The sequence below is a fragment of the Petromyzon marinus genome, chromosome 45 (assembly GCF_048934315.1).
Source record: "Petromyzon marinus isolate PM22_M1 ecotype Great Lakes invasive population chromosome 45, UKy_Petmar_22M1.pri1.0, whole genome shotgun sequence".
In the NCBI taxonomy this organism is placed as follows: domain Eukaryota; kingdom Metazoa; phylum Chordata; class Hyperoartia; order Petromyzontiformes; family Petromyzontidae; genus Petromyzon; species Petromyzon marinus.
Genome location: NC_133711.1, coordinates 11,346,886 through 11,554,421, shown reverse-complemented (window position 1 = coordinate 11,554,421; position 207,536 = coordinate 11,346,886). Strand labels below are relative to the sequence as shown.

Sequence of the window (207,536 nt, the reverse complement as noted above, 5' to 3'; positions counted from 1 at the left end):
AAACCGATAAAAACCCCAAACAACGAAAATAAAACAAAAAAAAACATTAAAAAACGAAAAAAACACCCAAAAAACACCAAAAAAAGAAAAAACCCCAAAAACACCAATAAACCAAAAAACCCATAAACCGATTAATTTTCGTTTTTTTGGATTAGTTAAACTAAAAAACACTAAAAAACAAAAATATACCCAAAAAACATAGAAAACCGAAAAAAACACGAAAAACAACTCATAAAACGAAAAACACCAATAAACAAAAAAACGATAAAACCCCAAAAACGAAAATAAAACAAAAAAACATTTAAAAAACGAAAAAAACCCACCCAAAAAACACCAAAAAACCCAAAAAACGATTACATAATAAAAAAAAACGAAAATTAAACTAAAAAACTAAAATATACCCAAAAAACATAGAAAACCGAAAAAAACACGAAAAAACTCATAAAACGAAAAACACCAATAAACAAAAAAACGATAAAACCCCAAAAACGAAAATAAAACAAAAAAACATTTAAAAAACGAAAAAAAACCCACCCAAAAAACACCAATAAACCAAAAAACCCAAAAACCGATTACATAATAAAAAAAAACGAAAATTAAACTAAAAAACACTAAAAAACCAAAATATACCCAATAAACAAAAAAACGAAAAAAACCCCAAAAACGAAAATAAAACTAAAAACCAAAAAAACACCAAAAAAAGAAAAACCCAAAAAATACCAATAAACAAAAAAACTATTAAAAAACCCCCCAAAAAACTTACATTTTACTAAAAAAACACAAAAACGAAAAAATACCAAAAAAACATAGAAAACTGAAAAAAACATGAAAAAACTCATAAAATGAAAAACACCAAAAAACAAAAACAGATTTTTTTAAAAACACCAAAAAACAAAAAAAACAAAAAAAACACTAAAAACCGAAAAAATACCCAATAAACATTAAAAACCTGGTATACAGGCGAGGTAGTTAAAATATCCCGACCCTGACGCCTGCTCTATATTTGGAATGGTGCATGTCTGTCTCTCCCCGTAGTTGCGTGAAATTTTCTCCGAGTCCTCCGGTTTTTCCCCTCTACATTTATAAACAAGCGTTTAGAGTATGTGGCTGCTGCTATCATTGTCCACGTGATAAGCCACTTCGTTGAGCTATCATTTGTGGCCTGTTCGCTTCTGAAAAAAACAGCTATACAGCTCAGTGGGCCTTACCTGGTAAACTAAAAAAAGTGTTTCGTTTTAGTAAACGAGGGCCGGCAGGCGTAGAACTCTGTCTGCTTGGGAGATGTTTTTTTTTGTTGCAGGTTCATCCTCACGTTCACGCACCGCGAATTTTAAGCGTCACATTCAGAGGCGGGTCGATTGCTCTGCGAGACCGGTGTTCGAACTGGTTCCACGCTCTCCTTGGTAAGAGTGTGTCTGGGCTTGGGCTGGTTTTGTTGGGCAGTAATGTTGCATAACGAGTTCTAGTAGGGGGGGGGGGTATGAATGATCGCGTAGAGTTAAATATAGAGCGAGCAGCATTGTTTATCATAATGTCAGTGTAACGAGGCGTTGGGTACACAGTGTACACATAGTGACAGGTGTAGCAAACTCGCGCCACCTGGGTTCGCTCTCTACTCACGCAGCGCTCTTTCCTTGAACAATGCGGCCTCCCAACTAGCATGTTTATTTTTATTCTTATATGTATTACTTATAGAACCAGAATAAGTCTACATTATAGACTGCCAGTGCGCTCACTCAGGTTAAGAACCATTGCTACAGTCTACATTATAGACTGCCAGTACACTCACTCCGATTAAGAACCAGGGTACGAGTCTACATTAGTGTTTTTTGTTTTATTTTATTTTTATTCACTTTCGTTTTTACTATAATTTTTCTATCTACGTGACTTTACCGAAAGAACCAAAGAATATAGATTCTATTGTACCATCATATAAAAAAAGTTTTGCTGGCTGAAAGGACGTCATGTCTGGAGGGACGGACGGAAACGTCCAAAGGACGTGCGTTATAATGATGCTCGCGTGTAAAGCACCGCACAGTATTCACTCGCTCTCGGAGATAGAATGATTCAGAGGCGCGAGGAGGAACCACATCCAAGCAAGATGGTAGCAGCAGCCGCGTGGTGAGCTGGAACTCCCAACAATTGTCCAAGCTCTGCGGTCCTCTGTCTCAAGGTGTTATCGGCCGATTAATGAGTTTATACACGTGAGAGGACACCGGAGCACCTGGAGAAAACCCACGCGTGCGAGGGGGGACACTCTATCCCATACAGACGGAACAGGTGGAGGTGGAGTCCACATTTTTGCTGTACTGCATTCTCCTGGCGAGCCAGTTTATATACATGTGGTGCCGCGTAACAGTTTAACGAAATAGGTTTAATATTCGCCAATGTAAGAACAAATGGGGCGTGAGGGGGTACGGCTGGAAACCCTACTCACTGCACCTGTCCCGCCACCGGGTCGATTGCACCATCTTTAGGGGACGTTGCCAAAGCTTTACAGCACCAGTTGCTATGGACGAAGAAAAACAAGCGAAACAGCCCGAACCAAAGTCCACAGCTACACACAACGCACCTTTGTGTCATGAGCGTTGACTTATTTATCACAAAGCAAACAGCACATTCCTCGTCTCATTGCCCTGCACGATAAGCACCCTCCTGTTCGTTCCAGTCAAACCAGAAAAGCAACGTTGCTGAGCCTCTGGCTAATGGAGCGCAGAGGGCGTTTACGGGTCTCTGGCCGGACCCAGCTGCTGACGTTCACAAAGTGTCATAGACGCGTTTAGTGTCAAGGTCTTTATCTGTCCGGTCCACACGGCTAACTCTGTGGCTCACCCACCACAGGCCGGGTCACCTCTCAGCACCCGAGGAGCCAACAACCGCCGCCTCTCTCCACTCCTGGCTATCTCTGCATGCCTCGCACTGTCGAGGAGGAGTCGACCCGACTGTATCGTTTCATCATCGCGCAGCCGCCCGCCTGCTGGGTCGCCACCTGCACATTTAGGCATTCGCGGTCACATTCACGCACGCGTGCGACTGAGAGTACATCTTGAGGCATTTTCCAGTTGTCATTGAAGTCGGGTCATTTAATCGCCACTTAATATCGTGCTTAGGATTGACCTCACACACGCGCACAGCTCGGAGATCGTGCGCATCCTGGTTCCTGCGTAAGTGCCCGGGCACCTGCTTGGCAACATAACTTGGGAAAAGCTACAGCGAGGGGTCAGCAGGATCCAGGAGCCACAGCCGAGCCATGGCTGTGGCCCATCACAGCTCTCTGGACGCGTCGTGCGTCGACTGCCTGGAGCCGGCGGACCTGGGCTGTGCGCAATGCGGCCACTCGACCTGCGCGGCCTGCATGGAGCGCACGTACGGCCGTGTGGCCAACCTCACGGCCCTGCCGTGCTCGCGGTGCGCCAACAGCGGCGCCAACGGCGGTGGCAGCCACCGAGGCTCCAAGAACTACAATCGCAGATCGGGCAGCCACGGCGGGAGCCAGCGGGATTCGTCCGGAGACGCCACCGAGGCGGCAGAGGCCGCGACCCGCTGCGACATCTGCATGGAGGAGAACGTGGCCGCCGTGAGGACTTGCCTCAAGTGCGAGACGGCATTCTGCGAAGCGCACATCCGGCCTCACATCGAGCTGGACAAGTTCAGGGACCACCCGCTGGTCCACCCGTCCATCAACCTGCGCGAGCGCAAGTGCAAAGTGCACCGCAAGTTGCTCGAGGTTTACTGCAAGCGCGACGAGTGCCTCGTGTGCTCTGCGTGCACCATCGCGGGCAAGCACAAGCACCACGACGTGACCACGGTGGAAGAGGAGCACGCGACCAGGAAGGTGAAAGGGAGGCGCGGGGACGGGTGACGGGGGGAGTCGGGGGATGTGAGGGGGGCAAACGGGGGGTGAGGGGGGGCTGGAAATGGGAGGAAATTACTGCGGAAACTCGGACGCGAGCATTGACGAGTTTGTGTGGCGTTTTCTTGTCCGTTTCAGCAGCACGTTTATTTACATGAATGAAACAATGCTACGTATATTCGTTATGTATATTCGCACGCCGTTCACACAACAATTGTTTCTTGTATGTCCCTCCTACCACGTTCCGTTTGGGAGTTTCAGAGCTTGACGGACACTGGGGGACCGCATATATATAGGCATATAAGCTAAAACTAAACTATATATTTTTTTACCAGGTAAGGCCCACTGAGCTATAGACCTCTTATGAGTAGACGACCCGCTGCTATGAAACTTGTGCCTGGTTCCTTACGGTACAACGCAGCCGGGGTTCAGATTTGTATTCTCATCACGACGACCCGGGGCATTTCCAACCCTGGTTAACAATGATTCTGGACACGCGGACCACTTGCCACCCTGAACCCACGACCATTGTTTACACACCAAAGACAAAGATCCCCCTTATAGCCTTAATATACTGTTTGGGGAAAGTGCTGTAAGCGAGTAACACCTATGAAGGCCGGAACGGCACAAGAGGGGGTGAGTGGCCAGCACCACGCGTGGACGCCTTTGTCTCCCCAGTGGTGATGTCACATCGCACCAGGTACTTATTTGAGGCTGAGTCGAGCTGGGGGAGGCCAAACGCTGGTTTAGATCATCGTCACTGGTGTTGTCCGTGAACGGGAATCGAACTAGGGTGGCCGGGTTCGCAGCGCGCTAACCGTTGCACCACCGCACACCACCTCCACGCACCACCACCACGCAGTAAACACATCTGGTATTTTGTGAACAACAAAACAAATACATGTACACCTCTGGTGTTTTGTGAACAACAAAACAAATACATGTACATCAGTTACGCGAACCACTTCCCACGACCTTGCGACCGGGACCACGGCGCAAGGTTAACTTCCGCGAGGACAGCAGACAAGGATATTGGCACCACACCGTGCATTGGCTTCAGACAAACGCCGACGTTTTCACTGTTCAAATAAACCTACCATTAAAATTATAGACTGATCATTTCTTTGTCAGTAGGCAAACGTACAAAATCAGCAGGGGATCAAATACTTTTTTCCCTCACTGTATAGCTTTGGCCTTGCATGCGCTTGTGTATCCAGTGGTTGCCCGACGGGTCTACCGGTGTCACGCGAGCGGTCTGCACAGCCACCCCGATGGCATAACTTGACATTGCCGCCCAGGAATAATCTACCACCACCCTCGGCAAACACCCACGTTGCCTCTGCCTAAAAGCCAGTGCTCAGGAGCTCACCCTTTGCATTCTCCCCCCCGGCTCCCCTATTCGTAACCTGGCACCTGGGGCCCCTTCTGTTCCACGAGCCCCAGTGCCGTTGCACCGCCTGCACACTCGGTAGTTATGCCACTGGCCACGCATCGTCTCCCACCTCTAATAGCCCTCGGCCAATGAGTCATGCCATACTAGATACGGCAGGAGCTGCATGATCCTTACCTGCATCCTGATGTCACATTACACCAGGCCTGACGTAATATCATCCCCCCTCCCAACCCCCATTCAGCATCACATTTTACACTTTGCATACCTGGCTCTTAGTTTTTTTTGTATTACAGTATTGTGCAACATTGCTCTCAGGTGGCTCATTCGGCCATGGTGGCTTAGCAGTGGAGAGCAAGCAGCTCGCAATTGAGGCCGATTGCGAGTTAAAGTCGCTTTTGGGGGATGGGGCGGTTCATGAAATGTAATTCTGTGTGAAAGTCAACCTTGGATGTCCATAGGAATGTGGAATTTCCACCACTGGCTCAGGGCTGTAAACGTCAGATGAGCACTGCGTCAATGTTAATTTGAGGGGGAACTCTCTTTGACTCTGACAGGTGACTCCCAATAATACAAAGTCGATCTCAAATGATTACCAACACCTCTAGAAAGTGCTCAGTGCAGGAAATACACACAATTGAGAGTGGTTGCCGTCTCTAGTTGATGGTTCTACCTTGACACTGATTAATTCCTTTGCTTTTTCAATCCCTTGGCTGTTGCTGCTGCTGGTTTTGACAGGCGGCTTGCATATGCGGTAGTCACTTCAGTAATGTGGAATCCTTGCATTAAAAAAGTTTACTTTTTGTTAACCTAATGTGTATTGATTGTATTATAAAGCTTGTTAATATACAGTGAACTAATACAAACTATACTGTACATCACTATTTTAAATTTAATATACAGGTAAAATGTATTATATACAGTGCGTTCAATATGGGAATATCATCTGAATGTATATTAAGTATGACATTACTTACTATGAATAAATATTCGTATTTCATAAACGGTAAATAATGTTCTTCAAATTTCCAAAGAAGCAAAGACAAATCTAAAATAGCTAGTTGACTTGTGGCCGCATTTGTGGCATTACATGTTTGCTGCGTGTTCCACTTATTTGATTCTCTGCTTTCATTTCCTTAAATGAACACGAGGGAAGGTGATGGTTGAAGCCCTCGTGACTCATCTATGCGTTTTTTTGGCCTTCCTGTTGTAATTGAAGGTCACTTATTTGGGCTACCTCTTTAGGCCCCGCACCATCTTCTTTAGCCCCCGCCCAACCCTTCCTCCGGACACGGGCTTGGGCACAGGCAGTAGTGGTGGGTGCACGGATGGATTATGGACCAGGCCAGTGAGGCCAGTGCCCCAGGGCCTCGGACTACACACAGATGGGGGAAAGTCTTTCGGAAGACAGATGTCAGACTAACTTTAAAATCGCTGTCCAGTACTCTGTGGAGTGCTTGGGCAGAGTTAACCAAGGCACTGTGGAGAAATTACACCCACATTAGAGAGGCCTTTGGTGGAATGTGCAATGATGATAATGAGAAAAGAGATACTCGAATTGAGGCCGCTGGACTATGTGCTAAATTGGACACCTTAGAGATGGTGTTCATGGCATATTTCTGGGATGTCACACCTACAGAAAAGTGACATTGACATCTCTGTAGCAGCACAGCTTTTGTCTTCGTTGAGGGATTTTGTGGCAGGACAGCGAGACCAGGTTGAGGCTTTTGAACGGGCAGCCTTAAATATGACAGGTGTCTCTCAGTCATATAAGCACGATCTTCAGCGAAAGAGGAAAAGCAAAACATTTGCAGATGAGAGCTCGGAGCCAGGTGTGACACTTGAGCGGCAGGAGAAGTTCAAAATAGAAAAATTGTATGTGGTCATTGATAAGCTAGTGGCATGCCTTGAACATCGCTTGGACGCTTACAAGCGTTTGACCAGTCTCTTTGGAGTTCTGTTTATGTCAGATCAGGTGTCTAACAGTGATGTCATAGTGGAAAAGGTAAATGCACTCTCTGCTGCATATCCATCAGACCTAGACATGAACTTTCCCAACAAATTCATCCAATTAAAGTCTTTCATGTCTGACCGAGGGTGAGAAGTGCCCAACTAAATTGCTTGAGACGTTGCAGGCACTTAATCTGCAGTCAGTGTTCCCCAATGTTTGTGGCATTTAGGATTTTTCAAACTTTGCCAATGACCAACTGCCAGGGTGAGTGGATATTTTCCCTTTTAGGCAGAATAAAAATGAGCTGCGGAGTAGCATGTGCCAAACACGTCTCAGCTCATTGTCACTTATGTCAATAGAGTCAGACCTTGTCAGAGAGCTAAATTTGTAACGATCTAGTGGATTATTGTGCGAGGAGGAAGACAAGAAAGACAACAATATAGGAAAGCAGGGGGGGGGGGGGGGCTTCAAAGGCAAGGGCCTCACAGGACCATGATCCGGCCCTGGGTGGGTGGGCACAGAAGGTACTGGTGGGTGGAGAGAGGAGGTAGGGGTGGGGTGACTTTCCAATGAACTAAGTTCCTCTTAAGAGCAGTAAGATATAGATAAGAGATGCCATATTCTGTATTTTTAAAATTCGCAATGCAATTTCCCAATGTTTTTATCTAATCGGATGCATTGCTTTGTGTTTCAGAATGTCATCATCACAGCAATGGAACGTGTAGACGACAGAAAGGCGTCTTCAAAGACATATATCAATGAATTGAAAGACTCCTCTGATTCTGTGCAGGTATTTGCCCAGCATGCACCAGGGCCATAAAGCATGTTCCATTTTTGTGGGAAGTTCCACCGGTGGTGACTTTCCACCAAACTTATTGCACTCCACTCACGAGCACAGTTTGGCGACAGTCGGCTATGCTTACTCTTTGGTTCTATTCGGTAAAAGTCACGTAGGTAAAAAATAAAACAACAAAAATCACAACGTTTCGGCCACAACACAAGCGGCCTTCATCAGGTGAAGGGACCAGACTGTCTCGAGGACAGCGCTGGAGTGAAACACAGCCAAGCTCAGACCGCGACCTTTAAGCTGTGTGAGAGTAATTAAGGTGCCTTGACAAAGGAATTAGCATAAACATTTGATTTTTAATAGGCGGACTTAACATGATGAAAGGTAGGGAGAGGGTCGACCTGTGCAGGCTGGCGAGGGGGTACGGCAGCGTCCACATACTGTACCATTGAAAAATTAGATTAATGTTTGGTTCGATTTAGAAAATCTTTCCAATGGTTGCTTAATTTGAAACCATCTTATCGGTTGAAATTGTGTCTGTGTTTGTAGATCTGAATTGCCTCGTGAACAAATCTCTGATAAAAACCCGTGGGCTTGCAAAGAACCTTGGTATGGGAGAAAATTATATCGTGATCACCCACAGCGTTGTAACAGTGATCAGCTACGGCAGAAAAATTCGTTCTGCCGTGTTTCAAATCTGATTTGTGCTCGCGAATTCGGTCAGAGACATGTCGCTTCGTCTCCCCGATATAGCAATCACCGCAGGTACAACTCAATTTGTAAACCCCGGGGTACTGTAAGTCAGGAATGACATCCTTCACGGATGGGATCAGATCACGAATTTTGTGTACTGTATTTAACCGGACCTGGATCTTGTGTTTGTTTAGAATTTTGGAAATCTTTTTAGTAACGCCTGCTATATATGGTAGTGTGATGGTTTTTACCGGAGTATCAAGTGGTTGTTTCTGTATGGAGGGAGAAACTGCTTGGCGGATGGTACGGTGAGAGTATCCATTCCTTTTGAGGGCCAGGTGTACATGTTTTAATTCACTGGTCAGGTGGTGTTGGTCCGAAATGCAATGAGCCCTATGGTATAAAGTTTTGATGAGAGAATTCTTCTGAGCTGGGTGGTGGTGGTAATCAGGCTTCAAGTAGGAATCCGTGTCGGTGGGTTTCCTGTAAACAGAATGCCCCAACGAGCCATCAGGTCTCCTCTCAAATAGAACATCCAAGAATGGTAGCCTGCCATTCTTCTCCACTTCCATGGTGAATCTGATAGCGGGATGTCTGGAATTGATGTGGTGTAGGAAAAGGTTCAGAGCTGGGAGGCCATGTGGCCAAATGACGAAAGTGTCATCCACATATCTCTTCCACAGAGAAGGTCTGAGGGTGGAAGTCTGGATGGCGTCCGATTCAAATTTCTCCATGAAAACATTGGCTATCACTGGTGACAAGGGGGAACCCATGGGATTACCCTCATTTTGCTTGTAGAAGGAACCATTCCAAGTAAAGTAGGTGTTGGTGAGGCAGTGCCTGACCAGAGTAGGTACCTCGGGGTTTAGTCCATGTTGTACCAAATTTTCAATTATATCAATGGTATCAGGTACCGAGACCTTGGTGAACAAGGATACCACATCGAAGCTGACAAGGATATCGTCAGGGGACAGTACAACGTCATTGACCATAGAAACCAATTCGGCCGAGTTAAGTACTACTGAGGAGGTCTTGCCAGTGAAAGGTAGCAAGGTATCCAACAGAAAACGTGCCAGCTTATAGGTAGGGGAGTTGATCGTGGATACGATGGGTCGTAGTGGAGTGCCTTCCTTATGAATCTTTGGAAGACCATAGAATCTAGGTGGTCTTGCAGCAGAAGGTTTTAGGAAGGGACATTTAGTTGGTTCGATTAGGGAGGTCGAACTTGTGATGATCTTGTTGGTTTTTATAGTTAGGCTATTGGTAGGGTCATTTTTTATTTTTGAGTAACTATCATCATTGAGTAGGTCCTGAATTTTGTTGTACGAGTTTTTATCCATTATTACAGTGGCATTGCCCTTGTCGGCTGAGAGGATGACTATATCATGTCTCTCTTTTTAATTTCGCGAGTTTAGAGCGTTCATCTTTGCTGATGTTACTAACGGGTTTCTTAGCATTATTAAGAATAGTAGCTATTTCAGCTCTTTCGACGTCTGCTTGGATGTGCCCTATACCTTTGAGGGCTACATCGACCTGAGAGATAATATCATCTATCGGTATATGTTTTGGGGTGACAGCGAAATTTAGTCCTTTCGCCAATACTGTTTTCAGATTGTACGAAATCGGGGTGCTACTCTGATAACAATTTTGTTAACATCTAGTTTTGTGATCTGTGGAACCGGGGTTTTCTTTGATAGGTGGTTGAATTTAGCAATTAGGTTAGCTTTGCATTTGATTGAAAGTGAATCGGCAGAAGAAGCAGTCATGTTGTCTACGTGGTTCCAATCAGAAGGTGACATTTTTTGTGTTAACGTTAAATGAGCTTGTAGGAGAGTCCTGTCTAAAGTATCGAGTTCAAAACGGAGTAGTCTTATCCTCTGAGAATAAAGAGAGGCTGGCCTTAAACAGAATCTGTTTAGAATTCGATGAGGACACAGCAGCAGAAGTGAGTGTGAAGGCGATGGGTATTACCTTGTGGTCGCAGCATCTTTTGAGGAAGGTTAGCGTCTCGATGAGCTGTTACTTCTTGTCCCGTTGTCTGTTAAAAGCTCTAACAGATCGGTGAAAACCCTCCCCGTAGAGGCCATCAATTCTAGATTTGAAGCTTTCGTGACTGCCAGGATCCATACTCTTTGGTTCTATTTGGTAAAGCCATGTAGGTAAAAAATAAAACAAAAATCACGACGTTTCAGCCACAACACAAGCGGCCTTCGTCAGGTGTAGGGACCAGACTGTCTTGAGGACAGCGCTGGAGTGAAACACAGCCAAGCTCAGACCGCGACCTTTAAGCTGTGTGAGAGTAATTAAGGTGCCTTGACAAAGGAATTAGCATAAAAATTTGCATTTTAATAGGCGGACTTAGCATGATGAAAGGTAGGGAGGGGGTCGACCTGTGCAGGCTGGCGAGGGGGCACGGCAGCATCCACATGCTGGTGGTGTGAAAAGGGGATTTTAAGCTATGAAAGTTTGGGGTGCCACTACTTGAAAAATATACTGTACCATTGAAAAATTAGTTTAATGTTTGGCTCGATTTATAACATCTTTCCAATGGTTGCTCAATTTGAAACCATCTTCTTGGTTGAAATTGTGTCTGTGTTTGTAGATCTGAATTGCCTCGTGAACAAATCTGATAAAAACCCGGAACAAAAACTGACACCTTTATTCAAGGCATCATGTTTGCAATAACCACAACACAAGCAGTCAAAGGAGGTCTCATAATGTAAATGCTCACCCCGAGCCCTCAATACTCTGATAGTGCGCTGTTTTTGAGTTGTACACCTTTTGGCGTCTTCTGGTCCAACACCAGTGGAGACCAGGCTCTAAGAAAAGCCGTCTCGGGTGTGGACCAATCAAATTCAAGGACAGTGCATATTATTATCAGAGTTGTCTCTTTTGTTTGCATTTTGACTGCTTGTGTTGTGGTTATTGCAAACACGATGCCTTGAATAAAGGTGTCAGTTTTGGTGCCAGTTAAAAGGGTAAAACCTATTTCTATATCTTGTTGCTGGCAACGGAGGTCTCATAATGTAAATACAGGAGGTGTTAAGATGATCGAACATCATATTGACAACACCTATTGCAAGGCACCGAGTCTACATCAAACACATATGCTTGCGGTAAAACTTGCAAACAAACGTGCTTTGATAACGTATGCAGTGTCTTCGAAACTAATTGGCCTACACCAGAGCTACAGCTGCCTTTATGGCCTCGTCTGGCCAGTGTTAGGCATAACCGCTCCCACACTCGGGGTCTATTTGGTGTTTGAACATCAGAAGACCTCCTGTGTTAATGCCGGAAAAGGTCAAGAGTGTTCTCTTTTTTTCCTCCCATAAAACGAAGTTATGATCCGTGTCCTCATTCATCCCAAAAAATGTGACCGTCCGCTGTCATTATATCCTGCGTGCAGCAATCTTCCTCGACGGTCCTGTCGAAGGTCAGCCAGAAGTACGACCACATGCGGCGCCTGCTGGACGACGAGGAGCGCCAAGTGATGGGCACCGTCAATGACGAACTGCGCGAGGTGATGGCCCAGCTGCAGGCTCGCATCGAGGTGCATGAGCGCTACCTCAAAAACGTCTCCGAGACGGAGGCGCACATGAGGTGGCTCCTGAAAGAAGAGGACTCGCTCACCTTCCTGCTGGTAGTTACCCCCCCCCCCCCCACATTTCACAGCACATGCGGTACTCGCTTTGGGAAATTGACCGTAATTATTTTTTTATCTTTCTAAATGCCATTGTCGATGTCTTGCTGCTGGCCACAACGAGAGGGCTTGAGGAGAGATAGAGAGATAATTAGTGTGGTTTTGCTGTTCCTCCTCCGCTGGAAGAGCACAGACAACAGTGGGTTCACTATACAGTCCGTAGTTTGAGTTACATGGCCGCAATCGCACGACTGTGGCTTGTGCCTTTTAATATTCTAATTTAGAGGTCTGCTGCTGGCCATGACGAGAGCGCTTCAGGAGAGACAGAGGGAGAGAGTCATTTTGCTGTTCCTCCTCCTCCGTTGAAGGAGCACAGACGGCCGTGGGTTTACTATACGGTCCATAGTTTGGGTTGCATGGCTACGATTGCATTACCGTGCCTTGTGTCTTTAAATAATCCATTTATGGAGAAGATGTACGCACCATAACCTGTCGATGTACTGATGCGGTTGATGGTTCCACCAGGGTCTTCGGTCAGAGGCGGTAGCCTCCTCACAGTGGCTCCACTTGTGTTGTGTTTTTACGTTACCTTAAACAGAGCTCACACCATCATCTCGACGAATTTGACGTTACTAATGTGAATTGTGTAAATACATCTAAATATTGCACTGTACATCCATATCATTAAACAGGGTGGAGCAGAGATGCAGTGATTTGCGCCACACGCTACCTGGCACCCTGAGTTTGATTCCCAGCCACGGCTAACATCGGTGGCGAGTGATATCAGAACCAGCCTTTGCCCCCCCACTCCACTGCCACGTAATCACCAGTCCTGGTGCCGCCCTCCAGTGGCCCGTGCTGGCCAGCACGGCCCAACGTCCCCCATCTCTGCCACGTGGGGGGGGGGGGGGGGGCTGCAGCCAGCAGTCAGTGGACACAAGGGTTGTAAACAAATGGAATACCGATCAGATTATCGCATCAATGGCAACTGTCCTCACTGCATTTGAAATCTGCGGCTCCGGAGCAGTGCCGGATTATCCTTGTAGCAAAAGTAGCTACATATGCTACGGGCCCCGCACTTTCAAGGGCCTCGCACTAAATGCTTTCAAGCTATCAATTCCGGTTCAGTGATTCTGCACTTGTTCTTTACTATAGAAATATACTGCCTTCAACTCTTATAAACGACTGGGTGATTAAGGTTAGCGATTTGTCGTATGATCTGGCTGTATAGGAAATGAAAAAATACAATTACTTTACTATGCAATTTAAAATTAGTGTTTTAATGTTTATATATATTTTTTTATATTCTTGGTTCTTTCGGTAAAGTCACGTAGAAGGGAATCCCTGCAGTCACGAAAGCTTTAAATCAATATTTTTTTTTAATTGAGGGCCCCTTTATAACATATGCACTAGCTTAATCTGGCACTGCTCCGGAGCTGCATGTGGCCCTTCGGCGGTCCCCCTTGTAGCTGTTTGACTATCCCCTTGCAAGCAGCCATTAAAAAAAAAACCCTTAATCTTAAACTTGATTTATCGTAAAGATAATTGATTAAATATGGCAGGGAATAATGGGTCACTATAAAATGTCTTGGTGACAACAAACTGTAAAACCATCAAACTTTACTGTTAAAGAATAACTAAGGGGCAGGGAAAATAAATAGAAGCAATTTATTCCATCACCTATTTAGTTTATTTAAGCCAGATTGTGTGTTTTGATCTGCTGCATACCTGCTGCTGTGTTTGTGTACAAGTAGCGGTGCGTGTGATGCGGCTATTGATCTAATTTTGTCAGACAAAAATAAATGCCGACCCCGGCACTGGAACTCGACAAAGACCATTAGCCACAGGAGCTGGCATAGTACTGGATACATACACTATTTGTCATTTACCGGTATTTATGCTTCTGTAGTGCCTTGGATTCACTCGGACGACAATCGCCTTTCTTCCACCGTCACTTTAATTTCCATCGTTCCGCACACACACACTATATAATTTCACACACACACACTATATATAATTTCACACACACTATATATAATTTCACACACACACACACTATATATATATAATTTCTCCTCTCCTCTCCGCGCTCCGCCAACTCGAACACTCGAATTCCCCTCAGCACCATCCGCTCATACTCCTTGTCTCCCCACACAGTCTCTTCTTCTCTCACCGCACACAGTGGTTATATCTCTACTCACCGCACACACAGTGGTTCTATCTCTATCACCTCACACACAGTGACTTGTCTATCTCTTCACACATAGTGACTTGTCTATCGCTAACTCTCCCTGTACCTACCTATACCGTAATCTCCACTCTGCTAACGCTAACTCTCGCTATCGCTATTTATTGTCCTCTGGGTTCGGCTCTCAATCTATTCCCACTCACACTTGCCGGCTTCCCCTCTTCGCATCTCTCTCTACCCGCTGCTGTCTCCACTTCTCGCCAACTCTCCCGCCGTCCAAATCACCTCGCGTTTTTATCCCCTTTCCAATCAGCCTTAATTAATTGCCACGTGCCTCGCTGGCATTTTCCCGCCAGCTCCGCACCTGTCCAACGGCCCAGACTCCGTGCCGCCGCCACTTAACGCTAACAGCCTTTCGACCAATCACAGCCCTTGTCCCTTGACTCCCTTAATTACTTTGGCTTGTTTACGCCACCCGTGACTTCATCACCTGCCCGACCTTACATGACCCACACTGTTTGTATGTACTGTATATGGCCAATTTACCCATGTGTATTTTCTACTCCACTACATCACCCCCCCCCCCCCCCGTGATGAAAGAACCTAGCCATCCCCGGCTACGCTACTCGAGTTGGAGTAGTGGAGTGAAGCGGACGCAACGTTGATAACATATATACAGAACGCACTCGCAACACATAACCATTTTGTGCAACCAACCGACATGCACCACACAACGACAATCGCACAACACCTTCATACAGAATCCCCAAACCCCCCAAAGTCAACGAAGTGTACTTCTCCTGGAATGGGTTTCTGCTGCCGGCCCATCTCCCCTGCACCGGACACCCTGCGGTAAGGGAGGGCCTCGCTTGTCTCGCCAACGAGGGGCGCTCCTGGGCTCCACCCTGTGCCCATCCCTGTCCCAGCGACACTCTGCTGGCGGGCTGTCCATCGTTCCCGGTCGGGACGGACATTGGTCCGGATCTGTGGCCATTCAGTCGGCGTCCGGTCAGCAACTCTGCCCAAAAGGGGCGATCCTGCAGGCACACGGGGGGCAGATCTCTGGGACACGCGCACTTGTGACCTCCCCACAGGTTCGTCGAACACATCCAATACAGGCCGCTCTCGGATGGGGGATGACGTGTCATATGGTAACACAAATTTCTTCAGGCGCGACGGGTGAACAAACCATGTCCGACGACCGAATTTTATTCGCACACTCTGATCCCGTAAAACCTCCACAATATCAACGGGCCCCTGCCAGGGGCGGTGAAACTTTGGGGATGTTCCCACCGGCACCATGGGGCAGTGCAACCAGGTTTTATCTCCAACACTCCACGGCTCTCGTGGCTGCTGCCTGCCGTACAATCTTTCGTTAGCGGCTTGTCTTCGTGCCGTATTTTTCAATGCAGCCTCCCGGGCTTCCCTCAGACGGTCTAAAGCCACCTGCATTGGAGCAGGCACCGTCTTAGATTTCTCTCGCTTCCGAATTCCCAATTTAACAATAGACGGCGCTTCTGGTTCCCATCCATACATTAGAAAAAATGCCGAGTACCCCGTTGAGGCATGCGGGGTCAATCTATACGTGGCCAGCGTCGCTGCAACATGCAGGTCCCAATCATCTTGAGCGGTGTTTACTTGGTGACAAAGCATGGATGTCAGCGTCCTATGCAGCCGCTCGACCATCCCGTCAGTCTGCGGGTGGTACGGGGACGTCCGGATATTTTTGGTCCCCAGCGAGTCACACACGTCTTTAATCAATTTCGATGAAAAATTTCTGCCTTGGTCAGTAAGCAATTGTTCCGGGGCCCCCTTATCCAAGACGTACCCTTTCAAGAAAGCCTCAGTGATCGAGCCTCAGTGATCGACGCCGCTGACTGGTCTACTAGCGGCCATGCCATAGGCCAAAGAGTTAAGTATTCCACCCCGACGAGCAAATATTTGTGCCCTTGGGGGGTGACGGGGAATGGACCCAAAATACCTAGTGCCACAATTTCGTTCACTCTCGAAACTTGAATCGATTGCAATGGGACACGATATGGCCGTGCCAGCGCTTTCCTCCGCGCACATTCCTGGCACGCTTTTACATGCTGTTTCACATCATTAAACATTCCCGGCCAGTACAATTCATTCCCCACTGTCAACGCGGTCTTCTCCCCCAAATGCATCAATTTCTCATGTATCTCGTTAATGAGTTTCCCCCCGCAACACCCTCGGGACGACAATACAAAATTTTTGTGCTTCCACATCCCAGCGAACAAGCAACCTCTCCGTCAAGATCAAAAATGGGCGATCCTCCGATCCCCTTGAATGAGAGGCACGCAGCCTCATCCTGGTCAGCGAGGAATCCTCTACCTGCAGTTGCTTCCACTGTTTCAATGACAACCCCAACAATCCAATTTCTGCTCCAGGGATTATCCCTGGCACTCCCGAACCTGCTGCAGCGACCGTTTGCGGAACCTCCTGCAGCGGCGGGCCGCAACGCAGTGAGCCCTCTGCGCACCGACACGTCTCAGCCGGTCCCGGCAACCTCGACAAAGCATCCGCGTTTACATGGCGCGTTCCTTTCCTATGTTGGATCGTGAAAGAGTACTCCTGGAGGGTCTCAAGCCAGCGAGGCATCTGCCCCGACGGCTGATCCACGCGCAGCGAGTACTGTAGTGCCGCGTGATCAGTGCGGATCAAAAATTCCCTGCCGTACAGATACGGTCGGTACTGCCGAACAAAATGGACAATCACCAACAATTCTCTACGCGTCACAGTATTTTTGCTCCGCCGGCGATAACACCCGGCTGCCATATGCCACCACTCTCTCGACCCACTCAACCATCTGTGACAAAACCGCGCCTATGCCCGTACCACTGGCATCCGTGTCAAGTATAAATCGCTTCGTAAAATCCGGGTATCCCAACGGCGGTGCGTCCGCCAGTGCGGCCCGCAACGCTTCGAACGATTTTTGTTCTGCAATCCCCCATTGAAACTTCACACCTTTCCCGGTCAGCGTATGCAATGGTCGAGCAATCGTGGCAAAATCCTTAACGAACCGCCGATAATACAACGCAAAGCCCACAAAGCTACGCACTTCCCCTGCTGTTCTCGGCACTGGCCATGTTCGCACACAACTTGTCTTTTCCGGATCAGTGGCCACTCCTGACGCGCTAACAACGTGCCCCAAATTCTTCACCGATGTTCTTAACAATTGGCACTTCTGTGGTTTAAATTTCAATCCGGCGCGCCGCACTCTGCCAAAAACGGCGCACAGTCGTTGCAAATGTTCATCGAAATTCCTACTGAAAATAATCACATCATCTAGATATATCAAGCATGACTCCCACTGCAGGCCCGACAACACGAGTTCCATTAATCACTGGAAGGTCGCCGGCGCGGAGTGGACTCCCATCGGGAGCACGTTAAATTGATACAATCCTTGTGGTGTCCGAAATGCCGTTTTAGGTCTTGACTCCTCATCCAGGGGCAATTGCCAAAAGCCTGACAACAGATCGAGGGTCGAAAAGATTCTGGTGCCGGACAGGGCATCCAGTGAATCATCAATGCATGGAAACGGGTACGCTTCCGCCACCGAAACTTTATTCAATTTCTGATAGTCAACACAAAAATCGCATGGTTCCATCACGTTTTTTAACGAGGACAATAGGGGCTCCCCACGGGCTGGACGATGGGGCAATAATATCTTGCTCTAGCATTTCATCAACAGATCGCCGAATACATTCTTTCTCAAGAGGACCTACACGATGTGAATTTAACCTGATCGGGGGTGCGTTTCCTGTGTCAATACGATGCTGCAACAACGTCGGTCGACCCACGTCGTATTTCCCTAAACTGAATACATCTTTAAATTCCACTAGCAACGCATGCAAACTCGACCGTTGCGCAGGCGATAACTCTGGGTTTTGTTTGTAAAGATCCCTTAACCATTCCGGATCGTCTTCCTCCCTTGACAACATTTCATCCTGTCCCGTAGCAAAACATGTTTTCGTTTCTGGACCCGGCGCACCCGTCTCGTGCGCTAACGAATAACAACCTCTTCGTGCCCCGCGTTTACAATTTGAATGAAAGGATCGCAATATGTTGGTATTATGGTCAAAGCCCCTACCACGGTGGGCATTCTCGATACAGCATTTGAGGGTGTTAACAGCACTCACTCCTGCAGCTCATCCCAAGGCAATTCCTTCTTTAACCGTAGCGGCACCAATATTTGCGATGCAGGTGGGACGCGCATGGTGTGGCTCACCACGGCCTGCACCACAGCGTTCGCCACCGCAAATTTTGAAGGTGTCCCCAAAAATTTCATACATCTCTCCAACGGTAATTCCAAACAACCTTTTTTCCACTGAAATCTTAATCGGCATCTTTCGCAAAAAATCCGTGCCCAACAAACATCGTACCGCCAAGGCCGTTGAAACCAAAACACTTCCCGTCACAATCACCTCCCCAATTTGAATTGTCGCAACCACGCAGCCCATAATGCCCAAACTACCCCCGTTTGCCGCTACGCATGGCCCTTCCACCGGCCCCAATGATCCAAGCGACGTCGGAAGTGACCGAAAAGTTTGCAACGAAATGAGAGTAGCCGACGCCCCGGTATCTACAATAACCTTTACCATAACACCTTGAATGCATGCCATCACATCCGACGATCCCGGCGCGGCCCCCAACACACGATGTATCAACGCGCCCCATGTATCCCGGCCATGCGTACTATCCGAACCCGATGAATACGGGTGAGATGACGCGGATGAGTGATGTGGGTAGGGCGTCCCTGTATTGAAAGCATCTCGACTCACCCGGGATCCTTGGTCTTGGGGGAACCGCCCACTGTAGTTGTTCGGCGCCCTTGGAGGACCACCTCTCCGTCTCCAGCAGTCGCGGGCGAGATGACCCCTCCGCCCGCACTCGTAGCATGTCCGATGCACGCCGTCTCCATGTACCCCGGGACGACGCCGTCGTTCTCCAGTCGACACCCCGGCCGCCGCTGCCATCGGCGGCGTCTCGTCCACCACCCCCGCCACCGTGCTCCCGGCCCCGGCAGGGGTCGTCAGCGACAGCTGCGCCCACCGCCGCCGCTGGTTCGTCTCGTATGTCAAGGTTGACTTGTACGTTCCTGGCGATCAGCAACGACGACACGTCGTCGTCATGATCCTTGTCCGGGAGTGACAAGACGACTTTCAGCTCCTTCGCCAGCTGTAGCATCTTCTCCTGCAGCAGGGAGTCCCAGCCCTCCTCGTCCATCGCCGGGTACGCAACCTGGGCGAGGGCCAGCAAGGCGCTGCAGAATGCCAGGGGGGACTCAGAGGCCTCCCGTTTCCTCTGTTGAAATCGATGTTCGGCGACCGACCGCGGCTCGTAGACTTTCCTCATTGCCGCAATAGCACCATCCAATGTTTTTCTGACAGCGGCAGGGAGTCCGTTAAAAGTCGCCAAGGAGTCATCATCCAATGCCGTCGGCAGTGCTCGTAATGCGGCACTCTCCGTCCATTTCAGGGACTCGTAAGCCGCACGGAATCTTCGTATGAACGCCGTCCAATCTCCCACTTTGGCCTCAAATCGTTGTACGTGTAGCCGTCGTGGCGGTCCCGCCGACTGGTCGTCAGAGTCCTCCACCCGCTCCGGCTGAACGGCAACCTATGGCGGTAGACCTGGTACTGGTTGTTGAATGCGGTTCTCCGTCAAAAAGTTCCGGAACTCCTCCGACAACTTCTCCATCCTGGCCTCCCACTGGGTTATGAGGACTCGCCAATCCTCTGGCCATCCCGGGCCCTCAACACCACCCGAACCGCTGTCCCGGTCAGGAGTACTGCCGGCCATCTGGCCGGGCTGTACATCGTCGTTGTTGCTGTCGCCGCCCGAGTCCACTGGCACATATGTTTTCTTTGCCGCTTTTTTTTTACATCGTGGCGTGTTCCGTACTTTTTCTGACACCAAATGTAGTGCCTTGGATTCACTCGGACGACAATCGCCTTTCTTCCACCGTCACTTTAATTTCCATCGTTCCGCACACTATAATTTCTCCTCTCCTCTCCGCGCTCCGCCAACTCGAACACTCGAATTCCCCTCAGCACCATCCGCTCATACTCCTTGTCTCCCCACACAGTCTCTTCTTCTCTCACCGCACACACAGTGGTTCTATCTCTACTCACCGCACACACGGTGGTTTTATCTCTATCTCCTCACACACAGTGACTCGTCTATCGCTAACTATCCCTGTACCTACCTATACCGTAATCTCCACTCTGCTGACGCTAACTCTCGCTATCGCTATTTATTGTCCTCTGGGTTCGACTCTCAATCTATTCCCCCTCACACTTGCCGGCTTCCCTCTTCACATCTCTCTCTACCCGCTGCTGTCTCCACTTCTCGCCAACTCTCCCGCCGTCCAAATCACCTCGCGTTTTTATCCCCTTTCCAATCAGCCTTAATTCATTGCCACGTGCCTCGCTGGCATTTTCCCGCCAGCTCCGCACCTGTTCAACGGCCCAGACTCCATGACGCCGCCACTTAACGCTAACAGCCTCTCGACCAATCACAGCCCTCGTCCCTTGACTCCCTTAATTACTTTGGCTTGTTTACGCCACCCATGACTTCATCACCTGCCCGACCTTACATGACCCACACTGTTTGTATGTACTGTATATGGCCAATTTACCCATGTGTATTTTCTACTCCACTACACTTCATTAAAAAATGTTGGAAAAAACGGTCAGTAAATTGACTCCTAACATTCTATAAGCAACGCGTTCAAGTAATATATTTCAATCCGTAATATAATAATGGTCTTCACAGTATTATATTATCGTTAATAACACGTTTTATCTTTTTTACTTTTGTTTTTCCAGGCGTGCAAGCCAAACACTCTGAGGTAAAATGAATGTTTACATCTGCTCACCATAATTGATCTTCTTCTTTGGTTCTTTCGGTAAAGTCACATTGGATGAGAATAAAATAATAAAATACAATAAGACAATAAAATTCTCACGACGTTTCGGCCACAACACATGTAGCCTTCTTCAGGTGAAGGAACAGCTTTAATTCGAAAAATATAATTGATCTTGTTACGTGTAATCTGCACATACTCATAATCATCATCACCACCAAAGACAAAGATCCCTCATATAGCCTCAGCAGACTGTTGGGGCAAGTGCTGTTAGAGAGCACCTATGAAGGCCAGAACAGCACATGAGGGGGTGGGTGGCCAACACCACGCCCGACCGCCTTTGTCTCCCCAGCGACGATGTTTTCACACACCATAGCAGGTACTCATTTGAAGCTGAGTCGACCTAGGGGAGGCCCAGGACCGATTCAGATAATCGCCGGGTTTGTAGAGCAGCATGCTAACTGCTACACTACCGCTCCCCACATTACCACCATAATCATCATGTACCTGTTAGAAAACGCATGACCGGACAGATATTGATAATTGGTTTTTTACCCTTTTATCTGGCAACAAAACTGACACCTTTTTTACAAGGAGTCATGTTTACATTGACCACAATACCTGCGGTCGGAACGCAAACAAAAAACAACAACTCTGATAATGTATGCACTGTCCTTGAAATTGATTGGTCCACACCCGAGACAGCTTTCTTTAGAGCCTCGTCTCACATGGTGTTGGACCAGAAGACGCCAAAAGGCGCACAACTCAAAGACAATGCACCACCAGAGTATGAGAGCTCGGGGTAAGCATTTTTTGAATTTTTACTTAAAACTTTCGTGACTGCAGGAATTCATATTCTTGGTTCTTTCAGTAAAGTCACGTAGATAGAAAATAAAATTTATATAATAAAATATCGATTTAAAGCTTTCGTGACTGCAGGGATTCATATTATTGGTTCTTTCGGCAAAGTCACGTAGAAGGGAAACAATAAAATAATAAAATATAAAACAATACAGTTCTCAGACGTTTCGACTGCAACAGAAGCAATCATCATAAGGTGTGAAAATCGCAGCAAGAAATTTTGAAAAACTGTATGTCCGGATGTGATTCCGGACATACAGTACCCTAGCGCCTACAAACCAAGTTGCCTCTCTAGTCGTAGTTACATTGGAGAAACCAAACGACATGTCTCGGACTGCATCCGTGAACACAAAGCAGACCTAAAACACGGTAGGACCAACACCTCGGCCGTGGCAGATCACTGTTATAATTCAGTGGGCTCACATGACTTCTCCAAGACAGAGGTTATGTGCAAGCCATCTGGCTACCATGAGAGATTCGTTCATGAGGCTATCCACGTACAAACACAGAGACAATTTCTACCGAGAAGATGGATTCTGGCTTAGCAATCATTGGAAGGATTCGATAAACCATTTCGGGTCTTAATTGATTGTTCACACTTACGGTGGCTTTCAGACCGCATTCCATTATCTTCGTCTCCCCCCTCCTCTTTTCTGAACATAGATGGACTCGTCCATCTGAATAACTGCCAAATCACTCTCCGTGGTGCTAACGTTAAAAAAACGCCACTTTTTTCAAGTTTTCTTGCTGCGGTTTTCACACCTGATGATGACTGCTTGTGTTGCAGTCGAAACGTCGTGATAATTTTATTGTTTTATATTTTTATTATTTTATTGTTTCTCCTCTACGTGACTTTACCGAAAGAACCAAGAATATAATAAAATATCATTAAAATTTTAAATAAAATAAAAATAAAAGCAAAAAATACTCTTTGGCTCTATTTGGTAAAGTCACGTAGGTAATAAATAAAACAACAAAAATCACGACGTTTCGGCCACAACACAAGCGGCCTTCATCAGGTGAAGGGATCAGGCTGTCTCGAGGACAGCGCTGGAGTGGATCACAGCCACGCTTTAGGTCACGGTCTGAGCGTGTGTTCGACAATGGGTGGAGGAAGAGGGTAGAGTCGGGGGGGGGGGGATTGCACCTCGCTAGACATTCCACACTGCTGACGGTAACCGTCAGCAGTGTGGATGTGTGTAGCGACTGTTACCGTCAGCAGTGTGGATGTGTGTAGCAAGGTGCAATGCCCCCCCCCCATCTCTACCCCCCTCTCTCCCCCTATCTCTCCCCCTATCTCTACCCCCCCTCTCTACCCCCTATCTCTCACCCCTCTCCCCCATTGTCTCCCCGCCCATGCTGTGTACGCACAGTCCTCCTCCCAACTCCCCCATTGTCTACTCTACCCCCACTCTCTCTCCTACCCCCCCTCTCTCTCCCCCTATATCTACCCCCTTCCCACCCCCCCATTGTCTGACTGGCTGCCCTGCCCATGCTGTTTACGCTGCATCAGCTCTCCTCCCCCCAACTCTCGTCCCCCACCCACTCACTTTGTAAACCCTTATAAGGAGTTGCATTTGGAGGCTTGCACTCTTTTCTCTCCGCCAGATGAAGACCACTTGTGTTGCAATCAAAACGTCCTAAGTTTTTTGCTTTTATTTTTAATTTACATTTTATTATTTTAATTTTATTTTCTATCTACGTGACTTTACCGAAAGAACCAATAATATAGCTATTATTTGACATTTTACAGGGTGGCCCAGATGTGCGACCCCCATTTAATTATCTAAAACATAATATTTATGTTTGTATACCAATGGGTGTGAAAACAGAAATGAATAAGCAAAGAAAAAATGTTAGGGGTCAATTAATTGGGGGGGGGGGGGTCATTAGACATCTGGAGCAACCCTCTAATAACATCACCAACATTCTCATTCGCTCCGTGCGTAGCTGCTTATCCGTGGATGTCCATTGTAGAGGCTGAAGTCCCAACGTGGCCGTGATAGATGCGGCTGATGAACATTCTCGAGTCACAAACGCTGCAAGTGGTGTCAAATCTCACCGTTCAATTTGTGTTTTTTTTTTACTTGCTGACAGATTTTGCTTCATAATGTAAAAAAAAACCCATCACATGCAAAACCACATGTGTTTGTGTTATTTAATAGCGTTATAGTTTGTTGGTGTCACCGAATTCTTATTGTTTTGATAATGGATGAAAGTTAGAATAATTATAAAGACTATGTATGTTGAGCCTCTTTTGCACTTTACTTCGCCAACCGTGCTAATCAGAGGTGCGATGATACACCGCTTGATAAAGATACACCTTGATGATACACCTCTTGATGACGGGAATGATGATTGTATGACCACATGGTGGTGGTGGCGGCGACGGTGATGCTGTTGATTTTAAATGATAATGGTGACGATGATGGTGTTTTTTGAAGAATGGAATCTCTGGCAGGAGTGGACCAAGTGGATAACCAAGTTCGCTGTGAGCTGGATCCTCGGAAAATGGAGTCTGTTCTGAAACGCGTGGACAAGCGACTGGCCACGTTTGAATCCAACTGGTCTTACTTGTCGTGTAAGTTGTACAGATGCCTTTTCCTGCATTAAACACTATATTGTTGTGGCAGTGTTAAAACTATTCGCACAAGCAATCATATCAGTGATGTCTGCAAAGGGAACTGATGTCCATAATGGGAATTTATGTACAGTTGATTTCCGTTCATAAACAAAGAGGTGACGTTGAAACCACCGATTTTTGTAAATGTCCTATGCAGGCCTGGCCGTAAAGCAAATGGCCCTGCGTGACACCGAGTGCAGCGTAATCCTCCAGAAACATCCGGGTCGTGAATTTGTCCTTTGTTACCTGTCACGGGACTTGGTTGCGCTGCCCCGTTTTATGCACCCTTTACGATGCATCCATAAAATAGCGCTTAAAAAAAATACACACAAAGTGATTTTTACTCGTAAAGTGTCTGCACCCATTATGAAGCTGTGTGGGCGTTCATATAAGTAGGAGGAAAGCAGAGTAACCGGAGAAAACCCACACGCGCGATGAGAGGAGGCGACGAGGGTTGCGACACCCAATCCCTGCACAGATGGATACAGATGTAAATTATTATACTTGCTGTACTGCCATCATATGCTGGCTCAGGCTCAGTGCAGGATCGCAAAGCCTGTCTCCCTGTTCAAGTCCCGTCGTCTATTTCCCCCTCTCTGCCCTGTAGCCTCCTCTCGTCCCCCCTGACCCTCGTGATAGAGACCTCGAAATAAGTCATCCTATCTCTCTCTCCCTTCCTCTCTCCCAAGCCTTCTCTCTTCCTGCACGTGGCCCCAAATTCTGTAGGACATCTTGGATATGTGGTTTAGTCAGACTCGTCATAAGTCCAGCCAGTAGTAAGATAGAAAGAATGTCTGCGGTGTGCATGGTTAATTTTTATTGACGCTTAAAAAATACTACGTTAACGCATTCTAGTTGTAGCATAGCATTAGTAGATGTTCATAGATGTTCACGTGTAATAAAGCACATGTTGCTTCATTGTGACCTTGTCAAGGATGTGTGATTGCATTAGTGTTTTGCATGCTTTATTGACATTTGGGTTTTGCTCATTTGTCTATCAGGTTACATGCCCTTTACAATCACATAGATCTGTGTTTTAAAAAAAGGTGATGCGTACCTCGATGGATGTTCACCTATTTAAAAATACACCATTTAAAATATATATGTTTTGGCACAGTTTCTTTAAATGTTGACAATTTTTTTACTTATGATTTGCTTTTAACAGATGGAAAAACACCCACCCTGAACCCAAACTCGGCACATCCAAAATTGAAGTTGTCTATGGACTTGCATACAGTCACGTGGTGCAGCCAGGACCAAGGATATCCGAACCACCCAGACCGGTTCGACTCAACGCTGCAGGTCGGGAACTCAATCGCATTGCTGCGTGTCCTACAGTTGAACACTACTGTGCTGTATATCCGCATACGGTACGGTAGTGTACAGCGTTATGTGATGCTATGAGCATGAATGATGCTATCTTACATGAAAGTAGTATTATTATTATTATAACACCTCGGTCTTGTACTGTGCGAGGTATGGCGGCAAGCTCAGGGTCATGGGGTCGCGTGGCGGTGTGGTCATGGGGACTGCTACACTCCGGCCAGGGGCAAGCAACTGATGAGTTATTTTACTGGGTGAAATTGTGAACAACAGCCATATCAAACATTAGTACATCTAATCGACATAATCATTGGTTCACTGCAGCTCAAAGACTCATCCTACAAGGTGTGTGTGGTGAAGTTGGAGAGGCGTGTGGTGAAGTTAGGAGATATCCAGAACGAAACGAGCAAATTACAAAAAATAAAAAGCTGTCTGATTTTATGGCTTGCTTGGTGAAATGATGGCCGATTCCATGTAACATTTGTTTGGCAATTTATGAATAGCCAAATCGGAACAAAAAAATACTTGATCCACCTTTACTCATCGCACAATTCCGCAGCACGTTCTTGGTTCGTAATATTTGTACGAGCTAGCATTTGTCAATGTATATACGAACACGTTAGATTAACTCGTGTTTCTGCACCATTGTTTCATTCTCAAGGTCATTAGCTCCGAGAGCTTTGCCGCAGGTTGTCATTACTGGGAGGTGGACGTCCGAGACGGCTGCAATTGGGCCGTGGGAGCGACCTACAGCGCCATCAAACGCAAGGGAACCGACACCGCCTGTGTGCTCGGGCGCAACAGAATCTCCTGGGGATTGTGGTGCTGGTCTGCACAGTATTTAGTGTACCACGACGACGTCAAAACACCGCTGGCGTTGTCCGAGCCCTTGCACGCGGTCGGGGTGTACGTAAACTTTGAGGCGGGTGTGCTGGCCTTCTACAACGCCGACACGATGACCCTGCTGTACACGTTCGAAGAGCCGTTCAGGAAGCCGCTGCATCCCGCGCTTTACCTGGCGGGGAAGTCTCTGCGCATTGTGCAGCTGTAGTCACCATGTTTTTGTGCTCCCAATTATTTACGTGAGAGCGGCTTGGAAAGGTCTTTTTTATAAATAACTTTTCAGATCAAATTATAATTTATGGGGGTGGGGGGGGGGGGGTTGTTATTTGCATTTGCCTTAATAACTTATTAATCATATTTGCTAAAATTACTTAAAATGTACCTAAAATTAATTTTAAGTAATTAATGTGCAAGCTAGAATTATGGATTATACTGGGACAATTGGGAATGAGAACAATAACCAATGCATTGCAGCTGATGGAATGTATTAACGCTGCATCAGTGAGGGTTAAAGCCATAGGTGCAAGATTTACCTGTGCACAATCTTTTGGGTGACAGGACTTCAAGACATTAAGTGCTGTATTCGTTTGCAGCTTGAGAGACACTCAACAGTGGCCTTGATAAGTGGTCATCACTGAGCCACATCACATTAAGGAATGCCAAGGGCCCAGTGGGTGCAGGAGTAAGGAAACTGTATATATTTTGGCTCCCATGAAAAGTGCAGCAAATGTACAGATTGGTAAACCCAAAAACAATTACATAAGTACTGCATTAGTGAGAGTTACAAGTCGGAAGTTTCCAAGGTGTAATGCAAATTCAACCAAAATACAGTACTTTTATTATGGTTTATCACCACGGTACATAATTTAAGGTTTTAAACTTGGACAATTTAGTCAGTTCGTTTTGTTTGGCTATTCAATAACTAGTCTAATGAGCCGGGCAGTGGCCGTGCATTCCTGTAATCCAGCACGGCAAGGGTTGGTGGATCACACAAATGTTGTGAAACTCCCTTTCCAGCAAGTGTAAAATAATCTCCATCTGTCACATCTGTATGGGATTTTGTGGGTTTTCTCCGGGTGCTCTGGTTTGCTCCGGCATGAAGAAACACTCATCGTCAATTGGCTGCGAACATTTTAATATATACGCACCTCGGTGTTTGCGGATTGCACAGCGTTGTGTAATGCAATTGCATAAATATAACTTTTCAAAAAACTACATTTTATTTATTACCATTTAACTTCTAACAAATGCAATGCTTGAAAAAGCTGTAAGGCTTTACATGAGTTGAATAGGCCAACATTTGCTGAAACATAAAGTGGGCTAAATTTAATTTAACAACATTAAAAAAACGCCACTTTTTTCAAAATTTCTTGCTGTAGTTTTCACACCTGATGATGATTGCTTGTGTTGCAGTCGAAACGTCGTGAGAATTGTATTGTTTTATATTTGTATTATTTTATTGTTTCCCTTCTACGTGACTTTACCGAAAGAACCAAGAATATGAATCCCTGCAGTCACGAAAGCTTTAAATCAAATTTTAATTTAACAAGTTATATATTTGTTCTGGGACTCGGATAAATGAGTGAAAATTCAGGAGTCATTAATCCGTCCATTAAACGAGAGAATCGGTTCCTGTAAATGATTGACCTTGCTCTTGAATCGTATGTGAAGTGTACATAATCTACTATGGTATATTTTATGACAGGGTTCTGAACGCATTTTTTAAGATAAATTGAATGCTTTCCAACAGATATTTACATTGAGATTGCAATCATTATTTAAGTAAATCTGTATTCGGAATATTACCTATTGAACTCAACGCATGTGTTAGGAAGCGATGATGCTCCTTAAGATCGCTAATTGACTGTTGTTCGATAGGGCAGTTTTGAAGAGTATTGAGTCACATGGCAATCATGAACATCTCCTTAGGGCAGCGGTTCTCAACCTGTGGCCCGCGGACCTCTGGTGCCCCGTGAGGCTACCTACTACATGGGGTCCACGGAGAAGAAAAATAATCAGAATCTTAAATTTACACTGGAGGAATCCAATTAGATAAGAAGCTCTTTTACACAGATGTCCAGTATGGGGCAGGTCATAATAATAAAAATGACATCCTTGCCAAGGAAATGAACAATTTCAAATGACTTGTGTGTGTGGTGGTCAGCGAAATGTTCGGAGGTTGAAAAGGGGCCCGCATACTGGGAAAGGTTGGGAACCGCTGCCCAAGGGTGCTTCGTGGTGTCTTCAATAAGCCCTGTTCAAAACTCTGCCCGTGTGCAAGATGCTTCTCTGAACATGCACAGCGGTCCAGATGTCTTGTGACCCACGTTAAATTCTCTAAAACTTAATGTGTTTTAAGTAAGGTTTATTTTAACCAGAAATTAATATGCAAAGGAACAAAAATGTCAGGGTTCAATAAATTGGGGGGGGGGGGGGGGGTGGTCACAAGACATCTGGACCACCGTGTACTCTACGGTACACTCTGGAATTGCTACCACTCGGATGTATAGTGATGAGGCACGCGCACATCAAGCCTTGAGGTGTTCCTTGCTAAATAATAATAATGATAGCTCATCGAAGTCATCTATCGTGAGCCATGTCCTTCCGGAAAGACATCGATATATAATCATTGCCTTCAATCCATTTCGCTCTGTCCATGATATATTACTCTGGAACTTTACATTAGATACTCCCAGTTGCATAACATTTAGCAAATTGCTCATGCAAATTAATTTGCTGTCTTCCCCAGCCTCTTGTGGTGCCTCTAATTTCCCCAGTTAAAACCACATATATATTCAGTCACTTGTATTCTCATTACATGTCCAAGATATGTAAATTTGCCTTCCTGTAATTACTGTATTCTCATTAATTGCATTGTTGTGTACTCGACTGCTATCCGTAATACGAGTTAATCATCTCGTTTGTCAGTGGCATGTTTAACATCCTTCATAAAAACACATTTCTGTTGCAAAAATTCTGCTTTGTAGTTATCTTTTTTCTCCTGATGACGATTGCTTGTGTTGCGATCGAAACGTCGTAGTTTTTTGTTATTCTTTTGTTATTTTCTTTGAACCTATCTACATGACTTTACCGAAAGACCCAAGAATATTTGCTTTGTAGTGTCTCTACAATTGTCCAGCTTCATAGAGACCCATAGAAAAATAATGAAACCCATAGACTGACATAGAGAACAAGAGACTCAAATGACCAATAGATTGACATACAGACCCATAAATTTCGATTTAAAGCTTTCGTGACTGCAAGGATTCATTATTTTATCAATTTATTATTTTATTCTCATTCTACGTGACTTTACCGAAAGAACCAAAGAAGATACAGACCCATACTCACAGATTTCACATCCATAACGTTAGTTCCGTAGCACTGCAGTATTGCAACTCTCATTGTCATTGATAATTATTTTTCAACACAGATGATATCTTATGACCTTAATCATTTGTCAATGCTAAATGAACCATATGAACCTCAATTACAATGATCACGATCGAGGTGTCATGGTGGACAAAACGCCGATTCGCCCAACAGCCGTGGGCTTGTACCTGTGGGGCCGACGTCCGCCCCACCGCCCTCGCCAGGCAGGTGGAGCACAACGTTTGCCCCCCTCCACTTCCTCCTCCACTCCTTCCTCCACCGCACAGTTCGGCCCCTGCCAGACCTCCGCCGACCGGGTGATCGGCCCCTCCGCGTTAGCGCCCCCTTTGAGGGACATGGCCAAGTGGCTGGTTCCCCGCCGCACAGGGTTACTCCGCACACGCCCACGTACACCACCACGAATACGAAGGCGGCTGTGTGCACGCGCGCACCCCTGCAGGCGCTTGTTTCACAAAGGCTAGTGCTAAAAGGCTGCGCGAAATTGCGCGTGCACCTCGCCATGAATGCTATTTCAAACGAATTTTAGGGCATCGCAATGTAACCTGTCCTGTGAGAGTCGGCCAATCTCCTGGCACCGGGAAACCGTGGGACTTTCCCTCGAGGGGCCCTTCGGATTAAAACCCGATGTGCCAGGCAATCCCCCGCCAGGACACTACGTGGGTGCAAGTGCTGCGTGTGTGCGTGTGCTCAGGGTAGGGGGTAGTGGACAATCGCGGCGCTTGCGGAGTTGCTCCGTGGTCGTGGCACCATATACCGCATGCCAGGTGCCCGCTACACGATCACTCTCCCTGAGGCTGTGTGTGTGAGTTCTGAGGCACAACTCGGTTATTTAGACAGAAACATTTGCTAAAAATCAGAGGAACAACAGTGGGGGCAGAGGGTGCCTTGGCTCCCCCTGGTGGTCAGAGCTACGAGTTGGAGAGCCCCTTGACATACACCATGAGATATGTTTTCAACAACAGTGTAAAAGAACAACACGAATTTAAAAACACCTTATTAAATTAACTTTTGTTACGGTGCTTTCATTTCCGTTCCACGTTTTATTTAAATTTATATAGAGTGGTAACGTATATTCTTGGGTCTTTCGGTAAAGTGACGTAGATAGGTTCAAAGAAAACAAAAATAACAAAAAACTTTGACGTTTTTTTTCCTGATGACGATGGCTTGTGTTGCGATCGAAACGTCGTAGTTTTTTGTTATTCTTTTGTTATTTTCTTTGAACCTATCTACGTGACTTTACCGGAAGACCCGAGAATATGAATTCCTGCAGTCACTAAAGCTTTAAGTCAATATTTAGCAGTAACATCATTGAGCAAAGAGGTACTATGGAGTTATAGTGTTTTGCGAACATGGAGTGCCCCTACAGCGTTTAATATTGGAGACCGTGAGCGTTATGACGTGATTGGACAAGAGCCGCGATATATCATCGCCTCTAGGTGCGATCCTGCGACACAAATTAAATATTGGGGCCCCACATTACCGATTGCCGCACCCCCTGAGCTGATAATGTCGTTACTACGCCACTGCTGAACATGCCTCTGATCGCTTGCAAGGATTGCTGGTGGAGGATGAGGCATGGAATTGAACTTTGCAGCAGGTCTTGAACTCGCTTGCCCTTCTGTCCCTCAAGCTCTTGTCATTGATTGTCAGTTGGGGGTGTTGCGTCTGTGTTGGTGAATTGTTTCACTGTATTCTTTGGTTCTATTCGGTAAAAGTCACGTAAAAAAACAACAACAAATAAAAAATAAATAATTCACGACGTTTCGGCCACAACACAAGTGGCCTTCATCAGGTGAAGGGACCAGACTGTCCAGAGGACAGCGCTGGAGTGAACACAGCCAAGCTCAGACCGCGACCTTTAAGCTGTGTGAGAGGAAGCAGAGCGCCTTGACAAAGGAATTAGCATAAAAATTTGCATTTAATTAGCGGACTAAGTATGATGAACGATGTAGAGGGGGGGAGCATGTGCAGACCGGCGAGGGGGGGAGGGGGGGTAGTTTACATATTGATGGTGTGAAAAGGGAATTTAAGCAGCTGCGAAAGTTTGGGATACCTCTACTTGAAAAAATATACTGTACCAATGAAAATTAGTTTAATGTTTGGTTTGATTCAGAACATCTTTCCAATGGTTGCTTAATTTGAAACCATCCTCTCGGTTGAAATTGTGTCTGTGTTTGTAAATCTGAATTGCCTCGTGAACACTGTCTTATAAATTGCCTCGTGAACACTGTCTTCTAAACCATTGGAATGTTTTGCTCTAAGTAAGTTCCCCAAATGTAAATGAGACTACAGGATCCATAATAGAGGGTATTTTATGCAGCCAATTCGTAAGGTTTGTCATGTAAACAAAACATGGCACTTCATGACTAGTTCAGCACACCGGTGTGCTGGAGAGTAAACCCCACAACATTTACAATTCGAGTATGACGTTTCGCCGGTAATTACGACCAGCCTCATCAGGCGACAGCCAGAAGAGTCCCTTGGCACCTTCCAGGGACCCCTTATTTTGGATGTTGATATGGATCGTCTGTGACAGGGGTCGGAAACCAAAATAACAAGAAGAGACATTTTTTTATTTGGAATTCGGTCATACAAAAACATCCTTCAATATTTAAAGAGCCGCCATGCAATGTGAATACGAGACGGTGGTTCTTAACAAATAACGTCGCGAAGCAGCCCTTCACGCTGCGCTATGGGATTCTATGCACCCCGCGTTGGGGGTACCGAGCACCGCACCCAGAGGCAGCGCGGCTCAGTTGGAGTCGCATCTCGCCGCTGTGGGCGACATTCATTCATGTTCCGGGGCCGGGCAGTCGGGGGCTCCACGTGGAGGTAAGACCCCGTGTGTGTGCGACCCTTGTGTGTGTGTGTTCACCAAAACACTACCGTCCTGCCCGAGTTGTGGATCATTAGGCGGATTAAATCAAGAACGTTGCGCTACCAACCACATGGCCAGGCCGGACAAGGAATTTCCCACTTCTGCAGATGTCCTGAGAACCCCGACTCCGGCCAAGACACTTTGCCGAATAAACCGTGGAAGTTTTAGTCAAGGAGTCTGATAAAAACGACTCCCATCAGACTGTGAGAGTCGGTGGGAAGTTTTCACCACGAGAGTCCAGGAATGATTGATAACACAAGTCAAAGCCGCCAGAGCATCGTGGCGGCGAGATGTTAATTACCTCGCCAGGTATAGAGGAGGTTAGTGGGTTCTATGCCGACCCCGACGCCTGCTGCTGTATATTAGAAGTGTGCGTGTCTCTCTCCCCGTGGTCGCGTGGATTTTTCTCCGGTTCCTCCGGTTTTTTCCCTCCACATTTAGAAACAACATACGCTCAGAGTATTTGACTGCTATCATTTGTGGCCAGGTCGCTTCTGAAAAAGAGCTAGATAGCTCAATGGGCTTATCTGGTAAAAAAATTTAAACAGTTTATAGTTTAGTTTCTGCAGAGCAACCGAACATTTCAGACAACTTCGTCCCAGCCAGCAACCAGACACCACGAGCAGCCCAGTCCAAGGTTTTGCCTGTTGACCATGAACTAAACAAAATGACTCACTTTCTATAAACTCAATAAATACTTGACATGAAATTTCTGGTCTGAATATGTATCGTCGCAGTATTTTTTGCAAAACTCCAACACTTTGCGGACTATAGGTCCAGGCGAAGTACACTACAGTTACTCGCATTTGTAAATTTGCAATTCCCAGCAGAGAGACTGCGGCACTGGTGAAGGTTGACGCTCGGCGGAGCGAAACGACGGTGAACGCCTCAAGGCCCCCCCAAGTCGAATTAAGTCACACTGTGGATTCCTCAGGGTTCCAGTGGCAAGGTCAAGCAAGGTGGTAAACGAGATTGAGGTCGCGTGACCTGGAGAGAAAGATTGACAATGAAATAGTCTTTGGGTCTTTCGGTAAAGTCACGTAGATAGAAAAATAAAGAAATATCACGACGTTTCGATCGCAACACAAGCAATCGTCATCAGGTGAAAAAATATAGCAGAAGAGCTACTGAGGCAGGAAAAAATATGAATTGACAACGAATTGACAATGAAAGTTGATGGGAAGATAGCGGATTGCCCAGAAAAGGCTAATCCTGTGCAACTTGATGTTGTATGTTGAACGCCTTTCCCACCGTGCTAATCGGGAGGTGTGGGGGTGAACAGCAAACTAAACACAAAAATAAGTTTTCAAGACATGAGTTCTTAAAATGATGGAGGCGCTGAAACAGTGCCACAGCAATGGAAGTTGGCTTCACAAACTTCACTAAACGTCGAACAAAGAATGTTGTGCCGGCTGGAGCGTGTTGCACGCACTGTGTGAAATCCCCACCTTACTGGTGACACAGTACTTGTACATGGGCTAATTGTAAAAAAAAATACAATACTTCATTTAATATATTGTGGTTAACAGGAAGAATGTACACCAAAAAGTGAGAATCTCAGGCGATTTTTTTCATGGATAAAATGGCTGCACGTATAGTGAAGTGAATACAATGTCTGGATCAGCATGGTTGTTTGTATAGCGTGTGTACTGACTGCATTTGCTTTGTTTTCCATTGCTATTGTTGGAATCAGAATTCCCTTTCTTCAACAGGTATGGCAGAACTAAGCAAAACGGAAAACCTTTCAACAATACCTGGTTTGTAAAAAAAAAATTTTACTGGACTTCCAAGGTATTAAAAAGCTGTTTATTCTGAGGAAATGTGCTCATTGTAAGGATTGTCAAACAATTCAAAGTACTAAGAAATATATTGTTTTTTTTCAGTCTTAATTATTTCACATTTGGGGTGATGTCGTGGTTGGTAACTTGGGCGCATGTCTGTGGATTTATATGCTCTTCTGCTGTTATGTATGACTTTCTTAACCCTCAAAACTGTGGTAACTAACTACACCACTGCCCCACATAAAGACAAATATCCCCCATATAGCATTAACTGTCTAGGCACAACTGCTGTTTGCGAGCACCTATGGAGGCTGGCATGGCACGAGGGGGTGGGTGGCCAGCACTATGCCTGAGCCTACAAACATACAAAGGTCCCCCGTATAGCCTGTAACAGACTGTTGGGGCAAGTGCTGCTAGTGAGCATCTATGAAGGCCGGCACAGCACACGAGGGGGTGGGTGGCCAACACCACGCCCCACCACCTTGGTCTCTCCAGTGGTGATGTTTACACACCGCTCCAGGTACTCATTTTAGGCTGAAGCTGGTTCAAATAATCGTCATTGGCATTGGGCGTGAGCGGGAATTGAACTTGGGGCGCCAGGTCCGTAGTGCAGTGCGCTAACCGCTACACTACTGTTCCCCAAACATATACACCCACTTGCACCCACCGTAATATGCTGGTTGCCAACGCAGTATTTTTTTATGTGTAGGTGTTCCATACTCTGTGCATGTGCTGAGGGAGGGATATTGCTACAAGGACAGTGACAGTCACACTCACGCAGATGGCACTGTGACTCTCCTGTTGAGTGTGCCGGGAGAAGCAGAAAGGTGGGTTTGTTCAGCTCCTTTCTGTCTCCAATTCGGAAATGTTTTCAACGCTAGACAGAGTCCGCGTTTTGTACGTAGCAATGGTCAATCCAGATAACATACAGTGAGGGAAAAAAGTATTTGATCCCCTGCTGATTTTGTACGTTTGCCCACTGACAAAGAAATGATCAGTCTATAATTTTAATGGTAGGTTTATTTGAACAGTGAGAGACAGAATAACAACAAAAATCCAGAAAAACGCATGTCAAAAATGTTATAAATTGATTTGAATTTTAATGAGGGAAATAAGTATTTGACCCCCTCTCAATCAGAAAGATTTCTGGCTCCCAGGTGTCTTTTATACAGGTAACGAGCTGAGATTAGGAGCACACTCTTAAAGGGAGTGCTCCTAATCTCAGCTTGTTACCTGTATAAGACACCTGTCCACAGAAGCAATCAATCAATCAGATTCCAAAATCCCTTCTGAGATGTGTGCAAACCTAGTGGCCAACTACAAGAAACGTCTGACCTTTGTGATTGCCAACAAGGGTTTTGCCACCAAGTACTAAGTCATGTTTTGCAGAGGGGTCAAATACTTATTTCCCTCATTAAAATGCAAATCAATTTATAACATTTTTGACATGCTTTTTCTGGATTTTGTTGTTGTTATTCTGTCTCTCACTGTTCAAATAAACCTACCATTAAAATTATAGACTGATCCTTTCTTTGTCAGTGGGCAAACGCACAAAATCAGCAGGGGATCAAATACTTTTTTCCCTCACTGTATATGTAATACAATACTTACTCACCCAGGAAAGGCAAATCCTCTTTTGAGGGATGATCCTGCATTGGGTTGTTTGACCAACACCAGTACCATTGTATTTTTCATAGCTATGATAGGAAACTGTAGAACTTAGATATGAGGCGCAAGTGTTACCAACATGCCACCCTGCTGCCCTCTTTGTACCCTGTGATTATTTGCAGCCCCTTCTTCTTTATCCTCCCAGCGGACACCATGACAGGTTGATCCCGAGCTAACGTTTAGTTGCGTCAGTCATGGGGTTTGAGCGCGAGTTGGTGAAGGGAACACACTTTGTCTCGCCCCTCACCGAGTACCTGACTGGTATGGGCTCCTCTATCCATTAGAGCTCCTCGGGTCAAGCTGTGCGTATGAGTTTTTGGTGTTTTACCACAGAGGAGTGCAAGTGTAACTGTGGTGTGTTTAATAGACCTTGTGCCATCCTGGTGGACACTGGAGGGCCGTGGGCCAAAGAGGAACTCATCACCTCCTTGCAGCGGACGGTGCAGGGCTGTGTGCAGCAGAGTCTGGCGCCGAGTGATGTCTTGCAGCTGGTGCATACGGTGGTGTGCACGCACGGGCACTCGGACCACGTGGGAAACGTGGGGTTATTCCCTCACGCTCGGATCATCATGGGGTTTGATGTGTCCCAGGGAGACCTCTATGAAACACATGGGCTTGCTGAGGGAAAGGCGTACGTGATAAATCCATATGTGCAGGTACCTATTTACGTTTTATAACCTGTTTAACACGTAGGCTTTCGCGACCAATATTCATAATAAAGGTTTTTGGGTTAGATCGCGTTATTTATAAATGTGTCGTAACCCTCCACCACCCGACACGGCCAATCAGCAAAAAAAGTGTCACGTTGACAAAAGACAAATAATTCACTACTTTAGCCCACCGGTGTGTTGAAGAGTGAATCCACAACATTTACAGTTTGGGTACGACGTTTCGCTAGTAATTACATCCAGCATCATCGGGCAATTGGCGAATTATAAATAACGCGATCTAACCCAAAAACCTTTATTATGAATTATGTGTTATAACCTGTTTGTGTTTTTATGCAAAGATTTGTTATTTTAATCTTTCGTTTTACCTCTTGTGTATTTTACTTCACGTCTCCCATTTAAAAAAAAAGTTTTATCTCGTTGGGCCTGTGACTGATTTGTTAAATGCGTTTTACCTGATTGGCTGCGACTGCAAAGCAGCGGTTCCCAACCCAACAGGCACAAAAAGCCTCTCGGGTGTGAAGCGCATGCTATGGCATGGATATCGTGCTGGGGACATTTTGAAAATGTGTTTGAAATGTCAACGCCACGTTGCTGCTGCAAAACACGCATACTGAACCTGATCTATTAAGCAGTACAGGTATACTTTGTCATCTTTTACTACTCTTCAACTTGTCTGTCTTCTGGTAATGTTTTACATTGCAACGTGAAACAAATTGCATGCAGTATTCCCTCATTATTAGCGAGGAATACGTTCCGGAAATGCTCGTGAATAGCACATTTCGCAGATAATGATACTAATGAATTACCATAAATACATAAATAAGCTTTCTCATCACTTTCTCCCATCACATTCTCTCTCACCACTTTATTTCTCCATCTGTGGAGTCGTGCCGAGTTCCAGATGTGATTTGTGGAGAGCCAAAATTGCGGATAGCAAGTTCGTGAATAACGAGGGAATGCTGTACTCTCACCGCATTGTCTACAGGCGTGAACATGTGGTTTCTCTGTGTGTTGTGTGCCTTGTAAACTTGTTTGTGTTTTTGGGGCTCAGGCGAGTGGGTGGCGCAGGGGCCAGTGTTCTCGACTGGGCTGCCAAACCAAAGCGGTTAAGAACCACTGCTGTGATGGATTAAAAGCGTGCAAGTGTGGTACACAACAGAAGCAATTAAGCTGCAGTGTTTAAATGGGATATTGCTTTGAAAAAATGGAACAAAGTTAAGTGCAGAATGGTTTCATAGTCACAAAAGAATGTTTCAACATTAAGTAGGAATTCCATCTAATGTATAGGAGGCACTTTGCTTCATTGTGCATGGTACATTGCATGTACAGTAGTGGTTTATCATAAAGTAAATAAGAACATTTGTTATTGCACACTTATGAGTCCAGTCCATCACGAGTGAGCATTGATCGCACTTTAAAGTCGGCTCTCTGAAACAACAACAGCGTTTAGAGTCTGTTGTAGAACTGGCTCAGACTCGAGGATGGATCCCGCATGTGGGATGGATCCCGCACGTAAGCTGGGAGCGTGTTCCAGGTCTTTGGGCCGAAGAATCCGAAACCGTGCTGGGCGTATCGCGCACGAAGTTTACACGTGGGAACAGCAACAGGTCGCCGCGAGCCGCAGATCGTAGCCAGAGTCCATTTGGGTCCGTTGAAGCTGGTGAGCACTTATCGGCGAGATAGGACGTAGCAGGTTGATGGAAACTCTTGAAGACGAGTCAGTATAATTTGTACACAATCCTGTATTTAATAGGTAGCCAGTGCAATTCATCACGCATCAGACTCGTGATCGGATCATATTTCTGTTTCCTAACTATCAGACGAGCTGCAACAAGAGCATGGTGACAGGCTACGGAGGATGGTAGCAAGACTTATTGTGGCAGAACTTACTGTGGTTTTGCTATAGTCTCGAATTGTTTTCTATGAAAAATAGTCAACTTATGTTTAGATACGGAGATTTCATCCGTGCATGCAAATGTGTGTCTACTCAGGTGATACCCACACCAGGCCATACATGTTCGGACGTGAGTGTCGTTGTTCGCGACACAAGCGTTGGCACTGTCGTGGTTGCCGGAGACGTGTTTGAGTGGAGTAATGATGACGACGACTGGAAGGAGCACAGCCATGATCCTGTCACACAGCAGGTAACCCTTTCATTAAATACAACTTAAAACATGTTAATTGTATAATTATGTTTGTAATACTGTACTAACTACTTGCACTGTCTCCGTGGAGCATTGGGGGTAAGGATGCACTTGAACTTTTGTTCAATATCTGTACATTAAACAAATGAGTTTGTGGGGTTGTCCAAACCAATTCGCTGCAGCACCATTTCCATGAGATATCCCATTGGCTGTTAGACTAAACAAAAGTGCATTTGGTAAACATGTAATTGCCCATGAAGCTACTCAGCAGTGCTTAATGGTACTCTATTAAAGTTTGTCTTGACTAGAGCTTCACGGTCAAAGTGTTCTTATGAATAACATCTGAGAAAACCCTTCTGCTGATGATAATGGTGTGAGAGAGCTCATTCATTGACAGAGGCAGAACAACAATAAAAAGCCACTAACCTTCGCAGTATGAAATGTGGAATAATTATGAAGATGGAATATCTATGAATGTCATAATAGCAGCTGAAACTGATTTAGCAGCGATAGTTACTAAATGTATTCACAGAAATGGCTCACTAACGGAATGGTGCTGATCTAATTTGTATCCGATAAGGTATATAAACGTACACACACTATCAATGCATACACACTGTCGATCAAGCTCTTAACATTTGAACTGATGAGGAATGACAATTTTTATATATATTTTTAAAAATAATTGAATTTTTATCCATATTGTTTACCTCAAACAATAAAAGTTGCCAATCAAATATTAATATAAAATCAATGAAAATGTAAAAACCTTATTACTGAAATTAAAGCCACGTAGGTAAAAAATAAAACAACAAAAATCACGACGTTTCGGCCACAACACAAGCAGCCTTCATCAGGTGAAGGGATCAGACTGTCTCGAGGACAGCGCTGGAGTGAAACACAGCCAAGCTCAGACCGCGACCTTTAAGCTGTATGAGAGTAATTAAGGTGCCTTGACAAAGGAATTAGCATTAAAAATTGCATTTTAATAGGCGGACTTAGCATGATGAAAGGTAGGGAGGGGGTCGACCTGTGCAGGCTGGTGGTGTGAAAAGGGGATTTTAAGCTGCGAAAGTTTGGGGTGCCACTACTTGAAAAATATATTGTACCATTGAAAAATTAGTTTAATGTTTGGTTCGATTTAGAACATCTTTCCAATGGTTGCTTAATTTGAAACCATCTTCTAGGTTGAAATTGTGTCTGTGTTTGTAGATCTGAATTGCCTCGTGAACAAATCTCTGATAAAAACCCGTGGGTTTGCAAAGAACCTTGGTATCGGAGAAAATTATATCGTGATCACCCACAGCGTTGTAACAGTGATCAGCTTTGCAAACCCACGGGTTTTTATCAGAGATTTGTTCACGAGGCAATTCAGATCTACAAACACAGACACAATTTCAACCGAGAAGATGGTTTCAAATTAAGCAACCATTGGAAAGATGTTCTAAATCGAACCAAACATTAAGCTAATTTTTCAATGGTACAGTATATTTTTCAAGTAGTGGTACCCCAAACTTTCACAGCTTAAAATCCCCTTTTCACACCACCAGCATGTGGATGCTGCCGTGCCTCCTCGCCAGCCTGCACAGGTCGACCCCCTCCCTACCTTTCATAATACTAAGTCCGCCTATTAAAATGCAATGTTTATGCTAATTCCTTTGTCAAGGCACCTTAATTACTCTCACACAGCTTAAAGGTCGCGGTCTGAGCTTGGCTGTGTTTCACTCCAGTGCTGTCCTCGAGACAGTCTGGTCCCTTCACCTGATGAAGGCCGCTTTGTTGTGGCCGAAACGTCGTGATTTTTGTCGTTTTATTTTTTACCTACGTGACTTTACCGAATAGAACCAAAGAGTATGGATCCTTGCAGTCACGAAAGCTTCAAATCTAAAACTGAAATTAAAGTTGTTACGGTCTCTCCCCCGTTTTCTTCAATTGTTCCAGCACCGCCAAACTCTAAACAACATTGCCTGCGTATACAGACTTTGCATTTTGGGAAATTGGCTATGGTGTGATCCTATTTTGCAACCTTCAAGCACCTGTTTGCTGTGCGTGAATGTGTGTATATGCAGGTCAGTCGGTCAAAAGTTGCATCATTGGCTGATGTCATTATTCCGGGACATGGGCCACCGTTTCGAGTGATGAACAGCCCGGCAGCAACGGCCGCAACATTAACCTTGAAGCCACATTGTGACGTGTAACACATACGTCTTGCTGCCAATGAAATAACGAAAGTACATTTGAACAGGTGAAACGACTCGATAATTCTGTAACCAGTGTCTGCGTGATTTGAGTAAAACGTCGTACAGTGAATGGGGCATGTTTTTCTAGATCTTCACTTATTGCATGTTCAGGAGCTAGATGCCAATGATGAGGTTTGCTCGTCACGACGAGAGGGCCTCAGGAGAGAGTTCGTGTCGTTTTGCTGTTCGTCCGCTGAATTAGTGCAGGCTACAGTGGATTACTTCAGAAGAGCCGTGAACTGTTATTAATTTGTTGTGCTTTGACAGTGTACATAAAAGTGAAATATGTCAAAGGCTGCAAGAGTAGGCCCATTGTGTGCCGGCCGTCATGGTCCAAATTTGCCAAATTTGAAATATCACCAGAAAATTACTCCACTGGAATATACATAGCAATCATCTCCCCCGTACTGGCAAACAAACTTGAACATGAGTTATGAGACTCAGGCATGTTTGGGTAAACAAGCGTAATAAACAATGTGTAATTTATCTTGTGGGTCCCTTGTCTTCTTTCGTATCTCTGTTTTTAACCTTAATCTACGTCTCAACACACAGCAGCCTTAGTAGCTCTTATCTGCATTCCTCATCAAACACCCTGGTATGTTGTTTGCATAACCTGTACGTCTTGTCCGGAGGGATGGGCAACAATAAAAACATGGACACATGCAAATAAGAGATCCATTGAGATACTAAACTATGCGACTAAACTTTTTATTTTACCAGGTAAGCCCCATTGAGCTATATACAGTGAGGGAAAAAAGTATTTGATCCCCTGCTCATTTTGTACGTTTGCCCACTGACAAAGAAATGATCAGTCTATAATTTTATTGGTCGGTTTATTTTAACAGTGAGAGAATAACAAAAAAAATCCAGAAAAACGCATGTCAAAAATGTTATGAATTGATTTGCATTTTAATGAGGGAAATGAGTATTTGACCCCTCTGCAAAACATGACTTAGTACTTGGTGGCAAAACCCTTGTTGGCAATCACAAAGGTCAGACGTTTCTTGTAGTTGGCCACTAGGTTTGCACACATCTCAGAAGGGATTTTGTCCCACTGCTCTTTGCAGATCTTCAAGTCATTAAGGTTTCGAGGCTGACGTTTGGCAACTCGAACCTTCAGGTCCCTCCACAGATTTTCTATGGGATTAAGGTCTGGAGACTGATTAGGCCACTCCAGGACCTTAATGTGCTTCTTCCTGTGCCACTCCTTTGTTGCCTTGGCCGTGTGTTTTGGGTCATTGTCATGCTGGAATACCCATCCACGACCCATTTTCAATGCCCTGGCTGAGCAAAGGAGGTTCTCACCCAAGATTTGACGGTACATGGCCCCGTCCATCATCTCTTTGATGCGGTGAAGTTGTCCTGTCCCCTTAGAAAAACACCCCCAAAGCATAATGTTTCCACCTCCATGTTTGACGGTGGGGATAGTGTTCTTGGGGTCATAGGCAGCATTCCTCCAAACACGGCGAGTTGAGTTGATGCCAAAGAGCTCCATTTTGGTCTCATCTGACCACAACACTTTCAACCAGTTGTCCTCTGAATCATTCAGATGTTCATTGGCAAACTTCAGACGGGCATGTATATGTGCTTTCTTGAGCAGGAGGACCTTGCGGGCGCTGCAGGATTTCAGTCCTTCACGGCGTAGTGTGTTACCAATTATTTTCTTGATGACTATGGTCCCAGCTGCCTTGAGATCATTGACAAGATCCTCCCGTGTAGTTCTGGGCTGATTCCTCACCGGTCTCATGATCATTGCAACTCCACGAGGTGAGATCTTGTATGGAGCCCCAGGCCGAGGGAGATTGACAGTTCTTTTGTGTTTCTTCCATTTGCGAATAATCGCACCAACTGTTGTCACCGTCTCACCAAGCTGCTTGCCAATGGTCTTGTAGCCCATTCCAGCCTTGTGTAGGTCTACAATCTTGTCCCTGACATCCTTGGAGAGCTCTTTGGTCTTGGCCATGGTGGAGAGTTTGGAATCTAACTGATTGCTTCTGTGGACAGGTGCCTTTTATACAGGTAACAAGCTGAGATTAGGAGCACTCCCTTTAAGAGTGTGCTCCTAATCTCAGCTCGTTACCTGTATAAAAGACACCTGGGAGCCAGAAATCTTTCTGTTTGAGAGGGGGTCAAATACTTATTTCCCTCATTAAAATGCAAATCAATTTATAAAAATGTTGACATTCGTTTTTCTGAATTTTGTTGTTATTCTGTCTCTCACTGTTCAAATAAACCTACCATTAAAATTATAGACTGATCATTTCTTTGCTACAAAATCAGCAGGGGATCAAATACTTTTTTCCCTCACTGTAGCTCTTTTTCAGAAGCAACCTGGCCACAAATAATAGCTCAACGAAGTGGCTTGTGGAAATTTATAGCAGCCATATACTCTAAATGTATGTTGATTATTAATATCGGGGGGAAAGCTGGAAACAAATCCACGTGACCACAGGGAGAACATGCAAACTCCAAATATGCAGGCGTCAGGGTCGGGATAGAACCCACGACCTCCTGCATACCAGACGAAGTAGCTAACATCTCGCCACAGATACATAGTCCCATACTGTACACAGACAGAGATGGAGACTCAAAAATACATAAAAGACGAGCCACAGTCGTGCGATTGTGGCCATGCAACCAAAACTATGGACAATATAGTTAACCACTGTCAAAACGACACGAACTCTGCCTGCTGCAGGAAGCCCTCTCGTGGCAAGCAGTAGACCTCGACATTGGCATCGAGCTTCTGGGCGTGTTGCTGCTGCCACCGTGCGCGATAATGGAAGAATAACGCTCGCTTTCAGATTCGCTTCTGTGACCGTCTGGAAGGCTCTCCCGATATTAGGAAGAAACTGGAGCTATGCACTTTTAAATCCGGATTGAAAACTCATTTATTTGGAACAGTTTTTGTGTATTTAGTTTATTGTCCTTCCCCCGCACCTCCGATTAGCACGGTTGGCTACTTACGGTGCGAAAGAAGTTCAACATACACACAATATAAGAATAGGTTTTACCCATTCTGGCAATAGAACACGTGTTAAGATGTTAAACATGCAAACAAAAAACATGCACCGGTAGGATATGCAGCTACATCATGGAGGTCCCATGATGTAGCTCTCAATGTCCTGATAGTGGCATTGTCTTTGTGTTGTTCGCCCTTTGGCGCTGTCCTCTGGTCTAACATTGTTTGAGACTAGGCTCTAAAGAAAGCTGTCTCTGGTGTGGACCAATCAGTTTCAAAGAAATGCATATCCTACCAGAGCATGTGTTTTGTTTGCATGTCCACCACACGTGCTGTGTGTTGTTAATGTAGACATGATTCTTTGCAAAAGGTTTCTGTTTGGTGTTTTAACATCTTAACACGAACTGTTTTATTGCCAGAAAGAGTAAAACCTATTCAACATATCCACAAGAAATGTACGTCCGGGCTTTGGAAACCACCTGGAGAAAATTCCAGGTATGTGTTGACAATGAAGGCGAACAAGTGGAGACTTTGAAGCTATGAACATGCATTTGTTATCATGTTACAGTGTTATTATCCGTTCTTTTCCCATTAAAAACGATAGTCCCGTATAAGTACTATTTGTGTCTTTCGTTAAAGTCACATAAATAGAAAAATAATTTTAAAAATCACGATGTTTCGATCGCAACACAAGCAATCGTCTTCAGGTGAAAAAATACAGCAGGTGAAAAAATACAGCAGGCGAACTGCTGAGGCAGGAGAAATATAGCGAGAGAGCTGCTGCAGCAAGAGGTTATAAAGGTTTGAGATGGGTACAACCCAAGGGTAAGTGGGCGGGGCTAGAGATGGAATTTACAAGTAAACTACTTCGGTCATGGCATTGCTAGAGATTAGCATGTCAACCTGTTAATGTAACTCCACGACGACGATGCTGAAGAAGCCATTGTTTTGCTCGAGATTAGAGATTAGCATGTCAATGTGAGATGGCTCCCGCAACAGCGGCTATGTTAGTGAGACATTTAGCCTGTTAATGTAAAGACATTTAACAAGGTAATGTAACTCGGAGAGTCGGAAATAACTGTAAATATCGGCAGGTAGGATGGAAGCATCACAGGCAGTTATGACCTAAACTGGTTAATAACGTTCTTCCAATGATTGATCAGTTTGTACCCATCTTCTCGGTTGAAATTGTCTGTGTTTTTCTATCTGGATGGCTTCATGAACAAATCTTTGTTGATAGCCAGTGGGTTTGCATAGTACATTCGTCTTGGAGAAATACATTTCATGTGTGCCCACAGCGTTAAAACAATGATCAGCTATGGCAGATGTATTAGTCCTACTGTGTTTCAGATCCGCTTTGTGTTCATGAACACGGTCTGAGACATGTCGCTTAGTTTCTCCAATGTAACTACTGCCGCAGGTACAACTTAGTTTGTAGATACTGGAGTATTGCATGTCAGGGATCACATCCTTCACATATGGGATCAGATCACGCATTGTATGTACTGTGTTGAATCGAACCTGAAACTTGTGTTTGCTCATGATTTTGGAAATGTTTTTGGTGACCCCTGCTATGTATGGCAAGGTGATGGTTTGGATTGGGTTCTCAGGTGGTTCTCTCCCAACGGTTGGGGTGATAGCTTTACGGATTGTGTAGTCCGAATATCCATTCATCTTGAGGGCTTGATGTACGTGGTCCATTTCACTGGCTAGGTGGTGATGGTCAGAAAAGCAACGAGCCCTGTGGTGCAGAGTTTTGATGAGGGAATTCTTCTGGGCTGGATGGTGGTGGGAGTCAGGTTTTAGATAGGCATCCGTGTGGGTGGCTTTCCTGTAGACAGTGTCCCATTGAGCCATCTGGTTTCTTTTCGATTAAAACATCCAAGAATGGTAACTTGCCATCCTTTTCCACCTCCATGGTGAATTTGATGGCTGGGTGTATGGAATTGATGTGGTTGAAGAATTAGATCAGAGCTGGCAGGCCATGTGGCCAGATGACAAACGTGTCATCTACGTATCTCTTCCACAAGGACGGATGTAGAGTGGATGCCTGGATGGCATCTGTCTCAAACTTTTCCATATAAACATTGGCTTCTACTGGAGATAAGGGAGAACCCATTGGGGTACCTTCAACTTGTTTGTATTTATTTTATACCTACGTGACTTTACCGAAAAAACCAAAGAGCTGTCACGAAAGCTTCAAATCAATATTCAACTCAAGATTGTTCGTAGAATGTACCATTCCAGGTGAAGTAAGTGTTGGTGAGGCAGTGTCCCACCAGGGCCGGTACATCAGCATTCATTCCTTGTTGGACCAAATCGTCCCGTATAAGTGTTAAAACAAATGTTGAAGCACTCTGTATTTTGATGCTGGCAAGGGAGGCCCCATGATGCAAACAATAGAGACTCCACTGCTGTCTGGACCCCCTCCCTCTCCCTGAGCAGTGGAGGCACCAGACCCGCATCTAGCCGCTCCCAGCCGGGGCTGTCACTCGTCACGCAGTGAACCCGGCTGCTGCTGCTGGAGGCTGTGTGGAGGAGGATCGTGAAGGCCGCAGGCTGGGTGGTGCCCGGCTAGGTGCACTCTGGGGCTGCTGTGCGGTGCGAGGCGCGCTCTGAGGCTATTTGGGCGGTTCCAGGCTAGGTACAGTTTTTAGGCTACTGGGAGGTGCCAGGCTAGGTGCGCTCAGAGACTACTGGGCAAGTTGGGAAGCTGTCGTCATCCAGCAACAACAGAGGGCAGAAGCGTATAAAACGCAGGGGCGGGGGTGGCACAGGTGGTGCATCTGCCAGCCATCTCAATCAATTCCATGGCACCTGGGTCTTGCCCGTGATCAGCCAGCAACGAGAACCCTTCTACACTTGCACGCACTTTGTCATCAAGGTACACCTCGCCTGCAACAAAAGCGCAGTTAATGACCGCGCCGAAAATTTGGTGGCGGGTGGCGGCAGGCAAACTTTGGACGACGTTTTTGACCTTGCGGGTCTTAATCAGCAGTCGGGCCTTACCAAACAAACTCTGTTGGCTTTTTTTACGGAGCCTGAGGGGTACGCGAGCTCCAAAATTAACACTCAATGTCCTCTCTATAGCTAATCGGATTCCTCCAGATTCGTTCAGCAAGTTCTGATTCTGAACCAAATAAAGACTCGCGGGGATTTGCCTGCTTCGATAAAACACTGCCGAGTTCTGGCTGACGGGGAGAAGAGGTGTAAATGTTACTTGTTTTCTATCGAGGCCTTTTCACGAATACAATCGAATGACCGCCACAATAAAGTTGATCCGAGTGGGGGGAAAGTACACGCGCAAGACGTTGATAATTAAATAAGCAGTGCCCAGGGCGTGATGTGTAGGAAAGAGCTCTAGAGAAGTTTAGCTAGCGAGGAGAGTGATGGGTGTCAGGCAAAGGAAGCGCCGTTGAGAAGGGTATACTGTATCTTAAATGCAGAGACGAGACTTGTGAATGTTATTTAATAGTTGCCCAGTGTTCTGCGAAAGTTCGTAATGAGATATTTTCCCCTTAGGGCTCACTCCGTCAGTGAGCATTCTTCCTAATGTGGTCACTCGTTTGATACTGGACACTTAACACTGAGTGAATACTGTGTTGACACTTGATTATTACTGTGTTAACACTGAGTGAATACTGTGTTAACACTGAGTGAATACTGTGTTGACACTGAGTGAATACTGTGTTAACACTGAGTGAATACTGCTAACACTGGTGAATACTGTGTTAACACTGAGTGAATACTGTGCTAACACTGAGTGAATACTGTGTTGACACTGAGTGAATACTGTGTTAACACTGAGTGAATACTGTTAACACTGGTGAATACTGTGTTAACACTGAGTGAATACTGTGTTAACACTGAGTGAATACTGTGTTAACACTGAGTGGATACTGTGTTAACACTGAGTGAATACTGTGTTAACACTGAGTGAATACTGTGTTAACACTGAGTGAATACTGTGTTAACACTGAGTGGATACTGTGTTAACACTGAGTGAATACTGTGTTAACACTGAGTGAATACTGTGTTAACACTGAGTGAATACTGTGTTAACACTGAGTGAATACTGTGTTAACACTGATTAATACTGTGTTAACACTGAGTGAATACTGTGTTAACACTGATTAATACTGTGTTAACACTGAGTGAATACTGTGTTAACATTGATGAATACTGTGTTAACACTGAGTGAATACTGTGTTAACACTGATTAATACTGTGTTAACACTGAGTGAATACTGTGTTAACACTGATTAATACTGTGTTAACACTGAGTGAATACTGTGTTAACAGTGAATACTGTGTTAACACTGAGTGAATACTGTGTTAACACTGAGTGAATACTGTGTTAACACTGAGTGAATACTGTGTTAACACTGAGTGAATACTGTGTTAACACTGGTGAATACTGTGTTAACACTGATGAATACTGTATTAACACTGAGTGAATATTGTGTTAACACTGAGTGAATTCTGTATTAACACTGAGTGAATACTGTGTTAACACTGAGTGAATACTGTGTTAACACTGAGTGAATACTGTGTTAAGACTGAGTGAATACTTAACACTGAGTGAACACTAAGAGGACACTTAAAACTGAGTGAACACTATTCTTAGCTTTTTCGGTAAAGTCACGTTGAAGAGAAACAACAAAATAACAAAATATATATAAAACAATAAAAAATTCTCACGACGTTTCGACCATAACTCAAACGGTCATCATCAGGTGTGTCGGTTTGCATAAATTTATTTTGAAAACGGCATATTTATTTATATATATAAAAATAACGTTTGCGTCACGCGCAACGATTGGCTGTTTGCCAGGACTAGTCCATCTATTTTTTGAAAAGAGGAGGGGGGAGACGAAATTTGTTTTTATGTATGCTGTCTGAAAGCCACTGTAAGCGTGAACAATCAATCAAGAACTGAAATGATTTATCAAATCTTTCCAATGATTGCTAAGATAGAATCCATCTTCTCGGTTGAAATTGTCTCTGTGTTTGTATATGTGGATAGCCTCATGAACGAATCTCTCATGGAAGCCAGATGGCTTACAAAGAACCTCCGTCTTGGAAAAGTCAATGGCATGTGAGCCTACTGAATTAGAACAATGATCTGCTACGGCCGAGGTGTTGGTCCTACCGTGTTTAAGGTCTGCTTTATGTTCACGAATGCGGTCCGAGATATGGCGTTTGGTTTCTCCAATGTAACTACTACCACAGAGGCAACTTAGTTTGTAGACACCAGGGTATTGTATGTCCGGAATCACATCTTTTACAGACGGAACCAGATCACGGATTTTATGTAATGTGTTGAAATGGACCTGGATCTTGTGTTTATTCAAGATTTTGGAGATCTTTTTTGTGATCCCAGCAATGTAGGGTAAAGTGATGGTTTTGAAAGGCTCCTCAAGAGGGTTCTTCTTCATGGTTTGAGTGATAGCTTTGCGGATTGTATAGTCGGAGTAACCATTAGCCCTAAGAGCTTGGTGTACGTGCTTGAGTTCACTGCTTATGTGTTCCTGGTCGGATATGCATTGGGCTCTATGATACAGAGTCTTGATGAGAGAATTCTTCTGTGATGGATGGTGGTGGGAATCCGGTTTCAGATAAGCATCCGTATGGGTAGCTTTCCTGTAGACAGAGTGGCTCATTGAACCATCAGGTCTCTTTTTAATTAGGACATCCAAAAAAGGTATCTTGCCATCTATTTCGACTTCCATGGTAAATCTGATGGCTGGGTGTATGGAATTGATGTGGTCGAAGAATTGGTCTAGAGCAGGCCGGCCATGTGGCCAGATGACAAAAGTGTCATCCACGTACCTCTTCCATAAGGTTGGGCGCAGAGTGGCAGTCTGGATGGCGTCAGTCTCAAATTTCTCCATGAAAATGTTAGCTATAACTGGAGAAAGGGGGGAGCCCATTGGGGTGCCCTCAGTTTGTTTGTAGAAAGTTCCATTCCAAGTGAAGTATGTATTGGTTAAACAGTGTCTCACCAGGGGGGGTACCTCAGTGTTTAGTCCTTGATGAACCAAGTCTTCAATGATTGCAATGGTGTCAGGTACAGGAACCTTGGTGAATAAGGAAACTACATCAAAACTGACAAGCAGGTCGTCTGGGGACAGGGAAATACCCTTGATTGTTGATACCAGGTGAGTAGAATTTTGTACCGCAGAGGTGGTCTTTCCAGTGAAAGGACGCAGGATTTCAGACAAAAAACGAGCTAGTTTGTAGGTGGGGGAGCTGATAGTAGAAACTATGGGACGAAGAGGTGTATCAACTTTATGTATTTTTGGTAAGCCGTATAATCTTGGTGGCCTGGCAGCAGAAGGTTTCAACGAAAACTGTTTAGATTGATCAATTAATGCGGTTGAATCAGAAATTATTTTGTTGGTTTGTGTGACGAGGCTGTTGGTGGGATCTCTTTTTATTTTTGTATAACTACCATCGTCGAGTAATTCTTTAATTTTGTTGTTGTATTCTATTTTATCCATGATAACAGTAGCATTGCCTTTGTCAGCTGAGAGAACTACAATATCATTCCTCTTTTTTAATTTATATAATTCAAAACGCTCATCTTTGCTGAGGTTGCTAGCTGGCATCTTAGCGTTTTTGAGGGTTGCAGCGATTTCAGATCTTGCTACGTCTGCAGCGATGTGACCCAGGCCCCTGAGAGCAACGTCTACTTGGGCAATTATATCATTAACTGGTATGTGTTTAGGTGTGACTGCAAAGTTTAGACCTTTAGCTAAAACGGATTTCAGACCATCGGAAATAGAACTGTTACTGCGATTAATTACGACTTTATTAACGTCTAACTTTTTGGTGTGTGGGTCCGGTCTTTTGTTTAAGAGGAGGTTAAATTTGGAAATCAGGTTTTCCTTACATTTGGTCGACATAGTAGCAGCTGAAGAGGCAGTCATATTGTCTACATGTTCCCAATCCGATGTGGACATTATTGCCGTCAATGATAAGTGTGATTTGTAGAGTGTCTTGTCTAACTGATCTAGTTCTGTGCGTATAAGTCTGATTTTTTCTGAGATAAGAGCTAAGCTAGTTTTGAAAAGAATTCGTTTCGCATTAGAAGAAGTTACAGTAGCAGAGGTGAGTGTAAATGCGATTGGTATTACCCCAGAGTCGCGGCATCTCTTCAGGAAGGTGAGAGACTCGATCAGCTGAGCTTTCTTATCCCGGAGTTTGTTGAAGGATCTTAAAGTTACGTGAAAACCCTCCCCGTAGAGGCGATTAAATTTTGATTTAAAGCTTTCGTGACTGCAGTAATTCATATTCTTAGCTTTTTCGGTAAAGTCACGTTGAAGAGAAACAACAAAATAACAAAATATATATAAAACAATAAAAAATTCTCACGACGTTTCGACCATAACTCAAACGGTCATCATCAGGTGTGTCGGTTTGCATAAATTTATTTTGAAAACGGCATATTTATTTATATATATATAAAAATAACGTTTGCGTCACGCGCAACGATTGGCTGTTTGCCAGGACTAGTCCATCTATTTTTTGAAAAGAGGAGGGGGGAGACGAAATTTGTTTTTATGTATGCTGTCTGAAAGCCACTGTAAGCGTGAACAATCAATCAAGAACTGAAATGATTTATCAAATCTTTCCAATGATTGCTAAGATAGAATCCATCTTCTCGGTTGAAATTGTCTCTGTGTTTGTATATGTGGATAGCCTCATGAACGAATCTCTCATGGAAGCCAGATGGCTTACAAAGAACCTCCGTCTTGGAAAAGTCAATGGCATGTGAGCCTACTGAATTAGAACAATGATCTGCTACGGCCGAGGTGTTGGTCCTACCGTGTTTAAGGTCTGCTTTATGTTCACGAATGCGGTCCGAGATATGGCGTTTGGTTTCTCCAATGTAACTACTACCACAGAGGCAACTTAGTTTGTAGACACCAGGGTATTGTATGTCCGGAATCACATCTTTTACAGACGGAACCAGATCACGGATTTTATGTAATGTGTTGAAACGGACCTGGATCTTGTGTTTATTCAAGATTTTGGAGATCTTTTTTGTGATCCCAGCAATGTAGGGTAAAGTGATGGTTTTGAAAGGCTCCTCAAGAGGGTTCTTCTTCATGGTTTGAGTGATAGCTTTGCGGATTGTATAGTCGGAGTAACCATTAGCCCTAAGAGCTTGGTGTACGTGCTTGAGTTCACTGCTTATGTGTTCCTGGTCGGATATGCATTGGGCTCTATGATACAGAGTCTTGATGAGAGAATTCTTCTGTGATGGATGGTGGTGGGAATCCGGTTTCAGATAAGCATCCGTATGGGTAGCTTTCCTGTAGACAGAGTGGCTCATTGAACCATCAGGTCTCTTTTTAATTAGGACATCCAAAAAAGGTATCTTGCCATCTATTTCGACTTCCATGGTAAATCTGATGGCTGGGTGTATGGAATTGATGTGGTCGAAGAATTGGTCTAGAGCAGGCCGGCCATGTGGCCAGATGACAAAAGTGTCATCCACGTACCTCTTCCATAAGGTTGGGCGCAGAGTGGCAGTCTGGATGGCGTCAGTCTCAAATTTCTCCATGAAAATGTTAGCTATAACTGGAGAAAGGGGGGAGCCCATTGGGGTGCCCTCAGTTTGTTTGTAGAAAGTTCCATTCCAAGTGAAGTATGTATTGGTTAAACAGTGTCTCACCAGGGGGGGTACCTCAGTGTTTAGTCCTTGATGAACCAAGTCTTCAATGATTGCAATGGTGTCAGGTACAGGAACCTTGGTGAATAAGGAAACTACATCAAAACTGACAAGCAGGTCGTCTGGGGACAGGGAAATACCCTTGATTGTTGATACCAGGTGAGTAGAATTTTGTACCGCAGAGGTGGTCTTTCCAGTGAAAGGACGCAGGATTTCAGACAAAAAACGAGCTAGTTTGTAGGTGGGGGAGCTGATAGTAGAGTCACGTAAAGTCACGTAAGTAAAATAAAAATTAAATAATATAATAAAACAACTACATTAAATCACGACGTTTCGGAGGCAACAAAAGCTTCCGTCCTCAGGTGGAACAGTCACAGCAAGATAACTGCATCAAGTGAGGAGCTCTGAGACACTCGAGCTTATATACAGGTTAAGGGGGGGGGGGGGGGAGGAGCCAGGCCGTGGATGATGATGAGGTGCGGGGCTAAGTTAATCAGTCTTTTGTTATGCTGAGGGTTCGGGGGATGTGGTGGTTCACTGCACGAGGGCAATGAAAAAAAAAGGCTGTGCACTTATAAGGTAGCTAAAGTTTTGACTTGGTTTATGACATCTTTCCAGTGGTTGCTTAATTTAAAAACCATCTTCTCAAAATACACCCATTCATCAAATTCACCATGGAGGTGGAAAAGGATGGCAAGTTACCATTCTTGGATGTTTTAATCGAAAAGAGACCAGATGGCTCAATGGGACACTGTCTACAGGAAAGCCACCCATACGGGTGCCTACCTAAAACCTGACTCCCACCACCATCCAGCCCAGAAGAATTCCCTCATCAAAACTCTACACCATAGAACTCAATGTATTTCTGACCATCACCTAGCCAGTGAACTGGAACACGTACACCAAGCTCTCAAGATGAATGGATATTCAGACTACACAATCCGAAAAGCTATCACCCCAACCAGTGGGAAAGAACCATCTGAGTACCAAATCAAAACCATCACCTTGCCATACATAGCAGGGGCCACCAAAAATATTTCCAAAATCAAAGAACAAACATAAGATCCAGGTTCGATTTAACACAGTATGTAAAATTCGTGATCTCATCCCATCTGTGAAGGATGTGATCCCTGACATGCAATAACCCCAGCGTCTACAAACTAAGCTGTGTCTGCAGCAGTAGTTACATTGGGGAAACTAAGCGACATGTCTCGGGCCGTGTTCGTGAACATAAGGCAGATCTACGACACGGTAGGACCAATAACTCGGCCGTGGCTTATTGTTTTAATGCGGTGGGCTCACACGAAATTGATTTCTCTAAGACGAAGGTACTTTGCAAACCCACTGGCTATCAACAAAGATTAGTTCATGAAGCTATCCATATATATAGACACAGACACAATTTGAACTGAGAAGATGGGTACAAACTGAGCAATAATTGGAAGGACGTTATGAACCAGTTTAAGTCATAACTGGCTGTGATGTTCCCATCCTACCACCTTCCGATGTTATTTTCGGCTCTCTGGTTTTTTACATTAACAGATACATTTTCTCACTAACACAGCTACCTCGCGTGCCATCCTCGAGGCTGCTGCTTCATGATCTTCCATTAACATGCTAATAACTTACATTAACATAGCCACCTTGGCACGCTCACCGTGGAGGATGCTTGGCGATCTTACATTGATATGCTAATTTTTACCTGGCAGCCCTTTGATTGGTGGAAAGCCCCTACCACCACCGCGGTCGCTGCCCACCACTTACATTAACATTGGCTGCTGACATTTGGGCTACGCCCATTTCAAACCTTTATAAGCAGTCGTCTTTAGAAACTAACCCCCCTTTTCCTGATGACGACCGCTTGTGTTGTGATTGAAACGTCGTAGTTTTTTTGTTATTTTGTTATTTTCTTTGAACCTATCTACGTGACTTTACCGAAAGACCCAAAGAATACTATAACAATAGGTTTTACCCTTTCTGGCAAGGAAACAGGTGTCAAGATGTTAAAACACCTAACAGAATCCTTATTCAAGGAATCCAGTCTGCATTAACCACACGTACTTGTGGTGAACATGCAAAAAAACATTCTGTGGTAGTATATGCATTGTCTTTAAAACTGATTGGTCCATACCAGAGAGAGCATTATAAATCATGTTTATTACAGTATTGTTATTGAACTTCCATGCAGTCAGTAATTTTTTAATAACTCATGCATCCACATCCATAATTCTTGAACTTAGTTATTTACTCATGTACTCAGAAGTCATCAATCACCAGCCATTCTGTCAGTCACAGCTAAATTGAGCCCTCTGATGGTGTTCAACTTGTATCACCTCCGGCCTGGTCCTGGCATAGCTGCCAACCTATACTGTTTTACCCGTATTCTTGTTCAGAGAAATCGAGTTTTCAGGTCCATTTGGCGTACAGCCGTATCAATACGGGCTTTGTAGGATGAATGTTGAAATATCTAAGGTCACTTGGGTGCCAATAAGGTCTGAATTAGTCTATAATAAGTTAGGCACTGATAAGGGGTTCACAGGTATGTCCTCGCTGCAGATGTAATTCTGTTCAACGCACTTTTGTACACTGCCCTCCTGCGAGCCAAATTTGTCCACTGATTTGTCCCGTGGCATTAAATCTCAAACTCAACATAAAAATAATGGTCCCATTGCACGCGACTGTGTGAGATAAGTTGGCCGTCTTCGTGACCATGCAAAAATGTAGGTGCTGTGTGGGAACAACGAAAGCGGACCGCAACAGATTCACTGATCTCGCTAATATTAGCCAATCAAATGAACGGATGGGCTTGTGTCAAATCATTACTTGATCCGTGGATCTATTGGAAATGAATTGACACAGCGATGAACTCGCAAATTACTGTGATTAACATGGTATTTTTGTTTATGTCTGTCTTTATATTGATGAGGAACATTGGATTCTGATGTCCGTTTTTTTAATCTAAAACTTGATTTAATGAGTTGCATACAAAACAGTGCTATTCTTATGTCCCATTGTATATTAATATTGATTACGTGAGCGATACAATTATCCTCGAGTCACGATTCACAGGACCATATGGACAAAGACAGGCCCCATCGGCTAACGCCACGCCCGCTTACTTCCATTTTCGGACAAATCTGTGATTGGTGATTTGGTCGGGTGTACAATATTATCGTATTGTACAGCACACGGAGGGGGTGAAGGTGAATGTGGGTGTGCACCTGGGAGTAGTAAAGAGTGTTGACTGCTTACCTCCTCACACTGACACGGAGACAACGTGTGTTCACGCGTGTGTGTGTGGCAGCAGTGTCCAGGATGGAGTGGCTGGGTGTGCTACTCCTGGCCGGCATTGCTGCTCTCTTGCTGGTGCAGTTGATTCGTCTGCTGCTGGCTGATGGTGACCTGACCCTCATGTGGGCTGAGCGCAGGGGCCCTGATCCAGGTACAAACACGAGTGCAAACACGTTCCATAGCTCTCTTTGAGACAGCAAATGGATGTATTGGCGGTACACCGGTGCAGCTTAACACGCCAGTTCTCATAAAAAGCAACTGCGTCCGTGTAGACGCAGTTGCCATTGATGGAACTGCCGACTGTCCAACTGACGATGAAGCTCTTACAGACGCTGTCATAGCCCTTGCTGTTGCCGCTGACTGAGCTGCTGCTGTAGACCCACCAGGATAAAGATGAGGGCCCGAACTGACGATGTGCGATTGACCCTTGAGTGAGCTGCAGACTCACCATCAGAATTGCCTTAAATTCAGCAGCTGCTTTCCCATTCGAATGTGTGGCACCATGAGGCACAGTCTTTTGATACCACCGTCCATCAGGGAAATTATTCCGGAAATGAATCGAGGAACTGTTCAATCAAGTCTAGGGCATGAGTCATAACATTCATCTTCCGACTGCTTCAACATCACGAAAACTAATTTTGATGCACCATCACCACACCGCAAGATTTTCTGACCGGGATTGCGAATTGCGGGGAAAAAAAATTGCAAAAATTTGCTTTTTATATTGTGCGCTGGTGTACCATCAATACGTTCAAATACAGGGGATACAAAACACAGAGAAAACAAGTGTTCTGTTGTGTATTGTATGTCTGTAGATGTAGCTTATGGTCAAACAAATCCAAGCCTTCTGCATTCTTAATTGGCGAAACTGAGTTTAATATTCAGCTTGGATTACATTTAGCACATTTAGAACAAATAGTATCTGTACATATGAACACGTATTTCGTGAATATGGCGAAAACACCCTTTATTTGCATTTGAAATCTTTCCCACCGGTCTCCACTGAGAGGAAAGGTTAACGTTTGTTAAACTTGTTCACACATCATTATCAGCCATTGTCTAGGGGGTGAGGATAAGAGGGCCTGTAAGTATTCAATGAGGATTGGCTCTGCTTCTAGAGCTTACAGCTCATTGAGCTCACCTTCTTCATCTTCATATTCATCTTCATGGTGGTCTTGTTCAAAGGAGTGCCCCACAAGCAACGACTCTGAGGCCTGGCGGTGTACAATGGGTTTTCTACACGGAGACACGGCACGTTTTTATGATCACCATTGTGCGGTCCTCTAGGGAAGTGGTTCTTAACCTTTTCTGCAGCCTTGCACCCCTTTAGTTCTGAGTCGTTTAAAATATTATGTTAATAAATACATAGATTTGATTAAACAAAGTGGTTGTACTTACATGCCCATGATTAATGTGTTTCGATGATTTACTTTAAAAAAAAAATTGGCATGTCTCGCACCCCCAGAAAGGGCATCTTGCACCCCTATGGGGTGCGTGCACGCCAGGTTAAGAACCACTGCTCTCGGGAGATAAAACGTCAAAAAGGAAAAGTTTACACATAGCATGCTTCTTTGGCGAATGCGTTCCGTCTGTGGGATGCAACAGTGCTGTTGCACAAATGGAAGAAATCAGTGAAGTAGTTGAGTCGTCGTGGTCCACTGAGCGGCACTGGAACAGGACAAAATGAATTCCATGATTTCATGAATGTTAAATTATGTAAATTTTTCAGGACCATATACAGGGTGTTTTAAAAAGATAGACCCGAATTTAAATCGCTATATCTCTGCAACCACGAACCGCCCATGAATGAAACTCTTGCCACTTGAAAGGGCGGGGCATAGAGTTTTAAATGGTTACCGCTAGCCTCTCCCAGCGCACAAACAGCTCCTAGCCTCAGTCATTCGCAAGATGGCAACCCCACAACACAAGGGGCATTTTGCGTTCTGCAGTTCAGCAAGACTGAATCCGTAATTATGGTGCAGCGTACGTTTCAATGGCGTCTTGGCATTGATCCGCCAATGTCAAAGAGCATTCGTCATTGGTACCGACAATTTGAGGAAACAGGCTGTTTATGTAAGGGGAAGAGCACAGTGCGACCACGAAGAAGACACTTTGAGAGGCATTTAGGACGAATTCAAATATCGTCTCAATGTTGTCCGTACAGCAGGTGGAGGGCACATAGAGCATTTATAAAATGGTTAGTAAAACTTGATAACTCATTAAACCGTTTGTAATTTTTGTGTAATTTTAACATGTTGCCATCGTGAAATATACTGCTTTGAAATTGGGTCCATATTTTTAAACACCCTGTATATGTATGAATTGGGCGTGGCTTTGTATATGTGATCGAGCAGTGATCGAGCAGAGGCGATTTTTTATCGAGCAGAGGTGATATTTTAAATCTGCATGGTGATTCCTGTCACCATTTATGGATTGAAAGAGCCCATCGGTGGCGTTTTATTCTTGGAAGAGCATGACTAGAACGCGCGTGCCTCGCCTTGCAGTGAATACCCCAGTGGCCCCCAAGAACCTTCCCCATGAGGCATCCATTGTGAAGAATTAAAGTTGTTAAAACAATCACCGGTAGCCCCTGTGGATAAAGGGGGGGGGGGCAATTGAAGAGACTCCGTAAGTGAATGATATAACACATTTGCAATATAGTTGAAAGTAAAAGCATAAACAAACATACAAAATCAATGACAATAAAAAACTACAGTGGTACCTCGGCATACATCGTTAATTCGTTCCAGAAGGTAGTAGGACTTATACCGAAAATTACGAATACCAAACGAATTTTTCCCATAGGAATAAAAGGGAAAGGAAATAATTCGTTCCAGAGTATAAGAAATGATATTTTATATGGCATATACATTAATGTGGTTGTATAACATAGACATTACTTATTACTAAAATGCATACATAAATTAAAATAAATGCATAAATAAATTAAAATAAATTGAAATAAAAATAAAATTTAACATCACTTTACCTTGCTGAGAGGAGTTGATAACCTACGAGGATGGTGGTGAGGAAGGGGAGGAAATGTTATTTTTTGGAAGGAGAGTCCCCTGCCATTAAAATTTCAGGAAGCTAAAATTCTGGGGTTTTTTTATCTTTTCTGTCTTTTTTCTGTCTTTTTTCTTGACTTGGACCTGGTTGAGGCTCACCAGGTTTGAGTTTTACTAAAAACCTGTCCATTGAAGTTTGTTTTTGCCTTCTTCGAAGAATGTTCCTGAAGTGTGACATTGTCTGGTCATTCCACACAATACTGTTACGGCTTCGTAAAGCCGTAACAGTATTGTGTACGCGGGTACTGTAGGCGGTGACTCATCCCGACCCATACAAGTTCTAGCTATCGCGTCGTATCTCAAGCAAGACGTCGTATCCCAATACATTTTTGTCTCGTCAAAACACGTCGTATACCAAATTCGATGTATTCCAAAGCGGTCGTATACCGAGGTATGACTGTATTGTTTCTTCTGTGTGATATTTGGTGTTGGTATGTGCAGCTCTGAAGCTGCGAGGTCACGTTGTGTGGGTGACCGGTGCCTCCAGTGGAATTGGCGAGGCCCTTGCTCGGGAGTTGGCGCGATGTGGATGCCAGCTGGTGCTGTCGGCACGCCGGGAGGCAGAGCTGCAACGCGTTCGGAAGAACTGCCTGGGTGAGCCTGGTGCAGGAAATGGTTTAAGTCTGGGTTCGTACCTGGAATAGTCTGCATGTGGTCGATGGTAAAGATACTTTTCCTGACCCCACTTTGCTTCCGTGGTTGGTTGGCCAGCCCCTAATTTGTTATTCTGTTCCCAGTGATCTTCGTGAACGATTTATATACATGAGATCATGGATATGTACATCTTAACCATCTTGGTTTTTCCTGCAATTAGTTTTGCCCTCCCTTGGCTATTTTAGGTGTAGCTTGCATCTCAAAGTCTATGGTGGCTTCCCATTTTGATTGTGTTGAGGGACAGGGACATTCCCATTTGTCTCATGTTTGTTAGAATAAAGTTAATATCCTTCCTATCTTCAGAATTTGGGTTTCTCCATGTGCACATTCTAGACTCCTTATTTTTAAAAGAGGTATTCATCATCTTCATGTCTTTGCTGGCTGCCAACGTACTATCGTCAAATAATATCCTTAAATCTGTACACACACACACGTAGTGTACTTTTCCCCGTTCTATGGAATTCGGTTAAACAATTCCATTGTATGCTGTGTTAATCCACGTGTTATTTTCGTGCAATCTTTCGTTTCTTCACAGTTTGTTTTACTTTCATGTTTAAAATAATAAGTAACATCAATGTTTTAAGCCTGTCAGAATATATCTATGCAGTCTTCTACATCCTGTGAACCTCTGCTTCCATGTCTGCTTTGTGGTGATGGCAAGTGACCCGGATTAACCTGTACTTGAGTTGTCGTTAGTTAATTGTTTTCAGTGTTAATTAAGTGTATTCGGTTTGAATTTCATATAATGTAATAAAAATGAAAATTTTCAAACTAGGCATTCCTTATAACCGTGTATGCTCTTCCCCCAATTAGTCTAACGATTAGAGGTTTTTACTCTACAGTAAGTCCTCGTTTAGCGCGGAAGATGCGTTCCTGAAAAGTGTCGATTGAAGCAAAAAACGCGTTATGCAACAAACCATTTTGTCGTAAATAATGTAACGGTAAAGTTTGGCGAGTTCCGAACATACTCGCATGCATTAAGATGCCGGACAAATAACTGAGGGTACGTCGCCACGTCATTGTATCATTCCGCGTAGTGTATCATTGTGCCGCTCAGCCACGCAGCTCAAGAAAGTGGTTCGTCGTCGACCTCTCAGAAGCCGCGTTGTAACGGCGCACGTTCCGCGAAAAGTGCTCCCTCATGGAAGAACCACGTTACGGCGAAAATGCGTTACGTGAACTACGCATTCAGCGAGAACATTCGTATTCGCAGAATGGTCATGGTTAAGCAATATAAATGAAGTACCGTAGTTTTGGCTAGATACGAAGTTGTAACTCATAACTGCGAATTTTGATCAGGTTGTTCATAAGGAATGTAGATAATGCTTTAATGTTAATATCCAATGAGGCTGTCCATGAGCACGCACGTGTCTGTTCTTGTCCTATCTCCAACCACCCCACAGAGGATAGCTCATTGAAGGAAAGTGACATCCTAGTGCTGCCTATGGATGTCCTGGACTTATCTACACACGAAGCATGTACCAAAGCTGTACTCGACCGATTTGGACGTGTAAGCAGTTTTGGTCCCCGTATAACTTCATATTCACGACTGGCTATTATATAGGCTTCTGTTGTACAGAAGGGGTTGCATTAAAATGCCATTGTGTGCTTGTGAAATCGGTTAACAAACAATTGTGTGCACGAAAAGAAATGTTAAAACGTTGATTGGTAAACTACATTGTGCATATATTTTTATTACTTGAACAAGCATGGGGTTTTGCTCATCTATTTTTAGCTCCCCGGCCTAAGCCAGTGATGGAAATTCTATGGCAGGGAGGGGCTACTGTTTGGATGTGAACTCAGATCCTGTGTTAGTGAGCCCAGGTAACATTACAGCTGCCGTATAAAGACATGGTGTTCACATTCCATGTCCCCCACATCCCAAGTTTCCCAATCCCCATGGCAAGTCACGTGACCACCAAGGCCACTACGATGAGCTTGGTGTGAGTGTAATCACTCACCTCAATGTGTTGAATATCATCACCATCAGCCATTGTCTATCCACTGCTGGATGAAGGCCTTCCTACGCTGTTGCCATCCCTCATTGTCCGTACTGGCTACCGTAGACCTCACTTCTGCACATGAGCTGATCTCTCTTCTTCTCGAGACTGGCCATCCCTTGGGGATGAAATCTGTCCTGTGGCTGCTATTCTACCACAGGTCTCAACTGTTGGCCATCATTCAGTCTAGCAATGTGGCTTGCTCATGCCCATTTACTTTTCTTGTCAATACGGTGTCACCCATTTGTGCGTGTTCACTGATCGATGCGCTCCTTTTATTATCTCTCAGTGTAATGCACTGATTGAAATCTTCCAGACACATGAGCAGCTTCTCTTATTAATCATAAAGGCCCTCCGACCTGCTCTTGTTCTCTTTATTTAATCATTTTGATCCTGACCACTTTGAAAACTACCGTAGATGCACATTCTACTGTATTTTCAAATTTACATTCAATGTTATTTTTTAAAAGAAAATTTGTTGTACATTACTTTGGTTTTGGATCATATTTTTGTTAAGTCCCACTTCTCAGCCTTCTTTGTAAAATGCTTATTCATTTGATGTCATTCCTTTTCAGGGCTACCGTTTCAGGTAAACATTACGCCGCAAATATCTATATTCTCCCACCCCCGTTAACCCTTTTTCAACTCATCCCCATGCAGGTTGATGTTTTGGTCAATAACGCTGGACGCTCTCAGCGGTCACTCTTCATGGATACGGACCTCTGTGTGTACCGGACACTATTTGAACTCAACGTGCTGGCCCCTGTGTCCTTGGCACGCTGTGTTCTTCCTGGCATGATGGCACCTGGTAGTCATGGGGGCATTCTCCTTGCTGTGAGTAGCATTGCTGGGCTGGCCGGAGTGCCGCTCTCAGCCGGATATTGTGCTTCCAAGCACGCTGTGCAGGTCAGTAGTTTTGCAGAGCATCGGCATATATAACACAAAAGTTAAAACAACTACAAGCACTGAAAAAGTAAAATACAACAATTCTAGATTTGAAGCTTTCGTGACTGCAAGGATCCATACTCTTTGGTTCTATTCGGTAAAGTCACGTAGGTAAAAAATAAAACCACATTTTTGTTGTTTTATTTTTTACCTACGTGACTTTACCAAATAGAGCCAAAGGGTATAAAATACAACAGTCCCGTAGAAGCTTAAACAAATGCTCTCATTGTACAATGTGCACAATTTATGTTAAGGTGTACATAATGTTATTTTGACTCCATGGAAATACAGTCCTGTGTGCCTTGAGTTTTTTTTTGTAAAAGATTTCCGACGTTCTTGTTATAATGTAATGTAACACGTTTCTTCGGAGTGGGCAGGTAGGAACTTGGTTGGACAGCACATTCATGCGATCCGTGTTGGAAATTAGTGCCGAAACTCCAATTATACAGATGGAATTCCGGATATGCACGACAGACAAATAATCCCTGGTGGGCAGTGTGGAACCTGTTGTTCCTACCTCTATTATAGTCTTGTAATACAGGTTTATTTGTGCGACTTACTCTGGTAGAATTGGGTATTGCAGACAACTAGCCTGTTACCTCTGCAAGGCTGCAAACAATTGGCATAACGCAGTTTCTGGTATGTCAACGAATTTTTGGGAATTGCATCATAATTTATTTTGTAACACGGACAATATTTCACAGATATAAATGACCGTAACTCTGAGGCACGGAGCCAGGACAATTGTAACAGTGTACTGTAAGCAATTTGGATATTGGGAAAAACGTGGTTGAAAAAGCATTATGGATGTAATTTGGAAGAAAAGGTTGCAAAAGGACAATTATTGAGCCTCTAACGAACATTCATATGCTGATGTGTTGCACGCATTGTCCCTCTCTGTCCACACCAGGAAAATGATGTCATCAGCAGAGGATCACTCTTTCTGCTGGCAATGACAACACTGCAAATTGAACATCCTTGGTAGTGATGTAAACACTACAATGATTTTATAAGAACCCCAAATAAATTAGTTCATTATAAAACTAAACGTAATATTTAGTCCGTAGGTTACAAAAAGTATCGTGGGCAGACTAAAGCCCATGGCTCTCAGGCTTTGAGAATAAGAAAAACCTGTTCTATAATTGCTCAAAGATAATGATTGAATGAGTCATATATAAATGTTCCATAACTAGGTTGTTTGATATTGATACATTGCTTATCTTCCTCACCTGGTATACAGGAGGTCGTGGGTTTAATCCCGACCCTGAGGCCTGTATATTTGGAGTTTGCATGTTCTCCCCGTGGTCGCGTGGATTTTTTTTTCCGGATCCTCTGGTTTTTCCCTCCACAATTAGAAACATGCATTTAGATTATTTGGCTGCTATACATTATAAATAAACAATTTCATTGAGATATTCTTCATTGAGCTATAATTTGTGGTCAGGTCGCTTCTGAAAAACAACTAATAGCTTTACCAAGAAAAATAAAAATTGTTTAATTGTCGTTTATTTATTTGTGATTTGCTTACCTTTCCTTTACTTTGTACTCCTATCATTGTTTTGTATTGTTGTTGTAACTTTCTGACCTGCCCCTCCCTGCTGGACATCTGTGAGAAGGAGCATCATAGCTTATCGGATTTATCCAGGATAAATAAAGATTCTGATTCTGATGTGATTTTCATCTCTGCTCTCAGGGTGCGTTTAATGCTCTACGCTCAGAGCTGGACGAGTACCCACAAATCACGATAAGCACGGTGTGCCCTGGGCCCGTCCAGTCCCACATCATCAGCAATGCCTTTTCTGGAAAGGGTGACGAGGTCAGTAGACACACACCCTAGTAATTAAAGGTGATGGTTATGATATGATTTTACCTCAATCATCTATTTGTTTAATAATTTTCTATATTTTTATGTTTTTTTGTCTGTTTTGTTTTACTTATAGTTCAGTATTAACCTGACCTCATAGATTAAATACAAGGGCGTTTCAAGGGTGTAAAGTACTTAATAATTATGTAACCTATATCAATGTGTTTTTTGATCCAACTTCCATTGGGAATGTGGAATTCATATTTTGCCAGTAGAGGGCAGATGCATCACATAATAAAATATGGTAGTGTTCTACATTAGAAGAGCTGTGAGCTGTTAATTGTTTGCACCTTCTTAACGTCACTCGGGATGTTTTTTTTTTCTTTCTACAATGTGTTGGCAGCGCTATTTCAATTTTATTTTAATGCACTCAATATTAGTAAATGTTGATGTGGCGCATCATTTTTTTCTGCGTAGGCTGTGGGTGAGCAAAAAGATCAAACTTATAAAATGTCCGCCGAGCGTTGTGCACGCCTCATCGCCGTGAGCCTGGCCGCCCGCCTCCCTGAGGCCTGGATAGCGCAGCAGCCGTACCTGTCTGCAGCTTACCTGTGGCAGTACGCGCCCACCCTGGCGTGGCGCCTCACTGCCAAAATTGGACGTCGTCGCATCTACAACTTTCGCAATGGGCTGGTAAGGTCTACCTTCATTGTGATTGCACTAACGTGATTAATCCAATTGGGTGACACACAGCAGCAGCATCACCCCCTCCTGCAAAAACTTGGCAGGATCCTCCTGCAAAAAACAGCGTAGTAACTCTGTCCTATCATCATTTACATTTTTCATATCCTATAGGGGTGACACATGTACTGCCAACATTTTCAAAGAACCAGCGTCATGCGAATCCCTGAGAATAACAAACCTCAGGGGACCTGCCAGTACACAGCTCAATGCTAAACATGAGCAATAATAGCACAACCAGAAACCGTCCCGTACGATCAGAAGACGCAACCCGTTCATGTATCGTCACTGATACACAGATAAAAAATAAAAAAAACACCCAGAGCACCGTGTGTGACGGCTCATGGATTTACACGCACCTCCACCAATCTGGCTCACATTGGAGAAACTGATGAACATGTGTGTGGCCTCGGCTTTCATTTATGATGCGGGTGGGGGGAATGAGGCCAGAAAAAGGACAGAAGGCCACCACATCATGTTGAAGCTGAATACTGTTCACCCGGCAGGGCCAACTGAATGCCTCACATCCACTTAGAGCGTAACTTTGTTATTTCGTGCTGGACAAACCATATCTCTATCTAGTTTCATTTGATTTATTTTAGGTGTCATAGTTCTCCATATTTTATTTCCCAGGCTTCTCTGCTTCAGATATAACCATGTTGAACAGCACGTTCAGATTTTTGTCTGGTTTTTTTTGGCTGTGCTTGTGCAAGCTACTGGCTCATCAGCAATTAATTTTCTTCAAATGCATGCCAATTAAATTCCTTTTATTTTAATTGTAATTCGGGCACCATAATGTACTGCCAAGGAGGCTGTGCCTCGTTTGTCCTCACAATAACCTTCCCACCGTGCATTGTTCCAGCAACATTTTATAATTTAGCTTTCAATATAAATGAGTTTATTTAGTAATATGTTTGATTATTCAGGGTTTTGTCTAGTACTCAACACTATTCGATAACTGTCTATATGCCTATTTCAAACTGGTCATCAGAAAACATGTTTACAATTCTCCTTAGGTCCCATGTTGTTAAACATATTAATGATCTCTCTGGCCTCTGTTTATGTGCTCTGAAGAAGGACCATTGCCACAAAAATTGGCGATTATATATTTTATCTTTTCAGGCCACGGTGTTGTTGATGAGTGTTTAGGTTTTTTTTCACAGTTACTATAGCTTGTTTTGAGTTCTAGAAATACATTAATAGGCTTGTTTGGTTATCTTTTCAGGATGCTGATGTTTCCTACTTTGGCTCAAAGGCCATGAAGAAGGATAAAGTATCTTAAAGCTATACTCTTGTTGCTTCTCATGTCAAACAAACTTGCTGAGGCATACAAAACAATAATCTGTGCTGCCGCTAACTAAGAGGTTGGCTGCCAGGGATCCCCATCTTTTATTATTGGTCACTGCTCCAACATTTTAGGCCATTTCAGTCCTTCGTATTATCAATCTGCCTCTTAGTCACATTTTTTCCTCCACCTCCGATGAACACGGTTGGCTACGTATGGTACTAAAGAAGTTCAGCATACATCGGTACATATTGCTCATTCCATTTGTCTGTGGTGTTAGGTCATTCTGCAACTGTTCTGCTCAATGCCACTCAAATTATTTTCTAAAAAATCCACTCCTTCTATTATTCATTAATCTCCCCCCAATGTGTTATTCACATCATCTCAACATGTCTTGATTGATACAGCAGAGACCATTACATTTTAGACCTTCGATATTCTTACCATTGTCAATTCATTCAGTCAGTGTCTTATTCTCCAAATGTTACCTACAGTGAGGGAAAAAAGTATTTGATCCCCTGCTGATTTTGTACGTTTGCCCACTGACAAATAAATTATCAGTCTATATTTTAATAATAGCTTTATTTGAACAGTGAGAGACAGAATAATAAAAAAAATACAGAAAAACGCATGTCAAAAATTGTATAAATTGATTTGCATTTTAATGAGGGAAATAAGTATTTGATCCCTCTGCAAAACATGACTTAGTACTTGGTGGCAAAACCCTTGTTGGCAATCACAAAGGTCAGACGTTTCTTGTAGTTGGCCACCAGGTTTGCACACATCTCAGAAGAGATTTTGTCCCACTCCTCTTTGCAGATCTTCTCCAAGTCATTAAGGTTTCGAAGCTGACGTTTGGCAACTCGAACCTTCAGGTCCCTCCACAGATTTTTTTTATGGGATTAAGGTCTGGAGACTGGCTAGGCCACTCCAGGACCTTAATGTGCTTCTTCCTGTGCCACTCCTTTGTTGCCTTGGCCGTGTGTTTTGGGTCATTGTCATGCTGGAATACCCATCCACGACCCATTTTCAATGCCCTGGCTGAGGGAAGGAGGTTTTCACCCAAGATTTGACGGTACATGGCGCCGTCCATCATCTCTTTGATGCAGTGAAGTTGTCTTGTCCCCTTAGCAGAAAAACACCCCCAAAGCATAATGTTTCCACCTCCATGTTTGACGGTGGGGATAGTGTTCTTGGGGTCATAGGCAGCATTCCTCCTCCTCCAAACACGGCGAGTTGAGTTGATGCCAAAGAGCTCCATTTTGGTCTCATTAAGAGTGTGCTCCTAATCTCAGCTCGTTACCTGTATAAAAAAACACCTGGGAGCCAGAAATATTTCTGATTGAGAGGGGTCAAATACTTATTTCCCTCATTAAAATGCAAATCAATTTATAACATTTTTGACATGCGTTTTTCTGGATTTTTTTGTTGTTATTCTGTCTCTCACTGTTCAAATAAACCTACCATTAAAATTATAGACTGATAATTTCTTTGTCAGTGGGCAAACGTACAAAATCAGCAGGGGATCAAATACTTTTTTTCCCTCACTGTATGTACCAATACGCAGGTGTACCAATACATCCGTTTAAACAGATAGCATGATGTAACAATGTCTTGATTAGAACTGATAGAGAATGATGGAACATAAATTAGTAGAATTTTATTGTGTTATTTTATTTTATTAATTGATTATTTTATTCTCATTCTACGTGACTTTACCGAAATAACCAAAGAAGATGAATCCTTGCAGTCACGAAAGCTTTAAATCGAAAGAAATTCGTAGGTTAGAGTGGTGTAAAACAACGTCATTAAAACTGCTATGATGATTTAACAATGTCTTGATTAGAACTGTCGGAATAATGAAACAACACACACATTAGGCATGTTACACTCATGTAAAAATGCATCCACTGCCAATGTTAAAATAATATCACGTCTTCATCAGAACTTATGGAATTGGGTATCCGTGCGCTTAGAATGGATATAATTACGTAAATCATAATGCATATCAACTGTAAAATCATATAAGAATGCCATGAACTGTGAGAATTAAGTAATTTTGCCTGAATTGTAACTGCAACATGCAAAAAAAATTAAATACAATTATCTGTGTCTCAGCGCGAATCTCTGTGAGTCTGAGTCTGTGCATGAGTTTGTCTTGATGAGCGCCACCGTGTGCTTGTATATTTGTGATAGCCTGTATATCTGTGATATTGTGTCTGTATGTGTATGTTGAACTTCTTTCGCACCGTATGAGACCAACCGTGCCAATTGGAGGTGCGGGGGAAAGGCAACCGGTGCGTGTCTCTGCGTCTGTATTTGTGATATTGTCTGTGTATTTGTGATGGTATGTTTGTGGAGAGCAAGGGTGTGTGTGGATGTAATATGGCAGGCATGAGGCTGCTCGCTACCGCCCATAGAATCTCGCATAAATTTACGCAATCCCCATGCGCAAATTTTATAAATTGCCACATGATAAGCCACCTCGTTGAGCTATCATTTGTGGGCAGGTCGCTTCTGAAAAAGCTAATAGCTCGGTGGGCTTTACCAGGTAAAATAAACATAGATTAGTTTTATTTGTATTTTTTGTGTGATTTGCTTAACTTTTCTATGCTTTGAACTCCTAACATGTTTTCTGTAATTATTGTTGTTGTAACGGTCTGACCCGCCCATACTGGGCATCTGTGAAAAAGTGCTTTATAGCTCATTGGATTCCTCCAGTATAAATACTTATTTTGGTTCTGAAATCCTACAAATGTTGGCCTGCTCAATCTATGGAATTTCTTGAGCCCTTCGGTGCTTGGAACCCAGGGCTCCAGAGGTCCACAGTTTTCAAGGTTCTTGCTGTTCTGGAAGAGTAGACAAAACAACCCTGCAGAGGGGGCATTCTACACACTCCACAACTTCGCCTCTGGCTAGGAGGGTGCTCAAATCCTGAGGGTGGCGTACCTGAGCTGAATTTGTCTTTCTGTCCGGTCTTAACAAATCGCAGCCATTGCGGACCGTGATATTTGCACGTGTCGAGAGAATGGATGCCCCTGGGGGTAGAGGAAGGGTAGGGAGATGTGATGTAATACAAGCCCTACCAATCCCTGCAAAAGGCAGCCCTTTCACGTAATTAGGAGGCTGCCTTGCCTGTAACCAGCCACGTGAATTCAATCCCACTTGCATTACTCATTGACAAACCTGCCCTACATTTTATGCTGCGTTTGACACAAATTTGCAACTGTGACTATTGTAATTTTTACTTGCGATGTCAATATCATGCGCATCAATTCCCCACTTATACTTACGTGACCGTTATACATAATGTGAGGTTAATGACCGTGTTTATTTTACATGGAATGTTTTTTTTATCATTTATCGTGCTGGAGCAGATCACTTAATTTGCGCTTTGGATAATTTAATTATTTAGCACAAAAAATAAACAAGCAGCCGATGGCCTACTTTTGCTACTGACGTCACGATGTCATTTAGACGTTGTTGCTTCTCGCTGAGAGGGCCTTTTTTGGCGATGCTGCACAATGTTCAGCATATGGCAGGCGAGTGAGATTTGGCCAACATAAATACATATTCGCGGGATTTCAGCTCCGTGGTATAGTGCATACGCGGGCTCGTTTTTTTTTACCAAATCGCTGGTTCCATGAGGGTCTCCCAATGCCCCTGTGGTGTCGTGAGGAATACTTGACGATACTTCCCCACGCTGGTCAGTGCGGATTGGTCAACGTGGGGGAGTGCAAATAACAAACGTCTTTTTTTTTTGCTGCACGGCCGTCCACGTCCATTTCACCTGTCGCTTACCCATGGCGATCACCCATCCAAGCACTACACAGGTTAAAATCCTGCTTAGCTTCCGAGATCTGTCCAGGTCTCAAATCGGTGTGCCTTTTGGGTGATTTGGTCTTAGGACAAAATGTTGATGTCAAGCTTGCCATTTGTGGCCACGTGCCTGCCCCAAAATAATCTGAAATGTGTTCATGTGCATCTGAACATCTGCAAATGTGTATTTTGCGAATGTCTTTGTAGTTTATTAACATAATTGCAGTTATGACTGTAATTTGTGATGTTGGGTGGCAGATTACCTTTGTAGAGATGCTAGAAACCATTCAAACATTGTATCTGTAAACTGAAAGCCTCATTGATTGGCTAAATCGTGGGCATATGAAGTCAAAATGAACAATAATTATAACGTGTGTACATCCCTTTGTCAATCCACTGCTGGATGAAGATCTTCCACCAGTGTCTCGTTCCGGTGGAAGGAGGGGGGGGTGACCATACTTCAGCGTGCTGGGCAATGTCCAGCACAGGAATCAAACGAAAGTTGCATAGTTCATAGTACACCACCCCACCCCTATAAATACCCGTTCATAGTTCAAATTATAAAAGCAGTAACATCAACCAGTAAAGAAAGGTGCCCTTCTCAGCAATATCCTATAACAGTTTCAGGGTTTATTTAGCGTCTTGAGAGTTTACTTTTATGCTCTTCCTCACCTTGACCAACCCCGCACAGACCTTCGTGGTGAAGCATGGTCGATTAGCCCCCATGACCTGCGGCGGCGTTGGAAGGAGGCCGTCATCTAGCAGTGGATTGGCAAAAGAGGCTTTACATGAATGGAAAGTGTCGAGTCAAGCTGACAAGGTTTTAGCGTTAAGATTTAAGATTGCGCACTTTCAAATCCGAATTATGTAGAGTTGGGTGGGACTAATGCCGCAACCCGGCCTCTTCTGTTTATCTCGCCACTCTATATTGCATTTGTTATCAGCGCTCGGCCGTGATAAAGAGTAATAATGTTATCAGCGCAAGCAGATGCTATATCGGCGTGCATGGTAACGCTGTGTTTAAGGTAAGCAATGTCTCTCATTCAAGCCCCCTCTCCCTTGCGAAACGAGCAGTGGTGTGGGACCGTGCCACGCAAGGTGCACTGCACGTGGACGGTTTGTGAGTCAATGAATGGACACAGCCGCCTCATGCTGTTAAGACTTAAGAGGGAACCTTTAATGTTTCTGTTAAAGGGAATAGATCGTGCCTTTAACATTGCTCATCAATAAATCCCCGTAGTATATTGCTCCACACAGCCACAGAATACAAATATAGAAAGTCACCTATCTGCTAATATATGAAAGTGGCTTAGTGGAAGGTTGCAAGCTCAAATCCTGCTTGGGGAATGACTCAGCCATCGTCTCTCTCGGCCGTCTGGAGTCAATAATACGAAATTTAAAAAATATTGTGAGTAACACAGGGGAAAGATTCTCCCCCGCCATAGGGATGTGGAATTTCCACTACTGGTTAAGGGCTACAAACAGATGAGCACTGCCTCAATGCTTACTTTCACTTGTTTTTTTATATGCTAAGGAATGCTGCCGTTGTGCAATGGTGAGCACACTGAATTTATAATGCAGAGGGTCGCCGCTTCGATCTCCGGGCGAGGCAGTTTAAACAATGGGCGGCAAGTTTCTTAAATCTCACGCAGCAGTTTAAATGGGTGCATCACAGTTGATGGACAGGTAACGTGTGGTGGGGTAAGCTGTGGGTATTCTCCCCTTGCTAAAACTAAACAAGTTTTGTTTATTTTATCAGCTAACGCCCACTGAGCTATGTAGCTCTTTTTCACAAGCGACCTGGCCACAAATGATAGCCCAACGAAGTGGCTTTGCATGCAGAAATGTATAGTAGCCAAATACTCTAAACGCTTGTTTTTAAATGTGTCGGGGGGGGGGCGGAGAACCCGAAAAAAATCCACGCGACTACGGGGAGAACTTGCAAACCCCAAATATACAGGCCTCGGGGTCGGGATCGAACCCACGACTTTCTGTATATCAGCGAGGTCGTTAACATCTCGCCACCGTGGCGCCCTGGCCAACGTGGAAGAGTAAACCAAATCAATCTCTAGAGCAGTGGTTCTTAACCTTGTTGGAGGTACCGAACCCCACCAGTTTCATATGCGCATTCACCGAACCCCTCTTTAGTGAAAAATAAAATGTGATTTTTTTCAAATTCAAGACATAGATGTTTTTTACTGGTACACAAAATGAGCCGTGCATGAACATTACCTTGTTCAAAGAATAAAACCAACACAATGCATAAACTCACAACAAATTACATACCTGGAAATCAATGTGACTTCTGCTGTTGCCTTTGAGAGATCAGTTCAGATATGCGTGGCTTCACCTTGGCAAGTGCCACTCTCATGTCATTTTCACAGCAAAGTCTGTTCCCTTTCTTCGTTTTTATGTCCAGCATCCTCGAAAAGGATTGCTCACAAAGATATGTTGTAACAAATGGTATAAAAAAATCCAGGGCTTTCTTAGCAATAACTGGATACTTGTTCATTTGTCGACACCAAAACGTTGAGAGCGTTGTTGTTCTGAAGAGTTGCTGTTGAACCTGGCTCTGCTGAATTTCAATGATTTCGTCGAGGAATTCATCATTGACATCTGCTGTTTCAACAGCAAACGTGAACGGCTGTCTCACCCATGCTGGATATGACTCTCTTGTAGGGAAATATCCGTCGAGAGACTTTGCAAGCTCATCTAAGTGCGTGGCAATTGTTTGCTTCAGTTCCGTGGATACAGAAATATCTCCGATTCCAGACACATCTTCGATCTTACTTGCACAGTCGTCCAGAAGTGGGAAGTTTGCGAAGTTATTGTTCTCTGTTCGTCGTTTCCATAACGGTAGCTTTTTTTGAAAAGCCTTCAGGTGTTCTTCCGCTTCCATGATATTGACTCCACCACCCTGCATCTGCTGATTGAGATGATTGAGAGCTGCGAATATATCAGCCATGTACGCTAAAATGAGAATGAACTCAGGATTTTTGAAGCAATCTGCATGGCAGTGTTGGTGCTCTTGCAAAAACAGGGCTAATTCCACACGCATGGCAAAAACACGATTCAGCACCTGTCCCCGGGATAACCACCGAATATTAGAATGGAGCAGAAGTACCTCAAATTCAGAGCCCATTTCTTTACACAGCTCACTGAAGATGCGGTGCCTCAGAGCACTTTTTCGCACATAGTTCACACATTCCACCACAGTTTTTAATACTTCTGCCATTTTTGGAGGTAAGGTTTTTGTTGCCAACGCATGCCTGTGCAGAATACAATGCGTCACAATGATGTGTGGTGCATCGGCCTTTACTAGCGCACCAAAACCAGACTTTCTTCCCAGCATGACTGGAGCTCCGTCCGTACAAACTGCAGAAACCATATCCCATGAAAGATTGCTGTCTCTGAAGAAGTCATCCACAAGCTTCTTCACATCGGCTGCCTTCGTTGTTGTTGTAAGAGGCTTACAAAATAAAAACTCTTCTTTTATCATGTCGTCTTTCACATAGCGTACAAAAACAGCAAGCTGGCTTAGATCAGAAACGTCTGTGGTTTCGTCGAGTTGAAGGCTGAATGTTGCCGGGCTTGAAATCAGATCCGCGACTACTTGAGCCAAGATGTCTTTACTCATGTCTTCTATTCTGTCACTGACGGTGTCATTTGAAAGGGGAATTTGGGATAATTTACCTTCGGCCGCTGTTCCGAGTATCAGATTCGCCATCTTTAATGCAGCTGGTTTCACAAGTGTTTCACCAATGGTGTGTGGCTTGCCCTGCTTTGCGATCAGGTAAGCAACTTCGTACGATGCTGTCAGGATCGGTTTGTTAACAGGTACAAATCCAAGAGCAGGCAGAGTGGCCCTTTCATCGAATCTGGCTCTCTTCACCCTGAACTCAGCAAGTGTTGTGTTCTTGTATTCCCCGTCTCCATGCAGCTTCAAGAAGTGTTCCTTTAGTTTTGCCGGTGCAAGACTAGAGTTGCTCAACTTGGCGTTGCAAATCATGCAGATAGGACGCTCACTCCCATCACGTTCCGTGATACATGAGAATCCATGTTGTACATATTCGTCCGACCACTTTCTTCTTTTGCCCGACATAGTTAGTATGGATAAAATATTAAAGAAATCACACGACGTACGACAACAACAGTCACACGTTGACTACTGAGTACGCACTAAATTCCCCGCAGCGCTGATTGGCCAAGCAGTGTAGCATGATCATCTGCAGCCAGTGATGGCCAAGCGGGCCGTGTGTGTCATCACAAATTTACACAATAATTCAAGTGTGTCCGGACCTCCGTGGCGGGGGCTCTGCCGAACCCCTGAGATCGACTCACCGAACCCCTGGGGTTCGATCGAACCCAGGTTAAGAACCACTGCTCTAGAGGGAGCTGTCCAGAGAGTCAGAGCTTGCATTAATCATAACATACAGTGAGGGAAAAAAGTATTTGATCCCCTGCTGATTGTGTACGTTTGCCCACTGACAAATAAATTATCAGTCTATAATTTTAATGGTAGATTTATTTGAACAGTGAGAGACAGAATAACAACAACAAAATCCAGAAAAACGCATGTCAAAAATGTTATAAATTTATGTGCATTTTAATGAGGGAAATAAGTATTTGACCCCCTCTCAATCAGAACGATTTCTGGCTCCCAGGTGTCTTTTATACAGGTAACGAGCTGAGATTAGGAGCACACTCTTAAAGGGAGTGCTCCTTATCTCAGCTTGTTACCTGTATAAAAGACACCTGTCCACAGAAGCAATCAATCAGATTCCAAACTCTCCACCATGGCCAAGACCAAAGAGCTCTCCAAGGATGTCAGGGACAAGATTATAGACCTACACAAGGCTGGAATGAGCTACAAGACCATTGCCAAGCAGCTTGGTGAGAAGGTGACAACAGTTGGTGCGATTATTCGCAAATGGAAGAAACACAAAAGAACTGTCAATCTCCCTCGGCCTGGGGCTCCATACAAGATCTCACCTCGTGGAGTTGCAATGATCATGAGAACGGTGAGGAATCAGCCCAGAACTACACGGGAGGATCTTGTCAATGATCTCAAGGCAGCTGAGACCATAGTCACCAAGAAAACAATTGGTAACACACTACGCCGTGAAGGACTGAAATCCTGCAGCGCCCGCAAGGTCCCCCTGCTCAAGAAAGCACATATACATGCCCGTCTGAAGTTTGCCAATGAACATCTGAATGATTCAGAGGACAACTGGGTGAAAGTGTTGTGGTCAGATGAGACCAAAATGGAGCTCTTTGGCATCAACTCAACTCGCCGTGTTTGGAGGAGGAGGAATGCTGTCTATGACCCCAAGAACACCATCCCCATCGTCAAACATGGAGGTGGAAACATTATGCTTTGGGGTGTTTTTTTGCTAAGGGGACAGGACAACTTCACCGCCCTCAGCCAGGGCATTGAAAATGGGTCGTAGATGGGTATTCCAGCATGACAATGATCCAAAACACACGGGCAAGGCAACAAAGGAGTGGCTCAAGAAGAAGCATATTAAGGTCCTGGAGTGGCCTAGCCAGTCTCCAGACCTTAATCCCATAGAAAATATGTGGAGGGAGCTGAAGGTTCGAGTTGCCAAACGTCAGCCTCGAAACCTTAATGACTTGGAGAAGATCTGCAAAGAGGAGTGGGACAAAATCCAAATCCCTCCTGAGATGTGTGCAAACCTGGTGGCCAACTACAAGAAACGTCTGACCTCTGTGATTGACAACAAGGGTTTTGCCACCAAGTACTGTCATGTTTTGCAGAGGGGTCAAATACTTATTTCCCTCATTAAAATGCAAATCAATTTATAACATTTTTGACATGCGTTTTTCTGGATTTTTGTTGTTGTTATTCTCTCTCACTCTTCAAATAAATTTATCATTAAAATTATAGACTGATCATTTCTTTGTCAGTGGGCAAACGTACAAAATCAGCAGGGGATCAAATACTTTTTTCCCTCACTGTAACATCAGTATGAACGTATAGTGCAAGATAAAGCATACAAATGTAATATATAAATTACATCTCCTTTTCAATCCACTGCTGGACGGTCTCCCCACAGCTTGTCGTTCATGGGGGCTGTTTGGCCATACTTCACCACGATGCCCAAGTGTGGGTTAGTGAAGGAGAGCCCCAAGGTGTCACTGGCCAACTGATGTTATCCGTGACCGGGAACTGAACCTCAGGTCGCCGCGTTCATAGCACAGTGCAGTGAAATATGAATAAGTCACGAAATAGGGATTAGTTTATATAAATACGTAAATTAACCTTAAGTGTGCAATATGTAACGCATTAGGTAATTAACGAACATGTCAAAAAACATTTGGAGGAATGACATACGCACTGTTTGAGTGTGCAGTGCGTGTGTAATACGTAGTGTTTGACGTCAGACAAGCGGGCACTTCCCACGTGATGCTACATTTAGCCACGCTTGACTGGCAAAATACAGTGGTTGATGTTTATCATTGAGCAAGAGCCACAAAATCGATCATAGTGATGAATATAATTCTCACAATCAAAAACGTAAGATTGCTCGTTCTATCAATTCATAATATATATGCGAATAGATACCGTACTGCTTCCTAGAAACGAGCGAATTACCCAATTTAGAAAAATGTTGATTTCCCAATGCCGTGTTTCCGCGTGTGTCCCTTGTGCATGGGTGCCCCTGGGCTTCTGTCCAGAGCTATCCCAGCCCAACACTCAGTTAGGCTTCCTACCCCCCAGCTCACTGATAAATATACAGTGTACTCGGAGAGCAAAACATCTCCGCTTGCTCCAGCATCATTATCACAACTGCAGACACAATGCAGACATTATTAGAGCTTCCGTTACTCCAATGTAATTGCTACTTATGGTGATGATTATCACGGTTGGCTACGTACGGTGCGAAAGAAGCTAATGCATATATACATACAATGAGGGCTGGGGAGCTGGGGGAATTTATGGTGCTTGCGTAGGCATTTGATGTCAAGGCATCGATGGTGCAGTCGGCGGTGGGGGCATTAATGATGCGTGTGATGGGAATGTTGCTGGTGAATCTGCCAGTCATCTCAGTCAGTCGAACCATGGCACCTGGGTCTCCCCTGTGATCTCATCAGCGAGCTTTCGACGCTTCACGTGGCCTCAAAGTGCACCTGGCCTGGCAGAGGCACCGTGGTGGCAATAGTGGTCTAGTAGTGGGGCAGTTATGGTGTTGGCTGTGGATTAATAATGCCGGTCAGTGGTGGTGGCGGCGGCGAAGTTTTGATAGTGCCCATGAGACGTTGATGGTTCCGATTCGGTATTACCGTATTCTGATGAAACACTCCGAAAAGTAAGCCGTACTTAAAACGCGTGTCCTGGGTCAACGCAGAACTGTGGTTATACAAATATGGTCACACACGCACACAAACCTACCGTGTATCAGAGGCACTCCCAAATGATGCTTTCAAATACGGGGGTTGGGAGGGGGACAGTGTGGCATATAATGCGGAGAATACGGTAATACCTTAGTGCTAGTTAAAACTAAGTTAGTTTTTATTTTACTAGGTAAGGCCCACTGAGCTATATATATCTCTCTTTTTCACAAACAACTTGGCCAAAAATAATTGCTAAGTGGCTTATTCCGTGGAGATTTATAGCAGCCAAATACTCTAAACGCGTGACTTTTTTTTTCTAAATGTGGCGGTGAAAACCGGAGGATCCGGAGAAAAATCCACGCGGCCACGGGGAGAGAGAGAGAAACGCAAACTCCAAATACACAGCAGCAGCAGGCGTCAGGGTCGGGATGGGACCCACGACCTCCTGCGAACCGGGCGAGGTTGTTAACATCTCCCAGCCACCGCGGTGCCCCTGCAATTGATGGCGCGGCATTGGCGGCGCCTTGGCCGGGTTGCTTACAGGACCGCTGCGGTCGTGGTTAGGTGGTGGTGGCGGCGGTGGCTGGCACCGGGGCATTGACGGCGAGAAGGTGGGGGTTGATGTCAGAGGAAGAAGGGGGAGCCGGGAGGAGGAGGAGTCGGGATAATTGACGTGGTGGCAGGGGGAGGTGGAGTCGCAGCTGCGTGGGAGAATCTCCCTGGAAGGTTTTTTTTATTATTATTTTCATTCGGGCTCGCGTCGCTTTTGTTGTCGGTGGAACATCCATTCCGTCTCCTCCTCCTTCCCTCCATGCTGCCCATCAACGAAGACCTCACGTAAGTCTTTAGTGAGCAGTTTGATCGCCGTCGTTGTCCGACCGACTTCCCCCGGGCCCCTCCGAGAGAGAGGAGACAGACGATGACGACGCTCTGCCGATGAACGCGCGTGAAAGGAGAGGCTCTCTCCTCGGCGCTCTGAAGAGTCAGTCCGTGTCGGTCAGTGTGGGGTCTCCTTGCTCCGTGTGTACGCCTAGTACATGTCCACACGCATGGGGCATGTTTTCCTGCAGGGACACACGAGTGTATGTCGCCGGAAATATACGAACACATGTAATGAATGCAGTGCTACACGTACGTCACGTAAACGACACGCCATGTACATGGTTTACACACTCACCACTGTAATCACTACCGCTGGGCTTCCCTGTAGAATACAGGTGAAGAAGTACAGGTATATGCACACGCATTCTATATGAAGACACGATTCTCTGTGAATGCTCTATACGATATACACGTGCATATACTACAACACGTATTCTTTGTGAATATTGTGACACTATACAGTATACTCATTGGTATACACGATAGCTGCATACTCCAGTACACATTCTATAAGTAATGGGCAATTTACATGCATACAATACATTTACTACACATGTATACGGATGTTGTGTATTGTATGGACACGGTAATATTGCGTGGTACACTACCACTGCACCTACAGGTATTCTACAGGGATATTGTGCTCGCCTGGACATAATAATACATGTACACCTGGACATAATACATGTACACCTGGACATCATAATACATGTACACCTGCTGTGTTTGTGTGTATGTTTACACATTCACACTATTGTACGGCGTATTGGTGGGCGTGCAGGAGTTACTGAATGACTCTTACGGTATAAGGGAATAAGGTGCACTGTAGTATACACTGCACATGTTCAATATAGATGCATACATTACTGCAGGTGTACAGTGACGATAGTACATCCTGCACACTGTCGTCATCACGTGCAGGGTGTACGCACGGTGTACACTACAGTACACTGTCGTCATCACGTGCAGGGTGTACGCACGGTGTACGCTACAGTACACTGTCATCACGTGCAGGGTGTACGCACGGTGTACACTACAGTACACTGTCGTCATAACGTGCAGGGTGTACGCACGGTGTACACTACAGTACCAGTATCATGCAGGGCACTACGATCGTAGCGTACACGTGCATTACATTACGTACACGTACATTACGTACACGTACATTACAGGAACAGTATATGGCAATACACATTGAATGCGCACGCGACATCACTGCACGTGCACCACTCCACAGCTCGATGAGCGTCTGGTCATGGGGGTATTTAAATCATACTTCACCACGCTGGTCAACCTGCAGTACTTGGACAGGCGACCCACCATGCATAACAGGTGTTACAGGCTTCTTCGTCCACGGGGCAGGATGATTCTTATAGTCGTCAATAACACCGTAGAACGTTTACTGAGACGGTACACAATGCAGGTATATCCTGCGCTTGCATGGTAAGAAGTGTGCTGCGTAGGTTTTAATTTAACCCCATACACTGATGCATCCGCACGACACAGATACATAACACAGTCAACACCACTACCGTGCATATACTGTACTGTATCTGCACATTGTATTGCACGTTAAACGTGGGGTGGGCGGGAAGTCCGTATACCCCTACAGCTTCCGTGTTATACTGGCACAGGCAAGTGGGTGGTGGGTATGGTGACTTCCTATGTGTATGCATGCTCACCACTTCATCCACCGGGGCCTCCCTCATTCGACCTACACACATCCATGGGTGGTCGCTACTTCTCCACTGCTGTTCCCACGGTCTGGAACGTCTCCTGGCACAACCCGCTTGTCAAGTCCAGGCTAATGATCTGATTCCATCTGTCCAGTTGTATTTATTCCGAACAGAAATACACTTGCTTCCCCCGCACCCTGCTCCCCCTACATCTCCCATTGGTCTTAAGAAGAATCCATTATCTTTGCCTTAGGTGCAATGACATCCATGCCTCTCTCTGTACAGCGTATTGATATGCTGTCACGTTCAGATGATGAAGATATTGCATTGTATACACCATGCATACCACACCTTGCTCATGGCAACGCTTCATGCAAAACTCATGTATTGCATGCTTACACTACACACGTGTATCGCTTCATGCACGACAAGTGCATACACGCGCCACACACACCGCACCGTACACTATGCAAACTGCAGTAACACATACACAGCATATGTACATTATCTACACACGTACATGTCACTAACAGTAATGCCCCACATAAATACTACACATACATATATTTACACTGCATAGATAAACACACACGTGCTATACTTTACAACGTACACAAAAGCATCCATGCATACATTCAGTGCACACATAGGTGCAGGGTAAACTATTTACAATGATCACACGTGGACATCCACGCATCTTTGAAAAGAGAGTCAGAAAGTTTTGATAATTAGTAATAGGTTTTACCCTTTTAACTGGCACAAAAACTGACACCTTCATTCAAGGCATCATGTTTGCAATAACCACAACACAAGCAGTCAAAATGCAAACAAAAGAGACAACTCTGATAATAATATGCACTGTCCTTGAATTTGATTGGTCCACACCCGAGACAGCTTTTCTTAGAGCCTAGTCTCCACTGGTGTTGGACCAGAAGACGCCAAAAGGCGTACAACTCAAAAACAGCGCACTATCAGAGTATTGAGGGCTCGGGGTGAGCATTTACATTATGAGACCTTTGCCAGAAACAAGATATAGGAATAGGTTTTACCCTTTTAACTGGCACAAAAACTGACACCTTTATTCAAGGCATCATGTTTGCAATAACCACAACACAAGCAGTCAAAATGCAAACAAAAAGACAACTCTGATAATAATATGCACTGTCCTTGAATTTGATTGGTCCACACCCGAGACAGCTTTTCTTAGAGCCTAGTCTCCTCTTCTGGTCCAACACCAATGGAGACTAGGCTCTAAGAAAAGCTGTCTCGGGTGTGGACCAATCAAATTCAAGGACAGTGCATATTATTATCAGAGTTGTCTCTTTTGTTTACATTTTGACTGCTTGTGTTGTGGTTATTGCAAACATGATGCCTTGAATAAAGGTGTCAGTTTTTGTGCAAGTTAAAAGGGTACTATATCTTGTTACTGGCAAAGGAGGTCTCATAATGTAATTTTGATAATTAACATGAAACATATTTGACACACTTATTCTGACACCCAATCTTTAATTTAGTGGTCATATACAGTGATTGTTTCACTTGGTATTGATGTGACTTGTGTATATTAACATTAAGGACAGTAATCCATGTTAATTTGTGACCTTTTGCTGTATGCAGTTCTCAAAAAACTTTTGATAACCCCTCCTGGATATGTGCCATCAGCACACCCTTGGCTAGAGTCACCGGATCACAAATTCGGCAATGCTCTATCCCTTTGAGTGCTGCGCCTGTTTGACTGTTCAATGCCACTCATGCGACCTTCACATCTTAACACCTTGTTCACGCACAGAGCTTTTGAGCACAAGCGCATGTGTCGTTGTGCGTGCGGCTATGTACATGCGCACACGTGTATGTATGTACTTGGTCCCAAGGATAATGGAGAGAAGTGTTCCATCGTCTCTCCACCGAGCGAGCGAGAACCCCGCCGCGGATCCTGCCGCCGACGCCGACGCCGACACCGCCGTGCTCGCAGGGCCAGAGCCCGCGTCGGCGAACGGGCCCGTCAAGATGAGCATCCCCCGCAACCTGAGCTACGTGTCGGACCTCTTGGAAAAGATGCACTTCTCCAATGAGAGCTCGGCGCTCTGCGCCACCAAAGAGGAGTGTGATGGCAGCGGCCCCGCGGCGGCGGCGGCCTCCAACGGGCCCAGCGGCGGCCACGGCGGTGGGGACGCGGGGCTCGCGCAGGGCCCGTGCAGCACTTGGGCAGAGATGCACGCCTTCGGCCGGCCGTGCGACTACATCATGATGGACAGCCCTGCGTCGCTGCCGCTTCTGCGGCGGCGCGCCAAGTCACTACCCCCACCATCGGTGCGCGCTAAGCAGGCGGCAGCGGCGAGCGGCACGGTGACGCCCAACACGCGCAAGCGCGTGCGCTTCGCCGACTCGCTGGGGCTGGACCTCATCAGCGTGCGCCACTACAGCAGCAGCGAGGAGGTGTCCATCCCGAACCGCGTGCTCTCCCAGCTGCGCCGCGGCAGCGCAAGCGGCAGTGTGCCGCGCTTCGGCTACAGCCAGCGGATCGAGAGCCGCTTCCTGGAGCCACAGTTTCAGCAGCCGGGCACGACGCCGGACTTCTTGGAGCGCGTGCGGTCACAGAAGGTGTCCCTCGAGAGCCTGGTGGTCACGTCGGAGCTTGGGCTGCATGGTCTCATTAGGGTGCTCAACCTGCACTTTGAGAAGTTTGTGTCGGTGCGCTATTCGCTCAATGGCTGGGCGACGCAGCAAGAGGTGGTGGCGACGTACGTGCCGGGTTCGAGCGACGGCCACACGGACAAGTTCGGCTTCTCCATCAACACGCCGCCCTTCATGGAGGCAGGTGCGCTGATACAGTTCGCCGTTTTGTTCGTGTCCAAGGATCAGCAGTACTGGGACAACAACGGCGGCGCCAACTATGTCGTGCGGTGCCACTGCCTCAAGCTGTCTCCGCCGCGGGACTACGAGGACTCGTGGATTCACTACATCTAGGACCCCCCCCGACGGATTTGCGGGGTCACTTCCACGTGTGAACGTGCGCATACGCACTCATAGGATGCGAAGCGAGGCACACGGAGGCGACGCGAGGGCACCGCTCGTGAATCGTCGATTGAAGGCCACCGCGAGCACCGTCGTCAATTCAGCCGTAGCCTCCATGCACCGGGCGGCCGTGCCGGTCACAGCTAAGGGGCCATCAGTGGCATCGCACGCCTCACCGCCCTCTTCCCCTGCCTTTCTCTTGAGCACCCCAAGGAGGGCGACCCAGACTGAGGGAAAATTATCCAACAGGGCCAAGGTGGATTTGAGGGGCCTGCTAGAGATTTGGGACGCAAGGAAGGGACGATGGGAAGGGGTTCTTTTTCAGCGTAATGGAATTCGATAATGGCAGCATAACTTTTGGGTTTTGAGTATTGATCACCTGGGTCCATTAAACATTTTTATACTGACGCTTTGGAGATTTGCTCACAGCCGTTTGTGTAAGGTGGTTAATTGACCCCATGGTTTTAAATTGTTAACTCTATTGCACGTGAAAAATAGTAATCGGTCAGACAAAAGGAAGTAAACTGCTAAACTGCTGCAGTTGGCATGTGCCCATAGGAGGTAACACAGACCAGGGTGGTCCGGTTGTTGGGTCCTAGAGGTAAGAGTCGCGAATGAAACGCATCGAGTTCTGCAGTGTGTGGCGTTTTGTCGCTTTGACAGCGACAACGATGATGATTATTCATGGGCAGTGTGGTGCTTGTTGCGGCGCCTGTGTGATTGTGGGGTCGGGTTGCGTGTGGACTGTGACTGTTGGCTTAGGAGGAGGCATAGGGCAGGCAACGATGTTCATTTAAGGGCAAGGGTGGGGAAATTCACTCACCCAGATAGGGTGAAAACTGAGGTCAAACTGGGGTTAATAACGGGCGTATTGTACCATGTTCGGGGAGCATGAGTGTTGGTGAACATTTCTTCGTAATATCTACGTGCATCATCAGAATTACCATTTTCATCATTTAAGATCCTCGCGACCTATCAACATCAAGCAAATTATCATTGCTAGGAGTGTAACGACATTTATTGATATTTGTTTTTAAGGCTCCCCATCTAAGTGTTGAATTGCATACTTAGGAATTGTCATCGGCCATGATCGAGCCACTGCTGGATGAAGGCCTCCTAAGCCGTCCTTATTTCTCCACCATCTTGCGATGCAACGGTCCATTGTCTCCCCATCTCCATAGTTGACGTCCTCTCGGGCGTTTTCTCCGTTGGCTGCGACTCTGACGTTAGGCTCGACCTCCGGCCATCATTCCAATTAGTGACAAGTCCTGGCCAAGCCCGTTTACTTTTTCATTTATCAATATGGTGCCTCTAACATGCATTATCTCTCTAATCTGTGCGGTTTATTTTTTGTGCCACGCAGTGTAACTATAAGCATGCACCTTTCCATGCTTCTGTGCACGTTTCAGCATTTGTTCTGCTGTATCAACGTCCATGTTTCTGATTCACATGTTGTGTTACTCATATTGAAATTACGTGCAAATGTTACGTTTTGGAATAATGGAGTGAACAAGATAATACCAGCGAGACAGTAAAAACGACGCATCGCATAATAAGTAATAAGTTATTGAGTAAAATCTAATCTCAGCCCTGATTCGCGGCAAGTCATTGCATCTCCTGGATGGAGGTAAACCATTGCAACCCTAATGATCAATGGAAATCGCCAATATCAGCTGCAGCAGTGCAAAATCAACAATTTCATTATCATTAGGAGCTGCATTGGTAATGAATGCAGTGCTGAGTGAAAGCATCACCCGTTCTGTATAGCTCCAATTTATCTCCCTCTGTCGTGTGCGCCTTACATGTTTTTTTATGTATTTTGTTTTCCGTTCTTGGAATTTACCCATACCTATGTGCTTGCTGATTCTGTGCTCGAGAAAATGTATGTTTCCTTCACGTGTGTGTTTGTTATGTTCAGTTGTGAGAGGGTGTTTGTGTGCGTCCACGTGTATTTATGTGTGTATGTATGTGCTTGTGATGGTGAGTACGTGGTATGTTCTTGCATTGTATTCTGTAGTAACACTGGTCTGGGTGTATGTTTTGGGTGTGCTTGTTTGTACTGAAACTCGCCAGATCAGTTATTGTCAGCTATGTTCCTGCCCAGGCATGCAGTGCTCTGTAATTTCCACCAAAGTTAAGCCTAGAATTGACATTTCGTCTTTTTCTTAGTATTTTTGTCATATTTTAAGAGTCATTTAAATTTCATATGACGTAGCCTAATTAATTATCGCGAGATTGTCGACACAACTGCTCCATCTGCTAACGCTCCATTTGGATGTGAGCTCTAATTTTGTACCCGTATTGTTCTCAATGCTACACTGGCACTTGCCCTACGACCTTGGCAACTTGATTATATACTGGGACCTTACAAGAGAAACTGTACGAGCTGTGACGCGAGTCGGATACATTTGCCTGTGTGTGAACCACTGCCGATCCCGATGGCCACATTTCCAAGGCTTGCATCCGGCTATTCCAAGAGACCCACGCAGCGTGTGCGTGCCAAAATTTGGGTGATATCAGATGACCCTGCACCGCCTTAGAAGGGTGACCGAAGGACACCTCCTTCTTGCTGGACGAGAGGGAGCTGCGTTTAGCACCCTGCAGTGCGCACTGTGGACTTGAGTGACTGCTCTGACATTTAGCGGCCATCGCAGAGGAATGCTTTTAAAACGAGCCACGCTGCTATGCTGGGTGTGGGGAGAGGGGTGGGGGAGGTGGTGGGGGTGGGGTGGAGGCTGCCTTGAAAAGCTCATTCCATCACCTTGTGAATGGCAGAGGTAAAAAAAGACAAAGTTACAACTGGATGATTGGCATCTTTTTTTTTTAAACGTCCGCGGATGCGCGGTGGTGGAGGTGGTTTGGGGGCACGTGGAGAAGGCGCACGCCGGACAACTGCTGTAGTTTGAAAATGTTGCGCGTGTTCATCCGGGAAAACGCACACACGCTTTTACTGCGCGGCGGCAACGAGGGAGACTGCGCCGGTATTCGGATATATGTTTGACAATGCACCGACGAGCGACTGAAGTTTAACTCGTTTTCTGGCAACATAACGCCATGCAAACAACTGTGTTTGAACGTACACTGAGATGTAACAGCGCACACACACGCACGCGTGTGCACTGTATGTACACAAGCTGTCAGCCTTATCCAGACCACCAGCTGCAAATAAATGAATGTGTGGATATTTTGTCGTTTAGACAACCAACTGTTAGAGTTGACAAAATGTGGCCATTCCAACATATGCCACTTCGGAGCTGGTCTTCTGAATGAGGCCGAGTGCTTTCGTACGCACAACGCTGCACACCTTTGTGTGTGTGTTTTTTATATGCTTGTTTCCAGCCTGCATTAATTGTCCTATTGTGATGGGCTTTCTCGTAGTTTTGCAGTTGCGATTAAGTACACCTACAAGCTCAGTTTAGTGTCTGCGAGCTCGGAGCTTTAAAATGTGCAAACACTGTGTTCACCTGAGAGGTGAAAGTGGAATAAACACTGCACAATGAGCAGCAGCCTGTACACTGGGGCTTTTTCAAATGTAAGAACATTTAATCAAGCGAACACGAGCATTGCGACTTGAGATAGCGTGTGCAACGGTACCGTAGAGGAGATGTGTGCAGAGCAGCTTGCACGCTCCTTTTCTATAATTTACAGAATAACAGTCTTTTAGCCCTGCGCTGTTGGGAGTGCGCTACAGTGCACGACATCTGGAGGGATTGGAGAAATGTCACCATCGATCGGCCAACTTATTGTTCGGCATCTTTAATGGAATTAATTGGCTGCGTCGCACTGTTGTGCCATCAATCAAGGGAACTGTGTTCTGAAGAGGGAACTGGTTGAGTCGGGGAGTGAGGGGGTTAAAACCTGGGGTCATAACGCTGCTATTCACCACTGCCGACCATCTGTCTTCTCGTGCTCTACGGAGATTCGCTATTCCAATGCAAATTATCTGCTGATGTATCGCTCACAGCTGTTGATGGCAAAAATCGATCGGTGGTATTTATTCAGAAGTTGGGTGACGGTCCTTTCATTCTTTCTTTCAGTTACGTTTTCTCGTTATGCAAGGGAGACTTCGGTTTTACCCTCCAGAAAGGGTCCCTAACAAATATGTGAAACAGAATTTTACTTTCAAATTTGGTATCCGGACTATGGCATGGGCACAACAAGGGCCGCATCGGTATTTGATTTTTGTGAGTGACATCACAGATTTGAAGCTCGAGGCTCCGTTTCGTACGTTGCCAGAAAGCAGTTTTCCGTGGACCTGGTAGGAAACTGCCCAAATTGACAGAGCATTGCATAGGTCTGGCCGTGTTTCCACCACATATTTGCAGAAACTAACTTAACCACAACACAATGGGCAGCAAAAGGATCGTGGGATATGAGTTGCTGAGTTAGGCCCCTTGCTGAAAGAGACACGGCTATGTGAATTGTTGAACACAAATGAACATGGCTGCTGCAACCCCAGGAGAATGTAAATCTACTACCAGTTCATAAAAAAATTAAAAATATCTTTTTACTTGAAAATGTATTTACAACCCCTTTGTCAACCCCTGCTGGATGAAGGCTTCCCCACGCTCTGTTGGTCATAGGGTTCCCTTTGACCGTTACCTCATGCTGGTTTGTGAAGGGAAGGCAACTACTGCTTCAGATAATCGCTCATCACTGATGTTAGCCGTGGCCCGGCAGAAAACTCTGGTCACCAGCTTCATAGCGCAGTGCGCAAACCACTGCACCACTGCTTTGGCGCGGTATGCACTGCACTCTATCCACCCTTTTCCCTGTCCCATATTTATTTTATATCTCTTTAAATTGCGAGCCAAGTGAGAAGTTTCACTTCAGGAGTTCCACGACTCTGTGCAACAGTTCCTTATTTCCGATGGAGAAAGCTGACCCTGCACAGTTGCTTCTGAGTTCACGTAAACCTTGGTCTGTACACGCCGCTTCTGAATTGGCGCTGTCTGACAAACTACGGGTTTACAGCTTTACACACCTTAAGCAATTAAATGAAAATGCAGAGAGAGCTCGGCAGAGCGACAGTGGATGGGAGCAGTAGTACTAAGCCACTTGCTTTCCTTGAGATGAGATTGGCTTGGAATGGTCACATCACTGAGCTTGTTTCAATGTGTGCTGCGAAATGAGTAAAACTGTACTGCAGTCTGTGGTTGCCTTCTGGAGAGACTGGCCACTACCAGGGGAATGTGGAGTTTTTATATATGGCTGGCTTGAACCTCCCAAGAGAGTTTAAGACTGCCTCATTGATCAGGGAGACACATTTATGTCATTTTAGTTTATGAAAATAGATTTTTGGGTTAGGCCTTGTTAACAGAAATACATGAATCATTATTGGCTGTAAAAAGCTACGTGTTAAATTGTTGTCCATGTAAACACTTTTGATTACTGTTTTTTGGGAAGTCAGCAGTGGTCTAGTGCATCAATTGGCCCCTGTCTTGATAATGTGCAATTTCCACCACTGGTCCAGGGCCACCAACAGAGATGAGCACTGACCAGTAGTCATGTGAGTCGGGAGTATTTTTGTTTCATAATATCATGTGGATAAAAGGTATTCTGCATATAACTTAATAACACTTCAAGGTGCTCGGGAAAAAATTACGATCACGCTCTGACTGGATGTTAAACATTAAACACTAGACAGGGTGAAATCTATCTCAGTTGAACGACAGTTGGTGGTTAGAGAGAAGCGGAAAGAACACTGCAAGGACATATCAGTAAAGGAAATGGTCATGCCCCCAACAGGCCTCAAGGCCAAAGGACTATATAAGTAGATGAATTGATATGCTCTAATCGAAATTGAATATTGCAATTGAAAACAACAGTGACTGCAGGTGTACCCAGCATGTGCTTGGTAAGAGATACACTCATGATGGAGTTGGCCTGGGAGTCATGGGACCTAATGCATCTGTCAAAGCATCGAGCCACCTCCTTTTACCGGCCTGGGTTGAACCCCAGGGGGCCACATAGAGCAGAATTAATTATCACGGTCGGTGAGCTTTATAATAATGATGACATTTTTTCTAGCACCGTAACGTGGAAAGCCATCACAAGGGTACTTGGTCACGAATTCCAAAGTCAAAATGTCTCCCTCAAACACACATAGGGCGGCACTGCCCCTCAGTTGGTGGCCCTGAGCCAGTGGTGAAAATGTAACGTTCCTATGGCAGGATACTGTAGAGCACGATCACTGATGACTGCACAAAACAGTTGAATATTATATTTGTGCTGGAATTTGTCGCGGCCAGCTCTTGAGGGTCTACCAGTGTCGGACACAAAAGGGAAGTCCATAAGAAACGAAACATAATGGAGCGACGTCCTCGCAATGTTATGCTGATAGTACAATTGGTGTGTAATTGAGTAGAGAGTCAAATAACAATTTTTTTTAAAATCCTCGACAATAATTTGTGCAGTTTAATGACGGCCCATTCGTAAATGCCTCGCGGAGGTCGGAGATACCGACTGAGATCAGAACTTCACACTCGGGATAATGAAATTATGTGCACGCCATGGGTGAATTCCCAAGCCTGGAGGTGCGCCGGCTTATTTTAATTTTTGTCGTTATTTAAGCCCCCCCCCCGCCACCACCACAGTACCAGTACCTTAATAACCTACTTTTAAAATAACACTTTCGTCAATAACAATGCCTTCAAAGAATATATATAATATCTTGATTTGAAGCTTTCGTGACTGCAGGAATCCATACTCTTTGGTTCTTTCGGTAAAGTCATGTAGGTAGAAAATAAAATAAATCACGTTTCGGACGCTTGTGTTGCGCCCGAAACGGCGTGATTTATTTTATACCTACGTGACTTTACCGAAAGAACCAAAGAGTATAATATATATGTAATAAGAGACATTTTGTACAATGGTCCTTCATATGCTACAAAGGGCCATTTACCACAACTCCGCCAATTATATATATTTTTTCCCTTATAATATGAAGAACCATTGCCGGAAACGTTTTTTTTCAGGCAGTGTTGTTGGCGAATATGAGGCGTTTTGTTGTTTATTAATTATGCTTGTGCACCACTGCCAACGCAGCAGGATCACCAAATAATTTTTGTACATGTGTTTTGTTGTTGTTAAAGGCACTCTCTGACGTGCATCACCATTTATGGGATGAGTGATACCGGGGGAGGAGCGGCCCCCGTGGTGCCTATTGACAGCCTCCTGGGTTGGCTGTGTTGATGGTTCGTTTTATGGCCCTTGTCCCGCTCAAGTTATGCAGGAGGACGGGACGTGGGTTCGATCCCGACCCATGACGCCTGCTGATTATTTAGAGTTCGCATGTTCGCCCTGTGGTCGCGAGGATTTTTCTCCGGGTCCTCCAGTTTTTCCCTTCACATTTAGAACGTGCATTTAAGAGTATTTGGCTGATATATATGTCCACGTGATAAGCCACTTCTTTGAGCTATCATTTGTGACCAGGTCACTTTTGAAAAAGAGCTATATAGCTCAGTGGGCCTTACCTGGTAAAATAGACAATAGTAAATAGTTTAAGCAGTGCACTCTTTCTGCAAGAATGTTTAAGTGTCTAGTTAATCGGTTCATGTGGAGAAGCTAGGTGGATTATTCTCAGGATTGTGAGAGATGGTGGTGGCTCAGGCAGGCCTTCAACCCAGTAGGGGATTGATCATGGCTAACTATGATGATGATGGGAGTGTGTGTTTGTGTTGCTATATTTATCGTGGGTGGCATCAAGAGGAGAAATAATGTTGCATCTGTTCCGGAACTCGCAGCAACTTTGTTGCAAAATCTGGAAAAGGCTCCGTGTTGCCATGGCCAACAGCGATGTGATTGGCTGCGTGTGGTCACGTGGGATGGATAGGGTTGTTATGACAACACAAAGGCAAAGATAAATATGGCAGCGAATGTTAAAGCATGCAGGTGTTAACTATTAATAATGTACTTGATAAATAGATCTTTATGATGGTAAATAGTACACTCATTATAACTTATGCATAATTTCGTATTTAACTTTATTTATGTAAAATTCCTTCATGTTTTAATACAGTTCATTATTTGACCTGGCTCAGGTTGTAGCTCATTACTAACAAACTCTCCCAATGAGATGCGGTTAGGGCAGGGGTTGGCACCCTGTGGGTCCAGAGCCGCATGCGGCTCTTTGAAGGACTCCTTCGTGATGTTATTTATTAACTACCACCGTCTCATTCACATGCATTGCAGCTCTTTAAATATAGAGTTTTTTTTACCAAATTTGAAAAATATGGCTCTTCTTATTGTGTTTTCCGACTCCTGGGTTAGGGTCCATCGGTGATCATATTCGTAGCCGGGGGGGGGTAGCTGTAACCTTCAACTGACAATGGGCAAGGAACCGCGTCAAATTAAGGAGCGTTGTTCAGCGATATTGACTTTGGTGTCCCTAACCTGATGAGCAACAGGAGCACGTGGATCAGGGAACAAACACAAACCAGAGACGTCACATTGACAAGAGGAGTAAATGGGCTCGGTAGGACACATCGCCGGACAGAATGATGGACGAGGCTAGTGGATGAGGCCGGATTGGCATCCAAAGAAAAGAACGCATCCAAGAAGGCGACCCTCTGCGCAGATGAACCCAAAGAGATCGGGTTCATGTGTAGGAGTGAGATAGGTGGTAGCAGGACGAGACCGTGTGGGATGGCAACGGCGTGGAAAGGCCTTCATCCAACAGTGGCATAGACAATGGCTGATGATGATGATGACGAATATGTTGAGAGTTCGGCGATGGAAACTTCTCCGTGTGGCACACTTGGGCGGTGGAAGCCTAATGGAAACGCCTCGCACTGTGGTTAGAGTGTCCCACTCGCGATCAGAAGGTCAAGGGTTACAATTCCGGTCGGGGTGTGGTTGGATTGTCATTGTCATCCCTTCTGGTTGGTTAAAATTAATAGTACCACTTTTATGAAAGTAAACAGCAGTTCTTCGAATACACTGGTCCCCTGTCGTAGGAATGTGGAATTTCCACCACTGGCTCAGGGCCGCCATTGAAGATGACACTTGGACGTTTAGCTGTCGGAAGGTGAAAATCACCCGGTTCTCTTGTCAGGACAATCGAGTTACCATGGACTCAGCGTGTTCTGCGTGTACACAGGGTGGGTGGAGATTCTGGACCTCAGACAAAGTTGCGAGAGACGGTGCCTAGGGGACGTTTGAGTTGCGAGAATTGCTTGGGCACAGGGAGGGGGAGCATTCTTCGAGAGAGAGAAAGAGACGGCCAGCACTGTACCGTGTGGCATGTGCGGGTGAATGAGCCTCGGTATTATTTTTATACGTAAACACGCACGTGATGAACACGCAAGCACACAGCCAAAAAAACACCGGACACGGGGATGCGCGCACGTGCACCCTAGCAATGCTCTGCGAAAATCACCGAGTCCCCAGAGTGGTTGTCTCGTGGCTTTGCCGGCGTTACGTGCGAGCATTTGGTGTGGTGGGTTTTTTTCCCCCCTCACATTGTTTGGCCGTAATACATTTTGCTATCACTTGGCCGGGATTCCCATTGGCTGGACGCACGTGTTACGACCCTCTTTTATGGGCCTCGCCAGTGACTCGACATTTCAGGTTATTGTACACGTACAGCAAAGGGGCTGTTGTCTGGTACAGCCTTAAGCAATATGCGCACCGGCGAGACGAGCGGCCGTTCGACTGGCACTGCGCAATGAGAATGTCCATTAGCTCAGGGTCCGTTAAGGGTAGCGAGATGGCCCCAGATGCATTTCAACCTTAGGTAACACATCTCACTCTTTGCCTTTGGATTATTATGCAATAATAAGTCAGGGAAGGCGATTTTGTTGAAGTCACTTGAAGGAAATAACATTCTATCCATCAGCCTGTTGGTTATTTTTCCACGTTGATGTTTGCCAGTAGCATTTGTTTATAAGTTGAGAATTTTGGACCAGTTTCATCTTCGCTCTCTTTACATCCCTCTGCCTCTGTCCACCCAGCAGTATAAAATTGGTACGCCACAATTAAGTTGATTTTGCAGATCGTGTGTAGAGGGTTAAAGTGTGGGTACTATCCCGCCTTCCAAGACGTCCGGTCAGCCAGCGTGGAAGAGTAAGCCAAATACCCTCTAGGCCCCTCCCCCTGTAGTAGAATCTCATCGGCAAGGTGTGCACACTGATTGGCCTCTTTGTGCAAAGCCTGCTTTCGGTTGGCGATCTGACCCGCAGTCTTCGCCCGATCCAGATTGGCTGTAGCGCTGCGTGCATTTGATGTCACGATTGTGATTTATTTATTCGCGTGTCTAAAATATCCGCGTGCGTGGGCTATGGCGGAGACGCTCGCATCTTGAATGTCCATCCTCTGGCCTGCCGGCAGAACGCCAATCTTATTACTACTTACTGAAGTGGAGTCGAAATAAAACTTTCATGGGGAAGTGAAGCCGTGCAGTGTTCATGCCTTAGAGCAGAGCGTAAATCTCATGAATAAGTGATTGGGCTCGCGTTGTGCCCATCACCACTGGGACATTTTTCGGATGAAAACAACGAGCAGTCGACAGTGAGGACCGTCCTTTCTCTTGAGTGCTTCCTGCCGAATGCTTTACAATTTTTTTTGCAATGAAATAGATGGAAAGATCTGCAGCCTTTCAGGCTTTAAGTAGGAGCCAAGTTAGGCTCTCTGCTGCATGCTTTAGCATTTAATTATAAGTGCGGTAGTGCTCTCGACTGTCTCTGGACATCAGAATTATTGTCTATCGAAAGTGGTGAGCCAGGGACGAATTTAAGTGACTCGAATGTGCAGAACAACGGATGCACGAATGGTACAGGCTGGGGACATTCCCGCAGTAGGTCTCATCAAATGTAGCCCTGCAATTGCTTGCTCTACAACTGTTGGCAGAAGAGCCTCCGTTCAAGGGAGCTCTTGGCCGACTCTTCTATGTTGTCCAGATGTATTGGACGACGATCTGCTCGTCTTGTTTAGCAAAACATCACATAGGCCCAGGGCGAAGGGGCTACACAGTTTTCAGAGGGTCGTGAAAGGAAACGGTTTACAGTCAACGTAAACCGTTTTTTTTATGTTGAATGACCGAGACAAAAAGTCTTGGTGCCTCCCTGCGCAAACTACCATAGGGTGGTACTCATCTTCTATTAGCTGCCCTGAACAATTGATGGAGATTCTACATTCTTGGCCAGGTCCAGTCTCTCAACAGGACGACCACCATTGATGACTTTGCACATAGTGCTCATTTTATCGCCATTGGACGAATGATGGGGTTGAGTCAACCTTCAGCTTATTGTATCTCGGGTGCTTTGCCACAGCGCTTCGTATGTGTCGGCAAATTGCAAGAAACTACAATTTTAATACAGTGGCTTCAGAGCGTTTGCAACGTGAGAGTGTCTTGCATAAGTAGAGGCAGATTTGTGGACTGATGTTGAAATGTGGCACTCACTCGGGGCGACAGTTTTCCGTGAACTTGAGCAGCCCGTTTGCGCCTCGTCGTGTTGTGCCATCATAACGGTGACTGCCGAGAACTTGTTGCGAGATTTCGCAGGAACGAAACGCTCGCTGGTGCCGCGCTGCTGAAAACGTCTTGCGCATTGCTCGTCACACGTCACGCTCGCTTGGCCAGTTTTGTCGACAGACGCGACCGGGTTGCTACTTCCCCCCCCATCTGGAAATAGCGCCGTGTGTGTTTGTACCGCGCGGTCAGTCTGGTTTCCAAGGTGAAGCACGTACTCGTGCCCGCTGGTAATGGTGCCTCTCCCGCTAACAAGGTCCATTAGCGCAATCCGGACAGCATTTACAAACGGCTGGGGGCACGGCGATCTGATTGGGTGACGTGGCGAGATCGCGGCGGGGAAAAGTTGCGAGCATTCCTAGGAATAGTGTGAGCCGGGCAGCAATCAGTATCTGAAAATGTGCTGATTGCTATTACTGGCCTGATCTTATTAGACTGCTTCTTGTGTTACCTTCGTGAGCGAATTTGTGTGAAGTTAGGGCGTGCGTAGGCGCGTCTCGGTGCAAGTCGTTCGGCGTGGCAGGGATTTCTGCACGGAGCATTCGTCTTGTACCGATCAGGGTTAAAATCCTGGTTGGGACGCGACAACAAAACGGACGTCATTTTGTGAGGAATCGCAACAGAGGTCATCTTCCCAGGGACGGTGCCTGTCAAGGGAATGTGGAATTTTCTGCCAATGACTCACAGGGCAGCCAATGTAGTTGAGAACTTCCCCATTGGTTTCTGTTTGTAGCTCCAGATTGAGGAGAACCGCAACCTGGAGCCATGACTTGCCACTGCACCCCATCGCTTGAGCCGACTTTCAAATCTTGCCTGGTGTGTACGTGATAGCCGTGACCGCATCCTTTTTCGCCGCGGAGGATGAAGTCACCGCCGCGCCTTCCTGGATATTGCATTATCTTACAAATCCGCGTTCTCACGTAGTGTCATCTAATTAGGGGTGAGGTTTTCGCAAGTGGGATAGTGGTGTAATATAAATTTCCTATTGGTGAGGCACTGCTTATGAATGAGACCCAAGTTTCATTGGATGATGGAAGTAAACACAATATTACTCTCTTGCAATAAGATTTGGAATGTGAACTGCAATGCATTCTAGATTCATTGCTGCAATGAGAGATGGTGTTTGGGATTGGGTAAAGTGTTATAGTTAGGGATAGGATTATGGGTTGTGAAAGGGATCAAATCCAAACCCAAATATTGTGAAGCGTTGGAGTGACATAAATATGTTTTGAAATTGTTTGTATTGCAGTAATTGGAGTGGAATGGTGGCACAGTGGTGAGCACATTGCACTATGAACTCGGTGGCCTGAGTTCAATTTCCAGCCACCGATAACGTCAGTGGCGAGTTATACCTGCACCGGTCGCTCGGCAGCCTCTTCACTAACCCACATGGTAAGGTACAGTCAGATAACCTCTACGACAAAGGCTTGTGGAGGCCTTCATCCAACAGTGGATTGATAAAAAAGTGGAATATTACATTTTATACAGTGCAGTTGTGTAGTTTGGGGTTAGTGGTGAACTGTTACTGTTAGGCACAGGGATAATCGCTTGGCTTATAGGTAGAGCCGTGGGTGGGCACAAGCCAAACCCCCAAGTCTCATGACGCACGATCCCACAATGATGATTAGTTTTTGCGTGTCACGCCATGATTGTAAACCTGCCTTGGGTCTTTGGCAGTGTCTGCAAGCGGTTTACAGAATCCGCATTGTGTTACCGAGGACATTGTTGAGGGTAGAGTAATATTTATCTGTTTATTTTGGGACTACCGCCCCCAGTGCTGCATAGCAAATGCGCCCCTGTAGATAACCAGTTCTCCGTGGAATTAGTGGTGTTACTAAATCATTGGCTTAGTTTCCACAGTCAATTTACCAAGGTGCATCATCGCGTTTTACTGATCTTGTGATATCGCGCACAGGAAGAGGAGGTCGTCATGTGCCCAGACCATAACGTGAGTCAAAATTTTAAATGAAAATCTGCGAGCAAATTAAAGTCTTAATAGAATCACTGTATAAAATGGGGTATGTGTCACTACTAAGTTGGTCTCCCTTGCGTAAAAAAGGTAATGGATCTCATTGGGCACTCGCTACGGTAATTATAGGACCTTGGCTTGAAATTAAATAAGTATTTGTGACCCCGGGCACACAGAGCGCTCTACTGTTGTAGAGACCCGTGTGTATTTATTAAGTGGTTGTGTGCAGATAGGATAGAACGAATTGGTGCTCTCAGAGCAAATTGAAGAGATTTAAACGAGATATGTACCAGCGTGGTTAAGACATTCACGCAATCGCTGCTGGCCCTGACTTATGATATCATGTCTCCCCGATGCGGTTTTCGGGTTGGACCGCGTGTTGTCCGGTACGATGTCCAACGTTTCGCTGCATGCCCTGGGAGGTTGTTCAGAAACGGGTTTGAACGGTTGTTCAGGAACGGTTTGTTCCTTGAACACCTTCAATTCAGTTTCTGTTGAAGCTCTCGGCACGTGGAATACAAACTTAAAACGCGAAGACACTAACAGACGCAACAGAGAGATATTTCGTCAGACTCTCGCAAAATGACAGTGGCAATTATTATCACGTGACATTTTTACCCATTAGAAAAAGATACACGCTGAATCTCGGTCAACTCGGGAGAGATCCGTTGGATGTTGGACTAATTCCTTTTTTGAGTAGTTTTGCAATAAAAAAGATGTTCTGCATACACTTTGCATATAATGTCAACACACGAGACTGACTAATACACCGCACCCCGTATATATGACAGTTTCACCAGAAGACAAACCACAGGATTATCCGTCGCGCTCACGTTGTTCGTGGATGTGTTAATGTGGCCGTCTAACGTCAGCATTGTCAATGCAGTTGAAGCTGGATATAACCAAACCACCTTTGGAGCAAGGTGGCCTTATATCCACAGTAGCGTGTTTGCATCAGATGTTGCCATTCAACCTGAGCGGCAAGGTGGCCCAGTGGTAACCTCGTGGCCCACAGCATTCCTGGGTTCGATCCACCGACTCGGGGTGTCTTTCTGTGTGCAGTTGCTAAATTCTCCCCCGCTCTTCTGCGTGGAATTCCTCCAGGTTCGCCGGTTTCCTCCTCCCATAGTTAAAAAAACACCCCCATACAATTTATTGAACCTAGGATTGACCAAACATCCCAATGCTGAAAAATGAAATGGCAATTTGCTCAAAGTGTGATGACTGTGCGCACAGCAGTAACATCGCCTCCTCCTGTAAAAATGTTGCAAGACCCCTCCTGAAAAGGATTCCTGAGACTGGAGGCTTTCCCTCGGCAAAGAAATCGTAGTAACAACAACCTTCCGCCCACCAGCGTGACAATGTAAAGCGTGTGTTGCTTACATCAGAACGGAGCATGTGGTAGGTGTGCTTATATCCAGCTTCTGCTTTACGACGATTTGCTAAGGAGTTAAAAAAAATCTGCTGTAAGCGCACGAAGGCTGTGTCTGTGGGGGGGGTGGTCTGTGTGTCATTGTTCGTGGCAGATGTTGTTGAGTGTGCGGTGAAACTTGAATACCCCAAAACGTGTCGTGTGGAATTTAACGCACAGGGTACAAAAATCAATTAAATCTATTTAAAATATATATCGTATATATAAAAGAAAAATAGAGTGACTATAATATAGAGATAATACTGGGTTTTAAATTTGTGCACAGAGCGAGTATATGTACACGATTATAAATGTTAATTAATTATCTGTGCACTTTTGATTAGCTAGCGTTCGTGACTTGGGTGAGATTTTATTTGAGAGCGGACTACCGGTGCAATTCAGAGTGAGGCTTAAGGTGCGGCCTTATGAGTTACTCTTCTCTACCTACTACAGAGAGAGATGATCCTTTTGCATGGAAGGTTACCGACAAATGTATAAGTGTGGTTCTTGCTGTCCCCATTCGTACAAGGTCGCCACATATTGGTCAAGGTCTCAGTCCTGCTGTTAAGACTCGGCTTGCCACGATACCACAGGACATCAAATTTCACAATGTGACGTTTTTCACAAAATTATGAATTCAAATTTATTCCCATGAATTTGTAATTGTTTCACATTTTATCGTTTTTGTTTCTGTGCTTTGCTGTACTTCTCGTACGAATAAAGACGACTTAAATGTTATTCAACTGCAGTCTGCTCGACAAACGCCTGCCTTTTTCATACCGTAATAGGAACTTTACACAACTATTTTAAATAATTATAAAACTAATTAATTAAAGGCACCACGAACATGATGGTGTAATATTAATACTGTGCCGCCAATGTGTCAAAAAATCATAATGAATAATATATTAAAAACTGTAAATATAGATTTACAGTGTGTGTGTCTGTGTCTTTGTGCTCGCGCGCACAACAGCATCAAGGTAAGTGCAAATAAAATATTTATATTTTCCTATTAATATTCCTTTATTTTATGTTTTATTTTCTATTCGGTATTTATTGCATGCAAATGTCCACTTCTTATATATGAGTTTAACAATGCTTCCCTTTTTTGTTGAACCGAAACACATTTTATAACACTGACCGTATGGACATTTGTTCTGTTCAGACTTACGAACCATTCGACTTGCGAAAGGATCTCAGGAACGAATTAGTTCATAAGTCGAGGACCGTTTGTATCGGCGTGTGTGTTTTCTGTATTTCGTCAAATGTTCTCAACAACCATGCAATTAACTAAGATATTTTGCCACCGATGTTCAATGAGATTCAATTTTATCTAAGTAAGTGCTTCAAGTGAAGTAAATGCAGTAAACAAACCAAAATGACAACTTATTCACTTAACGCTCAGCCAGACATCTTGGAAGAGGTAGCAGCACCCACACTTTACCCCCACCACCTGCCGATCGACTAACTATGCATTACCTATTTATACACTCCACTGTGCCTGACGCGGCTATCTGGCTTGACCACCTGGATGTGAAATTGTCGTTGTTGCTCTGCATCTACATCAGCCATACGGAAGAAGACCCATTTATATTGCTGGGCGTACAGAAGTAGTGGGGGCATAAAAAAAACGGGCCCATTATGAATGTATGTATGTTGAACTTCTTTCGCACCATACGTTGCCAACCATGCTAACCAGAGGTGTGCGGAAGGACAACTAAAGACAAAAAAGCAGCTCCATATAAATGAGTTTTCAATCCAGATAATCCACAAGTATGTGGCTCCAGTGGCTTCCTAATATCAGAAGGAAGAGCGTTCCAGACGGCCGCAGAAGCGTATCTGAAAGTGCACTTGTATTCTGGATTGCAAGTCCGGTGTGCTAACCATGACATCACGGCAGCTCCCGACATGAATCAACATAACCACTGTGTCAAAGTACAACATTGCTCCATACATTGGTGAGCATTGGGTGGTGCTTATGTTGGTATCGTGTCGGTTGTGGAAATTCCACATTGCCATGACAGGATCCACGCTGATTTCCCATCAGATGGTGCGAGGCTAAACAGGCAGTGCCCATTTTGCCGACTACGGAGGGACGACACGGAGCTGGATCGACCCTGTCCAGGATTCTAACTGTTGATCAGGCGGTCGCGAGCCTTTCACTCTAACCAATACAATCACACGTGTTTATCAGCCATGATCAATTAACTGCTGGATGAAAACCTCTCCAAGCTGTCGCTATCTCTTGCTTGTGGTCCTGTGACGTCACAATACACCCAGCATCGTTTCTGGCCACGTATGTGCCAATCCCCACCCCGTCTCCGCCGGGGGGAGCGGTGGTGAAGCGGTGAGTGCACTGCGCTATGAACCCGACGACCCGAGTTCGATTCCCACTCACGGCCACCAACGCCAGTGACGATTATCTGAACCGGTCCTGGGCCTCCCCTAGGTCGACTCAGCCTCAAATGAGTACCTGGTGCGGTGTGTAAACATCGCCACTAGGGTGACAAAGGCGGCCAGGGCGTGGTGCTGGCCACCCACATCCACTCGTGTGCCGTGCCGACCTTCATAGTTGCTCGTTAAAAGCACTTGCCCCAACAATCTATAAAGGCTATACGGGGGACATTTGTTTTTGCCTGCAGCCGCCACCCAAATAAAAAAATACGTAAATGTGTTTGACAGCTAATTGGTGGCGTTGGGACATTTTCCCCGTGCGTTTGTTCGTGGGAGACTGAAGCTGGACGCATTTACCTCCGACAGAATCAACTCCAATGCACTCCATTCACGGCGAGCGTCCTTCGAGAAAGACGAAACACGTATAAATCCCGTCCGCTTGGGGCGGTTGTTTTTCTTTTGCCGTCCGCTGCGGGGGAAAGAAAAAAATAAACAATTTAACACTCGCAGAAAGAAAAAATAACTCGGACCCCATGTGGCTTCTCGTCAACTGCGATGCCTCTCCGGGGTTCGTGAGCCGTAAGCTCGCGGGTGATGAGTTATAGTCCCAATACTCTGCACCAGTCCGTTGCGCGTTCGCTGGACTGCAGCTGTTTATAACCGAGGGCCACGTTCTGAACAAACACTTCCTCCCCTCCTCTTGGTATTGTAACTGTTGCTGTTATAAATTGCTATTGTTTCGCTTGTTTAGCCAGCCAAATCCTCACCGAGTCTCGTTTCTCATGGCTGCTGGACTAGCGCCGCCCCAACGCTTGTGACTCGAGCATAACCCACTACGCTGGTCGGCGCGGATTGCATAGACATGGGAGCATAGACGGACAGTGCAACTGTTGCTCCATTGCTCTGAGCCAGTGGTTGTAAATTCCACATGACTATGATGAGGACCGTTCGAACGTTCTCTCCGTATGGCAACGACTGCTGACTTCCAACAAAGTGATACTGCTGAGTTGACCCTTTACTGGAACCTTCTGTTTACGAGCTGAGCACTCTAACCATAGTGCCTGCGACCGGCTTGCTTTTAAGTACAGTAATCTGTTCTTTTAAGGACAGTAATCACCGGGGAATGACAAAAGCACCTGCCATGTACCGTGGCCGGGACGCCTAACCTATAGAAAACAAAAAAAAACAAAGATTACCGAGACTCATGTAGTTGAACTTTTTTTTGCACCATACGTAGCCAACCCCCAAATGGGGATACAGCGCTGCAGCAGGATTAAATGACTCCGCCAGAGAATGAATGATACATTATGTTAATGCTTTAGGCCCATATATGGGGTAATTGGGCGTGGCTTTGCCCATATAAGGAATACTGGAATGGGAATCGACATGTTTTTAACGATCCAATGATCACGGGAATCGACCGATTTTTAACGATACGAAGCTTGATCCATGCTCGATCCATGCTCGAACACATAGGCATGTGTATTCAAAATATCATAACCATGCTTGATCCTGTTACAGCGCACGTGGATAACACGGGGAGACTTTGGTGAGAGTCGCCACACTAGCAATCGAGGCTGCGTTGGCTTCCGTCCCACACAGTTGGTGATGGTGTCACTAAGAGCCAATCACGTGATGCTACCGCCCCGCTGTTTTGAACATTCAATATCGCAGTGTTTCCAAATTCTCACACATGCACACACCACCTCGGCCCAGGGGATAGAGGCATCCACTTTCCTGCCCACCCAACTGTCCACCTCTGCTGTGAAACCTTTCCAAGTGCACGAGGTGATCGAGCCATCGATCCGCCTTGGCGGATCGCCTTGGCGGATCGATGGCGCTATTTGTTCGGTCCTGCTGTCGCAAAATTTGAGGTCTGTTTCAGTCATCGGAGATGTTTTCCCAGGCTGCTTGCACGTGTACCAAGAGTCCCTTGCTCTGGATTCATTATTTTCCATTGGAGATATAATATAGATTTCAAATGAGTCAGTTCCATGGATTCGGTCACCCAAACAGTGTAGAAAATCCATCTCATAAGTATATTTTTTTACTTAATCTGGAAAAAATATATATTCCAGCTCTGGGAAATAATTGTTTACATTTAATTTGGTTGCTTGCGACGGACAAATCTAGGAGAGTGCAGTGCCCCTCGTGTGGACATGGGGGGGGGTCACTTGAACGCATCTCAGAAGTAGCTCTGCAGTGTCACCTTCCGCGGGCCGGTCTCTTAACATGGGGGCGATGGACTGCTCCGCGAGCGTTCCAAATCAAGACTTCCTCTCACGGGACTGACGCCAACAAAAAAAACGAAATCCTGTACCAAACAAAAGACAACAAATAAACTGAAGCCTGTACCAAACAACAGAGAAGTCTGCATTGCCTTTCACAGAGACACAGAGCGAGCAAGAAGCTCGCCGATTATTTGCATGAATCGCCCCAGAGTGGTAGAGCCACCCCGCTCTGGCTCTTTGTTGTTATGTTTTTATTTCCCGCTCCGGCTCTTAAACCCGCCGACCCGTACTGTAAGGGGGCTCTGTCCCCACCCTTCCCCGTGACGATGACATCAGCCGATACCCTCTTCATAAGTTCACCTATTTTAGGAGGCGTTGAAAGAGGGCCTTTCAAAAAAATATACGCGGGGCGGACTGATTTCTGGCTCGCGGTCGCTATTAAAAGTGTCACACAAACGGATTGTGTAAGAAGATGGAAACTCAAGTCCGACCTGTGGTCAAGGTGCCCCCCCCCCGTCCCACCCCCCGTCCTCCTAGCTGGCAGCTGCCTTGCGACGTTTGATTATTATAGATCAAGGGCAGGAGATGGTCACGGCTGGCCGATGTTGTGGATGCGTCCACACCTTTCAACCGCTTCCTTTTTGCTGCAGCTGCTTGGTCCCTCGGCTCTTTCACATTCTTGTGTGTCTGTGTAGCTATGTTGAACTTCTTTCGCAACCGAAACGTAGCCAACCGTGCTAATCGGGAGGTGCGGGGAAAGTACAACAAGCTAAAACGCAAAAAGAGCAGTTATCAAGAAATGAGTTTTCAATCTCGAAAATATCGATACCCGACCAGAGCAATGTCTGCGCTCACAGTATCTCCAGGTATTTCCACTGAACAGGGTGCCGCCCATCGTGATTGTGAAACTGGCAAGGCGATTGCTTGACTTAAAGCTTTCGTGACTGCAGGAATTCATATTCTTTGGGTCTTTTGGTAAAGTCACGTAGATAGGTTCAAAGAAAATAACAAAAAACTACGACGTTTCGATCGCAACACGAGCGGTCGACCTCTCATGTTGCGATCGAAACGTCGTAGTTTTTTGTTATTTTCTTTGAACCTATCTCTGTGACTTTACCGAAAGACCCAAAGAATAAGGCTATTGCTGATCACAGGACCGATGGGCTCACACTCGTTGCAACTTAACGTGGAGGTGAATTTATTTACCTAGGTCCCTGACCTCTGAGAGAGCTACTCCCAAGTGATGTAATATGATATTCACTAAATATATATCTTATTTTTATCCTGGAAAGCCTCTTAATATCCTTATTTGAGTGTTTGACAATGTCCTAATTAGTATAATTGAAAGCGGGAGTTGCCTGAATTATTCACAAAGGGGATAGGTCAGCAGTCAGCTTACTGCACCGCTATCCAGTGACCCCAAGGGTTCTGTCCCTGTTTGATCCACCAACCCTGCCGTGGTGTGCATTTCCACCACTAGACATGCCAAAGAGCAAACGTGTAAACCCAAAGCCAGGCAACGTTTGAATGATTATGCGACAAATCGGCACTACTGAATTAATATATTTGTCACGCTTTTGATGCAGCCAAAACCTGCAAATCGCGCTGAATATGTATAATCCCAATGTGAACTTTAATACCGAAATGTCGCATTCATGTGGAATTAATGTTTATCTCGAATGGAGCGGTGGCATAGTGGTTAGCGCATTGTGCTATGAACCCGCCAACCTAAGTTCAATTCCCAGCCACAGCTAATATCAGTTGTGACATCTGCACCGGTCCTGTACCTGTACCCTCCCCCTGCCTCCAATCCTGACTTCACCAACCCGCATTGACCAGTGTGGTGAAGTATGGTCAGCGAAACCTGCATTACCGGTGCAGCCTTCCTCCAGCCGTGGGTGTGTGTTGTTATTCATATTTATTTTAGCATTTACAAATTACGATCTGCCTTGAAGGAAGGCGATTGATGAAAGTTCAGAGGCGTATCTTTCCCTCCAAACTGTTTTTAAAACATCTTCTTGGTTCTTTCGGTAAAGTCACGTAGAATGGAAATAAAATAATAAAACATAATAAAATCATAATAAAATAAAACATAATAAAATAAAAATAAAAAATAAAATAAAACATTTAAAACATTAATGGCTTCACCCGTGCACTTTAATGAGCCAGAGACCCATTCTCCAGTTAAACTCATAAATTTTTAAACAAAAAAGCTGCTCGTGTTTTGAACTGCACTTTGGCGAATACAAATGAGTGCTGTATTGGGCAGATATTCCATACCAAACATTGTTGCGCCAATTTTTACTCCGGACAAATGTTTCCATTGGGGGGAAACGACAACTTCATGACTGCCATTTAGTCCGTGATGCTGGCACAGCGCGCTCGAGTCGCAACTCCGGTACGTGTCCAAGAGTAACGCCAGTCGAGGAGATGGAGCAATGAAAGCGTCTTGTGCGTGTGTGCCGCCAGGTGGATTTATGAACATTGCAGACTCGCAGAGAGAATGTCGGTGTCTTTGGGAGACTTTCATCCAGCGATGGATTGAACATGGCTGATAATGATTGGTCCGTTGGGTCGCACGATTAATTTGGACGTTTTAGCCAAAGGCATAAATACTTATTCTTTGATTCTTTCGGTAAAGTCACGTAGGTGAAAAAATAAAATAAATTAAATCTCGACGTGTCGAGTGCAACACAAGCAATCATCATCAGGTGTGACAACCACAGCAAAAAATTGTTTTACTGAAGTGGAAGAGATGCCAGAGTTAGGGCAGTTAAATAATGACTTCACAATATCGTCGTGTCAATGAAAATCAGGATTTTTTTGTTGTTGCTTCTGGTGAACTGAGAAAATAAATCCGATTGTTACACCATACGACGCGTTCAAACATACAAGCATTGAACACATTCGGTGAGTAGCAACAATTCTTTAAGCGAAAACTGGGGGTTGGGGGGGGATGCACGACACAGCCAATCTTAAACAAACGTTAAACGAACGTTGAGCGCTAAACGGAATGAGTGACGATCTGCCCGTGTCTGCTGTCGTGCGTTCTGCTCTGGCTCTCTCGCCTCCTGTGAGTCAATTTTGCATCTTGTCCAGCTCCCTCAAACTACTGCCAGAGACAGACAAATATCCCCTGTATAGCCTTGGCAGACTGTAGGGGCAAGTGCTGTTTGCGAGCACCTATGAAGGCCGGCATGGCAAACAAGGGGGTAGGTGGCCAACACCAAGCCCGGTCCCCTTTATCTCCCTTGTGGTGATGTTTACTGCACCAGGTACTCATTTGAGGCTGAGTCGACCTAGGCGAGGCACATGACTTGTTAAGATAATTGTCACTGGTGTTGGCCATGAGCGGGAATCGAACTCGGGTCGCCTGGTTCATAGCGCTCCCCTCACCCGTAAATCATCACACGCAGCATGCGAGTTACACGAAGGACACCACGGCAGATGCAAACTTTGATGAAAAACCACCACTGTCGTTACATATCGTACCAACATGTTTAGACTTGACGACGTGAACTTAGAAGGGAGTGGAGGGGGCTCAGCCCCCTGGAACCCCCTACCACACCCATGGGCACGGGGCTCACGAACGGCATTGACAGGAACTCGTCTCATGAGCGAGTTATTTCCAAAGTGTCTCCGAGTTCAAGCGAACACTGAGCACCGCTCATCCCTGTTGGCAAACCGCCTACACTAGCAGCAGCGCGAGTTTCACATTCCCATGACGGGAGCAGGGCTCCACATTGGACCGCCACCATTCCCCGCGAGATAAGCAGGCATTGTGGCTTTTCAAAGAGACAAATGACGCAGGAAGCCGAGCCGCTGCAGAGAACAACGCGGGAAGTAAAGAAAAACATCTCGGTCACTTTCTGAGAGTCGTGATGACAACTTAGGACGGGGGACGTTGTGGAAGTAACTCCGCGGCTTGGCAAGTGAACTCAACTCGACCACCTCGTGAAATGTCAACTGGCGGATGAGCCAATCCGATGAGCACGGTTGGCTACGTACGGCGCGAAAAAAGTTCAACATACATTGATACATGGCGTGACATTTAAGAAACTGCGCTGCAGGATGAGTGCTCTCCGCGGGGCAGGGCTATCATCGTTGGTCAGAGCCGGCGCTGCGTTCATAGCGCGGGCGTCCGAAAACCTAAATTGATACACTTTGGTTCTTTCATTAAAGTCACGTAGGTACCGAAAGAACCAAAGAGTATGGATTCCTGCAGTCTCGAAAGCTTCAAATCAAGCCTAAATTTAATTCAACTAAAACTGAACTAAACTATGTTTATTTTACCAAGTAAGGCCCACTGAGTCTATATCACTCTTTTTAAGAAGCAACCTGGCCACAAACGATAGCTCAACGAAGTGGCTTATCACGTGGAAATTTCTAGCAGCCAAATACTGTAAACGCGTGACGTTGATTGTAAATGTAAAAGGAAAAACCGGAGGACCCGGAGAAAAATCCACACGATCACGGGGGGAGAGACACGCAAACTCCAAATATATAGCAAGCGTCAGGGTCGGGATCGAACCCACGACCTCCTGTATATCAGGAGAGGTAGTTAACAATCTTGTTAGCGTGGCACCCCAATTAGTAAGAATTAAGGGCCGGCCAGGCCTTTGGCAAGGAAATCGATATATGGCACCAGAGCCCCCCCCGACGCCGCTTTATTTTCTCTACTGCTGGTGTTCGTTTTCGTTGTTTATTGCCCGTGTGCCGAGGGCTGGAACTTAGCTGAGTGACGCTGGGAGGAAGGATCACAGGCAGTTTTAATTTTGATCCTGAAATTAGCGACGAGAGTATTCATGAAGCAAAGCGGATTTCAATTGCAGTCAACGGCGACTACGAGTGGATTATAGTTTAGTGGCATTATCAGAGACTGCAGTGCACTGCGGAAGACCGCACACGGTAATTGGATATGTATGTGTACAGTAAATAAAATTGTTCACTGAGTTCAGTGGTTGGCTGATCTGATACTATCAGGAGGGGTGAGGTTGATGCCGAACGCCATTCACACAAACAATCAGAAACTATAAGAGTGTTTGACTCAACCTCTCACTTCTTTAGTCGACAGGGCCAAGAGAATGACTCAATGTCGTCGACTCGACGGAGAGACTCCCGACGAAAATAAAGAATTAAATCATTAAAAACGTTGACTCTGTGAACGCGGTACGCAGTTCCTGCCGTGACGCCGTTGCGTGCGTAGCCGTCTGCTCCTACTCTGGCGATGTGGCAGGACCCTCCTGCACGATGGGACTTAGCGAAACCTTTCCTGGGGTAAAACAAGGAAACGAATTGCGGGAACCTCAGAATGCACACATCAACCAATACCACCACGGATATCCAGAAAAGCACACAACACTTGTGGGGCCAAAGGTTGACACGTGGTTGGAAACGTTGTACGTACGTATGTTGAACTTCTTTTACACCGGACGTAGCGAACCGCAGCTAACCGGAGGTGCGGGGAAGGACAACAAACTAAATGCGGTTTTCTAGAAATTCGTTGCCTCGAAACTTTTCATTCAAACGAGTGGCCCCAACGTTTCATATTTACTGGTTAGTCTGCGGTAAGACAGGCTTCTCTCTTTTGAGCCGCAGTTTACCGGAATCGTGTTTGCAGAAGTTGGAAGCAATTCTCCTTGAAACGTCGCTCTAGCTACGCAATGCGTGATGGCGCAGGAGAACTCCATATCACGCTCCGCCGTCAGCTGATCTCTGGTCGGCTCGTTGTCTGGCGAGGTCAAATTTCAGTGAGTGGGGTCAGTCGGTTATTTTGTTCTGGCTGAGCGAGAGGCCGCTGAGTCGACGCATCTCCTCGTGTGAAAGGGGACCTCGGTTAACAGAGGCAAGAGGAAAAAAGGGCGATGTCACAAAAAGTTAAATAAAGGGCACACACATAGAGAAGCAATTATTCATTCAATGTATTTTTTTTAACTCGCCCCCACTAAAGAGGGCATCGCAATATTTTACATGATAAATTAAACGAAAGGTAGTCCCACCTATAAAATCAAGACATATACATTTTATCAAAGGTGAATATTGAACGCAGAGCAAATAAACATGATTCACAGACACGCTGAGGTGATTTGAGCCATTTTACGCACTAGGAAATGTGTTTCATTTAACATATTTACGTTTGTGCGGTATTTTCGATTCCTCATTTAACGCACTTGTTTTTGCACTGTTTTCCATTTGCTTCATTGCTGCAACCCAGTAAACATGCCAACGTAGGGCCAACTTTGGGCCACCGTCGGCATGCGGTTTTTACCATTGGCCCAACGTTGGACCAACGTTGGACCAACCGTTGGCCTGACCGTTGGCCCAACCTTTGACCCAACCGTTGGGCCAACGTTCTGTGTTTACTGGGACTTTTTATTAAATTGCTTTTGTTATTTTTGTGACCAACGTCGCTCTTGCAAATGAGACTATCCAGGTCATCTGGTTAAACGAATAAACCTTTTAACAACCCCACTCTTTCTCTCAACCACGATCATCTGATGTGCAATTTGGCAATTGCTGTAGAGTGCCTTGGAGTAAGGCGCTATGTAACTACATATATACACATACAGTACAACATCTATGTACGATAAAATAAATCAAAGGCATTTTTTTAAGTATCCGAGGAGTAAATCCAGCTGTGGTTTGTAAATGTGGGAAACTGAACTCTGCAGAGGTGTAACCACCGTGCGGAGGGAACCGCTTCCCAGCGAACCTCGATGTATTCGATGGCCTTTTAAAACAACAGGGGGGGGGGGGGGGGAAGGTTCGTAAACACCGCGGTCAGCGGTTGCAACCAAAGCTTCTCAGCTGCCGGAGCTGCTTGTGAGAGAAATGACAAACGGCCAAAAAACGGTGACACCAAGACCCGCCCGAGCCTTCCGGCAGGCAAACTTTGCGCAAATTGAGACTCCTGTCAAATTGCGAGGGCTCCGACCGCGGAGGAAATGTGTAAAGCCGTAAACCACTGCACGAGTCACGGCACCGGCACCGACACGCAATCTTCGCATTGTGTTGCGTCTCTCTGTTCGGCTCAATCCAACAACACCGAGTTGCAACTGCTTGCTCACATCACTGCAGGTGGAACGGCCTCCAAAGCTCAGAGCTCCAGGGAGATCCCCCCCCCACCCCGCCCAGAGCGTATTGTGGCCACTGCTTCCAAGTTGGCCAGATCTGTCTTGGAAGAAGTGGAAGTTACCCACACTTTACCCCACCACACGCGACCTGCCAATGGACTGCGTTTAACTTATATAATGCCTTAATACAATTCCATGTGAAGACTTTGTTTTACAAATTAAAAACTACATTGGGCTAAAAGAGGATAGGGGTGATGATGGTAATGCAAAGACAAGACAAAGATCCCCTGTATAGCCTTAACAGACTGCTCGGGCAAGTGCTGTTAGTGAACACCTATTAAGGCCGGCACGGCACACAAGGGGGTGGGTGGCCAGCACCACACCCGACCGCCTTTGTCTCCCCAGTGGCGATGATTTTACATACCACACAAGGTACTCATTTGAGGCTGAGTCGCCCTCAGGGAGACCCAGGACCGGTTCAGATAATCGTCACTGGTGTTGGCCGTGAACGGGAATGTAAACTCGGGCCGCTGGATTCATAGCGCAGCGTAGCGCTAACCGCTACACAACCGCTGCCCACTGATGATGATGCACGCACACACGCATAATATGGGGAAGAGGAGAGAAAGCCACGCCACGGCACAGCCCGGGAACACACAACTGGGGCCTGGCAACGACAACAACGACAACAACCACAAACAATGACGACAAACAACGACACCAGACAACAACAAACAGCAACTATAATCACAACGACATAAACAACTACAGCAACGACAACAATAACGACAACAACGACGACAACAACAACAAACCAACAACAAATAGCCAGGGCAGCCAGGGCAGACAACAATGTTACATGACAAATTAATATTTTTGTCCATCGATTATTTCTGGACCAATATTTTCCAGGAGCATTTCAGCAGGGACCCGTGTCCACTTTTGCAGGCCTCATCAGCAGTCAGGCCCAGTACTCCGATGCGTTTTCGAGTTGTACTACGTGCTGTTCAGCACGATGCCCGACGTTTCGCTCCACGTGCTGACAAGCTCCCAACTCGCGGAGCGAAACGTCGGGACAGAAGCTGCTGGCTCATAGTGCAAAACGTCGGACATCGTGCCGCAGCTGCGCAACTAGAGGCCATGCAGACCTGTTGGAGGAATGCGGGTGGATCGCCTGATGATATTGGCGAGAGCCCTCCATGAACTCCGCGGGGCCCTTTCATGACAAATAAAAAAACAAACTACACACTCATTCATTCAAGTAGCTTAGCAACTCTCACCGACGGCGCTACTCTCGTTCCGTTTGTGTCCAGCCTCGGGAATCTCTAAGCAACGGCGATGAAACAACAGCCTCCCTTGAAGCTCCAAAACGCGAGATAGCTTTGCCCAGTCCTGTCTGTATATGTATAATACACACACTGGCCCCTACCATAGGGACATAATGAATTGTTTGCGCCATTGCCGATGGAAATGGGCATCATCCCAGCACTTCGTTGAGCATGGGAGACACTGCGGGGGGCCACGGTTCACATGGGAATTTTGGCCTATATGCCACGACATCTTGGTGGTATGACCACTTGTTTGGGTGAAACGACTGCTCTGTTGATGGACTAGTGCCTCTTTGCGTGGAACGACCTCGCGCGGACGTTACGGTGGAATGAAGAAGGCCGCATTCCCGTGTCTGTAACTCATCGCGTGCCGTCAGGGGTACTCCCGTCCCACCGCTCTACGACGGCGGAATGGGTCAACGTGGGCAGGGTTGGGACAGAGCCAGTTGGTTATGGAATGAGGACACTCGATATTTGGACACAATAAATATGGAACCGTCGTCCCCAACGTCACCCCAACATTGGCCCAACATTGCATGTTTACTGGGGAGGCTTGGCCATGCTTGGGAGTGACGAGAGGGCAGAGTATTGTCCCATTCCGCTCTGTCCATGCGGCAATCTTTGCAGTTTTGCAAAGAAGTCCGAAGTTCACCACAGATTTAGAACATATTTTAGCTCCTGGAATGTTGTTAAATGTGGCAGAATGTACTGTACATGTGAATTGACGTGTGTGTGTGGGGAGCGGTAGTTTAGCGGTTAGCGCACTTCACTACGAACCCGCCTAGCCGAGTTCGATTCCCGCTCACGGCCAACACCGGTGACGATTATCTGAACTGGTCCTGGGCCTCCCCTAGGTCGACTAAACCTAAAATTAGTACTTGCTGTGGTGTTTAAACATCGCCACTGGGAGACAAAGTTGGCCGGGTGTGGTGCTGGACATCCACCCCCTGGTGTGCCGTGCCGGCCTTAATAAATGTTCGCTAACAGCACTTGCTCTAGCAGTCTGTTAAAGGCAACGCGGGGGATCTTTGTCTCTGAGTGGGTCATTCGGAGAACATTGTTAAATCCAGCCGCACACTGAGCTGCGAACCTAGTGACCCGGGCGCGAGGCTCACTCGCACTCCATCGTCGCCACGTGGGGACAGAACCTGCCACGCGACTCTACCCCTTCGATGCAGCCAGCCTCAAAAATAGCACTGGTGCGTGGTGTAAACAGCGGCACCGGGAATATAAAGGCGGGCAGGCGTGCTGCTGATCGCAATCACCGCCTCGCGCACAGCTGTGCTGTACCGACCTTAATACAATGCTCGCCTCTGCAAATCTTGAAGGATTTATTGGAGTCTTGTGACATTTTTAACGAGTGTTCTAGCGTTTGCATGTGAATGCAATATCGTCTGCATCCTACTTCATTGTCAACTCATCTTCATCGTCATGAGTACCATCAGCTTCATCTACACCATCTACAAACTAAAAACTTTTTATTTCTATAACTATTTTTATTTTACCAGGTAAGGCACACTGAGCTCTATAGCTCTTTTTCAGAAGCGACTTGGCCATAAATGATAGCTCAACGAAGTGGGGGGGGGGGGGGGAACCGATGGACCTGGAGAAAAATCTATGCGACCACGGGGAGAGAGACACGCAAACTCCAAATATACATCGGGCGTCAGGGTTGGTATCGAACCCACGACCTCCAGCATACAAGGCGAGGTAGTTAACATCTCGGCACCGTGGCGCCCATCGCTATAATCATCTTTGTATTTTCTATGTGAGGTCGTTTGTAGCTTCACGCTTTGCTTCCGGACCCAAGCCAAGGAAGGAGCCATGCAAATCAATTTCCCATATGTGGACGCACTTGTACCGACGGAGCAGTCCCTGGCTCATATGTTGATGTCACAATGCACGCGACTGATTCTCGTTGCTGTTGCCCCCAGCCGCTGATTGGTTTGTCAGGTCTCTCGATATTCTGCCTGGTTGAATTGTCCCCGAAAATCTGGACAGACATGGCTTGGCGTGGAATGATTTTTGCGGATGTTCCATACGGTGAGAAAACCCGGCTCCAACTCTTTGTGGATGGATGGGGGGCGGTGGGGCCTTGGTGTGGCGGGACCACAGTGACCGTGATTCACCACGAAGGTGGAGAGATATTTACTGGTGCAGGACCCATCCCACTGACCCCATAACGCCGGCCCTGTAGGTGAAACATTTCCGAAATAGTCACAAACCAAAGTGTCCACTGGAAACACCACAGAGGCAATTGCACAATGATGATTCGACCGAAGAGTATTTTGTGGAGATCCAAGGGGAAATCGACAAGTTGATGCAGAACCATTCTGAAAATCAATCTTGAGACTCGGCGAGGCTTCTTCAGGTAAGCGAAGAAAAGTTTTACTGGAGATTCAAGTACTAGCTAGCGAGACAGAGGGATGCTGGGGGCCTGTGGGTGTGTGGAGGCAGGTGGATTAGCATGGATAGAGGGAATCCTGGGATTTGGAGAGTCGAGAAAATAAATCCTCATTGTAGCTGATCCCCAGCGCCTCTTAACTGTGTTCTTGTTTTACATTTCCACCGTGGGCAGTTTACTAAAATTATGGCCATGGTGCAAACTGCTTTTGTACGAAATTACCTCCTTTTTTGCCTTTTTTAATGAGGCAAAGCAACAAGGAGACATAATAAAATATCACGGATTCTGCAGAGGAATCTTAACGTGGGTCACATTAGGCGCAACCCCGGTGATTTTCTGAATTGCAAATGGGGCTAATTTAACGCATCTCCTTTCCAAGTCAGACTTTTGAAGCAGGCGATACATTATTGAGGATGATCGGAACGCGCTAGTGTGCAGTTGCAGGGTGTGCTGGGCTGGTGTGGAGCGCGGTTGTGAGACAGTGGCGGAGAGTTCGCTGGGCAGGGGCTGGTCACATGCTAGGTATATTGCCCGTTAAAAAAACAAAGGTAGATGCAGTCAGCTGTATCGATGTATGTACGTTGAATCTTCTTTTGCACCGTATGTAGGCAACCGTGCTAATCGGAGGTGCGGGTGGAAGGACAACAAACTAAACACAAAAAAGAGTTCTAAAGAAATGAGTTTTCAATCTAGATGTTTTCAAAATGCATAGCTCTAGTGACTTCCTAATATCGGGAGGAAGAGCGTTCCAGACGGCTGCAGAAGCGCTTCTGTAAAAGCGCACGATGCAGGTGACCACCTTTGTTCGATGGCCAGCAAGGATGCAGATGGTCGAAGAAGACTGAATCAAGGCTATAAGAACTATTAAACTATTTATTTGACCAGGTACGGACTTTTTCAGAAGCGACCTGGCCACAAATGATAGCTCAACGAAGCGGCTTATCATGTGGACATGTTGATTCTAAACTTGAAGGGGAAAACCCGGAGGACCCGGAGAAAAAGCCACACGACCAAGAGGAATTAGACACGCAAACTCCAAATATACAGGCATCAGGGTCGGCATCGAACCCACCACTTCCTGTATATCAGGCGAGGTAGTAAACATGCCCGAAACAATTCACACCGAGGAGACGCAACAATGAACTCATCTCGAGCGCAGCTGCTAGATGTATCATTCGCACCTCTGATAATCGCGGTTGGCTACGTACGGTGCGAAATAAGTTCAACATACATACATTGCATTGTGTCACAGTGAGAGGTGGCAACGTCTTCATCCAGCAGTTAATAGACCATGGCTGCTGCTGATGATGATGATGTTAATAGGAGCAGAAGACAGATTTAAAAAATCTGTTGAATGTTGCCCGACTGATTGTAACTGTAACTGTCGGCGTTCTGAGAGATTTCTGCGTGAATATACAAAGGGTCTGCATTCTTCTGGATTGTTAAACCATTGTTGGTAGTATACTATCTGCATTTATTGCTCCCGAGGCAAACTTTTATATTTTTTATTATTAAAAAAATGCACAATTATCGCGATTAACAATGCCTGTAAACAGTAATTGTTAATTTTCTTGAGATAGGCCCCAAATAATGAACGCTTCGTTATGAACAGGTGATTTAAAGTAACCCTATATTCTACAGATTACATATAAGAAAACATTTGGAGGTGTGATTTATAAAGATGAACGTGTGCATGCGCGTGTGTGAACAGATTTGTGCAACTTTATTGGTACAGGGCACACGTTTGGGGTGCGTCTTCATTTCCGGAGCGTCGTATAATCCAGAGAATTTGTAAGAGATACATTTTTACCGTTAATAGACGCCAACGTTTCGGTTGAGGGGTCTTATTCAGGAAAAAAAATGTATTTGTCGTGGTGCGCGCTGTGTTTGTTGTTGCTGTTGCGTTGTTTACGAGTTGAACTCGTAAACATCCACCCGTTCCATCCGCCCTCAACCACTCGTGACATTTCACCCAGAGCTGTAAACCTTTTTTCCAAGTAAACGAAAAAAAGAAAACTACCACGACTGAGAGAACGGTTTGGGTGCAACGTGACGGAAGTTCCCAGAGTGCATCGCGCGGCTCTGATTCTGTGCCTGACACCAGAAGGAGAAACGTTTGCGTTTTTTATTTTTTGTTGTTGCAAAGATTAAACAAACATAAAAACCCAGCGAGCTGGGTACCAAGCCGCACACACGTTTCACTCGGCTTCAATAAATAAACGCAGCGAAATTAAAACAAATGGTAACGTCGCTGTAAAATACAACAACAAAAAACCAGGCTGGCTCGTTTGGCAATGGACCCGTTACCATGTATGGCGAGCCGTGTGGGGTGATGTCCATGCCGTGGGGCGCCGCCAGTGCTGTCAAGCCTCCGGGGGTTTTTAACCTTTCACTCTGCTGTTTGTTTGTTTTCAAACGCTCATTTCAAATGCCAGCCACGGTTTGAGAGGCAGTATTTTTGTTTTTTTATTGCTCGGGGGGAAAAAACCACAATTGATAACTGCACGAATCCTCATCATTGTCCGTGAGGCACACAGCACTGGTGCCAGGGTAGGTGCACTCTCAAGCCATGTGAAGTGTCGACGGCTCGCTGGCAGGTCATGGGACAGACTCAAGTGTTATGGATTGATTGAGATGACTGACAGATCCATAATCTCTGCATTCCACTGTGCCAACTTTTAGCTGCCCGATTGCCACCAACTGCCCAATTGCCTCGAGGTGCACCTAGCCTGGCACTGCCCAGTAGCGTCCTTCACGAGCTTCTTTCACGGGCAAACGCAACCCAATCAACAAACAGGCTCTCATGCTGTAGACACGCATGCAAAGCCCTGTCACGTGACGTGAATGCCTTCACTGTAGCCGCATAGACGGGAAGCGTGAATGGGTTGGATCGGAGCGAAGGGGGTCTCACCAGGCAATATGCACGTTACGCACGCACAATCGACAGATATCGCCGGTCTAGCGTTACAACCCGAAGGAGCAAGTGTTGTTTGCGAGCGCCTCTTAAGGCCGTCGTGATAATACAAGAGGGTGCTGTGGTCAGCACCCTGCCTGGCCGCCTTCGTCTCCCCAGTGCTGATGTTTACACACTGCACCAGATACGAATTTAAGGTCGAGTTGACCTAGCGGAGACCAAGTTTCGGTACCCCTCGCTGTTGATGTCGTGCGCGGCTAGGGATTGAACCCAGCTCGCTGGCAGATCGTTGTGCAGCACCACTCGATAACCCCCACCACCGCCGCTGCGTCAGCACCGCACACGAGTGACAGAGAGAGCGAGGGGGAGAGCGAGGGAGGGAGCGACCGTGCGCATGCCCATGTCCCCGTATGAACTCTGGAAAAGCGAAAGCCAGCCAGGAGCCTCCAGTTGCCAGACAGGGCATCATAAACGGTGTCCTCCGAATGCATGAACCAAACAAACAAAAACCCCAAAACGTATGTTTTCCGATTTTGATAAATATCCCTTGGCATTGCAAAAGCGAACCCCCCCTCCCCCACACACCGCTCATCAGATTGAAGCGACTCTTCAGTGCGAGAGACAGAGCGCTCAGCTGTGCGGTCGCGTGTGCGTCCATGAACGCGCACGCGACCGGCGAGTCATCGTGCACCGGTACTTTGGTGATAACCTCGCGAGCGAGAGAGCGCGGCTGAGTCTCCCTCGCGTTTCTCTGCACGCCCCAACCACGGCGGTGCGGCGGCGGCGGCGGTCATCATCTCCGTCGGCGGCTGTGGAAATTCCACATTCGCGCCGGATAACTCTGCCGTCGAATTATCTCGGCCGCGGTAACCCAGTTTTACTGGGTACCACCGAGGAACGATGGGCCGAATCCACCTCGAACGGGGGGGGAAGGGGGAGATTTGAACATTCGCAATCGCGTGATGGTGAATCGAGCTCTCCGGCCACTTGGCGCTGTGTCAGGCCAGATAACAACGTATCAGGGGTAATTTGTGCGAAACAATAACACAAAATACGAAAGAAAAACAGTGTAAACATGTCATTCCGGGTGTAATGAAAATCAAACGAGCTCTAGGCAGGGAGCAATTGCTGCGGTGCAGAATAACGCGTCCATCGCCACAGCTGCCTCCCGTTGACTCTCACGGGGTGAGGAGGACTCGTCCATGCACGCCGAAAAGGAGTCAAGGTCTCGGATGAGATAAAGCCATCAAGGGACTGAAACTGGCTGCACCGTAACGCACTGCGATGTCAACATCGAGCGGCGCTGTGCTGCGGCCAGAGCTCTTGCACCTCCGACGAGCACGGTTGGCTATGTACGGCGCGATAGAAGTTCAACGCACACGCATATACACTTGGAAGGTTACGAATCCCAAAGTCGGATGGGTCGTGACACGGCCCTTCATTCGTTTGTGGTTGATGAAAAAAAACATGATTGCGACATTTTGAGAAGTCAACGGTGGAAATCCTAAGGAGAGCCTGGCCCCAGCCATGGAAAAGTGGAATTTCCACTCTTTTCTCCTTGCTGTGGTTTCGGAGTGACACCTCAGAGGTGCAAACAACCGGGGCGTATTTTGGGAGAAAGAGGATGAATCCTCACGACATCGGAATAGGGCAGAACTAAATGCGTCTTGAGTGGCACAAACTGAGAGTTTTAACGTTCTCGAAGACTGACAGACTTCCCAGGACAAGCAGCTGACTCAACAAGAAGGCGATCCTGGGACAACCAGGAGGTCAGCACGGATGGAGAATGGCTCCACATCATTGCTCGTTTGGGAACCGGGAGATACTCTGACCCGACTTGTATCGAACCACCACTTTCAGCAGGAAACAAAACATGTCACAGCAACGTGAGGCTCGCCCCCCCCCACCCCTCAGTGTAACTCCTCTGTGGACAATCTCGTCTCGCCAGTGATGTTTCCCAAGGTGGGGGGGACGCGCCCGAGAGGACATCCATCACGGAGATGGAGCGATGGACGCTCGTTCAGGAGCTAGACGAATTGTCAGACCGCGAGAGAGACGGCGACAGCTTTGGGGGGGGGGGCGGTAGAGGGGGCTTCATCCAGCAGTGGATAGATGATGGCGATTGCACTGCTCGTAGATCACACGGCCATATCACTGCCTATGTATCACGGGGCGATGAAACACGAAGCCCCCCTGACCCCCATCCTCAACGTGGAGGTGAGAAGCTCTGTTCTGGCACGGCAATGACGACACCCTGCCCATGCTGATGAGCTGGGAGCGTGCGTCACTGCCGCCGTCTCCACCCGGGGCCCTTGCTCAGTCCCGTGGGAGCCCATCGGTATTATTTTTAAAACTCTCCTCATTAACACTCATTAAGGGCTTGGGCAAGGGCTCTCCAACTGTCAGTCTCTCCTGACAATGCCTGCGGTGGGTGTGTGTGCGTCTTGTGATGGAGAGAGGCGTGACGATGCATCAGAATCTGTATTTATTACCGGAGGAATCCGATGAGCTGTGAAGATATTTTTTTCACAGATGTCCAGGAGGGGCCGGTCAGGACGTTACAACAACAAACAATGCACAAACACAACAGGAGTGCAACGTATAAGAAAGGTAAGAAAATCACACGAAAAATAGTTTTATTTTGCCAGGTAAGGCCCACTGAACTATTAGCTTCTTTTTCAGGAGCTTATCATGTCGAAATTGATAGCAGCCAAATAAAGTAAATGCATGTTTCTAAATGTGGAGGGACAAACCAGAGGACTCGGAGGAAGAATAAAAATCGTCGATTCTGATTTTTTGTAAGCGCCCTCGATTTGCCCATCAAATTGTGCGTGTAAGAATCGATTGACAATGCATGTGTAGAGGTGTTACGGGAGGGTGACACGCGGTTGTAGGGCGGTGGCCACAAACACGTCCGCTACGGCCACCACCCTGGGGGGCTGTGGGGGATGCTGTGATCCCTCCCAGCCCCGCCCCTCAGTGAGAGACAGTATAAAAGGTGGGACCCGGGGAGCTGAGAGTGAGTTCGACCCAGTCAAGAAGAAGAGCCAGTGAAGAATGAAGACCGACTAGCCAGAGCCTGGAACTCCTTTGAATCGCTGTCCTTTTGAGGGACGGGCAAAGCAAGCCGGGGTGAGACACCAGAGCCGCGAGGCCCGATGTCCTTCTGAGGGCCGGACTCGTGGGCTGGTGATCGGGACCTGCGCCGAAGCTGGGCCAGGTCAGATAGCCTCCTGAGAGAGGACCAGGATAGAGGAACTAGGGAGCTAGCGTGGGCTTAAGCTCGGGGAACACTTCTCTCTATAGAGCACGGGTGAAGAGGCCGTTACCTCTTCGAGTATCAGGGTCGCTACTGTAATTGAAGTATCTGTAATAAATGCGTGTTGCCTCAATAAACAGTCTCCGACGTCAATAAGGCCACTACACATGCAAATCATACGTGAATTATAACTGCGAATTATACATCTCGCTCCAGACGTGAAATAAACCAACAAACGAGAGAGAAATGTAGAAACAATAGCGACGCGGTGCGGTCTCTCCACATCCTGTGTGACCATACTTCACCACGCTGGTTATTCGGGATGGTGAATGGGGTTGTACAGAACCGGTTCCTATATCGCTCGCCACTGATGTTAGCTATGGTCTGGAATCGAATCCAGGTCGATCGGTTCACAGCACAGTGCGCTAACCACCGTGCCACCGCTCTCCACTGCAAATGATTTGCCTCCAACTCTCGCGCAGTTCCGCAGTAGTCCACTTAAGATGGAAATCTTAAGTGAAGCTTACAAAGAATAACCAAGGCGCCTTCCTGGGTTAGGCTTTGTAAGAGTAAGTGTTTAATTATTGAAATGAAGGAACTATATTTGAAACTACTGTATCCCACTCAAGGTTTCATTTTCATAATCAATCACGATGAATCCACTGCTGGATGAAGGCCTCTCCAAGCTGCAATAATTTATCACGATCCTGCGATGTAATAGTCCACTCAGCGCCTGCGCAGGAGCTGATTTTATCGCTCCATCTCCTCCCTCTCTGCCAGACGCTCCCGCTCCGTTTACTATTCTTGACGCCATTGTCGGGGTTTGACTCGTTCTGAATCAGAATATTTATACTGGAGGAATCCGATGAGCTATAAAGCTCTTTTTTAACAAAACCAGTACCGCTTTGCGGAAAGTATTTGCTGTGACACTGAGAGACTGCCGCAGCAATGTGGAGTTTCCAAACACTGAGCTCAGGGCCACAAATTGAGATGACTTGCCAGCCAACGTCAGTTTGAGCAGGGATGCTTCCTCCGTGACTTTGAATTACAATTACTTTGGCGAGGTCGTTTGCATGAGGAGGCAATTGTGGGCCAGTGTCGTGGCCCAAATGACATTTTTTGTTTAAACTGCCCGTGTTAAACGGTGGGGAATAATCGCCCTTCCTTGTGTAATTACGGGCACCGGGAGCGCCCTTGCTCAGCGAGATAACGAGCGTGCAAGGGCTTTCATCGCTCTTAACTTAACAGCGCCGATAAATCAATCATCACCCTCGCGCCACCTTCCACAATGGAAGGTGAATCTATTAGGAGTCAGAAGTGGCTGGATGCTCCCGTGGATTATGTTCGTGTAGAGGGTTGGCACAAGACACCCCTCGGTGATTTGATGACGTGGCGCAAATCCAGAATCGCGATTGCATTTTTTTTACCTCATTGCTGTGAATGGTAGCGCCTCTAGTGGCTGCAGGATACTTTTAACAGCGACCAAGACTTTCCCACAGCCTCGGCAACAGATGCTATGCACGTTTATTTAACTTCTTTTATACCGTACGCAGCCAACCCTGCCAATCCCAGCTACGTTGCGAGAGAGAAAAAAAATAATTCACAGGAAGGAGATTTCTATAACAGTGTAGAGGTGTTAACTACGCGCTGTTGCGTAACCTGCATTGCCACCAGGGCAGTGCAGCATTACCCCTGGGTACAACGGTTGGGGTCAGTCGAGGTGAAACGGATCATGGCCAGGGTTTGGTACGAACCAATCAGACGGTTCCACGTGGGAATGTATGATTGGTTCTACCTGGCCACGAAGGAGCATAAGACGGGTGACCCAACGGACCTTGGGGAGTTCTCTCCCTGCACGAAGACAGAAGACTGGGCTGAAGCCTAGCTAGGACCCTGGACCAGCCTCCCGCCGGCTTAAAAATGTGCGTGTTTTTTGGGCTCGGGCCGTTGTAAGCCGCCACTGCCTGCGCAGGTCGCGCCGCTCACAACGGTGTCAGCCGCACTTCCCGCCGCCTCAACGCCGATGTTGGATCATGCAGATCCAATGGCCAGTGACGATTTGCTGGGGCTAACTTTGGCCGAATGGGGTCGGCACCAGAGCGATGACATGTCGTTACTGAGGTTGCGTCGCCACGCGAATAATGCGGCTCCAAGACAGGGCAAATTTAATTAATTCGCCATGAAGCACGGCTTGTTGATGCATTGGGATGCTGACTCGTGTCAACATAAAATCGTCGTGCCGTCCGCCTTGCGATGCAAAGCCGTATGGGCGGCGCATGAGCGTTTATTGCACCTGGGTGTTCATAAGACCATTGGGTTGTTGCGGTTGCAATTTTTCTGGCCGGGCATGCTGCGCGACGTCACTGACATTTTGCTGGGATGCACCCATTGTGCGCAACAGAAACCGCCGACTAAACCGGCATGTCCACCCCTGCAACCCATTTCGGTCTCTCGTATAAATGAGTTGGTGGCTCTCGATATTTTGGGCCCTTTTCCTACTACGCCACGGGGTAATCAGTACCTTCTGGTTGGGGTAGAGTATTTTACACGGTGGCCTATGGCCTGGGCCCTCCCCAACCAGTCGGCGGCGGCCGTTGTGGACGCCTTTGTTCAGGGCTACGTCCTGGACAAGGGCACACCAGAACGGTTGCTGACCGATCAGGGAAGAAATTTTTCGGGAGCCTTGCTGAATGATGTGTGCCGCCTGTTGGGCACTAAGAAAGTGCGCACTTCGCCCTACCATCCCCAGACCGACGGCATGGTGGAGCGCATTCATAGAACTCTCACCGCTATGTTATGCCATCAGGTCGATGAATCCCACCTCGATTGGGACTTGCAGGTTCCGGGGGTCCTCGCGGCATATCGTATGGCACCTCACGCGGCGACGGGATTTTCCCCGTTCTTTCTAATGTACGGCAGGGATGCCTTTCCTCCCGCCGACGTTCAGCTGGAAATCAAACAGCCACCTCAAAATTCAAAGCTCGTTGACCACTTGCGATTCAACCTCCGTAAGTTGGCCGAGGCACGGGAGGCCGCCATTGAAAATTCGGCTTCCCGCCAACGGGCGAATTTGCGACTGCAGGACCCTCGGACGTACACGCATCGGTGGGCACCGGGAGACAGGGTATGGCTCCACTGCCCCCAGGTGCCGGTGTCCACATCGGCCAAACTCCTCAGACCATGGCGAGGCCCGGTTGAGGTAGTGAAAGTCCTGCGTCCCCAATGTGTTAAAATTCGCTGGGGACGGCGTCGCTGGTGCGTTCACCCCTCTCAGTTGAAACCCTTCGTCACGCCACGCGTCCCTCCACAACACACATGACACGGGGGCTGAGTGTGCGAAGCGTCCGATGAGCCAGATGTTGCCCCGTTGGTGCCTAACCCACAGCGCAGGCGTGTCATTCCTCCTGCAGATGACGCGGGAGTGACGGCTCCATGCAGGCCACATTCGGCCTCAATGGACCGTGGAGCAGCAGGTGTCCCCGTGGAGATGCCTAAAGGCCCACCGGATGCTCTGGCTCATCCTCCTCCTTCCCTTGTGCCGCCGACAAACCCTGCCATCCCCTACGATGGTCCCGCGAAACACACGCGCGCGAAATCTCGCCGGTTGTTATGTTTTTTTGGCATGTCTAGTGCCTTGTAAATACGTTATGTTGTTAATGGGGGTATTTATAGGGGTTTTATTGTTCTTGTTCTTGTTGTTCGTGAGGCACACTCACAATTCCTCTACCATTGGTAATTTCGGAGTTTCCCATTGTTGCAGGCGGGACAGCTGGAGCTTCCGAAGGAGGGGGTGATGTAGAGGTGTTAACTACACGCTGTTGCGTGACCTGCATTGCCACCAGGGCAGTCAGCATTACCCCTGGGTACAACGGTTGGGGTCAGTCGAGGTGAAACGGATCGTGGCCAGGGTTTAGTACGAACCAATCAGACGGTTCCACGTGGGAATGTATGATTGGTTCTACCTGGCCACGAAGGAGTATAAGACGGGTGACCCAACGGACCTCGGGGAGTTCTCTCCCTGCACGAAGACAGAAAACTGGGCTGAAGTCTAGCTAGGACCCTGGACCAGCCTCCCAGCCCTTCTATGGCCTAAGGCTCGGCATACCCAGCGGTCAGGACCCACTGGACCAGCGGTGGGTCAGATAGCCTCCGCTAGGTCCTAGCCGGAGGACTAGGATAGCGGTAGGCGTGTGAGTCCCGCCAGGTCCGGAGGCTGTACCTCCCTAGGATATCGGGTGAGGGGACCGAATATCCCTCTGTGTGTGTTAAGCGTTGTATAAGGAAATAATACAATAAACAGAGTGTGCCTCCTAAAGAAGTCTGCTCGTCCTTACAACACTACAACAGTATGGCATTGCCCACACCCACCCCTAAATTTACCCCAAAAGTATGAAAAGATTCAAGTAAATATGCCAAAGGGATGTATTGTCTCAGTGGTCCCTCAACTCGGTTATAAATTCAAAACTTGAAGTGTCGTACAAAAGCGTCGCACGGTGCCAAATGCTCCACGCAAAAGACAGCTGATTGCAGTCTGCGCAAGAATGTGCACAAGTTGACAAAAAACTGTTGATTTGACACTGAAATCGGATTTGAGATAAGTTCCGTCTCGTGACCGCGCTGCTGACTGTAAAGGGTTGGCTTTCTGCTCTAGGTCCTTGGGAGGTTAAAACGTGGGGAGGGATGGGAGGGTGGCACGTGGTATGAAGTTTGGGGGCACGAGAGTGCACAGGAGCGGTGGGGGAGGTGGTGGGGGTGGAGATGATGGAGAGTTGGGTAGAATTGGGGCAGTGGAACGGTCTGGACCTGTTCGCATCGCTGGGGAGGGTGCTAGACATTGGGACTTCCCCCCCCCCCCCACCACCGCCCCCCCTCCCCCCACAGGGATCTTAATGATGCAGAACCGTCCACTACACCGCGTCCCAGCAACAAGTGACTTTCGCGTCACCCGGGTCGCGCGCGGTCATTCGGCAACGTGCGGCGATGCACGCACGTGCGCTCGCTCGTTCTCGGCCACCGCAAACGCGGGGCAAGATGGGCACAGGGTAAAGGTGGCGCCCCTAAATGTCTCGCTGTTGCCGCTGCATCCGGTGGGAGGGTTTCTGCCCATGGCTCTCGGACCGCGGCCCGTGAGGGCCTCTGGCGGGCGGTCCGCAAGGCCGCGTGAAGTTTGGATGCGACAGTGGCGAGATGTTAACTACCTCACCTGGTATACAGGAGGTCGTGGGTTCGATCCCGACCCTGATGCCTCTTTCTTTTGAGTTTCTCTCCCCGTGGTCGCGTGGATTTTTATCTGGGTGCTCCAATTTTTCACTCCACATTTAGAAACGTGCGTTTCGAGTATTTGGCTGCTATACATTTCCAAATGATAACCCACCGAGCTCTTTTTCAGAAGTGACCTTGCCAGAAATGATAGCTCAACGAAATGGCTTACCATGTGGAAATGTATAGCAGCCAAATACTCTAAACGCATGACGTTGATTCTAAATGTGGAGGGAAAAACCGGAGGACCCGAAGAAAAAGCCACACGACCACAGGGAGAGCGTCCAAACTCAAAATATGCAGGCGTCAGGGTCGGAATCAAACCCACGCCTCCTGTATACAGGAAAGGTAGTTAACATCTCGCCACCATGGCGCCCACTTTTTATTTTTTTAAGTTGTCTTCTGAAATTTGCAGATTCCACTGATGTTGAGCCGTTGGAACTCTTAAAAATAATGTTGGTGCGGGGTGGTCCGCAATTTGTTGAGGATTGACATTGGTCGGCGGATGCAGAGGTCAGGAAGTACTGCTCTCGAGGATGATTTGGCCTACTCTTCCACACTGGCCAAGATGTCTCGCAAGTGTTGGGAGTACCCACACTTTACCCCACCACTTGCGAACCGCCAATCGTCTAACTCTGGTCTGGTGTCCCCATTTGCACTGCCGGGTGGACACAGGCAGGCGGATTTAAGAAACGTACCTCATCATTTCAACTGTCGCACCGGGAGATCAAATCAAACCGGTGATCTACGGATTGCAAGTCCAGTGCGCTAACCTCTACACCTCATAGGCATTCTTGATAGACGGAGAAACTCAGGAGTGATGCGGAATTGCCGACATCGCATTAACGAACCAGTCAGCTGAGATTTGTTTAATCCGATTGAGAGGCGCTCTTTAAATCACCGGCCTTGAACGGTGGCCCGGGTGGTTAAGAGATCAGAGCGCTGAGCTGGCACCACTGAGATCCTGGCTTTGATTCTAGTAAGATGATGGCCTTAGCCTGGTCCAATGACTGCAGAAAACGGCACCACTTTTAAGTTTGGTTTACAATTCTTTTTACAAAATTATAGCTCTTAAAATGTCAAATATCAGTTCGGCTGTCATACGACGAACATTCCTTCTCTCGTACTCTGCAGGTGCGAAAGTTCCGTCTCCTGCTGAGGTCGTTGTCGGGATCTCAGGATCTCAGCCGCAGCTCTGTGACATCTGGTTCCGTGGGCCAGTCTCTTACATGAAGGGCTGCATTGCGATGCTAGATTTCAGAACGGATTCTTCATCTATACGATGAGCCACCGAAAGCACAATCAGGATGAAACTGGGAGAACAAAAACAATTTAAGAACAAAAGAACCACCCTGACCCACGATGAAGAAGTCCCAAATAAAAATCCTGGTTGGAAGTCGACTCAGCACACGGTCCTTCTGGAATTCTGGGGTCATTAAAATAAGTTTAGTATCTCTTTGTAGAAAGTAAAAAGACTTGTTTGTCTTAGCGTGCCCAGACCACCCCTTACTGGGTATCTGTGACAAAGATTCCTTCCGTATAAATAAATATTCTGAATCTGAGAGACCGATCCCTGCCACAGGAACGTGCAATTTCCATCACAGGCTCAGGGGTGTCGGCGGAGACGAGCGCCCCTCTCCGCTCTACTTAATCCGAGCAGGGAAGGCAGCGCGGTCTCTTGGTGCTCAGAATTGTCACAAGGGCCCAGTAGGGCCCGGCGACTGCTCGAGGTGCCCAGCAGGGCCCGGCGACTGCGTGCGTGGTGCCCAGCAGGCTGCAGCTGCAGCAGTAGCACAGTTGGTGCTTAGCCTGGCATGAATGGCTCGGATTCCGCGAGCCCTCAAACGACCTCAATTAAGAGCGGAATGCCTCGGGGGCACGGCGCCAACGCACGCGGCCCGGGAGGGGGCGGGGGCCGGTCTGCCAGTCACAGCGAACTCGTCCGGTGCCAGCATGCGCAGGCCAGCACCACGCTGCGCGCCGTTGCTGCTCGCCTGCCCGCCAGCCCGCTCGGAGCTCCCTGCCATCATAACCCCACGGTTGCATTCCCGCTACAGTCACCCAGTGGGGTTTTGCGTGGTTTTCTTTTTGCTCTTTGCAGGGATATTTACCAAAGCGATGCCCTATGTCAGTGTTCTTTATTGCAAGACCCGCGGGCCACTGGCGGTCACTGACGTGCGGCCTCCGACAATACACACAGAGTGAAAACAACTCCCCCCCCCCCATCGTCATCGTGCCGTCAAACTGTGGTGGCCCTTACACTGATGATGTCTTATCGGCGAAAGTGCCCCCCACCCCTCTGAAAATTCGTGAAGTGTACTGCCGTATGATGTGACGATATGCATCCTCCCTCCCGTACCTTCCCCACTACCACATATTCCTCCACGTAAAAAAGTAACTATATTTTACACATCCCATCAGCCGTACAGCCTTCTGGGAGTGTGCACACGATGTGCAGTGGACGTTAAAGATCCTTAGATATCATAATTCACAGGAGTAGGCCTCTGTGTTTAGCCCAAAACCCAAATGTAGAAATTCGGCAGCATTGTTATAATAAAGTACTGTGCAGTGTGATGCATTTACAGATATCCCACTAAAATAATGGAAGGGGAGGGGATTATGATGATAGAGCAGGGAGGCACCTTGACTTTGCGTGCCTGGACCACCCCTCAATGCCTGGAGCAGGGGTCAGAAACCAACATAAGAGCCATTTTTTAGGGTATTTGGTTAAAAAAACCTCAATATTTCAAGAGCCGCAGTTCGTGTGGTTAATACGGGACGGTGATCCTTAATAAATTAAGTCACGAAGCAGTACTTAAAGATCCGTACGCGGCTCCGAAGCCGCAGGTTGCCGACCCCTGGCCTAGGTCCATACACAATCGTAAGGCTCCCACGTGGCTGACCGACAGAGACATTCATTTCAATTGCCCCTGGTGGCGTTAGAGGACTGTGGCCCGTGGAAAGGACATAATAATGTATCTTTTTTTTTAACCAAGGAAAGACTCGCTCACTCTCCGAGTCTCGTGATTTGTTTGCAAGGAGGGGTCTCGCTCGGGAAGTTTGGTTAATCTCAGTGTGGCCCGGAGAAAACCCCCACGCGCGCTTGGGGTCAACCCCGTGAGGTCACCAACGACTGCACAAAAAACATTGTGTTGAATCACGTTCGTATGACGTATGCCCATTCCACGTGTTCGAATACAAAAAGATGTTGGTTTGATCGATGTGTGCGGCAATCACTCTTTTTGCGGGGTGAATTTAAAGTTAGCTGTGCCTCGAGCGTGGATGAGGACGCTACTGAAGGGACTCACGCGAACGTTTTCCAGCATCATCCTCCAGCGGTGCCCTCGCCACACGGTAGTGCACTGCCAGCTGTTCGAGTCCCAAACGTCATTTAGTTTCATGTCATGCCGTGACACCGTTGTCATTTAATCCACACGGAGAGATAGCAAAGCCCTACTTGCTGTACTGCCTCCGTGCAAGTACCTTTTGTGCCCCCTGCAGGAGAATTTCATGTTTCACACCGCACGGGGATCTGTGAGATCCACGGTGACGCGGGCCCGACGAGACCAAAGCGAGTCACCCCGACCCAACCCGCCTTCCCCTTTGTGGGTTCGCATCCGGAGCGTGGTTTCGTTGAGCAACCGGTGATGCGTGTCGCAGTCCGCTGCGACCTCCTGTTACACCGCAGCAGCGCCACGGCACTCGGCCACCTCGCCATAGTGGGGGAGGGGGGGGGTGCCACGGTGGCGTAATGTTAACTATCTCGCCTGGTATACAGGAGGTCGTGAATTCGATCCCGACTGACGCCTCTATGTTTGGAGTTGCATGTCTCTCTCCCCGTGGTCGCATGGATTTTTCTCTGGGTCCTCCAGTTTCTCCCTCCTCATTTAGAACATGCCTTCAGAGTATTTGGCTGCAATACATTTACACGTGATAAGCCACTTCGTTGAGCTATCATTTGTGGCCAAGTGGTTTCTGAAAAATAATCATAAAGCTCAGTGGGCCTTACCTAGTGAAATCAAATAAAAACATAGTTTAATCGTAGGATAGCCTTGCTTCGGTCTTCTTTAACCATCTGCATCTTTTCCGGCCATCAAACAAAGGCAGTCACCTGCATCGTGTGCTTTCAGATGCGCTTCTGCGGTCGTCTGGAAGGTTCTTCCTTCCGATATTAGGAAGCCACTGGAGCTATGAACTTTTAAATAATCTAGATAAAAAACGCATTTCTTTCGAACTGCTTTTTGTGTTTAGTTGTCCTTCCCCCGCACCTCTGATTAGCACGGTTGGCTACGTACGGTGCAAACGAAGTTTCAAAGTTCTTACGTACAGCTGGCCGCTGCTACCTTTGTCTTTTGAAGGGCCAATGTAAACACACAGCCCCGTGGTGAATGAATTGCTGGATGAGGGCCTCTCCACGCCCGGAGGGGGCAGTAGTTGGGGGGGAGGGGGGCGGTTATTTGACCATACTTCACAACGTTGTTCAGTGCCAGTCGAGGGAGGCGTCAAGCACAGATGTGGCGGCATGAGTTCGACAACGAATATTGCTGCACTTATCCTTTGCTCCTCACACAGCCCTGCCGCCTCTTATCACCTGCTACGCATGGTGGTCGCCCTGCTGAGTTTTGGAGATGTGATGAGATCAGTCGTGTCCAAAACAACGTGGTGGTATCGTTTACTCTTACCTTAATAGGCGCTCTAATAGCGAAGACTGTTTCGCTCTTCTTCGACGTGGTACAACTTAAATTTCGATTCAAAGCTTTCGTGACTGCAAGGATTCATCTTCGTTGGTTCTTTCGGTAAAGTCACGTAGAATGAGAATAAAATAATAAATTGATGTAATAAAATAACACAATAAAATTCTCACGACGTTTCGGCCACAACACAAGCGGCCTTCATCAGGTGAAGGGACGAGACTGTCTGGAGGACAGCGCTGGAGCGAAAAAGCCACGCTCAGATCGCGACCTTTAAGCTGTGTGAGAAGAAACAAAGCCCCTTGACAAACGAATTAGCATAGAATTTAGCATTGAAATAGCTGAGTGATTTGCTTGTGACTGGTCACAGAAATGGCTATGTTAAAGTTAAAGCATACACATCCACAGAGGCACCCCTTGACAAAGGAATTAGCATAGAATTTAGCATTTAAATAGCTGAGTGATTAGCTTGTGACTGGTCACAGAAATAGTTATGTTAAAGTCAGAGCATACACATTCACAGAGGCACCGAGTACAAATCAAACAGGAGAATTTAGCATTGAAATAACTAGGAGAATTTAGCATTGAAATAATTCGGAACAGAGGAGGGGGAGAGAGACAGCTGCGAGGCGCTGTTATACTCCATGTTGTAAACCATACCATTAACCGTGGTGTGAGAGGTATTAAGAGTCAATGCCAGCGAAAGAGCTGCGGTCTGAAGGTCATCGTAAAATACAATTAATTAAGAACGGAAATGGTTTAAAACATCTTTCCAATGGTTACTAAGCCAGAATCCATCTTCTCGGTTGAAATTGTCTCTGTGCTTGTATATGTGAATGGCCTCATGAACGAATCTCTCATGGTAGCCAGTTGATTTGCAAAGAACCTCCGTCTTGGAGAAGTCAATGTCATGTGAGCCCACTGAATTATAACAGTGATCTGCCACGGCAGAGGAGTTCGTTCTACCGTGTATCAAGTCTGCTTTATGTTCGCGGATGCGGTCCGAGATATGTCGTTTGGTTTCTCCAATGTAGCTACAACTTCTCTCAATGCAAAACGAATTCTAGCTAGAACTAGCTTCGCTCTTATCTTGGAAAAAATCAGACTTACACGCACCGAACTCGATCAGTTAGACAAGACACTCTACAAATCACACTTAACATTGACAGCAACAATGTCTACATCGGATTGGGAACATGCAGACAATATGACTACCTCTTCGGCTGCCACTATGTCGACCAAATGTAGGGACAATTTGATTTCCAAATTCAATCACCTCTCCAACAAAAAATCGGATCCACACACCGAAAAGATAGACGTCAACAAAGTCGTAATTAATCGCAGTAACAGTTCCATTTCTGATGGTCTGAAATCCGAAGGTCTAAACTTTGCTGTCACACCGAGACACATACCGGTTAATGATATCATTGCCCATGTCGACGTTGCACTCAAGGGCTTGAGTCACATCTCTGCAGACATAGCAAGATCTGAAATCGCTGCAACCCTCAAAAATGCTAAGTTGCCACTCAGCAACATCAGCAAAGACGAACGCTTTGAATTATCTCAATTAAAAAATAAAGATGATATTGTCGTCCTCTCAGCCGACAAGGGCAATGCCACTGTCATCATGGACAAAACAGAATATAACAACAAAATTCAAGAACTACTCAACGATGGCAGCTATACAAAAATAAAAAGAGATCCCACCAACAGCCTGGTTACCAAAACGAACAAAATCATCTCTGATTCAATAGCATTAATTGATCAGACCAAACAGTTCTCGTTGAAACCCTCTGCTGCCAGACCACCAAGATTATATGGCCTTCCAAAGATACACAAAGAAGATACACCCCTTCGTCCCATTGTCTCTACTATCAACTCCCCCACCTATAAACTGGCACGTTTTCTTGCTGATATACTGCGACCTTTCACTGGAAAAACCACCTCTGCGGTACTAAATTCTACTCACCTGGTATCGACAATCAAAGGCATTTCCCTGTCCCCAGACGACCTGCTTGTCAGTTTTGATGTGGTGTCCTTGTTCACCAAAGTCTTGGTACCTGACACCATCGCTATCATTGAAGACCTGGTTCATCAAGGACTGCACACTAATGTACCCCCCCTGGTGAGACATTGCTTAACCAACACATACTTCACCTGGAATGGAACTTTCTACAAACAAACTGAGGGCACCCCAATGGGCTCCCCCCTATCTCCGGTTGTAGCCAACGTATTCATGGAAAAATTTAAACTGACGCCATCCAGACTGCCACTCTACGCCCGACCTTATGGAAGAGGTACGTGGATGACACCTTTGTCATCTGGCCACATGGCCAGCCTGCTCTGGACCAATTCCGCGACCACATCAATTCCATACACCCAGCCATCAGATTTACCATGGAGGTCGAAAAAGATGGCAAACTACCCTTTTTGGATGTCTTAATTAAAAGGAGACATGATGGTTCAATGAGCCACTGTCTACAGGAAAGCTACCCATACAGATGCTTAATTGAAACCGGATTCCCACCACCATCCATCCCAGAAGAACTCCCTCATCAAGACTCTATACCATAGAGCCCAATGCATTTCCGACCAGGAACACATTACCAGTGAACTCAAGCACGTACACCAGGCTCTCAGGGCTAATGGTTACTCCGACTACACAATCCGCAAAGCCATCACTCCAGTCATGAAGAAGGATCCTCTTGTGGAGCCACTCAAAACCATCACCTTACCCTACATTGCAGGGGTCACTAAAAAGATCTCCAAAATCCTGAATAAATACAAGATCCAGGTCCGATTCAACACAGTACATAAAATCCGTGATCTAGTTCCATCTGTAAAAGATGCTGTTCCAGACATACAGTACCCGGGCATTTACAAACTAAAGTGCCTCTGTGGTAGTAGCTACATTCGAGAAACCAAACGACATATCTCGAACCGCATCCGCGAACATAAAGCAGACTTGAAACACGGTAGAACGAACTCCTCTGCCGTGGCAGATCACTGTTATAATTCAGTGGGCTCACATGACATTGACTTCTCCAAGACGGAGGTTCTTTGCAAACCAACTGGCTACCATGAGAGATTCGTTCATGAGGCCATTCACATATACAAGCACAGAGACAATTTCAACCGAGAAGATGGATTCTGGCTTAGTAACCATTGGAAAGATGTTTTAAACCATTTCCATTCTTAATTAATTGTATTTTACGATGACCTTCAGACCGCAGCTCTTTCGCTGGCATTGACTCTTAAAACCTCTCACACCACGGTTAATGGTATGGTTTACAACATGGAGTATAACAGCGCCTCGCAGCTGTCTCTCTCCCCCTCCTCTGTTCCGAATTATTTCAATGCTAAATTCTCCTAGTTATTTCAATGTTAAATTCTCCTGTTTGATTTGTATTAGGTGCCTCTGTGAATGTGTATGCTCTGACTTTAACATAGCTATTTCTGTGACCAGTCACAAGCTAATCACTCAGCTATTTCAATGCTAAATTCTATGCTAATTCCTTTGTTAAGGGGTGCCTCTATGGATGTGTATGTTTTAACTTTAACATAGCCATTTCTGTGACCAGTCACAAGCTAATCACTCAGCTATTTCAATGCTAAATTCTATGCTAATTCCTTTGTCAAGGCGCTTTGTTTCTTCTCACACAGCTTAAAGGTCGCGATCTGAGCGGGGCTTTTTCACTCCAGCGCTGTCCTCCAGACAGTCTCGTCCCTTCACCTGATGAAGGCTGCTTGTGTTGTGGCCGAAACGTCGTGAGAATTTTATTGTGTTATTTTATTTTATCAATTTATTATTTTATTCTCATTCTACGTGACTTTACCGAAAGAACCAAAAAAGGTGGTACAAATTTCGATTTAAAGCTTTCGTGACTGCAAGGATTCATCTTCTTTGGTTCTTTCGGTAAAGTCACGTAGAATGAGAATAAAATAATAAATTGATAAAATAAAATAACACAATACAATTCTCACGACGTTTCGGCCACAACACAAGCGGCCTTCATCAGGTGAAGGGACGAGACTGTCTGGAGGACAGCGCTGGAGCGAAAAAGCCACGCTCAGATCGCGACCTTTAAGCTGTGTGAGAAGAAACAAAGCGCCTTGGCAAAGGAATTAGCATAGAATTTAGCATTGAAATAGCTGAGTGATTAGCTTGTGACTGGTCACATAAATGGCTATGTTAAAGTTAAAGCATACACATCTGCAGAGGCACCCCTTGACAAAGGAATTAGCATAGAATTTAGCATTGAAATAGCTGAGTGATTAGCTTGTAACTGGTCACAGAAATAGCTATGTTAAAGTCAGAGCATACACATTCACAGAGGCACCTAGTACAAATCAAACAGGAGAATTTAGCATTGAAATAACTAGGCGAATTTAGCATTAAAATAACTGAGTGATTAGCTTGTGACTGGTCACAGAAATGGCTATGTTGAAGTCAAGGCCTACACATCTGAGCTATTCACAGTAACTGGGTATACACTACAATATATAATGAATACTACATAGTGAACCAATAAAAAACTAAAATATAAATTACCTCAATGTTATCAATAAACTCTATATATTCTCCAATCAGCTAAGCTACCAACAATAAGTCGTTATACATCACAATGCTATATGACGAAAAAATGGGTGGATTCTTACCCTCAACTTTAGCAACACGAATAGCTACGGGCCCCGTTCAGACGGACGAGTTCATCCATGGTCGGAACAGAGGAGGGGGAGAGAGACAGCTGCGAGGCGCTGTTATACTCCATGTTGTAAACCATACCATTAACCGTGGTGTGAGAGGTATTAAGAGTCAATGCTGGCGAAAGAGCTGCGGTCTAAAGGTCATCGTAAAATACAATTAATTAAGAACGGAAATGGTTTAAAACATCTTTCCAATGGTTACTAAGCCATTCTACGTGACTTTACCGAAAGAACCAAAGAAGAAAAAGGTGGTACAACTTGTCGCAATGCACTCCTGTAACCAGTGGCTTGGGAGATGGGGTTGGTGGATCGCAGTGTGCATGAGCTTGTATAAGGTGGTGCAGCAAGTAGATTCTTGGTTGTTTTATAGGTCTATCGAGTTTGAATGTTCTCCTTTTGTACGTGTGGATAATCCAAGCACTCCAGTTTCCAACCACACACACATTCACAAAAAAAACATTGTGGAAATGGCAAAAATCCCTAGTCAGTATCCTCCTCCTATTCTCCTATTCCCAAGCAACGAATACGCACGTAACCTGGCCAGTTAGCCAGGATATAGCTTACGTCGATGTGCATTGTAACGCGCGATCGGCACGCCGGGATTTTATTTGAATGTCCGCTCGCGAAGAGGCGTGTGCAATTCGAATTTAATATAACCACCGCTGTAAATGGAGGCGAAACGCTCATCGAGGTATTCCTGGGTGAAGATTTCGTCGTTCCGTAAGGGGGTTTTTTGGGGTTAGATAAACGCGTCGTTAAACCCGCGACCACCCGACAGCCAATAAGTAAGGTTTGTCACGTAAACAAAACATGCCAATTAGCTACTAGTTCAGCACACCTGTGTGTTGGAGAGTAAACCCACATTTACAATTGAAGTACCCTGACGTTTCACCAGTAAATTACAAGCAGCATCATCAGGCAGCAGCCAGAAATGAATCGCTTCACATGGGGGTAGCTGTGCAGCCGTGGCTGGGCTGAAGCCATTACATTTATTGTCCCCAAGAACCCATTCACCCCGAGTGATGACCTTGTGCGCGAACCCTGCCAAAAGATGAAAACAAAGATCCCCGTGTAGCCTTAAGTGTTAGGGCAAGTGCTGTTAGCGAACACTAATGAAGGCCGGCACGATACACAAGGGGTGGTTGGCCAACACCGTGCCCGGCTGCCTTTGTCTCCCTAGTGACGATGTTGACACACTGTACCAGGTACTAATTTGATGCCGAGTCGACCTAGGGGAGGCCCGGGACGAATTCAGATAATCGCCATGAGTGGGAATCGAACTCGTAGCGCAGCGCACTAACCGCTACACTACCGCTCCCCTGACCTTGTGTGCAAACCCTGCCACACACGCATGCACACGGCAGCCTAAACCCTAATTTGACATCAACCCATCATATTAATTGCTCACACATCAGGGAGCGATGACAAGTCTAAGAAAAATATAATTGGGGTGATCAAAATGACACCGTGTAGCACTTATGTGTAACAGATGCCTTTAGCTTATATAGACATACTGCATTTCTTAATCATATAAATTACACCATTCAGATTTCATTATCGATTTGATCCCAGTTCTAGGTGACAGATTGGAGAAACACAGGCTTGCCCGTCGTGGGTTCCAACTTAATGTCCTTTGTCCGTGTAACACGTAGAGTCGAATTAACACTCACGACGCACCACATCGTCTGCACGAGGATCCAACGCTTGCCATCGCTGCGAGTTTGTAGGCACGCGACGGTGATGCTCGATTTGGAGTGCGTTTCTACAAACGGCACAGACGAGACGTATGTATGTTGAACATCTTTCGCACCGTACATAGTGAACCGTGATAATCCGAGGTGTGGGGTAAAAACAAACAAAGCAACAAAATGGAAGTTTTCAATCTAGATTATTTAAAAGTGTATAGCTCCAGCGGCTTCCTAATATCGGAGGAGCGTTCCAGACAGCCGGAGTAACGCAAGACGGCGAAAAGAGGACCAGAAAGAAGAGACTCTTGAACTGAATCATGACCCCAAATTGTGAATTGTTCGGAAGAGCTCATTTGAGATATCTCCAGATCCATCGTCCCCGTGCTGTACATCTCACTGTCTGCATCTCGTTCTGCGATAAGAGCCGCAGCTTGACATGCAGTATCTCCTTTCTCAAATGAGTGTCCGGGCGATGCTCACTTCTGCTGGTAGCTCAGAGCCAGTGGTGGAAATTCCTCATTCCTATAATCGGGGTTGGCCTCTCTGTCGAACCAACACTTATTGAATTATCATAGTGGTAAAAATGTTATGCACCCAGAAGGATGATTGGCTGCCATGACAGCCAACAGGGATTTCAACTCGTGACAACCCCATTGCGAGTCAAATTCTTTGCCACAAACCTGACCAGACAATGCCACACAAAAACTCGCTCACACACACAAGACAATGAAACTGAGCACATCACTCCCGAGTGTGGCAACGTGTTGCTTAGTCATTACCATCGGCAAAAAACGAACGCGTGGGCTCCCTCACGTAACCCGGACGCGTCAGCGCTCCAGAAACGATGACACACGCCGCAAAGAAATAACCACGCTAAACACAAGCTCCTGTTACCCTCCCCCTCGACCATGAAACACGCTCCTCACAAAACACAACCAGCACTGGAGGAACCCGATCCGTTTCTCCGCGCTCTCTACTCCGTTGGCGATTTTGCAAAGCGCGTAGAGGTCACCGCAGAGACAAACGCGAGTTAATTATTCGAGTGGCCGCTGTTTTTTTTGCATGCCGCTTGCGTCCAGTGGTGTTGGATATTGACTGGGCAAGGGCAAAATCCCGGCAAGGACTACGGTTGGCCGGAAAGAATTGCACAGTTGGGCAAAACAGGTGGAAGGTGTTTCAGCATTTGGGTCGTGTAGAGGAGCCACTTTTCCAGGATCGAGCGCAACAAATGGGATGCGCATTTTCAGATGCGCTGCTTCTGCGGCCGTCTGGAGTGCTCTTCCTTCCGATACTAGGAAGCCACTGGGAGCTATGCACTTTTACATCTAGAATGTTTATTTCAGTAGAGACAAAACAAGCCGCTGTGTGGGGGCCCGTGTTGTGTAGAGGGGGGGCGTTTTGTGTGGGGGGGCCCGTGTTATATGGGGGGGCCCGTGTTGTGTGGGGGGGGTGTGTTATGTGGGGGGGCCCGTGTTGTGTGGGGGGGGCCGTGTTATGTGGGGGGGCGTGTTGTGGGGGGGCCCGTGTTGTGCGGGGGGGCCCGTGTTGCGTGGAGCCTGGGGAAAATGGCTCGGCCCAGGCCTGAATGGACAGTGATCAGGATACTTAAATGGCCGTGACGGAGAACAGGTGAGACACAATTGGACAAGCAAATTTATTTATTCTTTTTGCAAAGACGACAAACAACAAACAGCTGCGATCATTAAATGGCTCGACACCGACAGCGCGCGTTACTATAATTTACACACATATGTTTATTCGCTTAAGCTTTCATTAATTAGCTGCATCACTTTTCGACATTTGTAGACACCTTTTCTGGTTCCTTGTGCGTGTCCCAGCGTGTGTCCTGCCCTGGTGTAAACGGTCGGTGTTCTCTGTGGACAAACTGAAGGGTGGCGGCGCTCTTACTGCGGAGTATCCGACTCCACGGACAGAATCCGGTCCAGATTCCTGCATCCTAAGCAGCCGCTGTCACCGCGTGAGTGTGTGCGAGCATCTCCGGAGAATTACGACAAAGATACAGAAGCGCACAGAGAGAGATACAAACACACAGACACGACAAAGCACGCACACGCACATAGATACAAACACAAGCACGTATATGCAGATACACACAAATACACAAATACAGACATGAAAAATCACGCACGTAGATACAACTACACATGCAAATACAGATACATACACACAGATACAGACATGACAAGGCATGCACACACACACATAAAAATACACACACGTATATACAAATACACACACACACAAATATAAAGACATACACAAATAGACACAGATACAGACATGGCAACGCACCACACGTAGATACGGCATTAACAAAGGTCAAAATCAATAATCTCCTGCACAGCCTTGAACAAACAATTTGGGGAAAGTGCTATTAGCGAGCACATACCAAGGCTAGAATAGTGCACGAGTTGGTGTAACCTCATTATGCCTTTGGCTCCCCAGTGCTTGTGTTTCCACACTGCACCAGGTACTCATTTATGGTCGAGTCGACCTAGGGGACGTCGAAAACCGGTTTCGACATCACTCGCCGCTGCTAATAGCCATGGCTGACTTGGGTGCCAGCCTTTACGCAGTGCTCACACACACACACGTACAGATCTACACACATACCAACACAGAGTGGGAGTCTCCATGTTGTTGTACAGACTGTTGAGGCCGGTGTTGCGAGCGTGTACATTACTAAGGCCGGCATGGCACGCAGGTGGACAGTGAGGCCAGAGCAATGCGCACCTGACCACCCATAAAGCACACCCTGGAATTGGGTAGAGCTAATTTTACACAGAGTTGACCTAGTGGAGGTCCGCGTGGGGATTAAAACTCACTTGACCACCGGAGTTAATGTGCACCATGGGCAAGGAATTGAACCCAGGTTACTAGGATATCGGTGCGGTGCGCGAATCTATACAACACCAAGGCCTGCATACACACAAACATAGTCACAAAGACGCGCGCACACACACGGAGGTAGCCGGTTGCCTCAGAGAGCCGGACCGCAGTGGAGCGACTACACCACTGGAGCCCCCTTCTATTGTCCACCCTCGATCACCAGCTTGTTGACCGAGTACAGATTGCCCACCACCACCTGCACGCGCACACACATGCACACACGCACGCACACATCTCCCATGTAGCTTACATAGATTGTTGGGACAAGTGCAGTTAGTGAGCACCTATTGAAGCCGTAATGACACATGTAGGGGGGGGGGTGGTCAACAACACGCCCAAGGCCGCCTTTGTCTCTCCAATGCTGATGTTTACACACTGCAATGGGTACTCATTTAAGGCTGAGATGACCGTGGGGAGGGCCCAGGACCAGTTCAGATATTCACCACTGTTATTAACCTTGAGCAAGAATCAAATTAGATTCGCCGCGTCTGTAGAGAGTGCTCTAACCACTACACTACCGCCTCCCCACAAAGACAAAGATCCCCCGTGTAGCCTTTAACAGGAATGTTGGGGCCCAGTATTGTTATCGAGAACCCATGAAGGCCAGCGCCACGCATGAGGGGAAGGTGTGGTTAACAGCACAGACATGCATCTGGCCGCCTTTGCCCCCCCCTCCCCCCCAGGTGCTGACATCTAGATCACGCATCCCGCCAGCGAGTGAGGCATCACGGAGCCAGGCTGGCTGCTCACCGGGTGAGCCTCACTGGCGACGCAGGTGAGCACGTGACCCCACCCCCACGCTTGGCGAATGAGCACGCGGACGACAAGACCCCCCCCCCGCCACACGCGCGGTAATGGTTTGGTCCGTATTCAGGTGCCCCGCACCGTATCACCATTCAAGGAGCCTTCAGCCAATGTCACCGACTACTCCAGCTCCACGTGCCCCGTCCCCCCTAGCGTGCCACAACACACACAGACTCACAAGCCCCGCCTTGCCGTGGGCACCCGCCGCCCTGCCACTCATCACCGCCAATGCATTCAGGGTTGGCCACACGGGCGCCATTTGGGGAGCCACGGTGGTGAGATGTTGACTACCTCGCCTGGCATACAGGAGTTCGTGGGTTCGATCCCTTCTCTCTCCCCGTGGTCGCGTGGATTTTTCTCCGGGTCCCCCAGTTTTTCCCTTCAGATTTAGAATAAACATCAGCCGTTTATAATATTTCGTTGCTATATATTTCCACGTGATAAGCCACTTCGTTGGGCTATCATTTATGATGGCCAGGTCGCTTCTAAAAAGAGCTATGTAGCTCAGTGGGCCTTACCTGGTGAAATAATTATTTACTTATTTATCGTTTAGTTTAAAGCCGGCTCCACTCAGCTCCCGCGCTTTGCGATAACCCCTCGTGACCTCGGGGTGGGCGTCAGTAGTGGCCGGGTGGCTCAAGGGGCTCAGAGAAAATGAGCCGAGGGTTCGAAGCCCGAGTTCAGCCACCTCCACCCACCATGGTTAAACTGGGCTTCTGTGTGCCGAGAACTAATGGACGCCAATGGCAACGCGCGTGTTAATACCAGAATTTTATAATCAAGCCAATTGGTTTCAAACCCCCCTGTCCACAGGGCATTTTAACAGGGGACGTTAATGTTCATTATTGGACCCCCTAATCCACCAAGTGGAGGAGGTGGGGTCAGGGGGGTGGGGGGGATGGAATCCTCGACAAAATCTCCTGCGGAACCATTTCCGAACCCAGGGCTGCACTGCCGCCACTGATTGCTAGTCCCGCGACACGAAAGCAAGGGGGGGGGGACACTATTTGGAACACGTGTGGGGAGGGGGGGGCGGTACATTTATTTTTGCCAAGATGCAAACGAAGAACCACGTCGAGCAACGAGCACCAGCGTGACGCGGAGAGCGTTTTAACCCGATTAGCACGGCGTGGCTACGTACGGTGCGAAAGAGGTTCAACGTTCATACACACATTAACGACAACATGCACACGTACATTAATGAAGACATGCACATGTACGTTAACAACATGCACACGTACATTAACAACAATATGCACACGTACATTAACAACAACATGCACACGTACAATAACGAAGACATGCACACGTACATTCAAGGCGGTGGGTTACCGTCTCACCGAGAGATGACCCCCCCCACCCTTGGAAGGAAGCGTCTCTACCAGGGCCCTAAAATGCGGAGCTAAAAATAGCTCCCCCCGCGGGGAGTCGTCGGCACGCGGCACACGTGACGGCGTTTACAAACGTGGCCTGGGTGGGGGGCGCCGGGGGGGGCCTCTCGCATCACTCACCGCTGTCGCGGGTCACTAATGCGGAACACGGCACACGTGCCGACACTCGCGAGGCAAAATCTAGAGCCGCAGTGAAGCCCACCCAGCGAGAGTTCCGGCATTGCGAGTCGCCGTCTGCCCACAGTGCCCGCGCTCTTTAAGACACTACAGCCCCCCTGCCATAGCAGTGTGGAATTCCAGCAATGGCTCTAGACTGCCAATGGAGCTCGATGAGAGTTGTGTCCCGTTGCTCATTTTGAGCGGGGAGACGCGTGTGACGTCAGGTTCAGTCGAAGTTCTCTCCTCTCTGTGTCTCAGTGGATACTCTTCCCCCACGAGTGTCTCCGTAATGGACCGCGTCTGTTCATTGCTCTCAGGAGACAATTTTCTCCCTGCACTGTGGTTCGAGTGATGACGCCAAGGGGCGGCCTGGTTGGAGAGGCGCGGTACACAGTGCCAGTCCACTCTCATGCAGCACCACTGCCCGCTGCGCATCTGCCCATTGGCACCACGTTCCTATCTAAAACTAACTCAACTATTTTTTATTTTACCAAGGCAAGACCCACTGAGCTGTATTCCTCTTTTTCAGAAGCGACCTGGCCACAATTGATAGCTCAGAGAAGTGGCTAATCATCATGTGGAAATTTATAGCAGCCAAATACTCTAGAGCAGGGGCGTCCAAACTTTTTTTCCCGAGGGCCACATACAGAAAAATATACGAAGGACTGGGCCACTCACTAGACGTGAGGTATACTGCCTCACTTCTCATGCACTAATATTGGCAAAATCAATCAAATGCAGGTAAATTACGTTTGATAATTGAACATGTTTAAAGAAAAAAAGCCTCCATCATAGCTCTCCATTAGTAGATTTTCATTTATTTTTTTACAAAAAAGTTGCAGGTCATTCTCTCAGTGACAGCCTCAGATTGTCCTGTATGAAGGGAGAGACAAGAAGAGAAATAGGGGATGTGGATATTTCAAGCTTATTACACAAATCAATTATTGGGCTTGTTAACACATCAACTATCGTTTGCTAAAAAATTGTCATCAACTTTAATTGACTTAATTTATTAAGTAATTGGGCTTATTAACAAATGAAAACTGCCTGTATATTTTAACTTACCTTTAATGGGAAGAATGTTGCGCTCAGTGGGAGCAGTGATGCTGCGCTTTGGTCTGAAGGATAGCTGGCAGGTCAGGAGTAAGTTTGGTGGTTGAGATGCGAAGGACGTCACGGAGATGGCTGTTGGTCGTTCTGGTTCTCAGTCTACTTTTGTTCAGCGTTAACAGAGAGAATGTCTGCTGACAGATGTATGTTGAGCCGAACAGACTCATCATTCGTTTTGCGTGGCGTCTCATCAGAGGAAACTTGGCCTTTTCCAAGCTCCGGTAGAAGTCAGGTAGGGAGAGAAGCTAATGCTGATTCTTCAGAGAATCATCACACTGAATTTCGATCAGTTCTAATTGCAGACTCTCCTCCACTTCTTTTGCATCCATTGAAAACGGAGCCGCAAACAGTGTGATTTCCTTCTCAATGACAGAAAAATCTTGGAAGCGCTGACTGAATTCTGTCATGAGAGATGTGATCACAGACACATTCTCCCATTTTTGCAGAGAGCTTGGCATTTGGAAATGCGCATTTGATTTCGGTCAGCGTGGGGAAGTGCGCTACATTGAAGTTGCGCAGTTGTGACTCAAAGAGACGGAGCTTCGCACGGAATGCTTTCATGTGCGCATACAGCTGTGGTACCAGCTGCCTTGTAGTCTCTTGTTCAGGGTGTTGAGATGATCAGTGAGATCAACTAAAAAAGCCAGGTCTGCCAACCATAAAGGGTCACTGATCTCATGGAGAGGTCTGCCCTTTTCTTTCAAAAACTTGTCGATATTTGATCTCAGGGAATAAAACCGCTGCAGCACGGAGCCGCGACTGAGCCAGCGCACTTTAGAATGGAAGAGTAGGTCCCCGTATTCAGCATCGACATTAGAAAGGAATGCTTGAAATTCTCTGTGGTAAAGCCCTCGTGCCCGAATTATGTTGACAGTTTTCACAACTGTGTTCATCACATCGCCAAGCTGGATTATCTTGGCACAGAGGGCTTCTTGGTGGATGATACAGTCCATTTTGACAGCCTCACCTCCGCTCTTCCGCACCTTGGCACTCACCATAGAGGCCATTCCTTTGCGCCCGCCTGTCATTGCTGGAGCCCCATCCGTTGTAATTCCACATAACTTGTCCCATTTAAGTCCAGCCTGGTCAATTGCATCTGACACAGCTTCAAACATGTCCTTCCCAGTTGTTGTCCCCTTTAGACTCCGAAGATCGAGCAGTTCCTCCGTAATGCAAAAATTATCAACTCCCCACAAAAAAATTAACAGCTGTGCAGTGTCCGTGGCATCTGTGCTCTCATCACATTCAATCGAGTAAAAATCGAAAGCACAAGCTTTATCTGACACTTGCTGTTTTAAGTTAGCCGACAAGTCTTCAATTCGCCGCACAAACGTATTTCTGGACATACTAACATCATTGAAATCTTGCATTTTCTCCGGGCACATTATTCCCACGACTTTAGTGAGGCACTGTTTGATGAAGTCACCGTCTGAGAAAGGTTTCCCGTGTAGGGCAATGAGTTGAGTTACTTCATAACTGGCTATTGTTGCATTTTCTTGAGCTTTGTTAACAGGAAAAAAAACCTGCTGCTGCATTAGCAGGCTAGCTGCCATTTGCTTTACCTTCTCCTTCTGCTCGGCGCCAGTGTAGGACGTGAAGGTCTGATGTTTCGTTTCATAATGCCGTCGTACATTGTACTCTTTAATCACGGCAATACTCTCATTACAAATCAAACAAACACACTTTCCCTTGGTTTATATGAAAAAATATTGATTTTTCCACCGAGTCTGAAATTTTCTGCACTCGCTTGCAATCTTGCGTCTCTTCGGTTCCGGCATTTCTGGTGACCCTGAGCAATTTTTTTTTCGATTGCTTGCTTTGTGCAGACGCTGCCTTGTTCAAGACAATAGCGCCACCTCGTTTTTAAACTAAGAAGTGCAATACAGTGGGCCAGAGTCCATTATATTTTTAGACTTTGATACGGGTCAATTAAAAATGGATGGCGGGCCGCAGTTGGCCCACAGGCCGTAGTTTGAACACCCCTGCTCTAGAGGCATGTTGATTTTAAATTTGGAGGGAAAAGCGGAGGACCGGAGAAAAATCCATGGCATCAGGGTCGGAAACAAACTCCCGATCTCCTGCATACCAGGCGAGGTAGTTACCATCTCGCCACCGCTGCGCCCGATCGTGGCGGCGGCGAGACACAACAACCCCTCGCGTGACAAATAACCTCTTCCCCCCCCCCCACGGCCGCAAGAAGTCCGTGCAACCCACAAACGCTCGTCGCGAGAATCGCCGAGCGGCAGGGCAGGCGGCGATGGGCAGCTAACGAGTGTCCCCGGCCCCGCGAGACGCGCAGCCAACGGCAATCCACGCTGAGACCGCGGCGCGGCGCTCACGCAACCTCAACTCACGCGGGGGGTGAGGGGGGGGTCCCACCGCTCACCATCGTGAGCTTCAGCAAGCGGGATCGTCTCGCCGCGGGATCGCACCGTTATTTTTTTTAGATGTGAAATTCACCACCGACCCACCTCCCCCCACCCCCCAGTCGCCAGTTTGGGATGAGGAAGGCCCATTATTAAAGCCACGGCTGGAAGAGTGGGTGAAGCTGATTTTCTTGATAAAGATAAATACCTACCGACGCGATTCGAACCGAGGGTCTCCGCAGGTGTCGTTGTAATAGTCCTGGCCAGGCGTGGTGGAGAGTGGCTGAAGCGAATGAGTGAGTCAGTGAGTCAGTGAGCAAGGAAGTGTGCGAATGAACAGCTGACTGATCAGGTGTGTTCGGCAAGCTTTTTGAGCATGGAAGTGAGCCAATAAGTGAGCGAGTGCAAGTCAGCAAATGGGTGATGAATGAGTGAAACTGCGGGTGAGTATATTGAATCACAGCTACCGAGGACAGCAAGTCTGTGGTAGATGGGTGCGTTATTGTGCCAGTGAGAGTGTGTGGACAAGTGACTGTGTGAGTATGGGTAAGGGTCATGTAGCCCGCATGCCCAACCACCGCATGCCTAAACAGCTTTTGTTCGGCCGGATCGAGGGGGCTAAACGGGCACGGCACGGGCTAGAGAAGAGATGGAGTGATGTGGTACAGGAGGACGTGGAGCTGAGTGGACTTGCCGATGACTGGTACCAGCGGTGTCAAGATCGGCCTCTGTGGAGGAGGCTCGTGAAGGACGCTACTGGGCAGTTGGAGGCAGTCGCCCTCCAACAACAACGGACGGCAGAGGAGCGACGCTCACAAGAACGAACGGAGCACCGGGTGGCTAAAGCACAGCAAGTTGGTAGGGGGCACAGGTGGTGCATGAGCCAGTCATCTCAGTCAGTCGACCTGTGGCATCTGGGTCTGCCCCGTGACCTCCTGCCAGCGGGCGTTCGACACTTCACGTGGCCTCAAGGTGCACATAGCCTGGCACAAGCGTCATGGTGACGTCACCGCCACTTAGTGGCGAATGGCATTTGTTGTTGTGTGAGTAAACTGCTGGGTGGGCAAGCAGGGATGTGATTGAGCGAGTTTGCGAGTAGTATATGAGAAAGTGAAAGCGGTGAACCGAGTGAATGGGTGGGTTCGGTGCGAAAGTACGTGGATGAGCGAGTGATTAAATTGTTGGGTGGGTGGATGAGCGAGCAAATGGAAGTATGGGTGGATAAGTTATGTAATTGGTGGGTGGGGGAGCGACCAAGTGGGTGGGGTAGGTAAATTGGAGAATGGGTGGGCAGGTGTGTGTTTGGGTGGGTGGGGGGTTGAATGGGTGGGTGGGTGGGATGAGTGACCGGGCAAGTGAACCAGCTCGTGTGTGGTGGGTGTTGACAGGGCCACGAGTGGTGCACGTGCCCACGCCGTGCCCACGCCGTGCCCACGCCGTGCCCACGCTGTGGCCGCGCCGTGGGGCCCCTAATTTAACCTCCCCGGCCACGCCACTCCAGTCCTCCTGTTCCGTTTTTGTCTCGGCACAGAGGGCACGGCGTGGCACGGCGTGGCATGGTGGCAGATGAACCCTCCTCACCCCCACAACCATCTCGGGGTTCACGCGGGTCCAGCACCTGCCTTCTGGTGTGTGCGCGCGTGTCCGAGTGTCAAGGAAGCCGCGTCTCTCCGTAGGAGAGCATCTCCTCGTGTCATCTCAGCTCCATCACCACCACCAATATCACCGTTAACAATATCATTGTTACCATAACCATGTCTGTTATTACGCCAAGCAGGTAGTAATCACAGCACAATACCGATAGAGAGTCTTGAGACCCAGGGAAACTTCCCTCAATAAACAAATGGCATTGTTATTATTGTTGTTGTTGTTACTCCAGGTTGAGCAAAATAAGCACCACCTCGCGATTGTGCACCATTTGGAAGACGGCACTCGGGTTTGTCGTGTTCAGAACACACTGGTCCCCACCACGTGGACACTTTGACTTGAGGAACAGCCGTGATCCATCCACTGCCGGATGAAGCCCCCCCACCCCCCCGAGCTGTCGCGTTCCTTTGCGGTCTCGCGACGCGACACTCCATCTCACTTCGTGGTGGACACTGTCATGTTCTCAATACGCACGGGACAGCTCATACTTATAAATAGCGCGTGTGCATGTGTGTGTGCGTGCGAGCGCGTTACGTGTGCGTGTCCGGCTGCGTGAAGTACCTCGCAGGAATGCCCGCAGACCAACGGCTGCCCCCAGCTCCGCACGCTCACTACCAGTGTACCCAAATTGGCACGAGCGCACACGTGTGTGCGACGTGACTAACACGGAGGAGCACGCGTGTGGCGTGACATGCGCAGGGGAGCACGCGTGTGGCGTGACTCCCAAGGGGGGGCACGTGTGTGGCGTGACTCCCAAGGGGGGGCACGTGTGTGTGTGGAGTGACTCTCACACGGGGGAGACCCTGCCGCACCTCTCACGCACGTCCTGGGTGCATGCACTTGCGTGTGAGCGGACGAATCAGTGCATGAGTGAATGAGTAGACGATTGAGTTAATGATTGAGTGGACGATTGAGTTAATGATTGAGTGGACAAATGAGTGAGTGGATGAATGAGTGGGCTCTTGAGAGCGTGAGCAAGTGGATGGATGGATGAACGGAATGACAGGGTGAGTGGATTAATGTGTGTGGATGAGTGGATGAACCAGTTTGTGGACAAATGCGTGTTTGAGTGAGTGGACGACTGAGCGGATGATCGAGTGGGTGGGTCATTAAGCAGGTTCATCAGTCCGATGAACACTCATCACACAGAATGTTTTTTTCACAAATAATATTTGTCATCACTGCTCGATGAGGACCTCCCCCACGTCACGTCATGTCGGTCAAGGTGATTATTTTACCATACTTCACCATGCTGGTCAGTGTGGGCCAGTGAAGGCAGGGAGCAGACGTGGGAGCGCAGGATTACAGTACAACCGTGGACTTTGCTGCACTGCCCTCTGCTGCTCGCACCGTAGCCCCGCAGCAGCTTAAAGCATCTTTGTCACGTACAGCGGTGGGCACCCGCCCAAGCTCTACCCAAGCTGCTTAGCCTGAGATCTGACCAGATCGGGAGCATTCCACGTGACTTGGCCGTAGGTCGGTCAGTCACCCCACCGACATAAAATGTTCATTTATTTTGTGCTGGCGCCCTAAAGTCACCGTAGCCAACACGGCCACTCGTGGCAGCTCCCCACTACCGATACACCACCCCCCGTGCACCCCCCCCCCGTGCACCCCAACCCCCCTCTCTCCCCCCCCTTCTACCGTCCCTAACCCCCCCCTCTCAACCCCCCCCCCCCACTTCTCAGCCCCCGGTCCAATTTTTGTAACGGACGGCTTCATGCACAGATGAGTGCTGTGTAGCCATCACCACCCCCTCCCCCCACAGTGATCTTTATTTAGCCAAGACGGGGGGGGGGGGACTGCAGAAGTGACATCGAATTAATAACATCACTTCCGGTTTCAGATCAACCAGAAACACTTTTTAGGGTTGTCTAAAGATTTGCATCGAGGCTGGATTTTCTGGGGTTTTTTGTTATTCAATCCGGGAGCTCATCCCCAATTTCTGCTACAAACCGTGCCATTGCCCTTAACTGGGCATCACTTTTGATTTAAAGCTTTCGTGACTGCAGTAATTCATATTCTTAGCTCTTTCGGTAAAGTCACGTTGAAGGGAAACAATAAAATAATAAAATATATATAAAACAATAAAAATTCTCACGACGTTTCGACCATAACACAAACGGTCATCATCAGGTGTGAAAAGCAACGGCAAGAAACATTTTAAAGAAGTGTCGGTTCGCATTAATTTATTTATTTTTAAGCGGTGTATTTATTTATAAAAAACGTCAGCGCCATGCGCAGCGATTTGGCAGTTTATTTAGAAGGACTAGTCCATCTCTGTTCTGAAAAGAGGAGGGGGAAGACGAAAAATTAATGTATGCTGTCTGAAAGCCACCGTACGCATGAACAATCAATTAAGACCTGAAATGGTTGATCAAATCCTTCCAATGATTGCTAAGCCAGAATCCATCTTGTCTCTGTGCTTGTATATGTGGATAGCCATCTGGCTACCATGAGAGATTCGTTCATGAGGCTATCCACATATACAAGCACAGAGACAATTTCAACCGAGAAGATGGATTCTGGCTTAGCAATCATTGGAAGGTTTTGATAAACCATTTCAGGTCTTAATTGATTGTTCACGCTTACGGTGGCTTTCAGACAGCATACATTAATTTTTCGTCTCCCCCCTCCTCTTTTCAGAACATAGATGGACTAGTCCTTCTAAATAAACTGCCAAATCGCTGCGCGTGGCGCTGACGTTTTTTAAAAAATAAGTAAATACACCGTTTAAAAATAAATAACTTAATGCAAACCGACACTTCTTTCAAATGTTTCTTGCCGTTGCTTTTCACACCTGATGATGACCGTTTATGTTATGGTCGAAACGTCGTGAGAATTTGTATTGTTTTATATATTTTATTATTTTATTGTTTCCCTTCAACGTGACTTTACCGAAAGAGCTAAGAATATGGGCATCACTTCACCGATAAAAAAAATAATTACCCATTGATCATGGAACAAATCACTCCCCGACCGAGTCGATTGTCAAGATTCCAGCAATCACCATTCGAGACTAATTCCATCACGTTTCTACCGTCCCATTTGTATCGTTATTTTAAATTGTACCGTTATTTTAAATCAATCATTTCTGCATAATTTACATGAATCTTGAATTATTTATACTTACACATAGTCTTGGACTGTATAGTAGTCTAATGCATTTAGTCGATGACTGATGCCTGATAACATACCGACAACCCATGGCATACAGGCTCTCTGTTAGCCAGGGAAGGGGGCATTACATTGCTCATTGCCTTGAGAGGGGGATGAGAGGAGGAGGGTATGGGGAGACTCGGGGGGAGTGATATTTACCAGCACGGATTCTCACGCTTGTAAATGCATGAGGATCGATCGACCGTGCGACTGTAAGAAGCGTGCAGCAGCATGCACCAGTCTTGAGAGGCCTGGATGGCGATGCCAGGTATCGCTCGCAGCTAATTACACCTGTCGGGTAACAGGACTAACATGAGCGAGTCGATGGCCTCGGCCAGCCCACTGGCCATGTCACCATTCACCCTCCAGCCGAATTCTATGAATTTATACGTGATTCATGATCGTGACCGAGAAGCGATTTGTCAAGCTTTGTTTTGCTCTGGGTAGCCGTAATGTAACAAAGGAGCCCGGCACAATTGGCACAAAGTGGTATAGAAATGTTTCGAGCACACAATAACGACACATGCGTTGTGAGCTATGACCTTCCTAGCGTGAATATGAACTGTGGATGATGACAAAGGCAAAATTGCAAACAAATACAAGGGGCATGCTCTCGGGAGAGAACCCAGAGTGCAGTGAACATCTCATCGCAGATGTGACGGAGCCAGTGGCATTCTCAGCACGAGTAAGCCACCTCCGATTAGCACGGTTGACTACATACAGTGCGAAAGAAGTTCAACATACATTTGACCTGCATACCAGACGAGGTAGTTAACAGCTGCCACCGTCGCATAAGCCACGTCTAAGGATGATGCGTTATATATGCCATATTATTATTATCCATGAAATGTATTGCCGCCTCGGCACGAGGTGTTAAAGCTGCGCTATTTGTACGAGCAAGGGTGAGAAAGGGTTGAGAATACGATTACAAAAGGTCATCGCGCAAACCGAATGCAGGGCTTGGTAGTGAAGTCCCGCCGCTGTGTGCTGTATAAATAACGTGGCACAGCAGCAATGCCGCTTGGGCTGACACCCACAAATAAATGACCACGAGTAATTTTATCATCCCAATTCTGAGAATAGTTACAATAACCCATATGATAGCTCAACAAAGTGGCTTATCACGTGGATGGCAGGGAAATAATCTAAAAACGCGTGTTTCTAAGTGTGGGAAGGAAAAACCGGAGGATTCGGAGAAAGATCCACGTGATCCAAGGGGAGAACATGCCAACTCTAAATATATAGGCGTCAGGGTCTGGATTGGATCCACAACATCCTGCATACCAGGCGAGATAGAGAACATCTTGCCACCACGGCGCACGGTCGACCTCCGGACCCACAGCTGACACTAAGAGTCCTTCTTCTCCTCGCCACTGCCAGGTATATTCAGAGCGACGTCAGAAGATACTTTCCAGAAAATCGGAATGTAAATATAATTAGGCGTAAGTTTAAATGGGGATAATATTAACCCTATGCGATTTTCTCATAATAGTAATTACCGCAAGCAATGTAAATGAACTACGGGATATGAGTGAAGAACGGTTATTGCAGAATCCACACTCTGCCGTTACGCAAGACAGAATATTTCTCGATGGCGCCAAAAAGGATGCGAGGAGGGGGGGGGGGGTAGAAATGTCAAACTTGGTAATGTGGTCTTCGAATGGATGATCTGGGTGACCGCTAATAAATTATTAAAACTGTAAATTGCCAACAGAGCGGGCTCTCCCCCTTTATTTAATTCATAAAAATGCTCACTTCATGCCGAGCCAATTTACCAAAGTAAATTGACACGGGTCCCCCTTATTGGCCACGCGATGAAAATTCTTAAGAGTCTTGTGGAAAAAAAGTCTGTGAATGATCTACTTCTGCAGCTGTGAGACAAGCAAACGTAACCACGTGGTGTGCTGTTATCTTCCTCACCTGGTATGCAAACGGTCGTGGGGATTTTTCTCCGGTCCGGTTTTTCCCCTCCACATTTAGAATCAACACGCGTTTAGATTATTTTGATTATTTAGCTGCAATAAATTTCCACATTAGCCACTTCGTTGAGTTATAACTTCTGGCCAGGTCACTTCTGAAAAAGAAGCTAATAGCTCAGTGGGGCTTACCTGGTAAGATAGCACATATTTAGTTGTTTTATTTGTATGTTTTTCTAAGTTATTTGCTTACCTTTCTTATAATTTGCACGACTATCGTGTTTTTTTATTGTTTTGTTGTTGTAACGCTCAAATCCGCCCCTACTGGACATCTATGAAAAAGATCTTTATAGCTCATCGGATTCCTCCAGTATAAATATTCTGATTCTGAACTGCTGCGTCACTCAACGGGTACGAGCGTCGAGTGGCGGTAACAGTCTGTCGAACGCGACAAAACGCTCGATGCATGGGGACAGGGCAAGGATGAACGAGCGATCGAACACGCGGCCCCATCCCTTCGCGGTCATCCACACCACTCTCGCCGCGGTCATCCACGCCGCTCTCGCCCCGGTCGAGAGATTTTTAAAAAATCATATCCATATACACATTTAGACTGGGCTTGGATGTGTGGTCACCATATCCCTTGGGTTGTTACAGGCTGCGTGGTGAGTGGTGGAGTGCGGCCGAAATTTATTGTACTGCACTTCAATGCTCCCTTCCTTCACCAACCCACACTGACCAGGGAAGCGACGACGTATGGTCAATCAACACTCACTGGCGCCCGCGTGGGCGTGGGCAGGCCCCTCATCCAGCAGTGGATTGACAAAGGGGCCACACATGGATTTAGGCTGCAGGTGGCCGGGTGGTCATGCAGGGAATCCACGTTGCATCCACCCGTGATCAAACAGAGTTTTCAGGTGTGGAGAGCCAATGGTCTCAGCCCGGTCGGCAACAACGCAATGCCCCCCCCCCCCCCAATCTGTCCCAACCCCAACTCCCCAACTCCCAGCTCTCAGAATAAAAAAAGATCGATTTCACTTCCACTTGTGTGTGGCCAGGATGTGTGGGAGAAATGCAGCGCTCTCTAGTGGCAAGAGATGGGGGGCCTCCTGCCAACATAAGGTGCCCAGGGTTCACGTGTCCCTTGCACGCGACCGTGTGAGCACCGCTCACATGGAGAAAGCTTGAGGCAAGGTCAACTTTATAAGTTCACAAGGTCAAAGATGGGACTGGAAAGGTCAGGGGGCTAGAGATTAAATGGTTTAAGATCGGGGAGGCCTTCATCCAGCTGTGGATAGATCATGGTTGATGATGACGATGATAGGAAGGACGAGTCTGATCGCCTGCACGAGCCAGTGCTGCAATGCAAATGAGACGCGCCCCAGCAGTGTCGCAGGGGCACGATAAAAGCTGACCGCAATAAAAGCAGCACTTAGCCAATCAAAGAAGGGAGGGAAAGGGGGCGTGCCACTTGACCATGACGTGACCTTCTTGATCCACGAATGAATCGTTGGCATTTATTGCAGTTCATTGATTAGATTTTATTGTTTATGCTCAATGATTTGCCGGCGGAATTTGAAAATGTGAATTACCATCTCCCCACAACGCCCCCTCGCTTCTCCCCCCGCTCTTACTCTTAAAACAGGATTTTGTTTTGTTTAAAACACTTGCTATTCGGTTTACTTTTTCAGTTTACTTTATGTTCGGTTAACCGCGGGACTAAAGTTTAAATAAAAGCGGACATATTTTTACATACAAGTGAACATTTTAAAGATGGTGGCCCCGAACGGACGGCGAATTGACGGGGCAGAATTGATATTTGGGGGGCAAAAATCGATGTTATGGATCATAATTAGTGAACATAAATACACCTCTGGCACGCCAGGGGGGGGCTTCCTCGCGGATGAGATTGTGCGCATAGCCCCACCTGCTGGGCACGCCGCGGTGTTTTACGGCGAGAAGGAATGAGCCAAGCGAGAGCCTGAGCTACGGGGTTGCAAACAGTCTGGAGAAGGCCAAGGGAGCTTTAGGTGATGTGGGTTTGTGTTGAGAACAGACAAAGGATTTTCAAATAAACTTAAACTATTTTGAAAGCTAAACTACTTTTTTTATTTTACCAGGAAAGGCCCACTGAGGTATAATAGCTCTTTTTCAGAAGCGACCTGGCCACAAATGATAGCTCAACGAAGTGGCTTTGTCATGTGGACATTTACAGTAGTGGAGGGGAAAACCTAAGGAACCAGAGAAAAATCCATGCGGACATGGGGAAAGAGACATGCAGACTCCAAATATACAGGCGTCTGAGTCGAGATCGAACCCACAACCTCCTGTATACCAGACAAGGAAGTCAACATCTCCTAGCCACCACAAATACAAAGGCCACAGACTCGTACAGAGAATCAGGCTCGGAAAGAGATCCACAAACTCGCAGAGACCTGTAGATGAGAAGGGCTATGGAGATGTGATCGGTGCAGAGCAGAAGGAGTAGAGGGAGTAGAGGAGGGAGGGAAGGATGCGGTGGAGCAAGACACGAGGGCAGTGGATTTGAGTAGAGGTGCGGAATAGAAGCGCAAGGAGGGAGGATATCCGAGCAGCAGACTATGCAGTCGTGGGGCTTCTGGCTGAGAAGAAGATTTCAGAAACTTTAACGAAGTGGGTGGCTTTTTCCTTGAGTATCGAATGACAATAGATTACGACTGTAATTTAGAGAAAAAACGTGTTCACCATTCTTGATGAGAGGGAACATGCCTCTGTGTCAGACGTACTCAGATGGACTTTTCCCATCCACGCTCGCATGTCAGTCATCCACGTTCGGATGTCAGAGTGCGTGTCAAACCATCGACTTGTTCTACATTAAGTTGAATTGTCTGAAGCTACAGATAATTACCTACATTATGAGACCACGTAATGTATACTTATGGTTTTCAAATTATGATTGCGAGCTTGCCTATAAGTTGTGAAACTGCCTTTGTCTCCCCAATGCTGATGTATAAACACTGCACCAGGTCCTCATTTGAGGCCGAGTTGAGCAATGGGTGGCCCCAGCATCAGTTCAAATATTCACCGCCGAATATTGGTTGTGAGCGGGAATCGAACCTCGGTTCAACGGGTTTGTAGCGTAGTGCGCCGACCACTGTGCCACCGCTCAGTAACGACACAAGCACATTTCCCCTCCCACGGGTGTCAGAGAGTCAAATGCATCTTGGGGGCACACGCGCTCACTATTACTATAAATAAAGCATCGGCCCCTGCTGCCCACAACTCTCCCGTGCGCGCGAGAAAACACCGCCGCTCCACGGCCTTAAATCGTACAGCTTTGCATCGCGCACTCCATCTCCGCTCCGCGCGCCAACATAGGATTCCCCCCACCCCCGGTGCCAGCGAGGGCCCAGGCTCCGAAGCGGTTTTATTTGCGAGCCTTCAAAGCGGCGGCTCTCTTCCATCAGGCTCAGCGGTGCGCGGGATGCCAAACCTGATGACCGTGGCCGGGAGAGTGTGGCTGTGACAAAGTGACTGGCATCCCGATTGACCGAATGAATTCGAAGGCGGTTTGAAGGAACTCAATCCTGCGTTTGGCTTTTTTCTGCAACGAGGTAATCCCGGTACCTCCGATTGCTCCTCTCATCGCCCGTTGAAATTTAAGTAACTGTACGTCAAGCTCCGCGTGCGACGATGACGCACCGTGCCTATGCCGGAGAGCCCCGCAGAGTTCTCAGTACAATTTCGTAGGGAGGGTCCTGCATGGAGACATTCGGCCAGTTGCATTACTAGAATTACGATTAATAACAATAATAATTAAAATAATTGATTAATTTGAGCCGCCAATTCCGGTTGTTCTAACAAAGAACCGCTGGTTGTGGCTTGGATGTTTCTGTGGAACCATTAACGTTACGAATACTCGGTAATTTATCTCAAGAAAGAAATTGGCAAAGGAGTGTGAGAAAAATGCTCCTCGTTAACTCGGTTTAGTCTGAATTTAGAGGATTCATTTACATAATCAGGTGGCCAATCTGTACGCAAATGCACTATGTATGTGTTTATGGGGAATTCCTCAGACCGCTGCACCAATTTCAATGAATAACGAGTCAACTGGAAGTGTATGATGTGTAGTTCTTGCAAACGAGGTGTAAAAAAATAAATTACAAATAAATAAATTTTGACTTTCTATTCAACTATTCGGCCAATTCAGCTCATCGGCCTCCCGGCACTGCTTATGCACTCTATCATTTAATTTAGAGGCCATGGCAAGTGATGCAAGGCCTATTCAAATTCATACAATGGATAGGTGTGCAGGGAAGGCTCATGGGGGGGGGGGGTGGTGCTTGAGTTTAGAGGTTGAGATGGAGGAGGTGACGGGGGGCGATACCCACAAAGCTCTCAAAGTTATTTGTTGCCACTGAATCTCAAGGGGGCCTTCCCCACCATTCTTCAACATCGAATCAATAGCGGCGTCACGTGACGAGGGCGAGTGCTGCTGCGAGCGCCAACCTCTGCCCCGAGGGTAACGCAGCAGCAGCAGAGGAAGGCGCCAGCAGAGGGCAGCTTCTAACAACGAACAGCAGCTTCCAGACAGTTTTCTCCGCGGCTCCCTCTCCGCGACCTCCCTCTCCTCGAACTCCCGCTCCGCACGTGCGTGCGTGTTTGGGTTGTGTCGCATCTGCTCGTGGTTCTCTCTCTCTCACATGGCGGCTGAGCACAGGGTACCACCAAAGGCCCAAAAGCGTCAACGGGATAGCAACAAACGGCGCTGTCAAGCTGCGACAGACGGGAGCATCGCTACAATTCTTGAAATGAGCGAGATTGTTATTGTCAAGGCCTTTTGGCGGAAAGAGACGGTGGAAGGGAATTCATAATCAGAATCTTTATCTATCCTGGAAATATCCGATGAGCTATGAAGCTCTTTTTCACAAATGTCCATTAGTATAGGAAAGGCAAGCCAATCACTCTAAATAAATGATAAACTAAAACGAAACTTTGTATTTCACCAGGTAAGTTCCACTGAGCCATTCAGTTCTTATTCAAAAGAGACCTGGCCACAAATTATGGCTCAACAAAGTGGCTTATATCCTACTGAAAATGTATCTAAACGCATAATCTAAACAAATTCCCAGGTGGAGCAGTTGGGAGAGAAGGGAATCGCTGTGACCGGCCACAGTGTGGTGGAGGAGACTAAACGGTGAGCGTCTGGTAGACCATAGTCCCTAACATGGGAGGAGGAATCAACGAGTGAAGTTGACAGGAACAGTAAACTATCAACTAAACTATTTTTCTTCTTTGGTTCTTTTGGTAAAGTCGCTCCAGCGCTGTCCTCGAGACAGTCTCGTCCCTTCACCTGATGAAGGCCGCTTGTGTTGTGGCCGAAACGTCGTGAGAATTTTATTGTGTTATTTTATTTTATTAATCTATTCTCATTCTACGTGACTTTACCGAAAGAACCAAAGAAGATTCATTCTTGCAGTCACGAAAGCTTTAAATCAAAATTTTAACTATTTTTATATTGCCAGGTGAGGCCCACCGAGCTATATTGCGCTTGCTCAGAAGTGACCTGGCCGCCACAAATGATAGTTCAACGAAGTAGCTTAACATCACGTGGAAGTTTATAAACAGCCAAATATATAAATAAGTAGCCAAAAACAGTAACCACAGTAGCGCTTGCAAGAGGGATGATGAGGAGGTTACCGACCGCCGGTGAGCGAGCGAATGGGGCATATGATGTTCTACCAAGTGCAGTGCGGTAGGAACCAGGCATATGTTCTTACCCATTTAAGTAAGGTAGGAACCAGGCATATGATGTTCTGCCCAGTGCAGCATTAGACCCAGGATTCCCCATTATAGGAACTTTTTAAATCACACCTTAAAACTCACAATTGTACAACAGGTTCTTTCCTGTAACTTAAGATTTGAAAAAAGCAAACGAAAAAAATAAAATTCATTATTTTATCATCACTTTGTTCTTCCTTTTATTGCCATTTCAAGTGTAGTTGTCACTGATATCGTTATGATCATCTTGCTATTTCGCTTAGATTGTATCTATAGTCGAGTGCTGTTTTTCTTACGTGCAGCGCTTTTGAGATATTCCAAAATGAAAGCCGCTTTGTAAAAGAGGTTATCTTAGAGCGAAACGTCGGACGTCGTGCTGAACAACGCGCGGTACGGCACGAAAACGCATCGGGGATCTGTAGAGCCGCGCAACCGTGAGAACGTGCGCAGGTGCCTGTACCAGGAGAGCCATCGCGGCAATCGCCTTCAACGGTCCGTTCGGGGAATGAAACTAAAACTAAACTTTTTATTTCACCAGGTAAGGCCCACTGAGCTATATAGCTCTTTTTTCAGAAGCGACCTTGCCACAAATGATAGCCCAACGAAGTGGCTTGTGACATGGAGATGTATAAGCAGCCAAATACTCTTAATCCATGTTGATTCTAAATGTGGAAGGAAAAACCGGAGGACTCAGAGAACAATCCACACGACCACGGGGTGAACATGCAAACCCCAAATATACAGCAGGCGTTAGGATCGGGATCAAACCCATGACGTCATGTATACCAGGCGAATTACTTATACTTTACCCCACCACCACCACCACCACGTGATATGCTGATCGTCCAGCTGTGGTGAACCCCGTCAACACTGCTGGGTGCACAGAGGCGGTGGTGGGGGAGGCGGGACTCAAGAAACCTGCACCATTTTTTCCAACTCCCCCCCCCCAATTTTTGATATGTATTGCTTTTTTAATTGGTGCGGCATCTTATACTTCTTCGAATGCAGCCAACCTCATGCATTATTTACACCAACAACGCACTGGAAGGGCAGAGGAGGCTGACTCTCCGTCCCGATCGGTGTAATCCAGCCGTCATAAAAAAATAAAGGCAGTGAAGCGGTGCCGACAGTGACGCGGCAAGTGCCCGGCTCGAGCAGCGATACCCGACAGACAAGCTCCGTGGAAGAGGGGGGGGGCGAAACGTTCGCGGCATTAACCCAGTGGAGATGTTTTATTAAAGGCTCGTAAAAACACGGGGGGGGGGGGGCGAGACGATAGGGCGTGCGGAGGGCGGGGGATAGCGGGCCCCATGGGGCGTGACGGCGTAAAATACGCGGCTCTCGCCTTGCTCTGTGCCCATTAGCGTGGGGAAAAAACCCAGAGAGAAAGTTAAATTGCGCTCGTGAATGACTGGATAATGCAATTCTCGTATGAGGTGGAATGTGACAACCTTAAATTCCATGGGTTCATTAATTGTTATAACATAAAAAGGTGCAGCCCTGCAATTGCCACTGCTGCCACTGGATGGACCCTCCCACTGGATGGTATTTTAGCCTGCTCTTCTACACTGGCCACCAGACGTCTTGCAAGAGGTGTGAGTACCCACACTTTAACCCACCACCACATTCTACCTGTCAATTGACTACCTCTGGCCATACCCATTTATAATTGCTGCTGTGCGGATAGAGACCAGCGGAAGGTGGGGGGTGGAATTTAAGAAACCTGCCAATGTTTTGCTTCGACTGCAGCGCGCGCCGGGAGATTGATCCAGCGACCTCCGGATCGCAAGCCCATGGTGCCGACCGTCACACCGGGGCAGCGTCCCTCGGGGCAGCATGACGGCACGGCAAGCCGCCTATGGCGCCGCCTCGTCCGGGACATCCGTCTTCAAAAATCAAAAAGGCGAGCTTCGGCGAATATGCCGTGCGAAGCGGGGGCCTTCCTCCTGCGCGTATTACTGAGACCGCTCGCGTGTTCTCGGAAACTTCTGCCTAGGAGTGTGAAGTGGCACTTGCGCAACCGGAGGCATCCGTGAGATTATCACCTTGGGAAAATTTCATACAATTCGAAGATCTTGAAAGGTTTGAAGGTTCCTCAAGTCGAAAATTATAAAACGATAGTGTAGAGGAGTATTGTGAGTAACCAATGAGGGGGCGAGCAGAAGGAGAGGCGAGCGGGTTGACAGTCAAGCATGACGTAAGAATGACGTAACGTCACGGGTTACTTAAGGGGCTTTGGAGAGCACCTTCGGTAACATGGGTGGAGCCGAGCCGGGGGGAGGAGCCGCCCAAAGGGTTCTTAAGGGCAGCCCCGTGACGGAGGCGTGGTCGTCATAGGGAGCCAGGGTAAGGATCGGCTGCAGAGGGTCTCTTCCTCCTCGTCGCGGAGCGGTGTTGGCTGAACCCCCGCTCCGGCCAGACGAGTGGGAGAGCCAAGGGGCTAGCCGAGGGTAGGGTTCGTAGGTGTTGAGTATAGGGTCGGCTGGAAGAGGGTCTTTCTCTCCTCGTCGCGGAGCGGTGTTGGCTGAACCCCCGCTCCGGCTAGACGAGTGAGAGAGCCCATAGGGTAGCCGAAGGAAGGACACATAGTATTCAGTGACCATGAGAGAGTGCACCTACACTGGTGTGAGCGTAGGATGTCGAGTGTAACAGTGTTTTAATAAACGGCAACAGCCCTTATAGAATTCCTCATCTCAGCGTGGTTCTACTGCACGACAATAGTAATAACATCCAGCAGACGGCCAATGCATGATTAGGCTCAAGGATGAACGATTAACTATTAAAAAAATGTTTTACCAGAAAGAACCAAAGAAGGTCCACTGAGCTATATAGCCACAAATGATATCTCAACGAAGTTGGCTTATCACGTGGAAATTTATAGCAGCCATATACTGTAAACCTGTGTTGATTCTAAATGTGGAGGGAAAGCCGGAGGACCCAGAGAAAAATCCACGCGACCACAGGAAGAACATGCAAACTCCAAATATACAGGCGTCAGGGTCGGGATCAAACCTACGACCTCCTGACCTCCTGTATACCAGGCGAGGTAGTTAACATCTCGCCACCGTGGCACCCCTTAACGTGAACCAATGACTCGTTTTGGAAAGTACTGTACATGATCCGCTGGCTCCACCTCCCCGGGAGGTGTAAACGGTTCAGCCGGCACACGTGTCCCACCAAGCGCCCCCCCCCACCCCCAGCAACCCCACGGCTCGCTAATCAAAAACCACGCTGGAGGATCTGTCTCAGAAGGCGAGAAGCAGTCACAATCCGCCCGGCGTACATAAGTCCACTTGACGTCTGCGCCGCTCGTCCGTGGGTTAGTTACTAAGCGGAGCGCTCCTGAGGGTTTACGCGCTCATCCATCAACGCGTGAATCGCACATGCCTCATCTGGATGCCTTTCTTCCACAAACACGCTCCCACCGAGACCAGTGCATGGCCAACCTTGTACAAAACGGTGATAACGCCGCTGTTTTATTGCCAAACACCGCCAGAAACTGCCTTTCGGTCAACGCAAGAGCCGGGCACGAGGTCCGGAAAGCTTCCAGCACTCGGAGACAACCTATGTCAAGGCGGCTTCATCTCGCGTAAATCATTACATGCCCTCATGGTGGTGGATTGTGGGTAACACGATATGAACCATACAATAAACCACTTTAGTCTGCGCTCCTTCAACAGACATAGCAAAACTAAACGAGCTCTCCCGAAGCCCTCTCATGGCTAGCAGACCTCGTCATTTGATTTAACAGAATTGATAACACGGACGAGCTTGTTTCAGCCCATGAAAACAAAGGGAACATCGAAACCGTCAGTCAATGGATCTCAGGCAACCCTAAGATGTGATTTCAACCTTCCGAGTCGCATCAGCAATAGCGCCTGTTATTCCCCACAATCCACCACAAAAGTGCATAATGAGTTTCGTACTATGTTTATGAACATCGGTGAACGGACCCCACGGTGCTCGTGGAGTGCTCTTGCCAATAACAGCAGTCAACTCAGCAGCAGCATTTGTGTAACCGGCCACACTCAGAAAGTTAAACCCTATCCAGTGTCTGCCTGCTTAAGTAAATTGCTGACGAGATAAAAATGGTTCAACCTACCGAAGGCCATTAGGCTGATGAACCAAAACCTCATTTAACGGTCTTATTAGGAGATGAAAACAGACGCTGGTCATCTGCTAATCTCAGACGTACGGTCTAAACCTGGTCTCACACGGAGACCTCCCCATCAGCAAACCAGAGCAGGCTACGGCCACTCGGGGTTCGCCAATATGTCCCGTAATGTTGGTGCCGACTCACTCGACCGCTTACCCGCTCACTCGCCCGCTCGTCCTCCCGCTCATCTGCTCACCCTCCCACTCACCCGCTCACCCTCCCGCTCACTCGGCCGCCCCCCTGGTCGCACACCCGCCCACTCCCTCGCCAGCGTCGATCCGACCAGTTGGTGTCGCCCACCCAGGCCCCACGCCACCTGTGCCACCTGGGCTGGTGGCCTCACCTGCCGGCGAATGACATCGAGGCTCTCCTGGGCTCGTGCCATCAGACTCGCCACCTTCTCAGGTTCCTGCAAGGCGCGGTTCTCCCGGAAGGCATCCTTCACCCTGCGCAGGGCGTACTCCCTGCACACACGCAAGCAACACATACATCTCCACCTCAATCACTCACCATCTCCACTCCAGGAGGTTCATCAGAACAGTAGGAATCTGGGGAATGTTACGATTCGTTAATTCATTATCACGTTCTGCAGAAGGTTGTTGTTATTACCCCACTTGGTTACCCAAGAAAGAGTCTCCGGACTCCTTTTCAGGAGGGTCCTCCAAAGCTTTTGCTTTAGGGGGGCAGTGAGTGACACATCAGGCGATGGCCCTTCTACTTCATAGTATAGACATTAAAAGGGCCACTTCCCAAACGTTGCCTATTATTTCCTTTTCCTCTTAAGAAAGTGTTATTGGCCAATTGAGGAATGTGTTGATTTTTTTTCTGGATAACACTATTCGAGAGCCTTAATAGATGCGGGCATCCAAAAACTCTCACAAACCCGAGACCTAAATAAAACATTCCGAAATATTACAAAGCATCTGTACAATTGTAATGCTTACGCTGAGATTGCTTTCCGAAAGTACCAACAGATGAATATGAGAGGGGGAGCCTGGAAAGAGGGGAAACGCTTTCGCCAGGCAATGACAAAATAACTGAACGATGAAAGTGGGACTCAGGATATAGATGAGAAAAAAACACAAAAGTCATGGTCAACAAAGTTCACAGAACCATTTGAAAAATCTGCCGGGTTAAACTACATCTGGGTAGTTTAACCCAAGGTCAGTTACCAAGGGCAATTACTGAGGGCAGTTACCGAGGAGAAATGAGAGCAACATTCATGTGCCTAAAGGAGAAATGTTGTAATCCGTGTATATAGTCAGATATTACTTGCCATGAAACACGTGCTGAACCACCAACAGCAATTCCACATGCCCATAGCGGGGACCAGGATATTATTCGGCCATCCACTCTTGCATACATCCACAAAGCGGTGCTAGATTTATCGGCCCATTGGGCATTATGATGGAATTACTCCATCCCTGCCACTTTTCAATTGTGAATCGAGCCCTCTGGCTACACTAAAGATGCTGGCTTACTCCAGTGTGGTTAAACCCGAGATTTAAACTTAGGGTCTAAGTGGTACTGGCTCAACACGAGCATACAGCTGAGATGATGACAATGATGATGACGACTGTCTTTTTCCATCAATCTATATAGCTTTATTGTATTACAACAAAAAGTGTTATGATTCGGCCACAACATCCAGTCAAAAGTTTGGCAGTAACAGCAGCAGCAGGTGAATGTAAATTACAGAGATCAATTCCTGCGCCAGGCCACCGCATCTGCTAGACGAGCGCAAGCCACAGTGTGCGATTGCGCCCCGTAAAGCTTCTCATGTTTCAATTTCGAACGCACAGTGTGGACCCTGTCAAAAGTCCGAAGAGTGATTTCACCGAGGAAAAACTTTGGGCGAAAATGGCAGTGAAAACGAATTAGGGGAAAACAAATAAGCACCGACGCGGTGCACTGCCCATCTCGGGCTCGGGCTAACAGACAGGCCGTTATGATCTGCGCCACGATTTCGTCCCGTGAGCATAGCACAACTCTCCATATCTCAATCTCATGCTGCATCAGTGTCAAGCCTGACCACTTTAAACCACAAAGTTAGCGTCTCCCCGCTCAAGTGAGCATGGGGCGAAAGTGGAAGTTCCGCACCACTATGGCAGATTACCAAGTATGAAATAAGAGGGGGCAGAAATGTGTGGGGTCAATCAACCGTTTGCCAGAAGTCGTGCGAGGAAACAATTTCAGGGATGAGAGGAGGCTCACTTGTGGGACTGGCTAAACATGGCTTTTTTCTTTCATTCCGCTCTCTGAAACTGCAGCAATTTTCACCCCAAATCTTAGAGACTATTTGAGCAGGACACAAAATCGTTTAGAAATTACTCAAGAACAACAACAGAGCTGGGGAAAAGGAAAAAAAAATCAAATTATATTTCCCGGGCCCTCTGTGCTGCTCATATTACATTTTTTCACGTATTTCACATCAAATTTTTCTCTCCCTTTCGAAATAGATGAGCGATAATTTTACAGCTAAGGATTCAATTTCTCAGGGCCGCATGCAATTTTGACTGCCGAGGGCTCCCCTGTGCATTGGCACTCGCTGCGCAATGGCAGTTAAAATTGCGGGATCGCTTAGATTTCCCAACAGGCAAATCCCACCACACTGAGCGATGTCAAGCATCTTAAGATTAACACTTCCTAAATCGTTAGCAACACACGGGGGCACCCAGGGCTCAACGCAGAGGTCAAGTCTGGCTGCTCCCCTAGTTGCCTTCAACGAGGTTGCCGGCACAAGCCGCTGCACACTGCTGTAGGCTCAGTGTTCCGAGTTTGGACCATGGTTATTAAAACGAATTGAGATTTCTGTGTAAAAGTAAAATTTATATGCAATATTGCCCCCCACTACCAGTGGTTGAGAGTCATCCAATCAAGTCCAATAATTCATCAAGGATAATGCTGTGGATGCCACCATGTCTCACTATTGCTTCCTTCCTTCTGCCAGATCCTATATCAATCATAGTTGATAAGACTGCAAAGGGCTGCTGTTATAGTATTTTGCCATCTGGCTTTGAGTCTTCCCCTCGGTCGCACGTCTCACAAAGTAATCCCAATTTTATAGACCCCCGGAGGTCAATGCGCCAAGCTGACCTCCGACTAGGGTTTCATTGCAGTGCCTTCTGATTATGAGTCTGGTGATCCAAACTATTTTATTTTACCAGGTAAGGACCACGGAGCTATACAGATATTTTTCAGAAGCGATACTTGGCTACAAATCATAGCTCAACGAAGTGGCTTATGTTGTCATTTATAGCAGCCAAATAAACTAAACGAATATTTCTAAATGTGGAGGAAAATACAGGAGATTCCAAAGAAAAATCCAGGCGACCACCAGGAGAGAAACATGCAAACTCCAAATATACAGCTGTCAAGGTCGGGGTCGAACCCACGACCTCCTGTATACCAGGCGAGGTAGTTGACATTTCACCACCGCGGCGCCCCAAGCACAGCTCCAGCTGATAGCAATGAAAAAGACAAGAGGGGATCAAGGCTAAGATTTGACGCCACCACATCCTGCTACACTTCCTTCCCATAGATCTCTCAACTGCTGCACATGATTTCCAATATCCGCTCCTAGTCTCATCAGGACCTATACCCTGATATTTTAGGTCCTCCCCTTGTAACAGTCGTCCGTTGAAGAGCATGCTTAGTCTCATCACCACGACCGTGGTCTGGGTGCCACTCCCAATATCCGTCTCAGTAACCTGCCCTCCTTCACACACATACCACCCATCACAAATGCCTCTTGCTGTTTATATATCTACGTGGATGATTTAAATGCAAGGATAGTCATACACACAAAAAGCACGTGAGAACCATTTTTTTCGATTCGTGTATGATATATGTAATGGTTGTGTGACCCGTCCAACCAGAAAGGGCATTATTATAGATCTCGAAAGGTAAGCAGAGTTGAGTATGCTCAATGTTGGGATGGGGAAAAGGAATGAGAATACCAGGCGTTGCAGCCTCGTGCTGCAACGTGGCCGGGAGATGACAGCACACCAAAGTATTCCTGCAGCTATTTGCGGAATTTGAAGGGCTAACCCTGTGTGAGAGTGTGTGGCAGGTTTTCTCCAGATACTCCAGTTTCTTACTAGCCCAAACGCTCACTATGGTAAAAGACATTTCGAACCATCCCGATGCAGGACCCTCACGTGTGGGGACTCCGTGAGGGTTCCTGGATAAATAAAGGGCAACGTTACGATAATAACCACAGTTGACTTTCAATAAAGCGGTACCTGTTCTTTTGGGGGCTAGAGGCGTGATATTAATAGCGCTAAAGATACATTTAAACAGCAATAAATATGAAAAGACTGCTAATAATTCCGACACGATGATGGCACAACTGATAAATAACGACAGTCAAGGGCAGAAGGATCTCAAAAATGGCTCGGGCCACAAAGCCACAACAAAATGGGAGTTGTTCATCGACCAGGGAGAAATAATACATGAAGTCAAAAAATACTTATGGTTCCATCAATCCAATCATGTTAAGAACCCTGAGACGCAATTGGAAAGGGCATTCGTATGTCAGTGGATAAGTAATCATAGAAGCACATGTTACGTACTACGAAGTGTAAATCTGTTTATAGACCCGGGTGAGGTGAAGATAATTGTAATAATGATGCCATTAACGGCATCATTGATATTGCGTACTTTATTAACAGTGACAGCGGGGAGGGCAGGAGGGGGATCGTTTGCTCCGTTTTGAGGCCTTTGTGCGTGAATGGCGCTATGCATCTTGCCGTTGTTGACTTATAACGCCACTGATGCGGGTCGCGGGTGCGTCGTGCAGTGCGCCAACCACTACGCTGACCCTCGACCATGACCTTACAACACAATCGGCACCAACCGCAAACACCGACTCTACCCTTGCACCCAACACACGTCAACAGCAACATCCACCACACGGGCGTGAGCAGCCGATACAAGCGCGACCCTCGTCAAGGGTAGAGACACACGCACACATCCCACTCAGCGCCCTATCAAGAGCATAGGCCTGATCGCGCAGACCAAAGCGCCCGGGGTTCCAAGAGCGCGAACCCCGGCGCTGGTCAGCACCGCGCGCCCGACCCCGAGCCCCCGGACCTGTAGCTGTAGCTCGTGAAGCGGCCGCTCTCCCGCAGCAGAGCCTTGTACAGCGCGAGCACGCTCGTCCTGCTGGGCGCTGCCATGACACCTTGTCGGGGTCCTTAAGCTGCGAGGACGCACGGGCTGGGGCGTCCGCGGCGATTGCCCGATTTAAAGGGGGACGCGTAATGCGGCGGTGGGGTTTATACGCTACGATGCATACGTGCGAGCGCAACGGCGTTTTTTTATTTTTAGCGCGCCGAGCAATTGGCCGTAAACGCGAGGCTGGGAGTGGTAGCCTTCATTGTTAACGGAGATTCGCGGTCGGTACGAATGTTGGGCGCGCGTCCACGGGCAGCCCGGACGCGTGACGTCGCCAACAGCTGACGGTCGGCGACGCGCGTGGCTCAGGTGGGGACGCAAGGGCCGCCGCCGCTGCTGCTGCCGTTGTGTGATAAAGTAACGGCACTTTGCTCAATCCACTGCTGGATGAGCTGTCGTTAATTATCTAGCTTCAACCTATTTCCTAAACAGTCGGTTGTACCTCCCTTGGCACTGTTCTGTCGTTGCGTATATGGCAGCGGCAATATGCTCGAGGTCTGATCGCCAAGAGAGGGCTTCGGGAGAGAGTCCGTGGCGTCGCTTCGCTCTTCCTCCTCCACTGCAGGAGCGCAGACTACGGCGGTTTTAACTGTGCGATCCCTAGTTTGGGTTGCATAGCCACAATCGCAGAACTGTGGCTTGTCTTTCATTTGACATCCACGAAGGAGATGCGCACGTCCTAATCACTTGCCACTCATCCTATCGCGACCAACAGTGTTGGGGCGACGCAGTGGCGAGATGGTAACTACCTCGCCTGATACTGTACAAGGAGGTCGTGAGTTCCATCACGACAATGACGATGCTTTTTTAAATTTGGAGTTTGCACGTTCTCCCCGTGGCCGCGTGGATTTGTCTCCGTGTCTTTCCGGTCTCTCCTTCCGCATTTAGAATCAACATGCGCTCAGAGTAGTTGACTGCCGCTTCCTTGAGCCATCATTTGTGGGCAGGTCGCTTCTGATAAAGAGCCGTATAGCTCAGTGGGCCTTACCTGGTCAAATAAAATAAAAATTGTTTATTTCCCGTGAACTTCGCCCATTGATTCCTCATCTCATCTTCTTGGTTCTTTCGGTAAAGTCTTTTTGCAAAGTGCTGATGTCCCTCGTTGGGTGTGGGTTGGACACGACGCATGAAGGGATTATGGGACGGTGGTCAAATGTGTACATGGATAGTCCTCGACGTAGGAACACCTTCCGTTCGTAAGCCGGATTGCCCTTAAGTCAGGCGTTTGTAAGTCGGGGACTGCACAAAATAATTGTGAAAATTCCCCAACGTCTCTATTCAGAAAATTCGATTAAATCGCCACCTTGATGGGGTTCCGCTGTTGTGTGTATTTAATAAGCCATTCAAACTTTATTCCTTTAAAGACGACGTCATTAAACCATGGCACATTTTCCTAAATTAGCATCCTCGGTGTCTTGTGCGTCGTGTTGTTTGGTGCCTCGCATTAACGCCGGGATTTTCACGCTTGTTCCAGGTGATGCTCGTGACGCTTTCGCCATCTTTTCGGGGCAGCAGCTGCCCCACCCCTGCCCCCGTTAGGACTCCGTTAATTGGCATTGATCAGCTCTAAAACATTTACAGCTCATTGCCGCTCAACTAAGTTAACTAAGGCGTATGTATAAAATATGTGCTGTAGTGACCAATGATTAAATACGCTGCCAATAGGTACGTTTGAATTGTTAACGGCTTATAATTTTTTATTTGGATATAAATCGGCACGCACTTATTTTACACCCGCAGACCACTGCCTCAAGATAGTTCCTCGGATAAAAAATAAAGTCACTGTCATCGCTCATCACACGAATCCTTTGTAAAGGCTAGGAGCAGTGTGAAGGAAGGTGCTTCGAAAAAAATAATTAGTAATTATTTACGCGAACGGAATTACAATTCAGGCAGTTTCTCAAACCTCATTCGCTGCACGCGCCCTGCCACGATTCCTTGCCGCCCTACCCACGGCGCATCGCTCTCCACAGAACACGGGCCCGCACTTAACGCCTGCGATCAAAGAACTAAAATCAAGAGATGAGCGTCGGCGGGCGGGTGAGCTTCCCTGGTGCGTGGCGGTGGAACACTCGCTCGCGGTGGGGGGCCTGCCGGCAATGGGGGGCCAGGGGAACAGGGGGCGCCGTGACGGCGGCGTGGCCGGCACGAGCGCGTTGCTCGGAGCGGGACGGGCCCCGGGGTGGCACCGTCGCAGTGCTGGGCCGCTCGTACGACACGGACGATGTGACCAACGTGACGCCGCACATCCTGGGGCTTGTCGGGCGGCAGTTGCACAACCAGGAGCACCACCCGCTGTGGCTCATCAAGGAGCGCATCAAAGGTGCGCAGCGATCGGGGGCGCGCGGCGATAGGGGAGCCCAGAATTCAATATTCGCTCATCAACACCCGGTGTTCACTCGGTGTCAGAGAGCACTTAGTACCCAGCACCCGTTATTAATTAACCAGCACTCAGTACCCAGCACAAATGGCACCAAGTGCTCAGAATTAAATATTCACTGATCCAGCATGCCAGCATTCAATTCTTACCACCCAAAATTCAATAGCTACCACCCAGAATCCAGAATTCAATACCTACTTCCCACAAATTAAATTCCTTCTACCAAAAAATGTAGACGTCTGCACGTAGTCCCTACCATTTCATAGTTAGTACCCAGATTGTGAATTCACACAATTACTCAGGATGCAGTACACAGCATTCAGTGCACAGAATTCAGTATGCTGAATTCAGTGCTCTGTATTCAGTACACAGCACTCAACAGCTCCCGCCCAGCACTCTCTTCCCATTCTCGAGCACTCTTATTAGCACCACCCAACGCTCGCTGGAGCAACGGTAACAAAACATTTTCACGTGCAGTTTTTATCTGGCCTCGCCGTTTTTTCTGCCACGCATTGAAAACACAACCTTGCTCAAAACAACACAATTGGCAGCAGCAACAACGACAACAAAATCCCTTTCCTTATGCAGGCATTTCTGGCGAAAGGAAAATTATTATCATCGCCGCGGATAATTTCACCGCGCTCACGGAATTGCGCCGGCCTCGGTGCACAATTGATGCATGGAGCCGCGACGGGTGAACCGGCACACCTTTATTCTGCCGCCCACGTCGCCATTAAATATTTACCGATGTTGTCTCGGCTCCGATTGCGTTTCGGATGCGCCGCCGAGATACGCTGCTCGGGAATAATTAAGCAGATATTCCTCCTCCCCCTTTCTCGTGGGCTCGAGAAATACTCGCGCCTTCCAGGTTTGACTCCCCACGTGGCAGTAAAATATTTATTAAGGCCATTGTCTCATCCAATGCCTCCCCTAGGTTGGCTCAGCCTGGATTGAACACCTGGCACAGAGAGTTTGATTCACACGAACGCGCACGAATGAGCACGCGTGCTTAAATTTGCGCGCGTGAGTGCATCTGTGCATCTGTACACGTGGTGTGTGTTGGGAGTGGAGGCATCCTGGTTAGCACATTTTTCTACCAACCCAGCAACTTGAGTGGGGCAATGGTTAGCGCAATGCGTAATGAAACCAACTACTAGTTATGGGCCTCCCCTAGGTCGACTCATCCTTAAATTAGTTCCTGGTGCCATGTGCAAACAATCAGCGCTTGGGGAGACAAAGGCAGCCAGGCATCGGACAGGCCACACCAGCCCCTCGTGCGCCGAGCCTGCCGTAAGTGCTCTCTAACAGCACTTACCCCAACAGTCTGTACGGCTATTGGGGGGAGATCTTTATCTTCATACGGGCACGTGCGTTTGTGTGCAGCACGCAAACTAGGGCACACAACCATACCTGGGCCCCAGTGCCACATTCTCAAAACGGCGCTTGTTAAAATCTCGCTCTTACTCGCGTCGGAATAAAAACATCGGCACGAGAAAGTGACGCACGCGCGCTTTCGCCGGCATCTGGCACGCCATGTGTCTCTTTCAGGCTGAGCTGACCTGAGGGAAGACCCTGGCTGGCTACATCTCTCAATTAGCGGCAATTACTACACGAGGCACGCCCCAGCACAGTCTGCTCAAACTTACACATGGGTCGGGGCGGGGGGGGCGGTGATGGCGGGGTGGGTGGGCGGGCGGTGGGGGGGTGGGCGGTGGGGGGGTGGGATCTTGAGGAGAGGGAACTGACAGCGTTTTTCCTGCCGGCCCCCGGGTTGAGCGATGATGCGCCGTACGTCGCGCAGCGTCCGCTAATTGATGCGGCGCCTGGGCTTGCGCGAATGACGTTGGAAACTCGTGAACGCGCGCGGGGGTCCCTGAGATAGTTGAGAATGACTACGTCTGCATTGACAGCCTCTTGGAAGTTGCGTTAGGCTTTTTTGAAATATTTCTCAATGCTTCCGTCTCCTTCTGTTTGATCGGAACGATCGAGCCGTTGTCGACCGACCGCTCGATAGAGGCCTCCCCATGCCACGTGGGGGGCGTGGGGATTGGGTGGAGAATCTCACAGCACGTGATGACCTCCGTGTGATCTACCAACCCCACCTGTGCTGGTGTGATTGTGAGCGTGCGCGCACCGGGAGAGGGAGGTCAGCTGATTAAAAATGTGGCCACAGGAGGATATTTGCTGTACCAGCCTTCATGGATCCCCTTTGCCTACTCACAGCCCTTTGGCTACTCCGCATGGTTCCACTTGGCTCCTGTACATGCGTCCCCTTGGCTACTTGGCGCCGAACCTCAAAATCTTACCCCTAGTGTGGATAAAGCAATCTAACGGAGTGGTCCTAAAAGCCGTGGCCATCTCTTGAAAACTGAATAGCTTCCAGCACGTTGTTGCGAAACGTCGGACATCGCGCCCAACTACGCCTGACAGTACATCCCGTAAACGCATCGGACACCCGCACAGCGGCACAGCCAAGAAAGCCTCCGCAGTAGCATTCAGCTAAAGAATTCGTAATATTTTTACATTGTGTTTTATTTGTTCAAATATTTCACCTGGAAAAATCCCCCACTGATTGAAAATATCGTTTGCAAGGGTGCCCAGGGAGTCGCCCGACTCACCGATAGCAAACAAGTAATGAAACGTACGCAGTCGAATGAATAACCGTCGCCACACGCCCGTCCGCGCTTCACCGCAGCCACCGCCGTTGTCACGTGTTTCCCCCCGCCCCCCCCACCCCCTCGCCTCCACTGGCGCCGCCGGCCACCGCGCGCCGCAGACTTCTTCTACAAGAGTTTCACGAACCGGCGCGGCAACCCGCTCTTCTCGGTGTACGACGCGCTGCCGCCCGTCGTGACACTGGAGCAGAACTTCGACAGCCTGCTGGTGCCTCCTGGCCACCCGAGCCGGCGGCGCAGCGACAGCTACTACGTGAGCGGGCGCCACATGCTGCGCGCACACACGTCGGCGCACCAGCGCGACCTGGTTCGCTCCGGCCTCAACGCCTTCCTGGTGGCGGGAGACGTGTACCGGCGAGACGCCGTCGACTCCACGCACTATCCGGCCTTCCACCAGCTCGAGGGCGTGCGGCTGTTCGACCGCCACTCGGTGAGACACCAGACGCCTCCCTGCCCCCGGCTGCCATGTAGCCCGGCTCTCGTCTGTGGGTTGACCTTTCTGTGTGCACGCATGTGTGTGTGCCATTGTGGCCCTCGTAGATGCTTGCTAACAGCACTTGCCCCAACAGTCGTCGTTAAGGCTATGCGGGGGTGTCTTTGTGTGTGTGTGTTGACCCCTGCGTGGGGAAAGGTAGTGTAGCGTCTTGTGCACTGCGTTATGAACCCAGTGTGCCGGGGGTGGCGAGTTTATTCCGAGCTCCGCGATGGGGAGCGACCGCTCTGCCGCAATCATTCCTGGTCTAAACGCCCCCACCCACCCACAGACTCGCCCATGTGTGTTGTGTGTCAGTGTGTGTCAGTGTGTGTGGGGAGCAGTAGTGTAGCGGTTAGCTCGCTGCACTACGAACCTTGCGACCCAGGTTCCGTTCCCGATCATGGCCAACACCTGGGACGACTATCTCAACCGGTGCTGGGCCTCCCCTAGGTCGACTCAGCCTCAAATGAGTACCTGTTGCAGTGTGTAAACATCGCCACTGCAGAGACAACGGCGGCCGGGCATGGTGTTGGCCAACCACCCCCTCGTGTGCCGTGCCAGCCTTCATAGGTGCTACTCGCTAACAGCACTTGCCCCAAGAGTCTGTTAAGGCTATACGGAGGATCTTTGTCTTTGTGCGCACTGCAGCTGTTTGCGGAGGTTCAGGGCTCAGGCGCGGAGGGCCTGCGTCTGTTTGAGAGCGGCGCGAGGACTCCACTCAAGCAGGAGACGCACACCATGGAGGCTGTCAAGCTCACCGAGTTCAACCTCAAGGAGACGCTACAAGGCCTCATGGGATACCTCTTTGGGGAAGGTGCAGGCCGAAAAATATTGCTTTTGGGATCTTTATCATTACGAGCATGAAATCAACTTTGGTCGAACAAAACATCAGCATTCAATCCCTTCCCTCTGGAACCCAAATTCCCTTTATGTGGATTTAATCAGCACGCTACCAAACAGCTCTCCTCTCTAATCTGCAGCTTTTAGCTCAGCACTTGAATTTTGTGCACACAATCGCGACGCTGTGAGCTGAGAATGATCTGGCATCCGTTCCTTGATGAGTCTCTCCTCTCTCAGTCGGTCGTTTGCAACAAACCCAATTCTCTGCGATTGTTTCTAATCCCATTTTATACTGTCCCTGATCTCACTTCTGTACCTCGTTTGCGACAGTATTGTTCGTGTTTACCGATGGAATGCAAAGTTTTCCTTTCAATTATGACTTCTCACATTCAACCATTCATTGGCTCATTGAATTAATCAATCCCTAATTTAATCGTTCAATCATTCTCATGCAATTACTAATTCACCCATTCAGTAATTTAGTCTTTTATTTTCAATCATTCATATTAATTAACTTAAAAATGTAATCTTACAATCGCCTATTCAATCACCCACTGAATCATTCATTATCTCATTCAGTCACCCCATGAATAAATAATTTTCCCACGCAACCCTTCAGCCTGTCTGCTAGCTTTGACAATATGTGTCTATTTCCATTTAGCCTCTGAGCTTCCCCTGTAGATCTCTTAGCTCTGTGCGTTTAGCTCTAAATTCCACTGGTCCGCTGTCACCGGCTGACCCAAGGTAATTTTTTCACGCGAGACTCGCTTTCTCATTGGGTCCTCACCTGGAGAAACACTCAATCAATGATGGAACCGCGCTCATGGGGAGGAGACCGACGGACCGTTGTATCGCCAGGAAATGCATCATTCATGCGTTCATTCATCTGCTGATCGGGGGAAATGTTCATCCAGCAATGGATGGATGATGGCTGATTCCGAAGATAACGATCGGTGTGGCCGCTAGATTTCAGTTCAGTCCAGGTAACGGCGTTGGCGCTGTACTCCGTGCCGGGTGTTGCCAGCCAAAGTTTAACCGCTTATCCGCTGATGTGCTACGCGGGGCAGGCGTGCAGTGGAGGTGGGTGGACTGCACCTTCCCCTTCACACACCCCTCCTTCGAGATGGAGGTGCTGCACCATGGCAGCTGGCTGGAAGTCCTCGGCTGCGGAGTCATGGAGCAGCGGATTCTGGATGGCGGTAAGAGCATCTACACATTGGCAGTGGCCACAGTGCCACTGGGATCCGCTTGGTAGAAATCCACCCCACTTGGCTCATCCCACCTCCAATCCGTTCCACTTAGATGTAATCCAGTTTTCCATTAAAAACCAGTACCATCAACTTTACAACACTCCACTCCATTCTACTACACCCCATACTACTTTGGTCCATGTATTCCGTTCCATTCCACTTCACTGCACTCTACTCCACTCCATGTTGTTGCGATGCTGCATGGTATAGATGCAGTGCTGGAGCTCGGAAATCGAGTGCCCCGCTTCAGTCTTGTCGGGTCGTGGAGGGGTTAACGAAAACACTTCTGGCATAAAATTACCACCACGTGGCCAATCCAAAAACACAGTATGGATAAAGGATCATGTGTGTCATTACCATAGGCAACAATGATGCTGGATAAAGGCCTACCTAACGATGTGAATTTTTTATATATATAGCAAACACCCATTAAATTAATCACATTGCCATATAGCAATGTGGATGTCATCTTCAGCCAAGATCGATCCTCTGCTGGATGATAAAGGTCTCAAGTTATGGCCATCGCTTACTTGGAAGCTGTATCTGTATCCATTTTATCAATGGGTATTTTCGCGACGGCCTACATACAGAACAATTTACATCAACATTAAAAGACAATTTATATATTTTTTAGATATTGTTTTCCTTGCCTCGAACCTCTGATTAGCACAGTTTGCGACGCACGGTGGGAAAGTTCAACATACATACACACTGCACTTTGAACTACTATATACTACTGTTGCATATGCCGGGTCTTGAAAATTTAATGAAAATAATAAAAATTAAATGAAAGTTGGAAAAATGTGTAAATATCCGAATTTATGTTAATTGTGTAATTATGTGCATGCATTATGTTAATTAGATATATGATCATATTAATTTATGCAGATGTGTGTGATTATGCTAATGCAAGCCGTTATGATAATTAGGCCCTGCCTCGCTGTCGAGGGTCGTATCATCGATTGGGATAATACAATTAATTGTATGAAGTTATGCAGGTGTGCTGTAAGTGTGCTAGATTAAGCTCGGCTTCGTTGTCTAGGTTCGTATTATCGATCGGGATAATACAATTATTCTTGCTTTAACATTTACTGATTATGTATTAGTGTGTTATGTCAGGTCTCCAAATTCAAATCTCACCGCAGGACACAGTTCTTATAATTAAGATTATTATGCATGAACTTCAGAAGGAACCACTCAGACACTTCTGTGTTAAGCAATTTTAATTTCTAAACAAAACCTTAACACTCTAATATGCAAATTCTTATGCTTGAAATTGTCAACATACTACTCCAGGTGTTCCCCTCATTGATCCATACATTTAACCCTCAATGGTCACGTTTGTTAACTGGGTAACAGTACAATTGATTATTCCTCAGAGTACGCGAGCATACATGGCGAGAGGAAAAGTCATTAAACATTCATGCAATGGTATTCATACGAAGGGCAATAAAGAAACATGTCCCGAAGGCAAGAGTAGTTATCAATTAATTCATTGGTAAGATTATGCAATTAAAAAGAAAATATGAACGACTAAAATACTTCTAAATGACCGTATCCACGTAACTCAATGGGCAGCAATGTTCTTCACGATCAGTTGATATTTAATGCACCACCTTGGAATGGCAACCCTTCTTGAAACACAAAGATAACTTTTTGAAACAATCTTATTTGTCCCGATATGCGTGTTGTGTGTCTTCTTTGCCACTTGTTCAATTCTTTGTGTAAAGCAGACGCCGGGTGATGCGTCGTGAGGGTGTGAGTGTGGGGGAGGGTCATACAAACAGCTTCGTTCTCTCTTGCTCGGGGCGGCCACAGTTTCTGTCCACAGCTGGGTGGAAGAGTCGGCACGACGCTCGCCGTCTGTGCGAGACGATCCGTCGTCAGAAAGCGCCCGCAGCTCGTCTGCTGGCTGCAGTTCCTCACTCTTGTCTTGGTTCCCAGCCGGTGCTGGTCGGTGTGCGTGTGGGTCGAACCCACGGCGCGCTCGCTGGCGCTGACACTCCTGCTCACGGGCGGCTGGTCAGGCTCTTTCCCCTGCTGGATGAGCCGAGTCGGCACAACGCTTGTCCGCTGGCAGCTGTCACCCTTGCTTGGTGGTGCTGGTGGCGCTGCTGCGCACTCTCTCTTGCTCCGTCTCTCTCTCTGGCGATGCTCGATTGCGCGTGCAGCTCTTCACCCTTCTTCCAGGAGGGCTCTTGCTGTGAGTTGCTCGTCGCTGGCTGGATCACTCACTCTCAAAACTTGGAAATTGTATTTGCACACCTCTTACACAACTCTGATAGCTTAGTACGATACAGCTTATCGCAATCCTCGATTCTGCAAGCGACTCAAAACATCAGGATGAATGTAGAATACACTTCCAGCGATACTCTGTCGGTCCATGCCTAACTCAGCACCTAACATCACCTCGCCCCTCTTCTCTGCGAGACACAGCACCCATTGCTAATGTCTCGAGGCCATGCCCCAGAGCTGGCTTGCTGTCCCTTGCCGAGCTTAAATGTGAAATTCTCTCTCCTCTCTCCGCGTCTCTTGCGAGAGAGAAAAAAACAGATGTCCTCTGTCACCGTCCTCCTCCCGTGGCAGCAGCGGTCTGGCTGCCCCCCCCTTTTGACCTTTGACTGTTTTACCATCACATTTTGTTTGTTTGCATTCCCAACCTCTCTCTTCGTGGTTTCTCCTATTAGGGAGGGGAGGCACTCTCCCTTCATACGTATTTTATGGCTACCATGTGTTTGTGTCAAATTGTTGAAGACAAAGGTGGCCGGGGAGGCTCTGATTTCATGGAATACATTATCTGGTCTTGTGTGTTTGACCTATTTCTTGTATCTATTTTGAGTTACCCTAGGTCTCATCTCTTATGATTATTATTTGGTTTATGTTTAACCAAGATTTGTAATGTCATTAGTTGTTACCACCGGTATTTCAAGGGTTTTATTACTTTTTGCTCCCTATCTGCATCCAGGGATTCGTGCTTTTTATTCTCGAGGTCAGAGATATAGCTTAGTTTGGAATTAAGCTTTCGTGATTGCAGGAACTCATGTACTTTGGTTCTGTTGGTAAGTCACGTAGATAGAAAGATACAATAAGAAATAATATAAGGAATACTGCAGTCTATAATGTCGTCTTATTCTTATAGCCAAGCTTCAACTTTTTCCATACAAAAAAAATATATCAGTTATAATGTCCGTTTGCCCTGTGCTCTGTGTCCGTGCCTGTGATTCTGGATATTTGTTTGTGAACTTTCCTTTGGCAATCTGGAGATTTTGCAGATAGTCGTTAACCTCCCTTTGCCCCGGAGTTTATTATTTAATGGCCTTTTACGACCTCCAGATGTTTGTGGGAGGTAGCGGGTTTGAGGGGTTTATTTATGTATTTTATCGATTATTATATTTAAAAAATAGCAGAATTATTTTTAATAGCAATGTTTGGAAAAAGGCCTATATATACAACACTACACTACTATACACAACTTTGCACTACAGTATACATTACACTACTAGACAATACACCACTATACTATATCGAAAACTCATTTCTTTAGAACTGCTTTTTGTGTTTAGTTTGTTGTCTTTCCCCCGCAACTCCAATTTGCACAGTTGGCTACATACGGTACGAAAGAAGTTCAACATCTCCATGCTGCCAATGCGTTGGTAATGTCTTAATCACCTCAAAGAAGCTGAAAGTAGTTTGAGCAAAACGTTGTACGTTGGTGTTGAATCCAGGTGTGAAAAGTCTAAAACCACCAGTGAGGAGATTTATTGGTCAGAATTTGAATGAACATGTTGGCTACGTATAAATAACATCGTGCCAAGCGTGGCAATCTTATCGGGTGTGCGTAAGGGTTTAATGGCGCTAATTTTGGCAAAAAAACCACCACTACCACGTGGCCTAACCCAAAAACAAATATGGATCATTGCACTGGCTACAAAAACCGACATTTTGAGTACCGCTTGTTGCTCGCCGCTTGGCGTTTTGGGCCTGTGGGCCTGTGCTTGGCAAACTGTGAAGAAAGAAAGATAAGAAAAAATGGTACCCCGATCGTGGAGTTGAACCCACGGACTCAGCTTGGCGGTTCGGCGTCGGTCCCGCGAGGCTTCGCCGCCACGCCGGCCCCGCGGTGGGTGCGGCCGCGTGACGGGCGTCCCCGCAGCGACCTTGCCACGGGTTACTGATTGCGCCGCGGTGGCTATTGGCATCCACGAGCAGGACATTTGTACCAGAGGACGGGCGTGGGGGCGGCGTGCTGGGGGGTGGCGAGTTTATTCCGGGCTCCGCGATGGGGGGGGGGTGACCGCTATCCCCCAATCAGCCCTGGTCTAAACGCCCCCAACCCACCCACAGACTTGCCCGTCTGTGTTGTGTGTCAGTATGTGTCAGTGTGTGTGTGGGGAGCGGTAGTGCAGCGATTGGCGTGCTGTGCTAAGAACCTGGCGACCCGGGTTCCATTCCCGCTCACGGCCAACGCCCGTGATGATTATCTGAACCGGTCCTGGACCTCCCCTAGGTCGACTCAGCCTTAAATGAGTACCTGGTGTGGTGTGTAAACATTGCAACTCGGGAGACAAAGGCGGCCGGGCGTGGTGCTGGCCACCCACCCCCTCACCGTGCCAGCCTTGATAGGTGCTCACTAACAACACTTGCCCCAACAATCTGTTAAATGCTGTACGTGGGACCTTTGTCATTGTGGGATTGATATAGCAGCGGTTAATGCTCCGCACGCCAGAGTTCGATTCCCACTCAGAGCCAAAATTGGTGACAAATATCTGAACGGGTCCCGGGCCTTCCCCTAGATCTATTCAGCCTTAAATAGGTACTTGGTGCGGTGTGTATACATCAGCATTGAGGAGACAAGGGCGAGTGGGCAAAGCACTGGCCACACCATCTTGTATGCCGTGCAGACATTAATAGGCGCTTCATAACAACTTGCCTCAACAGGCTCTATGGAAGCGAGGGTGTGGGGTGTGTGTGAATGTGCGTATGTGTTGTGTGTATGTGTTGTGTGTATGTGCCTGTGTGCATGTGCCTGTGCGTATGCTTGTGCATGTGTGTGTGTGGGTGCGTATGCTTGTGCATGCGTATGTGTGTGTGCCTGTGCGTATGCTTGTGCGTGCGTATGTGTGTGTGCGGGTGCGTATGCTTGTGCGTGCGTGTGTGCCTGTGGGTATGCTTGTGCGTATGCTTGTGCGTGCGTACGTGTGTGTGCTTGTGCGTGCATATGTGTGTATGCGGGTGCATATGCTTGTGCATGCGTGTGTGTGTGCGTGCTTATGCTTGTGTGTGCGTGCTTATGCTTGTGCATGCCTACGTGTGTGTGTGCATGCGTATGTGTGTGTGCACGTGTGTGTGGTTTTCTTAAACAGCCGCTTTCTATCCGAGATTGGATTTTTTTCCCCAAATCAATTGAACGTAGCTGTCCCAGTTTAAAATAATATGAAGGCGGATAAATAAATAAATAAACATCACTAACGAAAGGTCACCTCGGAAGGCCTTTATCCGAGCATGTTTGATTTGCTGTGCACTCCTGTTTTCACGAGAAACTTAAATTCATGTTGGAATCTCAATGGTACGGATAAATACTGGCCATCACTTTTTTATTTTCAGTTTTAAAGGCCTGTAATGTTTCCCTGCTGTTTGCTTTTAGCTGGGTATTTTCAATGTGCGAGCGCGTGAGAGAATGGTGAATGCGTGAGTGAATTAATGAGTTACTGACTCTGTGAGAGAGTGACTAATAGAGTGAGTGAATGGGTTAAATGCGTGAATGACTGAATGAGTGGGTTACTAATTCAAGGAGAGAGTGACTAATTGAGTGAATGTGTGACTGAGTGGGTTACTATATCAATGAGAGAGAGTGACTTAAGTGAGCAAATGGGTGAAAGCGTGAACGATTGAGTGAGTTACCGATTGAATGACGGAGTGACTAAGCGAGTCAGCGGACGAATTCATGATTGGGTGAATGAATGAGTGGTTCAAGGAATGAGCACGAGTGGGCTCGTGATTAATCGACTGAGTTCGCAAGTAGCACGGGGTGGGTGAGCGAATAAACATGTGAGAAACTGCATGTGTCAACGAGTGAATAAATTACTACAGTAAACCCTCGCTAAGCGAGAGTTCTGGATTCGAGGGTTTTGCACATTCGCGAGTTTACTAAGAGTATAACAATTCCCTATCCGCGACCCGCCAGACTCCAGTGTTCGTGAAACGTCAGACCCCCGACACGAGGGAGGTGCGTACAGAATGTTGTTACATTTGAAACGGTCTGTGAAGATTAGGCACGCTCCCTCGGCTGCCTGCTCAGTCCACTGTCTCGCAGTTAGCCTCCTTTGAACTCGCTATTGTGCAGTTTTACTTCATACGTACTTAGAGTTTTACAGACTCGTTTATACATTTTAGTATGAACGAGTTGACTTGTGAGGTCCATTAAAAAGAATGCGAATGCAATCAGGGAAAGTGTTGCGGCTAGCGCTCCCCAGAGTGCTAACATAACAGCTATACGGTGTTATCAAACGCCTGCATCTCCCGAGGAGTCATCCTCCTGAATTCCTCACCACCACCTTCATGTCGTCAAATCATTATCATCAAAGGTAATACAAAAAAAACACATTGTTCTTTATAATTTATAACGTATTTATTGTAGTCATCGTTTTTAAACATTTACCATTCCCCCCCATGTTCACTCGTACCAGGAACGTAACTACATTTTTTCCCATTGGAGCGAGGCTTCTGCGCTCATGAATTCTGCATTTGCAAGCGTTGTCAAGAACGTGACTCTTGCGGTTAAAGAGGAGGGTTTTATAGTACGTGTATGATTGAGTGAAGGAGTGAATAAATGAGTGGGTGAGTGATTTTGTCAATGTGTGTGAATGAATGGGTAAGACAGTGAACGACTATGAATTTGTAAACAGTTGAGTGAATCGGTGGGTGATGGAGTGAACGAGTGAGCCATGTATGTAAATGAACGGACCGAGCCGGTGTGTGATATGGTGTTTGAATGGAGTAGATGTAAGAATTAATTAATTAATTGGTGGGTCAATGAATGGATTTAATTGTTTGGCGACACAACGATCTATCCGTCTCCTGCCCACGAGGATGGTTTCATCAAACTGTGACTGTTTCATCACATTGACTGTCTGTGTTTCATCACACTGACTGTGTTTCATCACACTGACTGTGTTTCATCACACTGACTGTGTTTCATCACACTGACCGTGTTTCATCACACTGACTGTGTTTCATCACACTGACTGAGTGCGTTTCTCCAGGTTGACGACCCATTGAGATGGCGAGTATCGTCTAGAAGGGGGGTGATGACCCATGGGTCAGCCAGTGATAAGAGGCCGGTGGAGCTTAGAGCTGAAATTGCACAGAGCAAAGGGGTCTACAAGGGGGGGAGCTCGAGTAGCTCAATGGCAGCGATAGACAAATATTGTCAGAGCAAGCGCAGAAAAACAAGGAATTGCCATTGCGAGTCACTGCGCACACACAGGCTGAAGGACTGCGTGGGTAAATGAACGATTGAATTGACGAGCAAGTAAATAAATTAATGTGTGGATGAGAGTGAATGAATTTATGCAAACCAACACACCTGAACACGACCGTTTGTGTTATGGTCGAAACGTCTGAGAATTTTTATTGTTTTATATATATTTTATTATTTTGTTGTTTCCCTTCAACGTGACTTTACCGAAAGAACTAAGAATATGAATTACTGCAGTCACGAAAGCTTTAAATCAAAATTTAAGGTTTGTGATATCCAAAACCTGACTATGGCTTGGGAGACCTTCAGATCAACATTTCTCCAAATTCTTAATAAACATGCTCCGTTGGTTAAATTTAAAAATAAAGGCCACCGTCCACAATGGTTTGATCCTGTAATTACTAAGCTAATGAAAACTAGGGACAAGGCTTGGGCATCTGCTCATAAAAGTAACTTGGTAAATGACTGGCTAGAATACAGGATTTTAAGAAATAGATGCGTCAAAAAAATACGACATGCAAAAAATGCTTTCTTTTCAACTCTCCTGGAATCACATGGCAATGCCAGGATCTTCTGGAAAACAATCATATGCATTGAAAAGACATCCAAAACAGATAATCTGCCCGTTGCGTTAAACCGAAATGGGGAGTATTTTTCAGATCCCCCAAAAAGTCGACAATTTTAACCTTCGTTTTTAGGAAGCTGGTGACCTTTTCGAAAATGTTTTGGGAGTAACCCCAGCTCGTGCAATTTCGGAAACCACCTACCAAACATTAAACATTTTATTTCCAGCATATACACGAAAATAATGTTCTAAAACAACTGTCCAACCTCAAAGGGTCCTCCGCTACCGGTGCGGACAGTATTCCAGTTTTTACTTTGTTAAGTGTTGGTCACCTAATATACAAACCAATAGCCCATATTTACAACCTATCCATCAAAGAAGCATCAGTACCTATGGAATGGAAACACTCCTATGTTCGTCCACTTCACAAAGGAGGCCCGAAAGATGATCCAAATTACTACCGACCGATCTCAATTTTGTCTCCGTTAATGAAAATTTTTGAAAAATTACTAAACTATCAAATTAGCAGTTTCTTGTCGGCAAACAATATATTGATAAAAAAGCAGTACTGCGCCAGTCTTTTTCTTGACTTATCAAAAGCTTTGATACAGGAGACCACAACATCTTGCTAAGTCAGCTAGGTTTCCTCCGTTTCTCCGAACACGCAGTAAAATGGTTAAAAAATTACCTCTCTTCTCGCACCCAAACTGTCTTCTCAGATGGTTGGAGGTCAAACAGTGTTAATATAACAAAAGGGGTTCCACAGGGTTAAATCCTCGGCCCCCGCTTGTTCTCTCTTTATGTTAATGAATTAGGCACTGACCTGCATCATTCCAGGGTAAATCTTGTTGCAGATGACACGATACTGATTACTGCTGGCCGCTCTCCTGATGACGTGATTGCTAGGCTCCAGGGTGATTTCAACAAACTACAACATCAGCTGGTTGCTCTTAAACTAGTCCTGAATACCACCAAAACCAAGGTACTATGCTTCTCACCAGGACTAAAGCAGGACGTGATTTTTCCCCAATTACATTCAAAAGATAATTATCAAATAGCGTCAAGATCTATAAGTATCTTGGGGTCATCCTTGATTCAAAACTGAATTTTCTAGAACACATTGATTATATTGCTAAAAAAACAAAAATAAACCTTGGTTTTCTGTATCGACACATACACTGTTTTCCACCTATGTTCCGTTTGGAATTGATAAAAGCTACCATAATGGCTCTACTTGATTACTGTGACATCGTTTATAAATCAGCACCCAGTACTGTTCTGAAGAAGCTTGACTCAATATATCACTCAGCCTTAAGATTTGCATTGATCTGCCCATATAGGACCCACCACTGCGATCTCTACATTGGGTCAAACTTAACATCTATTAATGATCGACGTCTTATGCATCAGATATTATTTATTTACGATGTACTTACAAAAGAATCCGCAGATTACCTCATGGATCTCCTTATTGTTTCGGAAAACAAATATTAGCTAAGATCTTCGCTCATTTACTTGCTTCGCATTCCTAATTGCCTTACAAATACTGAAGACAGGGCTTTTGCTATAGATGCCCCCAGGGTCTGGAATGCTATCGCAAATAAACTCCAGCTTGGATCATTACCAACAAGACAATCACTCAAAAATTCTCTAGAGGAGTCGTACAACCATAGCTGCCACTGCTATCCTGTGACCTGAAATCTAAAATATAGCTGTAGATGACCGATGTATGAAATTATGATGTATTGTGATTATAGTACGCTGCTACTGCTATTGTTAATCCGGCTGTTATGGATTGACATGCAGCTAGCGAAGGATGCTAGGTTTAGTGATGTGTGTTGTGTGTGTCGCTATTGTAAACTTTTAATCACATTTGTTGGGAAAACTGTTACATTGTTTATAAGCATTGTTTTAGTAAGTTTTAGAGGGGCTTGGTTTGGCCCGATTTTTTTATTTAGTATAGATTTATACTTAAAAGTTTGATCTGTATTGTATTATGATTGTTATTGGGATCACACATCGAAATGGAATTTTTTAGCATTTTTTGTGTGCAGCATGGACGGGTGGTGCTTTTTCTGTAGGATTGTATTGTTTATGTATGTGATATTTAGAGTTGTGTACAATTAATTTTAGGTGTATCTTGTAATTTTATTGTTTGTTGCAGTTGCACCCAAATCAAGTGCCGAATGGCTCACAGGGTAAATCCTAATAAATGAAACTGAAAAACTGATTTAATGAGTTTCCCCCTGTTGCATGTGCCCAGCGGGAGCTGCTGACTATTGGTGGTGCTACAGATTAAATTGTTGAGTAAATGATGAGTGAGTAATTAGAATGATCTCTCCCTGTCTATGCTCAGCGGGGGCAGCGGACCGCGTGGGTTGGGCGTTTGGCGTGGGGCTGGAGCGTCTCGCGATGGTCCTCTACGGCATTCCCGACATCCGCCTCTTCTGGAGCTCCAACGAGCACTTCCTGCGGCAGTTCCGCATCGACAGCATCCACACACCCATCCACTTTCAGGTCAGAGGGTGCCCCCGAGATGTTAGCTACCTTGCCTGGTGTACAGGAGGTCATGGGCTCGATCTCGACCCTGACGACGCCTATTGTATATTTGGAGTTTGCATGGCTCTCTCTCCCCGTGGTCGCGTGTATATTTTTCTCGTGGTCCTGAGGTTTTTTCCTCCACATTTAAAATCGAGATGCATTTTAGAATCTTTGGATGATATAAATATCCACATGATAAGCCACTTTGTGGCTATGTTGCTTCTGAAAAAGAGCTATATGGCTCAGTGGGCCTTACCTGGTAAAATAAAAATAGTAAATACGAGAAGTGGCAATGCATCTGTCAATTGTCACCAATTAATATGTTCACAAAGTGCACACCGAATCGTGCATGTAAAAATATATGACATGATTTATGCAAATTATATGATAATGTGACATGTAAACTAATGGGCCGAACGAAAGAGAAAAACCGAAAGAAACGAGACGGAAAATAACTAGAACAAACACTATTTATCATTGAATCGCGATCCTGAGATAAGTCCAAGCCATTTGATTTGTTAATTATTCATACGTAATTGTACAATTGTTACAAATTGTACCAAAGACCGGCTTATGTTCATTGAGCTGCAGCTGAAGAGTGTTTAATCAATCTATTTCATACCGGAAGTGCACCAAAGCACAAACACAATACAATGAAAACGCAACACAGTTACAAGGTTAAGGGACACTAGTATCGCGGTGATCGTCCTATCGTGAAATTGAATATCATATCCGCACCGTGAGAAATGACATCGCGGGCAGCGCCAGTTTCAGGCGTGTTGCGGCAACATGACAGTGGCATGACAGCCGTGCTCTTTAACACGTCACTGCATGACAGTCACGAGAGCAGTCTCAGAGTGACGTAACTCTTTCCTGTTCCAATGATGTACACGTACGTACGTACATTCACGCACATCGCGACAGCCTTGCTAAATAAAATTTACGCTAACCGCTTGCGCATTACGAGATTCGGCGGTGAACGGGACCCCTCACCCTGCCACTTGCAGTTGTCTCGGTAACGGTGAAGAGACTTCTCGTTTTAGTGAGAGGGCAGCGGAAAAGGAGCGCGTCTAAACCCAATGTTGGACTGTACTATGTTCCCATGTCTTCCCCCCCGCCTTCAACTAGCACCGACCATTTCAGTAAAGTATGGTCAATTATCTATGGGACCTTTTTGCCAGTATCAAAAATTATGGAGAAATAAGAATAGTTTTTACACTTGCTGGCAATCAAACAAGGTGACGGTGCATATCTTATCAGAGCATGTTTGTTTGCATGTTTTGCCACAAGTATGTGTGGTTCATGCATACTTGATGCCTTGCAAAAGGGATCTCTTTTGTGTTTGAACATCTTAACACCTCTTGTACTCTACAGTTGTTCTCGTCTGTGGTGCCTCATTTGTCTTGATCGTTTTGACTACAAATCCAGACGTTCTTAGACTAATAATTATTTAATCCACACAATTCCACCTGTTTGCTCATCAATTAATCGAAGAACTGTTTCACAGCCACGGATTATCGAATTAATCAACAGAGACACGGAAATCAAAGCCATCTGTTTTATTGCCAGAAATGGGAAAACATATTCTAGTTTTTTTTTTCATTACATAGAGCCAACCGTGATCCGCACAGCGTGGGGAGCTCAGGACTTTTAAATGTGTATAACGCTGATGCGAATACTCTGCCCGCCGACAAGACACGTCCATAGGAATTGATAGATTGTCATCCATTCTCCCTGGCGGTTTCACCGCAGGCTTGTCGCGAGCGGCCCCAAAAAGGAGCTCAAATTCTGACTCGCGCGAACACGTCGCACTGTTCACAAAAACACATTTTTGTGCATTGCGAGAAGAAGCCACACACTTAAATTGCGGATAGGTTGTCGGCCCGTGTCTGACAGTGTAATTTAATCTGTCGGCCCATGCCCTAGGGACCAGTGAAAATTAGACACGTGGAGGCCCCATTTACAAAAGTTGCACCCGAATTTTGAAAGAGCAACACGCCAATGTCTCCATTACGAACGTCGGGGAAAACGCAAGCTCGAGTTATTTCAGCCGCTTAATCAAGATGTGAATCTGTCCCGTGTTAATAATCAATCATTTATAATTCATAAAGCGCACAGTTTCTGATCATTCTCATACAGATTCAGGGGCACGGGAAACCACAGACGGCAAGAGCCGCTGCCGCCGCTGCCAACAGTTACCCAAACTCTGTCGTCCTATATTGGGTTGTTTGGCCAATACAATTGTAGTGAGTCCAACTGAGTCGCAGACGTTGTTCTTCAGAGGCAACACTTTTATTGTAACATCAACCTGTTAACACAAAGGGGTAACTGCCCCTTCACCAGATACTACAGGCTAGGGTGGTGACCACCTAGCTAACTACTCTATATGTAGGAGTTACAGCTACGAAGGGTCAGACCCTCACTCGGGTCCCCGACCACGTGTTGATGCCTCATAGAGCTTCCAGCTTGTAGACGTGGAGCTTCCAGCTTTAGAACGAAGAACCGCGGTCCCTCCCAGGGACCCACCTTATATCCCCCTGGGTCGGGGCCGCTCCGCCCTTGGCCCCGTCCACCTTCTGGAGCGTTCTGGCTCCCTCTCGATCCCTCTCGAGAGCTCTCCCCGGACACGTGATCACCCACTAGCTCCCCCACCTGGGGGCCTCTCTGTGGACACTCCGGATCACGTGTGTACTGGGTCAACCAGAGTGCCATGGACCGGGGCAACCCTGCCCCTGGGCTGACACTCTCCCGCTCCCCCTTGTGGGAGCCCGCTCGACACGCTATGCGTGGTGCCCGCGATATCTCAGCCCTCACCAAGCCCCGCTAGGGCTCGTACCACACCCGCCTATGGGGTGTACGCGATGACGGTGCATCGCACGCCGTGCTGTGCTAGAGCCGGCCTCACACAGCAACCCACCCGGTGCTGTCCGCGATGTAGGGACATCGCACACCACGGCTTTCTCGGGCCGGCAACATACAGTGACATCACCGATGTCACTACACAATCAATGAGTGTTGACACACGTAAACTAAATGATTAAACTACAGTAAAACCTTGGATTGCGAGTAACTTGGTCTGCGAGTGTTTTGCAAGACGAGCAAAAAATTTAAATACATTTTAACTTGATAAACGAGCGAGGTCTTGCAATACGAGTAGTACGTATATGCTTTGTCTGCCGAGCGTCACGTGATCACAACTGAACCGATGGTTCTTCTCTCTCTCTGGCTGCGGGACTGTGGGTAATGCTCGGTCTCAGTCGGCGTGCCTCACTCATATAGTCAACATCCGTGCGAGCGTATACTGTTTACTATACTGTTTACTATATCATTGGATAGGTTCCTTGTTAAAGTCGCACAAAAAGAAAAAGATTACTGTGAGCCAACAGATGGCAGTGATTCTGTTAGTGACAGTGAAAGTCGTCCTACACAATAACCCTCCTCTCTTTCGTCTCCCTCACACGAGCCACGATTCAATTTAATTACTTTATATTAAATTTAAATAATAAAAATATAAAAAGGTATTTTGTATTAATAATTTTTATATGAATATTTTTGGGTTGTGGAACGAATCATCTGAGTTTCCATTATTTCTTATGGGGAAATTCGCTTTGATATACGAGTGCTTTGGATTACAAACACGTTTCCGGAACGAATTATGCTCGCAATCCAAGGTTTTACTGTATGCTTTTTTTACCAGGTAAAGCGCACTAAGCTACGATACAGCTCTTTTGTCAGAAACGACCTGGCCACAAATGATAGCTCAAACAAGTGGCTTATCGTGTGCACATTTGTAGCAGTAGCCAGCTACTGTAAACGCATGACAATGATAATAAATGCGGAGGGAAAAACCGGAGAACCCGGAGAAAAATCCACGCGACCACGGGGAGAGAGACACGCAAACTCTAAATATACAGGCGTGGGAGGAATCGATCCTTCAAACTGCTAGATTACCGGAAATGGTCAGTCAGTTGGTGGGTCATGTGCTGTGGGATACAATGTTGGTACTCCCACCTCTTCCAAGATGCGTGATCGGCATGGACGAGTAGGCCAAATACCCTCTAGAGGGGCGTTCTTGAGCTCCTTCTAGTTGGGAGGTCCTTCCGCCGACAGTGGCATGAGCAAGCAATTGCAGTGCTGCACCTTTACCTTTTACCTTCGCGGGCATCCACCACCTCGCCCGGCACGTATAGCCAGCTGGCCTGCCCGACAGCCATGGTCTCAATTGGATATTTTTATCCCAAGAAACGTTCCCAATTAGTGGGCTCTGGCAACTCTCAGGGTTATGAACGGCGCAGGCGGACGGTCGCCTTGTGCGGGCTAATGTGACGTTCACCAGTGACAGCGTTGTCAGAATGCGCCTCGGATAAGCGTGTGTGTTTTTATTTACACAGTTAAACTAAAAACGATTTTTTATTTTACCAGGTAAGGCCCACTGAGCTTATATAGCTCTTTTTCAGAAGCGTCCTGGCCACATGATAGCTCAATATAGTGGCTTATCTTGTGTAAATTTATAGCATCCAAATAATCTAAACGCACGTTGATTCTAAATGTGGAGGGACAAACTAAAATGTCATCGTGGACAATGCAATCGATGCCACCATGCCCTACCATTGCTTCCTTCCTTCTGCCAGATCCCATAACAATTATAGTTGATAAGACTGCAAAGGGTTGCTCTTATAGTCTTTTGCAATCTGGCTTTGTCTTCCCCTCGGTCGTATGTCTCACAAAGTAATACATATTTTATAGACCCCCGGGGGTTGGTGATCCTAACTAATTACTATTCTTATTTTACCAGGTAAGGCCCACTGAGCTATATAGATCTTTTTCAGAAGCAACCTGGCCACAAATGATAGCTCAAGGAAGTGCCTTATGTTATTTAAAGCAGCCAAATAATCTAAACGAATATTTCTAAATGTGGAGGGATATACCGGAGGTTCCAGAGAAAATCCACACCACCACCGGGAAGAGAGAACACGCAAACTCCAAATATGCAGGCGTCAGGGTTGGGGTCGAACCGACTACCTCCTGGATACCAGGCAAGGTAGCAACTCTCGGTGGCGAGAGTTGCTGAGCACAGGCCCAAAGGCCAAACATGTGAAGCGGCCGGTAACAACACAGCACTTCCTCTCGTGTGGCGTCTGAAAAAAACAATTACAGCATCGTGCACTGTACCAGCCACAATAGGTGCTCGCTAATAACACTTGCCCCAACAGTCTGATCTTGCAACCTTGTGACTGTAACCTGGGCGCTCTGATCACGGCACCACCTGGCTGGATATTGGGAAAAGATTTTGAATTTAAAAACATGCAACAAAAAATATACGGTGGGGAAACCTTTCTGTGAAAGAGGTCATGGCAATTGATGTCTCACCCGGAGCTTGAACTCAGGCCCTCAGATGTCCCGGACTGGGTTAGATTTACTTTACCACGATTATTCTCAACCCTTTAGGGAGTCTGCTGACCTCAGTTGAGCCGTACACATGAACAAAAGCTGAGAACTTGAAGAGTGTAAAAAGACACGTGGATCAGAATCATAATATGTATTTACACTGGAGGAATCCGATGAGCTTTAAAGCTTTTTGTCACAAATGTCCAGTAGAGGCAGTCAGAACGTTACAACAACAAACAAGACAAAAACACGATGGGAGTGCAAAGTATAGGAAAGGTAAACAAATCACTTAAAAATATACACAAATAAAACTACATTATTTTTATCTAACCAGGTAAAGCCGACTTAGGTATTAATTTATTTTCCAGAAGCGATCTGGCCACAAAAATGATAGCTCAACAAAGTGGCTTATCACATTGAAATTTATAGCAGCGAAAAGAATCTAATTAAATGCATGCTCAGAATACCACTGAGAGGCAAGCAAGAGGAACACACAGATGAAGGTACAAACGCAAATCAGAGACACATTGGCCTTTAAAGAAAGTCTGTGGGCTCGGAGGGCATGATGGCCGATGGACGAGAGTGGCGATGGAATGGCAGCCAAAGGAGGGAATGCACGACCACAGGAGGTGAGGCAACGAGATCATCTGGTGCGCAGAAATGGGATGGATTGTGGCATCACGGTACCACGAGAGATGGCAACGGCGTGAGGAGTCCTTTGTCCAGCAGTGGATAGATTACAGATGATGAGGATGATGATAAAACATAATTATACAGGTCGCACAAGGGTAGCCCCCCAGCACTTCCCCAGACAGCTCTCACGATTACCGCCAACGGCGCGTTTTGCCCGACATCTCTGCGTGTTCCGCGCATGCTCCCCAGGCCTTCAGCAAGTACCCGCCGCTCGTCAACGACGTCTCCTTCTGGCTGCCGCCCGACGGCTACGAAGAGAACGACTTCCACGAACTCGTGCGCAGCCTCGCCGGTGACCTGGTGGAGAGCATCACGCTCGCCGACGACTACGTCGACAAAACGTGAGCCACGGGGTCGCGCGCCGCCGCCGCTGCCGCCGCCACCATCACCACCGTCGCCTGCACGGGGGCCCCCCCGTCGCGCGTGCCGGACCGCCGAGCAGGAGAGACTCCGATAGCAGGGGATGGAACCCGGGGGGAGCGGTCGTCTCCTCTCCTCTCTTCTCTTTCTCTCTGTTGGGGTTTTCGTGCTTGAGCCAGATACTGCGAGGTGCCGAGTTCGAGCCCTGGAGCTAGATTAGGTGTTGCTGTCTGAGGTGCCGTGGTGGCGAGATGTTAACTGCCTCGCCTGGTATGCAGGACACCTGTATATTTGGAGTTTGCGTGTCTCTCACTCCCCATGGTCACGTGGATTTTTTCCCGGGTCCTCAGGTTTTTCCCTCCACATTTAGAAACATGCGTTTAGAGTATTTGGCTGCTCTAAGTTTCCACGTGATTAGCCACTTCGTTGAGTTATCATTTGTGGCCAGGTCATAGCTCAAGGGGGCCTTACCTGGTTAAATGAAAATAGTTTAACAGTTTAGTTTAATAGTTTTAGCTGATGTAGATGTTAATTCATCGAGCCTGTAACGTTTAAGGTATTGCACCCAAGCTCTGCCCTTTAGTGCCTGTCACAGGGTTATTAAGAAAGTGGATTGACTCTGCGCCAGTAACTGTGAGGTGCTCAGTTTGAGCAATGGCGTTGATCGTCTCCTATTGGAATGCGTTAGGTCACTGAACACTGAAACCCTCAAAGTTTTGGGTTCGAACCCTGAGCCTGGAAGCCTCATGCATGGCAGCATCGTGAACGTGGTGGACCACCAATAGCTAGAAGCTGTCTCTCTCTGCAGTTGGAGTGCTGGACCTGTCTCAAAGAGCTGATAATCCACTGAGCCAGCAGCTCCAAGGTTCTAAGGTCGAGACCTGGAGGCCTTTTGCCGAGTTATCATGAACGTGATGTATGTATGTTGGACATCTTTGCACTGTACGTAGCCAACCGTGCTGATCGGCGATGGAGCATTGAGCAGGAAATTATGAATTCTGTGTTCGTGGGTTCGAGCCCTGTACACTGTAACCCCACGTCTGCCCCCCCCCCCCCACCTCGCCCCCTACCTCACCCCCCCTGGTGTGTGCGTGGTGCAGCACGGGCCGGCGTAGCCACTGCTACCGCATCACGTACCGCCACATGGAGAAGACGCTGACTCAGCAGGAGGTGGCGGTGCTGCACGAGCGCGTGGGCCGCGCCGCGCAGACTCAGCTCGGGGTCATAGGGCGCTTCTGACGGCCGCTCCCCCCCCAGCATCGCCCCACACACCACCCACAGCCACCCGCTATCTCTACCTCCCAGCCTCTGCCCTCACACTTGATGCCAGTACAGCAAGTAGGTTGCTGACCCTGCGTATTGCCATCGATTCATATAAATTCTTATGCTCACGATACATGCATCGAATAACAAATATGAGAATATCTGTATGTTGCATACACGGAGGCCAAGAGGCAGGCCTGGAAAAAGAGGTGGTTGGAAGTGCCAGTACAGAAAGTAGGTTAATCACCTATCAGTACGGATTTTTTTAGTGCTATACTCTCGCATTTGTGGGCCTCCTTTGGATGGTGCACTTGAGTTTTCTCCCACTCGCGAAGAAACTCGCATACATGAATTTGTCAAACATCCTCAGCAGGACCCTCCTGATAAATATGCCCAAGACTCGTTGAAGGTTTCCTTCGTAAGTGAAGTTTTGTGTTTTCAAATTAAATCTTGTTAGCGAGGAAGCGACCTTTTCTACTTGCTTGGCCACTTGTCCACTGCAAACTAAATGAAAGGGCTTCCTTCCAAGGCATTCAACAGCACCAATGCTGGGCTCACACACACACTTATCAATTCTTAGACGGCATTCATTTTGTTTAACACGTAGGCTTTCGCAAAAAATATCCATAAGAGGTTTTTGGGTTAGATCGCGTACATATATAAATGTGTCGTTAGCATGTTAAAGAAGCGCTGCAAATGAACGGTTACAATGATGCACAAATCAACAGGGCATTGAATACCAAAACCAAATCAAATAAGAGCATTGAAACTGCCCAAGTAATTAAAACGATCAATATACCGTATATTGCAGGAGTAACTTATAAATTAGCCAGATGTTTGGAAAAACAAAACATCCGAGTCAGATTTGGCACGGTACATAAAATACAGAAATTAATATCTGGTACAAAAGATGAATTACCGAAGCTATCAACAGAAGGTGTGTACAGGATTAACTGCACGTGTGGTAAATGTTATGTGAAATATTATTTTTTCCCAAATATAACTGTCAGCAGTAGCAGAACACGCGTGCCAACAAGGACACTCAATTGATTTTGATAATGTTGAAGTTTTGTGCAAAACTAGCTACTACTGGCCAAGACTAATTAGAGAATCTATCGAAGTTGAAAGAAATCAAAATAACTTTAACCGTTCGGATAGCTACTGTCTTAGTGCTGCCCGGAAGCGAATCATCAAATAATACATGAATTAAATGCATGCCTATAAAGGGCAGCATACTTCAATAGGGATTACCGTTGGTAGGGCTAATTTAATGAGCAATGCACAGGGAGGACAGGTTCAAAGGGCACGCATAATGCACATGCATCATGTACGTTGCCTCAGTAATCCCCCCCCCCCACCACATTGTGCAAGAGTGCAGAAGTTTGGTCAACACATCTACGCCTCTATATAAGGAACGAAACATTAAGACTTAACAAATCTGGCTCTCGCCTGATGAAGCTTGTTGTAATTACTGGCGAAACGTCGTACTCAGATTGTAAATGTTGTGGCTTGGCTCTCCAATACACCGGTGTGCTGTACTGATGACGAATTGACGTGTTCTGTTTACGTGACAACCCTTACTAGTTGGCTGTGTCGGGTGGTGGCAGGTTTAACGACACATTTATATATTTACGCGATCTAACCCAAAAACCTCTGTCATGGATGACATTCATTTTACATTCACAGCAGTAAGAGCTTTGTTTTACCGCAAAAAAATATATTATCTCTGTATAGAGCAAAAACATGTAATGAGTTGAGTTTGTATTGCTTAGGACTCAATCCAGTTAGATCCCAGAGACCAAGCAGGGTCGAGCCCGGATAGTGCTTGGATGCGAGCCCACCATGCATACAGCGGGTGTTGTCAGCTGCTGAGGGACTACTTTGTGGGCAGCAGAGCACCTTGCAACGAAATCAGTTCTTGTACTGTACTTCGATGCTCCCACATATGCAACCCGCCTTCACCAAACTGCACTGACCAGCGTGATGAAGTGTGGCTGCGGGTAACGAGGGACTCGGAAGCCATCGCCGTCTCCGCGGTGGCCGCCACGTTGATGGCTCTCCTGAGCACGATTGGGCGTTGATCACCGTCACCAATGCCCCCCCCCCTCCTCCTCCCATTATGAACGTTGTCATTATTACCCTGCGTTGACATTTCAAACGCTGCGCGGCACGACATTATTTTTGTAGAAAATAAACGGAAATCGATCGCCTTGTTACGGACGGAATTGCGTGCGAGTATTTTTTTCTGACGTTCGCGACGTTAAGAATTTAAAAGCGTGGTTTATTTTTTACTTGCGTAGTCATTGGTTGCAAGTTTAAATCACGAGTCAATGATCTACTCAGCCCATCCTTTCTCTCTCTTGGGTTGATAAAAAAAGGAATGCTCTGGGAATTCCGCCGTGGTTGTCATGGAGAGAATGGTCCCTGTAATGGGAATGTGGGAATTCTACCACTGGCTTAATGCAGCCATTAAAGACTCTACCCTGGATAAGGATTTTTTTAGTAGAGATTATTTATTTCTATAAGAGTTTTTCTCTTATTTCACAATTGTTATTTTAATGTTACCTTTATTCCACTATTGTTCACCTATTGAGTGATGGAAATGTATGATCAGGATTTAGCACCGGGATTCTGGAGTTGAGAATAATCGCTGGGAGCGTGGCAGCACAGGAAGAGGTTGGATTACAACCACGGTCTGAATCAATACATGGAGTGCATCTGATCTGAGAGGAACGGAATTGGTTATCACCATGTGCTCTGCCATTAACCCAGTTGATTTGCTTCAATCCAGGCTCTTCAACGGAGCGATCCCGCGCGGGTTTTTCACACTGCTGAAATTCACTCTTGTGTTCGTTGGCAGGTAATGGATGACCACAGGTGAAGCAGTGGGTTTGTTTGAATGATTAGGCGTAGGACAACCTGGAGTATAGCACTCATGGCAACGCGTTTGGGCCTGCGGGACCTTTACATTACGCGGGAAGAGGTTTTTTTCACCGCAGCAAACAAATTATCGTCCTCATCAGTCTAAAATGTCATCATTGCGGTCGGCTTTTTGAGGCATAGGGACCGTATCGCATCGTGGGCAGGTGTACCACACGTTCCATGATATGCAGCTCAGTTTCCAATCCCATCCAAGAATTGGCACTGGCATCGGGAATGTGCTGCTCATATATATTAGAAGATTATTGTATATTGGCACAGCGTCAGCATGGTGTTGTCATGTATATCGCCAAGAAGTTATGCAAATTTTGATTTAAAGCTTTCGTGACTGCAGTGATTCATATTCTTGGTTCTTTTGGTAAAGTCACGTTGAAGGGAAACAATAAAATAATAAAATATATATAAAACAATATTTTATTGTTTCCCTTCAACGTGACTTTACCGAAAGAACCAAGAATAAGTTATGCAAATGTTGGGATAAATGAGCACTCGCATGTGTTGACTGCACGGTCGTGTTCGGGGCCAGAGGACAACATGTGGAGTCGACTCGTGGCGTAGCTATCAGGTAGTGCAGGCGGTGCAACTGCACCGGGGCAAATGTGCCAAAGGGGCCTTGACACCTCACTAGGAAGAGACAGGAAATTCGATCGGCTGATGTGATATAAACCAAGCTAAACTCAGCAAAAAAACGTTTTATTTTACCAGGTGAAGTCCAGAGCTTTCTAGCTCTTTTTCAGAAGCGACCTGGCCACAAATAATAGTTCAACGAAGCGGCTTAGTGGGCCTTACCAATATTTATACATGGTATTGTAGGCTGCTACGTGGCTAGACTGTCAGTAGAGAGCAGTGCAGCAAAATCAATTCCTGTATTGTACTCTGGGCCAAGGCCCCACCTTCACCAACCCGCTCCGACCAGCGTGGCGAAGTAGGGTCAATTAACCCCCCAAGACCTGTTCAGGCGAGGGGAGGCTCTTATCCAACAGCATGTCGGGACTGTACAATTCAGTGCACAAGTAAGAATGTTTACGGGAGCAGCTCCGCATTTCCCAAAGCAGAATTGCATCTTAACTGCCACTGGCGGCAATCACGTGTGTTGTGATTCATGTGTTAATTTTACACTCGCGTCCTGATTACAAATGTGATTGCATGAACGCCATTACTTGTAACTAATTTCTACTTAAAACATTACCTGCACTCTAACCACATTTATTTGACAATGTGCACGTGCACACGCCTGTCTCTAACGACCAGCAAATGCACTGAGTTTATATTCGTCGAGTAGTGACTCGCTGGGGACCGAGGTACAAGCGAATAATACGTGGAAAGGTTGAAATTGTGAAAATGTATAGAAATTGCAACTACACCACATCGTGCACTGGCTATGGGTCGGTTAACTGGTCGAGACATGTGGCGGTGTGGATATTCTGCGTTGGAGTGCGGCGTGGATATTCTGTGTTGGAGTGCGGCGTGGATATTCTGTGTTGGAGTGCGGCGTGGATATTCTGTGTTGGAGTGCGGCGTGGATATTCTGTGTTGGAGTGCGGCGTGGATATTCTGTGTTGGAGTGCGGCGTGGATATTCTGTGTTGGAGTGCGGCGTGGATATTTTGTGTTGGAGTGCGGCGTGGATATTCTGTGTTGGAGTGAGTTTATATTTGATAGAGCTGCGGCCAACGCGTTGGGCAGAGATGGCAGTGCAGTAAAATCCATAGTTGTACTCTACTTCTATGCTTCCATGTATGCACTACCCATCTTCAACCCACACTGGTCAGCATGGTGAAGTATGGTCAGATAATAACGCTTCTGGTTATAAAAACTGCCCCTGTGGAGAGGCCCGCATGCAGCACTGGATTGACTGAAGGTTCTGTACATACGCACACACTTCTCCATTCTATTCATTTTCCAAACCACTTTTATGCGTCTTCTTTGGTTCTTTCGGTAAAATCCCGTAGAATGAGAATAAAATAATAAAATAACAATAAAATTCTCACGACGTTTCGGCCGCAACACAAGTGGCCTTCTTCAGGTGAAAGAAACAAACCTGTCGGGACGACAGAGCTTCAGTGAACGTTGTTAAGATTCGTAGCGTCTTTTAAGCTGGTTTAGAGAAGTGAGGCACCTTGACAAAGGGGTTTACATATCAAACAGGAAAATTTAGCATTTAAATAGCTGAGGGATTAGCTTGTGGCTGGTCACAGAAATGGCTATGTTAAAGTCAAAGCCTACACATCCACAGAGGCACCTAGTACAAATCAAACAGGATAATTTAGCATTGAAATAACTGAGGGATTAGCTTGTGACTTGTCATAGAAATAGCTATGTTAAAGTCAAAGCCTGCACATTCACAGAGGCACCTAGTACATGGACGCCAAAGGGGCTGCAACAACTCAACTACCATACAGTAAATAAATGTACTCAATATATGCTTCAATAAACTGAGCTATTAACAGTAACTGGGTATACACTACACTATATAATGAATACCATATAGTAAACCAATAACTAAAATAAAAACTACCTCAATGTTATCAATAAACTCTATATATTCTCCAATCAGCTGAGCTACCAACAATAAGTCGTTATATATCACAATGCTATATGGCGAAAAAATGGGTGGATTCTTACCCTCAACTTCAGCACCACGGACAGCTACGAGCCCCGTTCAGACGGACGAGTTCATCCATGGTCGGAACGGAGGAGGGAGGAGAGAGACAGCTGCGAGGCGCTGTTATACTCCATGTTGTAAACCATACCATTAACCGTGGTGTGAGAGGTATTAAGAGTCAATGCCAGCGGAAGAGCTGCGGTCTTAAGGTCCTCGTAAAATACAATTAATTAAGAACCGAAATGGTTTAAAACATCTTTCCAATGGTTACTAAGCCAGAATCCATCTTCTCGGTTGAAATTGTCTCTGTACTTGTATATGTGGATGGCCTCATGAACGAATCTCTCATGGTATCCGGTTGGTTTGCAAGGAACCTCTGTCTTGGAGAAGTCAATGTCATGTGAGCCCACTGAATTATAACAGTGATCTGCCATGGCAGAGGAGTTCGTTCTAGTGTGTTTCAAGTCTGCTTTATGTTCACGGATGCGGTTCGAGATATGTCGTTTGGTTTCTCCAATGTAGCTACTACCACAGAGGCACTTTATTTTGTAAACGCCCGGGTTCTGTATGTCTGAAACAGCATCTTTTACAGATGGAACCAGATCACGGATTTTACGTACTTTGTTGAATCGGACCTGGATCTTGTGTTTATTCAGGATTTTGGAGATCTTTTTAGTGACCCCTGCAATGTAGGGTAAGGTGATGGTTTTGAGTGGCTCCACAAGTGGATCCTTCTTCATGACTGGAGTGATGGCTTTGCGGATTGTGTAGTCGGAGTAACCATTAGCCCTGAGAGCCTGGTGTACGTGCTTGAGTTCACTGGTAATGTGTTCCTGGTCGGAAATGCATTGGGCTCTATGGTATAGAGTCTTGATGAGGGAGTTCTTCTGGGATGGATGGTGGTGGGAATCCGGTTTCAAGTAAGCATCTGTATGGGTAGCTTTCCTGTGGACAGAGTGGCTCATTGAACCATCAGTTCTCCTTTTAATTAAGACATCCAAAAAGTGTAGTTTGCCCTCTTTTTCGACCTCCATGGTAAATCTGATGGCTGGGTGTATGGAATTGATGTGGTCCCGGAATTGGTCTAGAGCAGGCTGGCCATGTGGTCAGATGCCAAAAGTGTCATCCACGTACCTCTTCCATAAAGTCGGGCGTAGAGTGGCAGTCTGGAATGGCGTCAGTTTAAAATTTTTCCATGAATACGTTGGCTACAACCGGAGATAGGGGGGAGCCCATTGGGGTGCCCTCAGTTTGTTTGTAGAAAGTTCCATTCAAGGTGAAGTATCTGTTGGTTAAGCAATGTCTCACCAGGGGGTACATCAGTATGCAGTCCTTGATGAACCAGGTCTTCAATGATAGCGATGGTGTCAGGTACCGGAACTTTGGTGAACAAGGGCACCACATCAAAACTGACAAGCAGGTCGTCTGGGGACAGGGAAATGCCTTTGATTGTCGATACCAGGTGAGTAGAATTTAGTACCGCAGAGGTGCTTTTTCCAGTGAAAGGTCGCAGTATATCAGCCAGAAAACGTGCCAGTTTATAAGTGGGGGAGTTGATAGTGGAGACGATGGGACGAAGGGGTGTATCTTCTTTGTGTATCTTTGGAAGGCCATATAATCTTGGTGGTCTGGCAGCAGAGGGTTTCAACGAGAACTGTTTGGTTTGATCAATTAATGCTGTTGAATCAGAGATGATTTTGTTCGTTTTGGTAACCAGGCTGTTGGTGGGATCTCTTTTTATTTTTGTATAGCTGCCATAAATGAGTAGTTCTTGAATTTTGTTGTTATATTCTGTTTTGTCCATGATGACAGTGGCATTGCCCTTGTCGGCTGAGAGGACGACAATATCATCTCTCTTGTAGGCTTTGACTTTAACATAGCCATTTCTGTGACCAGTCACAAGCTAATCCCTCAGCTCTTTCAATGCTAAATTATCCTGTTTGATATGTAAACCCCTTTGTCAAGGTGCCTCACTTCTCTAAACCAGCTTAAAAGACGCTACGAATCTTAACAACGTTCATTGAAGCTCTGTCGTCCCGACAGGTTTGTTCCTTTCACCTGAAGAAGGCCACTTCTGTTGTGGCCGAAACGTCGTGAGAATTTTATTGTGTTGTTTTATTATATTATTTTATTATTTTATTCTCATTCTACGTGACTTTACCGATAGAACCAAAGAAGATGAATCCTTGCAGTCACGAAAGCTTTAAATCACTTTTATGCGAATGAACGTCGTATGGATTCATTTCAGCGGGGTCTGTCCGAGTGGGTGACCTGGAAAATATTGACGCACCTGACCCACCACATCAAGTATACATTCTCACTGTGGCTGTGGCTGCAACAGGCCACGTACCACACCTCCTGCAGTCCGCCAGCAACTCGGAAATTTTTCGGCGAGAATTGAAGTTCTTAATAGTCGATTTGAAACACGTGGCAATAAACTTCCAACAAGAAAGTGGGACGTATGTTGAACTCCTTACGCAGCCAACCGCGCTCATGGGACATGTGGGGGAAGGACAACAAACTACACGCAAAAAATCAGTTTTCAAGAAATACGTTTTCATTCTCGAGTTCATTGGCACCTAAGTGAACAACGATGAGCGTGGAGTGGGGGGGCAAATAAGTTATCCGTGTGACTGCACAATTGCCAATGCGAGTGAGAGGCACCCTTTCGCCCAAGGAGAGTGAACGGGTGAGTGAATGAGTCGAGTGAGTGAACAAGTGAATGAATAAGTGTGTGAGCGAGTGTGCAAAGTGAGAGGGAGAATACGCACGGTTGGGTGAGTGAGTGATTGAGCGAGTGAGCATGACAGGAAATGAGTCGAGTGCGTAAGTGAACGAGTTAATTAATAAGTGTGTGAAGGGGTGTGCAAATTTGGAGACTACTCGAGGTTGAGTGAGTGAATGAGTAATTGAGTGAGAATGAGGGGGCATGAGCCGAGTGCGGGAGCGAATGAAGGAGCAAACGAGTGATCGAATGAACACATTCAATGAATGAGCGGACGAATGAGCACTTGAGTGAACGAACGAGGTCAGTGCGAGGGAGACTGAGGTGGTTGTTTCGTGATCGATCGCCGCAGGGCGGGGGGGGGGGCGAAGGGAGCACGTGTGGCTCGTTCATCATGAGCTCGCACCTCACGAAGGGCGAGGAGGAGGAAGGGCGAGGAGGAGGAAGAAGGGCGAGGAGGAGGAGGAAGAAGGGCGAGGAGGAGGAGGAAGGACGCCACCACCACGCACACTCCTCGGGGCCTTCCGCGGGATCGCGGAAATCCACCAGCCGTGCCAGTCGCGAGAAATAATGCACAGGAATTCTGCAGGTACATTCCCGGGACACGACGTGTTCTGAGAAGCTCGGCGAGAAATGAAAGAATCCTCGGGGTATGTATGTACCCGTGCGGCCCATTTAAGAATAAAATAACATCCACAGCCTATAACGGTTTTGTATGTTTTTTTTAGCTGACTTTTTCCTATGATGTCACTCAAGCAAGTAGAATGTGTTTAACCAGTTCGCATTCTGCTGATGAAACTCGAAAGATATAAAAACTTAGCATGTGGTTTCATGCTTAACAGATGCTTCTAGATTTGAAGCTTTCGTGACTGCAAGGATCCATACTCTTTGGTTCTATTCGGTAAAGTCTTTTTTGCACCGATGTTTAGCCAACAGCATCTGTTGGCTAAACATCGGTGCAAAGAGGACATATCTGGACGTCAAGGGTAATCTACATGTTTCTAATGATCTGCGTGTTTATGTCTAATGTATTTTTTTGTGGTAATACATTTAATTAATTCTATAAATAATTGAATGTGACTGTTTGGATTCTCTTTGTGTTCCCTATTGAAACGTTTCACGTCACGGGACCCTGAGAGATGGTGATGGCTTAGGGAGGAGACCTTCATCCAACAGTGGATTGATCAAGGCTGATGATCATGTATGCAATGCAATAAACGTGGAGAGAAATAAACTTATTTAAAAAAATGCATCGACTTGTTTTTTTTTTTCAACATAATGCCCGGGAAATGTATTTACAAATATAATATTATTCGTAAATAAATATTACATTTCAAAAACAATGCAATAATTTTAAACAATTGTTGGTAACATTTTTTTTCTTGGAGAATGGCTTCGGTGTAAAATGAGTAAATAAAAAGGTAAAAGATTGTGTGCTTGGTTTGGATGAAATCATGATTAAACTACACTTACATTGCCTCGAATATTGCAGCCAAAATTGTTACAAAAAGGTGGTGGCTGGCAACGTATTTTTTTCAAGTATTAAAATTATACATGTGACCTTAAAAACCTGGGGGAAAGTAATTATTTTATATTTGTGCCACCCACATTCTAGAAAACACATTAATTTTGTGGCTAAAGAGAACGAAACGCAATGCCTAAATTTGCCATTATTTCTTCAGCCTCATTTTCACGGCATGGCTCAATAAAGAGGCAACTGCGCTTTGGCATGAGGATTTGCCAATGCGGCGGCTGCTATGAGACTATCAATCACGCGGCGCGTGATAACCATTTTCCAATGCTGCGGGCGACCCCCACCGGTTAAACCCGTGACCTCAAAGGTGATGGCTCTCTGACCCCGAACACCAACTATTAAAGTAACGCCCTAGAAGAAGAAAAAACAGATCCTGAGCTCAACACCAGCACCGCAGCCTCCCGGAGTGGCACGCCACTTCTGGGGCTTGAACCTAGGTACTCAGCGGCACTGGTTCATCACTACAAGTGTCCACTGTGGAGATGCAGCGATTAGATTAGCTCTTGTGCAGGTGCTTCGATCGAATGTGGAGTTGGTATAAATATCTATCAGAGGTTAATCTGGTTCCAGAGACTGAACCCGCGACCTAAACGCTCCTGGTTCTTTAACCTGAAATCAATTGCAGAAGGAAACCCAATCCCAGTACTTCACAGGTTCTGGCAATCCATTAATATGACCATGAGCCCCTTGGGAGACACCCTGCCCCAAGGATTGAACCCAGGAGCTTAGACATTCTAATTTATTACCCTGAATCAGCCCCAAAGGGACACCTAGTCCCCGTGATTGAACCCTGGATCTCAAGAGGTGCATAAAGTTATTATGACCATGACCCCCTGTGGGAAAGAGCCTGGCCCAGGTATTGAACCCAGGTTTCAGTTACCGGCCGCGAGTGCCTGAGCAGTCACCAGCCCTCCGAGCCATCTCAATGTATTTTTTTTCTTTTAAACAAATGTTAGGCGCATTCTACTCCGTTTCCAACACAGCTTTTCATCTGCACCGTGAGACGAGAGCCGTAATGCGAATTGGGCCGTGAAAAATGCAGCGGGGGGCATTTCAAGAATGCTCTCGTTTTTCCAGAAAAACGACGCGCGCGCAAGGAAATATTCCCGCTGCGTATTTATCGCCGCGCTGACGCGCCACTACAACGGAGCGCATCGGTGGGAGCACGCTGGCTGGCACAGGTGAGTGAGCGTCTGCCGACGTGCTACCGTTGTGTGTCAGACCGACGGCAAAAAAACAGAGATCCCCCCGTGTCGCCTGAACATACTGTTGGGGCAAGTGCTGTGAGCGTGTAGTACCTATGGAGGCCGGCACGGCACACGAGAGGGTGGGTGGCCAACACCACGCCCGGCCGCCTTTGTCTCCCTAGTGGCGATGTTTTACGCACCGCAACGGGTACTCATTTGAGGCTGAGTCGACCTAGGGGAGGCCCAGGACCCGTTCAGATAATCGGCACTGGCGTTGGTGACCGTGAGCGGGAATTGAATTCGCGTCGTCAGTTTTGTAGCGCAGCATAGCGCTAATCGCTACACCACCGCTCCCCACCAGACCAACGGCACGTGGGTGGTCACACACACACATCGCACACACACATCGCACACACACATCACACACACATCACATACACACACGTTGGGGCACCGTGAGTGGTGCGTGTCATGAGCATAGTAACTGTGTGAGCGACGCGTGAGTGATGTTGGGGTGATGTTCGATTGATATGTGAGTGGTGGATGAGCGATGTGTTTGGGTGACGTGTGAACGATGTTTAGGTGATGTGCGAGCCATGTTTCAATGATGTTAGATTGATATGTGAGTTATGGAAGAACCATCAGTGTGATGTACGAGTGATGTTTGGGTGATGTGCGAACGATGTTTGGGTGATGTGTGAGTGATCCGAGTGATCCGAGTGATGTGTGAATAACGAGGGTGATGTGTGGGTGATGTGGACGATGTGTGGGTGACGTGTGAACGTTGAGCGTGAATGTGTGAGTGATGTGTGAGTGATGCTTGGTGATCTGTGAACGATGGTTGGGTGATGTGTGAGTGATGCTTGGGTGATATGTGGGTGATGTGAAATGAGAACACCCCACCTGTACCTCGGATCTTCACATCCGGGTGTCAGCGTAGCTTGCTTGGTTGGGCCCCTCATCAGTGTTAGATGTTTTGACCCAGTAACCTACCTGTGAATTACAGAGTTCCTTCGTCATTATATGAACAGCCAATCTCGTTTGGAAGATATTTGTGGCGGAAATTCCACATCGCTATGCTGGGAGTAATTTATTCCTGGGGCAATTACATACATAAAAATGCTATGTTTACAACCAGGTAAGAGTCTATTGAGAGCGGAAACCGATTTTGCAAGGAACAAACAATACAAAAAGTGGTACAGCACCAATTATCTTGACATGTGGTGGGTTGAGTTGACCCCTGAGAGGAATTTTTATTTACAACTTTGCAACTGCAAGTCGGGCTGCATGCATAACAAGGCTAATAAAAAATACATTTGTTAACTAAGATTAGCATCACCGAATGCGGCGGCTCTCCGATCTTACATTAACATGTTAATCTCTCACATTACCATAGCCACCTCAACACGCTCGTCATGGAGGCCGCTCACCTATCTCACATTAACATGCTAATCTCTCACATTACCATAGCCACCTCAACACACTCGCCGTGGAGGCTGCTCACCGATCTTACATTAACATGCTAATCTCTCACATTAACATGCTAATCTCTCACATTAACATGCTAATCTCTCACATTAACATGCTAATTTCTCACATTAACATGCTAATATCTCACATCAACATGCTAATCTCTCAATTAACATGCTAATCTCTCACATAACATGCTAATCTCTCACATTAACATGCTAATCTCTCACATGAACATGTTAATCTCTCACATTAACATGCTAATCTCTCACATCAACATGCTAATCTCTCACATCAACATGCTAATCTCTCACATCAACATGCTAATATCTCACATCAACATGGTAATTTCTCAATTAACATGCTAATCTCTCACATTAACATGCTAATCTCTCACATTAACATGCTAATTTCTCACATTAACATGCTAATCTCTCACATCAACATGCTAATCTCTCACATTAACATGCTAATCTCTCACATCAACATGCTAATCTCTCACATCAACATGCTAATCTCTCACATTAACATGCTAATCTCTCACATTAACATGCTAATCTCTCACATCAACATGCTAATCTCTCACATTAACATGCTAATCTCTCACATTAACATGCTAATCTCTCACATCAACATGCTAATCTCTCACATTAACATGCTAATCTCTCACATTAACACGCTAATATCTCACATTAACATGCTAATCGCTCACATTAACATGCTAATCTCTCACATGAACATGCTAATCTCTCACATTAACATGCTAATCTCTCCCATCAACATGCTAATATCTCACATCAACATGCTAATCTCTCACATCAACATGCTAATCTCTCACATTAACTTGCTAATCTCTCACATTACCATAGCCACCTCAACACACTCGCCGTGGAGGCTGCTCACTGATCTTACATTAACATGCTAATCTCTCACATTAACATGCTAATCTCTCACATTAACATGCTAATCTCTCACATCAACATGCTAATCTCTCACATTAACATGCTAATCTTTCACATCAACATGCTAATCTCTCACATTAACATGCCAATCTCTCACATTAACATGCTAATCTCTCACATCAACATGCTAATCTCTCACATTAACATGCAAATCTCTCACATTAACACGCTAATCTCTCACATTAACACGCTAATCTCTCACATCAACATGCTAATCTCTCACATTAACATGCCAATCTCTCACATTAGCATGCTAATCTCTCACATCAACATGCTAATCTCTCACATTAACACGCTAATCTCTCACATCAACATGCTAATCTCTCACATTAACCTGCTAATCTCTCACATTAACATGCTAATCTCTTACATCAACATGCTAATCTCTCACATTAACATGCTAATCTCTCACATCAACATGCTAATCTCTCACATTAACCTGCTAATCTCTCACATCAACATGCTAATCTCTCACATTAACATAACAACCTCAGCACGCTCGCCGTGGAGGCCGCTCACCGATCTCACATTAACATGCTAATTTTTACCTCAGCCCTTTAATTGGTGGAAACCCACCACCTTCGCGGTCGCTGCCCACCAATCACATTAACATTCGCTGCCCCGCCCATGCTGCTGACATTTGGGCTACGCCCATTTTAAACCTTTATAAACAGTTTGCCTTTAGAAGCTAACCCCCTTTTCCTGATGACGACCGCTTGTGTTGCGATCGAAATGTCGTAGTTTTTGTTATTTTCTTTGAACCTATCTACGTGACTACCGAAAGACCCAAAGAATATGAATTCCTGCAGTCATGGAAGCTTTAAGTCAAGATTTATAATAAGGGGACTTGTGCAAA

At 46.6% G+C, this 207,536-nt stretch overlaps 6 protein-coding genes and 1 long non-coding RNA gene across 24 annotated transcripts; 5 read left to right on the top strand and 2 right to left on the bottom strand.

Moving 5' to 3' along the window:
* The first annotated feature begins 1,936 nt into the window (after nucleotides 1-1,936).
* LOC116952147 (tripartite motif-containing protein 14-like) lies at nucleotides 1,937-30,875 on the top strand. Its single transcript, XM_076074112.1, has 7 exons — nucleotides 1,937-3,835; nucleotides 7,889-7,984; nucleotides 12,081-12,314; nucleotides 21,357-21,379; nucleotides 24,700-24,836; nucleotides 26,044-26,180; nucleotides 26,863-30,875. The coding sequence occupies exons 1-7, from the start codon at nucleotides 3,251-3,253 to the stop codon at nucleotides 27,250-27,252; spliced, it is 1,602 nt and encodes a 533-aa protein (XP_075930227.1). The 5' UTR covers nucleotides 1,937-3,250; the 3' UTR covers nucleotides 27,253-30,875.
* Nucleotides 30,876-33,124: 2,249 nt separating this feature from the next.
* On the top strand, nucleotides 33,125-42,305 carry MBLAC1 (metallo-beta-lactamase domain containing 1). 6 transcript variants are annotated; one of them, XM_032971143.2, is made up of 7 exons: nucleotides 33,183-33,269; nucleotides 34,143-34,274; nucleotides 35,028-35,072; nucleotides 35,806-35,923; nucleotides 37,132-37,420; nucleotides 39,427-39,579; nucleotides 41,649-42,305. In XM_032971143.2, exons 3-7 carry the CDS (start codon nucleotides 35,030-35,032, stop codon nucleotides 41,775-41,777), a joined length of 732 nt encoding a protein of 243 aa, XP_032827034.2. In that variant the 5' UTR covers nucleotides 33,183-33,269; nucleotides 34,143-34,274; nucleotides 35,028-35,029; the 3' UTR covers nucleotides 41,778-42,305. The 6 variants fall into 6 exon arrangements, with proteins under 6 accessions (XP_032827031.2, XP_032827034.2, XP_075930226.1 ...); XM_076074111.1 differs by having other exon boundaries at nucleotides 35,009-35,072; XM_032971148.2 differs by having other exon boundaries at nucleotides 34,143-34,277.
* Nucleotides 42,306-47,251: 4,946 nt separating this feature from the next.
* DHRS7 (dehydrogenase/reductase 7) lies at nucleotides 47,252-69,373 on the top strand. 8 transcript variants are annotated; one of them, XM_032971035.2, is made up of 8 exons: nucleotides 47,252-47,382; nucleotides 56,766-56,903; nucleotides 60,262-60,414; nucleotides 61,878-61,984; nucleotides 63,135-63,380; nucleotides 65,113-65,235; nucleotides 65,701-65,916; nucleotides 67,190-69,373. In XM_032971035.2, exons 2-8 carry the CDS (start codon nucleotides 56,777-56,779, stop codon nucleotides 67,244-67,246), a joined length of 1,029 nt encoding a protein of 342 aa, XP_032826926.2. In that variant the 5' UTR covers nucleotides 47,252-47,382; nucleotides 56,766-56,776; the 3' UTR covers nucleotides 67,247-69,373. The 8 variants fall into 8 exon arrangements, with proteins under 8 accessions (XP_032826926.2, XP_032826922.2, XP_032826923.2 ...); XM_032971031.2 differs by having other exon boundaries at nucleotides 47,253-47,425; nucleotides 56,769-56,903; XM_032971032.2 differs by having other exon boundaries at nucleotides 47,253-47,425.
* Nucleotides 68,890-101,717, bottom strand: LOC116952149 (uncharacterized). Its single transcript, XR_004404390.2, has 2 exons — nucleotides 101,599-101,717; nucleotides 68,890-79,488 (listed from the first exon to the last, which is right to left on the bottom strand). It is a non-coding gene; the product is annotated as an uncharacterized LOC116952149 (long non-coding RNA).
* On the top strand, nucleotides 79,139-99,595 carry LOC116952148 (protein phosphatase 1 regulatory subunit 3D-like). 2 transcript variants are annotated; one of them, XM_032971234.2, is made up of 2 exons: nucleotides 79,139-79,261; nucleotides 82,854-99,595. In XM_032971234.2, the coding sequence occupies exons 1-2, from the start codon at nucleotides 79,236-79,238 to the stop codon at nucleotides 83,947-83,949; spliced, it is 1,122 nt and encodes a 373-aa protein (XP_032827125.2). In that variant the 5' UTR covers nucleotides 79,139-79,235; the 3' UTR covers nucleotides 83,950-99,595. The 2 variants fall into 2 exon arrangements, with proteins under 2 accessions (XP_032827125.2, XP_032827126.2); XM_032971235.2 differs by lacking the exon at nucleotides 79,139-79,261 and adding an exon at nucleotides 79,307-79,420.
* A 36,718-nt stretch (nucleotides 101,718-138,435) lies between the features above and the next one.
* LYRM4 (LYR motif containing 4) lies at nucleotides 138,436-167,402 on the bottom strand. The gene is made up of 3 exons (XM_032971280.2): nucleotides 167,268-167,402; nucleotides 162,517-162,637; nucleotides 138,436-139,901 (listed from the first exon to the last, which is right to left on the bottom strand). The coding sequence occupies exons 1-3, from the start codon at nucleotides 167,351-167,353 to the stop codon at nucleotides 139,845-139,847; spliced, it is 264 nt and encodes an 87-aa protein (XP_032827171.1). The 5' UTR covers nucleotides 167,354-167,402; the 3' UTR covers nucleotides 138,436-139,844.
* On the top strand, nucleotides 140,416-195,478 carry FARS2 (phenylalanyl-tRNA synthetase 2, mitochondrial). 5 transcript variants are annotated; one of them, XM_076074107.1, is made up of 8 exons: nucleotides 140,427-140,480; nucleotides 168,826-169,674; nucleotides 172,508-172,836; nucleotides 173,530-173,695; nucleotides 174,789-174,920; nucleotides 185,370-185,530; nucleotides 191,825-191,976; nucleotides 193,096-195,478. In XM_076074107.1, exons 2-8 carry the CDS (start codon nucleotides 169,374-169,376, stop codon nucleotides 193,232-193,234), a joined length of 1,380 nt encoding a protein of 459 aa, XP_075930222.1. In that variant the 5' UTR covers nucleotides 140,427-140,480; nucleotides 168,826-169,373; the 3' UTR covers nucleotides 193,235-195,478. The 5 variants fall into 5 exon arrangements, with proteins under 5 accessions (XP_075930223.1, XP_075930222.1, XP_032827168.2 ...); XM_032971277.2 differs by lacking the exon at nucleotides 140,427-140,480 and adding an exon at nucleotides 167,572-167,660; XM_032971278.2 differs by lacking the exon at nucleotides 140,427-140,480 and adding an exon at nucleotides 167,639-167,708.
* Nucleotides 195,479-207,536: the final 12,058 nt, after the last annotated feature.

What these genes read in the sequence shown, in the direction of transcription:
- LOC116952147 (XM_076074112.1), top strand. Translation starts at nt 3,251, where the DNA reads ATGGCTGTGGCCCATCACAGCTCTCTGGACGCGTCGTGCGTCGACTGC. An exon ending in ACTCCTCTGATTCTGTGCAG is followed by an intron (nt 7,985 to 12,080) that starts GTATTTGCCCAG and finishes TCCTGCGTGCAG; the next exon opens with CAATCTTCCTCGACGGTCCT. An exon ending in TGCAAGCCAAACACTCTGAG is followed by an intron (nt 21,380 to 24,699) that starts GTAAAATGAATG and finishes TGTTTTTTGAAG; the next exon opens with AATGGAATCTCTGGCAGGAG.
- MBLAC1 (XM_032971140.2), top strand. Translation starts at nt 33,140, where the DNA reads ATGCACCCCGCGTTGGGGGTACCGAGCACCGCACCCAGAGGCAGCGCG. An exon ending in GTGCCGGGAGAAGCAGAAAG is followed by an intron (nt 35,924 to 37,131) that starts GTGGGTTTGTTC and finishes TGTGTTTAATAG; the next exon opens with ACCTTGTGCCATCCTGGTGG. An exon ending in ATGATCCTGTCACACAGCAG is followed by an intron (nt 39,580 to 41,648) that starts GTAACCCTTTCA and finishes GTGTATATGCAG; the next exon opens with GTCAGTCGGTCAAAAGTTGC.
- DHRS7 (XM_032971035.2), top strand. Translation starts at nt 56,777, where the DNA reads ATGGAGTGGCTGGGTGTGCTACTCCTGGCCGGCATTGCTGCTCTCTTG. An exon ending in GCGCAGGGGCCCTGATCCAG is followed by an intron (nt 56,904 to 60,261) that starts GTACAAACACGA and finishes TGGTATGTGCAG; the next exon opens with CTCTGAAGCTGCGAGGTCAC. An exon ending in CGTTCGGAAGAACTGCCTGG is followed by an intron (nt 60,415 to 61,877) that starts GTGAGCCTGGTG and finishes ACCACCCCACAG; the next exon opens with AGGATAGCTCATTGAAGGAA.
- LOC116952148 (XM_032971234.2), top strand. Translation starts at nt 79,236, where the DNA reads ATGCTGCCCATCAACGAAGACCTCAC. An exon ending in CCCATCAACGAAGACCTCAC is followed by an intron (nt 79,262 to 82,853) that starts GTAAGTCTTTAG and finishes CTTGGTCCCAAG; the next exon opens with GATAATGGAGAGAAGTGTTC.
- LYRM4 (XM_032971280.2), bottom strand. Translation starts at nt 167,353, where the DNA reads ATGGCAGCGCCCAGCAGGACGAGCGTGCTCGCGCTGTACAAGGCTCTG. An exon ending in TTCACGAGCTACAGCTACAG is followed by an intron (nt 162,638 to 167,267) that starts GTCCGGGGGCTC and finishes GCGTGTGTGCAG; the next exon opens with GGAGTACGCCCTGCGCAGGG. An exon ending in TCGATGTCATTCGCCGGCAG is followed by an intron (nt 139,902 to 162,516) that starts GTGAGGCCACCA and finishes GTGCGCGTGCAG; the next exon opens with GTGGTGGTGGGCAATCTGTA.
- FARS2 (XM_076074107.1), top strand. Translation starts at nt 169,374, where the DNA reads ATGAGCGTCGGCGGGCGGGTGAGCTTCCCTGGTGCGTGGCGGTGGAAC. An exon ending in CATCAAGGAGCGCATCAAAG is followed by an intron (nt 169,675 to 172,507) that starts GTGCGCAGCGAT and finishes CGCGCGCCGCAG; the next exon opens with ACTTCTTCTACAAGAGTTTC. An exon ending in ACACACCCATCCACTTTCAG is followed by an intron (nt 185,531 to 191,824) that starts GTCAGAGGGTGC and finishes CATGCTCCCCAG; the next exon opens with GCCTTCAGCAAGTACCCGCC.